Source organism: Thamnophis elegans, chromosome 9 (assembly GCF_009769535.1).
Source record: "Thamnophis elegans isolate rThaEle1 chromosome 9, rThaEle1.pri, whole genome shotgun sequence".
NCBI lineage: Eukaryota > Metazoa > Chordata > Lepidosauria > Squamata > Colubridae > Thamnophis > Thamnophis elegans.
Window position 1 is genome coordinate 21,766,899 of NC_045549.1, and position 267,773 is coordinate 22,034,671.

The following is a 267,773-nucleotide window of genomic DNA, read 5'->3' on the forward strand; positions in this document are numbered from 1 at the left end:
CAGGGTCTTATTCTCTTTAGACCCCTGAAATAAGCATTCAGCCTTATTTTTGGGGAGGTCTTATTATTTTTGAGGTGCAGGAGGCGGCGGGTGTGGTCCCCTCATGGCTGCTGTTATGTTGCAATATTTTGGGGGAGAGCTTATTTTCAGGGAAGGGCTTATTTCAGCGCATGCACTCAAAAGCCCGATTGGGTTTATTATCCAGGAAGGTCTTATTTTCAAAGAAACAGGGTATCTGTATATATACTCATTAAAACAAGCTTGCCTTACTATATGTTTTTTTTTCCTCTGGGAGTTGCAAAGTTATAATAATTTTGCTAAATTCTGAAACCTTAGGGCCCTTTCTGAAATATCCGATTTTCTTCTAATAGTTGTCCTGTTTTGAGGCTGCATTTCTATAGAATATTAATACTGTGTTTGGGAAATAACAGAAAAAAATGGTTCAGCTACCCTTTTAATCACTTTCACCAGAAAATCTTAACCAAGACCTGTGCCCAGATATCAAAATGGGGAACAGGGCAGGGGAGTGGTGGAGGGCAGGGGATAGCATTTGTGAGATGATGAAGCTATCATGACTTCAGGCAAATTCAGGAATCTATCATCATACTAGCTGGAACCTATTAGCATTTGGTCGTGAGGGTAAGAAAAATGCAGATCTTGCAGGTTGTGGGAGATCTTTGCACAACACATGAAAACGTGAATCTGTCAGCTTTGGCATTAGCAAAGAACCAGGATTATATTGGTGCTGCCCTTGATCACCCACTGTTAAGATTTTGAAACTAAATTCACATAATTCAAGCTAAATGAGACCTGACAATCATTGCTGGTGGTATCACCCATGACTGCACCACAGCGTCTGGAGCTACATTGTCTGTTAATCAGGGAAGCCCATCCTTGTGAAATTACATCTATTTCCAGATTACTGCCTTGGTTACCAACAGGTCTCAAGATGCAGTTTGATATTCTGATTGTCATTATAAAGACTTTTATGGCATAGCATCAGCATACATTCAGGAATTGCCATACAAGGTATAATTCTGCCAAACATCAAGGTAGAAGGATATACTAATGAACCCGTCTCATTAGGGAAAAGAGGAATTAATCCGTGAGGAGGTCTTTTCAATGGTCGTCCCTCTGTCAGGGCTCCAAGTAATAGTCCCAAAGAAAACAAAACTCTGAGGCTGGTAGATTCCTCAAAGAATAGTTTTATTGGATATATCATATTAGCACAGATCTGATGAAAACTGACTCTGAGGGTAACTGCAGATTTCACCAAATTAGAACTTTTTTCCCTTTGCCCAAACATTCAATCACATGGTCCAATCAGGACACAATCCAGTCACCTGGTAACCCCAGTCCTCCTCCCTCTCTGACCAGGTGTGCGAATGTCCTTGGTTCTCAAGAGAAAATATTTTGTTTTGGCCATAAATCACAGCTATCTTTATTCCTCCCTCCCTATCCCTCAGTTCTAGTGTGGCAATGTTGAAGCTCCAAAATGGCTCCAGTCAAGTCAGCTTCAGAGTTGACACCCTGTATTGTAAAACATGCTACACCCACAGAAGAATTTGATTTTGCATTTAAGAAACCCCTCCAGCTGGCCTATGGACCCAAGTTAATTATGGGATATCAACATTATCATTGTTTATGATATATGGATGTTATATGCGCATGTTATTAACGTACTATATGACTCTAAGCATTTGCCAGTTTGGGGTGATTAACAAATCACCATGAATGAATGAATGAATGAATGAATGAATGAATGAATGAATGAATGAATGAATGAATGCTTGGCCTGAAATAAAACCAAGATGACAAATATATGGTAGCAAAGAATTAGAATTTTCCATACCTATTTTCTGCCATGTAGTAATCATCCAGCTGTCTGCAGTCCAGATCTGGTACTTCTACATACATGGTAAGTGGCCATGATGTATTAGTTTTCATGGGTCTTTATTCCCTTAGTCAGGCATTAGCTGTGTTAATTCTGTTTCATGTCACAGGACACCCTGCAATTGACCTTTAGCAATAGTAATCAGAAGGGCTTCCAAAGGTGCAAAATACAGTAGTTTTTTTTAATTTCTCAAATATTTTTTATTTATTGTTTTTATTTATTTTATTTAGCCTGTCAAACATGTAAAAGATATAAGTATAAGTATAAACAAAAATATGAACGCAGTAAATGGGTACAAATAAATGGAGACAGTAGGGCAGGGACGGTAGGCAGATTGGTGCACTTATGCATGCCCCTTACAGACCTCTTAGGAATAGGGTGAGGTCAACAGTACAGTGTTTGGTTAAAATTATGGGGGTTTAGGGATGTAACAACAGAGTCAGATAGTGCATTCCAGGCACTGACCACTCTGTTGCTGAAGTCATATTTTCTGCAATCAAATTTGGAGTGGTTTACCTTGAGTTTGTATCTATTGTTTGCTCATGTATTATTTGGATGAAGCTGAAGTAGTCATTGACAGGTAGGACATTGTAGCGGATAATTTTGTGTACTACACTTAAGTCAGACTGTAGGTGGCAGAGTTCTAGGTCCTCCATAAGGTGGATTGGGTGGCTTTGATTTAGCATATGATGTGAATCCAAACTGTGATTTATGTAGCATGGCTCGTTGTGATTTATTCAATTAATTATACACAATGAATTGTGTATCCATCACGGTGCGGTAGTTAGAATACTGTATTGCAGACTTACTCTGCCTACTGCCAGGAGTTTGATTCTGACTGGCTCAAGGTTGACTCATTCTTCCATTGTTGAGGCAATATTTTTTGTTGTTGGATTTTCATATTCTAACTTCTACCAGCCCCAGTCAATGGTCTGATGGGGAGGAGTATTTTATACATTTGTATATCCATGTTAACAGCACTCTTCCCACCAAAAATGTCAGCTGATTTCCTAAAAGTTGTTGAGAAGTCATTTTATTGCTAGAATAGGAAGTTATAGATCCTTTCCATGTATGGATATTCAACAGGAACTCCAACAATGTTGAAAGAAGCTTATTGTTTAGCACAGAATTTCAGAATATAGTTTGAAAACTTTTAATTTTTTAAATGGAAGATAGTCTTAGGATTTCATCCAAATGTTAATAAATTCATCTGTACTGGAGATGATGGTTAAACATTTTCCTGAGGCTTAAAAGGGGAGGTCTCAGTTTTTGTTTTACAACAAATGTTAGTTAAAGCAAATATACAATGCATTTTTTTTTAAAAAGAGTAAATAAATTGTGTTTGTTGAACAAGGGTTAAAAATGGATAGCTTTGCAAAACACGATGAAGTTAAATTAATAGGTTTTTATTGAATCAAAACTCAAGAGAGAAGCATATCATTAACAAAAGCAAAGGAAAACATATAGGCATCATTTACTGTATAGTACTGAAGATTTAAGCTTCATTGGGCTACCAGATATGGCCGCTATACTTTGAATACCTCTAGATGGCGCCCAAGAGACATAGAAAAGGTGAATTCTTTGCTGCCCCTTCATGGCTTTCCAGCATTTTGCAGACTTAAGCTACATACAATGAGTGACAATCTAAGGTCCGTGTGCTCTATGTGCTCTGTGTGCATGCGCGGAAGTGCCGAAGAGCTCTGATACAGGTAAGGAGTTCGGGCGGGCAGGTGGGCCCTCTGGAGCACCATACCGGAATGGTATCCGGTGGTCCAGGCAGGCACCAGTACGCCCATATTGGGGCGTACCGCCTGCAACCCACCACTGTTCTGGTCAGAGTAATTTCAATGCAGAGTAATTTCAATGTTTTGTTTAAAAACTAGCATCCTATTTCACCCTTTCATTAAAACAAAAGCTAGGAAAGCTGTCCAATGGATTTGGATAACCTCCTTTTTCTTCTGTGTTCTGCTTATCTTTGTGCACTGCCACTTTTCTGCACCCCCATTCAGGGATGAGCTGCTACGGGTTCGCCCGTGTTTGGGAGAACCTGTAGCTAACATTATGGCCGGTTTGGAGAACCTCCAAATCCCATCCCTGGCTGGCCCCACCCACATCACCCCACCCCTCCCAGGAGTCTCCATGTGGCCCGTTTTGGATGAGAGGTAAGTGCAAGGCCCACATGGAGACTCAAGGGGGGGGGAACAGGCCTCCCGGACATTCCAAAAGGCCAAAAATGGGCCTGTTTCTGGCCTCCCATGGTAGGCAGTTTTCGCCCTCCTAGAGGCTTCAGGAAAGCTTCCGGAACCTGGGGAGGGAGAAAATATGCCCCCCCCGCCGTGGTGCAGGAGGCTGACTAGGCCATGACCACCATGACCACACCCACCCAGCAACTGGGCAGAGAACCTGTTGCTGAAATTTTTGACCCTGCCCCCATTCAGTATACATCAGTGTACACTACATTCAGTGTGCTACAGCTTTGGAAGATCAGTAGGAATGGAATTTTAGCAGATGGACCCAATTACAACCTGGAAGATGATGCCCCAAATTTGTAATTCTATAAAGTACTATTTATGGTAACATTCATATAGAGAAAGGCAGAAAAATATTTGATAAGGGGTTTTCCCCCCCTGACAAGATAGCTGTGATGAGATTTTGAATGCTTCAATCTATATACCGTGGAACAAATCGGAAAGTTTCCAAAATAGTATAAACTTGACATTATTAGATCAAGCTGGCATGTAGAGTTGGGTGGTGGCAGAGATACTTATCAGAGTTGCAGATGTAAATAGCATCTATGTTTCTTGTTTCATCCCTCTGCTGCTCACCACAGCTTCCGGGGTTATCCTCCTCTGCTTCTCGTTCTGTTTCAACTAGCATGGTTTGAAAACCACACGTTTCCTTTAAAACTCTCAAAACTGTCATTTCTTTGCTCATGTATGAAAACTTTCTTCCTCAGCTGGCAGGGTTCTTCCTTTGTCAGAACCAGAAACTGGACAAATCCAGAGTAAATCACCACAACTGAATTGTGTGACTCACCTGCACGGCTCAGAAAGAGTCCTTTGGACAAGGTTTCACAAGGTGGCTGTGAATAGCAATAACACTTAGATTTATACACCGCTTTACAGTGCTTTACAGCCCTCTCTAAGCAGTTTACAGAGTCACGTATTTCCCCCAACAATTCATTTTACCCACCTCGGAAAGATGGAAGTCAACCTTGAACAGGTGATGCTGCAGCAACCAGGTTTAAATCTACACTTTCCTAGTTGGAAACAGGGAAAGTTTCTGCCTGAAAATCTGGAAAGATGCTAACCAGCTGATTTGGGATGATTTAATCCAGAAATTCTGGAAGCTGATGAAGATGATATTGTACAAGGGAGATCTGAATTTCACTGAATGTAAGGCAATTTCTTACATTTTTAATATTAATAACAGATAGAGGAGGGACAAAAGATGATAGAGGAAAAGCAAAATAACCTTAAAATATAAGTTGGTTTTCAAGAATGCAGGTGGTTTTTGTCACAAATTTAGCCCTTACTAAATATTTACCTTTTGGATGTATTACTACATTTTAAAACAATAAAAAACCCACATGTAACATTTCTTAAAACTGGAAACTATTGACAAAGTAGGGGGCTTCAATCCCCTATTCCAATTTTAGTAAATGATCAGTCTTCATTTTATTAAATACTTTAAATATTGGTAGAACTGAACTGTCAGCTTACTCTTTAAAAAGTGTTTGTCTAATCTTCAAATCATAAGATTTTATAATAAACTGTATGGCTTACAATGAATATATAACAACTGGTTTGTCTGCATATATTCATTAATAGTGAGATAATTTAAGGTAGCTAAAACCATTTCATTTCTAACTCAAACTTTACAGAAAAAAATCTTGTATGTGAATCTCATCTATGCAAAAATTGAAAGGGTTATTGTATGTGTTGAATAACTGAGATTCCAAAAGCTTTTTAATCCTAAAAAATGCCTAAGTATAGATGTGACATATAGAAATTACAATTCAGAGATATGATCAGATGAATTTTTGATCTTGATTTATAGGGCAATATCTACCATACTGTACTTCCTTTCATTCAGTTGTCTACAATAATTGGTCTTGTTTATCAGTCCAGAGGAGATGGAGGATAACATCCTTTGGTTGCCTAGCAATACAAACAAGTATTCATTATTTCTCTTCTCCAAAACTACACCACAGGACTTTATAGAGATGGTTCGCAAAAGTAACTTATCTTCTCTAACTGAGAAAATAAAGTCAGCGCTGACTAATTACATTTGCAATCTACTAATTAGCACTTCTTCAATGATTTTACTATCTTAGATGGGAGATCATCAGAAAATCTCAGAATGATAGGCTAAATGGGGAGCAAAAAATTAAATCTTGGAAGAAGGCAATGGTTGACCAGGTTTGAATTGTTGCAAGAAAACTACACTAACCTTTTATGAAATTAGTGCCTGAATCCTGGAAAAACAAAAGGCAAGAAAATCTGCAAAATAATATGTATTAGGAAATATGAAGGACATGGTAAATTCTACAAAGATGAAGGGGTCAAATTATTTTCCAAAGCACCAATAAGCATGACAAGAAACAATGGTTGGAAACTAACCAAAGAGAGAATCAATCTAGAACTAAGGAGAAATTTCCTAATGGTGAGAGCAATTAACCAATAGAATAACTTGCCTTCAGAAGTTTCGGGTGTCCCATCACTGGAGGCTTTCAAAAAGAGACTGGACAACTCCGTACCATTTGTCTCAAATGGTATGGAGTCTCCTGCTTGAACAGGGGGTTGGACTCAAAGATCTCCGAGATCTTTTCCAAATCTATTATTCTATGTTCTATGAGAGATTAAGGTAAAAGGTAAAGGTTCCCCTCACACATATGTGGTAGTCGTTCCAGACTCTAGGGGGCGGTGTTTATCTCCGTTTCAAAGCTGAAGAGCCAGCGCTGTCCAAAGATGTCTCTGTGATCATGTGGCTGGCATGACTAAACGCTGAAGGCACATGGAATGCTGTCTTCTCACCAAAGTGATTCCTATTTTTCTATATGCATTTTTACATGTTTTCAAACTGCTAGGTTGGCAGAAGCTGGGACAAGTAACGGGAACTCACTCTGTTACATGATGCTAGGGATTTGAACCACCAAACTGCCAACCTTTCTGATCAACAAGGTCAGCATCTTAGCCACTGAGCTACCACATCCCATAATTATGTCCGATAATTTGAAAAAGGGGTCAAGGTAGGATTTAGAATCTGATCCGAGCTAGAAGGACTCAGGAGAATTGCCTTCTACTAAATCAGAATAAATTCTGCCCCAGAATTGCAGCTCTTTATAAGAGTTTTTCAAGTCCTACTTGGAATGCTACAAAGCCTCAATACTGTACACAAAGGATATACTTCACCTTTTTTTTTTTACTTTCATATTTTATTTCCATTTTCATTTTCATAACACATACCCACATGTATACTATACATATCCAACACCTTACAGCATTAAACAATAATTACATCAGTTCCTCTTGTCAACAATGCTCCAGAAAATAGAAACCCAATATAGCTCTTCCGCTCTCCATACACCTCTTTCTTCCACCACCCTCCAACTTTCTAACTTCCCTCCATCATCCCCCTCTACTCTACTTCCCCTCCCCCTCTACCACTCCTCTCTCCACATTCCCCTCCCCCCATCCTTCTCATCTTCCCCCCCCCCACCCTCTCTCCCATCCCTCTCTGCCCATCTTTCTTCTTTCCCACTCCTCCTCTCCTTGGTGTATTTCCGCTACATGTCAATATACTTGGCCTATCCTATTTTTAAAGAAAAAGTTAAAAAAAAACAGTATACATGTGGAGTCAAATTACATTGAAATCTAACACATCTTATCTAACCTGATATATATCCCTCCCCCCCACCCTCCCCCAACCCCCCACAACCTACACACACACCCCCGACTTCCCAGAACCTGTACACGGTATAGATTTTTAACAAACACAGTCTAAAATATATTGAGAAAAAAAGAATAAGAAATTGATAACATCTTTACATTGAACTTAGCTCCTCCTTGCTAAGCTAACTTTAAACAATTTAAATCATTCCTAAACTTAAGCATAGGCTTTCTGGAATTTCTTAGTCCCGTATTTATTTTGTATATAATCAATCCATTTTTTCCAGTCTCGTTTATATCTCTCATTTGAGTGGTCTTTAAGATATGCAGATATTTTAGCCATCTCGGCTAAATTTGTAACTTTCAATGTCCATTCTTGAATTGTAGGCAAGTCTTCCTTCTTCCAGTATTGCGCCACCAACAGTCTTGCTGCAGTTATTAAGTGCAAAATCAAATTAATCTCTACCGCTGTATAGTCAGTAATTATACCTAACAAAAATAACTGTGGAGTAAACTTTATCCTTCTTTTAAAAATATTTTGCATAATCCACCATATTTTTATCCAAAATGCCTTAACCTTTTGGCAAGTCCACCATATATGGAAATATGTAGCATTGAGAGAACCACATCTCCAACATTTGGGTTGTAAATTCGAATACATGGAAGCCAACTTTTTAGGATCTAAATGCCATCTATAGAACATCTTGTAAAAATTTTCTCTCAGGTTTGGGCTTGTGTAAATTTCACATTTCTTACCCAAATTCTTTCCCATGTATCCAACATTATTGGTTTTTCAATATTTTGAGCCCACTTTATCATACAATCTTTAACTAATTCTGCTTCCGAATCCATCTGTATTAATACATTATAAATCCTCTTTATATGCATTAAACTTTGGTCTCTTATTTGTTTAAATAGATTATCCTCAACTTGGATAAAACCAATTTTTTGATCTATACTCCACCTGGCCTGTAATTGCCCGTACTGGAACCATGTTTGAACTGCCTTCTCATCTTTTAATACCTCTAAGGATTTTAGTTGTAGTACCCCCCTTTCCAAAATGAGAAGCTGTCTATAAGTAGTTCTATCCTGTTTTTGTGCTATATTCATATTTTCAATTGCATGTCTAGGAATTGCCCACATGGGTATCTTGTCATTTAGTTTATGTTGATATTTTTTCCAGTAAAGCATTTCTTAAAATATGACTTTTAAAATTTTTGTCCAGTTTTTTGTTAAATAACAGGTAAGCATGCCAACCATATACCAAATCATATCCCTCAATATTCAGTATCCTATCATTGGTTAAATCAATCCAATCACTAATTACGGATAATACCACTGCATCATAATATAGTTTTAGTTATACTAAATAACTAAATAGATATACTTCACCTTTGAGTTACACAATCTACTCCATTTCCTCAAAGGAGGGGAAACTGGCACTAGAATCATGTTTGGGAAAGAAATATACAATTGCTTCAGATGAAACAAGAGGGAGAGATTCAGATTATTGATTTCATTCTTAAGTGCGTAGAATGGGATTCATTATCTAATTTGACTTCAGGTTTCTAATTTTTCATCCCTTATTATTACATTCCTAACAGCAGAAAATGATTAGCATTTTACAAGAAATGCTGCAGGCAATTGAAATTTAATGATAGTAATAAAAATGATCATGTCAGTGCAGAAGACTTTGCTGCCCTATTCTTAAGTTTACATTAGATATATTTCCTTTGTAAAAAAAACTGCTTTGCTTCAGGGAAAATAAGATTTGATGTTGCAAGAATACGTTGGACTTCAATTCCTATAATTCTCATTAATATGCTGACAGGAAATAATAGACTGTTTATCCTAAATATTAGGTAGGGACCTTTGTAGTTAAGATTTTGACATGGAAGAAGATTTTTAGCTGATGAAGTTGAAAGTGCCTGAGGTTGAGAGGCTTTCATTTTTTAATATGCTTTGATTTATTTTTAAAGCCATATTTTAGGTCTTATTGCAGTGTTTCTCAACCTTGGCAACTTGAAGATGTCTGGACTTCAACTTGAGAAACACTGTCTTATTGTTTAAATTTGTTTGTAGTACATTATTTATTGGTGGTATGGAAATGCTATCAATAAATTCATAAGCAATTAAGAAAGAAAAAAGTATACCCAGCATAGAAGACGACCCCTGATTTTTGAAATATTTTTTTGGGATTAAAAAGTCATCTTATACGGCGGAAAATATGGCATTTATATATTTACGATTAAAGAGTATAGTTGTGTTTCCATGACACACTCAGCAATGGCTAATGTAAACCTGGTTTATGAAACATAACTGTTTTCTGCGTTAGCACAACACATTGAACTATAAAACAACTATATGAAGTTACAATGTTGTTAGAAACACATTTGCAATTTTCTCATAAATGCCTTTCATATACAGGTGAGGACTTCAGTATAGATTTAAAGAATTCAATCTATGTTAAACATGATAACAATATTTATCCTGTTTATTTCACTTATGTGATCTATGTTACGGTGGTGGAGTGGTTAGAATGCAGTACTGCAGGCTACTTCTGCTGCCTGCTGGCTGCCTGCAATTTGACAGATCAAATCTCACCAGGCTCAAGGTTGACTCAGCCTCCCATCCTTCCAAGGTCGGTAAAATGAAGACCCAGATTCTTGGGGGCAAATTTGCTGACTCTGTAAACCACTTAGAGAGGGCTGTAAAGGGCTCTAATTAATCACCCACAGCTTTTGGAAATCACGCAGCATGATCTTTCGCTTACTTACTCAGAAGTAAATACCTCATATTTCCAAGAAAATTATGACTTCAGGTTTATTCAGCCCCCTCTCTGCTTTTACCAGCATTCATTAGTTATGTTTTTAATCATATTGAACAAGGAATTTGTCAAATTTAAAAAGGATTATAGATCTCAAAAGGTAAAGTTCTGCATACATGACCTATTCTGGATTTCCACACTAGAGGTATAATACTGAGTATAATTTAATATATTAGGTTTGGAAGGTATTTCTATAGTAAACTTGTTTTCAGAATATTATTAATGGATATAGCAATAGCAATAGCAATAGCAGTTAGACTTATATACTGCTTCATAGGGCTTTCAGCCCTCTCTAAGCGGTTTACAGAGTCAGCATATCGCCCCCATAGTCTGGGTCCTCATTTCACCCACCTCGGAAGGATGGAAGGCTGAGTCAACCTTGAGCCGGTGAGATTAGAACCTCTGAACTGCAGATAGCAGTTAACTGAAGTACTGCACCCTAACCACTGCGCCACCTCGATATGCCAGTATCCTTCATAACAGGATGCCCCCAACCTAGGCAACTTTAAGGCTTGTGGACTTCATCTCCCAGAATTGCCCAGCCAGCATGGGCATTGAAAGTCACAAGTCTTAAGAGTTGCCAAGGTTGGACACCCTGCTTTATAATATCAAGGACAATATTTGGCTAGTACAAGACATTTGCTACCCAAGGCAAAGGACATCATTATGCCCATCTCATTCCATGGTTAAAAGCCAGCTGGATAAGCAATTAAACCAGGCATCCATTTTTAAAAAATCTGGTACATGGTTCTTTCCTCCAAATCCATTTTCTATTGTTTGCCTTATTCTGCCTCTTGCTTTAGGAAGCCTTTAAAAAAAAAAGCACCATATATTGATCCTTAACCCAGTGCTAATGCTTGTTTATGTTTCTTATCTGCCCCTTCAAAACAGCAGTCGATGCTGGCAAACCTGTCCTCTTTGCTCCCTTATGGCTGGATACCCATCCCCACTCAAGAATACAGGGGCAGGTTCTTGCTTTTGCTGACTACTTGCTCATTGTTTTGCCAATCTTCCAAGGACAGGTGAGTGAAAACTTTCCACTCTCAGCAGACAGGTAATTCTCAACTTAAACCACAATTAGAACCAGCTTTTCCTTTGCTAAGCAAGGTAGTAATTAAGTGAGTTGTGCACAATTTTACAGCCTTTTTTGCCATGGTTGTTAAGTAAATCACATGGTCATTCAGTAAGTCCAGTATCCCCCCAATGAATTTGCTTGTGGGAAGCCAAGCTGGGATGATTACAAATAATAACCAGATGAGCCTGGGAAATTGAAACCATTGTAATGTATATGCCAATTACCAAGCAAGTTGCCAAAATTTGATCACATGAGCATGGGAAGGCTGCAACCACCATAAATGTGAGGACCAGTCATAAGTCACTTTTTTCAGTGGTGGTGTAACTTTGAATGGTCACTAAATGAATGGTTGTAAGTCGGTGACTACCTGTATGCTCAATTACCTGGGAGACGAGATAAATGAGTAGCAGCAGGATAGAACAACAGGCTAGCAAATGGATGGCCTAAATGACAAGACCCCACTTGGAAGCTAAGTCCAATAGACAGTACCTTGCTAAGGGTTTTGCAGGAATAGGATGTAGAATTAACATCTGCCTGGATTGTATAAATACTAGCTGGATATCCGTGCTTCGCAACAAAACTATGTGATCCCTGCAATGCAAAAGAAATCCGGTTCATTCCTATTCAATCCGTTGGCTCATTGGTGTTCGGTGATTGAAACACATAAGGGAATATCACTCCCACCACCTTGAGTCTGGAAGCAGTTCCATAGGTGGAAGGCATAGACATTTTGGTGAGGTACTGATGTTTAGTACTGTAAGGAGCCCCAGACTACTCGTGAGTGAATGAGTGGAATGTTTGCCAGTTTGACCTGAGGTAATAGAATGTGAGGCAACTGGCAGTTGGAACAGAATTATTTTCAGGTGGGGAGGGGGAGTAGAGCTCCTTAGCAACTGAGCATGTTAATTCCTGTATAAGAAACATTAATGATCTGATGGTCATTTTGAAAAATCCTTTCTTAGTGTGCACCTAGAAGCCATGAGGAACATACATGCCAAATTTCAAGTTTGTAGACCTTACAGTTCCAGAGATTTTGTGATCCAGTGTTACTAGACTTGGCTTTGTATGTATGTATGTATGTATGTATGTATGTATGTATGTAACGACAGTCATGTTATTGTCAAAGCCCTTAATACAACAATCATTATCATCATTATGTTAGCCATTGTCTATCCACTGCAGTATGAAGGCCTCTTTCACGTTTCCAACCTATATAATCCTGAGATTTCTTTTGCCAATTGAACCTACAATACTTGCCGATGTTGTTAATCCATCTTGTTTGATTGATGCTTTCATTGATGCTTTTTATCCATTTTATGACTGCCTCTGTCAGTTCTTCTGCATCAGTTCTTCTTGTAAATAGCTCCGCTTTTAAATATACTTTCCTTGCTGTCTCCATACACTTTGATTCAACTTTTTTTTCTTTTTCTTTTTTAATATTTTTTTTATTTTCAAAACAAACACAACACATCCTTCTTTACATGCTGTAGAAAGTGTATTAGTTGGTTACAAAAAGACTTTCGTGCATATCTTCCACAGTCAACAAACATAATTCATATTAACTCAAGTATTTTAGCTCAGATATTTATACATGTTGCCATCATCATATCTCCATTTTCATTTGACTATAATTGTTTAAATGTCCTTCATCATAAAATATACCAAGATTTAATACATAACCACATACTGGCCTTTCATTTACTATTTCTAAAATCCTCCATTAACACTTAATCCTTATGTCCTCTTCTAGCTAAACATCCATAATATTTAATAATAAAATTTCTAATCCTACTTTCCAAATCACTGTTTACAATTTACATCCAGTTTCCTTATGTTATACCCATATCCATATATACATTATCCTTATCCTTTCTTTATTTAACTATATCCTGTATCATAACATTTTCCCCCTAATAATCAAAACCTTTAACTGTATCTAACTTAGTTCTTTTTATTAACCTTTATGCATAGTCCAAAGGGATTTCTAATCTTTCTTTCATGGGTACCATTCAATATTCATATCCAATTATTACTCATCATGACACTACACATTATATACATTAGCAACATTATCAATTATTTAATTATATCTATTGTCATTAAATTTCACTAAGTTTAACTAGTTTTAAATTATACTCTTCCATCTATCAACCTGTATCTTTCCAGTAGCAAAACAGTCTCATATCTTCTGCCATTTGTGGTGCAAATCTGTCCTTCCAGTCTGGTAGCCTAGACAACCCTGATTTTCTTAAGAGGTGTATGGGGTGTGTATGTACCATATGTGTCTTTGATTGATCCACTTTTGTTATTTTTATAAATAACTGAATGAATATAATACCCACACTACCGTGGTTGGTGCAATGGCTACAATGCAGTACTGCAGGCCACTTCTGCTGATTTGGCAGTTCGGATCTCACCAGGCTCCAGGTTGACTCAGCCTTCCATCCTTCCGAGCTGGGTAAAATGGTGACCCAAATTGTTGGGAGGCAATACGCTGACTCTGTAAACCGCTTAGAGAGGGCTGTAAAGCACTGTGAAGTGGTATATAACTCTAAGTGCTATTGCTATTCTTCCTCCTATTTTCCTCACAACAACAATCCTATGAGGGAGTTGGGCTGAAAAAGAGTGACGGGCCCAAATTCACCCAGTTTGCTTTCATGCCCAAGGTGGAACTAGAATTCACTATCTCCTGATTTCTAGCCTGGTGCTTAACCATTAGACCATTATGAAGTACCATATTTTTCAAAGTATAAGAGGCACCGGAGTATAAGATGCAGCAATTGGTTTTACACCATTTTTTTCTGCAAACCTTCCAAAAACGGCCTGTTTTTCATGAAAATGGGCCGGTTTTTTTTTCAAAAAAAGGGGGGGGGCATGAATATCCCTAAGGAGGCTTGTAGAGTGCTCCTGTGGGATGGGGCGGGGCAAAAACGAGCAAAAGATGGCCCATTTTTTTCAAAAAAAAGAGGGCATGGATAGCCTTTAGGAAGCTTATAGAGTGCTGCTGGGGGCTGGGAGGGCAGTAAAAGAACTGTTTTTTGCTCATTTCTGCCCTCCCCAGCCCCCAGGAGCTCTCTGAAAGTCTTCTAAAAGCTATGCACACCCTTTTTGATGAAGGGGGCAGGGTTCCAAGAAGCAAAAAATGCTGTATTCAGTGTATAAGATGCACCCAGATTTTTAGCTTCTTTTTTGAGGGAAAAAGGTATGTCTTATATGCTGAAAAATACAGTATACGCTTCTCCACAGCTAGAGTACACACAGTCCCCATTTTATTTACACTTACTCCAAGACCCTCTGTTAGTTATCTCTCCATCTCCATCTATCTATCCATCCATCCATCCATCCATCCATCTATCTATATCTGTCATTACATCAACTTTGTTAACAAATAAATTTAACAAACAAATAAGTACATTTTTATCTCAGTGAATTTTTTGCTCTAGTTGATTGATTGACAGTGTCAACCAAACGGCAATAGGCGTTATTTTGTAAACAGCCCAGAATTATGCTACATAAGTAGGACTACCATCCTTCAACAAAGGATGGTAGTCAGCTCTTTGAAAAAAGCAAATTCAGGAAACAGAATTGCTAGCAGTATTGGAATGAACTTAACACAGGCAGGTATCTAATAGAATCTTAAAAGCCTATCAAAAACTTTGTTTATTTCAATGTATACTTAGCATAATGAAGTCACAATTGCTTTGAGTCTCTTTCTCACCCTTTCTACTTTCCCAGGACTTATATATTCTATATTGGGTTTATAGTCTCCTGACGCTCCATCACAGGCTGATAAAAAGCAACTGGTCTTTACGGAGCAAGCACTGAGTCACAAGAGTCCATATATGTGTGTTTGTGGGTATATCTGGCCCGTTTCTTCTATGAATTGATATTAAGCATTACAATTTTATAACAGAAAGTAATGCAATCTTATTTTCTAGCTCTGTAAACCTGAAGATTGACAGTTGATCAATTGCAGAAAGAAAGAAGACAGAAAGATCACACTTGGTCTATAAACCACTGATGATTCATGAAAAGGTCTGCAGGTCTTCTTGGGATAGTATGTAGCCAGGTTTCCTAAATATCTGTGGAGATTCTCAGTCACCCATGACATAGTTGTCCCAATGTGTTTTTTCTTCTTCAAAAGGCAAGAAAAGGTAAAGGTTCCCCTCACGCATATGTGCTAGTCGTTCCTGACTCTAGGGGGCGGTGCTCATCTCCATTTCAAAGCCGAAGAGCCAGCACTGTCCGAAGATGTCTCTATGGCCATATGGCCAGCATGACTAAATGCCAAAGGCACATAAAGTGCTATTACCTTCCCACCAAAAGTGGTTCCTATTTTTCTACTTGCATTTTTACATGCTTTCGAACTGCTAGGTTGGCAGAAGCCAACAAGGGACAAGTAATGGGAGCTCACTCCATTACACAACACTAGGGATTCAAACCGCCGACCTTTCTGATCGACAAACTCTGCACCTTAGTCACTGAACCACCATGTGCCTTCAAAAGGCAACATGACTGCTTTTTTCTTCAGAAGAAGGAAGCCACCACCATTAGAGCTGATGAAGATCTTTGGATGAGAAGTGAAATGTTTTCTTCTTCTTCCCCAAGAGGGAAAAAAAAAATAGTCCAGTGGCTTTTTGAAGAAAAAACACAAAAAACCTCTTTGAGTCAACTTTCCTAAAACATCAAACTTCATCTCTTATGACTGCACTTCTAAAACAAGTAAAGTCCAACATGTCTCAAAGGTCCCTGCTGGAGAGCCTCTGACCTCAAAAAAGATTAAAACACATTTCTTTTATTATTTTTTTAAAAACTTTTTATTTCTTTAACAAAATATAAAATTCAAAGAGAAATTTAAAAAAAGTAAAGGAGGAAAGTTATGGCAAAGTTAGACAGCATACTAAAAAGCAGAGACATCACCCTGCCAAAAAAAGTCTGTATAGTCAAGGCTACGGTTTTCCCAGTTGCAATGTATGGCTGTGAAAGTTGGACCATAAGAAAGGCTGAGCTCCAAAGAATTCAGGCCTTTGAACTCTGGTGCTGCAGAAGACTCCAGCGAGTCCCTTGGATTGCAAGGCGATCAAACCGGTCACTCCTTGAGGAGATCAACCCTGACTGCTCTCTAGAAGGCCAGATCCTGAAGCCGAAACTCAAATACTTTGGCCACCTCTTCAGAAGGAAGGACTCACTGGAGAAGAGCCTAATTCTGGGAAAGATTGAGGGCAAAAGAAGAAGGGGACGACAGAGAATGAGGTGGCTGGATGGAGTCACTGAAGCAGTAGGGGTGAGCTTAAATGGACTCCAGAGGATAATAGAGGACAGGAAGGCCTAGAGGAACGTTGTCCATGGGGTCACGCTGGGTTGGACACAACAACAACAAATGAAAAGTAGGAAGTGGGGGAGGGTGTAAGGTGGGAAAAGGAAAGAGAAAGGCACTAATTTCTGTCTTTAGCACAGAAGACGCAACTTTTTAATTTTGCACAAGCCATTTCTATAACATTAAACCTATCAAATTAGCAAAACCAAAGTTTCTTTTTTTTTTCATTGCAAATCCAGAAGCAATTTCAAAATAGAAACAAGGTGAGATATATATATATATATATTCTCTTCTTTGGATAAAAGAATCACATTTCTTTCATTATTCATTACAATTGGCAATTGGCAACAGATGCTCTGTCTTACACGTTGGCAAAAAAAATCAATACCAAATACAAACTGGGCAGATACGACCTTGTGAATGACCCTCCCTCTGTCAAGGACCCGGGAGTACTCATCTCAAATGATCTAAGTGCCAGAGCTCACTGTAACAGCATTGCAAAAAGGCATTAAGAGTTGTCAACCTAATTTTGCGAAGCTTCTCCTGTAATAATGTACTGCAAACTAGTACACTTCTCTGCTCACAATAGAATATCTTATATGACCAGGCTTGAAATTTAGGGCTTAGACAACTTAGAACTACACCGCCTTCTATCTGACCTGAGCGTAGTAAACAAAATTATCTGCTACAATGTCCTACCTGTCAGTGACCTTCAACCACAACAATACAGGAGCACACAATAGATACAAACTCAAAGGAAACCGCTCCAAACTCGATTGCAGAAAATACGACTTCAGCAACAGAGTGGTCAACGCCTGGAAATGCATTACCTGATTCTGTGGTTTCTTCCCCAAACTCCCAAAACTTTAACCTTGGACTGTCTACTGTTGACCTCACCCCATTCCTAAGAGGTCCGTAAAGGGGGTGTGAATAAGCGCACCAGCGTGCCTACCGTCCCTGTCCTTCTGTCCCCATCTATTTGTATCCATTTCTTTCATTCATGTCTACATTTATACCTGCTATCTTGTACATGTTTGACAAACTAATAAATACAAATGCAAATGATTCAAAGGTCCCTGCTGAAGAGCTTCTGATATCAAAAAAGTTTAAAACCCATTTCTTTTATTATTTTTTAAAAACTTTTTTATTGGTTTATCAAAATATAAAACGCAAAGAGAAATTCAAAAAAGTAAAGGAAAACTAGGAGGGGGGGGATGTGGCACGAGGAAGGAAAAAGAAAGAAAAAGACACCAACTTCGGATTCTTTTTAGCACAGTAAAGAAAGCAACATTACAACCGCAACTTTTTAATTTTACACAACAGCACGCACAAGCCATTTCTATAACAATAAACCTAAATAGCAAAAACAAAACAAAGTTTCTTTGTTTTTCATTGCAAGCACAAAATCCAGAAACAATTTCAAAATAGAAATAAGGTACACACACACACACACACTTTCTTCGTTGAATAAAAATAATTACATTTCTTTCATATTATTTAGCTTCACCACCGTCACTACGAAAGAGCCACCGACTTTAAACGTCCCTCGTAAGCAGGAAGACGCTTGGAAGCCCCTGCGTGACAGCTTGACTTCCGTGTAATAAACTCGCAAGCTCCCCCCCCCCCACCCGCCGTGTTGCACAGCTCTGCTGCCACCGCCCTTTCTCTGCTTCCAACCCTCCCCGGGGGGCGCCTGTGTCTCTTTCGGATCATTTTCATTTTTCCCTTCGCCGCTCATCGTTCGACGTCAGTGGGAATTTCCAGCTAGGAAGTGAGAGGGAGGCGAAAGTTGCGGCAGGGGAAGGGAGCCAGAAGTGGGCGGGCAGGGAGGGAGGGAGGGAAGGAGGTGCGAGGCTCTCGGGGTCGCGCGCCCGGGGTTGCGTGCCCGCGCCCGGCTGTCTTGTCTCTGCGTGGGCGGCTAAGGCGGGCGGCGAAGTCCTCGAGGGACCCGGACGGGCGGCGGAGCGCGGCGCTCCCTTCTTTTCCCACTGTTTGCTCGACGGAGTGCGAAGCTTTCGACAGCCGCTGCCTTCTGCCGCCACCCGCCATCCCGAGCAGCCTTGGCGCTGACATGGCGCTCTTTTGACCGGGACTTTCTCCGCCACAGTCGCCTTGCTTTCTCCTTCCTTTCTCCCCTCGCCGCGCTGGTTCTCCCATCCTTCCTTTTCTCGGACGAAAAAAGTGCACGGGAATCCCATTGCCCCGAGTGTAAGGTGAGTCCCGAGGTGCGCCCCCATCCCCACGAATCGGGTTTCTTAATGCTCGGGGCTAGCGGGAAAAACCCGCGCGGGTGCGCTTTCGGTGTCATGCGGAAATGTTGCGAAGTCGGGAAAGAAACTCTTTATTTTTTCTTTCCCCTCCGAAGGTGGAGCGCGACGGTGGCTTCGTCCCATCGGTTTATGGGTCCTCGGATTGTTGGGGGCCCAAGCTTCCCTGACAGCCGCGGTCCGGTCCTTAGGCTTGACAAACGGGCTGGGTATTGGGATGGAGAGACCTGCTGCCGCGTTAAACCTTCAGCCCAGTCTCTATAATCTATAACAGGGGTCTCCAACCCTGGCAACTTTAAAGCTGGTGGACTGGCTGGGAATTCTGGGTGTTGAAGTCCACCAAGCTTAAAGTTGCCAAGGTTGGAGACCCCAGATCCATAAAGTCAAATGCAAAGAGCTTTGCTGGCTGGGGAATTCTGGGAGTTGAAGTCCACCAGGCTTAAAGTTGCCAAGGTTGGCGACACTCCCTCTCCCCACATCCATAAGGTCAAATAAATACAAAGAGATCCAAAGCAGCTCTCTGCCTTTGTATTTGACCCTATATGGATTATATAGAAGTTGCTTTAGTAATTGATTTTGGGAGCGGAGGGATTTCAGTAGGATTGGGATTTCAGTAGGATTAAGTCTTAAAGTGGGAATGGTTTTAGATTTGGCACCACCTTTTAGTAGGTGATCTGAGCTTGACTTCTAGAGAGGCCATAACATTTGTGGTATAGAAATCTGTATTTTGTCACATTGCTCTGGGTGTGTGTATGTGTGTGCATGAGATCAACAGAACTTTCTACTTCCTCATTCCTTCGTAAAAGACAAGACACATATATTCCTTCTTCACAGAAACTTTCCTGGAGCACATGGTTCTAGGCCTTCCCTCAATGAGGCATCCAGTTCATGAAAAGTTGCAACTTTTTTCATTTGCCACAGATTCTTCCAGAGGGGTGCCAAAGACCATTATGCAGCTAGTAAATCTCTCCCCCCACCACCCCTCCATAACTTCCTCTCAATTTCAGGAACACTATCTCAATCTGCACATGGCAGCCTCAACACATTTACAACTGTTAGAGACAAAAAATGTTTTGCTGGGGAAAGATGGCAGCAGTCTTTGATAAAGAGTGCAGGATCTTGTGGGAATGTGACCCCGTCTTCCTTTCTCATTCTTGCCTTGTTCAGAAAAAGGCCTGTTGGGCAAAACCAGTGAAAGTATTTGTAGTTCAGATGGCATCTTCACTAATACTGAAAGTAGTCTCTTAGCTGCTGGAATGAATAAAGACAAGTTTCTCTTGCAATGATGTAAACATGATCTCTTCAGTGCTGAGATTTTATTGAACTGATTTATTAGACTGATGTTCTGTCTCTCCGCTAGTGACTTAATATTGTTCGTAAAAGTATTTCTTCCAAGTTTTCTCTGAGACAAACTTGAGAGTGTGACTGGATAATCATCCAATAAAGTTTCATGGCTGAGGAGCACTTGAACCTGAGTCTTCTTATTTTTAATGCTTTTAATGCATCTAATTCAACATCTAATCATGTTTTTTAACAAGTTTTATTGCAATTTTGTCTTTTTTTCTATCATACATACTTTATGGACAGAGTGTGGACCAGGTTATATCTTATACATCATGTTTATAATCATAGTTTCAATATATTCTAATCTTCCCACTTTTATCAATATTCATCTCTTTTATATAAATCCTTTATCTTTTTCCATTAATTCATTTAAGCTTACATATCATTACTAAACACCGTTTTCTTTTTGTCTTCAACTAATTACTATTAATTCATCTTTACAAATTAATCATTTTTAACCATAGCTTTGATATCCCAACTTAACAATATTATTCTCTTTACGTAGTTCTTTATCATTTCTTATTCAATTTTTGCACATAGTTAACTGTATGCCAGCATCATATTTGATGCTGATTGCCCTATATCATGCAGTCTGCAAACATGGGATTAGGATCTGAATATTCTTTTCAATGTCACTGTCATTTTTTTTCCCTCAGATGAATGTAACATTTATCATTGTTGATATGACTTTCCCTAAGTATAAGGGCTAGAACTGTTATTACATTGCTCTGCCAAAAGAGATCTAATTCTTAAAAAGGCCCTCAAATAAAAGAAAGAAAAGAAAATCAATATACGAACAGAGTGTAAAAATGACCAGAAATGGAAATAACAGAAATAGATCCAGTATGTTTTTCAGTGCTGAGTTCTGCTTTGGAAGCTTTTAATATTTTCAGCATAAGCACAATATGTCTACTTAAATGAGGGATGGGAAATCAGTCTAAAAGTCAGACATCTGAGTTTAGGTTTATATTACTCTCTAATGCTGGTAAGAAATATTTATTATCACAGCATAAATAGGAAGTTTCCTATAAAAATACATTATATAAGTAAACTATTGTTGTTTCTTGATACGCAACTTAGGTTCTTTTGGCTGTTTTGGTTGGATAATATCAGTGCAATTCCAACATCAGTTTGATGGTGATTATGTGCCAATTCTTAGTGACCACATAGATAGATTTACTCCATGATGATCTGTTCCCAACCTAATCTTCAGCTCTTCCAACTGTGTTCCCATCACCTCTGTAACTGTGTCCATTCACCTTATTGCTGGTCATCCTCTTCTTCTCTTTCTTTTCACCTTTCCCATTGTTAGAGCCTTTTCTGGAGAAAAATGCAATCTAGGCATTGTTTAAGTGAAGCACATCTAAGGAACTATGCAGATGAAGCTGAGATGGGCTAGGTGAAGCAGAGTATATGCCTTTGCATTTTGGCCATTATTGTGGGATTGTCAAATGCTTTATTGAGATTATTATGAGACGTCTCTACTGAATAGAAATGGGAGATGTATGTCAGTACAATTCAAGAAGTTATATCTGCCTTTTAAATATTAGGCAAGGGATATATTAGACGAGCATGAGGAGAAAGGATATTGTGAAGTCTGCCCTTTATTAATTTATGAGTGCTGTATATTCTGAAATAAATTGTACTTTTTTGTAATATAAGGTATTTTGGCATAAAAATATGATTTGTTCAGTCAGGAATTTATAAATGAAAAGCTGAAATCGGATTGTAAAACATTTCTTTCTTTGCAGCTGAGCTGAGCTTTGCAGAATTGACAAGATTAAGATTTCTTAATAAGTACCAATTCTAAAGATACTCAGTAGTGGTTTGATATTATTAATAAAAAACACTGACTACCTACATGTTCAGTTTTATGCAATTTTTGTATTTCCCAATTTTTGTCGCTTTTATTGTTCAGTGTATTGTTTTTAAATTAAAAATACTCTTCATCTAAAGCGTACATGAAGCGTTGTTGTTTTTTGGTAGATTCTTCACTAAGAAATAAGTTTTTTGTACGAGTCTGTTGAAAATGATGATGACACAAAATAGAGCCTGCCTTTGTATTGTATCAACCTTGAATTTTATCTATTTCAAAACTGTTGCTACATTTTGTAGTCTAATGCCACTAGAATTCTGAGGCTAACACCTCTGTATTCCAAAAATGGTACAGGTGTGTCTGCTATCCTCTGATTGGAGATATGATATATCCATAATTATCATTGGTAACCTCAATTGCTTTGCATATGTTAAAATTAGATGAATGGATGGATGGGTGGATGGATAGATGATAGATAGACAGAGAGAGAGAGAGAGAGACAATAGATAGATAGAGATGAGTGATAGAGAGACAGAGAGACAATAGAGAGATAGAGATATAAATAGATAGACAGATAGATAATAGACAGACAGATGAGACACAGAGAGAGATGATAGATAGATAGACAGACAGAGACAGAGAGACAGACAGATGATAGATGATAGATAGAAAGAAAGAAAGAAAGAAAGAAAGAAAGATAGATAGATAGATAGATAGATAGATAGATAGATAGGAGTCAGAGAGAGACGATAGACAGACAGACAGACAGACAGACAGACAGACAGAGACAGAGAGACCGAGACAGACAGATGATAGATGATAGATAGATAGATAGATAGATAGATAGATAGATAGATAGATAGATAGATAGATAGATAGATAGATAAATGATAGATGAGAGATGATACATACATTGATAGATGATAGATAGATAGATAGATAGATAGATAGATAGATAGATAGATAGATAGATAGATAGATAGATGAGAGACAGAGAGAGACGATAGACAGACAGACAGAGAGACAGAGACAGACAGATGATAGATGATAGATGATAGATGATAGAGAGACGAGTTAGACGATAGATGATAGATAGATAGATAGATAGATAGATAGATAGATAGATAGATAGATAGATAGATAGATAGAGAACTAATATATGAAAAATTCCAAGATTACTAAAGCTAAACAAACAAAACTAACCTTGCTTTTCCTTTGTTATCTTTTTAGCTGTCAATGGTTTGCATTGCATGAAAGAGATATTTCGCATAATGGTACAGTGACCTAGGTATACATTGTGTTATGTATTTTATTCCATCAGATGGACCGTCCTAATTTAGTTATATACAAACAGTAAAACACACAAAATTTACAGCATCCTCTTCTTAAAACAGCAGCCAATCAGATGCCTCCACAACATTCACATCCAAAATTTGAATTTATAGCTAGTCTGAAATGCAAAATATAATATTCAAAAGAACTCTGGGTCCATGTCAGAGTTGTCCGGCTTTCTTGTTAGCTTCTTTCAAGAGCTTCTTGCGCTAAATGGAAAATTTACCCCTGGGAATGTTCTTTTTAAACAGAAAGCCATCATAAAGATAAAATAATATTCTGAGCTACTAAAAACTTATAATGAAAATGCACGGCTTAGTAAAAATTAAATTTGATATTTATAATACCAGGTTTTTGTCAATGCCACTTTCTGGGACAATGTCATTGTACATTAAGAGAATGAAAAACAAATGTAAAGAATAATTGCTCTTTAATTCATTAAAAAAAAAAACACCATGCAGTGTCTGTATTTTTTATTGGGTTATCAGGCAATTGGTTGCATTGATAACCCAATAAATATAACATATATTATTGAATTCTCGGTAGTCTTTGATTTACAACCATAATTGAGCCTGGCAATTATGATCATAAGTCGTGATGTCAAACACATTGTCATAAAATGACTGACTCTATTTTCCAAACTTTTTTGTGTCAATCATTGAGCAAATGCAGTGATCGTTAAGCAAACATACCAGTTATTAAGCAAATGCAGCAGTTGTTAAGCAAACCCATTGTTCACTATGGATCAACTTTTGCTAGAAGTTTTCCAGAAGTAAACTCTGGGGTTTTTTCCCCCAAAACTGTTGTAAATCATAGTCACATGACTGCGAGGGGCTCAAAGGGCCACAAATGCAAGTTAGTTGCAGAACACCCAAAATGTGGTCATATATGCTATGTTCTATAGTTTTCCCCCTGGTCTGTTGACTAGGGGGTGCTGTCCTCACTCCTGATTGGTTACTTGTTTGACAGCTGGTATATATAAAGAGCTGTCAAACAGGGCTCAGCTGTTGCCAGTTAGCTGAGACGTGTGTGTTGTAAAGTGCCGCGTTTGGCAACCTGCTAGCATTAAAAACTGTTAGCATTTTGAAGACCTGGCTCGCTTCCGTTTGTCTGCCCGCGTTCTCCCTAGCTAGAACATTGGCGACGAAGGTGGGATGCTTAGGTGAAGCCCAGGGAGAGCTGATAAGAGTCACTACCACAAAGCTGAGTCACGAGAGTTAAATTCCCTCAGAGGAATCACTCGAGAGGTTGAGTGAAGTCACAAAACCTACGAGGACTGTGGTCTGATCATCAATTGAGCCAACAAGTTACCTCAGAATGGCTTCAATGAACACGTTAGCAGTTTTTAACAGGGCCACAAAGACCTGGGACTCATATATTTCCCGATTTGAATGTTTTTTTAGAAGACAACGATTACACTGGGCTATCTGAAAACCAAAAAAGGTCATGTTTTCTAAATTTGTGTGGCACGGAGATGTTTAATATTGCGGGCACGCTAGTGGCTTCCCAATCCTACACACTGTTACATGGGATGTGTTAATGGCGAAACTAAGGAATCATTATGCTCCAACACCATCCCGCAAGTGCCACCGACTCCAGTTTGTGAAGTGTTGTGAAGTGCCGCATTTGGCAACCTGTTAGCATTAAAAACTGTTAGCATTTTGAAGTCCTGGCTCACCTCCATTTGTCCGCCCACGTTCTCCCTAGCTAGAACAATATGACAATCAGGGGACATCATTGGAACTTTGAAACAAGATTGTAAGTGGCTTTGGGGGGAATCTGTTGTAATTTCAAGCAGTCACTAAGTGACTGGTTGTAAGTCAAGGACTATCTGAATAGAAGTGGCATTAAGTCAATGTTTTGTATTGACAAAGAAATAAAATAAGCAGTACGCATGACATCAGGTAATATTGGAAGGGACATTAGTCAAACTACGTTGTATTGGTAGCCAAATAATATTGTTGCCAAAGACACCATATTTTTCAGAGTATAAGACACAGCAAGGTTTTGAAGAGGTAATTTTTTTAAAAAAAAAGTTTTTTCACTCTGCAAACCTCCCAAAAAAGGCATGACTAGCCTTTAGGGGGCTTGAAGAGTGCTCCTGGGGGGATGCCCCAAAAAAACGAGGGGAAAACGGACCCCTTTTTTCTCAAAAAAATTGCATGCGTAGCCTTTAAGAGGCTTATAGAGTACTCCTGGGGGCTGGGGGGCGCAAAATTGTGCAAAAAAATGGCCCGTTCTCACTCATTTCTGCCTTCCCCAGCCTCTAGGAGCTCTCTGAAAGCCTTCTACAGGCTCTGCAAGGCCATTTTGGTGATGGAGGAGGGGTTTCAGGAGGCAAAAAATGCTGAATTCAGTGTATAAGACACACCCAGATTTTCACCCTCTTTTTTGAGGGAAAAGGATGCGTCTTATACTCCAAAAATACGGTACATTTTTGCCACTTCCAGTCTTTTAAGTCCTCAAAAGTTGCCTTTTGCATTATTACTATTTCCTTCCTCTTCCTAAGAGAAATACAGAAGTGGGAAGCAGAGAATCCATTTTGCTTTACACAATATCTTCATTTGATGCTAACCAAGATTTGTTTGTGGAATTTGGGGCGGGTTATTTTGATTTCTGCATGGATTTAAAATAGGTAACAAATTCTGCAACTACTTTTGGAAGCTTTGTAAAACAGAGGAATAGAAGGAGGATAAATATGCTTCCGAAGAATGAATAGTTGACTAAGAAATTAATATATATGTAAGCTTTTTAGATATTTGATACTATTGAATACTATCATCTTTAAAAGACTTATCTTTCTGTTAGGGTTAGATAAATGATTTATATATTTAAAAAACCAAGTTCCTGTTTGCATTCACATTCACATATCTTCATTTTTTTATGCCTGTGTATTGAAATTTCATTTCCAATTGAAGTAATTGAGTACTGACAATATTATATATAATATACTGTGTATTTTATTCTTATTTTGGTTGAAAGGCATGAAACGTTCATATGTTTCCTCCACTTTGTTTGACATTGAGCCACAAATAGTTTGCATGTACTAAAAAGCAATTTGTAATATAACTGAAATGTTTGTGTACAATTTGTTTGTGGCAAGCAGGTTTATTTGAGAGTCAAATGAATAAATAGACAGAAGTTGTGATTAGTACTCTTAGGTTTTAATCAGTAATTAGCTTTAGTTGATTATATGGTTACAAATTAAGAGAGATGAATCAAAGAATATATGTATTCATTTTTACTCTATTAATTTGAGTGGTTTGTAAGAAGGAATACAAAATAATATATTGAAATTATATATTCTTCCTTTCAAAACAATTATAATTTATAATAAATTTAGATTATTCTTCCATAGTGCTAATCTATAAAGGTATTTGTTCTGTTGCCATTATACCTATAGTTGATCAGCTGGACTGATCAACTATATTCTTCAGAAAACTATTTTTTTTTAAAAAAAGTTGTAAACTCTTACACATATTTTGAAATATTGTATTGGAATTGATGATAATTATTTCAATAGGGATGTGTAGAGAGGTCAGATGGCATTTCTTTATGCTAAATGAGTACATATGGCATATTTGTTTTTAAAATTATTTCATCCATTCTTGAACATTACGCTAACTTAATAATGTAGTACCGTAGTAGAATTTTTAGGATGTGATAATAAAACCTTTTTTTTTACCAACCAAACTAAAATTATTTATTTAAATTAGATGTTTTGGATTGTATTTGAACTATTATAACAAAAATTCTGTTATAAAAATTGCAACTGGAAAACTTAATCGTAGTATGTGTACCATAAGAATTATGAAATAAACATCGCTTCTCCAGAAAAGTAAATTCTCCCTATTTGTCAATCTTATGGTAAAAGGAACTATAAAGCTGGTTTGACTGGTTTCTTTAGAAAAGAGGTAACTAATAGAAAAGAGGAAAAATCTTTTGAATCATAAGGTTTTCTGAAGAAGTGGGACTCTTTGCGGTACATTTAAAGACCCTTACAAACCTGCACTATGATTTCTAACTAGCTGGGACTGTGCTGAAAAGAAATTCAATTAACATTTAACATCAAAAGGCTTTTACCACTAATTATGAGACCACTTCCATTCTGATTCTCTACAAATGAAAAAAAAAGGCAAGCAAAGTTTTAAAATATAATTGTAAATATCATTGTACAGTTATCAGATTTTTTTCTTACTTTGTTTTTTATTATGGAATTCTGATTTTTAATATTATGAAGGGTAGTATGAATCTTATATTTCTTCAATGATTTATTTAAAAAAATAATTGTCTTGTTATGTAGCCCCTGTAATATAATAGTTAATTTGATAGAAGATATTGGCTAGTCTTGTTTAACTTTTTTATATTTTTGGGAATTAAATGTCATGCTTATTAATTAAGTAATCTTAAATTCATTTCCTTTCCAACAGCAAATGTAATACTGCCACAACAATCACATTTTTTCATCACAATTGCTGCATTTTTTATGTGCTGAAATGATTTACTACAATCATATTTAATGTAGCTTAATAATATACTTCTTTAATTTTGCCCTTTAGAAAAATAGAAAGAGTGGGTTTTTTTTTTTTTTTAAAGGTATCAATGTGTGTTGAATACAGAATTCATCCACTTTGGTCTTAAGGAAAGCAGAAAGACATATATTATCATATTTGATATTGATATATTTAATATTTGAAATGTTAAAATGGATGATGTTTATACATTGTGTCTATATATAAAATTTAATATTTCTTAAATTGGCATCCTGTTCTAGGTTAGAAATTCCTGAACTACAAATCCCAATAGGAACTTAGGAAATATAGTCAATGATGATTGTTCAGAGTTGCAGTTGAAATGCCAAAGATTGTCAATAGTCTTTTAATTTTTAATGTTTTAACTGTTCCATAGAATTCAATATATATTCCAGTTAGATTTTAATATTAGGTCATGAATATATTTGTGTGTGTGTGTGTCAGTGGTGGGTTCCTACTACCGTTTCAGACCAGTTCGGCTGAACTGGTAGTGGTTTGGCGGCTTCCAACGTGGCAGACCCATGGCAGGCCTGGGTCGGTTCCAGCGACCCTGGCCTGCCACGCCCCCAAACCGGTTCTCTGAGTGGCGTCATAGGCACTGCCATCTTGTTTTTTGCTTCTGCGCATGCGCAGAACAATTTTTATTGCACTGGGCATGCACGCGCAGTGCGTCTCAAGCCCCGGGCGTGTGGCATGGCCATGAGCGAACCAGCAGTACGAACTGCCAGAACCCACCCCTGGCATGTTTCTGTGTCTGTGAAGAGATGTTTGTTTTATGCTTTATGGTGACTATGAGTCATTTGGGGTGCAGTGCAATTGTTTTTGGCCATTAAGTATGTCGGTGTATAGTTTCCTTCCATTGCCTATAAAGTGCCTTTTAAAGCTACTTTCTCTGATTCATTCTCTTACTGCTTCTCATTCCGAGGCAATAACAAAATTAGATAAATAGTTTTATGTAGAGAATTAGGGAACCATAAATAGGAAGAAGTTTTTTTATCCAGTAGTACATTAGAATGATGGCATTGTTCTGTGTTAGACCTGAAGTTTAAATTATGGTCTCCTTTCTTCTTTCTTCTGTTTTTAAATCAACAGCCACAGAGCTCCTAATTTTCTGACCAGGAAGTCTGCCACCTGTCCCTTGTTTATAAAATGGTAGTCTCTGGTTTTTCCGTGTTATCAGCTTCAGTCCTTATGATACAATACAGTACAGTATTATTTTCTGGATTGAGATACTTTGCCTCAACTGCTGGTCAGAAACCTAACTCTTCATATTACCTATAAAAATATTACAGTCATACCTTGTTTTATTGTGCTTCACTTTATTGTGCTTCTCAGATATTGCTGGTGTGTGTGTGTGTGTCCATATTGAAAGTTTGTGGCAAACCTTGTGGTTTGTGGCACCATTTTTTCAACAGCCTTTGCTATCTTCATGTCGTTTTGTCACATGTTGAAAATCTCACAATATTTCTTTTTTTAACTTGTATTAATTGTATTAATCAGATAATGAATAGAATTTATAGCAATAAAGTACTTTTAATTAAGATATATACATTTATTTTGACATAATACTATTTCACATTTATTAGATAACAATATAGTGCAAACATACCTAGCTTTTATAAATTCTGGGGAACTAAGAAAATCATGTGACTTTGTTTTATTGCTTTAGTCTGGAACCAAACACAAAATATTTCCAAGATATGCCTCTATGGAGACGTTTCTTTTGTTTTGGTTTTAACTTGGTCAGAAGTTACTGCATGTCAGTAATGTATTAGTTGATACAAAAGAAGGCAGAGAAATGTGAGAAATATATGAGGGCTACAGATGTAAATTATTCAATCTGAATCTCTGCAAAAATTAATTCATATAGCAAGGTGATAGTTTTATAAGGCTGCAACTCAAGATTTTACTCTACCATCATAAGAAGGTGCATTGAGCGACTATGAGGGAATAGTTAGGCCAAGTGGTGGGGTGGGTGGAAATATATTCAGAACAAGTGCGGAAAATGAGTATGTTATGATTATATCGTGTATAACAGATCTGAGCAACTGCAAAAGTTTATAGCTCTCTTTTAAATGGGGGAGAGGAATCATATCTATAGCCAACATTGGTTTAATTAACTGTAAAACTCCTCTAGAATTCTGTCTACATAATAGCAGACTTTGTAGCTTTAACGTTATGTCAGTATTTTCTTCTTCCGTTCCTTTCTTCCTGTTTAAATTTATTCCCAATCTCATGAATAGCTCTTGGATAGTTCTGCAGAATTCAAAAGCTTGTTCATGATGTTGCAAAATTATCTAAGTTGGAAGCCATCATTACATTTTGGAATTATACATTATAAAGAAGCATCTCCCAAGTTCAGCTTCATTGGATAAACCCAAATTATAATGTAGAATCCTTGTTTTCGGAGCTTGATTATTTTCTTGCAGATGTTAAATTACCAAACTAGGTAATGTTTTCTACTCTGTTTATATACATTAGTTTGCCTGACAGTGGAGACATTGCTATGCATTTCCTTGATTAGACTGTTTGTCTCGATAGTTCTTTGATTAAGGTATTATTTGCTATTTGATTGTTTGGTGTTAATTGGTATCACCCCCCTGCTTATTTGGATGTGGATTGCTGATGAAAATGTGTTCTGATTTTTCCTTCCATATTTACATGGCATTTCTAGGTAACAGTTTTCTATGAATTTGAAATTGGATAGCAATTATGGATAACACCTGGTACTCTCTTTTCTTTGATTCATTGATGATTGTGTATGATCGTCATTCTGACTCTTAGATTTTTTTTACTTCACGATTTGTCCCTATTCTGGCCTTTCAAGTTGTCCAATGGTGCACTGCTGGATGTCCTCATCTCTTTCCTTCCACCTTTCTCAACATTACAGCTTTTTCCAGAGTGATCGGTTTTTGGTCATTGTTAGTTGCAAAGTCATGTCTGATCCATTGCAACCCCATGACAACATTCTTCCAGGCCTTCCTGTCCTCTACCATCTCCCGGAGTCCATTTAAGCTCACACCGACTGCTTCAGTGACTCCAGCCAGCCACCTCATTCTCAGTTGTCCCCTTCTTCTTTTGCTCTCAATCTTTCCCAGCATTAGGCTCTTCTCCAGTGACTCCTTCCTTCTCATTAGGTGGCGACACATAATGTGTCCAAAGTAGGATAATTTGAAACTCATCATTTGTGCCCGGAGTGAGAACTGTAGATTGATTTGTTTGATGATCTATCAATTTCTGTTCTTAACTGTCAATGTTATTCTCAAGAGTATTCTCCAATACACAGATACAAAAGTGTCGATTCCCTGCTTCTTCAAAGTCTCTCCTTTAAATCTGCATTTTTTTTATTGACTGTCATAAGATAGTAATTATTGAATGTAGTCTCAAAAAAGGAAAGTTAAGATAAGGTACTGTTGGTGATTAGGAAAACCAAATAAGGAGTAGTTTAATGGTAAGTAGGACTGACCTTGGGAGACAAGGGGAAGAGATGATGTGGAAGTGTCAGATAAGAGACAGCATATCCTGTAGCTTATAGTGGGTGGGAAAAGTGCCTCAGAAGGGCTCTTCTCTAAGTTCTCGGACCGAGAAGGGAATGGTGGGAGAATTTTACTTTCAGACTTTCAAAAGTAGTTTTGCAGTAAAATAGAATTAATTTATCTGGTTGTGAGTTCTGCCTGTTCTATCTGGTCAGGCTGACATTAATCTGGGTCCCTCCTACGCCTCTTGCTATGTCCATAATGCAGCTGCAGACACCTTTTCTGAGGAACAGATTTTTTTAAAAAAATTCATAAACTTTCAACTGCAGCTCCCATAACCATATGGTTTTTCTAACCAAATGCAAACGCAAATGCAAACATCATTCCTAAAGGGTTGAGTAACAAACTTCTACAGACTACAGTTAAGATCATGCCATACAAACTCCAATAAAGTCAGCATTCTTTGAAGTAGCAAAAATCAAATCTCAGTCAGGGGTGGTACTGGTAGTGGAAATCGCAAGTGAGCTCGCCCATACACCCCGGCTCTATGCCAACATATTTAGGCATGTTTTCAAGCCACGCACATGCGTGCAAACCTCACGGGCAATGAACGCATAGATGGGGCGCGCGCTCACATTGGCAAACTGGTAGGGAAAGTAAGCGAATACCACTCCTGAGCCCAGTGCCATCTCTACTCTGGAATTTCCACCGCTTCAGGACTTCTCCAAGATGAAGACAACAAACCTTATAGAACAGAACATATCTCTTTGAAGAACAAGGCTTCTACAAACATCTACTCACCAAAATGCACGGACTATGGATTGGGTAGCATCTCCAGTTGGAATTTATGCTCATTTATGAGTCTTCCTAGACTCATAGCCCCTGCTTGAGGAACAGGTAGCAGCTTTGACTAGGAAGGCCTTACTAAAGCCCTTTATCTTGAGCACCAACTGCACCCTTTTCCTGCACCAGGAAGTTTTTCTCATAGTCATTCATGTATTACTCACCACTGATATCTCATTTGGATTGCAGCAATGTGCTCTGTAGACTCCTTGGAAACTACAGCTGACTTGAGTAGTTGTGGTGGTATGGTTGCACCTTGGTAAGCTCATATTACACAAGATATACTAGGAACCGTTTGGCTTTCAAGTACAATACAAGGTATTGCTGGTTATCTTTTAAAGCACTATACCTGAGATGGCAAACCTATGGCACAGGTGCCACAGGTGGAATGTGGAGCCATATCTGCTAGCACGTGAGCGGTCAACTCCAGCATGCATACACATGCCGACCAGCTGATTTTCGGCCTTCTGGAGGGCCAGGGGAGGCCGTTTTTGCCCTCACCACGGTTTAGGAAGCCTGGGGAGGGCGAAAAACAGGCCCAACGGCTCAATCAGAAGTTCCCCCGAAGGAAATACCAAGTTCAGCTTGGCGGCGAGCAGTGGGCCCGTCAGGGGTTGTGCATGCATGCACATGTGGGGGCACACTTTGCATTATGGGTGGTGGTGCATGCATGCGCTTTTGGCACTCAACAACAAAAAGGCATCTCTGCCCTATACATCTTAACAGCCTGTTTATTTCCAACATCTCTCCAATTGTCTCTGCCCATCCCATACAATCCATCAGGGTTGGCATGCTTCAGATTATTGCCATTCTTGCCCACAAGGTCCATGTGGGTTCAGCCCTGCTGTTCTTCCGGAAGGCTATAAAGAGCTGGCAGGTCCAGCAGGTCCTACCCATTGGGTTTTGTGAGGGCCCTGTATGTTATGATTATTTTAATTTTCTATTCCCCAAAGATTGTTTCTATTTGTTTTTCGTTTATTGCTATATTGTGCTTTGAGTTGGGTCCATCTTCAACATCAGGTTTTCTCAAGGTTACTTTAAAGACATAACAAATTAGGATTTGGGGGTCCTTTGTGCTGCCTGAATTTGGTTGCTTTTTGTAGATGCCGGATAACATCATCGGTACTAGAAAGGAATGGGATTTACTCTCTGTTTATGTACAAGTGTCTTGCCTGTCTCTGTTGATGAGAGTGTTCTTGATGGTTCTTTAATTAGGCTGTTACTTGGTGTTTGTCTGAGTTAGCAGTTCCTTGATTAGGGTATTGTTTACTGTTTGATTGTTGGTCTGCTAGTAAACCTGACCTTAATCTTTGCTTATCTGGATGTTGATTGCTGACAAGAAGGCATTGTGGTTTTCTAGCTTTTTGATTGTTTCTTTTGAATAGTATGTCGGTGTTGTTTATATTCCTGTTGACACCTGATATAATTTGAATTCTTTGGCATTTTTGGTTTTGGCTTAGTCTAGGATGCTCACAGCTTTCCAGTTGAAACTATGGTGAAGCCTATCCATGTGTTGTGCAATTAAGAAGTTTTCATCATGGGTTTGACTGCTTATTGGTTCATGGATGCGATCTGCTAGTCTTCTGCCTGTTTGTCCTACATAGTGGCTGATACAGTCCTTAATATTGTATGTTGTAGATGACTCCTGTTTTTTCTTTTGGGGTTACTGTGTCTTTTGGTTGAGTTAAGATACTTTGGAGGGCTTTAGTTGGTTTGGGTGCTACAGCGATGTCATGCGATAGTAATAATATGTTGATGGTTTCTGAGACAGTTGTTATCCTTTTCACAGCTTTTGTTGGTTGTACTGTAGTGGGTTGAGTGGTCAGGCCCTTTTTGATAAAGCTGCGTGAGTATCTGTTTTGTTGGAAAATGTATAGACGACCTGTTTCCTTTTTCGAATGTTGAGTGGTCAGGCACTTTTTCTCAGGGTTGCTGCAGTGTGCTTCTGCAGCTTCTAAATGGCATTTATATACAGCTTGTCTTATGGGAAGTTGGGTTATTACTTTGGTAATGGAAACCTTAATTAGTGTGGGTGGTTTTAACATAGACTTGTGTTTCTAATTTGCTATTGTTGCTTCCTCTGATGAGGCTATCCAGGAAGGGTAGAGAATTTTTAGGAGTGTTGGGAATTAGGATAGTTGTGAATTAGACAGCGTATACAGTTAGATGATGATGATGATGATGATGATGATGTCGTCACATCGAAAAAGGAAAGAAAAATCATTTCCATTTTTGCTATTTCCATGTTTTATGGATTGTGCCAAACATATAATCAAGTTTATTGTTAGTCTATAACAGCGAGAGCTAACCTTTTTGTCATCGCGTGCTAAAATTGAGCATGCGACAGCGCATGCACGTGTGCCACACTCATAATGCAAAGTTCCCTGCTCCCCCATGCATGCGCATGTGGCCCCCACACGTGCATGCACATTCCCGGATGTGTGTCAGAGACCCGAAAATCAGCTGGCTGGCATGAAGCGCATGCACGGTGGAGCTGAGCTGGGCGACAACTCACATGCCTGCAAAGAGGGCTCTATGTGCCACCTGTGGCACAAGTGCCATAGGTTTGCCATCACAGGCAGTGGTGAAATTCAATTTTTTTGAAATTTTTGTTCTGTGGGCTTGGTGGACGTGGCAAGTGAAGGATACTGCAAAATCTCCATTCCCTCCCCACTCTGGGGTCAGCCAGAGGTAGTATTTACTGATTCTCTGAACTACTCAGCATTTCCACTACTGGTTCTCCAGAACCTGTCAGAACCTGCTGAATTTCACCCCTGATCACGGGTCTATAACAATAAAAATAAAGTCCATGTGATAAGTATTGTTTTTTAATACTGGTAACAAAATATCATTCTCCACACTGTCTATACATAAAATAAGCCAAAGACTAAACCTTATGATGGGTTTAGTGTGATACATGAATCTAGCCACTGAAATTTACAGTGCTTTATTCTCTCATTCCATTCTGTTCCTTCTAAGACTATGGGTGGAATCTAAAATTAAATTTAGGATCAAAAGATAGAACGATCATAAAAAATACCTTATGTTTTTGTTTACTAATATTGTTTGTATTAGATATAAATATAATTTATTAATATTAGTATATTAATATTATACTCTCAATAATTCTTCTAAAAAGGCAAAATTTGTAATATACTTAATTTTTTTGTTATTCTTCAAAGAGCTGATTAGCTAAATTACACTAATTTTTACAGTATTTTTCTAATTATTAATATTACATTTAAAATTGGTCATATCTTAACCAATAAAATGCTGCTGTTTTTGTAAAGTGCATTTTAGAACTTAGAACCTTGTGCATTGCTGCTTGTAGAACATAATGTATGTTTCAGATTACTTCTGCTTTTTTGATGATCTTTTTTCTAATTGCCTTAATTTGCATTCATATAGTGCTCATCCTTGAATCATCCAAAATTACATCAGATTCATATAATCATACCTATTAGTTAGAGACTTGGGACACTTTTATATGAAAATCCCATGAGTGAAAACTTTGTTGTAATATGTTGCTATGTTCTACATCCCTGGAGCTTATGCAAAAGCATTACTCTGCTATGTCTCAACTCCTTCTAGTGAAGACTTACTCAGAAACACATTTTTAGAAATTGTGCCTTGGCATGCTGTGACTAGAACTATTTCTGATGTTGTATTGGTGAAATGTGTTTGTTCCAAACCGGAATGACTATTCCTCAACTACAGTCATCCTACAGCACTGTTTATGGACAATCTTGTGTCCATTGATTATCTTTCAAAGTCCCTTCATCTTTTTCCCCACGAAACAAATACATTCTGTAAAGAAAACTAAAAGAGAATTGTTTCAGCATAAACTTAACAGGCTTTGTGCAGATGGCATCTTCATTTCTCATTGGTTACGGAAAGCATTTCTGAAATATTTCCCCTGTGTCTTTTCTGTTGTGGAGCCTGTGGAATGATAACTTCCAGCTTCCTGTAATTTCACTGGCCCGGATCACGTTAACCTTCAAGAAGGTTTTGAAGATTCTAGATGAGCTCATCCTGGGAGATGAAATATATTGTGTGTTTTGTTGATGGTTGTTTTTGTTGTTGGGGATATACCTGTCATCTTTCAAAACAAATGAGCAAAAAAACAAGAGACTCTGATTTGCAGTTGCCATCTTTATTTCCTTAGATTTTATAGATGCTGCAGTATCTGACAAATTTATTTCTTACATAGATGTTTTTTCCTCTGAATTTTCTTCCTTCCTACTGCCAATACTTTTAGTAATAAAATTACTAAAAGCCATTTCTTAACTGTGCACTGACTTATCTATATCTGGTTAATTGTTTCAGCTCTCAGAATGGCGGATGAGAATTCTTACCTCTTGGGAATGGGTGATCATCAGGTGAGTATCTGTACCCAATAATAGTAAGATGGAAATAATAAAATGTAAAAAACATATTGTTATATTGCCCATTTAACAAACAAAGGCTGTCAGAGCATTGTACATTCTACAAAATATAAATAAAATATGTCTAATTCATGGAAAAGCATATATCATGAAATATCCCATTAATGAAGCATTAAAATATCAGAGGTACAATATACTAAGTGAATAATAACAATGTCCAGACATGTCATTCATTTAGCATCTTGTACCTCTGATATTTTAAAAGCTAAGTAAATTTCCCATTGGGATGGACACACAGGTTCTCATCACTATACTGAGCAGCAACTTTTCAAGAAGTGGGAATACCTTAAGTGAGATTTTCCTCCCTTATTCGTTATTCCTACAATCTTAAGCAATTTGAGTAAGACGCTAAGCCAACATAGGGGTTGGGTGAAGGGAAGAATTTTTCTTTATTATGATCCTGATGTTTTGAAAGCACTTTTCCTTTGATACTACTATTTGCCTTTTTCACTTGGAAAGTAAACAATGACAGAAGGTTAGGTATTTGTTTTGGATTATTATTATTATTTTTCATTTCCACCAATCTTGGGGAAGGATTGTTTTTTGTCATTTGAGTCATGGTTGACTCATGGAGTCTGCCTGGACAAGTTCCTGCAGTTTTTTTCAGCAAGAAATTTGGAAGTAGTCTGCCATTGTTTTCTACCTAGGGCTGAGAGAAAATGGTTGGCTCAAGGTCACCCAGCTGACTTCGTGCCTCAGGCAGAACTAGAACACAGGGTCAACTGATTTCTAGTCTGATGCCTTAATCCTTACACTAAACTGGAGTTAAGATGCTATTATGTGAACATTTCTGTAAATCACTTGCCTTTTAAGCTTATGATCAGCGTACCCCTTTATTTGTGAATTTATGTCAAAGAAGACCTTTTCTGAATTTATACTCTAGAGCAGGGGTGTCAAACTCAAGGCCTGGAAGTGTTTAGATGTGGCCTGCAGGGACACCCTGGAAACAGCAAAGGACCGGCCCGCGGTGCCTCCGCCCACGGCCCTCCTGAGCTCCATTTTGCTGGTACAGGGTTGCAGGAAATGGAGCTCACAGACGAAAATGGAGCTAGGGAGCTCCAAGCCCAGCTACTTCAGCTGACTGCAGTTCTGCAGTTCGGCTGTTCAAATCTCACCGGCTCAAGGTTGACTCAGCCTTCCATCCTTCCGAGGTGGGTAAAATGAGGACCCGGATTGTTGTTGGGGGCAATATGCTGACTCTGTAAACCGCTTAGAGAGGGCTGAAAGCCCTATGAAGCGGTATATAAGCCTAACTGCTATTGCTATTGCTATTGCTATTTTGCTGGCAGAGGTGCCACAGGCGCCCCTGATACAAGTGACGTTGAGCTGCTCACGCCTACCGAGGTCAAATACAACCCTGATGTGGCCCTCAATGAAATCGAGCTTGACACCCCTGCTCTACAGTTAGTTTCATAGCTAACTGATACACTGTTTAAAAAAGAGCTGAAAGTAAATAAGAGACCAGAGAGCCCCTTATTCTACTAAACAAGAGACCAGAGAATCACTTATTCTACTAAAAATGTGAAATAGGCTTTTTGAATGCAGATATAAATAGTTTATTTGGTATTGCATTTTTAGGTTTGTGTATCCTGACTGAGTCATACCTATAATTTAGATATTTCTTCATCTGTTCATTAATGAGTGGGAGTTGTAACTTTTTGACACTGATGAAACTCTTTGTAACGTATGATATTGAAAGTAGTGAAAGGCCAAATTTCCAAATAAATAGCATCCACCTACATAAACCTACTGCAGAATTGCTGGGAATTAGTTTGATCATCTGCACCAAGGGGAGGCAGTGAACATGGGTAAGGATACTAGTCACAGTGCCCACTAGGCTACCCGAATCAGGTAAGGTTAGGTTTTTATTACATTTTAAATAAAAAAAGAAGGAAAGGTAGCATATTGCAAAATGAAGTATGCAAAATGAGTCTGAGCCTTATATGAGTTATGATTTTTCAGAAACAAAATATTTGTAGAAAGCAAAAAAATACTACAGATTTCAGTCCTTTGCTTTGTTTAGACGTATGCCTACTTACCTCAAAAGAACTGCATCGTCAATTTAACTTCAATTACGTTTGACTATTGAATTATAATATATCAGTCTTCCATATTATCTGATTCACATGATATTTGGGGTACTTAGCTATACTAGATGACTAAGAGTAGACAATTCAAACCAGATACTGTAAATAGCTGGATGGTGAAATAACACAGATAGTAATTATGCAGATAAAATATAGCTACCAAAAAAGTTACAGGTAGTCCCCAACTTATAGCTATTTGTTTAATGACCATACAAAGTTAAAAAGGGCCCAGAAAAAGTGACCTATGACCAGTTCTCATCCTTTTGCAGTATTCCTACAGTCCCTTGATCAAACTTTGGGTGCTAGATTTACTATAGTTGCAGCATCCACAGTCCTGGGATTTCGAAACATTCTAGAGAGGTCCTGACAAGAAGAGTCAATGGGGAAGCCAGATTTACTTAACAACCGCATGATTCATGCGACAACTTTAGTGATTTACTTAACAACCATGGTAAAACGTCCATCTAATGGGGCACAACTCGCTTAACCCCTGCCTTGCTTAGCAATGGAAATTTTGGGCTCAATTATGGTCATAGGTCAAGGACTATCTGCATAGTATTTGATTTTTTTTTAATTAGCTTGCATAACTAGAGTTACTGAAAATGTAAACTTTCTTAACACAGGTATATGCAATGGAACATTACCCCTTGGGGATGAATCAGCTTTACAATAACACTAGCATGATTTCAACTGATCTACCACTTCGAACAAGTAAGAGCCATTATTGCTTGCTTGATAACATTGATTAATAATATATTTATATATAGAGAGAGCTATTTAGATATATTGATGATGAGGAATTTTTAACATTCTCCAAATATGGTTTTTGAAAACAAAAACACAAATTATGGGTGCCCAAGCTATGCATTTTAGCTATTCTATAGGACAGAGGATCTTAGCTAAGTTGGGAAAGGACATCTTGAAATATGTGACAATGAAAGGCATTGTCAAATAACATTCTGATCCTTTTTATATCACCACTGTACAATTTTTTCTTGTCTTTGTGTATGTGTCTGTTTGTGTGTAGGAGAAATACTTGGGAAATTTGGGGACTTCCTGAAAACAAATACCCTGTTCTTTGCAACTGTGCTAAGATGACAGGTTTTTTGTGTGTGTGGTGGTGGTAGTGGTGGTGGTTGCTATGGTCTGCTAGGCCTATTTCCCCAAATTAAAACACCACAGATGAGTTAAGAGCAAATCTGGGTGATTTTAACAACAGTGCAAGGAAGGAAGTATGAATGATTTTCATTCTTGTGTTCTTTATTGCTTGAAAAATGGGAATGGTAACTCATTGTCTCCTACAAGGAAATGTGTGAAGTACCTCTTGATTTCCTCTTTGAATGTTAATCTCTTCTATTTATTACGTATGAAGATGATTTGGAAGATAAGGCTGTTGTTGAACTTTGGCTATTTAGCTGTTTAGCTTTGTGAGCTGTGTGGTACAATGCTTAGAATGCCCAGTGCTAGGAGTCCGATTCTGACTGGCTCAAGGTTGACTCATCCTTCCAAAGTTGGTAAAATGAGGACCCAGATTGTTGGGATCAATATGCTGACTCTATAAACTGCTTAAAGAGGGCTGTAAAGCACTGCAAAGTGCTGTATATTTTGTTGTATTTTCAGAGCAAATGGTATGTTATCATGTTAAAAGGAAAGGAAAAGAAAGGAATACAAAGTTGGCTTATCTAGTTAAGGTTAAAACACACACATGTACGTATGTATGTAAGTACATACTGTATGCATTTATGTATGTATGTTATTTCTGGTAATTCTGGACTTTCGCTGAGTAAAACTGAGTGGGAGGTTTCAACATTTGTAGATAAGATATGAGATATGGGAAGAAGAGATATTTTGTTGTAAAATCAAAAAAGGTGAAAAAGTTACTGAAATTGTTTACTTGTCTTGGTAAAGAGTGAAGTCATTTCTTTATCTCTTAGCTTTTCATTACTATTTTTATTCTTTTTAAATTTTTACTTTTTATATTTGTATCATAAGTTTGTATTAGTTTTTTATCTCCATAAATTTTAATAAAGCTATTATCAAAATAATTTAAAACACCTAAAAATATTTAGCAAGAAAACAGTTTACGTAAAATCTGAGCAATTACGGAAAGTCTGCGTTTCTTTTGTCTAAAATATTTACCAAAAGAGGAAGTATTTTTAATTGCAATTCTCTTGGGCTGCGAATTGTTCTTTAGAACATCTGGCTTCTATTTGCTTTAATATCTCTTTGGGTCATCCCACTTAAAATATTTTTAAATCTTCTATTTATTATTTATTCCTTATTTGTTACTGGATATTTAATTTCTTTCACTTTCACTTATTAATTGTTGTAATTTTTTATAAACTGATTTATTGTTTTAAATTATTCTGCTTTGTGTATAGGGACCTGGACTGAAATTGCAATGTTTTTGTTTTAGTCTTGCAGCTGTCCCGAAGTACAAAGTGACTGACATCAGAAATAGTTAAATAAGTATTTGAAGCTATTATTTGCTTAGAAATAGCTTATTTGCTTAGAAATAGCTTTCTAGAATGCTACAATTTTTCAAAAAGTTTGAAAAAATTAAATGATTTTTGTTGTCAATAAATATATATAGCTAGGTTAGGTTTATATGATTGTAGCACTATTTTATTTTCTTAGGATTTTTCTTTGTTGAACATATACACCAGGAATTACAGTCATATATATGTCTTCAGTTTCTTGAGACATTGTTTGCAAAATGTCTTCAGAAATATAATATTTGTATGAATTCTTCTGTTTTCTTCATTATCTTTTTTACTAGCTGATGGGCCATATCTTCAAATAATTGAACAACCTAAACAGGTAAGAGAAGAGAATTGTTTTCTTTTTTAATATTGAAAGATTAATAAATTAGCATAGTAAAAGCCCAACTATTTAAGATAATACTATACAAAAAAGACATATTTTATACAAAATTTATAATGGTAGTATGATTATCATAATAGATGAAAGTTTGGTGGTCTCAAGTCATCTGTACCACAAATTGTATGAGAACTTCTTATCCTAACTCTATCTTCTGCTTTTAATATCTATATTTATTTCTCTTAAGAATATTAATTACAATAGTAAAAACTAATACATACTAAACTTACAGAAAGAGAAGAGAATTGAAAGAAAAAATAAAAAGGGCAAAAAAGAAAAGAAGAAAAAGAGAGAATATAATAAAGAAAAAGAAATATCAAAAGTCACTTCTAACCATCATAAATATAAACAGCTTTAATAACTCTTTGCCCTATAAGATTAAATAGATATATTTTCATCCCATAAAGTATCCCTTAACTATAAGCAATCCATAAAACATCAACTTTTCAATCATGGTATCAGCAAAAAGTCCATAAAAGATTGCCAGAACATTGCAAAAAGACATCTTATTTTAACCTTGGTCAAATAAACCAAATTTATATTTCTTCCTTTTACTTCTAATAGTCTTAATCTTTAATTCAATCAAATATTGCCATCGAATTTGATATCTCTTCAATTCATTTTACAGGAACATCCAAAAGGAAAAAATATGAAAAAATGCAGGAATTTCAGCAGATTATACAGTTACAAATCATACTGTTTTGCTTCTATTTAGAAGCAATTCTGACATAAAAGGTAGCTGTTTTGCACAAATCCCTCATGCATTGAGCATGTATAGGGAAAATAATTAAACACAGAATTGGACTCTAAAATACAGGAAAAAATCAACTCAGTCCAGTTTGTATCTAACGTTTACCTATTTCTGTAAAGAATCTAGATTTGTGACACCACTTTACACCATTTTTCCTTAACAAGTCCTTCTTACTTCCATTTCAAACTTAAACCAGAAATTGGAGGGAAATCTGAATTCTGTCCCTTGAATCCAACTTGACTTTAGCTTCTTGGTCTCTTTCTCTTAGAATTCTGATTGTAGTTTTTTGAATATAAACATTTTACCTCTGAACAGAGAAGGAGGCATTTCAGTAATTTGACTTTGGGGGTGACCCAGAACTCAAAAGAGTTGTCCTTCCTGCAGATGTAAATTTAATGTCTGAGATGAGTGAATGCATATTAGACATGCCCGGGCCTGTCAGAGAAGGCTGTAAGTTTGTAAAATTGGCGGGTTGTTTGAAACCATTGGAAGTATACCATATTTTTTGTTTTGAATGACAAGTTGAAAGGATATTGAAAAATTAAGCTGTTCTCTAGATGAAATATGTTTTTGACAAAGTATTGTAAATGATACAGAATTAAGACAACTTAGCCTTGTGTAGCTGCTGTGCATGTTTCCAAAAACTTGCTTCCACAAACAAGTGTTTCCACAAACAAAATATGTGTTTCCACAAATGACTATAGGATGAAAAATAAAGAAACTAATACAATAGCGTAAAGCTTATAAAAGTTTTGCTAAAGGAAAATCAAAACTCCCAGCTCTCCCTTTTTTGTGGCATTCTTAAGACATGGGATTTTTTATTTAAATTTCATTAGTTTATTGTCTCAGCATTATCACGAAATGTTTACCGTTCATTATTGTTGTGCAGATATCTATTTTTTACATTTAAATAACATTTTGAAATAATAGTTCTGATGTTTTAAAAAAAAGTCCAATATCCATGGGGAAGCATAGTCTTTAAGGAAATCAGCCAAAATGATACAAAACATGGAAAGCTTTAGTTGGTTTTAATATCAAAATGTCAATATTATAAAAAGCAGAAGGGTCGAGGGAGAAGAAAATTGACTTGGAATGTTGAAACATTTATGACACATTCTGAATGAAATTCTAATGTTAAAATGGGGGGAATGGATCAAAAGCTGCTATAAAGGCTTTAAAGTTAGCTCTTCTTTTTCTTTTTTATTGAACAAGTATTCGGAGATAAATGAAAAAGTATTTTCAAATAAAGATAAGCCAGTAAGGAAAAAAAAGGAAACTATCACTATTATATTTAGAAGAACATTTCTATAGATGAAAGTCATCTGCTGTGGAAGTATTGTTAATGTAGTCAATAAATAATAATCAGATTTCAATTTATCCTAAAAGAAAACACCAGAAAAGCGTAGTTTATTTGTTATATTTAATCAGCATCAGAATTTCATTCCGAATAGTTGATATTCATGGCCTTTTTTGTAGCATAAGATTTCTCTAGAGAAGTTGACATATCTACTAGAAATTGCCTTTCAATTTTAATGTATAGTTGCCATTTAAAGTACTTGATGGAAGGAAAGCATAATGCTCACTGCAGTATCACCTGGATCTGTATTTGCTAAATTATTTAATTATTTCAATATTAAAATATTTAAAATATCTACAGTAAATAGGTACAGTATTTTAATAAACAAGTATGTGAATATTTATCTGTACTCTATGGGATATTACTGATTTATCTAACTTATTGAGCAATTCATAATTAAATCAAATGTTCTTTAATTCTTCAAAACTAATCTCCTTAGAGAGGCTTTCGTTTCCGCTATGTTTGTGAAGGACCATCCCATGGTGGACTTCCTGGAGCTTCTAGTGAAAAGAACAAGAAGTCTTATCCACAAGTTAAAGTAAGTTAATAATATAATTACTATATTTAATATGGTTAATATTTATTCAACATTAATATATAACTGTATTATCTGTGTGGTACTCTACAGCAGGGGTCAGCAACCTGTGGCTCAGGAGCCGCATGTGGTTCTTTCATCCCTCTGCTGCGGCTCCCTGTTGCCGGTCAATGCCACAATTTTGTGAGGACCCTCTGGTGGTGGTGGGGCAGCACTGCGTACCAGGAGGAGACTTTATGGCAAGGGGTGGGTTTTCTGGTTGGCTCCACAATTGATAGGGCTTTCGGTTAGGACAGATAGAGGAAAAATGATGCCATGTTAGAAGGAGACTCTATCGTGGGGGAACTGGACTTCCGGTCAGCTCCAGAATTGAATGGGGGGGGGCTTCTGGTTAGGACCTTTGTGGCTCTTTGAATGTTTAAGGGTGCCAACCCCTGCTCTACAGAATAAACAAGGGCATTCTCTTCTGCTCAAAGTACAATGTATGTTTGTCAGAAGTGATTTTATTTAAAGTTCCTTCTATGGTAGTGTATAACCTTCATTGGAAATAAATGATAAATTAGGTTAAATCCCCAGTTGTACCAACATTGAGAAGTAAGAGATGAGAATTAGCCAGATAAGAATTAATTCAAAATCCACAATTACTGAGATCTTTTTGAGCTTGAATTTTTTTTCATAAAACAGTAAGCTCAGATTCAGGGGCATTTTGGTCTATTTTTATCCTACTGTGTTGTGATAATTGTTGACCGTTAACTCTTGCTTTGCTTTTCTTCACAAGCAGAGCAATAGCTTCATAAAATGGGTTATGTTGAGCAACTCCAACTCATTTTCTTAAAAATATCACAAAGGGGTTTGATCTTCATTTTCAAATCCTACCGTTTCCGAAGGTGTTGGTTACTGTAAAGAAGATGCCTGTGCTTTTATATGTTTTGGCTAAAGTGTTACATATCTTCTCTCAGCTGCAGCTGAATTATCAATATACCCAGGGGTGGGTTCCTGTACCGGTTGGTACTGGTTCGCTGCGTGCACGCTAACAGCATTCTGTGCACCCCAGCATATAATCATGCCAGCCACATGACCATGGAAGTGTCTTCGGACAACACTGGCTCCCTCAGCTATATAATAGCAATAGCACTTAGACTTATATGCCACTTCACAGTGCTTTTACAGCCCTCTCTAAGCGGTTTATAGAGTCAGCATATTGCCCCCAACAATCTGGGTCCTGATTTTACGCATCTCAGGAGAATGGAAGGCTGAGTCAACCTTGAGCCTGGTGAGATTCAAACTGCTAGAATGCAGGCAGCTGGCTGTCAGCAGAAGTAGCCTGCAGTACTGCACTCTAACCACTTGCTATCACGTTTCTTATATAGAGTCCTAAAGGTGCTTTTTCAAAAGGCCATTGGACTTTCATAGTTTGGAAAACTGGGAAAAAACTTAAAAAGTCCACTTTTTAAAAAGTCCTTTTGAAAAGCATTTTTGGGACAACCATGATCTGAATGTTTGCAAATCTTCATAGATATTTAGGCAATGGAGATGAGCATAGCCCCTTAGAGTTGGACACAACTGGGTAGGGGAAACATTTTCTGTCTCCTAATTTATCTTTATGAAGGAACTTCTGTTTCTGGCAAAAAGTGAAGCTAGAGAGAAAAATGTTTCTCATGGAGATAAATAAGGTAATGTAGGGGAGCTATTCTCAACTATAGACATCTTTTGGGGCTCAAAATTAAGATCTTACTTTGCTTCTCCCAACATCTTTAACAGGGTTTGTTTGTGAATGTGTAAATATAGCTCTTTTTAGAATATATACATTGACCTCACATGTATTTATTAGAACTCTCTGAGAACGTTAGAACAAATAAACTTTTTGTTTATTTCATTTATGCTGAGTCTTTTTGGAAATTAATGTCAGAGATTTTCTCATATCTATGGAAATGCGCAAGGCATGTGGGGTTTTTATGGGTATTTCCCCTCTTATTTCATCTTGCCTTTAATCTTTTATCATAGTTATATTACTCAGTCTTCAATTCTGTATTTTTTTTAGCTGAGAAAAATCTGATTAACAATAGCTTTTGCTTCGGAATAGACATATAAGAAGTGCACTGTCAGTCTTTTTTATTTTTATTTCCAATTATTATATCTTTTCCCCCCTATTTTCTTTCTTTTCATTTATATAAATCTTTACACAACAATACCTGCAAAGAGAGTTTGGCAAATAAATATGGGGAAGTTCCTTAAGGCTACTTTAGTAGCTTGTTAGTACCTGTTTTTTATTTCAAGTTTAGCCAGTTGGCAGCTGGAATATTTTCTGTTCTGTTTCCTTCTGTGACTGTCTGCCTTCAACCAAAGTGCTTCATTTACACAAATGGAAAGACTTCCAGTTATTATTCAGAATTATTCAGATTCAGATTATTCAGATTATTAGTTGTCATGATCTATAATTATTATACTTCACATAAATTTGTTTCTCTGGAGTTTTCTCTGTTTAACATGAGCTGTTGATTTATGCAGCACCATATTTTCAAATTAAGTGTAATGATGTCACTTCAGGTAGCAACATACATAAATCCCCCCTCTCTCCCAAATTTTAAACTTTCTGGGTTTTATTATTATCAATATCCCATCTTTGGAGAATATGGAAGTCATAACAAAGCACAATCTGTCCTTTTTAAAAGCAAGTAGAGGCTGAAATTCCAAAAGAGAGCCAGTTTGGTGTAGTACTTCTAGCCTCAGGCTAGAAGACTATGAGTTCTAATCCCACCTTAGCATGAAACTAGCTGGGTGATCTTGAGCCAGTCACTCTCTGTAATTCCTAGGAAGAAGGCAATGTTAAATCATTTGTGAAAATGCCAAGAAAACTGCAGAAACATGTCCAGGTAGTTGCCAGGAGTCAAAAAGTACTTGAAAGCAATAAATAAATAGTATGAATCGCTGAAACAAGGAACAACACTAAGATTTCATTTGAGGGGCCTTTCCCACTCCCAAGTTATAGTGCTGCCTGCCTATTGTTGAATCAGTATAAAACTATACCAATAAATATGTTTTTCCTATGGCCGGTCCCCATCCTACCTTTATTGTTTCTGTTATCACTCTGGATCAATATATAGGTCAGTGGCCCTCAACCTCCAGGGACCAGTTCAGTGGAGGGTGGTTTTACCATGAACCGTGTGTGTGTGTGTGTGTGTGTGTTGTGTGTTACTTGGATGAGCAGATGAGGATTCGTTCGCTTCCATGCCCCAGTTCCTGGTAGACCATGAACTGATACTTGTCCACAGACCCCGGTGTGTGTGTGTGTGTCGCTGATAAAGGTGACAAAAGTGTAACCGATATTATGCACTATAGGGGCTGCCTTTGTACAGTGTTGGAAAAAGAAACACAATACTATATCGAAAATACAACTAACAATAAATAATATTTGAATCATAGATGAACACAAATGGATTGGAAATCTATATCTATAAAAATAGCTGTGTGTGTTTGTGTGTGTGTGTTTTCATTCATTCGTTCGTTCCAGCATAACTGGAACACTTCAAGCAGTTTCAACCAAACTTGGTACACAGGTGACTTACTCTCTGGAGAAAAATACTGTGGTGGTAAGACACCCCTAACACCCCTGGGGGGGTGTGTTCTGTTAAGATACAGCCTGTTGTGCCATACTATCATAATGGCTTCTACTGTATAGGACAGTGGAGTTGCCATGGTAACAGCTTCACAGTACTCCATAAGGAGACTCCCTCTGGTAAGGGGAAAAATCCAACATTAGGAATTCTGTTTGGTCCAGACATTTTTCCCCTATAAATAAATACCAGGCAACGCCAGGACTCGTAAGAGTATAAAATGAGCCACAGCTGGCCCATCTGAATTCAGCATTTTTTTTCTGATAGTGGGGAACCAGTTGCCCATAGATACCTGAAATGAATTTGGATAAGCCTGTTAATAGTTTTAAAAACTTTTAAAGTTGAAATATTAAACATTTTTAAAAAGTTTAATATGTTTTAAATATTCACTAATAATATGTTTAGGTTTGTATGTTTCCATTCTGGGAAACATACATTGGAATCATAATCATTGTATTAAAAAAGTTGTTTTTGGTATCACCATGACAGAATTTGTTCACACAGAATTTATGAGTGAAAGTTTTCATAACGACTTTTGCTTTCCTTTTTATTTCCTGTTCTTGTTTAAGGAATATCATTTTGAAAATAAGCTTGCAACATATAGTAAAAACTGACCATTTCCAAGAAAGTTTTAAATTGCTTCATTAACCAAACTTTATAAAACTTCTCTGTTATGTCCACTTCATACTTCCTCTTTTTTTAATCATAAGACATACGTTAATAAAAACAGTATGCATATATTTTGATTTATAGTGCCAGGAATCAGCCTTCTGATTTTCAAATGTATGTTATATAACACACACTTGACATAAATGTTTTCAAAAATAATATACGTATTTGGCTTCTGAAAACATTCTTTTTGCGTTCCATAATTTAAATATATTGTTTTTGCAATTAATATATTTACATTTTGAATATAATAATTTGGTGTATTTTATACATCAGTGTATTTTAAATATCAATTTATTCATCAATATTCCATCTTCAACTGAGATGACATCAATCGATACTCCTAGATATATATCCTCTAATTCAAAATAAATGATCATCTTCACTTCACTGGATGTATTCATCAATAATGGTGTTTGCATTTATTTTAGAAATCTTAACTGTTTCAAGAAGGCTGGAGTCAAGGCATGAAAAGTCTCGAGCACAGTTTTATAGGGACTATAAAACTGTCTTAGTACTGTTAGCATTCAGTTTCACTTTACCTAAATAAAGAGCAGATATCACAACAAAATAAAAATGTAATGAGAAATTAGAAGTATTTTTTCAAAATTCATTTTGCCCTTCTTATTGGGAAAATAGTATTTAAACATACGCTTCTTGTATTTCCAAAGAAAAGGTATTATTTTATAAAAAACAGTCCTATCATTGTCTTATTTTATATCTAGATTAAAATTTAATCATTAAAAATAAATGTTATATTTATTTCTAATTCCTATGAAATTACTTGTAGTGTACAGTATTCATGGGAATGTCACACCAATTAATTTGCCCTTTTAGTTTGAGAATCTCGTATTTAATCTATAATACTACAGGATTTTCAACTCCTCTATGCGTTCATCCAATCTTTCCAAATGTTCTGAAACTATTTATTTGCTATTTTAGAACTTTGGGTTTATTTAATAATATTAGAATCCTTTTGTTGTTATCCTTTCAAAACTTGTTATTTGATAAAAAAGCATTTGACAAATTCTTTGCAAATTTTAAATAAAGATTTATTCCGCAATCTAAGCAGGGGTCCCCAGCCCCTGGTCCGTGGCTCACTACTGAGCCGTGGCCTATTCAGAATTGGGCTACACAAGGGGCTGGCTGGAGTGTGCACGTGTTTGCGTGTGCAGCTCAACATGTGTGAGCAGTGGACTGGTAGGCTCTTGTGCCTGTGTGCATTGGTCTGTCACTTGTGTTAGTTAAACTGCGCGCATGCATACCAGCCCACCACTCGTGAGAGTTAAGCTTCGCACGTGAGCGCTGGCCTACCACTTACATGAGTTGACCTGCACGTGCTGACCCACCACTAGCACAGCCCAGTTCCCCTCCTCCCTTCAGTCGGGCCACCAAGCCGCAAAAGTTAGGACTGCTGCTCTACAGGGTTTTTGTGCCACAAGGCTTAACTACATTCCTAACATGCAAGCACCCCACATGTAATACATTTCAAAAATCAGTGTAGAATCGGAACAGAGGAATAATTGCTCAAAAATAAAAGTGTTTATTCTGCTCCCTACAGATATGCAATTATGTTGGACCTGCAAAAGTAATAGTGCAGTTAGTCACAAATGGAAAACATGTTCACTTGCATGCTCACAGCTTGGTAGGAAAACACTGTGAGCAGGGAGTTTGCACAGTAAATGCAGGACCAAAAGACATGATAACGGGGTAAGTACCGTATTTTTCGGACTATAAGACGCACCGGTGTATAAGATGCACCAAGATTTCGAAGAGGTAAGTAATAAAAAAAAAGTTTTTGTCTTCCCTGGCTCCCAGGAGCACTCTACAGGCTTCAGCAGGGCTGGGATAAGGCAAAAACGCCTCCGTTTTTCACCCATTTTTCACCAAAACGCGGACATTTTCCCTTCCCCCAGGTCTGCTGAAGCCTGCAGAGTGTTTCTAGGGGGTGGGAGAAGGCAAAAACATCACCATTTTGGTGAAAAACAGCCCGTTTTTCACCCATTTTTTACCAAAATGCGATGCAGGGATGGGGCTTCAGGAAGCCAAAAATGGCTGTATTCGGTGTATAAGACGCACCAACATTTCCACGCTCTTTTAGGGGGGAAAGAGGTGCGTCTTATACTCCAAAATATACGGTAAGTAGTGTTCTTTTAAAGTACAATTTCTTCATAATTATGGTATGTAGATTCAGTTCTACCTAATGTTTTTATCCACTCAATGTTCCCTCTGGCATATGTGTGTGTATGTGTGTGTGTGCGCGCGCGCGTGCATGCATGCATGCAATTAGAATGTAAAGAGATGGGAAAGCGTGCAAGTGCATGGTGGATATCATAGAATAAAATCTTCTGGATGGTTTTCCTTCATTTAGAATTGATATTCATGTAATCTGTGATGAAGTACATTTCCAGGGCATAGCCATGCATGCATGAGCTCACTTTTAAGATATACTCAAATTCCGATGGGAATGTGGTGATTGTTATTGCTGTGGTTATTTCTAGTGTGCTTTGTTGAGAAGGCTTCAATTATTAGGGAATCTGCTTGCATAATGAAATGAAATTGACTATGGATGTCATGCAGTGGTGGGTTCCGGAACCCGTTGCAACCAGTATGGTGCAACAGGGCCGGGCATCCACCACATGAACGGGTGCAGCGCACACGCACGCAGTGTGCACTTGCATACTTAATGCCTGCTACGCCTCCGCGATGCTCCAGCTGCTCGGTGGAGCATCGCGCAGGTGCCGTACACTCCGTGCACATAAGCCCCAAAACCCTCAAATACTGGTAAGGAATGCGGGCTGGTGGGTGGGCCCTCCAGAGCACCGGAATGGAATGGTACCTGGTGCTCCTAGCAGGCACCGGTACGCCCGTACCAGGGCATACCAGTCATAACCCACTATTCATGTCATAGTAGAGAAACAAAATGTTATAATACTTTAGTCATATATAATAATAGTCATGTATTTGTTAGTGTTTCCTTATATATGTCTAGCATGAAAACTATGGAAGAAAACCACTCAAGTATTGAGGAAAATAAATGTTTCATTATTCTGAAATAGCTTAAGTCCAAGTGTAATTAGCAAATAATATAATAATTCCTTTTTTAAAAAATATAACACTTGCAAAAATTATTTTTAATTATTGTTAGTTTTTCAACAGTTTTCCTGTTAATTTTTTCCCTTGATTTTCAGATGAAGAACTAAAAATGATAATTAACTCCTTATTCAAAGTTGCCTGATTAATAACTGAATAGCAAAAAAAATAGAATTCATAATTTTTATGGAGATGTTTCCTTTCCCCCAAATACATTTCCTAAATTCGATTTCCATTTTTTTCTATTTTATTGGCAGCTCCTCCCCTAATTTGTATAGGTTAGCCTGTTTCTTCATTAGTAAATTAAATAAATATCTCTTTATTCAAGTTACATTAAAGTCATTATGATATTGACATAAACATTGGATTTCTTGAACTGTTGCATTCCAAGAACAAAATAGCAAAGGGAATATTAAATCCTAGTTAATCTTCTGCCTTTTTTGAAAGGGCAAATAAACTATGCATATTATTGTTTCTAGGATTGGATTAGGTTTCAGATAAGTGCTAGTTTGATGTTATATAGGAAGATTTTAGAAATACACACACATGCACACAGGTGCATAGCCAAAGAGAAGCTGCTTTTCGGACTTGAAAGACTCATTCTATTGATGTTAAGAATCACACTATCATCGAATTGAGTGCAAAATCTGTTGTTTGCAATTCTGCTTCTAATCTTAAAAGTTTTATCATATTCTTGCTAAGCGTATTTAAATTAAGAGTATTTCATTTTGAAGTAACTTATCCAAATATCATACCTTATTCGATGCTCTCCTCCTGTTGAAACACAAGCCCTCAAAACCTTTCCCACATTTCAAAAAGCTTTTAGTGAATTTATCCAGTCGGTTTTTATTGGCTATAGATTTTTCCTTCCTCTAAGTTGCTCAAAGGAATTTATTTGCTTTCCACATTTCATTGCACACTTACAATAGCCCAATTAGGGAGGTTATTGGTTCAAGATTAGGGTGTGAACTATATACAGTACTTGAGTGGCATTTAAACCTTGGTCTTCTTGGTTATGGTCTAATGCAGGGTGTCAAACTCAGTTTCATTGAGGGCTGCATCAGGGTTGTGTTTGACCTCAGGGAGGTGGGGGGCATGACTCTCTGCCAGTGAAACTGGGGTTCAGGGGGCCACAGGCACCCTGCTCCCATTTTCTGCTGTGACGGCCTGCAGTCTTCTGCCAGTGAAAATAGAGCAAGGGGAGGCTGTGCACTCCCCCCTGGGTCCCATTTTTGACCAAGATGACCTCCTACAGCCCTCTGCCAGCAAAAATGGAGCTCGAGCTGCAGGAGACAATCCCGGCCGAAAACGTAGCCTGGGTGGCCCTCCCGACCTCCATTTTTCCTGACAGAGGGACCATGGGCTGGTCCACTGTTTCCAGGGCAGCCCCGCAGGCCAGATCTAAGCTCCCCACAAGCTGGATCATATCTATATAATGATTTGTACTTCTCTACAGATTTCCAAACCTGGGAATATTACATGTTACAAAGAAAAAAGTATTAGACACACTGGAAGCTCGCATGATTGATGCATGTAAAAAAGGGTACAATCCAGGACTCCTCGTTCACCCCGATCTCAATTATATACAAGTGGAAGGCGGAGGGGAGAGGCAGCTAACAGGTAGGTAGAGAGTTATCTCTGTTGCACACGTGTAATAAATGTTATTTTTAAATTCCCCTTCATTATGTTTACAGTAAGCAAACAATTGTCTCTTTTTTATCATATTTTATTATCAACGCTCAAGAAAAAAAATTATACAGTTCTTCCTTCAAAATTGTTAATATAAGGTTCAGTGGGAAAGAAAATAATTTCTTTTAGGGTGCATATTCCTTTGATTCTTTTTCAGTTTTTGTTTCTGTTGTAGGGATCTCTCTCATCTTTGAACATTATCCACTTCTTTTCCTTTTCTTTATGTCTTGGTCAAAGTAATACTTAGCATTAAGCGTACATAATGTAATTCTTTTTTAACTCCTTTGCATGTCAAGTAGCTGGGTGGGTGATTTTGAACTGAATGGGGAATTTGTGGAATTTCCTATATCTCTTGAAGAAATAGCAGTGGTATGTGTGGGCATGCTTGAGAAGATCAGGGCATATTAAAAAATGGTTCAGAAGAATCACAACATTGAATATAATGTATCTTTACTACCTTGTTTCCCTGAAAATAAGACTTTCCCGGATAATAAGCCCAATCGGGCTTTTGAGCACATGCGCTAAAATAAACCCTCCCCAAAAATAAGCCCTCCCCAAAAATATTGCAACACAGCAGCAGCCATGAGGTGGCCACGCTCACCGCCTCCTGCACCTCAAAAATAATAAGACCTCCCTGAAAACAAGCCCAAGCATTTATTTTGGGGGTCAAAAGAAAATAAGACCTGTCTTATTTTCGGTGAAACACAGTCGTACGCTTTGGCTTTCATCTGACCTCTTGCTTTCTTCACTCAAATGGTTAGATGTCTTCCGAATTCAATTTTGTGCCTGCTTCCCCTTTCACTTACCATGACCGCCATTAAAAGACACCTTGCTACAATAATCCATCGTCTTCTCCATGGTTTTCAGAACGGGAACGGGATATCATTCGTCAGGCAGCAAATCAGCAGACTAAGGAGATGGACCTCAGTGTCGTACGGCTCATGTTCACAGCATTCCTTCCTGATAGCACTGGTAGCTTTACAAGGAGACTTCAGCCTGTCTTGTCTGACCCTATATATGACAGCAGTGAGTGCCTTTTGATTTTGCTTTCCATTCTGGAGCTAAATCCCGTTCTGTAAGCCAAGTCTAGTCTGAATAGGATTTTGTTGCAAGATTGAAAATTCAGGTATGGGCAATTTTGCCTAATTAATATTTTGAAAAAGATATGAAAGGTTTACATTGAAAAAAAAACAGAAAAGACTTATGAAGGATTTTCACACTTATGACCCTTGCAGCATCCCTGGGGTCATGTAATCAAAATTTGGGCAACTGGCATGTATTTATGCCAGTTGCAATGTTTGTTTGCCACCTTCAGAGTCACTTAACAACCGTGTTTCTATCTTAATAACTTCAGGGATTCACTTAACAATTGTGGCAAGAAAGGTTGTAAAATGGGGCAAAACTCACTTAACAACTGTCTTCCTTAGCAAAGGAAATTTTGGGCTGAGTTGGTCGTAAATCAAGGAGTATGTAATATTTTCTTATTTTACTCTATGGATTATTGTTGTATATTTTGTAATGCTAAGTTTTGGAGATGATACAGCCAAGTTGGGACAAAATTCTTGTTTTTGAACTAATTAGAAGTTGACTGAATTCTTTCATTAATTTTCTCCCCCCAGAAGCTCCAAATGCATCCAATTTAAAAATTGTTCGGATGGATCGGACTGCAGGCTGTGTAACAGGGGGAGAAGAAGTTTACCTACTTTGTGACAAGGTCCAAAAGGGTGAGAACTCAACACTGCATCTGTCATGCTTGAACATAGTTATATAATCATATTCTGAGAATCAGCAAAGGAGGCCAATAAGGAAAGAGCTGGGTGCTATTAGAACGATTAACTGTTTCTCGGTCTAATTCATTTCACAAGCTTGTTCCAAAAATAAAATGGAATTTAAAAGTAATGCAACTGAATTCGTCAAAGGAAGAATGAGATAAGAAGGCAGCTAAATATAAATTCCAATAAAGGAGAATATTTAGAGCTCGGGGTTGAAATGAGGGGTCCTTTATACTCTCTGAGTTTAGTTGTTTTCTTGCAGACGTTTCATAAACTGGTGAGATTCAAAAAATTTTACTACCGGTTCTGTGGGCGTGGCTTGTTGGGCATGCTGTGGCTTGTTGGGCGTGGCTTGGTAGGAGAAGGATACTGTAAAATCTCCATTCCCACTCCACTCCAGGGGAAGAATACTATAAAATCTCCATTCCCTCCCTACTCCAGGGGAAGGTTACTGCAAAATCCCCATTTCCTCCTGATTAGCTGGAACTCGGGAGGCAGAGAATAGATGGGGGCAGGGCTAGTCAGAAGTGTTATTTACTGGTTCTCCGAACTACTTAAAATTTCCGCTACCGGTTCTCCAGAACTGGTCAGAACCTGCTGAATACCACGTCTGAAAACTATGTAACATTATCAGTGCTAGTTAGTCCTGGCACTGATGATGTTATCTAGTTTGGGGAATAAATATAGATTACTGTCCAGTTGTTTTTTTTTGGGGGGGTGGAAAATTTGTACTATAACATTTATTAATAAAATATGTTTCTATATACTGGAAATTTGCAATAATTTTTGAAAGCCAAAAATTGATTTTAATTAGTAATAAGAGACTAGCGTAGTTATAGATTTTTGTAAATGATAAAAATAGAGATATCAAGTCTGTCAAAGTCCTTCCCAATCCAAGATAGGGAAGTGAAATAAATTTCTTAACTGATTTAAATAAGAGTCTGAGTAAATGGAAACTCCAAAGTGGGGTTTTCCCTTAGCAAGTATGTTTTTTCCTCGCAACAGCATTAATTGAAATCTCTCAACATGTACTGAGAAACATGATATACTTTTTAAAAAATCAATAAACACTTCTATATTAAAGAATTTTATATAGAATCTATTATCAAAAACTCCATAATTAGTAAGAGGAAAAAATTGGCCAACACTCAGAAAGAAAGTACAAGTTTATCAGAGTTGACAGCCTACACATTTTCTCCATTTAGACATTCCCCAAGTATATGGGGACTGTATCTCTACATCTATGTAATTTTTGACATAGGATACATGAACCTGTTTTAGTAGCCACTATAAACTGATTTATTTTAATTAATCAAGAAAAAAGGAAACATTAGGTACAATATTGTTAACAATACATTTTTGTGGTAGTATTTCTTAAGAAAATATTGTAACCTTTGTTGACTAAATGTTTGTGATTGTTGTGCACAATTTGTAATTTTCATTATATTTACTGTATATGGTTCCAAGGATGCAAGACAGGAAGAAAAAGCAACAATTTAAGAATCATTAAGGTTCTTCCTGCACAATTGAATTACATTGATACTGGAGTTGTTTTTTTAACTCCAAATTTGCACTTTTCCCCAAAAAGACAATCCATTTGGGAATACTTCATAGTATACTGGACATCCTAAACACTTTTCCCTTCCTCGAGGGTAATACTTCTGTTAATGAGTCCAATTAATTAGCTGCTTCCCCAATCCTTTTCAAAAGTTTTTCCATAGTTTTGAAGATCTTGTATTTTATTTCTATTCTTCACAGGGTTACTTCGGTATTTAGCAGTGGTGGGTTGCAGGCAGTACGCCCCAGTACAGGTGTACCGGAGCCTGCCTGGAGCACCAGATACTGTTCCGGTATGGTGCTCCGGAGGGCCCACCCTCCCACCCGAGCTCCTTACTGGACTTTTAAGTCTTTGGCGCTTATGCGCATGTGCACAGCACGTACAGCGCCAGCACAATGCTCTGCTGAGCAGTTGGAGCATCGCAGAGGCGGTAAGAGGCATGCATGTGTGCTGCACGCATCCATGTGTATGCCGCCGGGCCCGTTCCAACCGTACCGGTTGGAACAAGATCTGGAACCTACCACTGGTATTTAGCATATGATGAGAAAACGATAGAAAAGAAGTAAACATATACACACAATCCATGGAATTATGTAGAAAAACTCTACAGGGGTATGGCACAGGCCTCATAATTGGATGTCCAGTTCAGCTATCTAGGTGATCATTATTGGTGGTTGTTTCATACACATCTTCTAGAGAACCAAAGAACCCATGTTGTGGGCAATCTTGCGCAATATGTTTAATAGTTTGCATATCAGCACCACAATTGCAACAAGGGGAATATTTCCTAGGTTCAAAAGTTTTATTTTCTTTTAAAACAAACATTTCATCATTCCTCAATCAGTAAGACATCGGAGTACAATTTTTTTGTGTGTCAAAATAGTTCTAGTTTACCACCAAATTCTTGTCTAGCCTAATGTATACCCCGCCCTCCCTCCACCCTCCCCCCAGCCCCCCTCCGACTTCCCCCCCCCAACTTCCCAGAACCCGTACACGGTATGGATTTTTAACAAACACAGTCTAAAATCTATTGATAAAAAAGAAATAAAAAAATTAATGACATCTCTACATTGATCTTAGCTTCTTCTTGCTGAGCTAACTTTAAACAATTTAAATCATTTCTGATCTTAAGCATAGGCTAACTGGAATTTCTTGGTCCCGTATTTATTTTGTATATAGTCAATCCATTTTTTCCAGTCTCGTTTATATCTCTCATTTGAGTGATCTTTAAGATATGCCAATATTTTAGCCATCTCGGCTAAGTTTGTAACTTTCAATGCCCATTCTTGAATTGTAGGCAAGTCTTCCTTCTTCCAGTATTGCGCCACCAACAGTCTTGCTGCCGTTATTAGGTGCAAGGGGAATATTTCCATCGACATGAATACAGGGCAGAGGCCGTTCTTCCAGTATCACATCTAATTCTCTTCAATTTCATCCAGACAAAATGTGTGTGCGTGCGCGCATCTGTGTGGGTGGGTGTCTTTGAGTCAATGTTGACTCCTGCTGACTGAAGAAATCTCTGCAGTTTTCTTGGCAAGATTTCAGAAGTGGTTTGTCCTTACCTGCTTCTTCCTTAGCTGAGAGTGAATGACTGGCCCAAGTTACTCAGTTCACTTTGTGCCTAAGGTGGGACTAGAAATCATCGTCTCCTGATTTCTAGTCTAGTGCCTTAATCCCTAGACCAAACTGGCTCCTGTTACTTCGGTATGATGGAGAGGAATACCCTCTTCCCTTTTTGACAATTTTATTCCAACCTCCATTTCTCTACTCCTTTTAAAATTCACCTGTAAAAAACATAGAACTAGATTCCTGCAACTTAGCAGAATACTTCTTGATTACTTAGCCATGTGGCTTTGATGATTTAAAAAACTTGTATTCTTATAGCAGATGGACAGTTTATGGTAGGAAAAAGCAAAAATCATTCGCTTTTACTTTGTTTTCCCAACTTTATTTGCAAACAGCTTGCTTTCTAGCCATACGTTCTTATCTGGGACAGAAAATGGTAAGGTTTTCTTGATGGAGGGCAAGAAACTCTGGATTGACCAATGTTGGCCTAGTCAGATTCTAAAGTTTTCCAGCATTTGTTTTCTGTTTTGGACAAAAGAAATGGAGGGGTGGGTGATGGAACAAATAAATCGTTCCCAGATTTGGATGCAACTTAGAAATGTTTCTACAGAAAGACCTTTTATGTAATTGTTCTCCACACATCATTTGGTTATTAGTACACTGGGGGGGAGGGGGAGCAGAGTCTCAGGAAATGTCTGGAAGAATGCCATCACAACTTTAAAAATCAATTAGCAGTGCTTTAAATTGGATATAGACAGTGAATGCAAAATGGAAACCATATACCGTATTTTTCGGAGTATAAGATGCACCTTCCCCCCCCCCAAAAAGAGGGTGAAAATTTGGGTGCGTCTTATATACCAAATGTAGCCCCCCCCCCAATCAGAGGGGCATTGATGGTTTGTGGAAATCCCTGCAGCCTGGAACAGCTGATTGGGGATATTCCGGCAGTCTAATCCACCCACCAATCAGCTGTGCTGAGTCAGGCTGCAATAAGTGCTAAAGCTGACCTGGCTGGTCATAGTTTGCAGTAACAATCAGAAAGCACACATAAGTAACTGATTCAGTAGGATTCAAAATAATAATAATAATAATATACAATACAATATACCAAAGGCAGTAAATACAAGCAAAATACAAGCAGTTTCACTTTCAGTTCTCAGCTAAGCCAGGCTCCTTCCTGTCTCCTTATTGCTCACACAGCAAATACTGTATCAGAGTCCAAATAGCCCTCATTGGCTGACTTAGTTGCTGTGCCTCTTTGTTGGCTGGCCAAGTTATGAACTCTCACACACTGGCAGGAAGTTAGCCAGCTGAATACCGTGGATGCTGGTAGGCAGAGGCAGGATTTTTCTTCTTCTCATTTTCTTCCCCCCAAATTAAGGTGTGTCTTATACTCTGGAGCGTCTTATACTCCGAAAATTATGGTAGTCTTTGCAACCCAACCCAGGCCATTTCAAGCCATCCTGGACCTGAGATTCCCACCCCTGCATTAAACCAGAGGGTGAATATGAATCATGACCATATTATTCATGTTTTCTCACAGATGATATTCAAATCCGTTTTTATGAAGAAGATGAAAGTGGTGGTGTCTGGGAAGGTTTTGGAGACTTTTCGCCTACTGATGTGCACAGACAGGTAAGTCCTTTTGGCAAGGAATCCGACCGATAGCATATACAACAAGTTTTAATGTGAGGTCTTTAATTTCTAACAGTTCTCAGGGTTTGAAAACCTGATCAGAGTTCACTTCCTATTATTTCAATTAAGTAGTAATTAAGGTACAGAGATGTATAAACCGCAAAGATAATATAATATGCAAATATATTCAATATATAAATTATTACATTGCACCCTACTTATCTTGATCATCTGTACCATGTTGCTTACAGTTTGCAATAGTATTCAAAACACCGAAGTATCGAGATGTCAACATCACGAAAGCAGCATCTGTTTTTGTTCAATTACGGCGAAAATCAGATCTAGAGACAAGCGAACCAAAGCCTTTTCTGTATTATCCTGAAATCAAAGGTAATTATCAATGCTGTGTTATGTTGCCCATTGTAGAAGACATGCATCTTTTTTAGAAAACCATCAGTGTTGGAATTCTTCTACCTATTGTAATATGTTGCGTATTAGTTAATATTATGGATCATATTTATGATCATATATTTATTGACAGTTACCCAGGATCACGTGACCACCTTTTGCAACCTTCTGACAAGCAAAGTCAATGGGGAAGCCAGAATCATTTAATACCTCTGTTACTAATTTAACAACTGCAGTGATTCACTTAACAACTATGACAAGAAATGTCATAATTCACTTATCAAATGTTTCGCTTAGCGACAAAATTGGGGATTCAGTTGTGGTGATAAGTTGAGGACTATTTGTATGGAGATTTGTTGGACTGATTGGTGGTGATGGTGGTTATTGTAGAAGCTTCCCATATTTCTTTTCCAGTCCCTGAATAAAACGCTCCACCACTTAGTAATTTCCACAAAGGAAAAGCTATTCCATCTTAACAAGAAAAGCCATTTATTTTCAAATTTGCAACTTTCTGAACACTCTAATTACATCACTGCTGTTCTTTTGTAGCCTTGGGCTACTTTTCCATTAGTCAGAATTCTCAGTAAACTTCCCAGCTCCTGGATTTAATTTAACCCTTTAAATTCCCTGTAAACCAACGACAAACACGTAGCAGCTAAAATCAACGTCTCTTTCCTGATATTTGTGAAAACTTTCCCTCCATAACTAGTTTATTAACAGTATTTTTCTTCATTAACATTTGTAGCAGATCCTGTGCACACTAATTAGCCAATGATTTCTTAAAGTTCCAGAGTTAAAAATATAAGCAACTAGCTGATAACCTGGCATTGCCTGGGTATTTACCTATAGGGGGAAAATGCCCGGACCAAGCGTAATTTCTAATGTTGGATTTTCCCCCTTACCAGAGGGAGCCCTCTTCTGGAGTACTGTGAAGCCGTTACCATGGCAACTCAACTGCACTGTACAGTAGAAGCCATTTTAAGGCACAATAAGCTGTATCTTAATAGAGGACACACCCCGAGAGGTGTTATGGGTATCTTAGCCCCCCAGTATTTTTCTCCAGAGAGTAAGTTATCTGTGTACCAAGTTTAATTGAAATTACTCGAGGTGTTCCAGAGTTATGCTGGAGAACACACACAAACACACACACACAGAGCCATTTTTATATAGAGAGACCAAAGATTGTAGTGTTGTAAAAATTAGTCCCCATTCTAAAGAAAGCCAATAAAACTACACTGACTTAATTTTATCATGCCTTTTAAAGATGGGAAACTTAAGCTTGATGTCTATCTTAAGTTCTTAATAGATGCACCCAAGTTGGATTTCTTGAGAAAAACCCATAACTAATTCGAGTAAGCTGTATTAACGCAGGATTCCTTACAAGTGTAATAGGCTCTTTTTTGTTTGAATGAATGAATTCGCATTTATCTATTATCTAAGTTTTGGTTTTGTTGTTTTGACAAGAAATATCTTTAGCAATATTGTCATATCAGTTGTGAAATACCTATGTGTCACATTAATGGGGAGCAGGAAGAACAGAATAATGATTCTTGGATAATAGAAAGGGAGTATTATTGATTACAGTGGCTAGAAACACAAATTATTTTAATTATGTATGCCTCAATGATATATATTGATACAGCCAAGAAAGAAATAACCAAAAAAGCCAAGACTTTTTGAGGTTTTTTTCATTTATTGATTCAATATGTAAATTTCATTTATTGATTCAATATGTAAACCTATCAAACTGGTTTCTCAAAAATCCTCTGTGATTTTTAAAAAAATAACATTTAAATTATTTTTCCAAGAGCCCTATTTGGCAAATTTGCATTTTAATTGTTGAGGTGGCGCAGTGGTTAAATGCAGCACTGCAGGCTACTTCAGTGGACTGCAGTTCTGCAGTTCGGCTGTTCAAATCTCACCGGCTCACCGGCTCAGGGTTGACTCAGCCTTCCATCCTTCCGAGGTGGGTAAAATGAGGACCCGGATTGTTGTTGGGGGCAATATGCTGACTCTGTAAAAACCGCTTAGAGAGGGCTGAAAGCCCTATGAAGCGGTATATAAGTCTAACTGCTAACTGCTATTTTGATCATGATAGTTTAATAATTTCATTATTACTTTATTGTTTGATTTATATTCTTCAAATTTTTTCCTCTTAAATATAAATTGGAGGTAGAGATAGCTCGCTTATTTTCTAAAGAATTGGGATATTCTCTGAAGTATTTCTTGTCTCATCACATTCAATTCTGATTATTCTAGTTATGCTATAATCATGTTCATTTTTTAAAGGATTGAGTGATCCCTGGTTTCCAAGATAAGAGATGAAGCTTGTACATGTTTCAGTTCTTCTCAGGTGTCTTTAGTTTGATTACCCTCCCAGATTCTTTTTCCTCAATAATAATTCAGTCTCTATTTATAGTTTCAATGCTGTGGCGAATCTTTACTTTTCTGGTAAAGATATCGCATATCAAATAAGCATATATGAACTCCTTTATTTTCACCAGATGCCTCTATTCATAATCAATGTTTGAGGACACCTATGGTTATTTTACTTATATTCACTGTACTGGTTTAGAAAGGTACAGTAAACCTTGGTTAAAATAATTTAATTTATAAATAATGTACTGTATTTTTTCAGAGTATAAGACGCACTGGAGTATGAGATGCACCAAGATTTTGAAGAAGCAAATTTTTTTAAAAAGTTTTTGCACTGCAGACTTCCCAAAACCGGCCTGTTTTTCGTGAAAACAGGCTCATTTTTTTTAAAAAGGGGCATGAATAGCCTTTAGGAAGCTTGTAGAGTGCTCCGGGGGGGGGGCAAAGACGAGCAAAAAACGGAAAGTTTTTCATCAAATAAAGGGCGTGCATAGCCTTTAGGAGGTTTATAGAGTGCTCCCGGGGGGGGGGAAAATTGAGCAAAAAATGGTCCATTTTTCACTCATTTCTGCTCTCCCCAGCCCCAAGGAGCATTCTGGAAGTATCCTAAAGGCTATTCACAGCCATTTTGGTGAAGGGGGCGGGGTTTCGGGAGGAAAAAATGTTGTATTCAATGTATAAGATGCACCCAGATTTTCAGCCTCTTTTTTGAGGGAAAAAGGTGCATCTTATACTCTGAAAAATATGGTGTGTATAAACTAATTATTAAATTAATAAATAATTTAATAACTTTAATTATTCTGTAATCACATGGCACACTATACGTTATTTCAAATAGTTTATTATATGCAGGATGAAAATGAATGAACAAGCTGGAAATAAATACACAGCAGTAATGTGCAGCCGGTACACTAAATGTAGTCTAGCAAAAAAGTAGACTCATTCTTGGCATTGAACACAGATAAACAAAAACAATATTCTATTTCAAGACTATTCTTGAAATATTCTCCCACTGAATGGTCTCCCATTCTTACAAATACTCTGAGGCAAAACTGATCTCATATCAGTTTGTGAGACTGAAATCTGTCACATCTGAGGAAAGTATTTAAAGGGTGAAAGGGTTCATATATAACAAGCAAAACATGTAGATGAGATGGACAAATGAGGGAACAGTTGGTTTATTCTTCATAGGTTGTTATCATAACTGACAGGAAGTGATGTGCTTTAGGGAATTTCCAGGTTTACCACTGAATTGATGAACTCTCTACACTTCTTTTTTTAGGATTTAGAAATCTTTGCGGTATATGGTTGAACTTTGCAGAAACTTTCAAAAACTCCCTAGGCACCTACTGAATTATCCTGGGGTTGGTTGGCTATCTATCTGTATCGCTCGGGGGAATTGCCCAGATACAGTGGCCTACTTTGGATATAATGATTAACGAAGTTGCACGTATACTAGTTGAACATTGTCCAAGTCTAAGAATACCTACTTATTTTCTATTACTGTTACTCTGTAGTACTCCTAAATTGAGTACTGGATGTTAATCCGGGGGGGGGGGGGGACGGGACTTTTACTTCATTTAAGTAAGTGCAACTTTGAAGAAAAGAATGTTAATAAAATTCATGTTTACCCAGAAGTTATCTTATACCATGTCAGACTTTTTATGCAACTTGTCTGCCATGTTGTTGCTAGTTGTGAAGTTGTGTCCACCCCTTCACAACCCCATGGACAACATTCCTCCAGGTCTTCCTGTCCTCTACTATCCTCTGGAGTCCATTTAAGCTCTTGCCTACTGCTTTGGTGATTCCATCCAGTCACCTCATTCTCTGTCATCCTTTCTTCTTTTGCCCTCAGTCTTTCCCAGCATTAGGCTCTTCTCCAGTGAGTCCTTCCTTCTCATTAGGTGACCAATGTATTTGAGTTTCATCTTCAGGATCTGGCCTTCTAAAGAACAGCCGGGATTGATCTCCTCTAGGAGTGACCAATTTGATTGCCTTGCAGTCCAAGGGACTCGCAGATGTCTTCTCTAGCACCATAGTTCAAAGTCCTCAATTCTTTGACGCTCAGCCTTTCTTATGGTCCAACACTTTCACAGTCATACATTGCAACTGGAAAAACCATAGCCTTGACTATACACACTCTCTTACACACCTGTCTGTCTTTCTGTCTGTCTGTCTGTCTATTTATTTATCCATCAATCTATATCATGTGGGGTACTTTAGGTTCTGTCTTGGGCCCAGGGGTGTTTGACAACTTCATAAATGACCTAGATGAGAGGATTGAAGGGGAAATTTCCACATGACACTAAGCTGTGGTAAATTGTTAATACTTAAGCTGTGGTAAATTGTTAATACTTTGGAAGTTAGTCTCAAGATTCAGAAAGATCTTGTCAGACTTCAACGTTGAGCCCTATCTAGCAAGATGCAGTTCAGTGGTGGGAAAAATAAGATTCTGCATTTAGGCAGGAAAAACTAAATGTACAGGTACATGAGAGAGATCATTGGGTATGAGTCAGCAGTGTGCTGCAGCCGCCAAAAAAGCCAGTGGAGTCCTAGTCTGCATCAACAGAGGGATCAAGATCACGAACAGTGATAGTACTGCTCTATACCGCACAAGGGAGACCACATTTGTCATACTGTGTCCAATTCTGCCCACCATGAGAAACACACAAAAAAATATGCTGAGGCCCTAGAAAGATTGCAGAGAAGAGAAAGAAAGATGGTAAGCGGGCTGGAAGCCAAACCATACAATGAACATCTAAGGTAGGGGTGTCAAACTCAATTTCTTTGAGGACTACGTTAGGGTTGTGTTTGACCTTAGGGGGCCAGGGTGGGCATAGCCAGCTTGATGTCATTTGTGTTAGGGGCGCCTGTGGCAGAGCACTCGGGCAAAAATGGGCTCCCAAGCTCCATTATCAGCTGTGACAGCCTCCTGCAACCCTCTTCCAGCAAAAACAGAGCTCAGGAGGGCCACACAAAGCTCTCCCGAGTTCCATTTTCGCTGGTAGAGGCACTGCGCCAGTCCTCTGCTGTTTCCAGGGCAGCCCCATGGGCCAGATCTAAGCATCCCACGGGCCAGATCCAGCCCCCAGGCCTTGAGTTTGACATCCCTGGTCTAAGGGAACTCGGTATGTTTAGCCTAATGAAGAGACAAGGGAGCCCAGATAGCTGTCTTCTGACCCTTGAAAGGCTGTCAGAGGAAGCGGGGTGTCAATTTATTCTTCATAGCATTTGAGGACAGGGCAAGAAGCAGTAAGTGCAAACTCAGTTGAGATAAACCTGGAAATAAGGAGGTTTCCTGACAGTGAGAATATTAATCAATGGAACAGCTTGCCACTTGGAGTTATGGGTGCTCCCATCACTGGAGGTTTTCAAGAAAAAAAATGTTCAGCCATTTGTCTGGGATGATATAGGGACTCCTACCTTAGCCAGGAGGTTGGCCTAGATGTCCTCCAAGGTTCCTTTCAGTTATATGATTCTGTGATTCTACTAAGGAAGATAGTGGCCTTTACTAGTTATGTTATAAACTGGTCATATTTAACAAAGCTTGGGCAGCAGTCTGTTTTAAATGCTTTAATTTAAATTGGTCTCTTACCTGCAATGTTGGACTTTGGACTGACTGCTTTCAGTTCCCTGAATATGATTCAATTTATATCATTTTAGCCAAAGACAATAAAAGTTAATTAGGATCATCACAGGGGAAGTAGGATTAGTCTGTAAGTTAGTCTGAGAATTGCCTAAGATGCTAGTATATCTCTCAACCTATCTTGTGCATTGTTCATATCCTGGTGTAAATCGAAATATAATTAGGCTTCTTATTTGCCTAGAATTAATTGGAAGATCTTAAGATAAATAAAAGAGCTCTTAGGAGTGGCTTGGACGGACACCGAATGCTTATTATTAAGTACCTCTCATCCCATCTTTGTCATTTTACTATTTCCCCTAAGGGACTGATGGATAACCTTTTTCTTCTTGCATGCCGAAATCACGTGCATGCACGATAGCACATGCGTGCGTGCCCACACCCATAATGAAATGCACCCCGCCGCCCTGCACATGCGTGCACAACCCCCTGTGCTTCCCCACGCCCCCGCAAGTGTGCATGACCAATGTGCATGCACGAATGTTCCCCCCCACATGCTCACCTGCCCCCCCTCAACATGCACACGTGTCTCGCGCATGTGCAGCAAAAATCTGAAAATCAGCTGGCCAGTGGGAGGCGTACACATATGTGCAGTGGAGCTGAGCTGGCTGACAGCTCGCATGCTCGCAGAGAGGGCTCTGTGTGCCACCTGTGGCACATGTGCCATAGGTTCGCCATCATGGCCCTAGGATATGTAACTTCCATGATCTATTTTGACTGCTCTATCCTTTCATGATACAGAAGGGTTTTTTTTAATCTATAAGAAAACATAAGGTTTTAATTCCTTCTATCTAGATGGTTGTTTTCATTCACCAAGCACACAGTGTCAGGAGGAAAGCACATGGAACAATCAGGGAGGAAGGGGACACCTAGCTAGACTTCCAGATCAGCTGAACAAACAGCCAGTTCACTGCCATGGCTTTTTTAAAAAAATTAAATGTTAATAATTAAGTAACAATTAAAATTCCATGCTCTGCAAATAGTTCCTGAAATACATTTGGCAATCCATTACTAAAGGAAGGAGAAAATGGGAAGGAATGTTATCTGGAAAGGAAAAAAAAACTTTTTAAGTATAGGAGAGAAAAAAGAATTTTATTAAACTTGAATAAAACATTAGTGTGGGAAAGCAGCTGAGCCAGTGCTCAGACCTAAGGTCACCAGTGAATCCTAGATGTCTAGTAAAGCTGGTTTGGTCAGGAGGTCTGTAATTTATTGCGACATCCTGGTCACATAGCCAAACAAATATACAGTTAAATATACCCGTGCTTCATGACAAAACAATATGATTGGGCAATGCAGGAGAAATCCAGTTCAGTCCGTTGTCTCAGTGGTGGTTGGTGATTGAAACCCATAAGGGAATATCGCTCCCACCGCCTTGAGTCCGGAAGCAGTTCTATAGGTGAAAGGCATAAACATTTTGGTGAGGTACCGACGTTTAATACCATAAGGAGCCCCAGACCGCTCCTGAGTGAAGAAGTGGAACGTCTGCCAGTGTGAAATGAGGTAATGGAATGTGAGGCAACTGGCAGTTGGAACAGAGTTCTTTTCAGGTGGGGAGAGGGAGTAGAACTCATTAGCATCAGAGCGTGTTTATTATTGTATAAGAAATACTAATGATCTGATGGTCATCTTGAAAAATCCTTTCTTAGTGAGCACCTAGAAGCCAAGAGGAATATACGTGCCAAATTTCAAGTTTTTAGGCTTTACGGTTCTGGAGATTTTGTGATGAGTGAGTGGTATTTGCCTTTTATATATAGATAACAGAGTTTGCTTCCTATCAATCTACTATGCCAACTTGTATTACAGGCTGTGCCTCAGTTTTCCATATATTGCTCCAAACATCATACCCAGCAGTGAAGGAGGAAGGCCAGGTTCCTTGAAATAGGGCTTCAGAATCTCCATTATACAAGGGCTTATTAAAAAAATATAGTTACACAACTATCTTTTTTATTCAGTATTTATGCAGTCATACTCTTACAAAATTTAAGAATTCAACTCATATTTATGTAATGTACAGCAGTAAAAACACACTCCCTATTCGATAGCCTATTGCCTTCTGAAAAAAATGGATGTGTCTTCAGGTTTTGGTTCCATCTCTCTTATATTATTTTTTGTCAAAAATGTAGATAAAGAAGAAGTACTAAGGAAACGACAGAAACTCATGCCGAACTTCTCCGATAGTTTTGGTGGAAGTGGCGCAGGTTCTGCAGGAGGTGGAATGTATGGAGGAGTAGGAGGAGGTGGTGGTGGTGGCGGCAGTGCTGGATCAGGTAAATAAAAATGTTAATGGGATTATGAATGAATAATGGAAGATGCATTGGGAAGTTTTTCTTTCATTTTTGGATTGTCACTATATTAAAGTGGGTTTTGTTTGGTAGGAGATTTAGGGAACCCAAGAAGTTACGTTTTATGTCTGTGGCCCCATACAGTGCTGATTCTAAACTACTGCCATTAGTACAGTCTATATATTTAATTCTCCATGGAGTTGGATGGCTCTGTATATTACCATAAATGAATTGCAGATTATATAACATATTGCTTTCTTCAATTTAATGTTTTTATGAAGGCAAATTGACAGAATAACATTTTTCATCCCTGAAATATTTTCACAAATATTTATCTTAATACCGTACTTTTTTGGAGAAGTTGGAGAAGAGGTGTCTATTAAGACCAATTATCTTTTAATTTAAATAATGTAATATATTTCACAAAATTCACATAAATTAATTGGAGCAGAGTTTGGCAAAACAGTGCACACTTATTGTTTGTTGGTTTGTTTGTTTGTTTGTTTGTTTGTTTGTTTGTTTGTTTGTTTGTTTGTTTGTTTGAATTTAGGCAGTCCCCAACTACAAACTGACTGTAGGCACACAAAAACAATAAAAACACAATATAAAACAGGACAAGACAAACTGGTTGCTTTGTACATAAATACATGTTATGTATAAAGTAATAAATAAATAAAAATTCCCATTGTATTCACATTTTACAAAAATCATTCTCTTTTTAGTTAAAAGAATTATTTGTGAATGTCCAATATGTTATTAACTATTTTATGGCCTTGCATGCATGAGGTGTGTGTGTGTGTGTGTGTGTGTGTGTGTGTGTGTGTGTGTGTATGTATGTATGTATGTATGTGTAAACACACACACATTTTCTTTCTGTGGATATAGAAATTATTGCTTTCTTGTTGGGCATATCACATTCAATTGGATTTATTCTTAATTAAGAATAAATAAATGCACTTAATTGTTCTTGATTAACTATTTGAATTAGTATTGCTTAAGAGTAAATTAATGTACTAGCCTTAGGCTTGTATTTACAGTGATAAACACCGTACCAGGTAGTGCATTTCTGGGTAAATACTAATAGAATGTGCAACAATAGCATATATCCCTGAATAAAAGTTGGATTATTGCTAGAGTGCACCAAAAGGCCTGCAAGGGGGGAAAAACCATTTTACTGAAGTATTTGCTATAATTGCAATAAACTTACTTTACTGACCCATTCATACTTAATGCCAGAATTATTTATATATCCTAAGTTATATAGTATATAATGAAGTTTTAAAAGCATACTTTCATATGTGTTTAAATGTTTCTGTACTTATAATGAAATATCCATAGAAAGTAGCACATTAAGCATAGGTATTGCATAGTCATGTTTGTTATACTTCTGAGACCCTGGATCCTGTGAGTTATCTTTATTATTTGGATGGATCCATTTGCACTACTTAGATTTCTACTTTGTCTGCTAAAGAATCGTGAGTTAATCTAAACAATTTATGTTTCTCGTTTATGATAAAATTAGAAAGCGATAACATGACACGGACATGTTATAAGCATCTATAGATGCCACTGTTTTAACTTTAAAAGATAAGAAAATGCCTTCTTTATATTTGTTTTTATTACTTATAATCTGGATTTTTTTCACTTGGCACAAACCAAAAATGTACATACTTCCATAGAGATTCATCAGACCAAAATATCCTCCAGATAATTTTGTCACGTGGAACTATTTAATAATACACTTGAATCAGTAGTTCATATGTGAATCCTGTTCATCTGGGGGAAAAAGCTACAATTAATGAAGTGTAACCTTTTAATCTTTCTGTTTTTCTTTTAGGATATGGGTACCCATCATATGGGTTTTCCAGTTATGGCGCAATGCATTTCCATTCCAGCACAAACAAAAGTGGTGCAGGAATGAAACACGGTAAAAATCAAAGGTTTTCCCCCCTTATTTGTGCTATGCATTGGAATATTATTTTTGTTATTACTATTAGTAGTTAAGTAACCTAAACCTGGTTACACAAATTCGTTTAATTTTTATAGTATTTAATTCTGTCTATAAGTATAGTCTTTGTAAAGGAACAAGGTTGATGGCTTCCAGACCACACAATCTAAACTATCCACACAGCCAGCAACCTAGGAAGGAAATATGAAAAAGGAAAGAATGGGTTTGCCCAGATCATAGTTACTGTAGGGTTGTGATGGGGAACCTATTGCACACATGCCAGAGGTGGCATGTAAGGCCCTCTCTGTAGGCATGTGTGCTATTGCCAGCTGTTCTTTTGGTTTCAGGTGCACGCATGCATGCCGGCCAGCTGGTCTTTGCGTGTGCTGGAGCACTGGACACCCAAAGACCAGCTGGCCAGTGTGCATGTGTGTGTCAGAAACCCAAAGACCAGGTGGCTAGTGCGTGCATGCACACCAGGCACCTGGTCTTTGGGTTTCCGGTGCATGCACGCACATGCGTTTCAGTTTGGGTACTCTGTGCCAAAAAGGTTCACCATCACTGCTGTAGGGCAAGGCTTGAATTGTATTGGATTCCCTTAAATAGGATCTAGACCAGGGGTGTCAAACTCAAGGCCCTGAGGCCAAATTCGTCTCACAAGGTGCTTAGATCTGGAAAACAGCAGAGGGCTGACCCGCAGTGCCTCTGCCAGTGAGAACAGCTCAGGAGGGCCACTTCTCGAGCTCCATTTTCACTGACAGAGGATTGCAGCTGAAAACGGAGCTCAGGAGCGTATTTTCCCTGGCACAACACTCAGACCACCACAAATGCCCCTGACATGAGTGATGTCAAGCTGGTCATGCCCATCCCGGCCCCCTGAGGTCAAACACAACCCTGATGTGGCCCTTAATGAAATCGAGTTTGACACCCCTGATCTAGACTGAATGCTAGACAAAGCCAGGGTTAGAACCAGAAAAAGATAGGACGAAGTCTAGTGTTAAATGGAACATCACTTTGCTCTTTATCCATCACCTTCTCTTCAGTTTTCTTTTTCTTTTTTCTTTGGGCTTCAGTTCCTTTCTTAAAAATACAAAATACAAATCTATCTTTGATAATTATACTTTTATAAAAATCCAAAATCTAAATGTTTTTATTTGTGGTAGTAAAGAATCATAATATACCCTGCAGAGGAAAGGAAAGTTTCTTTTAAAAAATCTACACAGAAATTACACACACAAAGAGAGAGAGAGAGAGAGAGACACAAACACACACAAAATCCTTTAAAGCCAACAGAATAGTTTTTCTATTATTGCAAATATGTTACAACATATTTCAGGAAAGTCACAATCTACAGGGAACAGTGTTATCCTCACTAGACAATCACCCTCCAAATCTCAAACAAACACACCCTCACAGCATCCACTTGCAGCAGGGTCCTATTGCAATCGGTTGCAACTTGGAGGGCGGTGAGGGTTAGCGTAGCCAAGAGGACAAGCCCCGATCACTTCTACCGTAACTGTTTGGGTGTTCAGGTTATTTAATTGTGCCAAAAACCTCCGGACCAATGCCTTTGCTTAGTGAGAAATGATGCCTGCATTCACTTTCAATGTAATAAGAGAATAAGCCAAAACTTTTGCCATTTTTACTCTGATGCAATATGCCCACTGGTTTTGTTGGATTTTAATTAAAAACTTCCATGTTTCTCTTTTTAAGGAGTCTCAAATGGCATGCCCAAAAGAGAGAACCAAATGTGCTGTAACAAAAAACACAACGAGAAGTTCAAGGAAAAAGTAGAGATTGAAGATAAAAGCAAAACAAGAACTGGCTCAGTTTCTGAGATAGAAGAAGATGCTAGTGCCAACATTCATTTACAAGGTAATCAGCAAAGTTTACTTAGCATCCTTGCAGTTATTTAAGAAGGTGAACTACAGATGAAGCCATGATTCTTACATCCAATTCTTAGATGACTTCTGCAATTCCAGATGCTCAGCTTTGATCATTTTTGGAAACTGAGGAAATCAATTTTCTAATTCAGGCATCTTCTAGTTATTTATTCAAGACTACTAGAGGCATCTGTACAGGTGAAACTCAAAAAATTAGATTATCGTGCAAAAGTTCATTTATTTCAGTAATGCAACTTAAAAGGTGAAACTAATATATGAGATAGACTCATTACATGCAAAGCAAGATAGTTCAAGCTGTGATTTGTCATAATTGTGATGATTATGGGGTATAGCTCATGAAAATCCCAAATCCACAATCTCAGAAAATTAGAATATTGTGAAAAGGTGCAATATTCTAGGCTCAAAGTGTCCCACTCTAATCAGCTAATTAAGCCATAACACCTGCAAAGGGTTCCTGAGCATTTAAATGGTCTCTCAGTCTGGTTCAGTAGGAATCACAATCATGGGAAAGATTGCTGACCTGACAGTTGTGCAGAAAACCATCACTGACACCTTCCATAAGGAGGGAAAGCATCAAAAGGTAATTGCAAAAGAAGTTGGATGTTCCCAAAGTGCTGTATCAAAACACATTAATAGAAAGTTATGTGGAAGGGGAAAGTGTGGAAGAAAAAGGTGCACAAGCAGCAGGGATGACCGCAGCCTGGAGAGGATTGTCAGGAAAAGACCATTCAAAAGTGTTGGGGACTTTCACAAGGAGTGGACTGAGGCTGGAGTCGGTGCATCAAGAGCCACCACACACAGACGGATCTTGGACATCGGCTTATGGGGTATTGCCAAGAGAAAGATGAGAGACATGAGACCGAACAATGCAGAAGAGCTGAAGGCTGCTATTGAAGCATCCTGTTCTTCCATAACACCTCAGCAGTGCCACAGGCTGATAGCTTCCATGCCACGCCACATTGAGGCAGCAATTGCTGCAAAAGTGGCCCAAACCAAGTACTGAGTACATATGCATGCTTATACTTTTCAGAGGTCCGATATTGTTCTATTGATTCCTTGTTTTATTGATTGCATGTAATATTCTAATTTTCTGAGATTGTGGATTTGGGGTTTTCATGAGCTGTAAGCCATAATCATCACAATGATGACAAATCACGGCTTGAACTATCTTGCTTTGCATGTTATGAATCTATTTCATATATTACTTTTAAGTTGCATTACTGAAATAAATAAACTTTTGCACGATATTCTAATTTTTCGAGTTTCACCTATATATCTTAAAATGTGCTGTTCTATCATTGTAACCTGTCACCCAGAAATGACTGATGTGTTGTTTTAAGTTTTATAAAGCTGCTTTTAAAGTCCAGTTTTGGTTCAAGAAATAACATGCTGTTTGGTTATAAGAATCCTAATGTACACATGTGCATAAATGTATGTGTACTTATATACTGTACTTATTTGAATGCATGTGGGCATGTATGAACATGATTTAATTTATCCCTTTTATGAGCCTAAATTTAACTGACTTTATAACACTTTAAATATATAACCTGCAACATTAGCTAAATAACAAAATAAACCAACACTGCAATGATAAACAAATTCTGACTAAATAAATGTTTAAAAATGAGGATAGGAGTTTAAATCTTACAGAGCACTGGTGTCAAATTTGATTGCGTCAGGCTGGATCCTCACGTATCACGATGTTTTTTGCCTTTGCGCAGCTGGGGTGGGCGTGGCCTGGATCTGAGGTATCCGGCCTGTGGGCCGGCAGCTTGACAGGCCTGTTATAGCGTTTAAAACCCTGGAATCATGAGAGAACAAAATGGATACTCGGTATCTGAGGAGTAACAAAAGATGAATAATATTAGGGAGGAGATTCCATAATTTGAGTGCCTCAAAAAATTACATTTCTTGCTGTCCACCTAACTTCAGTGTTAGGAAGTAGAGCCTTCAAAGATTACCTCAGCTGATGCAAAGTCTACTTGGAAGAGAGGCACCTGCCAATCCTCCTTTCCATTGCAGTAAATGTATTATGTGAAACATGTCCTGGAAAACAACGATTATGCCTGAAAGAATATTTTGTGCAATTGCATACAATGCATGTCACTTCATATTAATTAACAGGCACAACAACTAATTAAATCTTAAACTTTGTGGGTATTCCTGTGACCGGGCATTGAAATAGCTTTAATGGTTTTCCAAGGTTTTCTGTATAAAAACAAAGCGGATTGCCAGTTGTTATTTGACATGAGAATCTAAAGCCCCAGTAGCTTCTTTGAGTCCGGCCAGGTAAAAGCCTTTCTATCTTCTAGCCCTTTTGATTCCAGCATCAAATAAATACACCAGAGACAAAGCTGTTATATTTCTCTGCACTGTAACTCTTCCCAATGGAATAGCAGCTCCGTTGAAGGAAGCAAAGGTGAAATTAGACAGCGGGAAAGAGCAATAGACAGCTGGAATTGTCCTACTGTACCATTGTTCATGGCTTCTGAGTTTCAAAGAGAGCAACACCTTGAAATAGAAATATCAGGGCTATACAAATAGAACTGTTGTACAATTGCATCTAGTCATGGTACTGCTTGAACCTGGAATTGTTCTGCATAGTGGGCCATCAGAAACACACTGAAAAAAGTAAGAAAATAAATATTTCTCAATGAACCTTCATCTCTTCAAGATCTACTGGAACCTTACAGTTTAGAACCAAGCCCATTTCTACTTGTCCCCAGGTTCTTCAATAATTTATTGAAATATTAGAGAATACAATAAATACATTTACAGTGCATTGATACTTACTGGATTTCTGTTTGTGATATGGAAGCTTTGTAGAATATAGAATAACAGAGTTGGAAGGGATCTTGGAGGTCTTCTTGTCCAACCCCCTGCATAGGCAGGTAACCCTATACCATTTCAGACAAATGGCTATCCAACAGCATTTTAAAAACTGCCACTGTTAGAGCATTCACAACTTCTGGAGGCAAATTGTACCACTGATCAATTGTTCTAGCTGTCAGCAAATTTCTCCTTAGTTCTAAGTTGCTTTTCTCCTTGATTAGTTTCAACCCATTACTTCTTGTCCTGACCTCAGATGCTTTGGAGAATAGCTTGACTCCCTCTTCTTTGTGGCAGTCCCTGAGATGTTGTGATTGGCTGTAGCAGTCATTTTTAAAAAAACTAGATTCCACCTTTGTAGATCCTGCATGTAATCTACAGATCCTGCATGTAATTTTGGTTTAGCTATCATGGAGTTGTCTAGTGTTCAGAAGAAATGTTTTGCTTTAGATTACAGCTTCTATCTTCTCTTATAGAATGCTTTTGAAAGTATAGAAGTTTCGTTCTCTTGCATCTGACTGGTACTCAGCAAGTTTGGGGTGTATGTTTCCATTAGAACTGAAAATGATAATTCCACTCCCTACAGATGCTTTCTTTTTGGAAAAAGCCATGGAACTTGCTAAGCGGCACGCAAACGCACTCTTTGACTACGCAGTCACAGGAGATGTAAAGATGCTTCTGGCAGTTCAGTGCCCCCTCATAGCTGTTCAGGATGAAAATGGGGATAAGTAAGTATGTAATAACATAAAAGCAAATTTGTAGAAAATGATGGCATGCCTTTTTTTTCATGATGAGAAAACCCTAATTTCCCAAATTCTGTGTTTTCCATTTTATTTATTTTTTATTAGAAAAACAGCTTTCTCAGTGATGTCTACAGCTGATATCCAAATGAAAAAAAATTTTTTTTCTAGAATCACAATGCCGATTCTGCCCTTTCATAGTTGTATTGCAGCCTATCACACAAGTCTCAATGTATTCAATGACATTTACCCTGTTTCCCCGACAATAAGACCTCCCTGGATAATAAGCCCTCCCCGAAAATATTGCAACACAGCAGCAGTCATGGCATGACCATGCTCGCGCCCTCCTGCACTTCAAAAATAATAAGACCTTCCTGAAAATTGAGATTTTGCAGTATCCTTTCCCTGCCACGCCCACCAAGCCATGCCTACAGAACTGGTAGTAAAAAAATTTGAATTTCAACACTGCTTGCTAAGTTATCCTCTGACTCTCTCCCTATTTAAGATGCGGTTCCAACTGTAATAGCCTGAAAGTAACATTCATGAAATTCACTGCTTTTTCTATTGTTTCTAGGTAAACCAGTTTAACTTTTGAAGTATCATTCTCAAGATTTTATTTTTCCCCAAGTAATAGATGTCATATTCTACTCTTGAAATGACACAGAAAGGAAAATAAGGGTTCCAAAATGAGGCTACATTCCAATGATTCATTCGTAGGTGCTTCTCATTTAGAGAAAAAGAGGCAAAATTATCTGACTCATCTCTATGTGTAACGTTTCAAAACAGGATGAGAGGGTTTTTTTCCCCCCTTCGACTTTGATCCATTTTGCTTTTAGATCAGAGATAACTCATCCCTCATTCCACTCTTTTTTCCAGAATGCCTGAAGGCTTGAGTTTTTTTGCAGTTCACATCTCTTGCAGTTGATGCAAATCAATTATTCTTCCAGAATGTACTGAAGAATTTTCATATGGGAAAAAAAGATAATAATATTTAAGGGTGGTATTCACTTTCCTTCCCTACTGGTTCACAAATGTGAGCACGCATGTGCGCCCTCACTTTGCGTGCATGTGCCACTTCCACACATGCGCTCAGCCTTCCGTGCATGCTAAAAAAAAGTGACTAAATGGGATGCCATAGAGCTGGGATGGGTGGGCGAGGCCACCTGAAATTTCCGCTACTGGTTAACTGGCAGAATAGCACCACTGAAATAATGATGGAAACACTCTATTTGGACATGACGGGAGTTGAAGTCTAACATATCTGGAAGGTTATCTGATGGGAGGAGTTTACCTTTTCTCCTATTCCAAACATCAGTCTTTGATATTTAATCTTGCCATTTCCTTCAAACAAATAATGAAGAATTGGAAGCTTCTCAATTTTGAAGCTGTAGAAATTGGCAGGTTCATATGTTACCAGCTCTTCCCCAACACTTGGACCTGGGAGGAAGCCCATGTAGGTTTAGGAATCAAAAGAAGGTTGAATTTAAATTAAAATAATGTTTTAAAAGTCGTTTAAAAGAAATAAAGCATTGAAAGAAGATCTTTGGTTGTGGCCAGTGGTAATGTCGCTGCAAAGAGTTAGCTCAAATCAATGTGATTCCTAACTGCTGTAGTACAAGAGATTTGCATACTCTATTCAATTAATTTCTTGCTTTGTGAAAATGTTGTAGTCTTGATTTATGACCTCTTTTTAAATACATGCTTCCTCTTCCTTACATGTTGTGAAATTCTATTTTGGTTACCATTCTGGAATTCTATTCATGCTATATCTTGCTACATTTTCTTAGGCAGGGTTCACAAGGCACAAATCATGCAGCCATCTTCTCCCTATTGGTTAATTGCCCATTATATGTTGGCAATACTTAATATAAAATAGCTGGAAATGTCACATGATTTTCATTTTGTAATTCTCCAAACTCCAGTATTGGAAGATTGGAGGCCGTCTCTTCCTTTTCCATTCCTTCAAAATATGTTCATGTATGAGATGCATTGCATTGCATTGCATTATTAATGACACAATTGGGGTTAATGCCACTATGTAAAAACTGGAATCCTTCAAGTTGCCTTCTGATCCTTTTTCACATACAGCCTAAGTATGGCCATAAGAAAGATGAAAGCTAGGATGGGAGTTTGTCGGAGGCTTTGTTATTATGGGGGCCTCTGGGATGTGATTTCAGGTTGAATATGTTATTTCCAGGAAGTGAAGGGAGACAATTGCCCTGGAGGAACTTAATTTAGCAATAGCACTTAAACTTATATACAGTACTTTACAGCCCTCTGTAAGCGATTTACAAAGTCAGCACAACAATCTGGGTCCTCATTTTTCCCACCTCAGAAGGATGGAAGGCTGAGTCAACCTTGAGCTAGTAAGATTTGAACTGCTGAACTGCAGCTACCTACCAGTCAGCAGAAGTAGCCTGAGGTACTGCACTCTAACCACTGCGCCACCTTGGGTCTTAGCCTCAAACAAGACTGTTTTTCCCTCTCTGAAATGACCAGAATAAAGCTGCCGTACAAACATGCTTAATTTATTCTTAAAAATCTATGGGTTGGCTCACAATGAATCTCACCACATGCAATGAGCTAAGTGAGATGTGGCAACAGTTAGATGATGTATTTTCCTCATAGGAAAATATACTCTACTAGGGAATTCCCAGCCTCGGAAAGAAGACCATCGATAGTGTTAATCCACAGGCCATTGTTTCAAGGCATATCTTGACAAATAACTATGGATCTGTACAGCAAGGTGAGCCAAATTAGCCGTAACAAGAACTACACAGTTTGCTCACAGGATTTCTTTGTTACAAGTAGATTTTATTTTGAAATTGAAGGATGGAATATAAAACAATCAACTTAAATTAAAATATTGGTTAGGGTTAGGCGTAACAGCTTTGGGGTTCTTTTTTTAACCATACCAGATTTGACTTCCATTATCATTGGAAGCTTTTATTTTTGTGGCCGTGATGTGATTGAACTCCAGCAGCCTATGATTTCCACTCAGACTACCAATTCTGTCTTTGAAACTAGACATATGTTTTAGACCTCATGAAGAAGAATGAATAAGTTCATCAACAGCACTTTCAGTTATGAGTGAAAGTAGATAGGTCTGGGGTAGGGCTTCTAAGAATTAGTTGTATGTTCCCTATAACCAACTTAGTCTGGCCAGAGACCAGTTGAAATTTTCCATTATCAATTTCTATGGAGATTCTTTTTTTTAAGAGAATTTTTTTATTTTTCTTTAAAAAAAACAAACACAAATATGTCATCATTTGTCAATCATTAAGACATTGAAATACAATTTTTTTTGTTGTGTGTACCCCTCCCTCCCTCCACCCCCCCCATCCCCCCTCCTCCTTCCCCCCCCCGACTTCCCAGAACCCGTACACGGTATGGATTTTTAACTAACACAGTCTAAAATCTATTGAGAAAAAAGAAATAAAGAAATTAATGACATTCTAGATTGAACTTAGCTTCTTCTTACTGAACTAACTTTTAACAGTTTAAATCATTTCTGATCTTAAGCATAGGCTAACTGGAATTTCTTAGTCCCGTATTTATTTTGTATATAGTCAATCCATTTTTTCCAGTCTCGTTTATATCTCTCATTTGAATGATCTTTGAGATATGCCGATATTTTAGCCATTTCAGCTAAGTTTGTTACTTTCAATGTCCATTCTTGGATTGTAGGCAAGTCTTCCTTCTTCCAATATTGCGCCACCAACAGTCTTGCTGCAGTTATCAGGTGCAGAATCAAATTGGTCTCTACCACTGTAAAATCAGTACATATACCTAGTAAAAATAACTGAGGAATAAACTTTATCCTTTTTTTAAAAACATTTTGCATGACCCACCATATTTTTATCCAAAATGCCTTAACCTTTTGGCAGGTCCACCATATATGATAATATGTAGCATCGAGAGAACCACACCTCCAACATTTAGGCTGTACATTCGGATACATAGAAGCCAACTTTTTAGGATCTAAATGCCATCTATAAAACATCTTGTAAAAATTTTCTCTCAGATTTTGAGCTTGTGTAAATTTCACATTTCTTACCCAAATTCTTTCCCATGTATCCAACATTATTGGTTCCTCAATATTTTGAGCCCATTTTATCATACAATCTTTAACTAATTCTGTTTCCGAATCCATCTGTATTAATACATTATATATCCTCTTTATATGCATTAAGCTTTGATCTCTTATTTGTTTAAACAGATTATCCTCAACTTGAATAAAGCCAATTTTTTGATCTATTTTCCACCTAGCCTGTAATTGCCCGTACTGGAACCATGTTTGAACTACCTTCTCCTCTTTTAATACCTCTAAAGATTTTAATTGTAATACCCCCCTTTCCGAGGTAAGAAGCTGTCTGTAAGTAAATCTATCCTGTTTTTGTGCTGTATTCATATTTTCAATTGCATGTCTAGGAATTGCCCACATGGGTATCTTGTCATTTAATTTATATTGGTATTTCTTCCAAACCCGCAATAAAGCATTTCTCAAAATATGACTTTTAAAGTTCTTATCCAATTTTTTGTTGAATAACAGGTAAGCATGCCAACCAAATACCAGATCGTGTCCCTCAATGTTCAATATTCTATCATTGGTTAAATGAATCCAATCACTAATTACAGATAATGCCACTGCATCATAATATAGTTTTAAATTAGGTAGTTTCAATCCTCCTCTCTCACGTACATCTTGCATTATTTTCATCTTTACCCTCGGCTTCTTTCCTGCCCACACAAATTTGTTGATACCCTTCTGCCATTCTAAAAGGTTCGCATCTTTTTTAAGTATAGGTAACATTTGGAAAAGAAATAAAAATTTTGGTAAAATGTTCATTTTCACTGCCGCTATCCTGCCCAGCAAAGATAAGTGCAATTTCTCCCATTTTTTCATCTCTGTCTGTATGCTATGCCAAAGTGGTTCATAATTATGCTTATATAATTTCCCATTTGAAGTTAAAATGTTAACTCCAAGATATTTGACTTTTTTAACTACCTCACATCCTAGCATCACTCCTAATTCTTCCTTTTGTTTAATATTCATATTTATAGCTAATATTTTGGTTTTTCCTAAGTTTATTTTAAAGCCAGACACTTGACCATATTGATTAATCGTATTCATTAAAACCATACTGGATTCCTGCGGTTGTTCCAATATTATGACCAAATCATCCGCAAAAGCGCGGACTCTATATTCTTGCTGCCTAATCTTGATCCCTTTTAAACCATCCAAGCCCCGTATTTTATTCAACAATACTTCCAAAGTTATAATAAACAATAATGGGGACAAAGGACAACCCTGTCTTGTACCTTTTCCAATTTGAAAAGAGTCTGTTAAACTTCCATTGACTATGATTTGTGCTGTTTGCTGTTGGTATATTGCTTTAATTGACTGTAAAAAATTATCTCCTATCTGCATTTTTTGCAATATCTTCAGCAGAAATTGCCAGTTAACTCGATCAAAGGCCTTCTCAGCATCCAAAAATATAAACGCAGCAGGGATCTGGTTGTTCTTTCCCAAATATTCTAATGCATTAATAATTAATCTGACATTACTTTTCATCTGTCTCCCTTGTATAAAACCTGTTTGGTCCGTATGTATCAATTGTTGAATGACCAACATTAACCTATTTGCTAATATTTTAGTAAAAATTTTATAATCTACATTCAGTAATGAAATGGGTCTATAATTTTTGGGTTGAGTAGTATCTTGATCTTCTTTGGGTATCAAAGATATAAACGCTGTCTTCCAAGATGGAGGGACTTTACCTTCCGTTTGAATCATATTAAATAATTCTCTAAGAGGTTCTACCATTTCTAACTGTAAGTTTTTGTAGTAAACCGCTGTCAAGCCATCTGTACCTGGTGCTTTCCCTGGCTTTAATTGCTTAATTACCTGCAGGATTTCCCCCGAGGTTATTGGTTGATTCAATTTTTGCCTGTGTTCTTCTCTAACTGAAGGTATTTTCTCCTTGTCTAAATATTTGTCTATGTCTAAACCATTAATTTTATCCCCTTTATACAGTTCTGTAAAAAATTCCCAGAAAGCCTTTTGAATCTCTTCCTGTTGGAACACCTCCTTCCCTCTGTAAATCAGTTTAGATATATTTCGAGTTTTCCTTTTTTTCCTAATCTGATAAGCTAACCATCTGCCAGGTTTGTTTGCATTACAAAAAGTATTGTGTTTTGCATATAATAAATTAGTAGCTACCTGGTCAGAGATCAACATGTCAAATTGAGATTTTAATATGTTAATAGCTTCCTTAACCTTTGTATCGTCTGGTTTCCTTGTTAACTCCAGCTCTTTTCTCTTAATTTCCTCTTCCAGTTCTGTTCGTTTTAGCCCTTGCTTATTTCTATGTGTTTTATTTATATTCATCAAAACTCCTCTCATATACGCTTTGCTTGCATCCCATACAAATTCCATAGATGTACCCTTATTCATATTCAAAACAAAATATTCAGATAGTAATTTTTTACAATCATTAATATAGTTTTCATATCTAAATAAATTTTCATTCAGTCTCCAAAACCTTCTTGCCTGCACTACCCTTCCCAACTCCATCCAAACTGGGTTATGGTCCGAAAGGACTCTAGCTGCAATCTTTGTTTTCTTGACCCTAGAAAGCAAATCATTAGTGGTTAGAATAAAATCGATCCTTGAAAGGGATTGATGCCTGTCCGAGAAGAAAGTGAAGTCATATTCCTCTGCATTTCTTTCTCGCCAGATATCTCTCAATTCAAAATCATCCATAATGTCAAAGAAAGATTTGGGTAACTTTGCTCGCATCTTGGTATTTAGGCGGGAAATCTTCTTATCTCTCTTAGTGTCTATCACTCCATTCCAGTCACCCAATAGTATACAGGAACTATAGTCCCACTGTACTAATTTAGCATGAAGATTTCTATAGAATCTATCTTGCTGTTGATTGGGAGCATAAATTCCCAAAAGTAATGTCTTTTTCCCTTCTAAGATTAAGTCTAAAGCAATATATCTTCCGAAGGGATCTGCTTCTATTAATTCAGCTTTCATATCTTTTCTTAAGTATACAACTATACCATTCTTCTTTTCCATAGCAGAAGCTGCAAAATGTTGACCAAGTTTTGAGTTGATCAAATATTTTTGATCAGTTGACTTGATATGAGTTTCTTGCAAACAAATTACATCGTTCTTAAACTGTTTAAGATAATGAAATATTTTCTTCCTCTTCTGTGGAGAGTTCAGTCCATTGACATTCCATGTTAAAATCTTAGTTGTCATCTTTGGTTGGTTGAAGCATTTTTAGAGCTTCCTGCACGGCCTGTTTAACCTTAGATCTAGCTCCTCCCACTGCTTCCAGATTTGTTGTTGTAGTTCCTTGATCGATGGCCGATGATTGTTGATGCTGTTGCCTCTTAGCTTGTTTCTCCATACGTCTAGTAGTCATGCGGCTAGGTCTTGGTTCCATAGCACCTTGCACTTCTAGAGAAGAGAGATGCTCCATCTTGTCTGGTGGTTGTGTAGTTTGCTGTCTATCCTGTCCTTCTTGTGGTCTTTCTCTAGGTCCAGATGGTGCAGGGTGTCCGGCCTTCAATATATTATAATAAAAATCTCGGGCTTTCCATACAGAGTTGAGGCGGTACCTTTGCTTATCAAATGTAAATATGATGCCAAATGGTGCATCCCATCTATACTGTATCTGACGATTTCTGAGTTCTTCGACCAAAAAAGCGTAGTCTCTTCTGGCTCTTAACATTTGAGGTGGTATCTCTTTCAAAACAGCCAAGTCTTGACCGCCAATTTGAAGCTTAGTGTTATAAGACGCTTGCAGTACCATATTTCTGAACTCTCTTGTAGTAAAATATATAACGATGTCTCGAGGAAGCTGCTTCTGCTTTGCCAGCCAGGAGTTAACGCGGTAAGCTTTGTCAATTTGCCAGCCTTGGTTGGTCCCTGGTCTTCCCATCAGGCGGTCAAAAGCTTCCGATAGGATCTGTTTCAGGTTCTCCTGTTTCTCCTCACGCAGCCCCCTTACTCTTAATGCGAACTCCATTTGTCGGTACTGTATCATAATAATTTCTTTTTCAGCATTTTCCACTTTTTGTTCCACCACCTCTGTTTTCAATGTCAAGTTAGCATTGGCATCATTAAGAACCTCTAGAGTATCTTCCACTCCAGAAATATGTTCTGTTAATACAGTTACAAGACTCAGCATGTCGTCTCTAATTTTATCAACCTTAGCCTCAAATTTCTCATACAACTCCTGTTTAAGTCCTTTTATTTCACTTTTAATTTCACTTTTAATTTCTTCTTTCATTTCTTTTATTTCCTCTTTTCTCTCCTCTCTATTATCTCTAAATTTATCTTCCATTTTAATTGTCTGTGCATTAAAAGCCTCGCTTAGATTACTCAGAAAAAATTCTTTCGTTAACACATCCCCAGCAGGGGGCGTAGGAAGTGGAGGCTGCAGCTTTGTACCAGGCACTGAGGTTGTGCCCCTGGAAGTAGAGGGTGACGACTTCAAGTTAATATTTGGTTTTGAGGCCATTTCAAAATTTGTCTGCCTGCAGTTAATAAAACTCTATTGCCTAAATATACAGCTTTAAGTAAAGAGGCTTTTATTTTGAAATTTAAGGCTTGGCAAAAGTTTCAGTGAGTAAACATTGTAACAAGACCGTTCAACAGATTCATCACCGTTTAACTTCCAAATAAGCAAAGTTAATGAAGGAGTAAAATTCTTCTATTGTGAAACCAAAACATGTGATAAGCTATCTCTTTTGTTTTGAATTCTTTTGAAGTCTTGTGAGAATTAGCAAAAAGTGTTCGTTATTACCGGAGAAACCAGCCTGCTCGGCGCCATTTTAAAAGCCTCTGAGTAAATAATTTTTCGGAGGAGAAAAAAAGAAGAAGCTAAAATGTTGATAAGCAATTATTGTCCTCGCAGTAAACGGATTCAGCTCGTGATAAGATTAAATCAAACAAAACTTAGAGCAGAGTGGGAGAGACCTACTTTGTCCTGCACAAGGCAGTTTGAAGTTCCCAGCACGGACAGCCGTTCTGCCTTGGGCTAGCCCCCCTTTCCTTGCAAGCACAAAAGCTGCAAAAATCGAAGAGCATTTGCCAGCAAAACAGTTTCTTCTTTCCCTCTTGCCTGAAGGATAAGAAAACCTGATAAGACGTCAGATGGAAGATCCTCTAATCAGGTACGTAGCCAGGAATTCGGAGGCAGCTGATTTTTTGCTGCTTCCACCAGTAAGCTCCTCCCAGGAACATTTCTATGGAGATTCTTGATCATCCAGGCCAGAACTGAAGAAGCTTCTTGAATGAGAAGCAAAATATTTTTAAGGAAGTTCCATTGCCTTTTGGAAAAGAACTTTTTGAGATTTCCATTATCAAGAGCTGTACTTGAATTTTCAGAGACATCTGATTGGCTGCTATTGAAAAAAGACATGCAGGAGAAAATGTTTTGATCCTCTGAGCCAACTTGCAGTCCAGCATTTCATGCTAGAAGGACAAAGAGGGGGGATTGGACACAATTGTTAACACACTCTCCAAAAATCCCCTTTGCCAAGGACAACCAAACATGATGGGAGTTTAAGGAGTGCAGATTGGATGTAGCTTTTTTTGAAAATGCTGCTCCTTGTTCTTCTTCCACCAAACCAACAACCATTTATGCTAGTGTCTTTGCCTTGCCGTCTTTCTCCCTCGAAAAGATCTTAGGTTTTTTTTTTAATTCAAAAAAATAATTTGAGTGATTTATTCATCGTCCTTGACGCATTGTTTGATTACTTGTTTAAACAAGTTAAGTTTGAAAAGTGATGAAGCAATAATGGATAAGTTGAGGAAGACGGACAGTTTTAAATACAATTTTAAAATCACTTAGAAGCACCTCAGGGGATATTTTCATAGGCAGTCGTGGGAACTTCCGGTTGTTTCTCCTACCCTTTTTCCTTTTTTGAATTATGAATGAATGGGAACCAAATGCACTTAAAGAAATAAGAAATTGTGGTCTCAATACAGTAAAACAAGGAGGTTGGATTTCCGTAATGTGTTCCATCTTACATATTAAATGTGGTTTAGAGTTATTTCCCCAGTGCATCTCTTTTTCTAGCTACGCTTCTGAATATATATTAAAGACAAGAACATTAAAGATCTGCATAATAGTACTGTCTAAAAAGGAACGTGTCATTTCCCTTTCAAGCTGATGTAGCTTTAGACCTTAAATCATACCCAATAGTTCATCAAAAAAAACACCCCTAAATCGTATCATGAGAAACAATAAAAACCTACTTTATTTCTTAAGTTTACAGGTTACATATATATTAAATATACAAATCTTTATGCTAGATTGTAAGGGTTTATCTTATGCCTACATACATACTATTTCTGTATTAACTGTGTTCCATCAAATTAAGAAGCAACGATGTAAGAATATCAGGGAGGCTTGTGGTACCTTAAATTGATAATGGATAGTCCACTTCAACAGAACTGATTTCAATTCCGTTTTACATGATGTTAGGTTTTAAAGATATTCAAGATTGCCCTTTGCTGTCTGAAGCAAAACCATGGCTATCTTTCTGGAAATTGAGGGTAACAATTTCATTCTATCACTGTATTTGTCACTAAAACTCCAGATTTAGAAAGGAATTCCAATTTTCCTACACAACTCTACTGTATAATTCTGCAAAAATGCTAAGTAAGGAAAATTATTTGCAATATATTTATCTCTTCTGGTATTATTGCTGAAAATTTTCTTTTCCTTTCTTCCTTTGATCGATACCAGTGTCCTGCACTTGGCAATTATTCACCTTCACATGGAACTAGTGAAGAACCTTTTAGAAGTAATAGCAAATATGAATGCTGCTGCTGTTCTCAATGTGAGAAATGACCTTTACCAGGTATGGAAACATTGGGAGGACGGTAATACACAAACCAGTTCATTTTGGACCAAAGTGGATCTATATTAGAGGACATAGTGAAATTGACAAGATGACATAGTGTCTGCAACTAAAACTCAAGTGACCCATTCAGGGGTAGCATCCTATAAGTTTAACAATTGGTTTGCTGAGCGCGTGCATGTGCAGTTCAGGGAATACTTACCTTCTGGATTGCTGCTTGGGAAGGAAAACAGCTGAGGCGCAGCAATCCACTCTGCTGCATGACTCAGCTGAGAAGGTAAAGGTAGGTTAAGTGCAGGATGGGCGGATGGGCCCACCTGATCGTGGGAACGAACTGGTTCGCTGCCAGCTGATGGTCGGAGCTACTGGTTCGGGAGAACTGGTCCGAACCGGTAGAATCCCACCACTGGACCCATTCAACGTTACCTTTCTACTGTTCTTAAGCTGCAGATTTTCCAGTGCATCCATCATATTAATCAGTTTCCATGCTTGTACTTTATATACCATTTGTACGGTATATTTGTGCAAAATGAACCAGTTTGGGACAGTACTTAAAAGCCCCCAGGTTTGAAACTGGGAATCTGAGTTCTACTCTGCATTAGGCACAAAGCTAGCTTGGTGAGATTACCTTAGGGAAGTGGCACATCACTTCCAAAAACGTTCCAAAGAAAACTGCAGGGACAACAATTCCAGGCAGTTGGCAGGAGTCAAAATGGAACGATCCAATGGAACGATCTCCCCGTGGAGATTCGTACCCTCACCACCCTCCAGACCTTCCGCACAGCCCTTAAAATCTGGCTATCCCGTCAGGCCTGGGGCTAAAGATTGTAACCCGCCCGAATGGTATGAATGTTGTGTTTAATCATGTATTGTCTTATATGTAAAAGTCTGTTTTCCCCCCTTCCTTTGGATTGTGAGCCGCCCTGAGTCCCCCCAGGGAAAAGGGCGGCATATAAATAAACCTTCTAATCTAATCTAATCTAAAAATGACTTCAAATGCGTACATTTAAACACATCCAAAAACAGATGTGTGGGGGGGGGGGGAATTCTGATGGCCTTTTTATTTCTCCCTTCTCCTTTTTTTAAACAGACTCCTTTACACTTGGCTGTTATAACAAGGCAGGCAGGAATTGTGAAAGCCTTGCTTGGGGCTAAGGCTGACGTGACCCTCTTGGATCGCCATGGGAATTCTGTCTTCCATTTGGCAGCTCAGCAAGGAGATGAGGTGGTTTTAAGTATGTTGCTTCATCACAAAGAGGCATCTGTGATGAGAGACCTTCCTAATGGGGACGGTAAGCACGTATCAGGAATATCTTTCTAATGGATCGATAATGCTGTCCTATCACTTTGTCAAGAGCTATTTGTTGTTTCATTAAAGTTTAGATTTCCAAGCAAGCTCTGTATTTTAATGCTTGTATTTTGAAACAAACACATTATTGTACCACCTCACAACTGTACAGTCTTCTTTAACTGTATAACCAAAGTCGCTTTAGAGTAGACTGAAAAAAACTGACCATAACCTATAAGAAGACAGGGATAAGGAGGATGTCATGTCAATGTGCCATCTCTTCCCTTGTCTGTCTCTGCTGTTATTTTTTATTTTCTTGATGCAAACCTTCCAAAAGATGTCTTTAATGTTTCCATTGTTTCTCTCCTACAGTGCTGCCTATCTGAAATTTGGTATTTTGGGGTGGTTCATTGTGACCAATTATGTCATAGAGGTTAAGGAATATGTCCTGAAATATGTCAGCCCAGTTTTTATACAGCCTCTGTTTTGTTTTTTTGTAATATTTTTTTTTAATTGAATTTTCAGGAAAAATTGTCTTGAGAAAAAGGGCAACTCTCCCTATATAGAGAGTTTTTTTCATAGTGCAAATACTCTTTGCTTGATTGCCTCTTATTATGGTTGATTGCATGGACAAGGAGATGTTTAGACAAGGTTTGGCATTTTTACCCACTAGTGAATCTTTCCCATTGACATGGGATAGAGAGATGCTGTTAAAAGTACTATCACGGAATGTGAGTTTTTCTAAGCTGTTGTTGTTGTTGCTATACAACAGTGGGAAATTACAACTGCCAGTTCTTGATACACGTTGAATTCCTCCCAAGAACCTAGGATATTGTAATATTTCAGTGTTGTATATGTGTGGATTCAAGCGCTATGGATACATGGAAATTCTGTCAATGCACAGATTTTCTAATTGCTGTCCAAGATTTTTTTGTTCAGTGTGCAAAACTATTGGAACTACTGTATTTTTCAGAGTATAAGACTCACCGGAGTATAAGACGCACCCAGGTTTTGAAAAGGCAATTTTTTAAAAAAAAGGTTTTGCACTCTGCAGACCTCCCAAAAATGGCCCATTTTTCACAAAAATGGGCCCGTTTTTTTAAAAGGGCATGGATAGCCCTTAGGATGCTTGTAGAATGCCCCTAAAACAAGCAAAAAGTGGCCTATTTTTCATGAAAATTGGCCCATTTTTGTCAAAAAAGGGCATGCATAGCCTTTAGGAGCCTTGCAGAGTGGTCCTGGGTGCTGGGCCATTTTTTGCTCATTTCTGCCCTCCCCAGCCCACAGTATCACTCTGCAAGTCTTCAAAAGGCTATGCACAACCATTTTGGTGAAGGGGCGGGGTTTCGGGAGGCAAAAAATGCTGTATTCAGTGTATAAGATGCACCCAGATTTTCAGCCTCTTTTTTGAGGGAAAAAGGTGTGTCTTATACTTCGAAAAATACGGTACAACAGTTGGTTTACACCATAATATTTCAATTTTGCTTTTAAGATCTTGGTACTTTCTGATATTCTTCAATTCTTTGCTTTCTGTTCTACTCTCCCTGGTATTGCCACATGAATTAACCATATTTTTTCTTATTATTATTATGATATAGGCCTGACAGTCCTTCACTTAGCTATTATAGCAAACAGTATGCTGTGTCTCAGACAACTCCTTGCTCATGGTGTTGATGTCAATATCCAGGAACAGAAATCTGGAAGGACAGCCTTGCACCTGGCTATTGAACAAGGAAATATTTCCATGGCAGGTTGCCTTCTACTTGAGGTGAGAGGGAGGGAGGGAGGAAGAGAGAGAGAGAGAGAGAAAGAGAGAGGTAGAGAGAGAGAGATCATGTTGAAAGATCATCACATCTCACATGTTTCAATTCCTTAGTAAAATCTAAGATGCTGTTCTTATCTGACATCTCACAAGATTTCAATCGAGAACACAAAGTCTTCTGAGATTTGTTAGCTCTGGAACATTTTGATTATTTTAATCTTATTTTAAAGTGCATTTATTCTAGGAAGACTATAATATAGTTGTGCTCTTAGGCTTTGCTTTAAAGCTGGTCACGAGCCAAAACATCTTTTTTTTTCCCTTAATAAAACCAGGGTGATGCATTTGTGGACAGCGTTACTTATGATGGAACCACTCCACTTCATATAGCAGCTGGAAGGGGATCTACAAAATTGGCAGCACTTCTCAAAGCAGCAGGTAAGGAAGTAAGTCTACAATGGCTGTGTCATGAGTCACTCCCAAAGTTCTAGCTGGGGAAAAAAAATACAATTTGAAATTATAGCCTAAAAATTGCACTGCTTTTCTAATACCCACACATGCAATCTTATGCTTTGCCTTATTGTAATGCAACAGTGGTGGAGTTTTTGTCTTGTAATATTAAACAATTCACATTTTAAAATGTTTTTCCCTTTTCCCTCTTAATCCCTTTTTCATTCTCCCCCTCTTCTTAGTCCATTATCTGCTCCACACCCTTTTCTTCAGCTGCATTATCATTTCTTCTTACTCATTTTCTTTTGTGGTTTTAGTGATTCTCTCATTGAAAATTTCAATACAGAATTAACTATGTCATTAGGCAGATTGGGCTAATTTCCCTGATCATCAGAGGCTGACAAAATATGGGATGGAAAGCCTCGCGTGATCCTGCCCAATTCCTTGTTCAGTAGCCAACACCCTCAGATAATTTAGTGCCTCAGCTGACTCAGTGTTGACCTTTTTCCAAATTTCCTTTTAAAAAAATTATATGCATTGTTGTAATATATAGTGTTAAGCCTTTGAAGGCAGAGATCTTTTCCCCACTACTGAATTAAAGCATCATCCTTAAGGGGCATAAAACAATGCCAGCATAAAATTTTCTGTGCCTGTTGCCAATATTTCATTTATTTCTACTCGCTACCAAATGGTGCTGTTCTTATTTAAGGGTATGTCATATACTCTTATAGAAAATCGTGGCTTTTCCTTTCTCTGTGCTGTTCTCCTCTTTTATACATCACAGTTCAATGAGAAAATGCTCATCAGTCAAGGCACTGCAGCATGAATCAGGTTGGGTCTCACTTTGGGAGCCTGTATATCGTTCTCCAGGATAATTACTCTGCCCCTCTTAGCACACCTTATTTAGGCATCTCCCACGTTAAAACAATGTGAAATGAATAAGAATAACTTTGACACTAGAGGAGAAATAGCCCCAAAGAGGAAGAAGGCATCCCCCTGCATTGATTGTGCAACTAAACAGATACTAAAAAGAACAGAAACTTATAGCTGCTGGGAAGTGTTTCAAACTGGAAAGTATGGTAAACTGTCATAAAACATCAATTCAATGCCCTCATATTCTGGACATGTAGGTAATTGTTCTGAAGATAAAGATACATTTCAAAATACTATTAAGGCAACATAGATCAAGAATGCCTGCCTTTCCTTCTCCAAATAAAATACTGGAGGTGATTTTATAGTACCATTAAACAGGATTAACCTTAATACAACCCCACTTCTTCCCCATATAAAATTGTGTTCTTCTCCTTTAAGTCTTCTTGTAGGTTTGAGAGAAGTGGATGAAAAATAGGAAGAGGGTGGGTATGAAAGTGCTAGTGGACCATGCACCCACTCTGAAGTGACTTAAACAAACCATGGTTAGTGATGAGAGGAGTGTATACCCTCCTCCAAACAGTCCCTCAACAGAGCTTGTTTACAATATTATAATTATACCTTGAAGCTGCAAGATAGAAAACACTTCTTTAAAACTCATACACCTCATGTGTAACATAAGGCTGTTTCATTCATGAGCTTGGGATGAGTCGAGGCAAATTTGTGCAGGGGAAACTTGGTATAGATAAGGCTTTCTATATTATGTTAAACTGCAGTTGGGAAGCAGGACCAGAGAGATTCGTAAATAAAACCTGAAGTAAAGAGGAGAAAAATAGAGAAAGTCAAACAAATGGAGACCCCTTCTTTTTTCAAAAATTCTTTTCCTTGGAGAGGTAAAGCATTCTTATCAAGATTATTTTAATGTTGTAGCCAGGGGTATCAAACTCAAGGGCCGGGGGCCGGATCCAGCGTGCGGGTACTTAGATCAGGCTTACAGGACCACCCTGGAAACAGTGAAGGACCGGCCCACGGTGCTTCTGCCAGCAAAACCAGGCTCAGGAGGGCCATATGTAGCAGAGCGCTCAGGCGCCCCCAACAGGAGTGATGTCGAGCTGGCCATGCCCACCCAGGCTCCCAAGGTCAAACGCAACCCTGATGTGACCCTCAATGAAATCGAGTTTGACACTACTGTTGTAGACCATAATGGATATTTAAATAAATTCATATTTGTTCTCCAGTAGAATTTCTCATGTCTGCAGCATGATCATTCCAAGTACTGTGTTTGGCACTATGACTAACACTTAAAGAGATAATTAACAAAGAGTTCCATTTAAAACTAATCAAATTCTGCCCCAAATTTGCTCGAGGATGTAACTAATATTATCTGTTGAGGTGTTTTTTCTTTATATGGGATCACTCCAATTATTTTTGGAAGCTTGCTAACATACACTAGATAATATATGCAAACGCTGTCAATGTTTCAAAATTGGGAAATTGGGATGAAATTAAGTAATGGCAATGATACCTAGGTGCCTTGAACTTTTAATTTCCTACATACAGTATTAAAGTATTATAATAAAAATGCTAAAGGTAGTTTATGGGGTCTCTCCCACATTGTTTAATTACTAGGTGCAGATCCGCACATTGAAAACTTTGAACCGTTGTTTGAAGAGGAAGATGCGAAAGATAATGAACGTGAAAAAATTATACCTGGGACAACACCTCTGGATATGGCAACCAGCTGGGAGGCAAGTGATCACTGACATCTTGTTTCAAAAGCCAACACTTTTTTGTTAGTTTTTTTTTTCTTCTTCGGTTCATTTTAATCAGATATTTTCTCTTTTGAAAAAAATGGCACTGTGGCTTTCTAATACATTCACTGCTCAAGGATGTGGAGAGTTATAGTTCAGCAATATCTGAAGGGCAATTCTCAATGCACAATGACACTTACAAGTGACTCTCATTCTGTTTTTACAATGATGTAGTCAGTGCTAAAACCTTAAGACAGGGGTGTCAAACTCAAGACCTCCCCGGATAATAAACCTAATCGGGATTTTGAGCGCATGCACTAAATTAAGCCCTTCCCCGAAAATAAGCCCTCCGCAAAAATATTACAACATAGCAGCAACCACACTCGCCACCTCCTGCACCTCAAAAATAATGACCTCCCAAAAAATAAGGCCAAGCGCTTATTTCGGGGGGGGGGGTGTCAAAAGAAAATAAGACAGGACTGGGCCCTGTCTTATTTTCTGGGAAACATGGTATAAATTAAAATCACTTTTGATTGGACTGGAAAACATTTCCTTGGGTTGTCTCAGCTGTTCTACGGCTGTAGTAAAGGGGAGAACCTAAGAACTTGAATGTCACTGTGACACAGCATTATTTCTAAACTTGGCAACTGACCAATACAATGCTCAGGAAAAATGTGCTTGATAAAATCAATACTTTCTCATCTCCAGCTAGTTGTTTTGTCGCCTTTCTTGACAGGTGTATGACATCTTAAGTAGAAAACTCTGTAAGTCAAAGGCAGCTTCTGAAGAGCTACCGATTCAAGGTGAGAGTGTATTTAAGCAAGAAAATTAATCCTTTGATACTTATGTGGTCTTTCTGCAGTAGGTATTATTTTGCAGGGAGCCAACTTATATAGGAAGTCAGTGGGGATTTAATGTTTTTTAATTCTAATTAAAAATACCAATGTGGCTTGTTTTGGTACATATAAGAGTATGTATGTTCAATTTCGCAATTGTAGTCATTAGTGAATTTTAATGCTACTTACAAATACTGTATGTTGTTCCTTCGAAATTTGAAGGAAGTTAACATAGTTTAATGTATGTTTATAGAATCCATAATTATGGATTTTTCTTTTCATTTCTAGGCAATATGAAAGACCTGAATGAGGATGTTAAATTACAGCTGTACAAATTACTTGAAGTTCCTGATCTTACCAAAAGCTGGTCCATGTTGGCACAGAAGCTAGGCCTAGGGATATTAAACAATGCCTTTCGGTTGAGTCCTTCTCCATCAAAAACTCTACTGGATAATTATGAGGTAATTCTCTTAACTGCCTTACTATGGTGAAAATCTTTTTTTGACAAGTTAGTATTTGAAGAATCTCATAATTTTAACTTTCATGCTGTAACATGTAGAACTTCTCACAGACTGAATACAAATTCTTTGTATTCTGGAATGTCTCATTTTTAGGGATTTCTGTCTTTCATACTACAGATCAGGGGTGTCAAACTCAAGGTCGGCGGGCTGAATTCAGCCTGCGGGGTGCTTAGATCTGGCCGGCGGGGCTGCCCTGGAACAGGAAAGGATTCGGCCACGGTGTCTCTGCCAGTGAAAAAGGAGCTCGGGAGGGCCGCACACAACCCTCCCGAGTTCCGTTTTTGCTGGCAGAGGGTTGCAGGGGGCATTGCAGTAAAAAACGGAGTATGGGAGCCTGTTTTCGTTGGCAGAACGCTTGGGCCACCACAGGTGCTCCTGACATGCATGACATTGAGCTGGCCACGCCCGTCCTGGCCCCCAAAGTCAAACACAACCCTGATGTGGCCCTCAATGAAATTGAGTCTGACATCCCTGCTGTAGATAATCTTCAGATTACAATGGTAATTGGCCCCAAAATTGTTCTTGCTAAGTGACATGATTGTAAAATGCAATGTCACATGACCATATCACTTAGGGACAGCAATTGCAGCAGTCCTGGTTGCCACTGAGTAAAGACTGTAGGTTGAAGACATGAGTCATTAAGCGAGGACTTTATGTAACCGCAACATTGCTCTTTATGATGGCTTCCACATTGATTTTGCTTGTGGGAAGCTGGCAGGAAATATCAGAAATTGTTGTCATGTGGAGGCACTGTAAATCTTTCATTCAGTGTCATTGCAGGATTGAATGAGTGGCCATAAGTTGAGGACTACCTTTATAACTTACTGCATTCACCATTGCTTACATTCTTTGTGCAACATTTTTTGAAAGGCTGAACAAATCCCCCTCTAGAGACTTGGATGAAAATTCTGCTTCCTGCATGCAGCTGGGTGTAGCTAAATCTGGCCCTAACCTTCCATTAAGATAATGCAATCATAGATTCCATATCAATTATTGAATTTTTTAAATATTTCTGTTAGTGTAATAAAATACAAAGGAAAGAAAGATCTACATTGGTAGTAATACAAAAAGAAAAACCCAGCATTAATAAAACATGAATAAAAGCATTAGGAGAAAACTTTCTAGTGAGATTCTTCCCTTCCTTTCTGTTTATTTCCCCAACTGCTGCCAAGAACTAATTACATGTGTTCTATATTAAATATTAAAGTTATGAGAATCTATTTGAATCCTTTCACCTATTATTTGTTTCATATCTTTATTGTAAAGCAATATGCCAAGTGTCTCAATTTGTCCTATTGTATAGTAAGTATACTATAGTATAGTAAGTAGTATATTCCATGCCTACTTAAATTTGATTAGATTTCTATTATGGATGTATATGGTCAATTTTGTCATCACTGTATATAGTATTCTCCTATTTTGGTGTCCCAGTCTGATATTGGCACACCTCCTCCCCCCCCCACATGTGCAAATATGTTCTTGCAGCTGTCAACATACAGTATAGCTTAGAATATTTTAATTTTTTTATTTGTTTTTTTCTGGAATTACACCTAATAACATTATTTCTGATTTCAGTTCAAGTTTTATTTTTAGAAGTTTCTGAGTATTTTGCAATATTTCTTTCTAGTGCTTTTGTTGGTTTACATAACCATCTCTTGTAACATGTTCCTTCTTTGTTATGGTACTTCCAGCATTTACTGTTATTTAATTTGTCTATCTTGGTACTTATTGAATCATATATAATATATAAACCTTTTTATAACCAATTTTCTTTTGCCGTTTGGAGTGTATTGATTGATTTTTCTATTGTTCTTCCCATTATTGTATTGTAATTACAATATTTTGCTGGAGTTGTGCACTACTATGTTAGGAGATAGTTCTTTCTATGATTGATTCTCACTATTTGGTGATTTTATCCACAGACTATAATTAAAATATAAAATGAAATGTTTTTTTTCCATTCTGAATGTAGCATTTAAAACATTTATTTTACTATGTAAATGTGTATTTGCAGTGGAGAAAACAGAAATATTATATGGCTCTCTTAAATGGTAATAAGATTGCAGGATTTTAAAAACACTGCATAGTCATTCAATTGTCTCTTAATATTGTTTTTCGGAATGGCAAAGTATAGTTCTAGTTTATCTCCCACTCAATCAGGGGTCTCCAACCTTGGCAACTTTAAGACTTGTGGACAAATCTTAAAGTTGCCAAGGTTGGAGACCCCTTCACCAGTGGTAGGATTCATTTTTTTTACTATCGGTTCTGTGGGGGTGGCTTGGTGGGCGTGGCAGGGGAAGGATACTGCAAAATCTCCATTCCCTTCCCACTCCAGGGGAAGGTTACTGCAAAAATCCCCATTTCCTCCCAATCAGCTGGGACTCAGGAGGCAGAGAATAGATGGGCGCGGGGCCAGTCAGAGGTGGTATTTACCGATTCCGAACTACTCAAAATTTCTGCTACCAGTTCTCCAGAACTGGTCAGAACCTGCTGAATACCACCTCTGCCCTTCACTAGATATTATTGTATCTATGTAGAGTTTTGAAGGGAAAAGGGAAACGTTCCAAATTATTTCACCTTTGTTCCCTTATTGGTAGGTTTCTGGTGGAACAGTAAAGGAGTTGATTGATGCTCTCAGAAAATGGATTATCCAGAGGCTGTTGAAATTATTGAGAAAAGAACTACTTTGTCAGCCAGTCTAGCCAGGAGAAAGCCAAAATGATGTTCTTCCATTATGTGATTTACCTTCTCCTAGGACAGAACAAGCAGGTAAATTGCAGGTCAATTCAACCAGTAGACCTTGGGGTCTTCATTGTCCAAAGTCCAAAGATTTGTGGACTTCAATTCCCAGAATTCCCCAGTTACCAGGATTGGGAATACCACTAAATTCATAATTTTGCAGATGAATTCGTTTCTTAGGATAAAGACAGAAATAATAACAATGAGGATATAGGATTTGAGCCGAAAAATTCTACCTTGAGCAGTTTAGAAACAGATGGATATCCATATAATTCTCACACCAAATAAATTAGGGCATTAACACCATCAGGTACTTTTAATCATGATAAGCTTCATACACCATTCAGTCTTCCATATTTAACAGTTAGATTAGAAATATTACAAACCAAGGTAGACACATACTATTTATTTGAAAGATGGATGTTTTTCTTATAATTTATGTTTTAAAAAAGGCACATGAGATTTTAAACTTTTGAATGACCTATTGCAAAGCAAGCAAAGGTTTTAAATTTAATATTTCTTTTGGGCGGATGAACAATCACTTTACAGAGTCAAATTCATTTTCAATAAATATAGTAATGCTGTCAATCTTTAGGTTTGCTAAATAACCAGCAACTGCTTATTAATATTTTCTTTAATAAATGGTTACATTCTTAATTACTGGGAAGCAAGCCCTCCTTAAACTCAGGATTGGCTTTTGAATAATCCTCATTATGGCTACCAAGTTAATGTATAGGTTAGGTGTTTGCATGTACCAGCTTTTCTGTTGCATCCATTTAGAAGCAGAAGTGGCATTAGAGATGCATTGCAAGCAATTAAAATTCCTGTAGATGGAGGTAGTGAAGTAAGAGACAGAGGGTGGTAAAATGTTTATGCAACATTGATAGCTTCAGTTCCATTGAAACTGGGGCAGTCTTCAATACTTGACACCCAGTTTGCAAAAATAGAGGACAAGTGCATGAAAGCAATTCTAGAAGAATCTTCAGAAAATGCACCACCTCTTATACCATAAAACTGGTTCAACTTGCCTAGCATTTCCTGTATTGTTTATATTATCTCTAGGGCGGGGGCGGGGGTCAAACTATTTCATTGAGGGTTGCAACAGGGTTGTGATTGACCTTGGGGGGGGGCGTGGTGAGGGTGGGCATGGCCAGCTCAACATCATTTGTGTTGGGAAGGCCTGTGATGGCCCGAGTGCTCTGCCAGTGTAAATGGCCTCCTGAGCTCGGTTTTCAGCCCCAACAGCCTCCTGCCACCCTCTGCCAGCGAAAACAGAGTTCGGGAGGTTCTTGTGAGTTCCATTTTTGGTTGCGACAGCCTTCTGTAACCTTCTGCCAGTGAAAATGGAACTCAGGAGTGCCGCCCGCAGCCTTCCCAAGCTCCATTCTCACTGGCAGAGGTACTGCAGGCCACTCCATTGCTGTTTCCAGGGTGGCCCTGCGGGCCAGATCTAAGCACCCCATAAGCCCAATCTGGCCCAAGGGCCTTGAGTTTGACACCCTTGTTCTAGAGCATTGGTTACCCAGAACATTATTTTGTATTCAATTATCATGTTTTTGAACCACCAATCTACTTTAAGAGGGATTAAACTGTTACTAAACTATGAAATTCCTACAAATAATTAGAAGGCAATATATCGAAAATTGTTGCCCAGATTGAAACTTGACCCTGGGTTAGGAAAAGTAGAGGAGGCTCTATTAACTTCTATAACAATTGGGTGTACTGTGTAATTCTGTAGAGTGTTGTGCCTCATTGCATTTTTCAAACTTTTCTTTTTGTTTCACCAGATGACATACATAATTTCAAATTCCAGGATGCTGAAAGCATTTGTGACAGTGGAGTGGAGATTTCTCTTCACAAACTTAGCTTTACATATTCTGAATCTTTACCAGCAAGACATCAATAAATCTTAAGAAAAAGGCTTCAGGCTATGGACAGGACAACTCGTTACAAGGCAAAATTGAAGTAACCTAAATATGGTATTGCTATGAAAATATTTCCAGAGAAAAGAGAGCTTTTAATGATCCAAATTTCACCAAAAGAAAAAGCTCTTTGACATGTTTACCCACTGGACCTTTCAACAAACTCAGACCAGATCCCAGTAAACTGGAAGACTCAGGAAAGGATTGAATGGCACTTATTTTTTTTTCCAGAAGGATCATTAGTAAAGAAAATTAACCATTTTCTTCATGCTCAGTGAAAGTTATGTAATAGACTGTAACTATGATCCAAAGCTGTGAAGCACAAAATCACAAACGATAATCAGGAACCTTAATTGCAAATATGATGTAAATGTATTTAAAACTTCATCTGGTGTCTATAAAATAATGCAAGCTTTCAAAGGTTTGCAATTGTTTTAACCCTTTTTATATTGTAAATATTTCAATTTAGATGAATTGCCACTAATTTTTTTTAAAAAGCTTGTTTTTTTTTATTTTACTTTTATAATAAAAAGCAAAATTGTGATGAATTGCGGCATTTTTATATACTACACATATGGCTAGAAAGGTTCTCACAATCATTTGATAATATTGAATGTGGAGCAAGTTTAAAAATGGAGATATTTATTTATTTATTTAATTTGTCAACAAGTACAAGGAAACAATATGAAACGTGAAAAAATGGCACGAATAAATTGATATAAATAAGCAAAACATAGCCATAAACATATAAAGAGAGTACATATAAATGGGACACTAGGACAGGGACGGAAGGCACGCTGGTGCGCTTATGCACGCCACATTTACGGACCTCTTAGGAAACACGTAAGGTCCACCATAGACAGCTTAAGGTAAAAGGTATGGGGGTTAGAGGAACTAACAACAGGATCAGGTAGGGTGTTCCCCACATTTACTATTCTGTTGCTGAAATCATTTTTCCTGCAATCAAGATTCAAACGGATTACATTTCATTGGTATCTATTGATAACCCTTATTGCGGTTGAAGTAAAAATAGTCATTAACGGGTAGGACATTATGGCAGATTATCTTATGCACTAAGCCCAGGTCGGAATGTAGATGGTACAGTTCAAGGTTATCCAGGCCTAAAATTTCAAGCCTGGTGGCATACGGAATTTTTATTACGAGCAGAGGAGTTGAGTACAAATATATAAATTGATTCCTGTTACTATTTCTGAGGGTAGACAAGTGCATCATTTTTGAGTGACAGAAAACCAGAGAAAGAAATTAAAACATTTTTACAAATTCAAATATCTCAAGAGGGTGGAAAAACTACAGGCAGTCCTCGACTTACAACAGTTCATTTACTGGCTATTCAAAGTTACGACGACACTGAAAAAAGTGACTTATGGCCGTATTTCATACTTACGACCATTGCAGCATCCTTATGTTCACATGATCAAATTCAGATGCTTGGCAGCTGTTTACATTTATGACGGCTGCAGTGGTCCCAAAGTCATGTGATCACTTTTTGCAACGTCCTAACAAGCAGCTTCAAATCGGGAAGCCAGATTGACGTAACAACTGTGTTACTAATTTAACAACTGCACTGATTCACTTAACAATTGTGGCAAGAAAGGTCGTAAACCAAGGCAAAATTCACTTAATTAAACATCTCACTTAGTAGCAGAAATTTTGGGCTGAATTGTGGTCGTAAGTCAAGAACTACCTGCAATTTTGAATGGGTCAGCAAGTTGCTGAACCCTCCATTTTCTATTCAATTGCTTCAAGTGCCAGAATTTAAGCCCAGCTGAAAGCTTGGTTACAAACGATAGTTGTTGGCTGCTACTTCTAACAAAAAAAATGGGCATTATTGCTACAGGTGCTCATGCTCTTATCTGCCTTATTTAATAGTAGACACAGCCCACTCTATAACCACGAGTCTGTTTCAAATGTCCTGTGTTTACCAGCAATATTATCCTTATTCACCACTGATTCAGAACTTTCTGGCTCCGTAAACTGACATGATGGAAAGGGGGGGGGGGAGAGGATGCTGAAAGGGTGAGAGCCGTGGACCAGAATAATGGGGGGGGGGGGTGAGAGCTGCGATAAGTGTGTGTGCCCACAGCTTGCACAAATGGAGCTTTGTGAGCTCATGTGCTCGTCTGCCGCTTCAGTGGCCCAGTTCCTGGAGGTTGGGGACCTGTCATCCACCATAAGATTTTTTTCTGTGACAGTATTATAATTAGGGGTGCTTGTCGCTCTCTGAGCTTGTTTTATTGCAGACATTTCATTACTCTAACTAGGTAACATCATCAGTAGTAAGTAAGGAGTGCTATTTGCTGTCAGTTTATATTCTTGTCTTGCCTGTCTGTGTGGGTGAGGGCCATCTTAGCAATTCTTTGGTTGGGCTGTTTGGCAGTTTCTTGACTGGGGTATTGCTTACTTGATTGTTGGTCTGAAGTTAACCTTGGTCTGAAGTTAACCTTGGAGTTAATCTGATCTGGTGGAGAGGTGCTGGAGTCTTCTTACCTTTTGGGCTGGTTGATTGCCTCGTTTGCATAGTCTACAGATGTTGTGTCTGTTAATGGTCAGAGTGCCAGGCTTTTAGAAATTATTTGGCATTTTTGGACTTGGTCTGGTCTAGGACAGTCACATTTTCCCAATGGAAATTGGTTATGGCCAGGGGTGGGATTCAGCTTTTTTTACCAGCAATTCTGTGGGCGTGGCATGGCTTGGTGGGCATGGCAGGGGAAGGATACTATAAAATCTCCATTCCCTTGCCACTTCAGGGAAGGTTACTGCAAAATCCCCATTCCCTCCCCATCAGCTGGGACTCGGGAATAGATGGGGGCGAGGCCAGTCAGAGGTGGTATTTACCAGTTCTCCAAACCACTCAAAATTTCCGCTACTGGTTCTCTAGAACTGGTCAGAACCTGCTGAATACCACCTCTGGTTATGGCAATAGTGTTATAATTACATGTGAAAGATGCCCATGTAGTACTTGAACCATAATAGCTAAAATGCCTCCAATACAAGAAACAGGAGGGAAGCTCCCTCTGGTCACTCCTACAATAGGAGCAGTCAGTGCCTAGAGATCCATACAGATCTCTGGTCTTCTGCAATGTATTTTTTCATTGATGCAGACTCTGGTTCTGGACTTCAGAAAAATGGCACCAGAGGGATTCAGAGCATCACATATTTTACTGTCCACAGACGTTTCTGAGGATGTGTGCTGGTCTGACTTATTTAAAGTACTCTCATTCTAAAGAGATTCAGAACAGCACTTGGCTTCCCTCCACTTAACTGAGTAATGCCACATGTGTAGGAGGTTGGCATGAGAATAATGTCCAATCGTTCCATTTTATTTTAGAGTTGCATTCCTACAAAAGCTCCCTGTTTCAAGTAGCTTTCTTCTCCATTCTTTTCCTCAGGAAATGTCTGTCAGCGATGTTAAGCTGAATGACTTCTCCAGCTCCTTGACATTAGTGGTTCCCAGGGTAAAAGAATATGAGTTTTGCTTCTCCGTGAGAAGAAATCCATTGTCACTGAATCTTCCTGGGATGTTCCCAACATCCAACCAAACAAAAGGTGCGATGGCTGTGGCTTCCAGGGCAAATTGAAATGATCTCCTTCTTGGGAAATAGAAGCCTGAAAGGAGCAGACAAATTTAGGTTACTCTATTGTTTCATTACATATTTGGAATTCTAGAAAATTGTACTACACCTGGTCTCTTTAATACTGTGCTATCTTCACAACGAATTACTGTAGTTTGCAGAAAGAATAAATGGTGCTTAAACAGTATAAAGAACATCCCAATTATTAAATCCCATTTATACCCACATAAAGGGTATAAAGATAAAGGTGCTAGTCATTCCCAACTCTAGGGGGCGGTGCTCATCTCCGTTTCAAAGCCGAAGAACCAGTGCTTTCCAAAGGCGTCTCTGTAGTCATGTGGCCAGCATGACTAAACGCCGAAGGTGCACAGAACACTGTTACCTTCCCACCAAAGGTGGCCCCTATTTTACTATTTGCATTTTTTACATGCTTTCAAACTTCTTGGTTGGCAGAAGCTGGGACAAGTAACGGGAGCTCACCCCGTTATGCGGCACTAGGGATTCGAACCACCGAACTGCTGACCTTTCAATCAACAAGCTCAGTGTCTTAGCCACTGAGCCACCACATCCCTTATCAGGTATAAAAGATATAAAGAACATTCTAATTATAAAATTACATTTACAATAAAGAGTGCTTTAGAAATTATTGATCCAAATTCCCCATCATCACCACAAACATTCCTGACATTGTAGCTCTTAATTGGTGAAAATGTACCAATTCCAAAATATATAATTCTGATATTTTAGTTTTAAAAAATGAACCCAGATGTAACCTTAATTTACCCTACTAAAGGCAATGTTGTTTAGATGCTCAAGATAAACATTTCCTGTACAACCTGTTTAAGTTGGTGAACACAGCTCTAACTTATGAAACTTATACATGCAAAGCAGTGGTCTCCCAATAAAATATGATTTAATGATCAAGTTCCAGTGCGTTTGATTTAGTTATTTCTCCCCATTGTCCATAGCATTAATTATGGGACCACAAAAACAATGTAAAAATATTAGTGACAGAAGCTCTACTGCAGAAAATATACACATGATTAATGATTGTGTTACTTCTCTTACCCAAACCCAAATAGTTTCCTAACAAGCAGTTTTGCACTTATATTTATGATTAACATGGTCATACAGATCAGAAAGTGATCATATCTTACAACTGAATTCTAAGCCATCCAGAGTCATCAACTGAGAAAGCAATTATAGGAACTGAGTAAATAAACAATATAAAATAAATAAATACCCTTTTCAAGAACATTTTGCTTGAAAAGATGTAAACTCTCTTCCAGAGAAGGGGAAAAAAATCCAAAGCTAGGTGAAATACATGGGTATGCATTCGTTTGTGTAATTCTATTTTCAGAAATAAATTCTAAACCGGCAAGAGTTTACTGAGATCTCTATAAATTATGCAAATTAGGTGACGGCATCTTGTAATTAACTCTGCTTCTCCAAAGCCGGAGAAGAAAAAGAAGCTATTCAGGTCAGTAAAGTCACACCCATTATCCCCGTCTCTGTCTTGTTAAAGCGTACTTCATAAAGGTCAGAAAGATGTCAAAAAAGGAAATAGGAACTATATGCACACCATCAAAGTACCATATTTTTCGGAGTATAAGATGCACAAAGATTTGAAGAGGCAAATTTAAAAAAAAAAGTTTTTGCACTCTGCAGACCTCCCAAAACGGCCCGTTTTTCGCAAAAATGGGCCCTGTTTGTTTGTTTGTTTTTTCAAAAAAGGGCATGAATAGCCTTTAGGAGGCTTGTAGAGTGCTCCTGGGGGCTGGCAGGGCAAATTTGAGCAAAAAATGGCCCGTTGCTCATTTCTGCCCTCCCCAGCCCCCAGGAGCACTTTGAACGCCTCCTAAAGGCTATGCACGGCCATTTTGGTGAAGAGGGCGGGGGTTCTCTGGAGGCAAAAAAACGCTGTATTCAGTGTATAAGATGCACCCAGATTTTCAAACTCTTTTTGAGGGAAAAAGTGTGTCTTATACTCCGAAAATACAGTATATTCATATTTTTCAGGAACAAGAGCAATCAAATCACTTCCTCTATCTTTTATGATTCTCAAATCACACGTACGTCTAATAAAGACTCTATTTGGTTGAGGTCAAAAGTATTGCTGGAAACGGTACTTACGTGAATGTGTGGATCTTTAATCCTTCTGCATTTTTCAGTGAGGACAGGAAGTGGAAATTAATGGAGTGGAGGGTTCACCTTCAGTCTCCAGTGAAAATGTAATGACGCAGCTTTGCCTGGTACAATTTCCACATCTTTTCAAGAGATCATTGATGGGCTCCTTATAAAGGGGAACCGCACTTCCAGCCTTAACAATCATATCATCTTTCGTCAAAGTACACACTGGATCCATTCTGCTCCAATCATATACAATTATCTATGGTGCCCATAAGACAGATCAAGAGAGAGAGAAAAAAACTGATTATGAGTGACTGTTCTCCATCAATGAATCCAGGTACTCTAACATCTCTGTAAATTTCTTCAAAAAGTAGAATCATACATTCATTATGGCTATCATGTTCTATTTCATCTTATATGAAAGTGCATAAAATGAAAAATATAGTTTGTTTCACACCTGAAACAATCTACTGGTTGTGGAAGTTGGACCACTTGTGACTTAGTAAGAAACAAAAGCCAGAATATGTTGGTACTTCCAGGGTTTGTGCCAAATTAAAATTCAGAGAGATCCCAGAGTAAATTTGGAAACAGTAGACCAAGATTAGTGTATGTTGCCTCTTCTATCCAGTTTAGCATCCTCTATGGTTATCCCAGGAGTCAGCAAACTGCGGTTCTGGAGCCACATGTGGCTCTTTGCTCCCTCTGCTGCGGCTCCATCACCAGTCAGGGCCACAATTTGAGAGGAGCTGCCGGTGGGGGGCGGGAGGGGGAGAGAAGCACAGTGTGCCAGGAAAAGACTCTATGGCAAGGGGAGGGTTTTCCTGTTGTCTCCACAATTGATAGGCCTTTCAGTTATGACAGATAGAGGAAAAAGTAACACCGCGCTAGGAGGGGACTATGGTGGGGGAACTGAACTTCCGGTCAGCTCCAGAATTGAACAGGGGGCTTCCGGTTAGGACCTTTGTGGCTCCTCCTGGTGTTTTCTTTCTGTGGGAAACGAGTCCAAATGGCTCTTTGAGTGTTTACTTTGGGTTATCCAATCTCTCCCTTTCTCTCCCTCCCTCCCATGTTCCAATCTCCACCACCACCACCCAAAATAAAATCAGACCAACTGGATTTCATATGACATCTGGACTGAAATTATGGAAGAAAATATCCAAAAATACACCTTTTTCAGTGTAGCCATGGAGTGCTGCAAAACAGCTATAACTTTTGTACAGAATGGGTTGGGCCCAGAACATTTTGGATATTCCACTTTTACACCTTCCCTTGGAATGTTCACAGCTTTAGCTTAAAATATTAAATATAATATTTAGTTAAATCTAACTTAACTAGACAGAATGCCATCTTATATCGTTTTCTGGCTTTTGAGAAAACTAAGGCAAGCTGATAGGGACGTGGTGGCTCAGTGGCTAAGACGTTGAACTTATACATCAGAAAGTTCAGCAGGTTGGCAGTTCGAATCCATAGCACCACATAACGGAGTGAGCTCCCGTTACTTGTCCCAGATTCGCCAACCTAGCAGTTCGAAAGCATGTAAAAATGCAAGTAGAAAAATAGGGACCACCTTTGGAGGGAAGGTAACAGCGTTCCATTCGCCTTCGGTGTTTAGTCATGCTGGCCACATGACCACGGAGACATTTTCGGACAGCGCTGGCTCTTTGGCTTTGAAACAGAGATGAGCACCGCCCTTTAGAGTCGGGAATGACTAGCACATATGTGCGAGGGGAATCTTTACCTTTAAGGCAAGCTGAACTACCAGCCCCCCCCAAAAAAATCTAGTCTTCAAATTTGATTCCTGGTAACTTTAAAAACATATTCCAGTTCTTTTCTTTTCCTGGCAACTATATTTTTTATTTCCCAATCTAGCCTCCAGCCTTGTTAGCCTCCCATGCACATAATTATCAGGCCCATCTCTGCATAACATTTTTCTGAGAGCAGTCAAGGTCAGCTATGACTTGCCATCCACTATGACATCAGACCAAACCACAAAAACTATCAAAATAGAAAGGATTTTCTTGTGTTTTCCCCCTTGTTTGCCTCTTTAAAAATGTTTTTTTTTCCCCTTTTTTAAGGCCGAGAATTTTGCTGGTGTTTTGCCTCAAAGCAAAATTGTGTTGCCGCCATTTTTCTTCCTCAGAGTACGAGGCGAAAGTAATGGCATCCTTGTCCCAAAGAAGAAGGGGAAGAGGAAGGGGAGAAAAAAGAAGCAAAGTCACGAAAGGTAAAGAATCTCTCTATAAAATTGCTTTGGACATATTTTTTTTTCAGGGCTCACAGTGCAAACTGTAAAATGAAGCCAAAACCACAAAAGAAAATTACCGTGTTAGATGTGTAATTCTTTCCCACTTCTCTCATGCCTCTTTTAAGATAACATAGTCATTGAAACAGAAAAGAAAACATTTCTTGCTTCAGAATTGGTTTTAGTCATATAAACAAATTGAACCAATCGGTAAAAACAATATAAACAATGAGCCATTGTCTTTTATGATCAACTGGCAGTTTTACTTTTCTCCCACTCCAGAACCTCTCCAGCCCTCATTTCAATGTGAAGCAAAAGAGGACTTACTTTGAGGGCCAGGCTGAGGTCAGAATGAAAATCCGAGACTCCATATATGTAGAAAACATTTTCCTCCTCATGCGCCACAGGTAGCAAAGGAGCAAAGAAATGCTTGGCAAAGTAATGAAGCATCTTCCATTTGCCACCGTATTCTAAGAAAAGGTTCACAATAGAGGGAAAAAATCATCACACTCTTCTCAAAAGAACCCAAATGGAACTATGAACTGTGGTGGCACAGTGGTTAGAGTGCAGTACTGCAGGCTACTTCTGCTGACTGTCGGCTGCCTGCAATTGGCAGTTCAAATCTCAAAGGTTGACTGCAGCTTTCCATTCTTCCGAGGTGGGTAAAATGAGGACCCAGATTGTTGAGGGAAATAGGCTGACTCTGTGAACCGCTTAGAGAGGGCTGTAAAGCGGTATATAAGTCTAAGTGCTATTGCTATTCAGCTTCTAAAGCCCTTCTCTTCATTCAGAAGGAACTCAAAGACTGTCCCTACATATATTGCCTTAGAAAAGGTTGCCAGAATCTGAAATCTACAGATGAGTTGCTTTCTGGGAATTTTTAGAAGTTGCCATTTCCAAAACTTCATGGGAGGGCTGGGGGATTGGAACTGGATACCTTACAAGTACAGTGGAACCTCTGGTCATGGGCGCTTCTGACCACGACCAAATTGGGTTCCAACCAAAAATGCACTTTTTTCCCCCGCGCCCAATTTCCCCTTCTGTACCATTTTTTTTTTGTAAGCGCCAAATTTCCAAAATTAGGTTCGAGTCACAAACAAATCGGGTTGTGACCAAAGTTATGGAACGAATTATGGTTGTGACCAGAGATTCTACTACACTGCTTTTGGGGGGGGCAGCAGGTTGTAGTCCTTGATGTACAACCACAATTGAGACCAAAATTTCAGTTGCTAAAGTAAGACAGCTGTGACGTGAATGTTTTGCCCCATTTTAAGACCTTTCTTGGCATAGTTTGTTGTGAATCACTGCAGTCGTTAGTTAGTAGCACGGATATTAAGTGAATCTGGCTTCCCCTTTGACTTTGTTAGAAGTTCACAAAAGGTGATCACATGACCCAGGGACACTATAACCGTAATAAGTAAGAGTTGGTTGCCAAGCACCTGAATTTTGATCACATGACCATAGGGGTACGGCCATGGTCATGTGAAAAATGGTCATTTTTCTTCACATTTTCAGTGCTGTTGTACTTTCAAATAGTCACTAAATGAACTGTTGTAAGTCAAGTACTGCCAGTAGTACATAATAGAAGTAACACCAAATATAGTGGTACCTTAAAGAATAACAAATGTATGAACACAGAAGCTTTGGGGAATCATAATTCATTTCCTAAACTGAATCTATGAAAGAGAAGCAGAGAAGTACTTACACTCTTGGATGCTGTAAACTACTAGCTTGGGACACTGTAAATATGAGACACTAAGTGGGCGATTAACCACGTTTGGGAACTCCTGGCTTATTATACTAGGTTGCCATGTCTCATGAGAACTCAAGCCTCATATGATGAGGTTTCATCTTCATCTGATTCTCACAACCACCCAGCAAGGTAGCCAGTCTTAGAAGCATGTCTAGCCCAAAGTCACCCAAAAAACCAATAGGGTCAACTGGAGATTTGAACATTCATCTTCCCACTCCCATCCCAACTAACTCTTACAGCACATTATCTATCACAGTGATGGTGAATGTTTTTCTGCTTGGGTGCCAAAAAAGCGTGCCCAAGCAAATTAGCATGCATGTGCATTCCCACACCCATAATGCAATGCCCTCCCCTCCGTGCATGCGCACAGGCCTCACTGAAGCCTCTGGATTTCCGGTAGGCCTGTTGGGGGCCGTTTTTCATCCTCCCCAGGGCTTCGAGAAAGCCTCCTGAAGCCTGGGGAGGGTGAAAAATGACCCAACAGGCTTACCAGAAGTTCATTTCCGAACTTCCAATAGGCCCGTTGGACTTATTTTTTGCCTCCACAGGCTTTGGAGACTTTCCTGAAGCCTGGGGAGGGGGAAAACAGCCTCCTCCCGCCCTCTGGAAGGCCGAAAATCAGTTGGCCAGCACACACACCGCGCACTGAAACTGACATAGCACAACGCCTCATGTGCCCTCAATATGACTTTGCATGCCACTTGTGGCACATGTGCCATAGGTTCACCATCACAGCTCTATCATGTATGTTGTGATACATGTGTTGATTCCCACTGACTTAACCATGTGACAATTCCTCTAAAACTGCAAGAGGTGAAGCAATTTAAAGAAATTACTACACTCAGATATTGGTCTGAGAGCACAAGAAATGAACAGATAGGGAATATATTCACTAATGAATATCTTGAAGCCTACCAGAATCAGAACAGTACTTTTTTCCTCTCTATGGAGCTGGCCCACATGATTTTGAAGATTAAGAGAAGGCTTTGGGACTCTGGTCTTTTCTCCACCCCACCCTATCTTCCAGAGATGTTGTAAGGTTAAAATTATAAAATTCTTTGGAGTTCCCAAAGAAAAGCTGGTCTATACATATAATAAACAAACAAACAAACATGTCATATCATGATTTATGGTATGATTTATTTCCTTCTCTCTGTAGGTGTAATAATAATGCCTCAGAAAGGTGTGATTGATTCTTAATACCTGCTGGGTTTCAGCTCAGAAGAAGAAGAAAATGCTAGAGTGTCATTTCAGTAAAAAAAAAAACTGATTCATTTCGTCAACCAAAATGTGCCATCTGAATTGATCACACTAAGGTGACCTTAAAATGTAGGATGGAAGCTGAGGAAACACAGCTTGCAATTTGCCTCAGTGGTTTATGCAAACCATACAGGTGGCTGACTCAGAAGCCTTTCATTTGAAGCTTCAGACACAGCAGTTCCTTAACAGAGCACGGAGAATCACAGGGGGAAACAGAAGATGTTCTCCTGAGGTCATCTGGGGAAATTTACCTACAGAAGCAGATGCTCACCTGGCAATGGCTGAAGGTCAAACCTTGTCTGTATTGTCTTTGGTCTCTGAACTAGAGACCAAACTGACTGACTTCTGAACTGACTTCTCTGTTGTCATTTAAAACACATCCACACAATTTTTAAAACAGGCTTTTAAGTGTTTGCCATTCTTCCCTTTTAACACGTTAGTTTAAATTTTAGTTTTAGGTTTTTATTATAAACATAAGACTTTAGGTGGAAGGGAAGATTATTTCCATTCTGTCTATCCCTGGGCTAATGATGAAAAATGGCAGAAAATGCTGGCAAGACTAGTTTGGGTTTTCTTTTCCATGTGCTTTAAAAGTTTATTTTTGAAACTTTAATGCTAATTTGCAGCTCAGACGACAATTGCTAATTTCGTCTTCCTGATAGTAATTTTTAGCAACAGTGATCAGAGGTGGCGTGAGGACACAAGCCACCTTCCTGCTGTAATCTTATGTAAGTATTAGCAGAGCAATTATCTTTGCCCCTGCTAGCTGGAGACTACAGGAACACAATCCAATTTATCTGATTATAATCAATGACCAAAAAAGGCCTCCAAAAAGCCTCTTAGCACCCGGAGAAGTATAGGTAGTCCTCAACTTACGACCCGAACTGAGTCTAAAATTTATGTTGTGAAGTTAGAAATTTGTTAATAAAGTTTTGCCCCATTTTACAACTTTCCTTGCCATGTTTGCTAAGTAAATCATTGCAATTATTGAATTAATAATACGGTTTCCCCATAGATTTTGCTTGTCAGAAGGTCTCAAAAGGGATCACATGCAACCACCATAAATGTGAGTCAGTTGTCAAGCATCTAAATGTAAATCACATGACCATGGGGATGCTATAGCAGTCCAAAGTGTGGAAAATGGTGATAAGCCATTTTTTTCAGTGCTGTTGTAACTTCAAGCCGTCACTAACAGAACTGTTGTTAAGTCGAGGACTACCTGTGACTCCTGTCCTAGATATTGTCAAACGACGCCTTCCAGTCCTCCTGCCAGTATTATGTAGCAATTCTGAAACATCTGGAAAGCTTCATGATCCCCAAATCTGTTTCAGAGAGTTATGTACTGCTTGTCCCTTTTCATTTTACAGCTTTTATTAAACATCCCCTGAGAGGAAGAATCTATCCAAACCAAATCAAGGACATCCTGTATAAACAGCAAAGGTTAACACCAAGACTTCATTAAATTCCTGTTTTCCACACCTCCTGCTTCTTCGCTCAACAAAAGGTGGGGGGAAGCTATCTCTTGCCTGGATGAGATGCAAATTTGTACTTGCTATACTGGGGACTCATGCTAAGGGGGAAACACAAGTCATTTCACAACTTTCCCACCATCAGCAGTTAGGGAGACAAAGTTTAATTTCTAGTTAAAAAGGATTTCTACTATAAATTCTTCTTAAATAAGAAATATAGCAAATCATTTAATAATTAGTATTAGACTATGACGTGAATGAAGGAATGCCAATTTGGTGCAGTGGTGAAGGCACCAGGCTAGAAATCAATTCTAGGGAGACCATCAATTCTAGTCCCACCTTCTAGGGAGACCATCAATTCTAGGGAGACCATCAATTCTAGTCCCACCTTAGTCACTCTCTCAACCCTAGTAAGCAGGCAATAGCAAACTACTCCTGAAATCTTGCCAAGAAAATTACACAGACTTGACCAGGCAGTTGTCAGGAGTCAACACTGACTCGAAGACTCGAAGGCATAGAAAAAAACAAACAAAAAAAAGTGAGAGAAAATTAGTCACGCTGTTAGTCATGAAGTTGACTAAATAATTCATATTTCATTCCATGCTAACCCATAAGGTAAGATTTGGTTAAGAATGCCATATGCTGCCTTCAGCATCTTAAGAGAAAATGGACTAAACCAGTGCTGGGATTCAAGACTTTTTACTATCGGTTTTGTGGGCATGGCTTGGTGGGCGTGGCATGGTTTGTGGGCGTGGCTTGGCTTAGTGGGTGTGGCAGGGGAAGGATACTGTAAAATCTCATTCCCATCCCACCCCAGGGGAAGGTTAGTGCAAAATCCCCATTCCCTCCCAATCAGCTGGGACCTCGGGAGGCAGAGAATAGATGGGGGTGGAGCCAAGTCAGAGGTTGTATTTCCTGGTTCTCTTATCTACTCAAAACTTCTGCTACCGGTCTCCAGAACTGGTCAGAACCTGCTGAATACCACCTCTGGACTAAACTGAAAGATGGATTATAAAGCCCGCACTTTAACTGGGCACAACCACTGTTTTTATTTTTAGTCTTACCTAGAGAAGCCCAGGAAGGGCCCTGCCAGATATCATTTAGTTGCCAAAAAAGGGCACCCATAGTCCGTCCTTCCCGTTGACTATCTCACTTTGGCTGCGACGGTAGAATTCGTTTCAGTTTTTACACACTGGGCCTGCATGATCTGATTTGGGATATATATATAAAGCACAAGTTTCAATCAACCTAGAAATATACAAGTTTTTATAATTAGAGAACATTTTTCATTCAAAGATTAGCAGATCTGGAAGATACCGACTATCTGGACCCATTTCAATTGTGCTTTGAACTGGAATATGCGAGTAAAATTAGCTAAATAGATGGCCTAGTCCTGGAACTGGGAAGAACAGTCTGGCTCAACGAGATTTCTTAGACTTCTTGGTGGGTTTTGATATAACTTGTCATGATGTCTTATGGAGGGCTAGAATGTTATAAATAAGAAACTAAGAAGGGGACTGGAGGCTAAAACATATGAAGAATGGTTGCAGGAAGTGGGTATGTTTAATGAAAAGAAGGGACTAGGGGAGACATAATAGCAGTGTCTAATATCTCAGGGGCTGCCACAAAGATGAGGGAGTCAAGCTATTCTCCAGAGCACCTGAGGGCAGGACAAGAAGCAATGGGTGGAAACTAAACAAGGAAAGAAGAAACTTAGAACTAAGGAGAAATTTCCTGACAGTTAGAACAATTAATCAGTGGAACAACTTGCCTCCAGAAGTTGTGAATGCTCCAACGCTGGAAGTTTTAAACAAGAGATTGGACAACCATTTGTCCGAAGTGGTGTAGGGTTTCCTGCCTAAGCAGGGGGTTGGACTAGAAGACCTTCAAGGTCCCTTCTAACTCTGTTATTCTGTTCTATTCTAATTTACCATGATGTCTTATGGAGGTCTAGGATGTTATAAATAAGAACCTAAGAAGGTGGACTGGAGTGTTTCATTGGCTCTATCTATTCCCCATGCTGTTTAGTATATAGATGAACAAATTTGCATGATGTCTTATAGAATTTAAGTTCTGTCAAGATGGAGAGCCTATTGATCATAGGAAATTGGATGCCAGGCTTTAGGATAATTCTGTTCTGGGTAAGGCTACTGTCAGGCCTGCAGCGGTTCCTTTAAGAATTTTGGCCTGCCACACTCTCATTGGGGGGGTGGAATAGCAAGGGGTACAATGTGTTTTCAAAATAAAAAAATCCTTTCTAGAAGCTCAAGGTCATCTTTTGTCTCCGCACCTTGCACCTGATTGGAAGCAGTTGGGTGTAGGTGCTAGCGTGGAAGAAGAAGATTGGACCATGTGATGGGATTGTGGGTGTGGGGACAAGATCGTGAACTTTTAACTGGGTGGGATTCTGATGTAATTTCCAGAATTGGGATTTCATAGCATAATGCCAAGATGTCTGATCTATTAAATTGGAACTTTAAGGATCGTTTTGCCTTGGACTCTGATTTAATTCTACATGATACTTTGAACGCTGACAGCTACAATCCCTTAGAAAGAACAGATCCATTGTCTTGGACTGATCCTTGATTTCAGAGGCCTTATGATTCTCAGGTGGGAATGAGAAGCATACTTACTATATTATGTCAGTAAGCCGTTCCTGAGATAATCAGACCTCAAAACAGATTCCCATCCCTTGGTCACCTCCACTTGATGAACTCCAATACAGGTAGTCCTCAACTTATGACCACAATTGAGCCCAAATTTACATTGCTAAGTGGGAAATTTGCTAAGTGAGCTTTGACCCATTTTACGACTTTTCCCACCACATTTACAAAAGAATAGAGCTGGAAGGGGCCTTGGAGGTCTTCTAGTCCAACCCCGTTCAAGCAGGAGAACCTATCATATCTTAGACAAGTGACTGTCCAGTCTCTTCTTAAAAACCTCCAGTGATGGAGCGCCCACGACTTCTGAAGGCTAGCTGTTCCACTGGTTAACTGTCCTCACTGTTAGGAAGTTTCTCCTTGGTTCAAGGTTGCTTCTCTCTTTGATTAGTTTCCAACCATTGTGTCTTGTCCTGCCCTCTGGTACTTTGGAGAATAATTTTACTCTCTCTTCTTTGTGGCAGCCCCTCAAATATTGGAATACTGCTATTGTGTCACTCCTAATTCCTCTTTTCTTTAAACTACCCAGATCCAAAACCTGCAGCCGTCCTTCGTATGGTTTAGTCTCCAGGCCTTTGATCACCTTAATGGCTCTTTTCTGAATTTTTTCCAAAGTCTCAACAGCTTTTTAAGATTCATTTGTTAAGTGAATCACTGCCATTCTTAAATTAGTAACATGGTTGTTAAGCGAATCCGTTTTCCTCATCGACTTTGCTTGTCAGAAGGCCTCAAAAGGTGATCGCATGACTCCCGGACACTGCCACGGTCATAAATGTGAGTCAATTGTGAAGCATCCGAATTTAAATCACGCGACCACAGGGATGCTGCAATGGTCGCAACTGTGAAATTTGTCTTAGGTTGTTTTTTTCATTGCCGTTGTAATTTTGAACGGTCACTAAATGAACTGCTATATGTCGAGGACTACCTGTATTTGATAGCTTATCCCAAACCAACAAATATTGCAAACACCAGCAACAAATCAATTGCTGTTGGAAAGTACTCCTGGCTCTGAGGCCCTCGCGCCAGACACAGGATAGACTTTAATTGATTTCAGATAGAGAGCCTATATTTTCACAAAAGAGGGGCGGGGGTTTGCAGGGGTTCGGGAGAATCTCCAGCTAAGATTCTGTGCAGTTCGGAGAACCCCCAAATCCCACTTCTGGCTGGCCCCTCCCACCCCTCCCCTCCCAGGAGTCGCTGTGTGTCCCATTTTGGATCCAGGTAAGTGCAGGCTCAGGGAGGGCAAAAAACGGGCCTACCGGAAGTTAAGGAAGAGGGCCTCCAGCGCCTGGAAGTCTGTTTCTGCCCTCCCAGAGGCTCGAGAACAGCTTCTGGAGCCCAGGGAGGGCAAAAACGCCCCCCCGCCGTGGTGCAGGAGGCTGAGTAGGCCACGCTCACCATTGTCATGCCCACCCAGCAACTGAGTAGAGAAGCAGTTTTTTTCAACCTTGCCAAATTTTAGATACATGGACTTCTACTGATCGGGGAATTATGCTGGCTGGGGAATTTTGAGAACCAATGCCTGCACATCATTCAGTTGCCAAGGTTGAAAAACACTGGATTAAAGTATAGAATTTACAAGAAGCGCGTGGTGGCTTTTGTTTCAAGAATCTGTTTATTTTTAAGGACTCTAGAAACCTCGATGTAATTAGCCAGGAAGCTGTTGCATTGGTAGTTTGATTTTTCACTTAATGCTCTTTAAGCCTTATTATATCTTATGCTTATTATTTCTGCGAAAGTAAGGAATTCAGTATAACCACAATCTCTCCATTCCTAAACTCTCACAAAATGAAACATAATTAACAGCAATTTTTTTTCATTAAGATTCTGCCTGAACTCACTAGCCAGAAAATTCAAGCCAGCCCCATCTTGTGGCTTGCCTGAAATCCTGCAGGCAAATCCTGAAATTTTAAAGTAAGATTTCATGTATTTTATCTTCTCCACTTTTTTTTTAAAAAAGCTTGGTTTTGTTTATCACATGTGAATTTATCTGTCATTCAGAAAAGGTAGATTCTAAATTATATAAATTATTGTTCTTCCTTTTTCACCTTTCAAAAAGGGACTGTAACAATGATGGGTTGCAAATATTTTACTACTGATTCAGGAGCGCTCCCGTGCGCGCTTGCAACGCTTCTGCGCATGCGCAGAAGCATCCGGGTGGGTGGGAGGGGCCTCCTGCCGCCGCTATGACCAGTTTAGCCAAACTGGGCCGAACTGGGAGCAACCCACCACTGGTGTGTAGAAGGTGAAAGTGGTATCTCTCCATATGCGCAATTGGGGAAGGACACCGGATGACTCTAACGAAGCTGGGCAAAAGCTGACTTTTGCATTGAAACTAAATCCAGTGAATTAGGTCCTTCGCTGTTTCCAGGACGGCCCCACGGGCCAGATCTAAGCACCCTGCAGACCGGATCTAGCCCGTGGGCCTTGAGTTTGACACCCCTGCTCTAAGTGATGTTGCTATTGTTTAACTGCTAACTGCATAGTTAACTACTTAGTTGCTAATATCTAAGATACTCTGCAAAACCCCAAATCCATGATGGGGGAAGACATATCTCCCAAAGAGTGGGGAGGGATTTTATATAAATACAGTTTATGTACATACGTACATACATACACAGAGGGAGAGAACTTGTTCTTAAATCCAAGAATTGGCTTCTCCAAAATGTGAACAGATTATTTGCTGCGCATTTTCCATGAAAAATCTTAACATTAACTCTTTCTTTTTTAAGGCCACTGTTAACAATCTGACAAATCCTTACCTGAGTGAGATAGATTGTCTGCTTGAAGTTCTCAACTGGATTTACTACCTGAGGCAATTTAAAATGAAGCCCTGCCTGCTGAAGCATCTCATCATTACCTCCTGCATGATGCTGTCGGTGCAGGGAGAAATTACTCATATACGACCAATCTTCCTCCACAGAAACCTGAACTTAAAAAGAGTATATTCGTATGATTATAAGGACATGAGTAGCGCTCAGAAATGCATGCAGCACTTTTAAAATTGTACTTCAAAATCAGTATCTTATTTATTCATTCAAATAATATGATATCCTCACCTAAAACAAGGACTCTAAAATTACAGTATTTTTCAGAGTATAAGATGCACCTTTTTTCTTCCAAAAAAGAGGTCGAAAATCTGGATACATCTTATACACTGAATACAGCATTTTTGGCGTCCCAAAACCCCGCCCTCTTCACAAAAATGGGCGTACATAGGCTTTGGGAGGCCTGCAAAGTGCTCCTGGGAGCTGGGAAGGGCAAAAACGAGTGAAAAACGGGCCATTTTTTGCCCGTTTTTGCCCCCCCCCCCAGCCTCCAGGGGTACTCTAAACCTCCCAAAGCCTATGCATGCCCTTTTTTTGCAAAAAACAGGCTGTTTTTTAACTTTTTTTGCTGGTTTTTGCTCCTCCCATGAGCACTTTGCAGGCCTCTCCGAGTCTCTGCTGCCCCGTTTTTCACAAAAAATGAGGCATGCAGAGTGCAAAGAATTTTTAAATTTTACCTCTTCAAAATCTTAGTGCATCTTATACTCTGGTGCAAAATACGGTAATGCAAAACTCTTAAAAATTTGGGAGCCTGGAGGCAATAGCCCCAGGGCAACTCTTTTAAAAAAATAATAATAGTAAGTTACTGTAATTGCTTTAAATTGGGATAGCTCATTTATTTTTGTAAAGGTAAAATAAACCCATTGTTCTCAATATTGTATTTAGGTCCAGAAATCATAATTTATTTCTTTTGATCCAAGTTGTTCTAACTTTTTGATTTTATGAAAGAAATTTTTCCAAAGTAGCATTACTTTCTGAATTCTCCAAGGCACCTTGTTGGTTTTCAGATGAGCTAAGAATCATGCCACAACTACAGAAATCACTTTAAAGCACCATAACGTATCCTATATTCATTTAACAGGCTATTGGTTTAAACTGGAAAAATGAAAAGCGGACTTGTCAGTCCTCCTATGTTGGATTAGAACTGCCTCCAAGCATCCAGTTAGAGAAGCTTTAGAGCAGGGGTGTCAAACTCGATTTCACTGAGGTTGTGTTTGACCTCGGGGACCGGGGTGGGTATGGCCAGGTGTGGCCAGCTTGATGTCACTTGTGTCGGGGGCGTCTGTGGTGGCCTGAGCACTCTGCCAGTGAAAACGGGCTTCGGAGCTCCGTTTTCAGCTGCATGTCAGGTCTGCAGTCATATTCCTTTTAGGAATCTTTGGTCTGCCACACTCTCTTTCTTTACTATGCTGTTTCTTTAGTGGGGTAATTGGGAGGGGGAATAGTAAAGAGTAGAATGTGTTGTTGTCAAAATAAAACATTCCTTTCTAGAAGCCCAAGGTCATCTTTTGTCTCCGCACCTCTGCACCTGACTGGAACTAGATGGGTGGAAATGCCAGCGTGGCAGTGGAAGATTGGACCATGTGATGGACTTGTGGGTGTCGGGACAAGATCATGAACTTTCAACTGGGTGGGAACCCCAGGAAGCTTTCAGATTCGGGTTTTCCACAGTTTGTACCAACATGTCTCTCTTATTAAATTGGAACTTTGATGAAAGCTATGCCTTGAACTCTGATTTAATTCTGGATGATATTTGGAACGCTGACACTGTGACGACCTCCTGCCGCCCTCTGCCATTGAAAACAGAGCTGGGGGTGCAGCTCTGTTTTACTGGCAGAGGGCAGCAGAAGACCATCACACCTGAAAACGGAGCCGGGGAGGGTCGCACATGGCAGAAACACTGCAGGCCAGTCCTTTGCTGTTTCTAGGGTGGCCCCGCAGGCCACATCTAAGTAACCCATGGGCCAGATCCGGCCCTCAGGAGGCCTTTGGTTTGATACCCTGCTTTAGAGAATTTATGTTTCTTTTTGCTTTTGAGCTTACAAATTAACATAGGCATGCCTGACAAACAAAGAAATAAATACTATTTTAAGTCAGTAGCTTTGGCTTCTATGTAAAGCCTAGCATGTGCCCACACATCCTTCTACTGGAGAAATGGAGGAAACACCAGAGGTAAGGATTTTTTTTTCTTTAAAGTGAATTTGGTCATCTAGGTGTGGTGGAGCATAACTGAACACCATTTCAATGTGTTCATCTGAGCATTTAATATGCAGATGTTTTAAATATGCAAACTGCATCAGCAGGAGAAGAAAAGTAACTAAGAAATCTCAGCAGGTACTCAACTTATCATCACTACCATCTCCATCTGAGAATCCAAGGAAAATTTTAATTCTGAGTCTATTGAATCTCTCAGGGGGAGCCTGGAAACCCCGCAGAGCACTTCCCCGGGAAGGAGATTTGGGGGGGGGGGCACCCATGATGGCTTTTGTGCTGTGATGGTGGGTTGGAGGGAATCAAATACCTCCCTTGGGCCAAGAGGCCTGGTGAGTGGCAGCTGGCTCATCAGTATCGACTGAAGGCGGAGACCACATTGGTCAGAAGGGCTTCAGAAGAACAGCATATGGTGTGGTGGTAGCCACTTGAACAGCATGTGTAGAAAGCAAAGAGAAGACTACTTACTACACTATATATTTCCCAGGAAAATCATGTTAATGACGATAAAACCTAACAATGGCCCCAAGTACAAGTGCTCCTTAAATGGGGCAGGGATGCTAATAGCAATAGCAATAGCAGACTTATATACCACTTCATAGGGCTTTCAGCCCTCTCTAAGCGGTTTACAGAGTCAGCATATTGCCCCCAACAACAATCCGGGTCCTCATTTTACCCACCTCGGAAGGATGGAAGGCTGAGTCAACCCTGAGCCGGTGAGATTTGAACAGCCGAACTGCAGAACTGCAGTCAGCTGAAGTAGCCTGCAGTGCTGCATTTAACCACTGCGCCACCTCGGCTCTTGAATAAGAATCTCCCGATCCACTAGAAGCATGATAAACCCAAAACTATGAATTGGAATGTGGAATCTAAGAAGGCAAATGAGGTCCAGGCATCATGGCTTCAAAACCTAAGGAACTAGTTTGGACAAAACTCAGCAGCACTTTTTCGTGCAGCTGTTGATAAAAATAGGCTCGCCGGCATCTTCGTCCAATGATGGATATGGCAGAAGAAGAAGGAGAAGGAGAAGAAGAAGGAGAAGGAGAAGGAGAAGAAGAAGAAGAAGAAGAAGAAGAAGAAGAAGAAGAAGAAGAAGAAGAAGTAGTAGTAGTAGTAGTAGTAGTAGTAGTAGTAGTAGTAGTCTATTGAATCTATCTATATATTATTCAATCTCTGAATCTATTAGGTTTCCGAAGATCAAAGTCAGTGTTTCTCCATTTCAGCAGCTTTCAGGTGTGTGTACTTTAACTCCCAGAATTCCCCAAACAGCCAGCCACTTTGATCTAGCAAAAGCTGTTGAGAATTCTGAGTTGAAAATGTAGCAGCCTATTTTATGTGGTTTAATTTGAAGCACGGGATAAAAAGGGTGCTTGGTTCCACAATAAAAAAAGGTAAAGGTTCCCCTCGCACATATGCGGTAGTCATTCCCAACTCTAGCGGGCGGTGCTCATCTCCGTTTCAAAGCTGAAGAGCCAACGCTGTCCGAAGATGTCTCCGTGGTCATGTGGCTGGCAGGACTAAACGCTGAAGGCGTGTGGAGCGCTGTTACCTTCCCACCAAAGGGGGTCCCTATTTTTCTACTTGCATTTGTATATGCTTTCAAACTGCTAGGTTGGCAGAAGTTGGGACACGTAACAGGAGCTCACTCCGTTACCTGGTGCTAGGGATTTGAACCGCTCAACTGCCAAGCTTTCTGATTGACAAGCTCAGCATCTTAGCCACTGAGCCACCGCATCCCTTATTATTAAAATAAAATATTGGTTCCACAACATTTAATCTTATTCTTTGGACCTAAGATTGGACCAGATGGACCCTTGAGCTGATTCTCTAAGTGTTGCGTTACATTCACAAAATGGGCTAGAGAGTGAGAAAAGACAACTGGCTTTTACTTACCTGTACCAAGGTGCTAAAGGAAGGCCATGACTGAAAGCCATATTCAGAGGCAAACCGAGCCCTGGGATACAGGGTCCAGTCCCAGCAGTCATTCAAGTAATTGTAATAATGGGTATCTCCATAATGAGTATCATAAGGGTTACGAGCCAGCCAGCCTTCCTTGATTGACTCCAATCCGTTGGTAGGGCTTGAGGCAATAAAAGGACGGCTCTGATCTTCCTATATTGAACAAGATTTGACATAACAGAATAATTAGCAGCAAGAAACAAAAGAGATGCTATAAAAACTATCTAGGCAAATTGTAATTTGGAAAGTAAAAGCCAACAGTAGATTTTCATGGTGAATCGTGTTCTCTTTTCCCCAGAATATTAATTTCTATTATTTCTGGTTAGCTGAATGTCTCAATAAATATCAGATTCCTGGTATTGAATTTTCAGGTGCAAGAAACAGTTTCATAATGCAGCAAAGGGAGGCCATAAGATTCACAGAATTGTAGAGATGGAAGGGAAGTGGGGGACTTTGGTCCTCTGGTCCAACCTCCTGCTCAGTAGAATAATATAAATCAGGGGTGTCAAACTCAAGGTCCACAGGCTGGATCCGGCCCATGGGGTCCCTATTTTTCTACTTACATTTTTTACATGCTTTCAAACTACTAGGTTGGCAGAAGCTGGGACAAATAACAGGAGCTCACTCTGTTACATGGCACTAGCCATTGTGTCCCCCATTTGCATCCTATAATGTATCATAAACAGCTTCCTGGGATTTTTTTAGTCAGAATTCAGAAAAATTCAAAACAATCCCTGCACACATGTAGAACTGGCTTGCACAGCTTGTAACCAGATCCTTGACATTCCAATATGAAATGGCCATTGGCAGGGATGATGATTTTCCAGGATTTGTTGCCTACTTCAGATTTCAGAAAAGAGGAGGAGAGGGGAAAAAGAAAATACAAGGAAGAGAGGAAGAAAAGGTGAGAGATAAGACATCTGGTAATCCAAACAACATGGCAGCTGGGCAGGAATTGAATTAGGAGGTAGCCGGGCCTGGACCAGCCTGATATAGAAGGGGGGAAAACTAACTGTGTTCAAAACTAAGGATACATGGTCATGTATTGTTGTGAGCAATGCAATAAGGTCATCAAGCTTATGCATAACAAGGGTGATAAAAACAGCCTCCTCCTTCCAAACCAGAAGCATATCATTAGGTTTATTAGAGAAGTCAGACAAGATTCCTAAAAACACAAAGTTGTTCCGACAGAATCCGGGAGGCTAAACTAGGCCAAATAATCATCACCATTTTTAAGACAGATGGTAAACTTCCTCTTTACAGAATGATTTCATCTCCTATCTGTTTTTTACAAAATGTCTGAAGAAATACTATTACTATTAATGTAGTGTCATAATTAGTAAGTTAACCGTGTTCCAATACGAACAGACCACAGTTGCAAAATGAAAAAAGGAAGTATGCATCTCTGTGACGCAGGAGTTACAGAGTCCCTGAGAAAGATGAGGTATATTAGCTAAACGCAGGGTAAAAGGTATGTGTTGTGTTTCCTAATTTTGAGAAAAAATGTATGAACCCTTTTAAAACATTTATCAAGGCAAACACCAATATTGAAATTGGGACATTGGTCTTTTTCCCCCACTGAGCAAAACTCTTCTAACCTTCTACAATAGGCAATCAACAGAAGAAATCATTTTAATACATATCTTACAAAGCCAACACAAATTGTAAGGGGAAAGCAGAACACAAAAGGTTGTCAGCGCATTTTGAGAACATCAGGACTCAAAGGAAACAGATGTTTCCAGATTTCATCTAGTGCATCTTTAATGTTTGCAAAATTATTTAAAACAATCTACTCATTTCCAAACTCTGAAGGAAAGTCACCATTTATCAGAACACAAAACCAACTAAAATGTCAGCCCTTTTTAGATCTCATAAGAGGGAAAAAAAGGTGGTACTTACAGCAAAAACAATTTCTCGGATATTTTCGACATAAAGTGTCACATAATCTTGAAATAAAGATTCATCTGTGTCTTTGGAATGGAGAACCAATTGGTGGAAAGTGCAACTTCATTTTCATTGTTCCCGCTCCATAAAATGATGGACGGGTGATATTTCAGTCGCTTTACCTGGACAGAATAGAACTTCTTTCAAGTATTTGTAGAAAATTGCAAATTATTTATATCAGAAGTATTTGTATGAAAAAGCCTAAAGTCAAACCAAACAAAAGTAATACTTTGAAGACTGGCTTCTTTCAGATGAACTAAGATTGTAACTTCCAGTTGTAGAAAGTTAGCACCTACACCTCTCCTAGAAGAATGAAATATTCTAGGAAATATTAAAAAGGCAGAATATTATATTTCCCTGGATAAGAAAAGCAGAAACATGTTTTTAAAGACAAAGCAGTTCCCTGCAGCTCCCTGCCCCCAGCAGATATTTGGTGTACATTTTATCCACAAGACAAAAGTCCTCCAACTCCAGGGTGATGGGATTAAGACATGACCTCTCAGGACATAATAGGATTAGCCATCTACCCATCTAACAGCAGGGCTCACTGCATTGTGAAAACACCTGGGGACATTACATCAGCCCAAGGTTTCACCAAACTTGACTCAGACAAACATGACTCCTCATGGGAATCTGACTACAACCAATAGAATACACTTCTTGCACAGGAACAGGAAGCTCAAGGGCAAGGCCAAAGAGAGGGTATAAATACCTCTCTCTCTCCTCCAGCTGCCCGGGACCTAAAACCTATGTGGTCCTGTCCATCAAAAAAGCCATCTTTCCAACCAGCCTCCATGTTTCCAGTATCCTTCTCCCCACTTGGAACTGAATCCAGATGGACATTTCTTTCAACACAGTAATCAAAGCAAGCATGACCAAGGCTACCTTAAAAATCAAAGGACACAAATGGGGGGGGGGGGCTGACATACAGTGTACTCAGAAAGTGTTCAGACCCCCTTCACTTTTGTCAATTTTGTTACGCTGCAGCCTGATTCTATTGAGGCTTCTTATGCCAATGTGACATTTTAGGTTTTTTTCTTTTTAATAATTTTACAGACATTTCTAAAATTCTGTTTTCACTTTGTCATTAGGGAGTACTGAATGTAGATTAATGTGGGGGGGATCAATTTCAACAACAGTAGAATCAGGCTGCAACATAACAAAATGGACAAAAGTAAAAGGAGTCCGAATACTTTCTGAATGGACTGTAATTTTATCAAGTGTCCTAATGTATCTGGAAATGTAAAGGAACCTATTCTTCATATTCTGGGAGTGACTTTTGTTCTAAAGAGTTCAAGGAACAAGAATCTAGTCCCTTTGCACCAGCTCCTGTTTAAGTTTTTTTTTTAATTAAAATAATTACTAAGAAAATAATCAGATTAGAATTGCCCAATCGTGCCGTTATTTCTATTGAATCTGCTAGCTAGGCTTATCTCTGATTCAAATAAATAAATAGGGCATTTAATGTTGTGAAACTTTTATCAACAGAATGGAAAGTTCCAAAGTCACAGCCTGTTAAAGGAATAATCGAGTCATATCTTCTTCCACCAAGGCAAATTAATTCTACAAATACAAGCAACTATTCAGTGATGGAATTGGCTATAGGCCAGAGATGGTAATGATGAAAGTACCAGTTCTACCAGCTCAAAATTATACTGGCCCACTTTCAGTTTTTATAATCAGGTTATTAAATGATCAAGCATACAGTACAAGCTAATCAATCAACACTTTTCTATATGAAAGGCAATCTACAATTACGTTAACATATAAGTGTATTTCCTCTAAGGAAAGAAAGCACCCATTTTTTCCTTCCATAATCCAATCCATTAAATCCTCCCCCTCCTGTATCTCTCTTTCTCTCTCTCTCCCGTCACATCTTTTCTCTTTTTCCTCCTCCTTGGCCAAAATCCATATAAGATAACTAAGAGGTTTCCCTTGGCATCAGCGGAAGCTGTTAGAATGCTGTGTATGTGGAGAATATTCATCATATGACTAAAAAACGGTTAACAGGCCATAACATACTTTTGCTCCATGTGGAAATTAGGTTGGGAAGGGTTCCCCATTTCCCATGGAAGTTTTACGGAGATTTTAAGAATGTGACACATAGGATGAAGAGAGAGGCTGCATCCAATCACAGAACAAGAGTTATCTATCTCTGACATAACTTTCTGTGAATGAGTTTTAAAGAATGTTACTCTACTCTTTCAGTTACTCAATTTCATTTCATAGCTTGCCATGTGGACAGTTAACCATGTTAGATAGAAAGTTTGCATGTCACCCATTAACATTTTCCACACATTGTGGGAAGGAAGGGAACAGTGGATTAACAATAGAATTGGCCTACGTGGAGCAGGATAAACCTGTTGATAAACCTTCAACTGACATTAATACTTTGTGATAGTTTATTATAACCTTCATCCCCATGTAAAGAATACCATACCTGATGAGTAATTTCGGCTCTTACTGAGTCTAAGTAGTCTTGGTTGGTTGGATAAAGGGCACACGCAAACATAAAGTCTTGCCAAATCTAGAAAATTAAGAGGGGGGGGGGAATTGATGATCAATACACAACCAGCGTCTTTTTATAAAGGCAGAACATATATTATATCATATCACTGATTCCAAAATGTTATTTACAAAAAGTATTGGAGCAATAATATATCAAGGGCATACTAACTAGAGATTATGAAGACTGATGTCATAGATCTGGAGGGCACTGCATCAAGAAAGATTGGGTCAACCTTAACCTTAAGGGTTACTTTTTTAAAATAATGTTGTTGTTGTTATTAGTTGCAAAGTTGGGTCCGACCCATCATGACCCTATGGACAACATTCCTCCAGGCCTTCCTGTCCTCTACCATCCTCTGGGGTCCATTTAAGCTCATGCCTACTGCTTCGGTTACTCCATCCAGCCCCCTCATTCTCTGTCATCCCTTTCTTCTTTTGCCCTCAATCTTTCCCAGGATTAGGCTCTTCTCCAGTGAGTCCTTCCTTTTCGTTAGGTGGCCAAAGTATTTGAGTTTCATCTTCAGGATCTGGCCTTCTAAAGAGCAGTCAGGGTAATTTTAAAAGGATACACAGTCATCAAAATATTGTCTTCCTCCAAATCGTACTTAAAGCTAGGTTCCTGTCACATTTTCTTGAAAATATGCCTCTGAATCATGGCACGACAAAACCGCGCTCGACTAAAGCGCGCCTGATTAAACCGCGTCGCTGACGTCATCAACAGGGCGACAACAGCGAGCGCGGAGAAAGAAGGGCGCTTTAAATAGCGCTTTGAAAGCAAGCCGATTCAAGTTAAGGTAAGGGTTAGGTTTAGGGTTAGGGTTAGGTTAAGGGTTAGGGTTAGGGTTAGGGTTAGGTTAAGGGTTAGGATTAGGATTAGGTTTAGGTTTAGGGTTAGGTTAAGGGTTAGGTTTGGGGTTAGGTTTAGGATTAGGGTTAGGGTTAGGGTTAGGGTTAGGTTTAGGGTTAGGTTTAGGGGGGTTAGGTTTAGGTTTAGGGGTTAATTTTAGGTTTAGCGTTTACAGAGTGCTTCTGTCTCCGCGCTGTTGTCGCGCTGTGATGACGCGGTTTCGTCGAGCGCCATTTAGTCGAACGCGGTTTTGTGGTGGAACCCCTCTGAATATAGAGCTTGCACTCCAGCTTTGCAGTATATAAGATATAATAAAAGTACAATAAAGGTTTGTTGTAGCCCAACAAAATTGGATTAATTAGGGGATTCATTAGCATTATAAAGTGGAAAAAGCTACATAGAGTAATATAAAGTAATGATGAAAAAATGATGGCTTAATTGTTGTCAAACATCCTACAACCATCATAGTCTTTAGCCTGAATACAAAAAGGAAACATGGTTTTTTCCTCAACAAGCAATTGAGTAGAATACAGACATAAAGAGCACCAAAGATTTAATAGGTTATTTGTATTCTCTTCTATTCGTCTTAATTTAATTTGGCAGTTCGAGTCACACCAGGCTCAAGGTTGACTCAGCGTTCTATCTTTCCGAGGTCGGTCAAATGGGGACCCAGACTGTTGGAGGCAATATGCTGACTTTGTAAACTGCTTAGAGAGTGCTGTAAGGCATTGTGAAGCAGTATATAAGTCTAAGGGCTATTGCTATTAATATATCTCAAAAGTCAAAAGAACCATCATAGTGAGCATTTAGTAACAATACAGGTACCAACAAGACGGAAACTAAACAGGAAACATGAACAGTTCCTCATTCTCTTACTTCTGCATTTTTTTTACTCAGTTACTTTTGGTTTTATTTCTTTTGCATTTTCCAGAGTGGAGAGACTTATGAACTGTTGAAGTGTGCAATCTTTCCCACATGAGCGTAGATTCAGTTAACTAAAAGCACCAGGGGTTCTGTTTCTTCAGCATATTCACAAACTGCTGTACAGGAGAAAAGTAGACTGTTTAATCTGGCTAAGCATTCCTACACTGGTGCATTAGACACACAGTGCTAGATTTTAAATCTGTTCCAGTAGAATTCACCTTCCATCCTCCGGTTTAAGCTGTTACCTGTGGTTTTACTACAGGAATGGACAACTATTGTGCAGCCAAAGGCTACACTTAATTTAGAGAATACAGAATACAGAATTACAGAGTTGGAAGGTCTTCTAGTCCAACCCACTGCCTAGGCAGGAAACCCTACACCTCTGGTTATCCAATCTCTTCTTAAAAACATCCAGTGTTGGAGCATTCACAACTTCTGGATGCAAGTTGTTCCACTGATTAATTGTTCTATCAGAAAATTTCTCCTTAGTTCTAGGTTGCTTCTTTCCTTGATTTCCACCCATTACTTCTTGTCCTGCCTTCAAGTACTTTGGAGAATAGCTTGACTCCCTCTTCTTTGTGGCAGCCCCTGAGATATCGAAACACTGTTATCATGTCTCCCCTGGTCCTTCTTTTCATGAAGCTGAATATACCCAATTCCAGCAACCGTTCTTTATATGTTTTAGCCTCCAGTCCCCTTTGTTGCTTTTCTCTGCACTCTTTCTAGAGTCTCCACATCTTTTTTACATCGTGGCAACCAAAACTGGATGCAGTATATTTGGGTTACTATATAATATTTGGGCTACTACATTTGAAGTCAGTTGCTGCTAACAAATTGGTGGTTTGGGGGATTTACCATGATTCCTAGTTCATCACAGATCTCATAGAATTCATCTTGCTCATACAGGCCTCCTCCCCAAACTCGAAGTATATTCATATTGGCATCAACTGTTGACTGCAATAAGAGCCGTAACCTATCAAAAAGAAGCGAGAGTTCAATCTCACTGAGCCGCAAATGCTACCCTGTAGAAAAACATAAGGAAGTAGCAAATATTTCAATTGAAAGCATGCACATAATTCAATGGTGACCTTGCTTTTTATATTTGGGCACTGAATTATTTTCCCTGAGCAGCACGGAACTGAAGGAAAGAAACTTGGCTATCATATTTTCTGGATTGTCCCAAAGATGCTACCAATCTAACATTTTCAAAAGGCAACTTGACTTTGTTTTTCTTTGAAGATGTTTTGCTTCTCATCCAAGAAGCTTCTTCAATTCTGAACTCAAAAACTGAAGAAGAACTGAAGAAGCTTCTTGAATGAGAGGCAAAACATCTTCAAAGTTGCCTTTTGAAAAAGCACTTTTGTTACAACTATGCTCTGAATGACTCAGATCTCCACAGACATATTTTCTTGCTGTTGCCATAGACTAATAATAAAATTAACCTTTGCAAGCTGCTATTTTCATTCCTCTTTCAAAGAGTAGCATTAAAATTGGGGGGGGGGGGTAACCTATTGCTTAATTCCCAGTACTTTCAAAAGATCTTTTGTTTAATGTGCTCCTTCTCCTTTAAGAACTCTGTAATATATTTTATTTCTAGAACGGCAGAATTACTTATCTTCCATTGGAAAGAAATATTAACATTTCCACACAACTGTTTCGAAACTGTTTCAAAATTCTCCAACCTTCAATCAAGTAGAAGCCTCTATAGACAAATTTCCTACAGCGAACATCTAAAAAACATTTGTTCAAACTCACATTTTCGAGTTCACTTTGTCAGGAAAAGAATCAGCCGGAATCCAGTTAGAGCCTTTCATAAAAATGGGCCGTCCATTTATTCTGAAATAAAAACTCAAACCAGGTGAATCAGGAATAGGTTCCTCTATCAGTTCTACTGTCCGAAAATAAACCTGAGGAAAATGAAAATTTGTACATATTTGAGAAAAATCTTTACATTAAAGATGTATGATTTGGATATTCTCCTCCCCAAAACCACCATGTGAAATATATTGTAACCTTATTGCAATAATTCTTAAAATAAGAAAGACACGAGGTTGGATTAAATTGGAATCCATTGGAAATGGAACCTAAAACTAGACACTGCTAGAGAATTCTAAGATTTCTGCTTGAATCCCAATTCTTTTTCAACAAAAAAATATGTTTTTGCTATGAACACCCATGCAGTTTGTTTACAGTGTAATTTGTGGTAATGTAATGTAAATTCAGGGTAATTTAATGAATCAACTAACTAAAGAAAGTATTTACTATAATCAGACTGCATACACAGAGAAACTACAGAAATCTTAGGACAGATTTAAAAGGATCACAATTTTTTTTCTCCAGACACTGTTTCTGATTCAAATTACAATTAAAGGGGGGGGGGGGAGAGAAACAGTTCAGCTATGTAAAAAAGAACCTAAAGTTTTTGTTGGCAACTTTAAAGGAGCAGCTGGGTAAATTTGATATTATCCCAATTCATTATACAGTGAGTTTCTGAATTACAGCCTTCTGCAAGAGCCTTTTCCTTCCAGGTGGGTTGATCTACCATTCCCATAATACCCAGCCGGCATAGCCATTGGCTGTATGTGATGAGAATGAATGTCCAATGTATCAGGAGGGCAATGGCTTGAAAAGGAAACTTAATTTGGGGGAGACTGTTCCCTACAGCTACGACCCATCCCCAAAGTCTAACCATTCAATAATAAAGACCCAAACACACACATAGTAACAAAAGTATTACTTCTCTATTGTAGAAATAAATCACTCCATGATGACAAGATGCTGCCAATCAGAACAGCAATAGTGAAACAATCATTTTATAATATTTTTAATCATCTGTCCTTGCTTTTCCAGTAATATTATTGCACAAACTGGCAATAAATAACACCAAAGAACATTAAATGTAAAAAATAATATCATGAGACCATTTCTAGAGATATTCCAGTAGTTGCATGCAATGTTTTCAAAGACCACATTCTTAGTGGGTAACCTGGTGTTTAGTTTAATGAAAAGAAGAACTGAGGGTGACATGATAGCAGTGTTCCAATATCTCAGGGGCTGCCACAAAGAAGAGGGAGTCAAGAAGCAACGGGTGGAAACTAATTAAGGAGAGAAGCAACCTAGAACTAAGAAGGAATTTCCTGACAGTTAGAACAATTAATAGGTAGAACAATTTGTCTCCAGAAGTTGTGAATGCTCCAACACAGGATGTTTTAAAGAAGAGATTGGACAACCATTTTCCTGAAGTGGTAATAGGGTTTCCTGCCTGAGCAGGGGGTTGGACTAGAAGACCTCCAAGGTTCCTTCCGACTCTGTTATTCTGTTATAAGCAGCCTTCCACCATTTCTTTATGCCCCACAGAGGCATTCAAGAGACCTGCATGATTTTTTCACTGACCAAGTTATTAGCCTCATCAAATGTTCTGCAAGAAGCAAAGTGATGAATTTCCAGAACCCCCCAAAATGTCAGATCTTGCACCAGGAAGAAGAAATCCATTTGCTTTCTCCTTCCTTTCAAGGACTCTGCTGATATTGATAGACAGATGGGGAATCTAAGATCAAATGTAGCCATCAATTCACAACCTTATCCTTAACACAGGTAGGCTGCAAAATGAAAATATTAAAATAGACACAAATATTTAAGCAACACCGGACAATATGTTAATGTGTGTATCATTGAGAAAGGGTGGGGTCGGGGGTACAGTTCAGACTCTACTCATCCACTTCAACATTATACGTGCCAAAATCTTGCAAGATGTAGTAATTCTTTGATTATTAATATAGTGCAATCTATGAGTCAAGTCACAAAGGCTATGAAAGAAACAATTGTATGTCATATGTATTGCTAAGAAGAAGATCTCACATACCTTCCAATGTTTTATGATCTTGTATTCTTCCTGCATTACGAACATTGCTGTCATGTTGTATCCAGGCTGATTTCCATGTCCAGATGGCCACCAAAGTTCCACTGGCACACTCTTTATAAACCCACCCCAGGCAAAGAAAGAAATATGTTATGATGAAAACCTGAACAGAACTTCATTTAACGCATAGAGCAGTGTTTTTCAACCTTGGCAACTTGAAGATGTCTGGACTTCAACTCCCAGAATTCCCCAGCCAGCGAATGCTGGCTGGGGAATTCTGGGAGTTGAAGTCCGGACATCTTCAAGTTGCCAAGGTTGAGAAACACTGGCATAAAGGACTGCTCCTTGAACAAACAGCACCCTTAAATATTCCTTGAATCATAGACTAAGAGCTAACAATATGACAAAGCAACTCTTCCAGACAACCCAATTATCTGTGCTAGAGATTAGTGATATAAGAATTCCATTTTAGTCAGATTTCATATACTAAAAAACTATTGCTTTACATCCATTTAAATATCTATCTATGGCTGCGTGTGGGTATGTTCCAGAATAACTCTGGAACACCTCAAGCAATTCCAACCAACTTGGTACACAGATGACTTACTCTCTGGAAACAAATACTGTGGGGGTAAGACACTCTTAACACCCCTTGGGGGGGTGTTATATTAAGATACAGCCTGTTGTGCCTTAAAATGGCTTCTACTATACTGCTTTAAAATGGCTTCTACTGTACAGCACAATGGAATTGCCATGGTAACAGCTCAGGGGTGGGTTTCTCGCCCCGTTCCAACCGGATCGGTTGGAACGAGGCCGGCGGCGTCCTCACGCACGCACGCGGCGCGCGCATGCGTATTAGCGTCTGCGCGATGCTCCAGCTGCTCCTGGAGGATCGCGCAGGTGTTCTGCGCATGCGTGGAAAGCGCGAAATTCAAAAAAAACGGGTAAGGAGCGGGCGCGGGTGTGCGGGCGCGCGCGGGCGCGGGGGGGGGGCTTCGCCGTTCCCGGAAGTTACTTACTTCCGGGTTCGGCGACCAACCGGATCGCAGGGACCGGTGCGAACCGGTTGAAACCCAGCCCTGTAACAGCTTCACAGTACTCCACAAGGGGGCTCCCTCTGGTAAGGGGGGAAATCCAACATTAGAAATTACACTTGGTCCGGACATTTGTGAATATCTAATACAGGATTGGGGTAACAGATACCCAGGCAACACAGGGTTAACAGCTAGTTACATATAAAAAAAGGTACAAGACCATAATCTAAAACACATGCTCATGATCAGTTCAAAATTTCCTCCATCAAAATCTTACATGATCAGTGACCATTATTTACTTCCATTTTAGAAAATGAAATCCAAGTCAACATACAGAGCAGATATTATCTTTACAAGGCATAGAATGTTCATTGTAGCATTCAGAACCTATTTCAAATATTCTAAGAGTTACAAAGTGATTAGCCTCATTAAACCAATCCAAAAAATGATTTGTGAGGCAAAGGAAGAAACTCAGTGTCAGTGTATATGCCCAGTACAAGTCAACCTGACACCACTTAATAACTGTTTCCTGCATTCCTTAAAATAAATAATCAGATGTGGGTATAGTTGGCACCTCTAACAGTATGCTTTCTCGGTATAAAGCAGAGTGAAAAAATCCCTATTCTACAGCAACAAAAACATTGCCCAAAAATGCTTGCCTTAAACTAGGTCAGGGGTGTCAAACAAGATTTCATTGAGGGCCGCATCAGGGTTGTGTTTGACCTTGAGAGGGGTGAGGGGGGCGTGGTCAGTTTGATGTCACTCATGTGATCAAATGCCACTTCAGCTGACGGCTAGATCAGCAGTTCAGCGGTTCAAATCTCACCGGCTCAGGGCTGACTCAGCCTTCCATCCTTCCGAGGTGGGTGAAATGAGGACCCGGATTATTGGGGGCGATATGCTGACTCTGTAAACTGCTTAGAGAGGGCTGAAAGCCCTATGAAGCGGTATATAAGTCTAACTGCTATTGCTATTGCTATTTGCTAGTAGTTTGTTTTGCTAGAACTCTACGAAAACAGAGCCCGGGAGGATAGTGTGCAGCCCTCACGAGCTCCATTTTCACTGGCAGAGGGCTGCAGGAGGCTGTCGCAGTCGAAAACGGAGTTCGGGAGGGCCACATATGGCCTTCATGAGTTCCATTTTTGCTGGCAGACTCACCGCAGGCTGGTCCTTCGCTGTTTCCAGGGGCCAGATCTAACCACCCCTTGGGCTGCATCTGGGCCGCGGGCCTTGAATTTGATACCTGTGAACTAGGTGATCAGTGCAGCCAGCTGACCTGTGATAAAAAATCTCTGAAGGTGGCATTAGGACCAGTCATAAACTATTGTCTGCTAGCAAATGATTCACTGAGTACCAATTGTTGACTACCTGCTGCTAAAGGCAACAGAAACAAATAAACTGATATAGGGTCCACTGGGAGATGAGGGAAAAAAGCTTATTGCTTTCATGTTTCTTCCAGCAACTCTTAAACCTGAGCTAGTCTCAGGGAGTAAGTTCCTTTTCAAGTACTGTAATAGCATTTAAGCCCAGTTTAATTGTCTCTTTTTTGATCACCTGGCACTATGAATAATACGCTCCATGCTGAGGATCTGGAAATGTATATTAGTATCAAAGAAGAATGCACCCAAACATCATACATGTTTTTCTTCCTCCGCTGCTCCATCCTGCCTCAACAGTTGCCATCTGGAATAATTTTAGAATGGTGACGTAGGGTTCAGAGAATTTGAAGGAGGAATATGATAGGGATAGGTTGGTATTCGTTAAGGTGCCAGCCTAGGTAGCAGGAGACTGCGAATTCTAGGCCTCCCTTAGGTATGAAAGCCAGCCAGGTGACTTTGGACCAGTTATTCTCTCTCAGCCCAACCCATATTTGCTATAATAATAGTGGAAAAAGGAAATTGTGTGTTGTCCCGATTGTAATTGGAGCCTTTGGAGCAATACCCAAAGGGCTACCTCGCTATTTGGAAATTTTAAATTTATCAGACTTGAACATTCTGATTCTACAAAAAAACCACTGTACTTGGAACAGCTTATATCCTTCGACGTTACCTTAACAGTTCCTAGGTCCTTGGTTAGGACTTGAACTGTTGAGCTACCAACCAGCCCCAAAGGCTGTGAATCTCACCAAAGATTAACCAAATAATAATAATAATAATAATAACAACATCAACAACCTTGACATCACTCGTGTCCGGGGTACCTGTGGTGGCCTTAGCGCTCTGCTGGTGAAAACAAGCTCCTGAGCTCTGTTTTCACTGGCAGAGGCATTGCGGACTGGTCCTTTGCTGTTTCTAGGGTGGCTCCACAGACCAGATCAAAGTAGCCCATGGGTCAGATCCGGCCCCCAGGCCTTGAGTTTGATACCCCTGATCTAGATTTTTGGTCAAACTATATTATACCAGGCAACGTCTAAAGCGTTTCCATGACTACTATCAACTTGAAGAGCGGGGAAAAATGTCATGCATACTTTGGCAAGAGTAAAAGTCTCATATTTCTGTACTGGGATGTGAATGCGCATGTCCTGAACCCTGCCATAACATCCTGTTGGAGAATGTGATTAATGACCTCAACCAGAGGGGAGGGGACACAGGGGTAAAGTTCAGATGCCATTAAGTGGATTCAGTTTTGGCTCCACAGAGGTCCGTGCCAAGATGTTAGTCCTAATAAATGAATGGGGGTTTTTTGAACCTTGTCTCGAGGCTCGTAAATTAATTAGGCCAATTCTTACTACAACTATGTTGCTTATATCTTTCAATTTATAGTTTTTATTAGTTTCCTAATACGATTTGATAGCTTATTAGTAACCCTGACTCTCTTTTTATTCTTTTTATTCTTGATTGATGTATCTTTTTATTCTTGATGAATGTATTTTTTTCTCGTGTACACTGAGAGCATATACACCAAAGACAAATTCTTTGTGTGTCCAATCAAACTTGGCCAATAAAGAATTCTATTTTATTCTATTCTATTCTATTTAATACAATTGTTTGTTTTATGCAGAAGTGTTTGCCTCTTTTATGTAAAGTAAATCCTGATGCAAAATTTTAACCCTGAAAAAGTTAAGAGATGTGCCTGAACATTTTAAATGAACAGATGTTGAACAAGTGAATGATCAATAGTCTGGATATTTCACATACAACAACTAGAGAAGAAACGTTTAAACCATCCAGTTTGTTTTGCCTATTACCAAGGCATTACATCGTAAAGCCACTAATGCTTTACCTTCATTATCTGGGATTACCTCAAGCAGGAAGCATCCAAGGGTAACATGAATTATTAGCAGAGAGCACAAAGCATTACTAATGTGCCTCTTTCATTCTGCAGCATAAAATAGAGAATGGCATAGAAGCACAGCCATTGGCTGTTAGTGATGTCACATCCTCATTCATCTATTTGCTATTCCTTTGCTGGAAAACACCAAATGCACTCAACTTGGGTAAGAAGTGAGGGGGGCGGAAGAGAAATTTATATCATTTTGGAGGTCCTCAAACGGTTTCAGCAACCTTGTCATTAGCACCCTTCCCAGGAATAAATTGTAGTTGCTTTTTTTAAAAAAATGTGTCCTGTGGTTTAATACTGTATATACTCGAGTATAAGCCTAGTTTTTCAGCCCACTTTTTGGGCTGAAAAAAGCCGCCTCGGCTTATACTCGAGTCAGTGAAAAATTTGCCCAAAATGGAGGAGAAAAAGGGGCGGGGCCATGCCGCTGGGTGACACTCGTGAATGGCCCAGTGCCCCTGTGAGTTTCCCCTCCCTCTGTGTCAGTTTGCCGCGCAGCGCGCACCGCACCATCCCCCCTCCTCACGTTCTAATGTAATGCAGGGCTGTCTTACGATTCCCCTTCCTCCCCCTCCTGCCGCTCTGCAACGATGTCCCACCTCCTCCTTGTTATGGCAAGCAGCCACATAGCGATGTCCCACCTCCTCTGGTACAGTGATCCAATGATAGGAATCACTGTGCCGTGTGTCATAGGAGGCGGGACATCGCTCCCGCGGCTGCACGGGACATCATCATCACAGCGGGACATCAGCATCATGAGGTGAGTGAAGTATTTCATTGAATACACCGCTAGTTTACTGTTTTTCTTTGAAATAAATATTCAAAAACATTATTGGTATCTATTTTTACTTTTGAAATTTACCGGTAGCTGCTGCATTTCCCACCCTAGGCTTATACTCGAGTCAATAACTTTTCCAGTTTTTTGTGGTAAAATTAGGTGCCTCGGCTTATATTCGGGTCGGCCTATACTCGAGTATATACGGTATGTCAAATCCACAGAGCAACATCAACTGCAGGTACAGATTTTATACGCTATATACATTTCATTTCTGAGTGCTTCATCACAGCAAGGGATGCAAACAAGGTATCAGGGAAGATGGGGCTGATGAGCAACAAATGTGTTATTATAATGGAACAACAAATGTGTTATTATAATCATAGGGCTAATCTGCTAATGCTGCTGAATGGTTTAAAATCTGTTCTCTCAAATGGAACTTCCGAAGCAAATTGGTTTGTCCTATTCTGCAAGCCTTCATGAAGGCTCATCTGACAGTCAACGTGTAGATTAAATTGTGACTAAAGAAATCATATTAAGTAATACAAAGCCATGTAGGATTCAAGCGGAGGGGGTTTTATGTGGTTTATTTTCCTGGTTGGCCTGTGGGCGTAAGAGGAGAGTGGAAGAACTACAAAGTAGGTCCATTCCAGCTGCAGTATATTCTGTTGCTTCATCTTTTTTTTCATGCCCTCCTCTTGGGAGAGTAGAAAGCTAAAATCAGGATACAAGGTGGAGAAAGAGAGAGGCTATCTTGGCCCAGTAATAGCAATAGCAATAGCACTTAGATTTGCATGCCACTTCACAGTGCTTTACAGCCCTCTTTTAAGGGGTTAATATTGCTCCCAAGTATTTGGGTCCTCATTTTACCCACCTCGGGAGGATGGAAGGCTGAGTCAACCCTGAGCCTGGCGAGATTTGATCTGTCAAATTGCAAGCAGTCAGCAGAAGGATCTTGCAGTACTGCATTTTAACCACTGCGCCACCGTGACTCAGTAATGATCAGAATGCTGTAGTGTCAAGGTTTGCTTCTATTATGTCAATACATCGAAAAGGAGCAAGCTACTACAAAGGTGGCTGGGATACAAACTAAGTCAGGAGAATCAATACACTGAACCCAACCATAGTTTACCGTGCCTCCTAGTATCTGGCTATCGTGTGAAATGTAAGCAGGGATTTTTGCATCAAGCACAGAAAAGAATGCAATGTCCTAGGTACAAAATGAGGTACTGTATTAGAACAATAAACACCAATTATAACTACTTGGCAATAGCCATTCTTTGATCACCTAGACCAAAGGTAACTCAATTTCATTGAGGGATGCATCAGGGTTGTGTTTGACTTGGGGAGGGAGCAGGGGGGGCTGGCTAGCTTGACATCACTTGTGTCCGGGGCACCTGTGGTGGCCTTAGCGCTCTGCTGGTGAAAACAAACTCCCGAGCTCTGTTTTCACTGGCAGAGGCACTGGTCCTTTGCTGTTTCTAGGGTGGCCCCATGGGCCATATCAAAGTACCCCGTGGGCCAAATCCGGCCCCCGGACCTTGAGTTTAATACCCCTGATCTAGATTCTTGGTCAAACTATATTTTCCCAGGCAAACACAGAAGCAAGAATTTCAAAATGGAAAAGTCCTACTTCGTTCTCAACTAACGCTTTAAAATCAACGGAAGGATTAAAATCACGCTGAAAATTCGGTATAAAATCAGTTAACATTTGTCTAGATTGTGCTTGCTGACATGGTTTTCCAATATGCACCAAATGGTGCACTGATTTTCACGCAGAAGAAAACTCTCCACATGCAACAGATGTGGTCCTCACCTTGCTGACATTTACGAGCAACACAATAGTGCCTTCTCCAGGAAGAAGTTTCCCAGTGAACATCTGCTGGATCCTCAGCTCAGGAATGTCCACAGCCACAAATCCAGCAATTGGCTTTTTGCTGACAACATCAAACTTTGACTCTATCTGAAGGTGCCACTGATGAATATTTTGCTCTGGACAAAAATAAAAACAAGAAGGTTGGTTGCTGGCAGACATGAAATACGATGCTTCTTTTACGTACTCTATTACATCAAAATGGTCTTCCTGATCTGGTATTCTCTAGGAGTGATGGACCATCATGCCCAATTGGGGATGGGGACTGCAGGTGAGGTGCACATCTTTTTCTTAGTTAAGATACACTTTGCCTTTCAATACCTGGCAATGGCCACACTCCAATAATAAACAGGTAAAGTCAGAACAAAATGATCAGCCACTGCCACTGACTTCCCTCTTCGAGTATTAGAAAATTAGATCCATGCACCCAAGATGCTCATCCATTGACCAGGAATAATAGATTGAGACATAGAAGATAAATGCTGCATCAAGACTATTATAGTTATAGCAGCACAGAAGCAGCCTTTTAAAATTCTATACCTAATTTGCAACTGAAGCAGTGGTGGGTTGTTGCGGGTACAGCCTGGTACGGCTGTTACAGTAGTGGCCGGGAGCAGCTGAGAGCATACTGGTACAGTGGCTCGTTTGGCCCACCTGCCCACCCGCACTCTATAGGTTGTTTTTATGCCAAAATGCACACTGCGCATATGCACAGCGTGAGGTGCCTGTGCATGTCCCAACAAGCAGCTGTGTGTCGCAGAGGCAGTGGATTGCGCATGCATGCACAGCGCACATCACGAGCATGCACAGCATACGTCAGGCTCATGCACGGACAGACCCCGATCAGCGTACCGGTAGCGATGGTAAGAATAGCCCACCACTGAACTGAAAGATGCAGTGGCCATCAGTGACAGGAAGCAACTTGGTGGCTCTGAAGAAGAACAGAGTAGGAAGCCTGATCCTATTAAAGATAAACTATCCTCACACCTTTGCTTATGCTATAAACTATTGGAAATCAAATCTGGGGGGAAACTCAGATATTCAGAATGATGGTCTACATCAGGGTGTCAAACTTGATTTCAGTGAGGGCCACATCAGGGTTGTGTTTGACCTTGAGGGACTGGGGTAGGCATGCCAACTTGACGTCACTCGTGTCAGGAGTGCCTGTGGCGGACTGAGTGCTCTGCCAGTAGAGCGCACCCCCAATCTCCTGCTCTGCCAGCAAAAATGGAGCTTTTGCTGGCAGAGAGTTGCAGGAGGCCGTCGCAGCCGAAAATGGAGATTGGGAACCCGCTTTCTCTGACAAGAGGCACCGTGGGTCGGTCCTTTGCTGTTTCCAGGGTAGCCCCGGGGGCCAGATGTAAGCACCCCAGGGGCCGGTTCCCGCCTGCAGGCCTTGAGTTTGACACCCCTGGTCTACATTAATCTCAGCAGCTTCTGTTTGAGAAAGGCACAGATTGAACATCAATAGAAAAAGTAATGCAAGATAAACAAGTTATGCTATAATTTGTCCTCTCTTCTCCCAAAAGCCTAGGACACAGCTAAATTATGAATGCTCTACCATCTCAAGAAGGGATGATCTAAGAGGTCACCATATCAAATAGAGGGCAGCACCAAGGGATGGACTCCCCACAGTTAGTAAAACTGTTAAAAAGACACTTAAGACTTTTTCTACATGCTTGAAAAGTAACAATTTTCCTTTCAAAACCCAGTCAGTTTTAATTTGTTTTTATTTCTAACCTGGTGCTTCTTATGCTACAAAAAACTTCAATGGAATACCTTTTTTCAGAAAAAAAATATATTCAAAGTATTTTTAAGTAAAATATTTATGAACCTTCTCTCTGACCCTCCCATATCATATTTTGTAGTTCTACTTTAAGACAATATTACCCACTAGTATAATTAACTAAAATGTATCCCCCCCTCCACAAACACGGTGGCTCAGTGGATAAGACACTGAGCTTGTCGATCAGAAAGTTCGGCAGCTTGGTGGTTCGAATCCCTAGTGCCGTGTAATGGAGTGAGCTCCCATTACTTGTCCCAGCTTCTGCCAACCTAAAAATTCAAAAGCATGTAAAAATGCAAGTAGAAAAATAGGAACCTTCATGGGTTGGAAGGTAACAGCGTTCCATGCGCCTTCGGCATTAAGTCATGCCAGCCACATGATCATGGAGACGTCTTTGGACAGCGCTGGCTCTTCGGCTTTGAAACAGATATGGGCACCGCCCCCTAGAGTCGGGAACGACTAGCATATATGTGCGAGGGGAACCTTTACCTTGACCTTATCCCCTCAAAATAATAAAACATATAAACTTGTAGGAAGATGGAGCCTTGAATTCTTCCCCAGAGATATTATTCTACAACCAGCTCTAATTTTGCTTTAATAAACTGCTTTAAACTGAGTTTGTCTATCGGTCACCAACCTCAGTTACATTCAATAGCATCTGCCCAGAATTTCAAAGACAAATCTTTGACAACACTACTTAACAGCAGTGTGACCAGAAACATTTTAGGATTTTGAGAGCAGCTTGCAGATGCTGCCACAAAAAACCGCCACCATAGAGAAAAGGGAAGTTGCCTGCTCACAAAATGGTTTCTTTTGTAAGCGAAGCCAGAAGGCCAACTGGTGAGATTGTTCCCTGCTGTTTCTCTCCTGATCAACTAACCACCTTATCTTGGTCTTCTAAGCACATTAAGACCAACTTTCAGCAAAGGATGTACCACCACTTCCTGTATTTTCAGAGAAGGCCCCCAAGAGCCTTGGAACCAGCACTCTGCTTTGCAACATGATAATCTCTGATTTATGTATTTTAAAATAATAGCAATAGCATTTAGACTTATATGCCGCTTCATAGTGCTTCACAGCCCTCTCTAAGCGGCTTACAGTCAGCATATTGCTTCCCGCAATGGTGGGCCTTCCTTTTACCTACCTCGGAAGTATGGAAGAGTGTGTCAACCTTGAGCTGACCAGGATCAAACTCCTAGCAGTGAGCTGAATTAGCCTGCAATACTGCATTCTAACCACTGCACCACCACAGCTCAGTAATAATAAGAATCACTTTTAAAAGTCAAATGGAAGAGTAGTAGGCAGTCTATCAGAAATACAAACTCTTTCCATGCTTAATGCAGGAAACCTATCTTCACCCCTAAAACAGCATTTAGATATGGAGAGCACCTATAAAAAAATATTTTTTGTTTTCATTTCAATATTCTGGATTCTAAGAGTACTCCTCCCTGATTACATGTAGTAATATCTCATTTTTACAGCCGATTCTAGATACATTAAATACTGATTCATGTGCTGGTCTTGCACTTTGGATAACCTTTGTATCCAGCTTAACACACTTTCATCATAAGCCTTTATTCAGGAAAGCCTTCATAGAACATGCACAGCCAAGAAAAGGAACTTTCAGGAAATTGGGCAATGAGCTGACAAGCAAAGAAAGAAAGAAAGAAAGACAACATCTGTTCAAAGCACAGGAAGTAATTTGATAGAAGGTCCATAATAGACAAGCTAGAAATGAAGGATAGCAATAGCAGTTAATATAGGGAGAGCAAGAAGGCTGTTAAGTGAAAACAAGGAGAACAGGCAATGTTCAAAGTTTGTGATACAATACAATTTATGAATCTAAGAAGAATTATCCAAAAATAATTACTGGAAACCCTTCATAAAATCAATTTTATATTCTGGAAAAAGAGGTAAGCACACAACTGAAGACAGATCACTAAAACATTGGCTTTTTTTATAGAAACACAAAAAGATTCTAGGCCCGTGAGGGTGAATCTATGGCACGCCTGCCACAGGTGGCACGCAGAGCCATATCTGAGGTCACACGAGGCAATGCCCTATGTCAGCTCCAGCACACATGCGTGTGCTGGCCAGGTGATTTTCAGCCTTCCAGAGGGTGCGGAAGGCTGTTTTCGTCCTCTGGAAGTTCAAGAATGAACTTCCAGTTTGCTTTTTGGGCCGTTTTTTGCCTCCCCAGGCTCCAGAGGCTCTCCTGAAGCCTGGGGAGGGTGAAAAATGGATCCAACGGGCCAATGAGAAGTTCAGAAATGATCCATTTCCAGCTTCCGGATGGAGGGCCTCTGGGGAGCCGGGGAAGGCCTTTTCGTCCTCCCCAGGCTTCAGAAAGCCTCCAGAGTCTGGGGAGGACAAAAACTCCCCCACTGTGGGGCAGGGGCCACGCATGAATGCACAGGTAGATGGGGCGCATAGAATTGTGGTGTGGGCATGCATGCGTGTACGCAATAGCTCATGTGCACACAATTTTGGCACGCCTTTACAAAAAGGTTCGCCAACACTGTTCTAGGCTAGCTAAAAATTCAATGTTCATTTGACATTCATGACTATGACTACAGAGGCCTATTTTCAGTCAAAGTTTCATGAACAAGAAAGGCCATTACAGGTAGTCCTCGACTTACAACCACAATTGAGCCCCAAATTTATGTTGCTAAGCAAGAGTTTTACGACCTTTTCTGCTATATTTGTTAAGTGACTGCAGTTGTTGAATTAGTCAGACAGGGGGAAAGTGAATCTGGCTTCCCCTTTGACTTTGCTAGTCAGAAGGTCCCAGAAGGGGATCATGTGACCCTGGGGCACTGCAATGGTCATAAATATGAGTCAGTTGCCAACCTTCTGAATTTGATCGTGTGACCACAGGGATGCTGCAATGGTCGTAAATGTGGAAAATAGTCATAAGTCATTTTTTTTCCAGAACCGTTTTAATTTCAAACGGTCACTAAACAAATTGTTGTAAGTCGAGGACCACCTATAGTTTTCTTAGGTTTTAAAGTATCAAAAAAAACCACTGTTTCCCATGCTCAGTCAAGAGTTAGGAAGGCAAGACTTACCATAGAAAGGAGTCACAGAGAAGTAGTCAAGGTGATAAAGATTATAGGCTTCAATTCTGACATCCTTCCAAATACCCTGAGTGGGGAAAGAGGGACCCCAGTCCCAGCTGAATGAGCACTGCTCCTGAAATAAATGACACAAAACACAACGTGAACTGCACAATGAGCGCCTGTAATCGGAAAACACCAGATTCTGCAACATTCAGGGGAATCTGCCTTTTATTTTATTTTTTATTTTTTTGAAAGACATTTCAGGGTTGGTTGCTGGACTGAGATACGGTACAACAACACCGTATGCAGCAAAATTGAATGTGGAGGCACTTTCTGGGGTTTTGTGGGCTTCGTGGAATTGTGGCAAAGGGTTTTATTTACAAAGAAAAGATTTAATTTGCTGCCAGATTTGAGTAAGCGGGGATCACAAAACATGACTGAAGGTTGAAAGTGACTTGTGGATTGCTCATACTTGTACAAAGAAATGAACAAGTGTTGACATACATTGTAAACAAACTGCATTTCTAGCCCATTCTATCTCTAAAGGGAATTATTTATTATTACTGTTGTTGTTATTACTAAAAACCTCAGTGAACAGAAAGAAATATAAATAAGAAGCCATTTGTCAGTATGGCTGGAGGGTGACTCTAACACAGCTTCCTTTTTATATGCTTCCTAGGCTAAAGAAATCCATTGTGAAAGGCTGAATTTTTGAATTTCTGGATTTTTCATAGAATCTGTGAAAATTTATTATACAAAGTAAAATAAATAAAAATAGTAAAATTTTCTCTTTAATTACATTTTTTTCAGGCATTTATTTCAGATGGTATTTCCAATCTTAGAACTGAAAATAAGTGGTCTCTTGCTCCGTGGGCCAAGAGAAAGTTCAATGACATAAAATCTCAATAGAGTGTTCCATTTCAGTTATGGTCTCTGCAATACAGAATGCCCGCCAATTATATAATTGCTTCTTATTATATAATGTCGAATTTCTGAAAGCTGCATTCCCGGTCATTCTGTAGAAATCAGGTGACGGAGCATCTGGGAGGTATATACCAGAGGTGGTATTCAGCCGGCTCTCTCCAGTTTGGGCGAACTAGTAGTGGCGGCTGCGGGAGGCTCCGCTCACCCACCCTGTCGTAATGCGCGAGCACTGCGCATATGCAGAAAGCGATGTGCATGTGCAGACGTGGCACATGTACTCACATTTGCAAACCAGTAGGGAAGGGAAATGAATTCCACCGCTCTACAATATGTAGAGCTATAAATATCTCTATATATTGTCTACCAATATTTGTAGCATGCCTTGGTCATATGTATTTGGCTACAACTACTATCCCAGTTCAAAAATATACTAAATATCAATTATGCTTAAAAAATAGTTAAGTACAATTCACATGCTTCAAAATAATTTGTTTTCTGAGATTTAGAAATTCCAAAGGGCCACTTGACACATTAACTTTTATCCCATAGAGTGGCACTTCCATGCGAAAAACTCTATCAAATGAAATGGGTTCCACCACAAAACCGCGCTCGACTAAACCGCATCCGACTAAACCGCGTAGCTAACGTCATCAACAGGGCGACAACAGCGCGGAGACAAAAGCATGCTGTAAACCCTAAACCTAAAATTAACCCCTAAACCTAAACCTAACCCCCCTAAACCTAATCCTAAACCTAACCCTAAACCTAACCCTTAACCTAACCCTTAACCTAACCCTAAACCTAATCCTAACCCTTAACCTAACCCTAAACCTAACCCTAACCCTTAACCTAACCCTAACCTAACCCTAAAGCTAACCCTAAACCTAACCCTTACCTTAAGTTGAATCGGCTTGCTTTCAAAGCGCTATTTAAAGCACCCTTCTTTCTCCGCGCTGGCTGTTGTCGCCCTGTTGATGACGTCAGCGACGCGGTTTAATCGGGCGCGACTTAGTCGAGCGCTGTTTTGACGGGTCACGAATGAAATGATAGAACCTTGCATGTGGGCAGCATCCACAGAGACATTTCATCACATGCTAGCTATGATGTTACACAAAGCTATGTCACGCTACACAAAGATGCTATGTCATGCTACACAAAGCCGTCATATGACTTGGAGCGTGAGGCTGCTTTGAAAGCATGTTAAGCGCTACATTCCATTTCTGGATGATGGCAAATTTATATGTTACCATGCAAAAGAAAAAAGAATAGCTAGAATAGCAATATCAAAGACTTTTATTCCTGGATCCAAGGTTCCTTAATTTCAGCTCCCACAGAGAAAAGCACTGTACTAAAAGATTGGCAGCGTAGCTTATGACAGGCCCCTTGCAGCGTTTTCTTTTATGACTGTCAAAATTTCACTAAATTTCTATTAATTTGGGGATGAGATCATGCTGTATGGCCTGAGTTTTAAGAAGTTTGCAGGTTTCTACTTGAGAAAACAGCTTTTAAAATTGTTTTTTTTTTCCTGCAACTTCACAATGCTTCTGAAATAATATTTGGAGGCTCCTATTGCCAGTCCCCATACGAACAAGCAAATAAACAAAAATGTTGGGCAGACAAAACAAACAGAAAAGACTTAGTTCCACTTAGTTCCTATTTTTGAAGAAAAACACCCTCAGGAGTTTAGCTTCTAAAATTAAGGTTTTAGAAAAACGTAAGTTTAACATAATTCAGTAATCCAAGAATGAGACATCCAGAATCAGATTATCCATGCGGCACCAAACTTTAACCGCCGCGCTGCTTTCCATTAACTTTACATGAGTCCATTGAACTGATCCGTAAACTAATGCAAAGAATACATTTCACTCGGATGTGAGGTTCTGATCACACAAAAACATTAGGGCAAAAAAGTTATCGACCACTCTCTGGACAGATACTGTTAAGTCCTTGGACTTCCAACCTGGGCTGAGTCGAGTTTCGCTGATTGTTTCCAGCGCGCCGGGGGACAGGCGCGCTAAACGTAGCCGCGGATTGGCTGGCCGCCGATAGCGGTCTTACAAATAGCCGTCAGATGGTCTCTCTTGTTCGTCTGTCGTAGTTCTATGTTAGTTTACTAATAAACGGTTCAACTGCAACTTGGCATCTGGTGTCACCTCGGTTTGTGAACAAAGCAGATACCCAAAACATGGCCTCATAATTCCCCCCTCTGGGCATACAAGCGACCTTGCTAAAGTTTAACACTGTGACCTACCATCTAAATTTATAACCCTAGCTGAACTATACTAATTTTGGCAACACACACTGCCCTTGCCTCATTTGTTCCCTACATCCCAGGAACTGGCTTGCCTGCAAATAGATCAAATTACAAGTAATGTGAAGCAGGCATTGTGCCTATTTCTAGTTTAGAGCCCTGGGAATAACCATTTCTTAGAACAGAAGTTCTCCATTCCCTATACCAACCACCTTTCAGCTTGACTGCGGTCATGATGCAAATGATGAGTTTCAAATCTATACAAGCAGCTGGTAAGAATATAGCAAGGGAAATAGTTTCAGACTAGAGTCACACGCTTCTAAATCCTAAATCTGCATGTGGCAACTACTCTAAAGGTTCTCCGTGAAAAACGTAGGTGACAGAATTGCCATAGGCAGATATCAAAAATAAAGTCATGAATCCAGCCTTCATGTGCTATAAAATCATTTTAAAATTCTACATTATATATATATAATTTGATCACCAGAGGAATGATGTAGACATTTAGTGTAAACTCACTTTTATTATTCATTTATTAATACAATAATAGAATAATAAAAGAATACAATAAAAGAATAATAGTAATAGTCTTAGTAGGTAACACAACACTGTCATATTACCTACTAAGAATGTATTACTATTATTCTTCTCTTCCTTCCTAGTGCCTATCGCTTCCTACTTATGACTATAACCACATTGCTTGTATCGTTAAATTTTATATTGTTTTATTTGTTTCATAGTATAATTTGATTGCTTATTAGTAACTTATGACTATTACTAAGGGCTGTATCTTATGATTCTTGATGAATGTATTTATTTTATTTTTCTTTATGTACACTGAGAGCATATGCACCAAAGACAAATCCCGTGTGTGTCCAATCACACTTGGCCAATAAAGAATTCTATTCTATTCTATTCTATTCTATTCTATTTTGTACTTCTTTACTGTCCATCTCTCTCATTTTCCTAGAACTTTTACTTCCATATCCCTGCTCTATCAACTTAAAGGTTAAGTTTATTTATTTTTAATAAAGGATTGATATCCTCACTTTCTTATATACACTACTACAAAATGTATAATAGTAGGTCAGAGAAGACAAACGATCCACAGGGCAGGTCTGGCTTGCAGAGTTCCTGCACATAGGTAGTTAACAACTACCTCCATGTAATGAAAACATTGTCATTCTAGCTACTGATACTTATCACTGAACTGGCCTGCCAAGTGTAGAATGCAACCATGCCATTTTTATTCACTGTTACCAGTATACCATGAGCTACTTCAAAAAAGATTTTTTCCCCAGCCTCTTTGAACTCAGTTCGCCCTTCTGGACCATGCCATTCTGAGTAACCAAGTACTAATCCATACACGAAAGAGGCTGTAGCATAATTTATATACTCCAGGGTGATCAATCTTTTCAACTGGCAAAAGCCCAGTTTTGTGCAACAGCAAGGGTGTCCAAATATAAACATTAGAGACATGTGTACTTAAAAGTATTTGCCGCTTTTATTCAATTAAAATGGCTAAAATTTCAGGAGAGAGACAAATATTGAAAGATCTGGGTTCTCAGATAGGATCACATACTTGTAAAGTTAAAGATTCCCTTTGCACATATGTGCTAGTCATTCCTGACTCCACGGGGTGGTGCTAATCTTTGTTTCAAAGCCAAAGAGCCAGCACTGCCCGAAGATGTCTCCATAGTCATATGGCCGGCATGACTAAACGCTGAAGGTGCATGGAGCACTGCTACCTTCCCACCAAGGTGGTCCCTATTTTTCTACTTGTATTTTTACATGCTTTCGAACTGCTAGGTTGGCAGAAGCTGGGACAAGTAACGGAAGCTCACTCCGTTACACGGTGCTAGGGATTCGGACCGCCGAACTGCCAACCTTTCTGATTCACAAGCTCAGCGTCTTAGTCACTGAGCCACTAAGCCACCTTGTCTCACATATTTGAGTCACTTCTAATTCATTCTGTCGCTCTCTCTCGATAGGCAGACAGACACCCATACATTTATACAGTATGTCTGGGGATTATTAATTGCTTTTTTAAAAAAAGAAAAAGAAAATGAGGTTGGTGTCCATCATGCACTGGTATGCCTTAGTATTTAGAAGAACCATGCTCCGGTCCAAGATGAATTGAAGCTTGTGGTTCTAAAAGTCACAAACATCAACCATGGGCACTGCACATTGGCACAAAGGCCTGTTCCTAGTTAAATGCAAAGAGCAGGGAGGTTTTAAAGATTCACACAACTGGCCCATGCACATTCACCCATAGCAGGTGTTTGAAAACACCTGACTAGCTCCTAAAATCAGACAGATGAGGCCTTCAGGGGAAAAAAAGCAGCAGCTGTTTTCAAGTATCTTTCTTTACAAAATGTGTTGGGATGATGAGAGAGTCAAAAGAAGCAGTCGTATTTCAAAATCACGTTAATCAGTAAATACATTTTACCCACAGACAAAAAGTTTCACACACATATTTGCCTGTTCCATGCTCTGGGGCAGTGGGGGTTCCAGATCCTGTTCCAACAGGTATGGTTGGAATGGGCCCAGCAGCATCCACATTGATGGGCGCACACATACACAGCGCGCGCATGTGTCTTACTGCCTCCATGAGCCTCCACGACGCTCCAGCTGCTCAGTGCAGCATCGCACAGGCACTGTACGCGCCATGTGCATGCACGAAACGTGGAAGCCTTAAAAGACAGGTAAGGAGGTCGGGCGGGTGGGTGGGTCCTCTGAAGCACCGTACCGGAACAGCATCCAGTGCTCCGGGCAGGGTCCAGTACGCCCTTACCGGAGCGTACTGCCTGCAACTCACCACTGCTCTTGGGCCATGCCAGAGGTGGGTTCCTATCAGTTTGGACCGGTTTGGCCGAGTAGGTAGTACGCCCACATCCCTGAACTGGTTCCATAAGCGTTGCCAACTTGTTTTTTGTTTCTGCACATGTGCAGAAGCAATTTTTTCACTACGGACCTTATGGGGCTAGGAGAGAGGGAGCTAGATAATCCCTGGATCCCCTATCTGAAGGATCGCCATCCCCATTCCTAAATGATCTAGGGGAAATAGGGGGAGAAGGGGAGGTCACCTGCCTGCCACGTCTGGCTAGGGAGACAGAAGGGGATGAAGGACTGAAACCCCTAGGAAGAGAGGAAGAGGGGGGAGGAATGGGCCTCACCGGAGACCTGGATCTGTCTGGAGAAGTGGGTCGAACATGGTGAGATAGTTTCTCAGCTCTGGCCACTCTCTTCTCCAAAGCCTTCTGTCTGCGGAGCTCATCTCTTACTGTGGCTCTAGAAGGACATTGATCCGCAGATGGCTTAGAAGTCATCACCCTAGGCCTCAACCTGGCCTGACCTTCCTCTCTCTCCTCCCCATTGCTCCCTTCAGGGCCCTGCGTCGCCCCGGTGCTTGTAGAGGCCATGCCTCACTCACGTGGCTGGATCTGCTTGGAAGTCGAACCAGAGCCCTTTTGGCCTCGATATGCGGTTGCGTTGCCGGTCAGAAGGGCTCTTGCCGCTTCAGAGCCCGCTTGCAATGTAGGCCTTGCCCGTGCTGAGGTTGGTGCCATGAGGTTGCTCCAAAATGGCCACCGCGCCTCATGGCGAAAATAGAGGCCGCCCAGTAAGTTGACTCTGAGGTGGAAGCCTTCCAGCAAGTCAATTATTAGCGCTGCTCCAACTTGCTTTGGCCGTGTGGCCGCGCTGCTGCACAGGCTTGCGAAGCGCTCTTAGGAGTCGCGTTTGGCGAGGCTAGAATGACACGCCCAATTTCCTCCGCCGTGGCAAGCTGTTAAGATGCAGCGGCTTTAAGGCGCACCTAGAATAATCCCGGCGATGCAGCTCGCGTTCCGTCCTCTTGCCTACCTCGTTGCCTTAAAGCCTCTTGGAGTCTCGGCTGCGAATAGGAGCTCATCACCCCTGCATGCCCAGGAGTCGGACAAGCTCCTTCGGCCCAGAGGCAAGGACTGGGAGCCCTGCCTCCTTATGAGATTGACTAGCAGATTCAATGGCCGTCGGTCCAATAATATAGAAATTTGGAGTATCCAATTAATCGAATTAAAACAGCAATTATTAATATCTCAAGGAGCCAAAAACCAGTGTTTGAACCAGGAGATTGAGAGGAAACTGGGAGCCAATAGGGAAGGATGGTGACTTTAAAAAATTCCCTCAGTCTCTGGATCAATCAGGCTGTGACTTAACCCTGTTGTAGCCACTCCCGCCGAGCTGCAGGAAAACATCACATTCACAATGGTGGATATGCCTCTCTAGCAATTCTAAACACTGTATGCATATTAGGGACAATGGTGGGTTCCTCTCCCTGTTGCTACTGGTACGCTGCTCACGGGGCTGGGTGTCCTGTTCGTTCATGCACGCTGCACACACATGCGCATTCTATCGCCCCTGCGACACCCAGCTGTTTGTCAGACGTCACACATGCGCCGCACGCTGTGCGCATGTGCACAATTGACCGGTTGCTTTAAAAACAGGCATAGAACGCGGGCGGGTGGACCAAACTGGCCACCATACCAGTACGCTGTCAACTGCTCCCGCCTACTAGCAGTATGGCTGTACTGGGCCATACCAGCTGGAACCCACCACTGATTAGGGAGTAGGCCATCTTGAACACAGATGGACTTGTATTCAGATAAACTTGCAGAGGATTGTTCTGTCTGATATTTACAGAAACAAGATTGGCTGGTCTTTTGAATACATTTCTAGGCGTTATGACTGAACTGAATAATAGCTGTTGGGAATTATCTTCTAATAATCCTCAAATAGATCCCACCACCCTTTTAAAATAGCTTAATAAGATCTGATGTCTTATTAGGTGACACTTCCCAGAAAGTGTCAGGACAGACTGCATAATATAAGTAGTTTGGTACATGGGGAACAGAAAATGAAAACAAAGCTGATTGGCCAAGATTTTTACAAGTCTGCCAGTGTCTTTTGGAACTTCACAGAGTCAGTTTGCATCTTTTCTCATTGTTGAAATTTCTCTGGTGGGATTCGGTCATGAAGCACCATTCATGAAAGGAATAGGAGTTGGCTATTTTTAAAAAACCCATTCTATTTCAATTACCCCAACTAGGAACAGTTTACAACTGGCTTTTTCTGGCATGGATTATATGAACTCTCTTGTTCTCTATTATTACTTTGTTATCATTGGTGCTAAATAAACTTTTCATTGTACTGAAAAGTCTCCATTTCTGTTTCTAAATGCTTTATGTCTCAATAAAGTGTGTTATATACTGTGTTAAATGAGCTTTAAATAAAAGGGAAAAACATTTCAATATTAACTATATAGAGCAGGGGTCTCAAACTCAAGGCCTGGGGGCCAGATCCAGCCTGCAGATTGTTTGGATCTGGCCCACAGAGCCACCCTGCAAACAGGGAAGAATAGGCCTGCAGCACCTCTGCCAGAGAAAACGGAGCTCGGGAGGGCAACATGCGGCTCTCCCGAGGTCCATTTTCCCTGGCAGAGGGTTATAGGAGGCCATCGCAGCTGAAAACTGAGCTCGGAAGTCCGTTTTTGCTGGCAGAAGGTGCAGGCCCCCACAGGCGCCAACAGGCCTGACAACGAGCTGGCCATGCCCACCATCCCCTCCCGCTCCCTCGAGGTCAAACACAACCCTTATGTGGCTCTCAATGAAATCAAGTTTAGAGTATTACATGAGGAAAATAAAAATCTAAGTCTATCAGCTATGTCATGAATTCTGCAAATATATTTCCTGTCATAATCCAATGTATGCAATTTTCTCTTTTACTTTCACATAGCAGACTGTAAAATATGACTTTTATGACTTACTTCTAAAAAGCAATCACAGCATATTTAAAGTTCATAGTTGGGCACACCATAAGTATGAACAAGTAAAATACAGGTAGTCCTTGTTTAACAGCAACAATTGGGACAGGTCACTCTAGGCTATTATTAAACAAATAATTAAGCAAATGATTATGATGATTATTAAGTGAATCATCCACAGTTATTATGCAAGACATCTGTGGCTGCAACTTGCAATTTCACTGCTGGTTTCTCTATTGACTCTGTTGGTTGGAAGCTGGTTGTAAAGCACTCAGATGCTGATTATGTGACCACTGGCACACTGGGGCAATCATTAGCCCAAGGACTAGTCATAAAGCTACATTTTTCAGTAGCTATTCATTAAACAGAGCAGTCATTAAGCAAGAGCTACCTATAACAAAGAAGTCAAAGGACATCCCATTGCTTAACTATGGGTTGACCTATAAAAGTATCCTTTGATTATGGATTATTAATTTAAGTGATAGAGTTCAATCACCAAACAAGGACAATTGTAGGATTCATTTCCTCTGATCATCATTCTCATAACCTACAGGCACACAACAGCATTACCTTTCTGATGAAGTTCACGTGACATTCTCCTTTTTGCACAGGTGGGGGACATTCTGGAGGCACTTTATATGATTGGTGAATTTTACTTTGTTGTGCAGCATATAAAATAGCAGACAAAAAATGAACTTGGATTGTGTTGCTCTCCTTGATCACATCAGTAACATCAAATTTCTATTTCAGAGATAGACCAACAAAAGAGAGAGAGAGAGAGAGAGGGAGGGAGGGAGGGAGGGAGAGGGAGGGGGAGAGAGAGAGAGAGAGATTGTAGACAAAATGAATGAGTTATTCTGGTGCACAAAGTCATTTGCATGTTGGTTCAGTTATGTGTACTTGGATTCTTCTGTTTGCAGGGGTGGGCCGTCGGAGGCTTGGAGGGGTTCAGGAGAACCTCTAGCTAAGATTCTGTGCAGTTCGGAGAACCCCCAAATCCCACTCCTGGCTGGCCCCACCCACACCTCCCAGGAGTCCCCACACGGCCCATTTTGAATGCAGGTAAGCGGAGGACATGCACAGAGGTTCGGGAAGGGTGAAAACAGGCCTACCAGAAGTTCAGCACTCTGGAGCCTAGGGAGGCCGTTTTCACCATCCCGGAGGTTCAAGGAAAGGCTCTGGCGCCCGGGAAGAGCAAAAAAAACCCTCCTGCCATGGTGCAGGAGGCCGACTAGACCATGTCAGGCATGGCCACACCCACCCAGCAACCAGGAAGAGAACCCCTTGCTAAAATTTTTGAAGCCTACCCCTGGTTTATAGATGTATACCACATATGTAGGCACTGTTAAGAAATAAGGATGATTTGCTGGTTTGCTGTATGATTATCTTCACATTTCTCCAAAGGAAAGGAACTCCAAGGAAAGATTTTTCTGCTCCGAGCACAGCAAACCTTCTGGATAATAGCAACAACAGCGTCATTAGCTGTTGATTGGCCCTGTATTTTACAATAATGTTACCAGAAGAGGTGCTTTTCAAGCAATGCTAAGCTTTCTGCAGAAGTGGCTTCAGGAAAGTATTGGGAGGGATTTTTTTTGCCTCACAGATGCCTCGTGTTCCCATCTCTACCCTCTTATTATACTCTTCATGCACAAGAGATACAGCATCTAAAAGCTGTTCCTAGCACTAGGTTACCTCATCTTATTGATGACCCAGATAGTCATTGATTGGCTAACTCATTTCATGATGTTGCTGTTGAACATCAAATTAATCTGCAAGAAAACATTCTGGGCAGTCATCAATCTGGAGGGGGAGGTGCTTGCAGTGAATCCTACATTGTGGACAGGGTTGGACGTGATTACCTCTTAGGTACTTTCCAATCTATGATTTATGATCCATTATGTCAGTTTCGTTAAGCAAGCTAACCTAATTTGTATCATAGAGACTTGGATGAACAATCTAAGTGTTCCAGATTTAATCAATTAAATCTGTCCAAATACAGGTTGGCTGTGTTTGTGGAGTTACATTCATACACAGAAATTCCATTCCCATCACCAGGAAACTACTCATTCTGCAATTTGAGTCCCCAAAATGCAATCTGTATATAAGGGCTTTTATTTCATTTTGGGTTGAAGGGATAGAATAGAGTGTTACTGGCATATCATCCACTCTGTTTTCCATGAGCCTTTGTGTTTGAACTGGTAGAGATGATCTCTAGTGTCATCATCCCTCTTCAATGTGCATTCTGGGGACTCAAATTGACCAGTCAAAAATTATAGGGTTTTCTCAGTAGATCAGATACTTTGCAGGTGAAATAGTCATGTTAATTTTTGCTTCTAAGCAGTTAAGACAGAAAACCAATGGCTGGAGGTGTGCATGTTTTTCATTATCCATAGCCATATCCAGGGGTGAAATCTACTTACTTTCACTACCGGTTCGCAAATGTGAGTGCGCGCATGCACAGAGCATTAAAAACAGACATGATGATGTCTAGGCGGGTGGGTGGAGCCTGCTACCGAGCACGCCTGCAAAGGTAAGTAGAACAGCAAGGGAGGGGGGGGGGATCCGCTGTGCCATGCGATTCAGATTAGCTAGAAAGCAGGAAATCCTGCTTTCTAGCTAATATAAATCGCGTGTCACAGCTGATCATCGGAAATACCGGTTCACCTGAACCAGTAGCATTTTTTTTACTACTGGTTCAGGCGAACCGGTCCGAACCGGTAGCATTTCACCCCTGGACATATCTATTCTAAATACTATTTGTGTTGACTATCGCTCAAGGAGCAGGGAACAAATTGCAATGGTCCATCTCCAAAGATTTATGAGATTAAAGCAGCGGCCTCCAAACTTTTGGGCACCAGGGATTGGTTCTGTGCACGAAAGTATTTGTGCGGACTGGAGGGGGTGTGGTTTTTTGTGCTCCCTGCATCCTGTGAATGGAGCTTAGCTTGTTTGTGCGGCCTGGTTGCTGGCATGCTGCAGATCAGTGCCGGCCCATGGACCGGAGGATGGGGACCTCTGGATTAAAGCACTTCCGACTTCTTTGAGGGATATTTCAATGCATAAAATAATACACGGGATTGTGGAAATCTTCTGGCCCAATACCTTGGCCAGGCAGGAATCCTCAGACTATGCGAGACAAATGGTTGGACAACCATTTGTTTAATAACCTTCAGAGATGGACCACCTACAGTTCCAGGAGGCAGGCTGTTCTTTGACTTAATAGCTGTCAGGGTCATGAAAGTCTTCCATATTTCAACTTTTAATCTTCCTCTGAAAGCTTCAAGCTCCTGGGCTTTGGCATCCCCTCAGAAGTTATGGGGAATAAATTCACACTCTCTTTCTTAGGACAGCCCTTCAGATATGAGAAGACTGATATTGTATCTCTCTTTAGCACTGTCATCTTTAGCAATAGCAATAGCAGTTAGACTTATATACCGCTTCATATACCACTTTCAGCCCTCTCTAAGCGGTTTACAGAGTCAGCATATCTCCCCCACAGTCTGGGTCCTCATTTCACCCACCTCGGAAGGATGGAAGGCTGAGTCAACCTTGAGCCGGTGAGATTAGAACCGCTGAACTGCAGATAACAGTCAGCTGAAGTGGCCTGCAGTACTGCACCCTAACCACTGCGCCACCTCAGCTCTTTGGGTTAAACTTACACAGTTCCTTTAATTCAAGGGCTTTTAATCTTCACGGACTTCATGAATACCTCAGGGTCTGTGGCTGAATTTCAGGAGCTGACATAGTTGGTTGGGGGAAAATTGTATTTTCACTTTTTTATTTTAATACATTAACCAAACATTAAGAGGGTCATCACATGACCAAATCAATTTTACCACCTTTTTTGAAGTGTTTATTAAGCAAACACAATGGTCAGAATGTGAACGATGCCGTTGTTAAGTAAACCCAGTGTCTGCAATGTGTATTTTTTGCCCAAAACTGGAAGTAAATGCCAGTTTCTAGCAAAAAAAAGAGTCATAAATCACTGTCCCGTGACTGAGAGTTGCTACAAACATCCATAAATGCAGGTCAAAAATGCAGGGCCTGCTTCTGCCAGCCGTCCTGGGAAACCCAGAGCAGGATGGAGCCCATTAAATGGCTTGTGTGATGTGCTGTCGCCGAGGCAGGGGTGGTGGTGATTTTATTATATTAATTCATTTGATTCTTTTTTATCAGCTTTATTGTTTTAAATGAGGTTTTATATTCTGTAGAGTCGCCATGTGTGAATAGGCAGCAATATAAAATTCAGTGAATGAATGAATAAATAAATAAAATGTGAACACAACTTTGAATCTGGGTTGTAAAGTACATAAGATTTTTTTTTTACTCCATAACTTCGAATGGTTGCTAAGTGACCGTTTGAAGGTTAAGAACTTCCTGTATACATCAAAGTACAGGATCTCGCACTGCAAAGCACCAGCAAGATTTCAAATTGAGATCGGAAGAGGCAAAACACATCAAATGCATATATTCTTTCCTGTCACAGAAACCTTTTTTGGGCAACTATAATATATTACACACTGCATTGGGAGTTACTATCTTATTTGAGTTAAACTATATAGCTCAATAAGTTGGTAACATTTGAAATGTCCTGAATTTGAGATGTGTCTATTTTTGTTCTCTTCTGTGACTTTAACGAAGCACTATCCCGCCCCCCCTCCAAAAAAAAGGATACTCACATATGTCTGGAACATGTTATCCGTCTTTCCAACAGTTATGTTATTTATCACAATCTGTGCTACTGTATCTACCCCCTCAAAAACCAATATCACTTTTTGCCATGTGCTGCAGAAAAGATAACAAAAAACAGAATTTTGAATCATTTTATTTGTTATATTCCTTCGTTACAATTCTAATCCCACTACCAAATTCTATCATTATAACGAATCTGTGAAATAAGTTACCGTATTTTTCGGACTATAGGACACACCAAGATTTCAAACAGGTAAATACGAAAAAACAGTTTTTGTCCTCCCCAGCCCTCAGGAGCACTCTGCAGGCTTCAGCACGGTTGGGAGAAGGCAAAAACGCCCCCGTTTTTGCCTTCCCCCAGCCCTGCTGAAGCCTGCAGAGGGCTGCTGGGGGCTAGGAGAAGGCAAAAATGCCTCTGTTTTTGTGAAAAATGCTCCATTTTTCGCATAAATGTGATGCATGGGCGGGGCTTTGGGAGGCCAAAAATGGCTGTATTCGGTGTATAAGGCGCACCAACACTTCCAGGCACTTTTAAGGGAGAAAAAGGTGTGCCTTATACTCCGAAAAATATGGTAGGTGATTCATAATCCAGTACCTTGATCAGTAATTCTCTTGTTCAAAGATGTATGCTGCTATATTCCGTGTGTGTGTGTGTGTGTGTCTGTGTCTGTGTCTGTGTGTGTGTGTGTGTGTGTGTGTGTTATTCCTGGATTAATACATGCAAATGTGCAGTCCAAACCTTAGTAATCTTAAATTCAGTTTTATCACATACCTGATATTCAAAGGAGCTTTGAATGTTCTGCTATATGTCCAGTTATCCAAAGAGATCCATCTGTAGGCCAGATCATTAAATCTATAGTAAGGATCCTATAAACCACATGAAACAAACAAACAAAAACTTAAAATTGAGTGATTAAATAAATTATATAGACATTCTAAAGGATATATCACATATGTGCTACTCGTTCCTGACTCTAGGGAGCGGTACTCTTCTCCATTTCCAAGCTGAAGAGCCAGCGCTATCCGAAGATGTCTCCATGGTTATGTGGCTGGCATGACTAAATGCCGAAGGCGCAGAGAACACTGTTACCTTCCCACCAAAGTGGTCCCTATTTTTCTACTTGCATTTTTACATGCTTTCAAACTGCTAGGTTGGCAGGAGCTGGGATAAGTAACAGGAGCTTACTTTGTTATACGGCGCTAGGGATTTGAACCGCCGAACTGCCAATCTTTCTGATCGACAAGCTCAGCATCTTAGCCACTGAGCCACCACATCCCTCTCAGCACAGGAAATTGCAAACAGCTATTAACTAAGGTAAATGCATTAATGCCTGATTTGCTTTCGCTCATCCCTGCTACATGCCCCTCAATAAAAGAGAGGATTCTACATCATATCCAGTTGATTCATTAGATTAGGGCATTTCACAAAATTATAATTTATTTACTACTCCCAAAAGTCATGAACAATACTATAAAAAGAAGTAAAAATAAAAGGCTAATGCTAAATAAGGAGGCAAAATAAACAGTATGTAAACCAGTAAAATCACACAATCAGAGAACAGACATAGTGAAACAGAATGAAAATGCAGACAGGAAAGGCAGAATAGAAATGAACATTGTTTTTAATTTGACAACACCTAAAAGAAGAACATTTCTCATATACAGTAATCCCTTCAATGAAATCACCTGAATTGCACAGGATAAAGGCAAGAATTGAAATGAGGCTTCCTTCCACCAACCTCTTTAATTCATCTCAACTTAATATGCAAGCCCAATCCTGAACCTCCTTGTACATTTATAGCAGTGGTGGGATTCAAAATATTTTACTACCAGTTCTGTGGGTGTGGCTTGGTGGGTGTGGCAGGGGAAGGATACTGCAAAATCTCCATTATTCCCCCCATCAGCTGGGACTCAGGAGGCAGAGAAGAGATGTGGGTGGGTCCAGTCAGAGGTGGTATTTACCTGTTCTCCGAACTACTCAAAATTTCCGCTACTGGTTCTCCAGAACTGGTCAGAACCTGCTGAATATCACCTCTGATTTATAGGTTGCAGGAGTTTTACATAAAAAGCTGCAGTTACTCCAGCTTTAACTCAGAAAAGCAACATGCTGTTGTTATCAGATGTGGTCAGTGTTGTTTTGAATCACTGAACCAAGCAATTTTCAAGGCCAAATACAAGAGAGAAACTTTCCATATACCCAAACCATTCAGCAAAATATTGACAAATGTGATGAAAACAGAAATCAAGCAGACTGCATCCAACTCCGTAACAATATAACAAATAAGTCTCCAAGCATGTGTTCTAATTGAGGCATAACAACTTATGCAATCAAGCTGTAAATATTAGCATCAGGGAGTTGGTGGTAGTAGAGATATGACACATGCTTAATAGATATAGTATATTAATCGACAAATGTGGAGAAAAATTGGGGAGAAGGGACAATTCTGTGTCCTACCTACAAAGATAGAAGATTTGGAATGCCAATGATTTAGGTCTCACTTATTAAATTTGTGTAATGATCCACATCTGAAGTGGAAACTGATTTAAAGCACGCATGGGAGCTCATGTAACCCTCATCAGCAACTCCTTAAAAATCCTGTGACTTTTACACATGCTGTGTGATCCCTCAAATCACATTTGATTTAAGAGGAGACAACACTTGATACTGTACAGTGCATGAATGACTTTCTCTCCTTCAAACTTTGAAAGCTGCCCAACGTTACTGCTTTCAAAGAATGTTCATATGACTTCTTGGTACTATACATCTCAGATACTATACATTCACAGGGGGTGTCAATATGTGTAACATCATGAGGAAGGAAGCAGCTGTAACTTGTACTAGCAGGTTTAGCACAACCAGAAGAGTCAACAACCTAACATTAGTTGAGTAATCAGAAAGAGAAACCACCTACTGTGGAGAAATGGGTAATTTATAGAAGTAATTTCCATTTTTTTTACAAGCAGATAATTTGCCTTGCTAATGCACTACAATGTCAACTCAGACAACAAACAGAAATGAGGGTATCTATGCTGTGTAGTTTGTAGCCACAGGCATAGATCATTAAATGTAGACCACCTACTATGTAGGGAAACTATCTGTTCTATTTAATATTCAGCTTTGGTAAAGTCTCAAAAATGCAGAATTGCTCGTGATGGCAACAAAACAAGGCCAATAAAAATGATCAATTGCCTACAGTAGAAATGGGAATGATATTTGAGCCCTACGGTATTTTGCTGAGAAAAAAAAAGTTGCAAGCAGGAAAGAACATGGTTGAGGTGCATAAAACTGACACTATGTGGGGGAAAGTGAATAGGGAAGGGTTTAAATATCTAGTTTTCCCTTAACTTTAGAGCACAGGGATATTCAGCAAAGTTGAACAGTAGGAGATTCTGTACAGACAAAACCAATCCCTTATATGGCATATGGAATTTGCTGCTGTAAGATGCAACAATGGATATCAAATGATTTTAAATCAGGATCAGATAAATTCACAGATGAAAAGCAACCCCCAGGACTTTTGATATTTCCAATATCAAAGGCAAAATGTGTACTGTTACTAGTTTCTATGAAATAATAGAAATCCATTGTTCCTTGTCCACATCATAGTTGGATAGACAATTTCACGGTCACCATGGAAACAGGGTAGCAGACTAGATAGTTCTAATTAAGGTCTGTTCTTGTGGGATAAGACTGATCAATTGCTTATCCCACAATAATTCTGCCCCCATGTATGAGGTCATCAAGCAACATTGTGTGCATGACACTGCGCTGATGTTATCCATTTAGTGAAGTCTGGCTGACAATTCTATGGGCCAAGGCTTTCCATGTCTTCTCACCTTGCAGTATTTCTTTGAATTTTTCTATGCTCTAGCTCAGGGGTCTCCAACCTTGCCAAATTTAAGCCTGGCGGACTTCAACTCCCAGAATTCTGGGAGTTGAAGTCCGCCAGGCTTAAAGTTGACAAGGTTGGAGACCCATGCTCTAGCTGATGTCAGCTTTGATGGTGTCCAACCAACATGTTCTTTGACAGCCTGGTTTCTTTTTATAACTAAATCTTCCAAACATTGCTTTCTGCAGTGAATTTCCCCACATGACATGGCCAAAGTGAGTGAGACGCAGTTTCGTGATTTTGCCTTCTAGTGACACGTCTGGTGTTACGAACTCCAGGACTAGCTTGTTAGTCACCATTGCTATCCAAGGAATATACAGGAGCCTTCTCCAGCATCACAGCGCAAATGAGTCATTTTCTTCCTGTCTTGCTTTGTTACTGTCCAAATTTCACAACCATAGGTAACTATGAGGATCATAACAGAGCAAACTAATGTACATCTGGTTGAAAATCCAATGTATGAAAATATAAAATGGAAATTGTTAAGACTTTCTAGGCCTAGGAAGTAAATATGTCAGTCCTCCAATATCGCACAGCTTAACTTGATTGAAGTTTCTCATACAACATGAAATAGAATATAATAGAATAACAGAGTTGCAAGGAATCTTGGAGGTCTTCTAGTCCAACCCCCTGCTTAGGCAGGAAACCCTACATCACTTCAGACAAATGGTTATCCAACATCTTCTTAAAGACTTCCAGTGTTGGAGCATTCACAGCTTCTGGAGGCAAGTTGTTCCACTGATTAATTGTTCTAACTGTCAGGAAATTTCTCCTCAGTTGCTTCTCTCCTTGATTAGTTTCCACACATTGCTTCTTGTCCTGCCTTCGGGTGCTTTGGAGAATAGCTTGACTCCATCTTCTTTGTGGCAACCCCTGAGATATTGGAACACTGCTATCATGTCTCCCCTAGTCCTTCTTTTCATTAAACTAGACATACCCAGTTCCTGCAACCGTTTTTCATATGTTTTAGCCTCCAGTCCCCTAGTGGCTACGTAAAAATGGTTATTGAAAACTAGAATGAAGCCACTCTGAACTGAATGACTGTGCAGTTCCTTGGTTAAACCTGTTATGTTTTCTTCCTGACTTTTTGTGCGTTGGTTTGGCCTTCATGGCTTTCAAGCCAAGGACTTGCTGAAAATAACAGATCTCCTTACCTTCTAAACCACTACTTATGGCTTATCTTGTATAAAGTAATTTCCAAGATAGAAACATTGTGTGTGTGTGTGTGTGTGTAGTGTGTATGTATGTGTGTGTATACATATACACACACACTACATACATACATACATACATACATACATACATACGTGTGTGTGTGTGTTTTTGGAGATTTTCACGGGTGTAGGTAGGCTAGTCTTGTTGTATTCGGGTCTTTTCCCGTGTAAGATTGAGATTGTCTTGGCAACGTTTCGGCGAGGTCTCACTCGCCATCCTCAGGCTGGTGTTAAGAAAGAAGGCTTCTGAAATAATGTGTATTGGTTTTCTTTTTTAAGAACTTGTATAGAAAAAGAGTTTAAAAGTAAAAATTCATTATTGGATAAGCAGAAAAACACACTTTTTAAATCTAGTTATTTAATTATTCTTTACTATAATTACATTACATCCAAGCTGCAGTTTTACATGAGATGGATTTGCAACTGATTATAATTTTCTCCCTTCTCACTTGCTCAAGGTAGAAGGGGAGTCTCTCTAAAGCTTGCCCAATTTACTAAGCCCTTACAAACAATATTGGTCCCTGTAGCCCAGAACTATTAGAACATATAATACAGATGGCTTTTAAGCAATTGCTTTTCTTGATGGACAAATTCATGGAAATCTAGGAAATTATGTAAATTTAATACAGGTAGTCCTCAATTTACAACAATTCATTCAGTGACCGTTCAAAGTTACAACGGCACTGAAAAAAGTAACTTATGACCATTTTTCACAGTTACAACCTTTGTAGTGTCCCTATGATCATGTGATCAAAATCCAGTAAGCTTGGCAACTGGTTCATACTTATGATGGTTGCTGTGTCCCGGGGTTATGTGATCCTCTTTTGAGATCTTCTGACAAGGAAAGTCAATGAGGAAGCCAGATTCACTTAACAACAGTTACTACTCTGTTTCCCTGAAAATAAGACCTCCCCGGATAATAAGCCCAATTGGACTTTTGAGCGCATGTGTTAAAATAAGCCCTCCCCTGAAAATAAGCCCTCCCTGAAGATATTGCAATGCAGCAGCAGCCATGAGATGACCATGTTCACCACCTTCTGCACCTCAAAAATAATAAGACCTCCCCGAAAATAAGGCCAAGTGCTTATTTTGGGGGTCAAAAGAAAATAAGACCTTGTCTTATTTTCAGAGAAACAGGGTAACTTATCTACTGCAGCGATTCACGTAACAACTGTGGCAAGAAAGGTCATAAAATGGGGCAAAGCTTAATTAACAAATGTCTCACTTAACAACAGAACCTTTGGGCTTAATTGTGGTCATAAGTCGAGGACTACCTGTACTTCTGCATTAGTTCCTGTTTTACCTTTATCTTTTTTTCTTTGCTAGATATAGGAAGAAAGAAGTCACTTAAAGCTCAACTACCTATTTTAGACCAACAAATGAAATTTGAGTGGTAAAACAATTTCTATGATCTGAATAATTGAGTCACATGCAGACAGTGGTAGAATTAATTACCCTATTTTTCGGAGTATAAGACTCACCAGAGTATAAGACGCACCAAGGTTTTGAAGAGGCAAATTTTTTAAAAGGTAGGTAGGTAGATAGAGGAATAGAGAGAAAAATAGAGGGAGAGAAATACAGTAGATAGGTAGGGAGAGAGTAGATAGGTAGATAGAGGGGGGGGAGAGAAAGAAATACAGTAAATAGGGAGGGAGGGAGAGAGAGATAGTAGGTAGGTAAGTAGGAAGTAGGTAGATAGAGGGATAGAGGGGGGGAGAAATACAGTAGATAGGTAGGGGGAGAGAGAGAGAGAAAGAGAGAGAGAGAGAGAGAGAGAGAGAGAGAGAGAGAGTAGGTAGGTAGGTAGATGTTTCCAGGTGTATTTATCCCTGTGCTGGAGAAGGAAATCGCTGACAATCTGCAGCACCTAAGACTTTGTTTCTGCTATAATTCTCATCAATCAGTTAAAGAGCTTTCCAAAAGGAAAAAATGGAAAAGGAAAAAAAGGGAAAAAAAGTTTTTGCACTTTGCAAGCCTCCCAAAAACAGCCTGTTTTTCGTGAAAACGCCCCCCCCCCTTTTTTTTAAAGGCATGAATAGCCTTGGGGGGCTTATAGAGTGCTGCTGGGGGGGCAAAAAACAGCCTGTTTTTTGCTCATTTCTGCCCTCCCCAGCCCCCAGGAGCTCTCTGAGGGTACCCTCCATAAGGGTATGCAAGGCCATTTTGATGAAGGGGGCGGGGCTTCTGGAGGCAAAAAATGCTGTATTCCGTGTATAAGACGCACCCAGATTTTCAGCCTCTTTTTTTATTTTTACCTCTTTTTTGAGGTAAAAAGGTGCGTCTTATACTCCAAAAAATACAGTAGGTATCACAGGGGTGTGATCCTACCAGTTTAACTATTGATTCGCTGAGCATGTGCTTTGCTTGCACACGAGCCAGGATGCACACAGTGTGCACGTGCACAATTTAGAGAATATTTACCTTTTGGATTGCTGCTTGGGAAGGAAAACAGCTGTGGCGCAACTCAACTGCAAAGATAAAGGTAGGTAAAGCGCAGGGATGAGCGGTTCACTCCCATCTGATCTTCAGAGCCACAGGTTCGTCCGAACCGATCCAAACTGGTAGAATCCAACCCCTGGATATGCACATGCATGAATTTATACACACTCATGCACATACTTCACATACTTAAGACAGTCACTGTGAAGTCTTTCTTGGCAAAAACAAAAGCTGGTTTAGAACATGGTTTCAAATAAAGAGAATTCATCCCTCACAGTTTGGTTTTGGGAATCAAAAGAAAATGCAGAAATGCTCCCTGCAGTATATTCACATGGAAACTGCTGAGAGCACTTAATAGAAGTGTCCAGCTCTCAATGAAATTGCTGCCTGACCCTTTCTCAGAAATAGACTTCAGATCCCGAACTATTCTATTACGAGGTAAGCCTTGAAATGTGAGTCATTCATTCCACTGTCCTTGAACAGCTTCATAGCCTTCATGAAATGCTTAGCAGCGCCTAATAAAGTACCCTAGCAAACTTTTAATAATTTGAACAATAGGATACCAACTGTCACAATGCATCAAGCAGAAATCATCAGATGAATTTGTGGGAAAGCATTACTTTTAAAAGATGTTTACTTCCTATTCACATCCAGGGCTCGTGTTTGGTATCCTAATCCTTACTGTTATGCTCAAATGAAGCAATACCGTATTTAGAATGCGATTCTATGCCTGTCTCCTCTGAAGTAAATTCGAAATCAGAATTGCAGGCTTCACAACAAAAGTAGACAATGAATGATTGATGGGCTTGATGATTAGGAGCCTTTCAGATTTCTGGTGAGAGGTAAAGTGTTACAGGTATTTGGTCATTAAAACAAATAAAAACCATGCCCCAAGGAAAAGATTGGTTATCGTTGACTTTGTGCAGTGTTGGCAAACCTATGGCGCATGTGACAGAGGTGGCACACAGAGTCCTCGCTGTGGGCATGTATGCTGTCATCAGCTGCTCTCCTGGTTCCTGGCACACACATGCACGCCGGCCCGCTGGTCTTCGCGGGCAGCGGAGCACCAGAAAATGCCCCCCAAAACAGCCTGAAAATTTCCAAAAAACAGGCCATTTTCTGGTGTGTTTTCCAGGACTTTTGGCCTGAAAAACAGCCTGAAAATGGCCCAAAAAACTGCATGGGGCGGCCAGCTGATCTTCGGGTTTCCAGCGCTCTGGCACTCACATGTGCGCACATGCACAAGTATGCACACACGTTCCAGTTAGGGCACTTGGCGCCAAAACGGTTCGCCATCAGTGACTTAATATTATGTGTGAATATGTCCCTTTCTTAAAGTGATTTTAAAAGCTCAATATTAACTTGTGGAAAGATACAGCCCCATTTAGGCCCAAGATAGATATCATGACAGCCAGAAGTAATGCACCTACCAACGAAAACCAATTAATCCTGCACAGGAAGAAATTAATGTAGTGGCTGGTGATGGAAAGCCACAACCATAGCTTCCTGCAAATCCCATCAAACCTAAAACACCCAATGCCGGCAGAGATAAGCTCATACGTGGAGCCACTTAGTCACCAGTGAAACAAGCAAACACAAAGCTCCAGAATACTTTCAGTACATGTTCTTTATCCATCTAAGCTCCAGAACATTGCATGGGGCTCACAGAAGCCTCGCTCAGCACTGAGAAAGACGTCCATCCTTGTTGTTGTTTTTTTGCACTGAAGTTGAAATCGTTTTGATTTGTCAACTTCTGAATCACATGGTTGGGAGGAAGGATCTAGTCCAGGGGAGGTCTCCAACCTTGGCAACTTTAAGCCTGGCGGACTTCAACTCCCAGAAATCCTCCAGGCTTAAAGTTGTCAAGATTGGAGACTCCTGATCTAGTCTAGACCCCTGATCGAGTTGAAGTCCCTGATGTTAAAGTTGTTAAGATTTGAGATCCCTGATCTTAGAGTTTTCAAGATTGGAGACCCCTGATCTAGTCCCCCTGCCTTATACCATCCCTGTCAAATCCAAGAGCACTTCCTCAGGGACAATTCAGCCCGAATTTGCCACTCTAAATAGTAGACTCAACTGTCGCAGGATATAGTGAGGCACAATTCACACTCACACACACACGCGTCCTGCCAACCACCTGCTTTCCAAAGCGCGCAAAGCCGGCCCGCCGTCACAATACCTGGATGAGCCCCTCTCGGAACAAGGCGGTGTGCACGCAGCCCGGGACCTCGCCTTTCAGAGCCAGCGAGCCGTTCGCGTTGCTCACCCGCCAGCTGCCCCGCAGGCTGTGCACAGCCGACCCCGCGGGGCTCGGCGAACTGGAGCCGAGCGGGAAGCCGCTCCCGCACACGGCGATCAGAACCGCCAACTCAAGCAGGCGGTGGCCGCTCTCCATGCTCAGCAGACGCTGCTAGCAGAAGAGGCGGGCGGGAACGTGGGGGGAGAAGGCCAATGGGGGTGCAGCGCCGAGCATGAGAATCTCCCAGTCCCGGGAGCAGCGTCAGTCGAGTTTCCCCGGAAAAGGGAAAACTCCCGTGCGCCTTTGGCCTCAGCGCAGAGGAAGAAATACGCCTGCGCGCATCTTCCACGCCTCCGGGCGCTGCAAAAGAAGGCAGGGGCGCTTTTCGCTTCGGAAGTTGGGGAGAGAAGCTGAACTAGCACGGCTAGTCTAGTGAAGAGAAGGACCAGGGGTGACAATGAGAGCAGTGACCCAATATTTGAGGGGCTGTCACAGAGAGGAGGGGGTCAAGCTGTTTCTCCAAAGCACCTGAAGGCCAGAGAAGGAATAATGGATGGAAACTGAACAAGGAGAATCCTTCCATTTCCCCACCATCTAGTCAGAGCTGAAGAAGCTTCTTCGTCTTCAAAAGGGGGGAAAAAAACAAAGTTCAGTTGCCTCTTGAAAAAGCACCTTTGATCAAGGAGAGATTCAACCTAGAAATAAGGAGAATTTTTCTGACAGTGAGAACAATCAATGGAACAGAAGTTGCCTTCGGAAGTTGTGGGAGATTCATCACTGGAAGCTTTCAAGAAGAGACTGGACTGCCATCTGTCAAAAATGGTGTAGGGTCTCCTGCTTGGGTGGGGGTTGGACTAGATGACCTACAAGATCCCTTCCATCTCTGTTATTCTGTTATTCAAGTGGGTGGCCGCGTGATCTCCTTTAGATGTGGGTGATGGTTCAAGACGATGGCACCGCCTCTTCTAAGAATGGCAAAAGGCGACAGCGGTGCTGTTCCTTTCTCATGGCTCCCCACTTTGGAAATTTCTTTTCTGGACATGCCCCTTCCAAGTTTCAGCTTCAACCTTAAACTGTCTACCATGGACCTCACCCCATTCCTAAGAGGTCGTAAGGGGGGGCATGCATAAGCACATCAGCGTGCCTACCGTCCTTGTCCTACTGTCCCCATTTATCTATATTCATTCCCTTTGTTCATGTCCATGTTCATACTTATACCTGCTATCTTGTATCTGTTTGACAAACTAATAAATAAAATAAATAAGTTCCCTCTTGCAGTTCGGCAAAGTGACTCGGTTTTTAAAATCGCCTTCTCTTCCCCCACCCTCCCTTTTCGGGTCAAGCTTGCATTGGTAAGGTCAGGAAATTGCCTCATGAGGTTACATTCTTACGTCGCTTATTCTTGGGAAACAAAAATTCGATTTGTTACACCCAGGATACTGGCCGATATACTCTTTAAGACAGTGTTTCTCAACCTTGGCAACTTGAAGACGTCTGGACTTCAACTCCCAGAATTCCCCAGCCAGCATTTGCTGGCTGGGGAATTCTGGGAGTTGAAGTCCAGACGTCTTCAAGTTGCCAAGGTTGAGAAACACTGCTTTAAGAAGACCTGGATCAAGGCATTTCTGGTTCAGAGGGAACTGTGCATGTCTTGGAGCCGTGCTCGGGGAAGGGAAAAGAGGAAGATTTGGGGAAAATTCCAGGTTGTTTTTTAAAAATCCTTAAACAGTGGTCACACCAGATCTGGGAGGAAATAGATCACCTGAACTCATTCAAGTTGCATTTCAGGCCAGGGAGAGGATTGAGACAGCTTTGATTTGCTTATCAATTATCTTTATTTGCCATGAAAGCAAGTTTAGAGAGATTTTAGAGATTTTATTAATATTTATAGGCCGCCCTTTTCCCTGAGGGGGACTCAGGGCGGCTTACATAAAATAGGGAAGGAAGGGTACAAGACAATAAACGCAAAACAATACATAAAAGTAAAATAGTACACAACATTCATTCATCATTCGGGTGAGGACAGATTATCTTTATCCCCAGGCCTGACGGGCTAGCCAGGTCTTAAGGGCTGTGCGGAAGGTCTGGACGGTGGTGAGGGTACGAATCTCCACGGGGAGATCGTTCCAAAGGGTTGGAGCTACTACTGAAAAGGCTCTCCTCCGTGTGGTTGCCAGTCGACACTGACTGGCAGATGGAACTCGGAGGAGGCCTAATCTATGCGATCTAATTGGTCGCAAGGAGGTAATTGGCAGGAGGCGGTCTGACTGGTGACTTTAGGACAGTTATTCTCTCTCAATCCAATTCACCTCACAATATTGCTATTGCAGGGGAAATGGGAGGAGGAAGGTGTGTTGGACATGTTTACTGCCTTGAGTTATTTGTATAAATAAGAAAGGCAGGGACAGAAATAATCAAATAAACTTCCTAAATTCCTGTTTCGAGAGTATAATATTTCATTGAATATTTTATTTTAGTGTGGTTCATTCCTAGAGGCATGTTACATATTTTTGCCAGACCTTCTATTATGTATTTATACATTATTGGATAACTTCCACCTGGAGCTGGACATGTGTCTGTTTTCCAGCTAGAAATGCATAGAACAAACAGAAAAAAAAAACATAGTTCTTCAAATATTACTAAACTATAACTCTCAGCAGCGCCAGCTAACATGGCCATGGGCGAAGATGCAATCAGTTGTATAAGCAACTGGTGGAGTGTAGTTACCTCCTTTTCTATTTCACGTTTGCTATAATTTCTCTGATACCAGAATCTGAATAGATATTGTTAGCAAGAGAATCTTTTATGTCAAAGGCAGATCCATCTAATGCATTTAATTGGCTTTACAAGCTCCATTCTTTTACCATGCCTCTATCTATAGAATTATGAAGTTGGAAGATACCATTTGGGCCACTGGGTCCAGCCCAAATGATTCAAAGTCAAGGATTCCCAAAGAGATGATTATCTAGCCTTTGTCTGATAATACACTCTGAAAAAAGAGCCTTTTTCCAGCTGACTCATCTGCAACTGACTTTACTGTTAAGCTTTGTTTTAATAACATTCAATCAAACTCTACATTCCTGAAACTCTGATTCATTATTACATGTCCTGCATGGAATACTTCAAGTCTCTAACTTTTTCAGTTAGATAATATCTTTTCAGATATTTTAAGACTGCTATCTTTTAAACAAGACAAAACCATTGGGTTAAGGATTCAGCCTGGTCCTTAGTTGCTTTTCCTGATTCTGATTAAGATTAACCTAGTTGTTCTTTGTGATTAAAAAATACTTTCCAATGTATTTTTTTTGTAACCTCACATGTACTTACTTCCATGTTTACAACTTTGAGAGGGTTGAAAATATGATTGCACAGCCCATGCCTTCTGGTTTTCCGCATATATTAGATAAAACAGATTAAAATCTGAACATCTAAAATGTTTATTTAGTTAAACGGAGAACATAAGCAATCCCACAATTGTAACTTAATTATTTCCAGAAGGCTAATAGTGATATGACACTCAGTTCCAAGAAAAAAACAGAAATTCTTACAGTATGTTAAATATTCAGATTTTTTAGGATAGTGATGGTGTCACATTTTAGGGGACATGCTAGTGTTCCCAAAACCCAACAACTATTTTCAGAACTATGGAAATTACACAAAAGAGTTGTGCATTTACATGGCCTCCAGAGTCTCTGAAAACCACCCAAGAATGGGAAGGGCTTTATACAATTTTTGGAAGTTGCAGAGGCTGCAAAAGAGTATCCTCCAAAGCTACTTCAAGAATGAAGGCCTTGTGTGACCTGAAGCAGCCTCAAGTAGACCCGAGGCCTGTCAATCGAAAGAAAACAAGCAGTGTGTGGCAAATTTGGAGAGCGGCTAGGCCTTGGGGGCAATCACACTTAGGGAATGACGTGAGGCAACCTTTTGGAGTGGCAGTAGTGACACTAGGACTGAAGGCAATGACTAGACCTTTAATTCAGGCCCAAGCTCGGTGCTGCTGAGTGCAGATATTTAGGGTAGCCTAGAGCAGTGGTTCCCAAACTTGGCAACTTTAAGACTTGTGGACTTCAGAGCTGGCTGGAGAATTCTGGGAGTTGAAGTCCACAAGTCTTAAAGTTGCCAAGTTTGGGAACCACTGGCCTAGAGGGTCATGGGCCAGCAGAGCAGAGGTGGGTTCCTACTGGTTCGGACCGGTTCGGCTGAACCAGTAGTGGTTTGGCGGCTTGGATTGCTGGAACCGGCAGTGACCCAGGCCTGCCACGCCTCTGAACCGGTTCTCCTACGGGGCTGCAATCTTGATTTTCGGTTCTGCGCATGCGCAGAACAAATGCAATTGCAGAAATTTAATTTTTCCCCTTAATGTTTTGTGCATGCGCATACCTATTTTTGTGCAAATGTGCACACGTGCAGAACAAAATTTTTGCGCTCACCAAACCGGCAATAATGCCAGGAGCAACCCACCCCTGCAGCAGAGGCATGAATTTTTGACATGACAAGCCCAAAAGGTTCACCATCAGTGATGTAGGGCATAAGGTTTCGGGCATCATCGGGGGGAGAGGGAGAGGTGGGGACATAGAAACTTAGAGCAGTCAGGCATACTTTAAAAAATAATTATTATGGTAGCATATTGCCATGTTGAACAGCGTAGTTACATCAAGGAGGGCGTAACTGGAGTTTTTTTAAAAAATGCCAATCACAGGATATCAAAACAACAAATGTAAAACAAAACATCCCATTGTTTTCATATACTAGGATTGTATAAAACAGGGACCAATCAGGGCTGAATGAGAAGTATTGTTTTTTTATCTTCCACCTAAATAAAGAATGCTGCCTACTCTGTTTATATAAGACCATCTCCTGATATCATGGGAATCTGCCCAGGTAGATAGAAAGACCAGATACAATTCATAAACTAGATCCAGTTCTGTCTCCTGCACAGAAGAGAAATGGCAAATTAAGATGACCAAATTTTATAATCCAGTACAGGAAAGAATAACATTTATCACTTATACATTTTAGCTCAGGGTGTTAAACTCAAGGCCTGGGGGCCGGATCTGGCCCACGGGGTGCTTAGATCTGGCCTGCTGGCCCACCCTGGAAATAGCAAAGGACCAGCCTGCAGTGCCGCTGCCAGTGAAAACAGAGCTCCTTTTTCACTGGCAGAGGGTTGCAGGAGGCTGTCACAGCTGAAAACGAAGCTTGGGGGCCCATTTTCACTGGCAGAGTGCTCGGGCCACCACAGGCGCCGCCAATATGAGTAATGTCAAGCTGGTCATGCCCACTCTTACCCCCTTATCCCCCCCCCAAAGGTCAAACACAACCCTGATGTGGCCTTCAATAAGTTTGGCATCCCTATCTTAGCTAATGCATAATAACCTAAAGGTCATAAGTGAGTTATTTTTAAAAAAAAACATCACTGACTTCTTTCTGCCCCTTAATATCTAATGATGTTGATTTAAGAGAGTACCATCCATCTGATTTCATAATAGATCGATTAGCTTTTAAAATACATTTGAAATAATTTAAATACTCTTTCAGCAAGAAGATGAAATTTAATTTTATAGTTAACCTGTTTCACTGCAAAAGCACAAAATAACTTCTTAAGATATCTAGTTCACTGAACTTCCAAAATACATAGACCATATATTTGTTATCCAAATCCCATAATTAGGCATACTGGAACTGCAACTTACTGAATTCTTTTAAATAGTAATTTTATTTAAAAAAAACTAATACAAAGAACAATAAGAACAATATAAATAAAGCTACAGAAAAGAACACCTTCAACAATCCTGATCGTCAGCCTCTTCAAATAATGTCCTAAAACTTGAGTTTTTCTTTGTCCTTCACATAAAATTCTTCAAAGCTTTAACAAGCTATTTTGTATATCCAATTAAGGAAAGTTTTTCAGGTCACTTTCTTGGTTTGTTATTTATACATTCCTTTTAATTATTAAGACATCTGTTGTCTTGCTTTGTTTTTGTATGTTCAGTGTAGTGTCTTGTTCCATATGATTCTTTTGGCTTGTCCTTTTAAAATCCTCTTTCAGTCATCTGGCAAAACTTGTTTTTCTTCAATAAATAGTTTATTTATAGAGGCAAAGTTATTCTTTAACTTCTGCTTAATTGTTCAAAAATATCCTTCAATATGTCAAATGTTGAAATATTTTGCTCCATTCTCCAGTATGTCCTTCTCCATTAATTGTAATCTTCAGTACCTTCTGGTTCCCACTAGAATCCAAGCTTCAAAGAACCATTCCATCATGTTGTTTAAAAAAAAATCAAAATTAAAGTATTATTGTAATTAATTCCAGAATCTTATTTCAAATTTATCTGGACCCCTGGTACAATTTGTAGTTTTTTCTAATCAGTTTTAATCGGGTTTCTGCTTCTAATTCTAGTTTTTTTTTAACCTTTAAATTTGTATTTAAATCTTTTTTGGCTAAGGATTGAAAGAAAATTATCTGGAGCTGTCAAACTTGTCAATCCATAGTTCTCCAATAACTGAAAAGCAGTTAACAAGCAATTTCTGAATGTGATTAGAAAAAGAAGTTGCGAACTCAATGTCTTTAAAGGTGCTAATTGTGAGTACATCAAGATATCTATTCCTTTGTCTCCCAAAGGAACAACTGTAAGGAGCACTTGTGGGCGATCTCAGATACTCTCTTTGTCCAGAGAATTATTATAGCTTGTCAACTCACCAACTGTTCATTGTGCTACTGTCAGCGGCTCTGCTTTTAGTGGAACCATCTTCAATTCACCATTTCTTCCCCCAAAGTCTCCCAACTTACAGAATTCACATTATGACTTTTTATGCTACCGAGAATTCTGGTAGCTGTAATTGAACCAATGAGTGTCGGTGAAGGTTGTACCCTAAGATTCTAGTAGGAGGTCCTCGGGAAAAAATGGATATCTGGTTCAGGAAAATACTTCCCAAAAGACAAGATGTTGTTAATTAACAACAAAAGGGCTTGATGATGGGTAGACAATTTGGGATTCAACAAATATATAGGACATAGGAATTCAATGGTTAGATTACTATACATGAAAGCTCAGTGTTTAGAGATGAAGTATCACCAAATATTAGTTCTGAAAACATTAGTACTGTTACTATCCCAGGAAGCACATGGCTGTTTAGGGGCAAACAGCATGGACTACATGGTAGTTTGAGCTGTTCATTCTTTATTTCTAACAATTACTCATTTTTAACTGGAAGCATTAAATAGGCTTTATATCATACTCTATTACATTTATTTATTATTTTGCCTGCCAGTCAAAAGACTGTCCTAGTAGCTTTTGTTTCTGTTCTGTTTGTTTTGCTATTGTATTTTACATTTTTGTTGCATTAATCTATAGGGAAAAACAAACATTGAAGTCATTTGCTATTATTTATATTTATGTAGATAAATCAGAGGCCATAAAAACATGCAACAGGTTTTTCTAATATCTAGGTAGCTTGTGCTCAAAAGGTTCCAATCTAAATCATGTCCGTTGGACATTAGAATACACAATTTTTGCAAATACTACCCCCCTCCCCAAAACTAGATGCAAAGCAGCAAAGTCTGCCTTTTCCTTTAAGGCACTTAAAGCTTCTGCTTACTTCTTGTCTTTTATCAGTAAATATATAAAGTGAAAATATTAAGGTAACCTTTTTATGTAGATTTACTTATCCATGTATGGCTGTGAAAGTTGGACCATAAGAAAAGCTGAGCGCCAAAGAATTGAGGCCTTTGAACTATGGTGCTGGAGAAGACTCCTGCAAGTCCCTTGGACTGCAAGGCGATCAAACCAGTCAGACCTAGAGGAGATCAACCCTGACTGCTCTTTAGAAGGCCAGATCCTGAAGATGAAACTCCAATACTTTGGCCACCTAATGAGAAGGAAGGACTCACTGGAGAAGAGCCTAATGCTGGGAACGATTGAGGGCAAAAGAAGAAGGGGACGACAGAGAGAATGAGGTGGCTGGATGGAGTCACTGAAGCAGTAGGCGTGAGCTTAAATGGACTCCACAGGATAGTAGAGGATAGGAAGGCCTGGAGGAATGTTGTCCATTGGGTCGCAGTGGGTCGGACACGACTTCGCAACTAAACAGCAACTTATCCATGTTAAGGGTACAACTCCCTTCACCATTTGCAATAGATGAACAGAACCAAACTTGTTCAGTTCAAAATATGTGATAAAGCTGCTGACGACATACCATTCAACACAGTAACAATTCAAAGGTTGAGTTTAAGTGAAATCATAGCAGAACCATGGATATGAGTTTTAACAATATGCTTCACCCAACCTGTCTTTGTATATCAGTAGTTTCTTATGACAAGGACTCCAGGGAAATGCAACTCCAAATAATCTGGCTTTGGCTAAATTGGTAGCACAATACAGTAGCTTGTTCAAAGTCTAGTATCCCCATAGTCAGTTATCCCTTCATAAATGTTGGAGGATAACAGTTCACTAAGCATAGACATCTTAAATTGCATATGGACATTATATTAATACACCATTATGCATGGTATCCTAATCCAATCACTATATCTGTAGCTTAGTGATTGTTGGTTCAGCCACTGTAGCTGTAGCCACTGTAAAGTCATGTGCAGTGTGGGAAGCACTTTATTCTCTTAAGCATATCTACTGAAATGATATTTTTTTTGCAAGAAATTAACTAAAATACAGAAAAACCCACAACTCTCAACTCTTCTTGCTGGGCACTATGAAGACAAAGAAACTTTAACAACTCATTCCTTAAACACTCTGACCAGACAGCAAACTTACCAAGGGTGGGACATGACCACAAACACAGCCTATTTTTTCTGTCTAATTTATATGATCAAACTTTCAAGATCTTCAGAAGACTTATTTTTGGGTGCTCCTGGCCAATTGATTGGAAGTAGCTATCAAAGAGGCTTTTGGGTAATGGTGCTTGTTATGCAGCTCTGGAGACATTACTTGCACACACCCTATGATGAGCCTCGACGGTACAGTGGTTTAGAGTGCAGTACTGCAGGCTACTTCTGCTGACTGCCGGTCGCCTGCAATTTCCCAGTTCAAAGCTTACCAGTCTCAAGGTTGACTCAGCCTTCCATCCTTCCAAGGGGGGTAAAATGTGGACACAGATTGTTGGGGGGCAATAAGCTGACTCTGTAAACCACTTAAAGAGGGCTGTAAAGCACTGTAAAGCGGTATATAAGTCTAAGTGCTATTGCTATCTGTTTGGTGCTCAGTGCATTTATATTTATAGAGGTCTTTCAAATGACTTATAGCCCAGGACTGTGTTTTACAAACTTTAATTTTTATAACAATATGATTGGGCTTTATTTAATATTGTTTTATAGATTTTTAAAGAGTTTCTCTCGTTTATATTTATATTGTAAAATGATCTGAAATACCATTAAGGAATGTCATATTTAGTAAACTAATACTGTTTTATCTGTCAGCCTTCGTACATGTATGAAATTAGTCTGAAATTTATTCCTGCAACTGTAGCATTCCTGAAATTTTAAGAAGCTGCTTTGATGGGCTGTTCGTGTGCAAGTCAAAAGGTTTTCCTTTTTGTATAAAATCAGAATTGTGTTTTCATGCTTCAGAGTTCCCATGAAAATCTGTATGATTCTTCCATAATCTTTAAAGCCAAAAATTATCAAGGTTTTATTTTCCATTTAATTCCAATGGCAATAATCTAGCAAAAAGCCCCAAAAGAGCACATACCAACACTTTGTAGTGCTTTTAATGGAAAAACAAAGCTAACACAACTAGTTATGGAGTTTGTGTCTATTAAAACAGAAAGTGACTTGGGCTGTTCCTTAAAAAAGGATTTTTTTTTTTAAATGAAGAAGTGAAAGATTAAAATCTGCAGGACAAAAAAGTCTCTAGATTTATAGCATGCTTGTCCTGGTAGTTTTTCATATTTTTCTCACACAAAATTCATTTCTTTTTTTTGTTGCAATCCTAATTATTAGTGTACCAATTATCTAATACTTTTTTGTTACATTTGTGAAGTATTCAGGATAGAAATTTTCAACATGTCCTAAATACAGATGTAGTTGGATGTAACTGCCCTGCCAGGCTACACCCATTACTTACTGCTGTCAGAGAACTTTTATAAACACACAGGCCAGCTAATATTGTCCTTGATTAGAATGGGCCAAACCAAAACTAACAAAGAAGCCATTAAGAACATGTCTTTTAGAGTATTATAAATTGATTTCATATGCCACATGTAGAGTGTACCAAAACTCACCCCCCCAGGGCAACAATAGTTCCCCCCTCCCCATATTGAATGTATTTACTGGTAGGAATATTCAAAGGACCTGTGCCAAGAAAATAAGTGTTGAGATGAAAATTGCCAATTGGAACATTTAATGCATTGGGGGGCTGTCTTTTGATACACTCTATATAATTGGGAAAAGCAATCCATCATGATTCCAATTGACCACATGTATGTATCTTCTCATGTCACAACTTGATTGAAAAGTATATGCCCAAATGCTTCTTTCCAGAAATTTGAAGAGCCCTGGGTGGAAATGTTGTTCACAGTACAGCTTTTTAATTTACTGAGCAAATCTCCTAAAGCCGTTTCAGTCAACCAGAAATGGTTCTAGCAGATGCTTAAGTCAAAACATGCATCTTTTTTTGAACCATTTGTGTTAATTTCCACAGCTAGCAAAAAATAATAGCCACACATTAAAATATTGTTTTCTCTTTGGGCTTCATATTTAGAAAGAGAGGGGGAAGGAAGAAGAGAGAATAATAGGCAAACTAGGTTATATTCACACATTCTTCCTGTGGGGACATTGATCACTCCAAATATCAAGGGAGGGTGGGGACTGCAATTTTTTTCTAAAGACTGGCAGGTTCATGACCAATGAAGCATTGGACATGTGGAATTATTCCAAAAGTCAGGCACTGTTATCTAAATGGCACCCCTTCTGGTTCCCACCTGGTGGGACTTCAAGGGAGGAATCCTATGCCTGCCCACCCTACTAGAATGAATGGGATGGCTATTCTTGGGAAAAGAGATCTATCAAGCCATCCTGACTGGTGCCATGTTGGGTTTTAGAGAGAACTTTAACCACATCATTTTGTAGTATTATAGAGTGATTTAAAAAAAAACTGTTGGAAGCAGAATTAATGGTTCCACCACAAATCCGCAGTAGACTAAAGCGCGCTCGACGAAAGCGCGTACATGACGTCATCACAGCGCGACGAAAACGGCACGCTGTGAGCGGTAAATTTAAAATTAACGCAAAAACCTTACCCTAACCCTCCCAAACCTAACCCTAAACCTAACCCTTAACCTAACCCTAAACCTAACACTAACCCTAAACCTAACCCTAACGCTTAACCTAACCCTAACCCTAACCCTTACCTTTATGTGAATTGGCTTGCTTTAATTTTATTTTATTTTAATTTAATTTATTTTTAATTTTATTTGTCGCGCTGCTGATGATGTCACGTACGCGCTTTGATCGGGCGCGCTTTAGTGGACCGCGGTTTTGACGGGTCACGGAATTAATTTGAAAAAAAAAGTTTAATTTTATACTTCAAAGAAATATTTTTCTAATCCTAAATTAGGCTAAAATACTGTTGTCCTTTCCACTTGAGGCTATAAAACAAGCCTAAAGTTTAATTCCTTGGATGAAATGACTGATCTAAGTATTCTTAAATTGGGTTCTATCTTGATTACATTTAGCAACTTCCTTGCCTGGTGCAGTTACACAGAAGAGCAGTAGGATACTTGAAGTCAGCTGTACAAATGCCAACAACTCTTCCTATAGACCACAGTAGCAAAGCTGCTGGAAGCTCTGATTTAGCAACACCCAATTTGGAGTATTTTTCAGTTTCTCAGATGTAGTTATCCAGATTTAACAGGTCTGATTATTCCAAAAAAGCAACATGGACATTTAATGAAAGGCAAATCACGTATGGAAGTTGCTTTCAGTACATCCCACATTATGTTAATATTCTAACAGTCATGCTTCAACTTAGGAAAAATCAAGGACAACTTCAAGATGTATTTTGTATGCAGTCTACTCTCAAAAGTTCAGACTTGCCCTAATGTATAGATGGTTTATATGCCTAATGGCATGGTCAGTAGTCACTTTTATCATAAACCTGCAATTTTCAATATTCCAGGATTAACTGAATAGCATAGGGATGTAACAAAAACTCGGCACCAGTTTCTTCACAGCAAGGCAATTTCTCTGCTCAGTAGAAAAACCTGAACAATTGCAGGAGTGCTACATACGTACAGCTCATATCTAATGCCAAAAATAAAGAGTGATCAACCCACTATGAAACGCTCTGGAGCCACTTAACAGGTTAGTCAATAAAATCACAATACTAGAGTTAAATTTAAAGCTAGTCAAACCAGTACTATATTATATTGTAAACAGAAAGCCTGTTCTCTTTTAGTTACTGAAAACTACTCAAGCATGTAACATGGCCCTGAAGATAATTTAGTCTCATCTATAAAAAGAAAGTTGACTCTGCCAAATTATTTCTAGGAAATAGGAGAGCAAGGAATGCATGAGTTGAATTAAGACCTATACTAATATCTTAAATGAGAGGATAGTTAGTTAAAAATCCAATGTAGTATTACTGCTAATAACAATGCCTGGTGTGCGTGAATATGTGTATGAGTGTTAAGATCACACGAACTAAATCCCAACACCAGGTTGTGAGAAAAAATTAAAATATCAGTAGTTCTTGTTTAGTAACTGCCTTGTTTTGTTATGACTGCAAGCAACTTTATGACCAATCCCTGTGACAACCTGTGTAAAGCAAAGAACATTTTGGTATTCAGGGATCCTGAAAATAAGCACACTGTATTCATTTGATGACTTGTTTGCCAATTGTGGTTGCTAAATGAGGCTTATCTATTTGCACTGCAAAATGGAATTCTATTTTGCTTGCCTGGTTGACATGTACACTAGGACTATAACATGATTCCAAGACCAATTAGGGCCATGCCAAAAAGCCAGATGCCTCATTTGATGTATTGCAGAACGAACTGCATCTACATGACCTCCACATCACTACTGCACTGGTAGACAAAATGATCTGAGGATAGCAGTCTTATTTTGCCATCCTCCAAGCATTGGTCAATGATGAAAAGTAGATGTCGTGACACTCTTTTTGTATTTATTAAACACTCCGATAGGAAAGAATCAAATAGAACCAAATCAATTCTTTTCCAAGACTAGGTAAGTTATTGAAACTTTTCCAAACATAAATGTTAAGCAGTACAAAGGTCTTGGAATTATAAACCGAGTGTAGGAAAGCAGTGAATTCTGAAATAGGCATTTATACAGAAAATCTAATCCACGCACGTTCCTGGCCTTTACGAGTAAGACTATACAGCAGAATAACCAACTGTGACCTATAATTATTAAATAATAATGATTATTGTTTATTCAACCTATGAGTTTTGTTATTTTGTCAAGCATGTGAGGAAGGGAAAAGAGGCTTATATAGCATGCCATAGAATTTAAAATGCTTCAGGAAAGGCAAGGATTCTTCTGTAATTACAACTACATGACAATCAAGTCTTATATGTTTAAACTAGCAAGCAATCAGTGTTGAACTGTGAAATGTTTTTCTATCAGTTATGCAGAGATTATATAATAAGCAATCAGTGTTACATTAGAAGTCAGCTTGTATGAGATTAAAATGTAAATTACATCATCTGAAGGCAATAGAAATAGACTTTCCAGATATGTTGGAAGCTATAATCTCAACATATCTAAAGGGCACCAAGTTGAAGAAGGCTACCTTAGCAACATTTTAGTAAAAATGCCATGTTTCCTATAATTAAGGATTTTATTGCAAACTTAACAAAGGAGCCTTATTTTAATTGTTGGCCCTGATTCTTCAAGTAATCTTTCCTCACTCTGTAAAATTGTTTTTACTTACATCGTAATATATCCAAAAGCACTTGGGTGGAACACTGACAAAACTGAATTCACCAAAATGTGATTTTAAAAAAAGGTTGAAACAAATCATGGCCAAACCTGTTCCCCTTTCATAAAATGTATAGTCTACATTTATTTTTACAATGATATTTTCAAAATTATGTTGAGGAAAAAACATAGGATGCACACAGTAGTGCTAGAGATAGAAGTAGAAGTGGCAGAAGCACACACTCATAGCACAGGACTAGCAAATACTGAAGTGTAGACCTGGATGGAGATAAAATTAGGATGCAGAAAGGATAAAATCCATAATTATCAAACAAGGATTAGTGGCACAAGTCAGTGCTTCTTAAAACAGAAAACACTGTAGCAATGATTTTATTAATTTGTAGTCACCCTGAAATAGTGACCCTTGCAGCAAAAATGTTTGTTAATATTGGTGGTAGCATGATAATCCTTTGGACAGCAAACATCCCAAATTGAAAAGTCACTTCAACACAACCTCATGACAATTCCCACATCAAAACAGTACTTTATTTTGCAATTTTGCCTCTTTACTCCCACAAAAAGATCTTTCAGCTGTCAAGTATACAAGGCGAAGAAATGCTTCTCAGTTAGCAAGCTAGGTGCATATGGTGAAGTCTCCACAATACACCTGTACATATAATCAGCTGGATTCCAAGTCTGTAATTGGAAACTTGGTTCCCAGGACCTTGTGTAGCTCACTAAAGTCTACACTACTAGGTTAGCTTATTAATTCTGCATATTCCAGGGCTGATCAATGTGTCAACCTGAAGACAGACCAAGTATTATAACTGAACATGGCAAAAGGTTCACTCTACTAACTTCACATCATTATTTGATGTCAAACAATGAGGCAAATCCCAACAAGTATATACAAAAACCACCTTTGCTTTTACAAAAGACTTTGTTTCCCATACTGATTAATTCAGGCAGCTAACTCATTGGTTTATGTAACTTTATTGAAGAAAATAAAATCAATTACTAGGAGAGCTATTAGTTGATCATTCATCCATTGACAACTTGCATCATTTATTCAGTGCTATATTAAACTGCTGTGGAAGATAGATTAACTAATAGCTCCAAGCATCCTAACAAAATTTAAATGAGAATTACAAAAATGTTCCGAGACCCTATTTTGGAATACAAGGGATGTTGGACTTCCAATCTCCATTCTCTGTAGAACAAGAACTGGTCATTCCTTTATTGACATGCATAAGATACATCACGTGTTCTGTTCTGATGATGCTACAAGTTCTGTACCAATTCTCCAGCCATACCAGTTATGAGCACAAGTATGTCATGAAACCTCAGTCTCTAACACTGGAAGGTTTTAAAACAAGATGGATGAAGCTACAGCAATGCTATTTCCTGTGATGTGAGCAAACTGAACATCCATCTCCCCTCCCTTTGGGTGATATCTTCAGAAGAACTGTTAGAGCAGTGAGGAATGATTTCAATCTCATAACCAGGTTAGAGTGAAGACATTGGCCACAACACACATGCTCCATTTAAAGAATTCTGAATCTTGGGCAATTGTTCTTGTATAACTACTTTACAAATTCTAAAAAGCAGTTATTGTCCAAAGCTGGAAGAGCTAAAGTCTTCTCAGATGAGCATGTGCATGAATGGATAGAGGTAAATTAAAAAAAAAAAAAGATGAGGTCTGATAGGGGAGCAGCCGGATAAGAAAATCAAAAAAGAACAGTAATTTAAAGTTTATTCCAGCTATAATGCAGGTTATTCTGACTTAAGGTAGCATCACATGGCATACTTCTGAGTCCATTCCCGAGATATTCTGTTGTACCTTGAAAAGGAAAAAAATGCTTGTTAAAAAGGTTGAATTTTTAAAAAATATTATCTATATGTTACATATAGATATACATACATATCAGAAAAACCTGAGCCAGCAATAAAAATGTAACATATTATGAGGCTCTGTGCTAACCTTTGACTATAATAAAGTTTTGATCTGACATTACATAGTTCTTTGCAGTAACTCCTGAACATAATCACTTATACTAACTTTACAAAATATTTAATGTATTCCAATGAAATCTGAAAAAAATTTTTTTTTTCTAAAACAGAAACAATATATAAGTCAATAACAGGAATACCCCACATCATTTTGAAAATGGTTACCAATGAAGAAAATCTACTTGGCTTTCTGAAAATGTGAAGGGAGGTTTTACCAAGTGGTCATGTAAAAAAGCCATATTCTCTTTAAAAGTCTAGCTTTTTTCTTAGTACATAATATTCTTATTCAAAATTTTAGGATAAATTGAGTAATTCATTTCAAAAAGCAAGACAATTTTTATATCTTGTTTTTTGAATGAGATTACTTAATTTATTTGATTAAAAGTGTTAAAGAGAATATAAAAACCAGGAAATCAGAATTCTTGATGTGTATTATCCCTATAATTTCCTATGATTCAAAACAATTCTACTAGCTGGTATCAACTCCAGTATTCACTTGGTCATTTGGATAGCATTAATAAGAGTGCGAACCATCAACATAATATTTTTGCCACTTTTTAAAGTTTTGCAGTAGATTCTGGACAAAGCACACTTGCCAATTTTGATCTAGTATATAAAAGTACACAGTATTGCATATTAGAAATCACGTAATATGCAAGTATAAGTGGATTTTTTTTTCTAGCAAAACTTCACACAAACATCACAAAACCAACCCTTAGATACTAAATATAATCAGCCTCTCACATAAGCACGGAGTGTGAGAGAACTGTGCAGAACTCCACTGAAATCAAGTCAGTGCTAATTTACATGCTCCGTTATTATGTTAGTGTCTACCTATACATGCCTATAGGCTTTTTTACTTCTGAATTTAATCTGCCAAATAGTTTAAATTATAAGTAGCGTCACATTTGTGCTGAATAGGATCCAAAACACTTACCACCTAAGTGCATTTCTCCAGAACCAAGAAATATCTACAAAACCTTTAAATATTTGACTATACTCATCTAATCATGCAGATAGGCTTCCCACACTGAATACAAATCAAGCAGTTAAAACTTTGTATTTTCAGTAATTTGAACAATCTTTTGTTAGTTAATCCAGTGCCTTAAGCATGCTGCACTCAAGTGCTGAAGTACCCACATCATTAATGCACTATGAAGTGCAGTCTTACCCTACAGCATAGCGTATTTCTCTGTCCACTCTCTTGCTAACCTATTGTACCTAATTAGATAAGTATATTTAGTAACAAAGACAAGCCAATACAGCCCTATTAAATTTATCTGGCAGATTTAATTGCAAACACAAAGCAAAATTACTAATAGATAATTTTGATGTAACTAATTTAGTTTGAAAGAGAAATATCAAAGTAGCGCGCAACTTTTGTTCCACCCAACTCAAAACTATTACCAGCGTTCTCATTTATAAATTGTCCATAGCAATTTTAAACTTGAAAGTAATTTTGTATAGTGTAAAATTCTATTCTAGCATGCTACTAAAGCTTTCTAGATTAAAAAACACACAAATATTTTACTCAATTCTGTTTTAAACAGCAGCCATTACTCAACTGTTCTCTAATCACATTTCACCACTATATCATTCCCCCCCCCCCCAATAAAACCCCAAAGTTATATTTACTTGTCTCTGTCTGTTTTATAGATGCGCGCAATCTCTGGCACTAGGGGATCATCTGGATTTGGATCACATAACAGTGAACAAATGGATAAGAGAACTGAAACAAATAGAAAAGAGCATATAGAAAATTGTAAATAGTTCAAAGAACAAGTTATTTACTTCTGCATGTGCAAGTAGAACAAACAGTCCAATTTATTTTACTTCAAAAAGATTGCCTCTAGTTTAAAAAACAAAACAGCCTAACTTGATGACCAGAAACGTTATACTTAGTTTGTTCAGCCCCCATGTAACCCTGCACCATACTATTCTGAATATTTTGATAAACCAAATTGTTTGAGTTTGAATTCATAGGGCTTGCTGATCTGCATGCCAAATCAAGATTTTTTGGCTTCTTGGTAATGTTAAAGCCGTGTAGGTCTAAAAAATAAAATTAATTGCTTTGCCTAGCAAAAAGCCACTCAGCTTCTCTTTTAATGACTGAGCCTTATGCCTTAGAGATATCTGTTCTGTTTCAACAGGGACTGGCAGCTTTTAACATCAGTGAGAACATGGAACAATTGTATAAAATTAATAACAACAATAATGATGTGATAGGGAAGTAAAACTACAAAAAGCACAACAGCCTCACCATGTGACTGCACAGTTCAAGCATCAACTGAAGCTAAACACCTTGAATTGAATTCCACTTTGTTCATATAACTCTCTTCCTATTAATATTTTTGGGATCTTTTTCTGAAAAAATGGAGAGAAATCTGTGGGACAACTGCATGGCTAGGAAAAGTACTGGTGGATAGTTGCCTCAAACTAACAGTCAAATATCATGCTAAAATAGAAAGGAAAGTAAGACAAATTCTAGTACATACAGTACTAAAAGTAAAAATTCCCCTGCACCTGCGTGATAGTCATTTCTGGCTCTAGGGGCAGTGCTCATCACTATTCGAAGATGTCTCCATGGTCTTGTGGCCGGCATGACTAAACTCTGAAGGTGCATGGAGCGCTGTTACCTTCCAACCAATTTCTCTACTTGCATTTTTTATGTGCTTTTGAACTGCTAGGTTGGCAGAAGCTGGGACAAGTAACGGGAACTCACTTCGTTACGCAGTGCTAGTGATTTGAACCGCTGAACTGCTGACCTTCTGATCGACAAGCTCAGTGTCTCAGCCACTGAGTCACTCCATCTCACATACAGTACTAAGAATGTGCAAAATTTGTCAATGTAGGAAAAAAATATTCTGTAAAATTAAAAAACAAATCCTTTCAAACCATATTCCATGGGCAATTCAGAATTATCAAAATAAATTCTTCAATCTAGAAGCAAGGTAATTCTCTGGGTGGTTCGAACCCAAACCATAGCTTTTTCAACCAGAATACTTTGAATCATTTCAATTTGCTAACCTGCCCTTGGAATGACATGATCTGGGAGGAAACAAAAGATTCAGGAGTTCTCTAGAATATTATGTTCCTGGAATGACAAATTTTGTATAATCTACATATAAAGCACACACATTCAAGCTGCTTGTCAATAAAATACAAAGAAATCAATAACATAAACTTTCATCCAAATGCACTTACCTTTAGAAATAGTTAAAGCAGGAGACCACTGTGACCTTAGAATGTCAAGACAAATGCTGCCATTACTGTTAATATTTGGATGATAAATTCGTGTTGTAAATGCAACCTAAAAAATTGAGATCAATCTGCAATCAATATACAGATCCTTTTCAGATTAAAAATGCTAGTTCTCAATATTTAGAATATACATAATTCTGCTTAATAATTTCAAAGAGAAAAATGCTTGCTTGTTAAACTGCATATAAACTTATTTTTTTAAATATGCATAGCTTGCAATGTAATTCTACAAGTGGAATCATTACAAGGTATGTAAATTCAATTCCATACAACCCCTATTTTTCTAATTAAGAAAAACCACTCTTGTCAGTTTCTTCAGAAATATACTCAAGGTTGGTGCAAAATCTAATGGATGCTATATCACCTTTCTGTAGGTTTGGTACTTGAAACTACATGGGCAGGGCTGTGAGCTCTTTTGTACTGGGGAAAGTATCAACATAAAAATATTATATTTTTATCATTTGGAAATATGTATCTTTTCAATAAACTCCCAGAACTATTTTTACAATGTTTCTCAGGCCGGTAAGAAAAATTCACAATGATGTTACACATGAGACTCAAAGTATATAGAAGGGTCAGTAGTCTAAACAGTGAAAAATGGCCATTATGTTTTTTAAAAGCCCACAGTACATTGTATATGACAGTCCAAATCTCCGTATTTAGCTTTATAAAGTTTGTCATTAATCTATAAAGGCCTGAAAGCATGTTCTAAAAACAGCAACTGCAGCTACAATCATAAAGCAAATAAGGAATTCTGTAATTATATGAATGTAGCTGAAGGGTAAACCAGTGTAGAGATCTGAAGAAGCTATTTCTTTTGTTATGCCTCTTTGGCAAGCCAAAATGCTTTAGCAATGGTCAGAGTTGCCTATCTATCAGTGGTGGGATTCAATTTTTTTTTTTACTACAGGTTCTGTGGGTGTGGCTTAGTGGGCGTGACTAGGCTTGGTGGGAGTGGCAGGGGAATGATACTGTAAAATCTCCATTCCCTCCCCACTCCAGGGGAAGGTTACTGCAAAATCCCAATTTCCTCCTGATTAGCTGAGACTCAGGAGGCAGAGAATAGATGGGGGGGGGGGGCAGTAGGAGGTGGTATTTACCGGTTCTCCAAACTACTCAAAATTTCCGCTACCAGTTCTTCAGAACTGGTCAGAATCTGCTGAATACCACCTCTGCTACCTGTGCAGAGATTCAATGTTTTAAATTAAGTTTCCATTTTTACTTACCTTAGGTGGCTTGAAAGGGTAGTCTGTAGGGAAATGAATTGTCAGAAAGAAAACACCGCCTTGATATGGACTGTCATTCTGACAAAGAAGAAAATTCAGAAGTTAAAAATTTCTGTAGGAACTACAGTTTAGGAGACACTGAAAAACTATAGTAACTAACTAAAAGTAAAAGTACCTGCAGCAAAATGACTCATATACTAACATTTAAAAAGCACACTTTGACTACATTAACAATGGGATGCACATGATGATAAGCTGACATCAACATTTCCTTCTGCATAGATAGTCCTGGAAATTTTCAAGAATATAGCTACATGTTTCGACATAGTAGAAAAGACAACAATGACATTTATGGACGGCTTTTGCTGGTATCAATATTGTTTCATGAATATTAAATCTAACCATGAGATCAGTTTCATCTGTAACATTACACTGATTTATAGGCTACAATACAGTTTATTTTATCATGATGTACAAAATTGCTGTAAGGAATAAACTCTGACTTAAATAAAAAGTATGATGTGCCGTATTTTTCAGAGTATAATACGTACCTTTTTCCCTCATAAAAGAGGCTGAAAATCTGGATACGTCTTATACACTGAAAACAGCATTTTTTGTCTCCCGGAACTCCGCCCTCTTCACCAAAATGACCATGCACAGCTTTTAGAAAGCTTTCAGAGATCTGCTAGGGGCTGGGGAGGGCAGAAATGAGTGAAAACTGGCCCATTTTCCCCCGCCCCCAGCAGCACTCTAGAAGCTTCTTAAAGACTATCCATGCCTCTTTTTTTTGGTGAAAAATGGGCCATTTTTTGCTTGTTCCCCTCCCCCAACCTCCCAGGAACACTCTACAAGCCTCCTAGGGGCTATTCATGCCCCTTTTTTGGAAAAAAATGGGACCATTTTCATGAAAAATGGGCCATTTTTGGGACGTTTGCAGAGTGCAAAAACTTTTTTAAAAAAATTTCCTCTTCAAAACCTTGCTGCATCTCCGAAAAATACGGTAAAGAAGTCATTATAGTTTTTCACAGATACAGTGTTACACAAAGAAACTATCTTACTGAAAGTGTTTTTAAGAAGCTGTAAATTTTATATCACATATAACATAATAATGTGTTTCTGGAATAACTTTTGAACAACTGACTTTAGAATGAATGTTAATAAAATTGCAGTACTTACAGGACCCATAATTGTAGCTTGCCAATGAAACACTGAATAACAGAGTGAAAAGGGAAGAGAAAAAAGGGGGGAAATGTTATTTAAATGTTCATGAAATCCCCCCCCCCCAAAAAAACCCACCAAACCATATTGGTTTACAAGAACCTGTTTAAAAGAATCAGTATTTATTATTAACAACTTACTGTCATCTCCAACAGGGCCTGCAGAACACTGAGCTGGTGGGTCACGAGCCAAGTCACTAAGTTCCTGAAATAAAAACAATACTGTCAGAGAATTACATATTTCTGCCCCTTGCCCCTCCAAAGCATCAAGTCAGACAAATGCTTTTGTGCACCAGTTATCAAAAGAAATCAAACTTGATCTCACATCAATAAACTAATCATATGTATAACAATGCAATTATAAATATTAAAAGCACTGTGGAATTGTTCAAACACTGCAAATATTTTACACCCATCAATAAAGGGAAGTCTGAAACACTTTTGCACACCCAGGCCATGGCATTTTAGATACAGTGCAAAGAGAAACAGAAGCTCTGTTTGCCACCTAACTTTACCTTAGGCACTTATTGGTGAACTAGGCTCTATACTACAAATAAAAAGAAGCTACATTTTAATTTAGTTTTCAAGCAATCTCAATGAAACCTAGGAAAATTCATATTTTCTCACAGAAAAGCTTTCCTTCTTTTTCAAGAATGTCAACCTTGACCTGAAATATATTTTAAATTCTGTGGCCCTATCGTAGAATTCTTGAACGAATTAGAATTTTTCATAATAGCCGGGGCAGTGTACGGTTGAATATTAAAATTGTATTACAACTTATGATGGTTGATGAAAGGAATTTTTTTGACATTAAGAAGTGGGGACACAAGTAAAAGCAGTCCAAAACTGGAAGGCTATACCCTTAATTACTAATTATCTGAATTCTTAAGACAGAAATAATTTTAAAAAGAAACAATGTTTAGTAGTTTCTCTGCAACGGCAAATAGAAAGAATAAATAGCATCTAAAAGCTGCAAGTCATATACAGGGAGCCCTCAACTTACAATGGCAATTGGAACCAGAATTTCTGCTCCTAAGCAATATGGTCATTAAGCATGAATCCCAGAGTTATTAGGTGAGGCGACTTCTCACCAGCTTCCCGTAACCAAAGTCAGTGGACAAGCTGACAGGGAAGACTGTAAATGATGATCATGTGATGTTGTAAATGATTGTAAGTACAAACCAATTGCCAAGCGCCCAGACTGTGATCACATGACCACATGGGTGTGTATGACAGCAAGAACTCTGAAGACCATTGTAACCATTTGTTTAGCACCATCATATTTCCAATGGTTGTAAGTCTAAGTCTACTTGTGAAACTTTTAAAAAGGAAAGTAAAAGGCAACTATGGATGGTGTCTACACACAGGGGTGAGAAGTAAATATAGTACACTGTTGTGACTCAGCAGAAGTCTCCTGTGAGTCTTTTCGGGATGCAAGATTAACAATGCAGCTGGGGCTCGTTAGTGGCGTCTTTTGGTAATAAAAGGACATATGGTGCCACGCCCTGGTTGCAGGAGTCAACGTTCATTCATTCGTTCATCATGCATCGGTCATGGTTTGTTTGTGAGAGACACTTGGAGAAGTGATTTGCTTTCTGTAACCCTGATTCAAGGAGACACTTGGAGAAGTGAATTGTTTTGTAAGAGTTTTGTTTTGTTTTGTATTCTGTTATCTTCTGGTCAGAGACTTGATTTATGTTTATTTTTGGGCTCGCAGCCAGTCTGAGTCGAGAACTGATAAAGTTCTTCCCTTTTACGTTTCTCTGCCTGTCGTCTGTGAACGAGCGAAGAAGGGGGGACAGAACAGTAGACAAATCAAAACAACATTCCTAAAGCTACTTAGTACATAGAATGCTCAAAAGTCAGGCTTCATTGAAAACTATATAAATGATATTAAATGTTCAACTGGCTGCAATTTTCTTCTAAACACTTATATATTTGACACATGCTCTGAACATGTCTAAACACAATATTTTCCCTAAAATATTAATAAGCATTTTGTAATTGGCCTATAAAATTTGATCTTTATACAACCTGTATATAACTATAAATACAGCCTATGTGGATTTGTACAACATACAACCTAATCTCAAATCCTTTAGCGGTAGTCATGGTTTGTATATAACATCAACTATAAGAAAAACTGAAGGAAGCAGGGCCTCAGGAAGTTAAATTATTCATCTAACTTCTTCCATATGGATTTAAAAAGACATACTGTAAAACAAAGTATCAGCCTCCAGATTTAATTTTGTTTCAAATAATGCTTTGGGTTCCATGCGGACTTATAGACTTTTAAGAGCAACTATTAACCAGAGGCTTTTTTGGTCTGCAAGTTATCTACCTGTCTAAAAAAATGTAGTTTATCTGGGAAGCCCTATTAGAGTGATAATGCACAGAAACTATTTTGCAAAATAGACTGACTATACAGCATTTTAAAATGTTGCTTTGCTTTAAACAGACTAACCCAGTCAGGCCGACCATCAGTACCTCCATGAACCAACTGATCAAGTTCAAATCAGCACTTGGTCATAATAACCAAAAATAGACACACAGCTGTCAGCATATTCCATATCTCCCTCCATGTTATATTATAATAATTTTAATAAAATTTAAAAAATACATTTCCTTTTGCAGATGTTTATCTACTATATAACTCAAAATTCAACAATCACTTTGTTGGTTTTAAAATTTGCCTAAAAAATCTGTACAAAAATGGTTTTCAATTCTTTTAAGAATTCAAGACACATTTCATAGCCCAAAGCTTCGTAGATTATCTGAACTTTATACCTATCAGAAAGCAGAGATATGCAGTATTCCTTTCACTGAATCTTAAGCCTCTAATTAAGCAGATTTAACATCTTCAGCCTAAAGTCAGATAATCCCCACTCCCATCACTTGCTTTTTAGTAACATCTTGATTAAAAGGTTTTAAAAATCTACCTCTAAATACTGTTCATTTCTAGTAATCTTAATCTCTGTCTGTGAAGTTCAGAATTTATATTGATCATATGATTTTATGAGGAAATTAAATATCTGAACAAGACAGATATTTTTTTACTTTACATGTCTCTACCAAACTAAGATATAGGCTGAATTCCCAATGTGGGATTTATCAACATGTTTTTTGACACATGCCATGCTTTGACCCACTCATTTAAAATTAAAGGAATTTGTATGAAGTAGAAAGCTGGTATATTGCAAAGCTTCATCATCATTCTTATTTAAAAGGAGGTTCTTGTGTCCAACCAGCATTCCTAAAAAATACTCTAGAAGCAATCTCATCAGCTAAATAAAAGATGGGGAGGCACAAAAACTATACAGGTGCATATATTAACTTAAAGTCTGGTTTGAGTAATTGAAGAAAAAAGGTTGCTAGGATTACAATTTATTCTCTATTGAAAAATACAGGGAATAATAATTGCTAACAAGATGGTTCCCTGATTTCTCACAGTAGTTACATAAACTTGTTAGCTTTGGAAAAACATGTTTGTTTACTAAAAGTCTACATACATACTTTCCATAGTTGCAGGCTATATCACTTCATTCTAGAAAATACACATTTTTTAAGGTAACACTTGGTCTCCATTTATTAATACAACTCAAAAGGCACCCTCAGGCAATTTGCTATAAAGTGAAAAAGAAAGGGGAATCAGTATCACATTACAGTAGGTTGCTACTAGTTACTGCATGAGTTTCCAAAACTGCCATTATCTTAGAAATAAGCAGTTATGCTTAAATATATGTTTACCCTCTACCCATTTTTCTTAGAGTAGCATTCCCAAATCTTTCCAGCCAGAGCTCCCAGAGGGGGAGGCTGTTTTTGTGTGAGGGACAGTCGCATGCACACTCAGTTTCATTTATGTAAATGGAGCTGTGCCAGCACCCACCGTCTGTGCAAGTGGAGCTGTACGTACCGGCACTCACTGCTTGCATGAGTAGGGCTGCGTGCGCATCAGCCTGCCATCATATGGCCTGGTTGCAAACAGGCCACGGCCCGATAGTCCTAAATGCTGTAAGCATTTACTCATCAGCGCTGCTTATCAATGACAAATAAAGTGACAATTTCTCCCCGGTGTATAAAATAGACAGGATTTATAATCTTGGAAATATGCAGCATAACATTAAATATGTTCTGAGGAAATCTCAATACCTAACCTTGCTATCATCATTCCCTACTTAATACTGAAAATTAGGTATATGCAAATATGTAACAGCCCATCTTAATTCAATACTGAGTCTCTTAATTATCAGTTACACGTAGTCATTGACTTATGACTGGTTGCTTAGTGATTGTTGCAAGCAATAACCAACCTGAAAAAGGGGATTTCCACAAAGAAAAGTGAGTCAGCCTATTTTCAAACCACCAGAAGGCAAGGCAAGAAACAATGGATGGCAACTAAGTGACAATCTAGAACTAAGAAGAAATTTCCTAACAGTGAGAACAGTTAATCAGTGGAACCACTTGCCTCCAAAAGTTGTGGGTGCTCCATTCATTGGAAGCTTTTAAGAATAGACTGGATGGTCACTTGTTTGGAATGGTATAAGGCAGTGATGGTGAACCTTTTCAGTACCAAGTGCCCGAAGCGATGGTGCGCATGCCCACAGAGAGGGCTCTGCGTGCCACCTCTGGCATGCTGTCATAGGTTCGCCATCAGGGGTATAAGGTCTCCTGCTTAAAGTAGAAGACCTCCAAGGTCCTCTCCAACTGTTATTCTGTAACTCTGACTTAGTTTAGAAGTTCTGATGGTCAGACCCTCACCAGTCATATGATCAAGTTTTAGATGCTTGATAACAGATGCATTTATGCCTATTTGCAGCATTCCATAGTTATATGACATTTTACATTACTTTTGCAGAAATCAATTCTTACTTCCAGTTTTTGACAAAATTGTGCCCATAAATGAACCATTGATTCACTTAGTGGCAGTGGTATTTGCTTTATCACCGCAGTAAATTTGGGTTGGCCACACAACTGACCCGTATTACAACCATCACTTATAGGATTGTAATGGACAGGCTCCATTACAGTAGTATGTCAAAAACTACATATATCTTCAATGCCTTCAAGTAGAATACGGGATACAACACATAAGGTTATCTTATCAGCTTTTTTTAGGCAAATGGTAGAAATGCTAGTAAAACAAATACGCTGACAGGTCTTTAATTCTTAGAAATTTTCAAGGGCTCCTTTTTAAATAAGTAATAAATCATCTTATGTCAATTCAATCAGAAACGAAAATCTTGATGACCCTAATTTGATTTACCATATTTTTCAGAGTATAAGACGTACCTTTTTCCCTCAAAAAAGAAGGTGAAAATCTGGGGGTGTCTTATACACTGAATATAGCATTTTTGGCCTCCTGAAACCCTGCCCCCTTTTCAAAAATGGTCGTGCATAGCCTTTAGGAGGCTTTCAGGGTGCTCCTGGGGCTGGGGAGGGCTAAAATGAGCAAAAAATGGGCCGTTTTGTTCGTTTGTGCCCCCCCCAGCCCTCAGGAGCATTCTATAAGCCTCCTAAAGATTATGCATGCCCTTTTTTGACAAAAAATGGGCCCATTTTTGTGAAAAATAGGCCATTTTTGGGAGGTCTGTAGAGTGCAAAAACTGTTTTTTAATTTGCCTCTTCAAATCTTAGTGTGTTTTATATTCTGAAAAATACGGTAGTATGTCAACACTGATTGCAATGCAAAAGATCTCCCCCTCCACAAAAAAAAGTTAACTCAGCCTTTAAGTTAGCACTTATTAATTTGTCATTAGTCATAAAACAGCTTTCAAACCTGCACTCTTACAAGCATTATGCACTTAAAGTTACTTCTACTTTCAATCACCTAAAAATATCTAGAGTAGTCAATTTCTCCAATAAATAGTGTGGAGGCTCACATTTAACTAGATGTCGCATGGGGTAAAGATAATGGAATTACACAAGACTAGGCAACATCATCAGTGCACTGACAGGTGTCAAGCTCCAATTTATAATATGAATTTTCAAAATCATGCAACGTTATTCTTCTTACAGAGGCTTATATTATTGACAGTTACTGTTTGTAATCACTATGTAAGCAGAGGTGTCAGGAGTGAAAAAATTATAAAAGTTTAGGAAACTGTGGACAATACTGACTGCGGGATAGGAAACTGTGGAATTCAACTCCCACAATGTTTTTCTTATACTATGTATATGTTATTTCTTGTAAACTACCATATTTTTCGGACTATGAGTCACACTTCTCCCCCCAAAAAAGTGGGGGGAAATGTCTGTGTGACATAGACCTTAAAAAGGCCTGTTTTTGGCCTCCTAAAACACGCACACACCCCATGCTTCCCATTTTTGCCAAAAATGGGCTTTTTTTCACAAAAATGGGATGCACAGAGGGTTTGGGAGGTCTGCAGAGTGCTCCTGGGTGCTGGAGAGGGCAAAAACGTGATGTGGGGGGGGGGGGTTCGGGAGGCCTGTAGAGTGCTCTTGGGGGCTGGGGAGAGCAAAAATGGGATGGGGGGGGAGAAAAAGGAGGAAAAAGGAAAACACTCCCTTTATACTTATGGCAACCAATCCTAGCATAGATTATCTCGTGCATGAGCCAGCACTCTCTTACTAATCAACTACAACTGTGTGTTCTGGCCTATTGTATACTTTACTGTTCCAGCTACTAAATTCGATCTTTATCTATTATTGCCTCAATTTATTTCGGACATATTTGCAACAAACAGTTCTTGAATCATAAAAACTAGCTAGCATGGTCAAAGACAGACTAATGCTTCATACACATATATTTAAAATATGTTAATTCTGAAAGGCAAGAAAAAGAAATATAAACACTGTTCACTAGTGGAGTTTGAAGAACTGTGTCACAGATACGAGGATTCAGATACATTTTCAAAATGCTTTGGATCTCATGCAAGCACATCATCTTCTATTATTCATTAAAAGAGGCGAAGTATTTCAGAGTCCCTTACAAGCCTGTAAAAAATTACTTTAAAAGTCACCTTAGCTTTAATGGGAAAAAGTGAGATTGCTTTAATGAGTAGCAAAATGTGCTGCACTTACAGTCATACAACATCCAAAGCATATTTCAACACTTACATAGATCTATCAAAAAGTCTGTCCAAGGTATATGTTTGCAGAAAATTGAGACTATAGCATTATCATAAAGATTAATGTTTGAGAACAAAAGTACCAGTTAGCCAACATTGGCATTGCTTAACAAACATGAGCCATGTTACCTAATTCTCGCCCTAACCTTTAAGTGTACATTTTTGGAATAAATGATACCACCATTTCTAGGATATCTGGGTATTCTTAAAGACTGTTAGGTTTTCTGTCATTTTTTTAGTAATGATAAAATTAAATAGACTGGGTAAAGCAATAAAATTAAATAGAGTGGATTAAATAGACTGGAAAACTCTGCCATTCTGAATATTATGAACAGCAAAACAAAACTAGACCATAGTTACTCTTAGCAGAAGGCTAGGGTAATGAAAAGTCATTTCACATAATTAAATGAAGATTGTGAAAATGTTCTGCTGAGGAACTCACTTTACTCACTCCAGGTTTTAACTCTCAGGGAATAATATTTGACAATTGCTTCCAGATCCTGCATCTTGATGGAATGACAGTTGGTCTTATCTGATCTGTTGTTTAGAGAGGTTTGCAGGATTAGCCAGGATTGGGATTGGGTATTGTGATGTCCAATTGGCCTCAAGACAGAGTTAAAACTGAAGACCTCTGTGCTCCTGGTTCCCAGTTTCAATGAGTCAGGTCCACTGCAAAACACCTGAAAACAAGTCATATGGGGACACATCCTATCCCCCCCAACTCCCCAACCTCAGGAACCAGTGCTAGGGCGGGAACCTGCAAATCCTGCAAACCTCCCAAAACAACAGTTCAGGTAAAATCAACTGTCATTTTCTGAAGGAATTTTCAGGATTAGCCAGGATTGGGACATACCCAAGTTAACGTCCCTCAGGGGGAGTACTATTGGTCCTGGGCTCTTCATGCGCCACCACCTGTTGTAACATCCTACGACCAAACGCCTCATCAGCCGATGCAAAAGCATCTAACCTGCAGTGCCTGATAAAGGGAGACGGGGACGCCCACGTGGCAGCCCTGCAAATCTCTGCAATAGGTGCCTATGTGGGTACATAGGCCGCTGAGGTAGCCGCGCTCCTGGTGGAGTGTGCTGTAATGCCCTGGGGCACCAGGAGGTGCTGAACCTCATAAGCCAATGCAATGGCCAATTTGATCCACCTCCCTATAGCAAAGACACCCTCTTCCCCAAGGAAGACGGATAAAAGGAAACGAAGAATGCCTCAGATTTCCTAAAGCTCTCCGTGCGCCTCAGGTAAATGTGCAAGGCACGCCTGACATCCAGCCTGTGCCAAAGGCGTTCCCCATATGAGACGGTTCCGGACAAAAATCCAGTAATACCACTTCCTGTGATCTGTGAAAAAAGGAGTTAACCTTGGGAATAAAAGCCGGATCCAGTCACAGGACGACCCGATTATTGTGGAATGTGCAAAGGTCCGACCTGGAGGAAAACGCCTCCAGTTCGGAGATGTGGCGGGCCGAGGTGACCGCCACAAGGAACACTATGTTAAGGGTCACGAACTTCAGATCAACCGTCCTCAGAGGTTCGAACGGTGCTCCTGTCATTGATTGGAGAACCGTAGTGAGGCTCCATGTTGGAAACCTCTGGACTACTGGGGGGCAGAGATTACCCGCACCCTTCAGGAATCTCTTAACCAACGGAACCTGGGAGCCCTTTTCCCTGAATAATCGTGGATAGGGCCACTACTTGCCTCCTAAGGGTGCCATGTGAGAGCCCCTTATCCAACCCATCTTGGAGTAAATCCAAGACGTGCGGTACTGAAGCCTCGCAGGGATTCGTTCCTGAGACCTGGCATCACTCTACAAAGACCCGCCAGGTGGAATAATAAATCCTGGTAGTGAAACCCTTGCGTGAAGCCTCAATGGTGGAGATTATCCTCTGTGAAAACTGGGTGGCCCTCAGGCGCTCCCACTCAATCTCCACATGGCTAGCTGCAGCCACTGTGGCTTGAGATGCACCAGGTTCCCCTGCCTGAGGTCCACATCCCTCCCCAGAATCCTCCCCAGGTGTGACACCAACAGATACATTAGATCCACAAACCACACCCGGCACGGCCAATAAGGCACCATTAAGATGAGCTCCGCCATTTCTGAGATCATCTTCCGAACTACCCCAGGGAGAAGGGGAGGGAAGGCCACAGAATCCGAAGCGCATTGACACCCTGCATCCCTCGAGTCAGGAACTGAGAGAAGAAGCGATCCACCTGAGCATTCTGCGGTGTGACTAACAGATCCACCTCTGGATGGCTGAACCTGGAGCAGATGGTCTGGAACAGTTCCGGAGGAAGGCTCCACTCTCTGTGGTCGACCATGGCACGCTGAGCCAGTCAGCTTGATGGTTGTTCACTCCCGTGATGTGCTCTGCCCTGAGCGATTGAAGATGCCTTTCTGCCCAGGCGCCGAGTGCCATCGCCTCGGTTCGAAGAGCCCTAAAGTATGTGCCACCCTGTCAGTTGATGTGGACCTTCGCCGCCATGTTGTCGGTTAGCACCAAGACGTTCCGATCTCGAACATAGTCCTTGAAGTGCCACAGTGCCAAGTGAATTGCCCACAGCTCCAGCCAATTTATATTGTGCTGGAGGTCCAACCAGGTCTAATGGCCCTGTGCCATCCGGGACTCCAAGAGAGCTCCCCCCCGTACAAGCTGGCGTCCGTGGTCAGGATGAGGCACTCCGGCTCCCTGAACTCGCAGCTCTTGTGCAGCGCCGGGGAGAGCCACCACCTCAACGACAGCTGTACCTGCGGCATCACCGGAACCTTTTCCTCGGAATTGCTGGAGTTGGACCTCAGATGCAGGAGACGCCACTGGAGCAGCCTCGCGTGCAGACAAGTCCAAGGCACCATGTCTATGCAAGAAATGAATTTCCCCAGCAAGCTGGAGAGCACCACCACAGGAACAAAACGCTGACTTCTAACTTGTCTAACTAAGGCTACCAAACTAACCTTACAGTCGTGGGAGAGGAACACCTTCCCCAACCTGGAATCTATGATGGTCCCCAGGTGAAGAATCCTGGTGGTGGGGACCAGGGAACTCTTATCTAGGTTAACTGAAAAACCTAACTGTTGGAGCATAGACACCACTAACAAAATGTTCTCCCTCACACACTCAAACGCTGCCTCCTGAACCAAGATGTCATCGAGATAACATTGGATCCCGACGGAGCGCTCTCGGAGGGAAGCCACCACCACACCTAGGACCTTAGTGAAGGTCCGAGGCGCAAATGCCAGGCCAAACAGTAGGGCCCTATACTGATAATGCCTAAGTAAATAAGAGAACCTGAGGTATTTACGATGACCAGGGAAGATGGGGAAATGGAGGTAAGCCTCTGTCAGGTCGATGGAGGCCATGAAGTCATTGCGCCTGATCCCCGCCAAGATGGATTTAAGGGGTGCCATTTTGAATCTCCTATAGACCAAGTGAAAATTTAGAAGTTTTAGATACAGTATCGCCCTCCATCCTGCCGAACTTTTCGGAACGACAAAGAGGTTAGAATAAAATCCTGACACTACTTGGTCCAGTGGAACCGATTCCACCACCCTAATATCTAAGAGGTGTCGGATCGCCTGCCTCATGAGAGAACGTTTATCCTTACTCTTGGCGACCCAAAACGTCCGAAAGTGGTTCGAGGGAATGAAGAGGAACTCCAGGTGCAGGCCAAATCTGATGGTGTTCAGAACCCAGGCATCAGTGGTAAGCTCAGCCCAGGTGTTGGCAAACAGGATCAGTCTGCCGCCTATGGGTGGGGTCGCTATTGACCTATCTGCCCCGGCGGTACGGACTGCCACCTCCCCCCCCCGAAAGGGCCTCTTCCCCTGGGGTTCGAACCTAGGCCTATCCCTAGTGTAGGGCCTATCCGACTGACTATCTGATCTCAAAAAATATCTGCTGCTTTGTTGAGCTTCCTGATCTGACTGACAATAGGAATGCTTCCGAAAGTAAGGTGCAGACTTTTGCTCCAACTTCTTAGCAGGCATGGGCATGACCTTCTTCTTACTTTTGTCCTCAACGAGGATTGGGTCCAATGGGGCACCATAAAGGGAATCCCTGGAATAAGGTGATGAGGCCAGATGCTATTTTGCCTTGTTCTCAGCCTGCCACCCTCACAGCCACAAGAGACGCCAGGTCACCAAGGATGCCATCTCCTGGGAGGCATACTTCATGGCATGCAGAGTGGCGTCAGCAGAGAATTGTGCAACAGCAAACAGCTTGTTGAGATCCTGATGTGTACGCACCTCCTCTGGCGGAATCTGCTCCTGCATCTTCTGGAGCCAAAGGATAGCCGTGCGGCTGAAGAACGACACTGAGGCGGCTGCCTTGATTGCCCACACAGAAGACTGGAATGTTTTGCGAAGAGTCAGCTCCGCCTTCTTGTCATCGGTCTTCAGGTAATCAGCCACATCGTCGGACACCACCGTAGACGTGGAAGCCAATGCCACCTCTGGAGGGTCAACTGTGGGCACCTGCAAAGCCTCAGAAAAACTAGGCTCCATGTTAAAGAATCTCCTATCACTGCTATTAGAGTTAGGAAATGTCCCTGGCTTTTCTCACTGCTTCTTAACTACTTCTAAGAACAGCTTAGGGGCAAGGGATATCTTCCTTCGCTGGAGGAGGCTCTGAGTAAACTCGATCCTCCAGCTACTTTTCTGGGCCACCTTCCTTGGCACCTGACTTGACGCTCTCCGTCTCACCCAATTGCACTGTGGCTCTGGCCTTGCATAACAGTGATTTGAACAAATCCAGGGGAAACAAGCCTGAGAATGCTGGTGCTTGAGGCTTTGAGGGATCCTCATCATTGGACATATCTACTTCTCTCTGAACCTAACCCCCAGCCATGCAATCTTCACTACCCAGAGAAGGAGAAATTGGCCGGCGCACACCTGAGGGGGAGGGTCTTGGCCTGGCCTGCGCTGCCCCCCCCCCCCAGTGGCTTTTGCCACAGTTGCCGGGCTCGCAGTCCCCTTCTGTAACCCAGTAGAAATTCCACGTGAAATTGCAGAGGAAATAAACCTCTTAATGCTTGCAGGAAGCTGCTCCATGTCTCTAATGAAGGAATCCTCCTCTCCCACTTGTGCAGTCATCAGGCTGTGGAGCCAAGGATGGCCTAGTGGGATTATCCCCCCTGCCCCCCCTGCATTGAAAGGGATCTCTTAGATAGGGGCCCTGTTCTACCATGGAGGGGGGAGGGGAAATGTCCCCTGCATATTCCGATATATACTGGGGAATCCCCCCCTTGGAGGAGACCTAGACCTAGATCTAATGGGCGATCTGGACCTCAGGGAGAACTAGGCCTACCCCTCTGTTCAGCCCTGGACACCAGCTTTTCCAGGGTCCTGTGCCTCCTTTCTTCATCTCTTTGTAAAGCCTTGGAAGGCTTCCCAGCAGCCATGGTCTTTCACAGCCTTGCAGAGGCTGTGGGCCTTTCCCGGATCCGACTGGAAGTTCCCTCCCCAGGAGACAATGCGGGGGAATCAGGCCTCTCCACACCATGTGCCATGACACAGTGTCGGGGGCTTCTTCAGGCTCAGCCCACCCGACCAGCAGCACAAACCAGCTTCACTCAGTCACTCACGGTCTCCACGCGACGATTGCAGCCGCCGATAGACCTTTCCAGACCCTTTTCAAACCATGCGGCTGCTGGCAGCACCATGAGGCGCGTAATAATATCCAGCCTCTAAAAGCCCCAACAAGAAGTTTAAAACCCTTACCGGCGGCCAGGAGCAAGCCACACCAAGGGGAGGCTTCCAGGAAGCAGATGGAGGCAATAGGGGGAAGGCAGGGAGGAGGAAAATGTAGGATGGCACTGGATTGCTTTTTGGAGTAGCACAGAGGCGTGGCTTCAGTTTTAACTCTGTCTCGAAGCCATTGGACATCACAATACCCAATCCCAATCCTGGCTCATCCTGCAAATTCCTCCAGAAAACTACATGATGTGAATGTTTTCTTTATGGCAATTACAAATGGTTATAAACTATTTCAGGAATAGAGTCAACAAATCTCAAGCTATTTTGGCAGTTCTTTCTCAATAGTCATTACAGGGAACACACCAAGAATGACTACTTTTACTAGTACAATATTGAGAAAAACGAGTGGTATAATACATCACAACACACTTCGGCACTTGTTCTATGAATCTGAGTTTTCAGCAACACAAAATCTTGAATTAGGTAATAGGCAGTGGAAAGGGATATGTGTTATGGCTAGACAGAAAAAAAACCTAAGATAGTACTGACTGTCCTGCAAGACAAATCAGGAATAACTAGATTTGGATGAATCAGCCTTACCTAAGACTGAAGTAGCAATTAAAATTGAGAAGTGTGGAGCGTATATGTATATGCATGTAATGTATTCTAATATTAATGGCCTTGCTCTTGAAGAACCTCTTAACCAAACATTCTGGAATACTAAGTCTGACATTTTTATAAAATGAATCAACTACAATTGAACTATGATCTCTCCTCCTTAGTGCCATAAAATACAAAGCTACTCATTAAAGATAGGTGATAGCAAAATGGAGGCAATGCACTGAATTACTAAATTGATTAATAAACACAATGCTCTTTTATAGATTGGTTTGTTATCACTATTGTCATGAGTTATTTGTTACAATTATATATATAGAAATATATTTGTATAAATGTGATTTTAAACTTCACCAGTGGTTTTGTTTGAAAATCTTACTTTTAAAATGCCAATAATATTCTTATAGCAGGGTACTTTAAAATATAGTAATATGTTGTTTAAGAATAATAAGCTACTTATTATTAAAATCAAGTCCTCAGCTAATTTAAGGAGTGACAACTATAGGAATAACACCATTAAAAAAAATTCATTGTAAGGCTGTAGGATTGCTGTGTCAAAAGATTTACTTATTCCATTATTATTAATAGCCTCAAAGACTACTTGATTCAAAATTATACTTTGAAACAAAATGGTTCACAAATTACAGGGCAAACTCCCTATGGACTGAGGTGGAGCAAAAATCACAGAACATAAACCAGTAGGTTTCAGCATGAGGCATTTCTATCACAACTAAGATTTACAAGTCTTGAATACTTCATAGATATGTATTAATCCACATTGGATTATGTAAATGACTACTACAGAATTTAAAATGTAGTTCTGGAATTGTAAGGATGTAACACAAAAAAGACTATTGGAAATCAAATTAAGAGTTTAGGAAATTCTGCTCTGCCCCTTACCCTTTCTTATGTAATGAAGACTCACTGTGGAAGTTTTATCAAAATAAATGCAAAAGTCAGATATTTTAGCTAAAAGGAATTTGCAAGAGTGTTGTTTCTTTTTTCAAAGAACCTCAGCATGTCCATATACTGATTAAAACCGTTCAGCAGTCAGTATTTGAAGACAGAAAAGTTCCTTGGATAATGCAACCTAGCATCTCTCACCTGAAGTGGTTTCAGGTGCCAACACACCTTTTCCTAGAATTGCACAGGCTGTTTTAAGTACTTGCAGAAAGAAGTTATAATTACATAATCCAAAGTGCCTTTTTACCTTCAAATCCAAAGTACTTTGGTGGTCTTACAAATTTAAGCAAAGCAAAACATGGAAACCTATGCAAGTCAATTATTTAAAATAGTGCCACTACAAAATAATCTGAAACATTCCAGATATGTAATTCAGTAATGAAAATGAGGAATAAAATATTTTATTTTACAAATGTCTCTTTCCCAATCGATTATTTTGACTTCTGAAGGAAACATCATCATCCAATCAGTGTATCATTATTGCAATAGCCCTTAGACTTATATACCGCTTCACAGTGTTTTACAGCCCCGGAACAACCTGGGTCCTCATTTTACCCACCTCAGAAGAAAGGAAGGCTGAGTCAACCTTGAGCCTGGTGAGATTCGATCTGCCAAATTGCAGGCAGTCAGCAGAAGTAGCCTGCAGTACAGTACTCTAACCACTGCACCACCACAGCTCTTACTTATGCGTAACCAATGTAAAAATATATTGTACTATAAGCAACTATCATAATTGAGGCTACTCCAGTCAGTCGCTAAATTGGAAATCACTGTGCTTTCTGCAGAGATAAGATCACAGATAAGTCCTCGGATTAGGACCACAACTGAGGCAGAATTGTGGTTTTAATTTATTACTATTATATGTCAGGTCACCACACAGCCAGGCTCAGTTTTATGACTGTTTTTATAACAATCATTGAGTTATCACAATTGTTAAGCAAATGACAAGGTTTTAAGTCTAAATCCAGCTTATCCAATGGATGTTTACCAGAAAATGGCAAAAAATGTTGCAAAGCACTATCATGTGATCGTGGGATTCTGCAATGTCATAAATGCAAGCCAGATGTCAAATGCCTGAAATGCAATCATGTGATCATGGAAGGGGTACAGCAGTCATAATTTTGAGGACAGGTCATAAGTAACATTTGAGTCTGTTTAACTTTGAATCGTCAATGAGCATTCAGTTGTATGTTCAGGACTACCTGCACTGTTTCACTTCTTTGGTTTGTGTTTGCCTGCTAACCACTCCCCTGCCCTTCAGAATGCTGGGTACCTGCTTATTATCTTGTACATATCAAAAACAATGTGATTGCACCAATTGCCTGGAGCTTCCTCTGCAGTGTGTGTGTCAGAAAATTACCTACAAAAATGGTTTGCTTCCTCCATTCCCCTGCAAAGAGATCAGAGAGGAAACAATTTCAAGAGAGTAATCTACGTAGTTCCCATAGTGTGTTCACAGCCCTGGTCACAATGCTTTTGATATGTAGAAGAGCAAACATCTTATTCTCTTGCAAACTCTTTTGTGACATTTTGACAAGCACAGTCAACTGGAAAGATAGATTCACTTGACCAGTGGGTTCTCACTTATCAACTGCAATGATTCACTTAACAACTGTGGCAAAACAGGTGGTAAAATGGGGCAAAATTACTTAAAGTGTCACTTAACAATAAATTTTGTGCTCAATTGTGGTTCTTAATCGAGGACTACCTATTCTACATGACATTTAAATACTAATTTAAGGAAACATATAATGCTCCTACATTCATTAAGGATATTTTAATAATGATCATGTCCCATGATTTTTAACCCAAGGTCCACAAATATAGCTAACTCCACAATTCTTTTAACAAACCAAAAGCATCACTGCAGCTAGTTTTAGGATATAATTAATCCCTGTCATATTGTACTCCAAGAATATTCAAAATTCCTCCAGTACTGCAGGATGACAAAGTCAAAAACATGAGGGCATATAAAAGACCCCCTTTTGAAAGCCGAGTAAAATGTCTTGCTAGTAAAGATAATTGAAACATATATTGTACTCCACTCTTTCCAGAGAATTGGTTAGTGATATAATCTTAGCGATAAATTATTTTGGATTACAGATCTTCTCCAACATAATTGTGAGCAAGTAGGGACCAAACATTCATGGCTAATAACCTCAAGATAAAGATAAAATATAATTTTGTTAAGATGTGAACAATTTATCATTACCAGCACTATCATTGTTTTTAAAGCATCTTTGGGATTTCTTTCAACTCTTAACAGTTAAACCAAAATGTAAACAAATTGTAAACATTTGGTCTACAAGAGTCATAAATCAATATAAAATAAGATAGCTTCAATTTCCAAGGAAAAAAATTACAATTCTCTTTTTACTTTAAAAAACTATGCCATACTATCATGTAGAGAAGGAGTGCTATTTCATTTGTTAACTTGTCTTGTCCAAAGAGGTTTCTGAACATTAAAAATTATTTGGAAAGAAATGCAGGCTAGAATTTTGGTGTGATAAGTATCTCTGTGCTAATGGAAAACTAAGTATTCCAAATGTAAAGAACAATTCAAACTGATTTGATTTGCTGGTATGTGTAAAGATGAATTCTTAAGATAACACTAATTATTAACATGTGTTACCAAGAAAGTTTCGAAGACATCCTGAACTAGAATTGCAAACAAAGATGTCTTTGACAGATTTACCTAGATATTATAAACAAAGATTGTGAAAGTAAATCTAGAACAGAAAACAAAACTGACAGGAAAACATGCAGTAGAATGGCTTGTAGAGCAGCCCAAAGTAATGAAATGTGTAAAGGCAAGATTACTGGTGATATTTTACATATTTCTATGGTATTGCAATCAAAAGAAATTTACAGCAGCTTATTTAGAACAAGTACAGATTGAAATATCCATGGGAGGAATAAAAAGAAGTACAAAAACATTACAGAATACATGAATTACAGATAAATAAATAAAAAATAAAGATAGCAACATTTACACAGCAGGGGAAAACTCTATTAAAAAATCTGGTCTTCAAGAGCTTCTGTAATAGCAACAAAAAGGGAATCAGGCTGGTCTCTACATGGGGCTGTTCCACAATGCAAGTTACAGTAACAATTGTAATAGCATTTAAGAAACTTAAAACATTTCAATTTTCCTCCACCATCAAATCAATATAGTGAATAATATAAACACAATAGACCTACTGATGAAATTGCTGTGTTTCCTATCAATATGATTAAGAATAGGGCTGGGGAGGTGGAGTCAAAGCATCCTATTGGGATAAAAAATATTTTTCTTTCTGATATAATCAATATGAGAAGAAAATTAGTTAACCCAGTATCCTAATTTTGTCCGCAAGGGTTTTTGCACCAGATTAAGTAACTGCTATCAAAACAATTAAATCTGTTTATTACCTAATTTTATAAAATCACATTGGGTGCATCAACAAAAACAGATTTTTATCCAATAAAAATACAGTCTTCATTCTCTTAACGAACAAGTAAACGTGGTCAAACCCATCTTACTGTAAGTAGTCTTAGAACATTTACAATACAAGAGAAATTTAACATCTAAGATGAATTATTGAAGGGGAACCATGTGGCACTATGTTCTGTACAACATACCAAATTTAGTATTATCAAATCAGATTCATAATTATTTTAAAGCCTTATCTTTAAAAAAAATTAATATCTTTTTTAGGAGATAATAGATTTACTAACACTACATCATAGTCACAATCCTGTAGGTTGGATAGTAACTGACTCAAAAATATCTAGTAAAATATACAGCTGAATGGAAGCTACCTCAATAGTTCTCCTGACTTTTTGTAATTTTTATTTCCTCCAAACAAATATTAATTGAAACTAGAGGCTTCAAATGACAAACATTTTAAATATCTTGGAATACAAAACCACTACAATTATTAGAAGGTAGTTCAGTATAGGATCATTCAATAAATAAAGAAATCTTTAAACATTTAAAGACTACAGTGAAAAAGATGAGGCTCTGTAAAAACAAACAGAATTTTAGCATAAATGCAAAAATAAAATATACAAAGTGACATTTTACCAAGTATGAACAGCTAGATATAAGTATCATGCATATCAAGTAACAGTGATCTATTGCACTAGAAAGCTACAGATGCAACTTATCCAAATCTTTATGAGACAAGTGTAAGCTGTTCTCTTATACAGACTGCACACTAATAAAATAGGAGACAGAATCATGTTGCCATAAGTTCTTGAACCAAGAAAAACAAAATGAACTATGAAAAAATTAGTAATGCAATGGACTAAAATTGTTTTAAGTTATCAATTTACTATGTAGTCTTTTACATCATGGCTACACCAGATTCAATTCTAATTTCACCTATCTCATCAGTAATATTTTATGACAATATTATACTTCAGGAGACACACTCACAATCTGTCTGTCTATCTTCTAGTTTGTCATAAATAAAATATACAGCACAATGCTGTATAATGTCTTTGTATTGCTGTTTGTTATACTGACTTGTCATTATCTACATAAACATTATTTCACTAAACATTCCTGAATATATTGATTTATTGTACGATATAACTAATAAATTTAATTTTCTTTATAAACTTTGGTTGGCTAACTTGCCCAATGTGAAATGTTAGCATCTGTCAGCTAACTATTTAAAACTGAGTTCAATAAACTAAGCAAACCACTATGATCAATTAGCAGGTAACTGAATTTTCTGTCACATTCATAAACAAGACAGGTGGCAGGAACTACTATTGCCATTCCATTGATGCTGCCTTAACTAAAAACTATTCATTTTATAATAAATCAGTATGGTTAAATATCTATTTTTTGTTTTAAAGAATTCTTTGTGTATTAAATATGTATATTAATGTAATTTTCTCAATCCTATTTGGATACTTTTGTTGAGAAAATAGCTACACAGACAGCAGCTTCCATTATATTTATTTGACATTTTATAAATTCCAAACAACCAGTACTCAGAAGTAATAGAAAAACTAATTATAGTTTGCTTGGTTTAACCACACCCACTGGGATGAAGGAACAAACAAAAGTAATCAAGTAGGATATACTACACACTTTACAAAAAAGTATTCCTTGAATCAAACATACCAAGACAATTAGTAAATAATTCTCATTTTTATAGCTGAAGATCAATACATATTTATATACTATAAAGTAATTTTACAAATGTTCATTTTGTAAATGGTATACAATCACTAAAATTTGGTCAATATATTGAAACAAAATTGAGAATTATTTCTTCAGTAACCATGGTCAATCTGAGGCCTGAAAGTATTTTGAATTATTGCCTCTCGACTATTGAATAAGTCAGGGAGTAAGAAATCTTGAGTGTACCTGGTTATCTACTTAAAGCAAGAACTCCTATCCATAATTACTTGTTTACTAGATAAATAATATAGTTCTTTCATATACATGTGAGCCAGTTGTTTCTATTTACTTTTAACTAAGCATGCAAGGGTTACTTTTAAGATTTTCATGAAGAGGTATTTGTAGTTGTTTCAAAGTTTATGGAGAAAAAAACTGCAAAAGTATACAGAGAAAAGTAGCAAACAGGAATATCAGAGAACCTTAGATAATATTTAAATAATGGTTATGTGGTAGGCAAACATTATTTCAACTGATTCACATTTTGATAATTTGTATGGGTATATAAAATGTTTTCTAATTCAAAATGTTTCAAAATTGAGAGAGTTGTTTCAAGTTTGGAATAGTTTGTTCTGATCATTCCAGAACTGTTCCAAGCTTAGAATACTTATAGAATGGTTGAGGATAGTTTGGAACATTTCCAGGATGTCTGGAATAACTATTTTAAATTGAAAATATTTTGCACACTACTAGTTTCTTGTTCTGGCCATAAGATTAACCTTCAGCTATTTGAAAAAAACAAACAAACCAGGAAGCATTTTTCAGACAATCTATATATTACATTATAAGGGTGTTACTGATAAAAATGTATTCATTATAATTAACCTAGGTAAACCAGATAGAAGTTGAGACATCAGCTCTGAGAGTTCTAGAACATTTCAGATGTATTGATTTCAGTTAACACCAGTTAGTTACATTGCCAAAGATAATGCTATTACAGGCATAAACTCTAAATTCTAGAACTTGGTTATTACAACTATATTCTTATTTATAGAATCCCAGCTTCAATAAATTAAGCTACTATCTACAAGTATACTTTAAATCAAATCTGACTTTCTGAACAAGATGAAATGCAATGCAAATAATAGGAGAGCACCTTTTGTCAAGGGCTCTGATTATCTTTCAATTCTTTAGCATTTACATACACCAGGAAGAAATAACAAACGTTCAAGACTCAAACTGCTAAATATTCTGCCTATGTTGTTGTGAAAACTAATTAATGCTGGGTGACTCCCTTGAGTTGTTATTCTCTCTACTGCAGGGGAACTAGTTTTAGACGAAAGCTTACATCTATTCGGGTTTTAATATTGAACACAAACTTTAGAAAAAGTGACAACTCAAGGATAATAGTTCTATCTAAAATATAATCTAAAAGGTGGTGCCACTATTACAACTGATCTAATGCTTCACATGCACTAACTATAAAGAGCTTTTATTGGGGCAGAATACCTCCAAGCCAACCCTGAACTTGTCAGAAAAACGCTAGGAAGGAAGGGGGGGGGGGAGAAGCCTCCAAACGTGGAGACAGCTAAAAGTTTTAAGCAGGTCACTAGCACTTCCAAGACCTGAGCCATTTGTAAAAACACGCTGACCCTTAGTTTACAGGAACTGTCACCAGTGAAACTGGGTGACAAAGTTACCCAAACCGCACCCTCTGCCAGGACAAGTGAGCCTCTAACTCAAAATAGGAACCAACTTCCTCACAACGACACTCAGTTCACATTAAGCTCCTTACTCCACCCTCCTTCTAGATTGTGCAAGAACCGACATTCTCGATGCATCACAGAGCCGCCACCACATACTTCCGCTCCTTCTCAGAAGCGGAGGCAAAATGCAAGGATTCCGCATTTCACAAAAAAAGGGGGGGGGGAGGCTTCGGGGCCGAGATCGCGGCCAGGCCGGTCGGCAGCTGCCGTGGAGGCGGCCGAGGACGGAGAGGAGCGTGCGGGTGTCAGTCATGTTATGGCTGAAAGCTAGCGAGGAAAAAGGCAGAGAGAGGGAGAGATCCCGGAGAGCGCCTGAACTGGCAAGCCCGCCGCCATCTTACAATGCGGGAAAGAAGTTCCCGGCCAGAGCAGAGACACCGACGGAGGAGGGGAGGCAGCAGACGCCACACAGAGATACATACACAACACACATATACACACACACACAGGGTGGTACGGGTTACTTTCCAGTGGCTCCCTCAGTCAAAAGGAGCGGGGCCCGGGAGGGGATCTCCGGCTTTGTCATTTCAACCAAGGCTCCGGGCAGCCCGATGGCCCCGGTGGAGAACGAATCGGCTCCGGACACTCCACGATTGAGCCCCAACGGTCCCAAAGCCCCCCCCCCCGAAAGCTTCCACCCCTTCCGCCGGGCCCGACTGCGAGCAGCCGCCAAGCCAACCTCCCGTAACGCTCCTACCGGGCCCGGCTGAGCCGCCGCTGCCAAACGCCCTGCTGAAAGGCAGGCAGGCAGGCCGGGCAGCCTTCCCTCCCGGCTTCTTCCTCCGCCTGGTGGTTTAGTTCGGCCGGCCGGCCAAGGCCGCGTCGGGGACCCCGCTCACCTTGTTGATGCGTTTCAGCGCCATCCTGCCTTCTGCGCGGGGGGAGCGTGGCGGTGCGGGTGGTGGTGGTGGTGGGTGGCCGCCGCGGCCGGGGGTCACTCGAACTGCGCCTCCTTCGCCTCCGCCTCGTCGGGCCTGTCTGCGCCGCCGCTGCCGCACTCCCTCCCTGCGGGTGGGGGATGGAGCCGCTCGCTCGCTCGCCTTTTCCTCCTTCCTCCGGAAACAGCCGGGGGCGCCCGCCCGCACCGAACACCAGCCGCGACGTCAACGGTGCCGCCTCTTTCGATCGGCGGAGGTCTCCCGACCGGCCTCTCCGGCGAAAAGGCGACGAGGGGCCCGCGACTACCTCCTTCGGAGAGGAACGGGAGGGGGGGAGATCGCGGTTAAACTCAGGCGCAGCAGCCGCGCCGCCGGCGAGGCCAAGAAAAGGGTGGAGCTAGATATAGGTCCCGCCTCCTCCGCCACCACCCTCCCCCCTGGGGCGGAGGCGGGCCTAGAACGCGCGGCCGCGTGAGGTCCCGCCCCCCGAGGGCCTTCCGATTGGGGGACTCCAGCAACGCTCAACTGCCTCTATAGGAAGGAAAATCGCGCGTTCATTCGGTGGAGCAAAAGGAAGAGATAAAAAGGGGCTAGATTGTATTCGCGCACGCGCCCTTGGTCAGATTTACTTTTTTTTTCCCCTTCGCATTAAGCGGAAAAAAAGGAAGGCACACAAACGTCTTCGCTAAACCTCTCGCGAGATGAACGTATGTTCTCGGGGGGGGGGGAATGCCCGGCTTCGGTCATCACCAGGGAACGCGGAATGCGCGCGTCGAACCGTGAGCACATGGACGCGCACAGCCCTCCCGCCCCACCCCCAGCTTCTTCCCTCTTTTGGAGCGCCTCCGCTTTCCCCCCCAACTCCTCCCTGCGCGACAGTAGCAACGGCCTCCTCCAACACTTACGATCCTGCTGCCGTTACAATCGGGAAGAAGCGCTTGCGCGCCTTCGACCGCCTCCCGCAAATAACGCCGCTCGGCCCCTCTTCTCTTTTTCGGGATTGCGCACTCGCTGAATGGCCGTCACAGCCGGATCTATTTAGCGAGGAAGGTCTGGCCTTGTATCCCTCCGCACAGCTGGGCTGGGGCTCGGGGGGCGTCCGTCGCTTCCTTGGATCAGCCTCCTCCCCCCGCCCTCCCTACCCCAAATGGGATGCTACCTGCTGACGGTTACGCTTCTCGGTCTGCCCAGAGTATCCACGAGCTGCTTGACTTGACTAAATCTTAACGTTAAAGTCAAGAGTCTGGAAGTGACCAAGAGTAAGGTTGCCCCCTTTTTAAGAGCCGGGGATTCTTTTTCTCAATCCCGATTGGAACATACTTTTATTGTTCTTCATTTAGTTTGTCACTCAAACTATTCCTGTTACAAGATAACAGGAATAAGAATAAACATGAATAACCCAGGGAATGGATACAAATAAATGGGGGCAGTAGGACAGGGGCGTTAGGCTCTGGTGCGTTTATGTACGCCCCTACTGAACTTCTGAAAAATTATATACAAGATTGGGGCCGTGTTTGAGGCCCACGATAGATTATACTCTGAAAGAATTAGGTGCTGGCCTAGAAAGGGGGAGACTTGAATTCTACTCCCGCCTTAGCCATGAAAAACCGGCTGAGCGACTTTGGGCAGCCACTCAATCTCAATCCAACTCTCCTCAAAGGGTGGTGGTTGTGAGGAAAATAGGAGGAGGAAGGAACATTGATAGATTCCCCACCATGAGTTGTATATAAAAAGGCGAGATAAAAATCTTAAAAAACACACTTGGGTTCCTCCATGTTAAAAATCATTAACTTTGATTTAGACATCATGTTGACTGGCCTCACAAAACATGCTAAGCTACCAAGAAACAAACAAGAGAGATAACCCATGTTCTCCCCCCCCCCAAAAAAACCGTCAGTCTTTAGTATCCACATATGTTGTATTCATCCACTAACCATGGTTTTCTTAGCCTGGGTACTCAATAAGATTTTATTGGATTGTATAGCACCTTGAAATTTAAAGCACTAGCCCAAGCTATTTGGAAATTTATTTCCATTTTCAATATATCCCACTTCTTTCTGGCCCAAAATCACCCAGCTGACTTCTGTGCTCAAAGCAGGACTAGAAGGTGGATCTCTCCACCCCTTAAATCACTTTACCAAAATTGCTCTCAATTTTTTATTGCAATTTTATACTGTCCAGATCAACATCCCTGAAAATTTACAATGCAAAAATTATATTTAAATCAATATATGTAGAATACAGATGGTTGCTCAATCAGCCAAATGATACCAGTACAATGCCAACTTACCTGTTCAAATAATAAAATTCTGCCCTACGGAGAACTGCGGAAAAAATTGCCATCAGAGCTTCTGTGAACATATCCCAAAGAATGGGCACAAAACGGAAAGAGTGTCTTTAGGCCCATGCCTCTGGGATTCTCAACATCCCTTCATGAACACACAGGCTAGAAAGATGCTGGACAAGGTATCCTAGGCCAAGGCATTTAATGGTCTATATTATAAGTCAAAACCAGCAGTTAGAAATGGACTTAGAAGCCAATTGGCAACTAATGCATCAACCAAAGAATAGGCTCCATGTTTGAGGATCAGCTCTTACTTGCTGTAATCTTAGTTACTACATTCTGTAGCAACTGTAGTTTTTGAATCATTTCCAAGGCTGCCCCCAGAGACTGTTACAATAATCTAATCATATAGTAATATGGTAATGAGTTACTGTTGCCTGGGTATCCTGGTCTAGGTAGGACTGAAAGTGGTATATTAGCCTCAGCTGGATGAAAGCCCTTCTTGCTTCAGTTTTCATCTGCAGAAGGAAGACTCTCAAACTGCATGTTTGCTCCTTCAGTAGGAGAACAACCTCATCTACAATCCATACCAGGAACAAGTTATTTCTAGTAAAATATATTTCCTGGACTTTAGTTTGCACTTGTTTCTACCAATCATGATACAGCCTCCAAGATCAGTGGTGGGTTCCTACCGGTGTTCCTACTGATTTGCTGAGTGCACGCTTTGCGCCAGACGCATGCATAGCATGCGTGCACATGTGAAAGAAACTTGCTCGAATGTGTGCGCATTTGAAAGAAACTTGCTTGGAAAGTAAGGAAAACAGCTGAGAAGTGGCAATTAAATCTGCTGCCTCTGATCAGCTGGGCTTCAGAAGCTGAAATAAAGGTAGGTATAAGGGGTGTGTGGGCAGGCCCACTTTCAAAGCAACAGAGAACCAGTTTGCTCTCTGTTTGATGGGAGATCTGGTTCGGGAGAACCGGTGCAAACCGGTAGAAACTCACCACTGCTTCAGATACTAGATGGTGCCACCAGCACTTCTGATTTGGCCTGATATCAGCAAAGTGATGATAGCTCACCTCAGACTGAGGGGTGACCTCTCGCAAGTGGATTTACACAAATTTAAATAGGAAGATTGATGAGCTGTAGTGTGTCTAGTAGTCTCATCATTAAATCCACAAAATATATACACATAAGCACTCTGAAACCAGGGCCACTACCAAATGGTGCCTCCAACTCCCAAACATGTAGGCAGTTCAGGAAGATCCATGATCAACAATATAAAAAGCTACTTTAACTTATCATGGAGAAAGTTTCCTTATTACAACACTAGCTAGCTGTTATTAGAATCCTTACCATCTTTCTCTTGGATCAAATAAATTTTCTGTAGGATGTTATCTTGCTTTTATTTTGATCTAGTAAATTAGGTTATTTGGTCAGATTACACAGTTATAGACTTTCTAAAAACAAAATAGTAAAATAAGTTTCAAATAAAACTTTAAAAAACCTATTTTAACAATATAGTGGTTTGATAACTGATGAAAATAAATCGGGTTTAGGCCCTTTCTGGAAATTTTAACAAACTAGATATTGATTTATCTTAAATGCTATTGTGGATTTCTTGACTACAGTGGCAGATTACATTGCGTGGCCTAAAACCTTTCCAGGTTTTTTTTTAAATTGGCAACCCTAAATTTTACTTTCTGTTTCATATATATATTTATTGTGACATTTTAAGTAATTTTTGTTATGATTATATATGTGAGTTACAAATATGGAGGCAGATCCATATTTTGCTTGGTTGTTGTCTAAAATAGATAGGCAAAAATGAAGCCTTAGTTTAAATGTAGATTTCTAACAACAGCACTCTCCTTGCCATGGCGCCTTGTGGATAAATAGGCAGATGAAAGTAGGCATGCTCCATTCATTCTAGGACCTAGAATGGGGTGAAATTCAGCAGGTTCTGACAGGTTCTGGAGAACCAGTAGCAGAAATTTTGAATAGTTTGGAAAACCGGCAAATGCCACCTCTGGCTGGCCCCAGAGTAGGGTAGGAATGGAGATTTTGCAATATCTGCCCCCCAGGAGTGGGGAGGGAATGGAAGTTTTGCAGTATCTTTCTCTTGCCACGCCTACCAAGCCACACCCACAGAACTGGTAGTAAAAAAAATGAATTGCACCACTGGACATAGGTTATAGTTCTGTCTTCTGCCCTTTAAATACAATACTCAGTATGCAATACCCAATAGCCCATCACTACAGATGAGGAAATTTGGCCATCCCTATATATCGATTTTTCATTCTTGGGATTGAACCCGTGGAAGCAGAATATACAGTACTACCTCATCACTCCATAACAGTCACGATGCCTATATTTTGGGGATCCAAGGATAGATCAGATTAAATTATATTCAAAATACTTTTATACCAATTCTAATGATTTTAAAATCTGATTTTATGATTTTAGCCATTTTTTTTTCTGTAAGTGCTATAAAGAACAGGTTAACTCTGGAAATAAATAAAACATTTACATCTAAGTTTTTCTACAGTGAAATCAAGGGTACATTATTCAATTGTGAAGATTCAAGATTCAAGTTATGCATGATTTGCAATAAATGTCTTCTGAAAAAAAGTTTATCATGAGGCAGGCAAGGTGAATACCACTAATTCTTGAAATACATATAGATGTAGAAGTTAGGCAGCTATTACTCATCTCTCAGCTGACCTCACCCATCCTCTTCAAGGTGATACATCCTACAGAGGTATAGTTTAGTTTCTTGAGTTTCCACCTAATTAGCTGTGTCACCTGGCTTGAATAATTTTGAAATTATTTTAATTTTTTAAAAAATCTATTTCATCCTTATTTAGAAGATTGCCTCTAGGTTCTTCATGGGTCACCTAGCATTCTTAGAAGTTAAAATCATTGGATGGCAGCAGTTCATTGTGTTTGAAATTATATTTATACTTGTGAAAATAAAGGTAAACCTGGGGGATAAGAGAACATTACGTGGATGGGAGAAACGAACCTCACCGCTTTGCTTCCTCACAAATATACTCTTGACTGGTCGTGTAACCTATGGCAACTAGTTTATCAGAGTGCTCCTACGATGTTCCCCAACTCCAATATAGAATGGATTCCTGCCTCAGAGGTTTCATGCAAATCTCAGACCTGCATAATTGTTTAAGCTAATGAAAAGATTGGCATGTAAATTAGTCTAGCACTCATTTTGCAGGCCCAGTGCATTTGATAACAAAACCATACATTTTCATAAATAGAGTCACATTTTATGAGATGGGCAGCTGAATGAATGAATGAACAGGATTTTCCTGTTTTCTTTAAAAGGTTAGGGGCACAATATATATCTAATATATAAAATTAAAGCATACAATTTGCTATTTTAAATCCCATTCAAAGCCCAATCTCCTTCCCACAAAACACCAGCAATTTTACCTTATGGATTCAGTCTAATACTATTATCCATCTCTTGGTCATATGTTTTTTATTTGTGCTGATAAATAAATAAAGGGAGACTAGTATAGATCTCCCTTTATAGATAATATTGGGTGTCTGTCGTGATGGACTCTTGTGACGAGCCGATTGACAGATGATGGAAGCAGTTAGCTTCCTCCCATAATTGGGGCTTACCAGGGGTTGTAAAAATCTAATAGATACCTTTCACCCTGGCTTCGCTGATAAACGGATAAGAGCCTGTGGCCTAATGGCTAAGATCTCTGCCTAGTATGTAATATAGCCCAGGTTCAAATCCCAGTAAGGATATGGCTAGCTGATGAGAGCTAAATAGCTTGAAATAGATCTATACTAGTCTCCCTTTATTTATTTATCAGCACAAATAAAAAACACAAATATAACAAAGGCAACAGTAAAAATATTGGGTGTCTGTCGTGATGGACTCTTGTGACGAGCTGATTGACAGATGATGGAAACAGTTAGCTTCCTCCCATAATTGGGGCTTACCAGGGGTTGTAAAAATCTAATATATATATACATACATACATACATACATACATACATACACATACATATACATACACACACATGCACACACATACACAGATAGATAGATAGATAGATAGATAGATAGACAGATCTAGATCATCTATCTCTCTATCTCTCTCTCTCTCTCTCTCTCTCTCTCTCTCTCTCTCTCTATGTATCTATCTATCTATCTATCTATCTATCTATCTATCTATCTATCTATCTATCTATCTATGTTTTTATATGAACTTTTTGGTGTGTACAATGAACAGTGTGTAGCACATCCTCCAGTCCTGCATCAACCTTTCCCTACAAATGATGTCATGTTCCTTGTTTGTTTAATTCTACATTATAACAGAATTGTGGAAGAGTAATATTCAAAAGAATAATTATTATCATAATTATTTAGCAGTATAGCAGGTATACACATGTCAAGAATGGCAATTCTAATGGCCAAGAACATGCCTCCCATTATATTTGGCCTGACTAATACACATCAGCAATCACTGCCTGATACTCAAGGGAATGATGTGGTTAGTAACTCATCCTCCAAACCTGGACAATGCCACCACTGAATCATTTACATGAGGGACAGAGAGACTCTGAAGCAGCTACTTCTTTTCCTGTGACTGAAATGACTGAGATGTCATTTTGCAGGAATGTGGTCCTTGGGCATAGCTACTTGACTATGACATACCTAAAATAAGAAGGATTTATGTAACAAAATACATCTGCAAGGCAATGCTCCAAGAGACATCCTGGAAAAGGAATAAAATATTTAGTAGAGAAAAAGAACAAATTATGGCTTGGAAACAAATTTTTAAACATATTCTTGATTTATTTTTTCTTAGTAGAATAACCTTTATTTTAATTCAAAGCTGTTGTAGTATGATTTTAAAAAATCATAATTTTTGAACAATTAATATTTTCAGCACTTCTGTTTTCTAAACTGTTGGTTTAGCAGACCAGGAAAGCCTGCTTTGGCAGAGAGATCTGTTTTTGGCTTTTTTGACTACCCCTCTTGCTATTTTTTTTAATAAATGAAAGGTCTCTCTGACTTTGGATGGGTTTTATGGATAAAATGCTGTTCTTTATCACCATTATCTGACTCATCCACTGTGTGTGTTTAGCCTCATGTTCCACAAATAAAGAATAGAGTACATAAAATAAAATGCATAAAGAATAGAATACACTTGCTACCTAAGAACGCTGTAGTTGGTACAGAAGATGATAATATTAAGACAGAATTCCAAAATGAACAAAAGCTGATAGCTTGCCAAAATAAAATATTGTTTTTTAATCTATGGTTTGAAATGTTTCACATTTAATTAGAATTATTTTCTTTTCTACAGTGCAGTTAAAAATAATAATCTTAGAATATCTTTGGATATAACAAATATGTGTCACGTAGTTAAAATAAGGCCAACATTCAATTAGCATTAAAATATTTTACATGACAGTGGGTCTACTGGGAGAGTTGTGTGTAGTTTCTCTCAGCTGTAATGATGAGGCTCAAAAAATCTTAATATTGCGTCTCAGATAAGTAATTATCTTAGATCTAAATACAAAAAATAGGATGCTTGCAAAATGGTTTGTAAACCATTATGATTTATGACTCAGCATGAACATCAAGCTAATTACAGTGCACTGTGTATCAGGCCATTACTTCTATTTTATTTAATCTGGTAGGTGGTGTTTCCCTTTTATAATTAAACTCTGAGAAAAAGTGGCAATATAATTGGTGGCCAAAAATGGAGGTTTTCAGTGGACTCTATATTAGCTAACATTTGTTAAACTTTCACCCTATCTTTTTTCCAAGATCTCACAGTGGGATGCAAAAATTCTTTCTCACTCATTTCCAAGGAACGGTCATCCTGTGAGGTTGATCAGGTTGTGGATTGAAATGCCTATTGCGAGTTTCCTGTGAACCTGGGTAGTTCTAGCCTAACTCATTAGATTACCACACTAAAGCAAATAAATGTTGATGTGTCTCTGTCATTGTATATATCTATCATTTATCTATCTAATCTATCCTTATCTATATCATTCCTACATATTTCTATTTAATTTTATTTCACCTGACAGAACAGCAGTTGTCATATGGTATTTGGACCAGAGAAGTGGTCTGCAATTATGGGGTCTCCTCATATATCACTAAAAGGAAAAAAGTCCCCTTGCTAATTCTCCCCCAATATTGCCTAAAATCATAAAAGGCTACAGCCCTTTAAAAGGTTTTCACCAATAGATTTAAGCATCAGAGGGACAACTTCATAAATGCTATCACTTCAAGAATACAGTTTAAAACATTTTTTGTCAAATTGTATCACTGAAATTCAGTATTCAGTATGACCTGTATTTCTACTAATATATTTAATTGATAAATTACACTTTTTTGTGATTTAAATAACTGGAATTCGATTTCTGAAACCGTACAGGAAAATATTGCAATTGACTAAGATATTCATATGCCAGGTAGCAATATTATGGCCATATAAGTGAAATAAAATCAGATAAATAAGTTCAGGGCACAGGTGCAAAACGTATAAATTGAATGCAGATGTTAGGGAAAATAATAATTTCGATTTCTGAAACCGTACGGGAAAATATTGCAATTGACTAAGATATTCATATGCCAGGTAGCAATATTATGGCCATATAAGTGAAATAAAATCAGATAAATAAGTTCAGGGCACAGGTGCAAAACGTATAAATTGAATGCAGATGTTAGGGAAAATAATGGAGATACCAACTTTATGCATTCATTTTCTCCACTTATTTTCAAAATACATTCCTACTAATTCAATGGGCTATATTGTTGCAGTACATAATTAAATTTAAAAACACACTTGAAATATTATATAACTATAATTTTACACACACATAGACAGACATATTACATATTATTTCACTGCATATGAGAGTTACTAAGATATTTATAATCACACCACCTGCTGGTAGTAATACAATACTGTATTTACTTTACTATAGAAACAAATGGACACTTGCTTGCCTGGCTTTTTTTGTACATTTAGCTTTCAAATCTGGTGTAAACCATCAATGGCAACTGGTTCAAGTCCACATGATACACATGACCTCACATAACCTTTGATTACAGAGTTGCATGAATAAGATGGTACATTCTGTGGCCATATTGAATAGAACAGGAGTTTTGAATGTTGCACAGGCTACACTACATTCTACAATATAATGGGGGGGGGGGTTGCATTGATTTTGGATGCTTTGAAAACCTAACCTTTCTAAGAAAATTAATTAGTGATGTAATAATGCTCCTTAGCTAAGTCTTAACCTATTTCCTGATTTTAGAACTTCTGTCTCTTCAACAAATCCTTTCTTTTTATATAAGCCCAAACTTAGTGAACAGAAAAGTGGTGTGGTAGGGAAAACTTTCTGCTCAGGATGTTCAGTGTGTCCCTGTGTTGAGAGAGAAGCTGAGAGCAAGGGGAACTTGCCAAAATTGGGTAGCTCCAGGAATTTATTTCAAGCATTTTCATTGTGGTGTAGAATCAAGAAGGGAGGAGGAGTAAGAGAAAGAAAAAATAAAAATATGGAGGACCATTTACTGGGATGAAGACTTTGCTAGGTTCTAAAGTACAATGTCCAGACTGTTAACCTTTTACCGCAAACTCTAGAACAAGCCATGGGCTGAAATAAGATACACACAGCTGTTTTTAACAATTCTCCCTCAAAGTGTTTTAATTTAATGGCAAGATTTTTTCTTTTGAGGAAAAGCAAACACTATTTCAGAATTCAAAGACATCTATCAGAATTATTAATAAAACAGGACTGCATAGGTGGGTATTATGCATAATACATCATAATGTAATTGTTTCATTGTAGCTTACTGAGGTCTAAGGTTTAAAAAAAATGTGTGAATTCAGCCCAATACTTTATTAAGGAGGAATTTCCTACTAGGTGCAATTTGATTTGCCTCATCCTTTACTTACGGTAAGTCGAATAAATCAGAGTTTGCTGAGTTTGTGCAACATACTAAACCATAAACCTTATTTATTACAACCAACCAACCAACCAACCAACCAACCAGAATAGAGCTGGAAGAGACCTTGGCGGTCTTGTAGTCCATCTTCCTGCACAACCCAAGACTCTATACTATTTCAGACAAGTGACTGTCCAGTCTCTTCTTAAAAATCTCCAGTGGGGAAGTGCCCATGATTTCTGAAGGCAAGGCAATTCCACTGGTTAATTGTCCTCACCATTAGGAAATTTGCCCTTAATTCCAGGTTGCTTCTCTCCTTGATTAGTTTCCATTCATTGTTTCTTGTCTTACCCTCTGGTGCTTTGGAAAATAAATTGCCCACCTTCCTCTGAAATGCTGGAATACTGCTATCATGTCACTCCTTTCCTTTAGACTAGCCAAATCCAAATCCAAATCCTGCAACTGTTCTTCATATGTTTTTTTAGTCTCAAGGCCTTTGCACTTTTTCCTGAAGTCTCAACATCGTTTTTTGTAGTGACCAAAACTGGATGCAATATTGCAGGCATAATCTTACTAAGGCTTTATAAAGTGGTACTAATACTTCATGTGATTAATACTTCATGTTATAGAAAAGCAATAAGGTTCATATAGCATTTTATGTAAAAACATAATCCATTTTTCTTCCCAAATTTTGTGAATCTATAAAATTATACACAAAGTTCATTTTGCGATACTGAGTGATTAAACATTATCATGGATGTTCGTAGAAGACTAAGGAAGAAAATGACAGGATTGCAATTGCAATTAGTGTTTGTAATTACACTACAGTGTCATTTGGTTGATGTCACAAAGTGCATGTCCTTGTTTTGAGAACAGTATGGCTTGTAATGGATGTTTATGCATATGTGTATCCATTAATAATATTTTACACTTAGAATTCTTAGAATTAGTATCACTTTTGAGAATTCAGATTTGAGTTAAATTCCTTATTAGCCAAAATAGTTAAAGAGTCCTCTTTCCAAAGGGGAAGAGGCTGATCTTTAACCCCAAGTTAGCACTAGCCCCTTAGCTGGGGTGAGGAAGGGCCTCTAAGCATGTGTATTAAGTCTTCTCAGATAGAGACTGTACTTATGTTAGGGACTCTCCAGAAAGAACAAGCGAACCGATCTTGAATGCTCCTCTCCTCCCACTTTTTTGGTTGAAAACAGAACATTAAAAAACTGAACAGCTGCCATATATAAGCACCCAAATCTTAAGTATAAGTATAATCTTTATTGTCATTGTACTTAAATAAAACGAAATTAGTCTGTGCATTACATACATACACAAATTAGAAGAAACAAGTGTACTCCAAGGTCAACCTCGACTGCCACATTTTATCAACGGGACTGGCGTGGAGGGCAGGGAAAGCCCTACTAACTAGATGAAAAGTGCTCCTCCTCCACAATTACAGTTCCGAGATTCCAACCTAGATATTCTTGTAAGAAATTGTTTTTGCCGTTGTGATGAAGATTAGGGGAAGCAGTTTAAGGCTTCAGCCTGACTCGGTTATAATTTTTGATAGTAAAACTCCTTCTATAATATAAACAAAAATGTGCCGGAGTCTTGCTCAGCTTCTCGGGTCATCCATTATATGATACCCACATAAAATAAAACTATGGACAACCGCCAGATGGGAAAATTTAGCTATACGGAATTGTAACCTTCCTACTTCCAGCGGTCCCCGCATAACAGCAGCCTAGATTAGCGTCTCTGTATTTGCAAAGTGTTTATTCCAATCAAACGGCAACAGCTTCTCTCTCTCAATCCAGCAACGCATCAGAACCCCCCCCCCCGGGAGATCTTTCCGCTTCCTAGTCTGTCCTACACGCCAGACCTAAGTCCTCACGCCTTCCGAGGCAGCTCCCGGGTTTCCTATCACACCTCTGGCTACCGGCTCGTCAAAAGTCTCAAAACTCTCTGGGAAAAACCGCAGCGCTCTCCTCCCTTGGAAGGCCCCTCCCGCCCCCTCGGTGGCGCGCATGCTCCGTGGCCGGGGGAGTCACTGCTTCTGTGCGGAAAAAGAAGGGCAAAGTCCGGGGCTGGCATGAAAGTCCGCCGCGCGAACCGGAGGTAGCAGCACAGTAGCCGCCAGCCCCGCCCCGCTCCGCGGAACCCTCGCCCGGCGCCATGGTGCTGGATAGCTTGGCCCGCATCGTCAAAGTGCAGCTGCCTGCTTATCTCAAGCGCCTGCCGCTGCCGGAGAGCGTCGGCGGCTTCCTGAGGCTCACAGGTTAGTTGGCGGGAGGGGGGGGGGCAGCGCAGGGCTGGTTGGGAAAGGGGGGGCACTGTGTGTCTGTGTGCCTGTGTGTGTGACAGACGAGACCCCTCCTTGGGACAAGCCTGACGTATAAGCCTTATACTATAAGGAAGGTCGCCGTTTCTCGCCCACCCCGCCGCCTTCGCTCTCCGCTTGCCTTAAGAGGTGGACGCTTGCAGAAAGTCAGTTCGAAAATCCATTCCGTCGGATTCAATGGGGACCGAGTCGGGCAGCCCCCTCCGCCTGCGCGCTGCAACTGCCCTGGACTACAGTTCCCAGTGAGGCTCCCTCCGAGACGGGCGCGCAGCGTCTGGATTCCCCCTTTTCTGCAGCTGCTCACTTTGCTGGCCTGGGAAAAATGCAAAACTCATTGGGATTGCAGGAGAGAAGAAGGTCACTTGGGTTCGCACGTGGTTCGTTGGTGGCTGGTTCCTTTTTGTTAAAAAACAAAACAAAACCTATGACTGGCTTGAAACAATCCATGAAACCATAGTTTAACATGGTTTAACATGGTTTAACAGAGTGATGCCAGATGGGTTTTTAGTCTTTTATGGTTGGGGTGGGGATTCAAAAAGGAGCTTTGTTTTGATAGAAACACATAACTTAAATGTACTTGCATCCACTATCTCAATGCAGACAAAAAATATTGTTTGAATGATAATGATGTGGTGCTTGTTTCATATTGTATCAATAGCTTGCAAAAGTCACAACCTAAAACAGTTTTGTTTCTAAAGTTATTTTCTTTAGTTTCGCACTCCAAAGCATCTGTTTTACAGTGGAATTTTATGCATATTTAAATGCTGCTGTAGATAATTTAGTTTCCCAGAAGATGGGATAATTTAGTTTCCCAGCATCTGGATCAATTTTGTTTTTAGTTATTGATGCAGTTTGATCTAGGCAGTATGTATCCTGAGCCAAGAGCCAAGGTGGCGCAGTGGTTAAATGCAGCACTGCAGGCTACTGCTAGATCAGCAGGTCAGCGGTTCAAATCTCACCGGCTCAGGGTTGACTCAGCCTTCCATCCTTCCGAGGTGGGTAAAATGAGGACCCGGATTGTTGGGGGCAATATGCTGACTCTCTGTAAACCGCTTAGAGAGGCCTGAAAGGCCTATGAAGCGGTATATAAGTCTACTGCTATTGCTATATCCTAATTGATATCTTTTAAATATTGTAAGCACTTGGTGTCTTTTGGGAGCCGCGTGACTTCAAAACCCAATAAATTATTGATTTAAATGTAAGCTAATTAAAATGCTAGGTTATTCTATGGCTGTAGAAAATGGAAAAGTATCCTGAAAGGCAAATGCGAGCCAGTTCCATACTGTTACCAAAACCCTCTGTGAAATCACCAGGAGTTTCTGCTTTAGAAAACTTTATATAATATGTAAAAGAAACATTGCACAGAAATTTTACCCATTCATGTTTTTCTTCAATGGCAATAGGATTTTAAAATAAATTTCTTTCGATGTTGTCCTCTATCATTTCAGTGTGTATTTCTAAACAGTATAAGGTAAATAGTGAAATCGTATTTGTAGAAACCAAGATTATTGAAACATGTATCTTATGTCTATATTTATTTTGATTTTACAGTTTTATGTGTGTATCTAAATTGTTTTGATGATTCATTCAAGCCACTCAGGGGACGCTATATGCAGTGCAGTAAAAAAAGGCACATAAGCAATGATGATTGATAACAAAAGCTTTTGCAAGGAAGTGTTTATTTAGATGATTTATATGGCCACCCATCTTCTATGAAGTGACTTTGGATGGCATACAGTATAATCATTAAATAAAAATAAATGTGTAAAAATTAGGACAAACATACAGTAGAGAAGAGAGTAGATTGAACACAATGCCAGAAACATCTTAAGAGAGCTCCAATTCAGGTCTTGACAGACTAATGAAACCTTAGCAGTGAGAACTAATCTCACTTTGGAAGGAGAAGAATGTTCCACAAGCAGGGCATCGGGGCAGAGAAGGCCCACCTCCTTTTACCAGCCAAGTCAAGCAGACAATGCCTGCCCTTTCTGCCATCTCGAATGGGGGCAGGCAGATGCAATTGCGGATGGGCGATCCTTCAGGCAACCCAGTCCCATGCCATGAAGTATAAGCAACATTCTTCAGTGGGTATAAGTTACTTTTTCTATATTAACTCCTCTTTTATTCCTACAATGGTGGGTTATATGAATGGCTAATTATGCCCTGACCCTCTTGTTTCTGTGAATATGTTTCTGCCCTGAGTGATATTTTCATTTCTCATATTTCTAACTCATTCCTTACTGAAAAGAGTGGATATGACACCGATAAAAGAATATTTGTAGCTCAGGATTGAAGTGTGGAGTCCTTGGTGCTCTCTGAGCTTGGTGGCTTTTTTGCAGACTTTTCACTACCAAACTAGGTAACATCATCAGTGCACTGTAACCTCCTCAATCATAGCATGTAATGGAATATGCATGTTGGAGACAAGAGATCAATATAAGCCTTGTGACAGTAACAGGAGAGGAAAGGTATGTGAACTTATTTTTGGGAAAGTAAGACAAACTCTTGTTCTCTTTCTTGTGTTAATAGAGGATCACTTCTCTTTCATCCCTGAGCATCTCTCAGCATGATTAATTTTCCTGATTCTGCATGAGACACAGATACTTCTGTGTAAATATGTCTACCAAATAGCATGTTAATCTTGTTTTCCTCTCTCTCAAAACTATTGGTTAGATGTACACAATGTGCCAAAGTAGGTCCATCAAAGATCTAACAGCTGTATATACAAAGCATAATAAAGTTGGTTATTTTTAACCTTGGTTAATTTGTGAGATCATTTTGTTTATTGTGTGAATTCAGTTGACTTGATTGTGCAAACTCAAAAATGAGTTAATTCTGTCAGCAGATAACGTTTATTTCAAAAGTTTACCCAGAGCTTGTTTTCTCAATAAACACGGCATATTTAGCAACTGGTTTTATTTCATTTTTAAAAAGTCTTGCTTCCAGCTATGAACTGTTCCTAGGCTGAGCTGTGTAATAAAATTCAGAGGTTTGGAGAGGGAAGTAAACTTCAGCTCAAATGAGGATAAAATGCTTTGAGAGAAAAGGAATCTTGTTCAGCCTGCCTTTCTCGACTGAATGCAGAGCAGCTTTGGAAATTTTATCTATGAATTTGCAGAGATGATTTTTCTGTACAATTTCACACGGAAGGTCACCTTCAGGTCCACAATTTTATTGCCTTATTTGCCTCTTCCTCTTCCATTTATGTGTGTTCTTGCATCGGGCTAGATATCTGTTATATCTATCCCTAGCTGATATGCTGTGTCCAGCATATGGTGTTTTCTTAGGTTAACCTGGTCATGAGGTAAAATGATGTTTCCATGAAAGCATCTCAAAAAGCATTGTGCAGTTATTTTGTGTAACAAATTTTGGATAACAATGTAAGTTTCAAGACACAGGAAAAGGGGTACCAGATGTAATAGATTTTTCCTGTAAAACTCTAATATACTCAGCTCCAGCAGTGCTGGAAGAAGACCTATGCAATCTAGAAGCATATGGATCTCAGTCCATTTTGTACATATTAGATGTGGTTTCATAAAATTGTCTTCTGCTTCTGCTTTCAAGGACATTCATCCACATTTTCCTTCAAGCTTTGTATTTTAACCCTGAGTTGGTTTTATTGTTCTGATGAAGACATAATAATTATAAATAAAATAAATAAACATACAGTAAATAAACATTCGGAATCAAAAATCGTGTGTGAACTCAGTTATTTTTAAGTATGCTTAAGATCATGAAAATTGGATTCATGCAACATGCTATATAAAACCAAGGAACAATTTTCTGAATTAACACAATGGCCTAGCTAACACAATATGCTCACTGTAAGACAGTGATTGACTTCCCACAATTTTCTGTACCTGCAACTAGTCAAAAACCTAATCTGAGGTGTTGTGGGAAGTAAAAAAACAGCACAAGGGATTTCATATTCTTGTTGAACATTTACAAAAAACTATTTAGTGACCCCGGCACATATATTGCAGGTATAATTAGTAATCTGTCCTACCCAATCTGTTTTTTTATGAAAGTTCACCAAGTACTTGATAATACTGATTGATCTCAGTTGAAAGCCAATTTAGTTTATTGAGTTACTAGGCTAGAAACCAGGAGACTGTGAGTTGTAACCCACTTTAGGCATGAAAACTGACTGGGCGACTTTGAACCTGTCACTGTCAATCAGCCCAAATCACCTAACAAGGTGGTGGTTGTGGAAAAAGCAGGATGAGGAAGAGGAGTTAGATATTACTACAACCTTGAGTTGTTTATAAAAATAAAAGTGGGATTAATTTTTTAAATAAAAATATTCTGATTATTCATTTGGAAAAAATCTAAACCAGACTATTACAATGAGTACATTTAGAAAGTTATTATTGGACTTTCTCACACTATCTCAATACGTTGGTTCCCTGTTTACCTATATTTCTATTGAATTTTCTATAGTAAAGGTGGCAGTTAAGTTGTGTTTTAGAAAATGTTAGGACAAAAGTATAATTTCAGCCTTTACTCACATGATCCATGTACAATATGTGATAAAAACCAATCTAAAAATTGCATGCAAATCACTTTGGGAAGGCAGGGAAGAGTTATGAGAAAGGGTATTAATATTTCAGATGATTTTATTGATAATCAGGTCAACTATTTCAATTACTGCAAGATGGATTTGGATTATCTTACTTTAAAAAGAGGCAGAATGTTTTATTAAAACATTTTAGAATTCCGCATTAGCAGCATCTACATTTAAATCATACCAAATACTTGGAATATATTTTTATATAAAGAATTAAATTTATTAAACATGGAGAAAGAATGAGAAAGATACTGCAATCCAAAATTTATAATTGTGGATCTCTGTGACCCATTTTATTTATAAACTCGCTTTGTATAGATGCATTGGAAAAACTTACCTCTATTCTGTGAAATTGACTATGATACGTTTAAAATTCTGTGAAATTGACTGATATGTTTAAAATTTAAGTGGAATGATTCATGTGAAATGTGATGTGCCTCTCCCCCCCTGTTCTTTGTGAGTCCCTTTGCTTTCTTTCCAGTTTGTTTACATATTAATGTATGAAACAAAAAGTATGCTGACTCACAAACTACTTGGTCCCTTTTTAGCCCAATCCAATGTGTTCTGAGAACCAAAGAAAAGCAGCAGTAAAATACAACTTTAAAGAATATGCTGTATCTTCTTTCGGCATGTAGAGTGTCTTTGTATGACAAACCAACTTGGGTTATCTGTTTTTATATTTTCCTTTTCTACTTCTTAGTTAATTAATGTTGGGCTTCAGCAGAAAGTGCAAAAATTTATTTCCACTTCATTTGGATGCAAGATGAAACAAGAAAGACTTCTTTGGCATTGCATTGTGCTCTTCGTTATACCTTCCTGCTCTCGTTTCCTATTTCTTTTCCTAATAATTCTACTGAAATATATAATATCATCTCAAAATGATCCTGCTTTTTATATTTGGTGGCATCATTCTGCAATTTGTACCTGTTCTCTGCAAAGGATATGTGACTGCCTGGCAGAGGGGAATATCTGTCCCCATTCAAGACGCTGTATTAGATGTACAGGTAGTCCTTGTTTAGTGACCACAATTGAGACCAGCACCTTTGTCATTAAATGAATCAGTTTGCACAGTACAAAATTAAGGGACAGAAAGTGTGCTTTCTGGCTCAAAACTGACAAGATTAATGTGTTTCTTCTTCTCCTAACCATTCCCAATTCTTTGGAATGCTAGTCCTGGCACTGGGATGAGTAGCAAGAAGGGAACAAATGCTTCTGTATGCTTGTATAAGATTTGCTGCAGAATATTGCTCTATAATGTGGTTGTGGCATGTGCTCAGTTTCAGAATGGCTGCGGTTATTGCCTTTCCTGGGCGTCCTTGCTCTGCTGGGATATCTTGCTATTCGCCCATTCCTTCCCAAGAAGAAACAGCAGAAGGACAGCTTGATTAATCTCAAGATCCAGAAGGAGAATCCCAAAGTAGTAAACGAAATCAACATTGAGGACCTCTGTCACACTAAGGCAGTGTACTGCAGATGCTGGCGCTCTAAAACAGTGAGTTTATTGAAGTTATTTTATTTGTGGAATTCTTTTTACTTACAGTCATTCTTGTCTCTTATGATATAGAGTGCTTCGCTTCTTTTAAAAGTCATGATTGTGCACTTCAGGGTAGAATGCTCTTGCATACTGTTTATCACTAGTGAAGAACACTTTTTTTTTACTTTTTTCAAACTAGTGTTGATAGTATATTCCTAAATATCTGCATTTTAAAATCTATTCTGTAGCTAGAAAAACATTTTTGTCCATAGTCCTCCAGGATCATTGGTAAACTGATGTCTGAGAGCTTTATATGTACTTATGTGAACCAGCATGGTCCTGGTAACTTGGCAAACCCATATATGGGTTTGCCAAGCTACCAGGCCATATATATTCACCATGATTTATAATACAAATGATTTAAACTCTTTTGCTTTCATTTAGCTTGTGACATGTTGTTGAACTGCAAGGGTGAATTTGCTGGAGAAGAACAACACATATGATATAGGTGTGATTTGTCCATTTTATTTAACTAGCTGAGAATAGCACACAATTATATGCTTAGGACAAGTGTTATAAAACATATTATGCCATCTGATCATAAATCATAGTTGATTTTGGATAAAAAGCCAAATAATATTGTGCTCTTGCTATTTATGATTTGATGTGTCCAAACTGGCAACTATAACTCAATTCTTTTAACACGGATTACACTAAGCAGAATTCTCTACATATTGTATATAACATTTAATATAATTTTATTGCCACCAGACAGTTGTAATTAAGAGGAAAGTGAAGATATAAGCAAAGTACAGCCAGTACCAATTGAATTTTCAAAGTAAAGTAATGGGGGTTATTAATGTAGATATTTTAAACCAAGCCTATTATGATTTCTAAACCACACTTTATACCTTAACATATGCCAAGCCAGCCAATTGTCGAGGTTAAACTAAATGGGAATAGATTTTGGACAGACAATTTTTGTAGCTGTTTATTTCTGATCACTTCTCATTCCTGTTTAAGCCATTATTTTAAAGCATATCAGATGCTAAACTTGTTCAATAGCTCTTAGTATTGATGATGAATAAACATAGTACATAATTTAAAGCACCAAGAGTGTTATTTAGATTTCAGTTTACATTTTGGATACTTCTCATCCTTGGTGATTTACCCACACTAGCCTACCAACCTCATCTGAGTATGTATTGTGTTTATTAATGTATTTGAGGGTAATCTATCCCTATAATCTCAATTATAGTTGTAAAATCATTAACATTCCAGGTCACCTACTTTTGCTGTTTGTTTTTGTTTCAGTTCCCTGTCTGTGATGGCTCTCACAACAAACACAACGAGTCAACGGGAGATAATGTGGGCCCTTTAATACTCAGGAAAAAAGAAGTCTAGTAAATTCCTAAATATGCTGTGACTGAAGGGAAGTCCACTTGTATATGTATATGTCAGACTTTCAATCTTGTAATAATCACAGAAATAAATTTTGGTATATTTTTAGATTATGTTAAATTTATACTTTGTGCTAGATGTTAGGTAATGTGTTGTATGTTTTACATAACAAAAATATACTACAGGTATGCTTTGTAATCATAGCAGAATTATTTTTCCCAGAACTGCAGTGTTTGTAACAAAAATTAGAGATACTGCTATTCTAACTACAAGTGTATCTAAACTGCAGATATAAAGCTAGCGGTACTGCCAGATTGCCACAAAATTGGGAACTGATTTTTGAAGGTTGCCAAAGATAATCATGGTTTTGGTCTTAAATGAATTTAGGAATTTGCATACAAGCCAGTTTGAAAATTGAGTGTGAATAAGAATCACTTTTATACAGAACTTCAGACAGCCTTCCTTGATAATGATTAAAGAGTTCCACAAAACAGAAGCGGAGTGTTTTCTGCTTTACAGAAGTGATACAGATTGTATTTCAGATAACTTTTATTATCACTTTTTCTATGTACATACTGGCACACATTAAAAATGAAAATGATGCCTGCTCTCAAAAGAAAATGTGTGTGTTTGTGTATCCACACATACATACAGAACCATACACTCACAGAAAATTTTTACAGAATCTAGTTGTTCTGCTTCGGATACCATAAGGTTTTTTCCCAGAAGATAACAAAGAAAACTGGAGAGGATATGTAGCATCCCTGAAAATACTGTGGACCCTGGTCAAGCAACGCTTGTATGCCATATCGCTGCTAGAAGGAAATGAACTTCCAATAATCTTTTCTACTGTCTTCACTATGCTCTGCATAGCCTTCCTATCAAAACAGTAATACAGATAGTCTTTGACCACAATTGAGCCCAACATTTCTGTTGCTAAGTAAGACTTTATTAAGAGAGTTTTGCCCCATTTTATGACTTTTTCTTGCTACAATTAAATGAATCATTGTCGTTAAATTAGCAACCAGGTTGTTAAGGGAATTTGGCTTCCCCATTGACTTTTCTTGTCACAAAAGTCAATCATGTGACCCTGGGATGCCACAACCATTATAAATATGAACCAGTTGCCAAGTGTCTGAATTTTGATCACATGAACATGGGGATCATAAGTCACCTTTCAGTGCTGTTGTAACTTTGAACAGTCACTAAATGAACTGTTATTAAGTCGAGGACTACCTGCACTTCCAAACCAAACAGTAATACAATATGACAGGATGCTTTCACTCATCCCTTTACAGAAAATAGTTAAGGATAGAGGAAGGAAGATGTGCTCTTCTCATACGCCAAAAATGCAGGCCCTGCTGTGCCCACTTCTTCACCTTCTCACTGTTGAGTGACCAAGCTAACCTACTTGTTAGCTGCACACCCAGAAACTTACTAACCAGCTGAATCATAAATATGTCTTACCTTTTCTGAAATTGATGATGGATCTCTTTTGTTTTTCCTACATTTAGAACCAGTCTGTTCTTATTATACTAGTCCACTAGACCCCTCTGCCTCCTCTCTGTAAGCAGCCTTATTATCATCCTGAATAAGGCCCGCTATTGTTGTATTATCTGCATACTTGCAATGACAATCTTCATCGATAAAACACAGCTAAATAAAACATAACATTTTTAAGGTGGAGGCAGTGCATTTTCTGAAGCCAATTAGCCATGCTAAGAATACAACTTGTGTATTAATTAACTCATTATCAACAATTCTTGTTTTTTAAAATAAGATACTTCCTTTGTAGCCATGATCTCCAATCAAACAGAGCAAATGTATGGATCGCCCCCAAAGGCAATGATTACTAAACATTATCCTTATAGGGGAATGGGAGAAGAATCTTGTTGAGATGTAAAGATCTCTTCTGCAAACAGGCTCTCTTGCTTTCACAGAACTGCAAAAATAAGACTGGCATAATAATACTAATGTGTGCTTTCCAGGCATTTTGTCATATCTGTTTTGGAAAAACTACCGTATTTCATATACTGAAAACAACTACTTGAACAATAATATTTATATATTTATACATCTTGGGTTCCTTATGTCTTAGTTAAAATATTTATAATGATTACTTATAATAAAACTGGTTATAAATCAATGCAAGAGTGTGCATAAACAGAGGTTTTAGTTATATGACTCTCAAACTTTTGTGTGTTGCATGGAGAAATATAAGAATATTCCAATTTGAAAAAGGCACTCAACTTCCAATTTATATATAGCTATAAATCATAATGTGATTTTATATCTTGGTTCATGGCCCACTGTGTTCTATAAATGCCACCAATTCTGGCTAAGATTCTGGTTCTCCTAAGGAAGCCAAGCAGTATATTCAGAATGAAAGAGCTATGACTCTTTTATGCACTTACCAACAGTTTCAAATCCAAGAGAAGTAATGGAGATTTCAGCTCCAGTTAAAACAAATACTAGAAATTGATGGAGCTGCCATGGAAGAAGCCCTTTTTTAATCAAACGTTATAAAAGATGGGAAAATCTTAACCTCTCTAGCTATACATTAAGCTGATCAAAATTTCCAAAAAATCCCTCCATCAAGTCTTAATGTACCTCAATATACTTTGACTTTCATAAGAGATAAATGGTTCTGGGAGGTATCTATACATGGTTCTATTAGGACTTAACAATAATAATGATGCCATTATTTCATTTATGATATATGGTGTTATGTACATGCATGTATAATGATGTCAATGCATACATGTATTTGGTCAATGAGTAAAATACAATGACTGAATCCGACATCTACACTCACAAATGTGTGTGTGTGAACAGCATAATGTATGTGTGAATATGTGCATGTGTGAATGAAAAACATCAGGTTAGGAGATAAAAGGGATTGAATAAAAATGTGAAACAGTTGTGTGATAGGACTATGTAAATTTATTTATTTGGGATATGAATACAGGAACACAGTATGGACAGATGTGACTAGGTGACATAAAATCAAGAAAGAAATAATAATAAACCTGTACAGGTAAAAACAGCATATGAAACTAACAAACTATCAGGCATGCAAATTTTTCTTATAACTTTCCAGGTGAAATTCTAAATTTATTTGACCCCAATGATCGAAAAAGGACCTGGGTTTTTAGTGCCTTTTCGAAGGCAACTTGATAGAACCAAGGCCCCCCAACAGCTTGTGGAGGAGTGGGCATTACATGGTGATTTTTTGATTTCTAGATGTCTTTGAGGGATTTGGTGGTAATAATAAATCTGGAATATGAATAAACTATGAGCCTCCCAATTCAGGAATTGGTACAATCAGTACACAAGACAAATTTGTTTGAAGGCCAACCTGCATATAGAGTATATCACAGGAGTACACCCACTCACATTTTATAAATATTTAAGTATATCTTTTCATGTGACAACACTGAAGAAATGACACAAATACAATGTAATGTTGTGATTATACTGCTTGTACAACTAAATGTGCTGTCCCATCAAAATAACACAACAGACAGCCTTCAATGTCTCAACTACTGGCAACAAAAGTGAGTACACCCCTATGTGATAATGTCCAAATGGGGCCCAAAGTGTCAATATTTTGTGTGGCTACCATTATTTTCCAGCGCTGCCTTAACCCTCTTGGGCATAGAGTTCACCAGAGTTTCACAGGTTGCCACCGGAGTCCTCTTCCACTTCTCCATGATGATGTCTCGGAGCTGGTGAATGTTAGAAACCTTGCGCACCTCCACTTTCTGTTTCAGGATGCCCTGCAAATGCTCAATAGGGTTTAGGTCTGTAGATATGCTTGGCCAGTCCATCACCTTTACCCTCAGCTTCTTTAGCAAGGCAGTGGTCGTTTTAGAGATGTGTTTGGGATTGTTACCATGTTGGAATACTGCCCTATGGCCCAGTCTCCAAAGGGAGGGGATCATGCTCTGCTTCAGTATGTCACAGTACATGTTGGCATTCATGGTTTCTTCAATGAACTGTAACTTCCCAGTGCCGGCAGCACTCATACAGCCCCAGACCATGGCATTCCCACCACCATGCTTGACTATAGGCAAGACACACTCGTCTTTGTACTCCTCACCTGGTTGCCACCACACATGCTTGATTCCATCTGAACCAAATAAGTTTACCTTGTTCTCATCGGACCTCAGGACATGAAATACATTGTGTGCAGCAAATCGTTTGCGGACTTTCTTGTGCATCATCTTTAGAAGAGGCTTCCTTCTGGGACGACTGCCTTTGTTTTCTTGTTCATATAATTGGTTGTCAGAGATTTCCACAAGATAACCAAACTTTATGAAACGCTACTTAGAACATCTGGAAATAACAAATTTATTTTTTAATATCAAACAATTCTTAATATAATTTCATTTCCATTATTTCATTCTCTTTTATAAACTAATAATAAAGGAACAGCCTTTAAATGTATCCATTAATACTTGGAAGCTAAATCCCATAATCAACATTAAGATTTCACGATATCTCAATATAGTTTCTACAACTGTTTGAGATATTTGAACAACTTTCCAAAGGGTTTCATTTTTCCACAATATAATGGAGAATAAAAGATAATAAAAATGCTTGTCTTATTTCACAGTGAGTAAATATGTTCCATATTTAACATCTACCAAATCATATTTGACCTGTAAAACATTAGGCAGATTATTTTCCTCTACTTACATCATAGATAGTTTGAGATGGTGTGACAGAATGCCTTCATTAACCTGTCTCGTACATCTCAAAAGGAATTACACTTTTGACACAGATTTCTGAACTGAAATAGTTCAGTCAAATTAACACCCACAGTGAATAATTGGAATTCTTACTCCATTTAATAATGTAATCTTGTAAAACCTCAGGAATATAATAAGCCTAACTATAGTAAAGCATTAACTCTAAATTCTATATAAGAATCAACAATAAAAGACATGGTTCAGGGTACTTTCTCATTCCCTCATTGTAACCAAACTTTATGCTGATATTGTTGATACTGCTGCAATCCTAGATTTCATTAATATTAGTTAATATGGGAAACATGAACTAAGTTTTGCTATTAGTCTTGACAGCAGCATTGGTCACCTAATAATTGTGGTCACCTACATAGTTTATCAATGAAGAGAAGAGCAGTGGTATGATCCAGGCTGGATTTGATTGAAATAAACTTTATTTAAATCATAATTTTTAAAGAGCAGCTGTCATCTGTTCCGCAGTGGCTCCTCCTCTGACTCACTGTTGACTCACTGACAGTCCCAATGTTGCAGAACATACAGCCTCATGCTACATAACTAAGCTCCAATTCATACTGAATAAACTAAATTATTAAGTATCTTAAATAGAAAAAAATCTTTAGATAGATTTTTACTCCAAAAGCATTTTATTAAAATAAATTTGATAGCAATAATTTAAAAGTCCAATTTAATTTTTTTTAAATCCCATTTTTTATTTTATTTTATTTTTTAAATGATAGATTTTTTATCCACCCTAGTATGATCTATTTCATGTCAAGGTAAGCATAAAAACCAGGCACTCCTGGGATTTGATCCTGGGGTTCTGCATAAGAGGAAGTGGCTGGTTTTTTCATTCTAATAATATTTGAAACAGAACATATACCCATGAGATAGCATGACTATTACAACTATAATTAATTCAATGGTAGTCGTTCCTTTGTCTCTCTCTCTCTCTCTTCCTGTAAGAGAGGAATCTTAGAAGAAGCAACATTCGAAAACAGTTTGAATCTTTGTGGGCAAGTAATATTTGTTTGCTTATTATAATTTAATCCATCCTCTTGGCAGACTCCAGATGATTTAAACATAATTGTAACATATTCTATATGTATTAACGGTGTAAAATAAATTGATCAACATATTGATAAATGATTCCTATATAAGGTGAGCATTTGAAATAAACCTAAACCTGTAAGATGTAAACTTGGAAGATGGGAAAATTTAGAAAAGAATACTCTGAAATTTGAGGGAGGATTCCAAGATGGCAACATAATTACAATCCTCATAATGAGCCCCACCTAAAAAACCTTTTCATCCAACTTGCATTTTCATTCAAAGTCTATTTTTAGACGGACTTCTTTCAACAATCACTTGTTACAATTTTATCATTTTTTACAAATACTTTTTTAACTTTGTTTTTATTGCTATTATCTGACTAGTCCTTTTTTTTTAATCAAAAGTGTTTTTGAACTTCAGTCATGGGGAAAAGGAAGAAGCAAGAGAAAACACCTTCTGAAACGCAGCGCTTTGCTAAGCCTCTAAAACAGCAGAAAGTGGATGGATTTATCAGAAGCCAGCAAGCCTCCACAGTGAGTAACATCATCTTGTTTCATCTTTTTCACAGATTTGACCCCTTAGAGCAGTGGTCTCCAACTTGGCAACTTTAAGACTTGTGGACTTCAACTCCCAGAGCTTTGCTGGCTGAGGAACTCTGGGAGTTGAAGTCCACAGGTCTTAAAGTTGCCAAGGTTGGAGACCACTGCCTTAGAGTGGAACCTACAAAGCCGAGAGTGAGAGTCAGCAACATCAAGAACTTTCTGTCTCTTTGATAGAAAATGCTCTCTCTCACAAACGGTTCCTGCTTCTTCAGTCATCAAAGGGCTCATAACAAGAAGTAGAGGAGGGCCCTACTTTCAAATTCTTGAAAAAATAATAAAATATACTTGACCTTATACAGTCTCTTAACAGCATACATTCTTCTATCAATTTTTGAACTGCTGGCCAAAGTAAAAAACCAAGTTGATTCTCTTAGAGACTCCTTCGAAAAGTTATTGAAATTTAATTAATTAAATTGCTCGCTTTGCCAGGGCAAATGGTCTCTGTTCAAATTGCAAACAGCCAGCAAAGGAAAATAAAATCTGATCCCACCCACCCCCCTACCCCCGGGCAGAAGTGATGGATGAAAAAAGAAAAATATCAATAACTAAGAAAAACATGAAAAGCTTTCAAAAAGCAACGTCCCCTATAAGCTAGTTTCGATAACTTTGCAAACAACAGAGTAAATAGAAGTAGATGAGGGTCTAAAAAAGCCATCCCCCAGTCCTTACACCAGCTTCTACACTGTGAAAGACAACTGATAGACTTTACAAAGGGTAGAATGTCTTCCACCTACAGACATTCTAGTCCTCTTGACATTTAGACAGACTGTAAATCCCCAGCGTGCTCTTCAAAATGAGAACTTTTTGAGCATTTTCTATCTTCCAAAGCTTTTTTTTTTTTTTTACTCTGAGGAATTTAGTCCACTTCTAACTCAGTGCAGCTATGAGGGTACTGGAATATAACTAAAAATAAAATTCCTCACTCAGATTTCAAATTTACTTTTCCAACTCTGCGAGAGAATTCTAATGAAACTTTTTCAACTTACAGCCAAAGAGCTGTTAAATTAACAACTAGGAGAAAGTTTACCTAACTACTTCAGTGCTCTGTCACATCAGACTGACATCATAAAGTGGCTGGGTGACATCACAGAATCCCTGTAATGCAGCCAAGTCACTACTGGTCTGAAAGTAAGTCCCTGATCAACCAACTCAGGAGGAGGAAGGTTCCTGGAGCTACTTCACTACCCCAAAACTACTGAAGAACATAGAATGGTGAGCTCTAACCTTGGTATCATTGTTCACTTATATTGACACCCCTGGATGCATCCCTGAGGATTGGGGCCTGGCAATTATAGTCCCAAACTTTAAGAAGGGAAAGAGATGGCTGCAAACCGCAATAAGCTTAAGAACTGGCTGCAAAGCTTCCTCTCAAAGCAAGTTATAATTCAAATGGGGTAAAACAGGGTTGTATTTCGCCCCCTCCTGCTTTCCAACTTCTACATCAGTGGCATAGTGAGATGTCTAAATGAACCCAATTCCCATCCCCTTAAACTGCCCTGCTGCTTTATGAATATGCTATTGTACTTCTCCACAGAATACCAATAGCCTTAAAAGAGCTCCAAAATCTTTGATCCAATATTGCAGTAATGACAATCTGGAAATAAATTATCAGAAAAATAAGGCAAATACTCCATTTATGGAGCATTAATGGTCATAAAATAGGACAAGTGACTAGCTTGAAGTATTTAGGAGTAGTCATGAATGCATGCCACAGGCTCAGGGAAAGCCAACTGGGAATATGCTGCTGTTGCTGCTGCCTGACAAAGATTTGCTAATGACATCCGCAAATTCTTCTGATCCAAGGGAGGATATTACGGTATTTTTCGGATTATAAGACACACTTTTTTGCCTCCCAAAATGGGGTGAAAATGTATGTGCATTTTATAGACTGAATATTGCCGAAGCCCTGCCCAACAGCCAGCCATTTTTTGGTCTCTGCACGCCCTGTTTTCAGGCCTATTTTTGGCTTTTTCAGTCTGTTTTCGGGGCTTTTTTCCAGTCCCTTTTCAAGGCTTTTTTTGGCCTGTTTTTGAGGCTTTTTTCCAGCACATTTTTGAGACTTTTTTTGGCTCATTTTTGAGGGCAAACGGGCTAAAGAAAGCCTTGAAAATGGGCTGAAAAAAGCCTTAAAAATGGGCCAAGAAAAGCTTTGAAAACAGGTGGGAAAAAGCCTCAAAAATGGGCCAAAAAACGCCTCAAAAATGGGCCACAAAAGCCCCCAAAATGGGCCAAAAAAGCCTTGCAAAAGGGCTGAAAAAAGACTCAAAAATTGGTAGGAAAATGGCTGGAAAAGGGCAGGAAAAAGGCCCCCAAAAGGGCTGAAAATGGGGTGCCCCGAGGCAAAAAAAACCCCTCTCTTTTTTGTTATTTTCCTCTTCTAAATTTAGGTGCATCTTATAATCCGAAAAATACGGTATGTTCTAATCAAACTCTTTCTGGCTAAGCCTCTAGCCCAGCTCCTCAATAGGACTTGGGTTGTGTCTCTAAGCCTCATTTTTTACTTTTGCGCAAAGGGTGCAATCTAAATTCACCAGGGCCGCTCTCCAGATACCCTGCTATGTCTCAAACACACATCTGCGACTGGAAACCAGGCGTGATAAAAACAGAATCCAGAGAGCGTCTAGCTTCCATAAACTTTGGACTAAAGCTCAACTTTTTCCCTCAACGCTTCCATTGATCCTTCATGGATTAAACCTGTGGAACTTAGTTTCTCAAGTCAAGTTCTCCCTCCAGAGTTATTAAGATGGGATATGATAAGGCAAAACAATCCCTAAAGGTTAAAGAATGCAGAGGGGCAAGCAGTTCGAGGGAAAGCTCCAATCTTCCTGAGACCAGTACACAACCAATACATTGATACTGTTGCCAGCTACTTTGCCCAACTGGAAACACCTAGCCATGAGAAAGCTTTCTCCCCTGACCAATGCCATGATCTCCCCCCACCCCACTTCAGTATCGGACTGTAAATATAAGTTCCATTCACTGAAAGGCCTTGCTCTTTTGATTTTGGGGAAGCAGGAACAATTCCTCTACAATCTCCTTCTACACTGCTCCCATTAGGGAAACATCTGAAGTAGATTCATACTGTTTCTGAACAGAAGATACACTAGTGGTACAGATTCAGCCTATGCACAGATGGTGCTCATAGAAGTTCCCATAGCGTATGTAACTAGGTTTTGCACAGCAGCACAGGTCTGTTGAATTTTGATGGGCCATTATTGTGCAATGCATGCCCACAACTATAATCCATTGAATTTTTAAATAACGCTACCTAGCTGCCACCACTTATCAGTCTTCTGGCAAGGTGAGAATTGCAGCACCTCCAGGCAGGTTCCTGGACTTACATTGGGGTAGGGAGTTAATTTGCAGGGATCAGCTACTCTAAAAGCAATCTACAATAGTGCACACTAATCCTCAAAGCAAAAAGTGAACAAACACAGTACAAAAAGGATCTTTCTGCAAGCAATACATGCAAACAAACAACAGTGCAGTAGAATGCAAAGGAACTTTACAAGTCCTAAAACTTCTTTCTATAGATGCTGGATACTATTTCTGCAAGCAATTGCAAGGGAAACACAAACAAAAACCGTAATAAACATTATAGTACTTACTTAGTAGGTTGCAAAGTAATTACAAATAAGCACAGCAGTTTATTAAGTACTTATAAACAAGCATAGTGCTACAATGAAAAGGAAAAAGTTAAAATACTTACAAAGAAAACCATAGTGCTCCATTCTAAAGACCACAGCTACGAGAGACTCACTCCTTTAGTTTTCTATCCAGCAGCAAGGAGGGGAAAAAAAACCATGTGCAGGCGGTAAAATCCATGGTCTTGATTGATCATGTGACCAGGGGGGGAAACAACTTGCTGATCATACAGGCCTCAGAAATTGTCTGACGAAACTGTTGGCAAAAAAGATCAGTTGCAAGAGATCTGATTGCCTTGGTTATAAAATCAAGAGCTATAACGAACGTCTTTACTTTAAAAAAAGAGTGATCATTTAGTTACACTCTGGACATAATTATATATTCTTAAACTGTACTGTTTTTTGGCAAAAAGAACCCTATTCACCAAAGTTCAGAACGACTATATAGAACTTGGAAAGGGTCTTATCTGAATACTTTTTGAGGCTGTTTAAATCTACTTGGGGATCTCCAAAAATTTGATTGGCTACAGGAGCTTTGGGACGTCTTTGGTTTTTAGGTTTACTCAGAAATCTTAAACTACTGAAATCAGTGGCACTTATTCCAACTAAATGTGAATACAACCTCAGTTTTTACTAGTGTCATAATACTGTTTATCAATAATATTAAAAAGAATGTAACCATTTATCTCATAACCACAAGTATTTATATTTGTTCTTATTTATGCCTACGACTAAGTGCAGTTTTCTTTCTTATTGCTTTCCATTTCAAAGGCTATATCACTTTCATCCCATCAGTTCCGCATGATAAATTAATTTCCATGAAATTTAATTTTTAAATATTGTGAAATTTACAGTTCTAAGCAGTACTGTGGATGAAATGTATTGATGCATTTGTATTTAAATATATTTTCTTAATTGCATCAATAGTTACATAAAAAAGATAATGTGACTATAACTATATTTATAATATTTGCATGAAAAAAAAAACCCTGTAAAATGCTATGAAACACCCCAAAACAGTAAAGGATTAACTCTTGCGAATGGTAAGCACTGATACATTGGAAGAAATAACTGTTGTCACAGGTGGTATATAAAACAGGTAGGGAACAGTCTGTTTGAAGTTTCCCAATAATGTCCTTGCCATAATCCAAAGGGCCTCCTCGATACCAGTCAGCCTTACCTGATTCAAGCACAAGAATTCAAAAGGAAGACCACTACACTGGAACAGGTGCAAAGAAACATTTGCATCCCAAAGCAGGGCTGGGGAGGGGATATATTGTGAATATATTGTAGCAAAAAAGGTATGTCTGAAGACAGCAGGTTGACACATACCAATGAGTTATCTGTGGACCATTTTCTTTGCAAACACCCAGCATTCACAACATATACACCTCAGTGCTGTCAGAGAATACCAGGCAGGGAAGAGCTGTTATTTTTCAATACAAAATAAGAACTTTTCACCACTTTGCTCTGAATATCAGAGGGTGGGCAGCAGGTGGCTTTTCAGATCTTACTGAACTATAAACCGTCCAATAGATTTGTAGGCAGCATAGCCAGAGGTATAAGATAGTACTCTACCTGGACAGTTGCTTTGGAGATCCATACCAGCGGAATAAATAATGTTTCTTTCCCACAAAAGCCAGAGCCAATCACCAAGGTAGCCACAATTCCAACTGCTACAGCCAAAATCATAGTGGCCAAACAAAGCCCTGTAGAGAGAGATATTTAATAGTTCCACTTGACTGGGAGAATATTTGTAAGAGCAAAGGGCGCACAATGACAATCTTGATTGATAAAATATAGCTAAGTATTTCTCAGATGGAGCCAGTTCATTTTCTGAAGCCAATTAGCCGTGGCTGCATTTGCTTATTAATTGACTCATTATCAAATATTTGTGTGTTTTTTTAAAATTAAGATAAGTTATTTGTAGCCATGGCCACTAATTGTCCAGGACCAAATGTATAGCTCTCCCCCAAAGACAATCATTACTGAACATCATCTTTATAGGGGAAGAGAAGAGTCTTATTGAGATGTACAGATTTCTTCTGCAAACAGGGTCTCTTGTTTTCACAGTACTGCAAAATTAAGACTCTGGCATAATAATACTAATTTGTGGCTTTCCAGGAATTTTGCCGTACCTGTCTTGGAAAACCATTTCATATACTGAAAACTACTTGAATAATATCTATACAAACATTTATCTTGGAATCCTTAGTTGTCTCAGTTAAAATATTTATAGTATAATATATATGATTACATTATATAAAATCTTAACGGTTATTCCTCTGCGTGAAGAGTGTGTATAAACAGAGTTTTTAGTTGCATGACTGACGTTTTGTTAAAAATTCTACGTTTGCTGCATGGAAATATATAGGCATGCTCTGATTTGGAAGACCACCCAACTGCCAGTTTATATTATATATATTGCTATAAACTATCATGTGATTTTAAAATCAGAGTTATGGCCCACTGTGTTGCGTAAATGCAATCAATTCTGGCTAAGCTTCTGGTTTTTCTCTTAAGGAAGCCAGGCAGTATATTTCAGAATGCTATATGCAAACTTACCAACAGTTTCAAATCCAAGAGAAGTAATGAAGATTTCAGCTCCAGTTAAATCAAACACAAATGACTGAGATACTTGCCATGCAAAAGTAACAATATATCCCACTGCTTTCTGCAAGACAAAACACCAAAACAGTTTTACATCAATAAGTGTTGATAGTACCTGTGCAGAAGAGTGACATATCTTAAAATTAATTTGTCCAGGCAGAACATCACTTTCCTTTTTTCTAACGTTAGAAATTGGATTCTGCCATTAATTATGAAAAAGTACCGTCATCTTTCAAGGTCTTAAAAAAAACCATTATAGTAATTAACAATGTAAAAAACACATCACTGTCCAATATCCTTCAAGTGTTAATATCTATGTATTCTTTGCATACATGTATGTGTGTATACACCCACACACACAAATATACCTACCATATTTTCTTTGCCTATACACAGATACACATACATCACAAATATGCCATGTTTGCATGGGGCCTGATCACCAATAATAAAAATATCTAAAATTATCATTTTGATTGATTGTGTGACAATGCTGTGACGACATCCCTTTCTTACAAAGTTACCCGAACCACATCCCTAACACTATAAGTGCCCCTTTAGTTCAAAATAGGAAACAACTTCCTTACCACAGACACTCAGTTCATGTTAAGCTCCTTACTCCACCCTCCTTCTAGATAGGTGGTTCCTAACGTGAGGCCCATGTCCCACAGAGGGATAATTTGATTTTTAATGGAGGCAATTTGAACCTTGTTTAAACTAAGTTAATGGCCTTTTAGGCTTCCTCCACGTGAATAGACTTCACTTTTTGAGTAAAGTAAGAATTATATGTTGGGGGGGGGGCGCGATCAGGATTTTAGAAATGCTTAGGTGGGGCATGGCCAAAAAAAGGTTGGGAACCACTGTTCTAGATTGTGCAAGGACCAACATTCTGGATGCTATTTCTGATGTTTGTCAGGAGTGGAGGCAAAAGGCAAGTATTCCACATTTTGAATTGAATACTTTATTTGACCAAATGTGGTAAGAGGAAAAAGGAATTTGTATCTGGTGCAGAAGTCCTGGAAAGCAACAGAATATAATGGTCATAATACCAATAAGAGGGGGCAGAAGAAGATAAAGATAAATATTGCACTCATATTACATGAGTAAATATATGTACAGTACAGTGGTGGGTTCCGGATCCCTTTGTAACTGGTACAGTGGAATGGGGCCCGGCATCTCCCACATGCACGCACGCAGCACGTGCGCATGTGTCCTTATCTCTGTGACGTTCCAGTTGCTTGGCGGACCATTGCGCAGGTAAGCGCCAAAGAGCTCAAATACAGGTATGGAGCTTGGGCGGGCTGGCCCTCCGGAGCACAGTACTGGAATGGTACCGGGTGCTCCCGGCAGGCACCGGTACGTCCGTACAGGGGCATACCTCCTACAACCCACCACTGGTACAGTAGACAGTAGTATAAGAATTAAGTGTGCAGCAGAGAAAGGGGGGGGGGGATGAACAGATGTCTGTCTAGTTGTTTGTCCTATAGCGCCACCTATAGGGAAGCAGTTGAAAGAGTTTGTGTCCCTGATGTCAGGGCTCTGTAGTTAACTTCTCAGCCCTTCTTCTGATCCCCTCAATATACAGGTCCAGTATATTGGAATGAGTGTAATATATAAACATTATATCTAATATAATAATATAATAGAAGGCAGGCTAGTTGCAGTTCTTCTTTCTGCAGCTTTAACCACCCGTTGAGTCTGTATCTGTCCTATTTGGCTGCTGTATCTATTTAACAAAAAAAAGGGGGGGGGATCCAGGGTCGAGATCGCGGATAAGGCGGTGCGGTTACTTTCCAGTGGCTCCCTCAGTGAAAAGGAGCGGGGCCCGGGAGGGGAGCTCCGGCTTTGTCATTTCAACCAAGGCAGATACAGAGGCTCCAGGCAGCCCGATGGCCCCGGTGGAGGACGAATCGGCTCCGGACACTCCGCGACTGAGCCCCAACGGTCCCAAAGCCCCCCCCCAAAGCTTCCACCCCTTCCGCCGGGCCCGACTGCGGGCAGCGGCCAAGCCAACCTCCCGTAACGCTCCTACCGGGCCCGGCTGAGCCGCCGCTGCCAAACGCCCTGCTGAAAGGCAGGCAGGGCGGGCAGCCTTCCCTCCCGGCTCCTTCCTCCGCCTGGTGGTTCAGCTCAGCCGGCTGGCCGAGGCCGCGTCGGGGACCCCACTCACCTTGTTGATGCGTTTCAGCGCCATCCTGCCTTCTGCGCGGGGGGAGCGTGGCGGTGCGGGTGGTGGTGGGTGGCCGCCGCGGCCGGGGGTCACTCGAACTGCGCCTCCTTCGCCTCCGCCTCGTCGGGCCTGTCTGCGCCGCCGCCGCCGAACTCCCTCCCTGTGGGTGGGGGATGGAGTCGCTCGCTCGCTCGCCGCCTGCCTTTTTCTCCTTCCTCCGGAAACAGCCGGGGGCGCCCGCCCGCCCCGAACACCAGCCGCGACGTCAACGGCGCCGCCTCTTTCGATCGGCGGCGATCTACCGACCGGCCTCCCCGGCGAAAAGAGGCCACCGCGCGCTCATTCGATGGAGCGAAAGAGGCTGGGAGATTTGCGCACGCGCGACTCGTCCGCTTTACCTTTTTTCCTTCGCCATGAAGCGAAATCAGATTGACAGAGTTGGAAGGGACCTTGTAGGTCATCTAGTCCAACCCCCTGCCCATGCAAGAGACCCTATACCATTTTTGACAGATGGCAGTCCAGTCTCTTCTTGAAAGCTTCCAGTGATGAATCTCCTACAACTTCTGAAGACAAACTGTTCCATGGGTTAATTACTCTCGCTGTCAGAAAATTCCTCCTCATTTCCAGGTTGAATCCTTAGTCAGTTCCCATCCATTATTCCTTGTCTGGCCTTCAGGAGCTTTGGAGAATAGCTTGACCCCCTCCTCTCTATGGCAGCCCCTCAAACATTGGGACACTGCTCTCGTGTCTTCCCTGGTCCTTCAATAGGCCAGTTTGGTCTATTAAGGTAGAAAACAGGATGGGGGGGGGGAGATGCACTAAGGCAGAGGTCTTCTATCTTGGCAACTTTTAAGACTTGTGGACTTCAACTTCCAGAATTCTCCAGCCATTCATCTATAAGTCTTAAAGTTGCAACTTTGGGGACGCCTGCACTAAAGTCTTCGCTAAACTTGGTCTTTTGCTTGATGATGTCACCCTGAGCATGCCATTGTTTGTATGCCTTGTTATGGATCTTCATGCATATGTGTATCCACTAATAATATTTTATAGTAGAATTATCCCCTATGAGAATTCAGATTTGAGTTAAACTCCTTATTAGACAAAATAGTTAAAGCGTCCTCCTTCCTTTTAAAAAAACTTTTTATTTTGTTTATGCAAACTTCACATCCTTGCAACACATTACACTTCCTTTACATATCTGTTGTGATTCTTTTATCTATACATATAAGTCTTGTATAGCTATAACTTATATGTGTGTGTGTGTGCGTGCGCGCATTTATATTATTTCATACTTTTTTCTTCATTCTATATATAACATTCTATATATTCTATGTGCAACAACCTTTATTACATTTGAATCGTTTTGCATTGATTTCCTATTATTTATTTGCTACAGTCTATTTTGTATTTCTATCTTTTAATCATATTCCGGTTTTGTAGTTTTTTAAAATTTGTTGATCTTCCTTTCTTTTTTGCTTTCCTGCTTCCCCCCCCCCCTCCTTTCCTCTAGCCAATTTTACCATAAATCCCATACGGAGTAATATTCAGATTCTTCTTTCTCTTTTAATTCTTTCGTGAGCCTATCCTTCTCTGCACCTTCCAATTTTTTTAAATTACATTTTCTAAGAAGCGTCCTCTTTCCAAAGGGGAAGAGGCTGATCTTCACCTCCAAGTTAGCACTAGCTCCTTAGCTGGGCTGAGGAAGGGAACTAAGTCTTGTCAGGTAGAGACGGTACTTATATTAAGGACTCTCCAGAAAGAACAAGCGGGAGGGAAAAAAGGCGGCGGCCGACCGACCCAACCTCAGCTTTCGTTTTCGGCTCCGCCTTCCTCCCTTGAAAGGCCCCTTCTGCCCCCTCGGTGGCGCGCATGCTCCGAGGCCGGGGGAGCCACTGCTTCTGTGCGGAAAAAGAAGGGCAAAGTCCGGGGCTGGCATGAAAGTCCCCCGCGCGAGCCGGAGGTAGCAGCCCAGCAGCCTCCAGCCCCGCCCCGCGGAACCCTCGCCCGGCGCCATGGTGCTAGATAGCTTGGCCCGCATCGTCAAAGTGCAGCTGCCTGCTTATCTCAAGCGCCTGCCGCTGCCGGAGAGCGTCGGCGGCTTCCTGAGGCTCACAGGTTAGTTGGGGGGGGGGGCAGCGCAGGGCTGGTTGGGAAGCGGGGGGCACTGTGTGTCTGTGTCCCTATGTGTGTGACAGACGAGACCCCTCCTTGGGACAAGCCTGATGTATAAGAAAGGTCGCCGTTTCTCGCCCACCCTGCCGCCTTCGCTTTCCCTTGCCTTAAGAGAATGGACGCTTGCAGAAAGTCAGTTCGAAAATCCATTCCGTCGGATTCAATGAGGACCGAGTCGGGCAGCCTCCTCCGCCTGCGCCCTGCAGCTGCCCTGGACTAGAGTTCCCAGTTTCCCCCACACACGTGAGGCTCCCTCCGAGACGGGCGCGCAGCGTCTGGATTCCCGCTTTTCTGCAGCTACTAATTGGGATTGCAGCAGAGAAGAAGGTCACTTGGGTTCGCATGTGATTCGTTGATGGCTGGTTTCTTTTTGTAAAAAAAAAACAAAAACCCAAAACCTCATGACTGGCTTGGAACAATCCATGAAACCAATGGAATCACCGAGTTAGAAGGGACCTTAGAAAGGTCCTGCTCTAGTCCTGCTCAGGCAGGAAACCCCATATACCATTTCAGATAAATGGTTCTCCAATCTCTTCTTTAAAACCTCGTGAGTACCCACAACTTCTGGAGGCCAGTCCTTCATTGATCTGATTGTCTCCTTAGTTGTAGATTGCTTCTCTCCTTGATTAGTTTCCATCCAATGCTTTTTGTCCTGCCTTGAAGAACAGGTTGAGCCCTCTTTTTTGTGGCAGCCCCTTAGGCTTTGGAACACTCCTATCATGTAACCCTGCCTGGTCCTTCTTTTCATTAAAGTAGAATTCCTGCAACTATTCTTCATATGTTTTAGCCTCTAATCATCTTTTTGCTCTTCTCTGCATTCTTTCTAGAGTTTCAACATCTTTTTTATATTGTAGCGACCAAACCTGGATGCAATATTCCAAGTCTTGTCTTTATGTTGCCATGTTTGTTTCATCATTGTGTTTGCAACTACGTATAGTAAAACTCACATCTTAAAATAGCTTTATTTCTAGAGTTATTTTCTTCTTTAATTACACATTCCAAAGCATCTGTTTTACAGTGCAATTTTAGGCACATTTAAAATGCTTCTGTAGATAACACAGTTTCCCAGAAGGTGACAACATCTTGATCTTTTTTTAAAGTTGTTAATGCAGTTTGATCTAGCTGTATATCCTAAATAAAGCATTTTAAAAATTGTAGGCCACTCACTCAGGAGTTGGGTGGTTCCATAACGCATTAGATTAATTTAATTTAAAAATAAGCTAATTAAGGAGGTAGTAGATAATTCTAGGGCTGTAGGTAGAATAGAAAATATCCTGGAAGAAGACAAATGCAAATCATTTCCATTCTGTTCCTAAAACCTCTACAATCACCAAGAGTTTCCACTTGAGAAACATCTATATAATATATAAAAGAAAAATTGTGTAGGAATTATACTGATTCATGTTTTCCCAATGCTAATAGGTAGGATTTTAAAATAGATTTATTTAGATTTTGTCCTCTTATCATTGGGTTGTGTATTTATAAACAACAAAAGGTAAACAGAGAAATCATATTTGTAGAAACCAAGATTGAATCATGTATCTTGTCTCTATATTGATTTTACACGTTTATGTTTGTATCTAAATTGTTCCCACTCAGGGAACTATATGTAGTGCAGTAAAAACATAAGCAATGATGATTGATAAAATTATACAAAAGACTTTGCAAGAAAGTGTTTATTTAGTAGATTTATATTGTCACCCATCTTCCATGAAGTGACTTGGGTGGCATAAAGTACAACCATTAAATAAAAATAAATGTATAAAAATTAGGACAAACATACAGTAGAGAAGAGAGTAGATTGAACACAATGCCAGAACCATCTTAAGAGAGCTCCAATTCAGGTCTTGACAGACTAATGAAACCTTAGCAGTGAGAACTAATCTCACTTTGGAAGGAGAAGAATGTTCCACAAGCAGGGCATCGGGGCAGAGAAGGCCCACCTCCTTGGACCAGCCAAGTCAAGCAGACAATGCCTGTCCTTTCTGCCATCTCGAATGGGGGCAGGCAGATGCAATTGCGGATGGGCGATTCTTCAGGCAACCCAGTCCCATGCCATGAAGTATAGGCAACATTCTTCAGTGGGGATAAGTTACTTTTTCTATATTAACTCCTCTTTTATTCCTACAACGGTGGGTTATATGAATGGCTCTCTGATGCTCTTTCTGTGCATGTTTCTGTCCTGAGTGATATTTTCATTTCTCATATTTTTAAATCATTCATCACTGAAGAGAGAGGATATGATACCAATAAAAGAATATTTGTAGCTCAGGATTGAACTGTGGAGTCCTTGGTGCTCTCTCTTGGTGGTTCTCTTGCAAACGTTTCACTACCAAACTAGGTAACATCATCAGTGCACTGCAACCTCCTCAATCATAGCATGTAATGGAATATGCATGTTGGAGACAAGAGATCAATATAAGCCTTGTGACAGTAACAGGAGAGGAAAGGTATGTGAACTTATTCTTAAGCCAAATACTTGTTCTCTTTCTTGTGTTAATAGAAGGAGGATCATTTCTCTTTCATGCCTGAGCATGATCAATTTTCTTGATACCGCATGAGATAAGGATATCTCTGTGTAAATGTGTCTACCAAATGGCATATTAATCTTGTTTTCCCTCTCTTAAAACTATTGGTTAAGATGTACAGAACATGCCAAAGTAGGTCTCCCAAAATCTAGAAGCTGTATATACACAACATAATAGCTTTGGCTAGCTTAACCTTGGTAATTTTGGTTGTTGTGTGAAATAAATTGACTTGATTGTGCAAACTCAGAAAATTAGTTAATTCAGTCAGAAGATTAAGCTTATTTTGAAAGTCTACCCAGAGCTTGTTTTCTTAAACTAACGTATCTCTTATATCTGTTTTTATTTCATTTTTAAAAATCTTGCTTCCAGCTATGAACTGTTCCTAGGCTGAGATGTCTAATAAATTCAGAGGCTTGGAGAGATAAGTAAGCATCACTCAAATGAGGGTATTGACTCTGTAGGTTCTACATAACTACACAGTTACAAATTAGTTAGAAGTGATAAACACAGTTGAAAAGCCAGTATTGGGTAGAGGATAAAATGCTTTGAGAGAAAAGGAATCTTGTTCAACCTGCCTTTCTTGATGAATGCAGAGCAACTTTGGAAATTCTACCTATCAATTTGTAAAGAACAGAAGACTCTCTTGTCCCAATTTCACAGGGAAGGTCACCTTCAGGCCCATAATTTTATTGGCTTATTTGCCTCTTCCTGTTCCATTCTTGTGTGCTCTTGCGTTAGGCTAGATATCTCTTGTTGATACAATTATAGTAGACAGAGAAGCCTATCGCTGCTTCTCTATATGAATATGGTGTTTTCTGATATTAGCCTAGCAAATTGGTCATGAGATAAGATTATGCTTCCATGGAAGGATGTTTCTTTAAAAAGCATTGTGCTGTTACTTTGCATAACAGATTTTTGGCTAATAATGGAAACGTTTCAGGACACAGTAATTGTGTCTTGGACTATATGGCATGCTGTATAAAACTAATGAACAATTTGAAGAATTAACACAATGGCCTGGCTAACAACATGCTGACTTGTAAGACAGTGATTGACTTCACATAATATTCTCTACCTGCAACTTGTCAAAAACTCAATCTGTGGTGTTGTATGAAGTAATTGAATAAAATACAACATAAATGATTCTTATTGATATTTAATGGTCCTGGCACATATATTAAAAACATATTAATAATCTGTCCGACTCAATCTGATTTTATAAATGTTTGCCAAATTCTTGATAATATTGATTGATCTCTGTTGAGAGCCAGTTTGGTCTATTGGTTAAGTTAGTAGGCTAGAAACCAGGAGACTTCGTTCTAATTCCATTTTAAGCAAGAAAACTAACTGGGTAACTTTGAGCTGATCACTTTTTCTCAGCCCAAACTACTTAATAGGGTTGTTGTGGAAAAAACAAGATGAGGAAGGAGAATTAGATGTTTGCCACTGTGAGTTATTTATAAAAAGTATAAAATTGGGATTAAAACTTTTTATAAAAATATTTTATTCATTTGGAAAAAGTCAAAATCAGAATTTATGGCTTTGTTGGAAGTGGACAAGAGCTTTGAATTGTAACTGAAATGGGGTTTTCATTCCTTTATTTTAATTGGATCAATAGGTGGTGTTCAATATGTCCTTTTTTTCCTTTAATTTTTAATGTAATAATGAAACCATTACAACTGTTATTATGCAAATAGAGGTTTCAAGTAAAACAGTGGTAAGAGATGAACACAAGTTATTATATGCAGATTATAATTATTTTCTATACCAATATTAATTGATATTTTGTAGAAATTTTGTAATTTATCAAAACTTTTAATGTGCTCTAATGTTTCTGTGCAAATGATAATAACCAGGATTTTAGTTTTTGTGTGTATTTTTATCTCAACAAACAAATGATTAAAATGCTACTTAAGATGATTATGTAAAAATTAGTATCACTTGAAAGCTGTTGTTCTTACATAGAAGCATTCCTGTAGTATCTTACGAGCTGCAGTGGCGCAATGGTTAGAATTCAGTACAGCAGGCTATGTCTGCTGATCACTGGCTGCCAGCTGTTTGGCAGTTTGGTTCTCACTGACTCAAGATTGATTCAGCGTTCCATCCTTCTGAGGTTGGTAAAATGAGGATCTAGATTGTTGGAGGAATATGCTGACTCTAAACCGCTTAGAGGAGGTCGTAAAGCACTGTGAAGCAGTATATAAGTCTAAGTGCTATTGCTATCTTGTTATTGTAGGAAGATTTTATATCTCTATCTCCCTCCATATTTATATCTGTATATGATTAATCCCTTTGTTTAAATTTCTTTGTTTAAATTTGCCTATCGTATCAGGAATTTCAGTTTTCTTGACTTCAGCTTTCTCTTTGAGCTTGTAGTTTTACATTAATTTCTCCACAGAATGAAAATCATAAAGTCAAACAACAACATTGAACTCATTTAGAAAGCAGTTATTGGACTTTCTGATAGCATGGCAGTACCTTGGCTCTCCTTTTAGCTATAATTCTATTGTATTTTCTGTAGTAAAGACTGCCATTAAGATACATTTTGGAAAACATTAGGACAGTGATGGACAGTAACCTTTTCCAGAGCGAGTGCCCAAAGTGTGTGCGTGCATGCCCAAATGTGTGTGTGTGTGTGTGCGTGTGCACCCAAATCCCCGAAATGCAATGCGCATGTGTCCCCTGTGCATGCGCCCTGCCTCACACGCATGTGTTCCCTGCATGCCCCCCCTTCCCACACATGTGCACACCCCCACAGGCCTCCACTCCCTGCACATTCACACACACTCCCACTTGTCCCGCCCCACACACATGCATGGCCGAGACCAGCTGGCCGGTGGGAGAGCTGAACTGAGGCAACAGCTCACATGCCATCACAGAGGGCGCTGCATGCCACCTCTGGCACATGTGCCGTAGGTTTGCCATCACAGCATTAGGACATAAATGGAAAGGTGTTATAGTTTAAAATACTAAGCCTACATTTTAAATATAAAAACATTTTCTTCTTTCTGATCTGTCTTTGTGATTACCCCCACTTAGCTTTTTTCCCCATTTATTTAAATATTAAAGTAATGAAACAAAAAATATGCTGGCCCATGAACTATATGGTCCTTGTTTACCTAATCCAATGTATTATGGGGAACCAAAAGGAAAGCAGCACAAAATATAACTTGAAGGGATATGCTATATCTTCTTTTGGCCTACTATAGAGTGTCTTTGTATGACAAACCAACTTGGATTATCTGTTTTTATATTTTCCTTTTCTACTTCTTACTTATTAATGTTTGACTTCAGCAGAAAGCGCAAAAAATGATTTCCACCTGATTTGGATGCAAGATGAAGAAAGAATAACTCGTTACATTTGGCATTGCATTGTGCTCTTCATTATACCTTCCTGCTCTCGTTTCCTGTTTCTGTTCCAAAGAATTCCACTGAAATGTATCATGTCATCCCAAAATGACCCTACTTTTTATACTTAAATTGGTGGCAACATTCTGCAATTTGTATCTGTTCTCTTCAGAGGATATGTGACTGCCTGACAGAGGGAAATATCTGTCCCCATTCAAGACGCTGTATTAGATGTACAGATAGTCCTTGTTTAGTGACCACAATTGAGACCAGCACCTTTGTCATTAAATGAATCAGTTTGCACAGTACAAAATTATGGGACTGAAAGTGTGTTTTCTGGCTCAAAACTGGCAAGGTTAATGTGTTCCACACATTTTTTTCTTCTTCTCCTAACCATTCCCAATCCTTTGGAATGCTAGTCCTGGCACTGGTATAATTATCAAGAAGGGAACAAATGTTTGTGTATGTTTGTATAAGGTTTGCTGCAGAATATTGCTTTATAATGTGGTTGTGGCATGTGCTCAGTTTCAGAATGGCTGCGGTTATTGCCTTTCCTGGGGGTCCTTGCTCTGCTGGGATATCTTGCTATTCGTCCATTCCTTCCCAAGAAGAAACAGCAGAAGGACAGCTTGATTAATCTCAAGATCCAGAAGGAGAATCCCAAAGTAGTAAACGAAATCAACATTGAGGACCTCTGTCACACTAAGGCAGTGTACTGCAGATGTTGGCGCTCTAAAACAGTGAGTAGTTTTATTGAATTTGCTATATCCTTTTTACTTACGGCCATTCTTGTCTCTTATGATGTAGAGAACTTCGCTTTTATAGGTCACAATTGTGCACTTCAGGGTAAAATGATCTTGCAAACTATTTATCATTAGTGAAGAATTAATACTAGTACTACTGTGTTTCTCCGAAATAAGACAGGGTCTTATTGCCTTTTCATCCCCAAAATAAGCACTTGGCCTTATTTTCATGGAGGTCATATTATTTTTGAGGTGCAGGAGGCGGCGAGCATGGTCACCTCATGGCTGCTGCTGCATTGCAATATTTTCGGGGAGGGCTTATTTTCAGGAGAGGGCTTATTTTAGCGCATGTGCTCAAAAGCCCAATTGGGCTTACTATCCGGGGAGGTCTTATTTTCAGGGAAACAAGTAAATACCTGCATTTTAAAATCTATTCTGTAGCTGAAAAAACATTTTTGTCCATAGTCCTCCAGGATCATTGCGAAAGTGATGCCTGAGAGCTTTATATATGCTTTTGTGAACACGTAAATTGCATGGACATCTAGCTTGGCCCTGGTAGCTTGGCAAATTCATGTGTTTACCATGATTTTAAAGCTCTTTGCTTTCCTTTAGTTTCTGACATGTTGCTGAACTGCGAGGGTGAATTTACTGGAGAAGAACAGCTATGATTTGTCCATTTTATTTAATTAGCATGCCATTCCATGGTTAGGACAACTGTTATAAATCATGTCTTGTTATGCCATCTGATAATAAACCATAACTGAATTTGGATATAGAGCCAAATAATATTATGATCTTGTTATTTATAATTTGACGTGTTCAAATTGGCAACTATGACTCAATTCTTTTAATATGGATTACACTAAGCAGAATCCACCAATTGAAATCTCAAAGTAATGTGGTTTAGTAATGTAGATATTTTGAACCAAGCCTATTGTGATCTTTAAACCATACTTTATACCTTAACATATGCCAAGCCAAGCCAAGCCAATTGTTGAGGTTAAACTAAATAGGAATAGATTTTGGACAGAATATATTTGTAGCTGTTCATTTCTGACCACTTCTCATTCCTGTTTAAGCCATTGTTTTAAAGCATATACATTAGATGCCGAATTTGTTCAATGTCTCTTAGTATTTGTGATGTATAAAGACCACTTAGTCATTTAGATTTCAATTTACATTTTGGATACTTCTTATCCTTGGTGACTTATTACCCACACTAGCCTACCAACCTCATTTGAGTATGTATTGTGTTTATTAATGTATTTAAGGGTAACCTGTCTCTTAATCTCAGTTATAATCCCAAAACCGTTAACATTCCAGGTCACCTACTTATGGTCTGTTCATTTTTGTTTCAGTTCCCTGTCTGTGATGGCTCTCACAACAAACACAACGAGTCAACGGGAGATAATGTGGGCCCTTTAATACTCAGGAAAAAAGAAGTCTAGCAAATTCCTAAATATGCTGTGACTGAAGGGAAGTCCACTTGTATATGTATATGTCAGAGTTTCAATCTTGTAATAATCATAGGGTTATATATAATCTATATTTTTAGTCTTTTATATTTTAATCTATATTTTTAGATTATATTAAATTTATACTTTGTGCTAGATGTTTGGTGATGTGTTTTATATGACAAAAATGTACTATATCTATGCTCTGTGATCATAGCAGAATTATTTTTCCCAGAAGTGCAGAAATTCTAAAATGACAGACAGACAGACAGACACACACACACACAGACAGACAGACCTTTATTCTAACTACAGGGTATCAACACTACAGATTTAACAGATTTTAAACCAGTTGTACTCCCAGATTGCCACAAAACTGGGAATTTTTGGAGGTTGTCAAAGATAGTAATGATTTTGGTCTTATGTGGGTTTAGGAATTTGCATGCAAGCCAGTAGTTCAGTTTGAATATTGAGTGTGTACAGGAATCACTTTTATACAGAACTCCAGATAGATAGCCTTTGAAATATAGAACAATTCAATCTGAGAACTGCCTATTTTAATTGCAAAATTCATGATGTTGAGTAATAACTGGCTGCATTAAATGAACTATAGTAATTAACCTATTTGCTACTTAACTAGCTCTTCTCTTAACAAATTAGTTCATGCTACATGAACAGTATAGCACTCTGAATTTCAAATAATCTAATGCTTTCCCCCATAGTTTCCCATTCTTCTTGGTCTATATATCCAATCTACCTGTACGTCTTGTACATAGTTAAGATCAGATTCCCATGTGCAAGAGTAACATTAGGTGATCATGGTCCACATTTTACATAGTATTAAGCTGTATGTTCTGGAAAATACGAATTGCTTCAAAGGACCCAGGCAAACAAATAAGGGAACAGCAAATGATGCTAGATTGAGGTGCATACCAACTATTTGTTCTGTTGAAGAAATAGGCTGAAATCAAAACATTCTTTGACATTGTATAGTCACATAAAAAGTAAATTTCTTTTCTCCATCTTTCTGAATATCAAGGATTCCTCCATGAACAGAGCCCAGTTTTCTAACAAAGCAGTTTACATTGTTAGTTTCCTATCTGTTGAAGGGGTTGTTTATAAAACTTAAATGTCACATCTGGTGTCCCAAATAATTCCATTAATTCTGTAAGTCCCTTGTCTGCATACTTAACCATATGCTAGAAATATACAAATGCTTACTATCAGTTTCTTTCTAGAGAAAAATATTGCATTTCCGCTTAAAGAAAAACACGCAACTGAGTATTATTTTCTATGATCGCTTTGTTTTTTAAAAATCAGTGTTTGCATTTTTTATATTTCTGATCATGGGAAACAAGGATCTTTCTTGAAATGTATGATACTGGACAACTATATGAACTATTAACTGAAAGAAATTCCAGCAGGTTACAAAATGACAAAGTAAAGAAATATGTACCAACTCCCAAAATTTCTCAGCCAGTCCACACATTTTAAATTGCCAAGGTTAAAAAACACTGATATATCTACGTAAGGAAAAAAATGTGGGTAGTTAAGCCAATGAGCCAGTTACCTACTATGATTTTTACTATTACTGAAAATGTTCTCTTCCAACATAACAGGAAATTAGGTATGTTAAATAATGACGAAGAACTGAGTTGTGAGATGTCTCATAAAAAAGATCCCAATGTAGTTTTCCTTTGAAGGAGAGAATAATTTCAAGAAATGCCACCTTCAGTGCTATTTTCAAACCATTCTCAAATGACCAGAACAAACTTCAAGAGTTCTGGGAGATTGATAAATGAAATACACAAGGTAAAATCCAGTGCCAAGTATATTACTTATTTTTAGTGACTACCTCTACATCTAGCATCCAGCCAGCCAGTGAGTTACATGCAAAAGACCAAGTTACCATCTTTTTTCTAGGTTTTCCATCCATCCAATCCGGTCCAACAGATTGGACATGCTGCAGATAGTTTTTTCTGCTGTAGCCCCTGCCTTATGGGATATTCTGTTCTTGGAGATAAGAACAGTTCCCAAGCCTATTGACTTTTTTGCAAAGCTTTAAAAATTTGGCTATGTACTTGCATCTGGGGCTCAGAATGTATTAAGGGCCCTGATACTTGGCTTTATGATTAGTTTATTGATAATCTGATATTTGAACTTATTTATTTTGTGGGTATTTTTTATTATTTTAATGTTTTTTAATTGTTTTGTTTAATAACTTTTGAATTGTAAGCCACCCAGAGTCACTTAATTGAGTTGGGCAGCTGCAGAAATTGAATAAATAAATAAAACATCACTTCTACGTTAAAAAAAAAATCCTTGCCTTATAGCAAACATTTTGAACTGAGAGACTCTAAATCCTATTGTGTAAGAAATCTTGAACCTCTTGATTTCTGCCTGACATCCCTGACCTGGATTTGGGTTATTCTTTTAAGTTCTCCTGTTAAAAGCAAATACTTCAGGCAAGTTTCTGTTTTGTTACATTTTTGGTCAATGTTTTATCTTTTCAGCCTGGAAGTAAAACTGCTAAACTCCACAGCAATTGTTTACATGTAACTGAAATCATAAGGACACAATATGTAATTGGGGGGGGGGGGGAGGGGGGATGACGACTGTATGTTACCTGATCTGCCATTCATTATCAATGCAAATAAAAATGCTGAAATTGTGTGAAGATTAAATAAGATAGTAAATAAAATGTCTGTATACATGAAATAAACAATACATATTTCGTCTCAATCAATAAAATAGAAATTGTTTAGTTGCTATCAAAACATGTGTCACTTTCTAGTAACTATATGGGTAGATCTTCTCAAAATGATTTCCTCTTCAACTTGGCTTTTAGGTCTTTCACTGTTGTTATTAAATCTACCTATCTTCTATTTAGCCTTGTCTTCAACTCATATTTTCCAGTCCCTTTATTGAGCAGCTACTCTGGTAAGGTTTGGAGGGTAGGTGGGAACAGTGTATGTGTTATCAAAATCTTGCTATAGTGTAACCAATAAAGTTGGCTTAACAAAATTATTTGTGTGCTGTAGTCATTTAGTGTGAGACCTCTTTCCAAGGTCATACAAGAGTTAATATCAAAATAAGGCGGCAACTTTCTTTAATCCCAACTTTTGGAGTATACACACATTTGGAAGTCTTGCTTACACAAAACGGTTTCCACAGAAGGCATGATCAATCACGAGCACTTATTTACTATAAGAAAGAATATAAATTTGATCTCTACTATCCATTATAACCTCTAGCATGTAATGCATACCAGAATATTTATATATTTTTTCTGGACGCATCATCACATGTCGAAACAAGATGCCCCATGCTGTTTCCTGCCCCTTGAGCCCCATTGGCTTTTTCCCACTAATACTGGATCCCTCCAGGCCTTAGGCATGGTTTCTGTAATATGGCCAAAAGCCCATTGTGTTTATGGAAGTAAAACCAAAGTTGGGCTTAACTCCGCTTTCGGCTTTGTCTTGAACGTTTATTGGTAACAAAAATCTTTCCGCATAATGGGAATAATTTCAGAGTTATTTCAACAGGGAAGCATTCTGTCCTCATGCTCCACATTTTTCAAGGCTCCTTCAAAGGCTTCCAGGCAAGCCAATTAAAAGTAGGAAAATGGCATGCCTATTAGTGAAAGCACTTTTTCTTTTTTCTTTTTTTTTAAAAAAAATGGAGGTGTTTGGGATTGAAAATTAATCAGTTAATAGTAATACTTAAATAAGTCCTGATGACTTTCTAAATGCATGTATTTAAGTATGAAAATAATAAGACACACATACTCTACACACATCCCTGGTCTAGCTATGTTTGAATTTTTAAAGTTTATAAACACGATGGGAACTTATTTTTCTGCCAGCACAGTATGATCTCTTTCACAGGCATAACAGGAAGGACAAAAAGGAGTTACATAACTACGCGTTACAGGTTGTCATGGTATCTTGCAATTTGTATTTTGAATTTTTTAAGAAGCCTTTGATACTCCACCTTTTGTGTCAAGGCCAGCAAGAGTTTAAGAGAGAGAAAAAAAGAAAGAGAAAGAGAGATGAAGAATTAATGAATAAAGCATGACACTGCAGGAAAAACAAATGCAACAAACCAATAAAAAGAATTACTGTTCAGATTCATAGATTCAAGGATAAAACCACAGACTTGTTTCTTGCATTTCCAGGCAAGCCAATTAAAAGTATTATTTATTATTAATCCATCTTTAAAAAAATTCCTAGAATATCCATAGATTGGGGACTCCCATCTAAATCAGAGATTGAGGCAGAGATAAATCTTATAATTAAAGAAAAATTAAAGTACTTGGTTGTTTGTTGAAACTTTTAAACTCTTATTCATTTCAATGTTTTTTTTACTAAATAAATAAAAGTCATAAGCCTTTTTGTCCAAACAAAAATTAACATTGAGCTCTTTAAATGTTGAGACAAACACTATTATTGACATTAAAAAATAAGCAATGTGTTGTCCTTAAAACAACAGGTGCTCTTTAAGCAATAAAGCTGCATGGGAATTGTCTTCTATTTTAATCCCACAGATTTCCAAAGATAACATTTTGTCCCCTTTACTATAAGTTTTGATTTTGGCTTAACAGAAATCATACACCTAGATGCAAGATCATTTCATGTCTCTAACTTTGTTTTTCATAACTATTTCATGAAGAAAGGAAACATGATAACACAATTTTTTTTAAAAAAATATCACCATTAATGATATCCTCTAAATCATTAGTCCAGAGAGTATGTGCCAGAGTTCATGAAGTGCTATGAAGTTGTACAATACTTCAAAAGAAAAATAGAAAACTAACTTTCCTAAATATATTTTCTTGAGAAATCAAGAAACCGAGGGCAAGTTTCTTCTGAATGATGGAATTGTAGAACTCTAGCTGAACCCCTATGCTCATTACCTATCACAAATCTCAATGAAATCATACTTATACAAATTGGAATTAACTCCTCCTGACTTCACCCTCAGTTTGATATTCATGTTTTGGGATAGACAAACTTCCACTCCTAAAATGACATCTGCTCTTAAATTTGTTCCTGGTTTAAGACAGGCTCCTATAATTTAGAGCTCTGGCTGGGGATTATGGTGAAATCAAGCCTAGATCTGTGGGTGCAAAGATGCTTTTCCAAAAGGCAACTGGGATTCCTTTGTTGTTGTTTTTTGCTTTGAAAATGGTTTGTTTTTCCATCCAAGAAGCTTCTTCAGTTCTTGGATGAGAAGTTAAAAGTTTTCAAGAAAACAACCAAGAAAGTTCAGTGGCCTTTTGGAAAAGCGCTTTTGGGACACCCATGTCCTTGATGGCTAAGAATCTCCATAGCAACATAGATCTGTGGATTTGGGGGAAGGAAATCTGGGGTGTGGGAGGATTTATACTTCACAGAAAAACAAGCTGGCTGTATTCTCGTCAGGCGTTCACAAGACTATAGGCTCCTCTTCAGAAATAGCCTGTGGTGGACTGGATTTGGACTCATCTCGCTAAACAGCCTCGGGGCTCGTTTGGCCTGGGTTTCGCACGTTATTCGAAATTAGCCTTTATAGTATCCTGAACCCATGGCACACGATTTTTGAACCTTTGAACCTGGCTTCTAAATCCCTCTCCAGGGCTCTGCCTCTCGGAGTGTCGGTTACAAAAGGCAAGGGTAACGCCTCTTAAACGTCCCCGAGCCTCTCTGACAGAAAATAACGGTCCTGCAATAACGGTCGTGCCTGCCTGCCGCCGAAGGGCATCTGGTTCAACGGCGGCGCTCAGCGGGGGTGGGTTGGGGTTTGGGTATCTGTAATTGCCCTGCAGGAAGAATTGCCCCGCTTTGCTTTCCTCTGTATTTCCGCGCAAGGAAATCCTTGGAGGAGATCCTGAGCTCAGCCCCGCACCCCACCCTCCGGGGACCCCGAGGGCTGGAATAATTGCAGAGATTGCCTTCTTTCGCTTTTTCCTAGCTTTGCAACCGGATAGCAAAGAATAAAAGGAGCGGGGGGGGGGGAGAGACAGAGTGGATGTAGCAGTCAGTTCAAACGTTGTAGTCCGAGGGAATCATCAGTGATTCGCCGATACGACTGAAGAAAAGTATTAAATGGGCGCGGTGAGGATCAGAGGCAAAACGGTTTGATAAAATGAATATGGAGGTGAAATGTATACAACAGGCCAAGCATGGATATCTGCAGCAAACAGGTTTTTCCTAATACAAGTTCAAGTATGTTCCAAAAGTGTCCCCCCCCCCCCCCCCCCCCAGGCAACTGGACTCTGGTTTTTCTTTGAAGACCTTTCGCTTCTCAGCCAAGAGCTCTTCAGAGCTGGAGAAGCTTCTTGGATGAGAAACGAAATGTCTTCAAAGAAAAACCAGAAAGTCCAGTTGCCTCTTGAAAAAAAACCAAAACACCTTTGGGACAACCATGACCTGGATGGCTGAGAATCTCCATAGACAAGTCGAAGTATGCATTTCTGAATTGTGATGCAAGTACAAAAGAGTTTGCATTAGGATATTGTGACCAATTCAGTCATTTGCTTCTCTAGCTATGGAAATGCATGGTGCCAAGCTAAAATGAAATTGTGGGGTTTTCTTGCAAACTTTTCATTACTCAACTAGATATCACCAGAAATCATCAAGGACCTCACAGATCAGCCCTGAATTACAACTATTATTTTCTATTGATAAAATGAAGTAATGGCTTGTGGTTTAGCATGTTGTGTCAATATAATTTGTGGGTGGTTTATAACTTGTGGTCATTAAATAAACCACATATTATTATTTAAACAAACTATAGCTCTGTGGATTTTTTTCAGGATCAGCAATGCATGATCTGGAAAATACAATTGTTTGCTAAGAATAGAAATAATATAAATAGTATTTAGAATCTGATTATAAGACGCATTAGTAATTATTAATTATAATCAATTACCGACTAATGTTTGTCTAATATCTCTTTTGAGATATTTTAATAATTTTATTTAAAAGTAGGTCATCTCATTCAGGTAATTTTTTAATAGTTGGAACAGTTGGTCCACACAGTTTCTTAATGCCTAATTTTTATTTATTTAAACCTTATGGCTGGCTTGAAACAAGACATGAAGTCACAAATTGAAATACAGTGATTTACCATAGTGGTTCTCAATCTGTGGTCCATGGATCTCTGGAGGCCACAATATCATCACAGGCTTGAGGAAATGTTATGATTTAAATCTTAAATCTGCGGGGGATGTGTGTGTCTGTGGCCATGGTATTTAAAGGGGGTCCATGGTGAACCACTGATTTACTTATGGTGAAGAAATCCACACCTGAGTGATGGCAGGTTGTCTTTTAGGCTTCCATGCTGAAGGGAGAATGTCAAAATGTGCTTTGTTTTGATAGAAACACATGACTTAATCTACCTGCATCCAACATGCAAATACAAAAGGTTAGGATTTGAATCATAGTGTTGTGGTGTCATCATTGTGGTTTGTTTGTGGCTTTCATGATCCAAAGCTTCTATTTTACAGTATAATTACAACACATTTAAATGCTGCTGCATCCCAGAAGGGGTCAGCATCTTGGTCAAATGCAGTTTGAACTGGACAGTATGTATCCTAAATGATGCATTTTAAATATTGTAATCTACTCGGGTTTGGGGGGGAATTGGGTGACCTCAAAAACCCATTTAATTAATTGATTTAAAATTAAGCTAATTAAGGAGAGAGTAGCTAATTCTAGGCCGGTAGGTAGAATGTATTTCTAATTCATCTATCACTGTGAAGATATGTGTGATTTCTCTCTTGGACGACTCCTCAGATTCTTCCTCGGAGGTCAGCTCAAGGGAGTATGAGCCCATTCCTGGAACTTCAGGGACTGGGTTAATTAATTACTCTGAATGACCGGCCAATAGGAGGCTTCAGTTGGAACAGCTTGCAGGGGCAATTGGTCAGCAAAGAGAAGGAGGAGGATCTGTCCTCTGTGGTGGATCCAAGAGCATGCAGGGCAGAGAAAAGACAAGAGCAATGGAGATCTACCAGATTACTTGGGAAGAGGCCCTGTCGATCTTCATGGACTGTGCCGGAAAGCTATTGATCACAGCAGGCAGAGGGAGGCATTGCTGGGAACAACATGTTTGATTTCTGGCTGTGTGTGTTTCTTCCTCCTTCTTCCTGCTTGGCTTTGTGCCTTGGAGACTCTGAACTTCTCTTGCCAAGTGAGCTCTGGTGGGTGTTTTTCAATTTGGCCTGGGGGATTTAAGTTTGTTTGGTGGACTAATTTGCTGGAGTGACTTTCCATTGTTTATGGACTATTGGCCATTGCCTTGTGGACTAACCTTGGCCTGCTTGGGCTGGGTTTATTTGGGAAAGTTCTGAGGGTGGGTGAAGGGAATTGCTGAGGAGCATTAATAAATTCACTAAATGACACTGGCATCTGTGAGTGAGTGGGGCAGCACAATATGGTATCAATAGAAGAGAATATTTGTTGCTCAGGGTTAAACTGTAGGGTCTTTGTGGCTCTCTGAGCTTGGTGTTTTTCTTGGAGAAATTTCCAACATCAAACTAGGTAATATCATCAGTGCACTTCAACCTACCTCAGTTATAGCATGTGACAGAATATTCATGTCGGAGGCCAAAGATCAGTATAAATCTATGTGACAGTAAGTGGGAGGAAAAGGTATGTTAACTTATGCTTGAGAAAGTAAATCAAATCGTTTCTCTTTCATCCCGGAGCATGATAAATCTTTGCATGAGACTGGATACGTTTGTGTAAATGCGTCTACCAAATGGCAAATTAATCTTGTTTTCCCTCCCTCTTAAAGCTACTGGTTAGATGTACACAACATGCCAAAGTAGGTCTACCAAAATCTAGTAGCTCTCTATACGCAGCATAAGACAGTTGGTTAGTTTTAACCTTAGTTAATTTGGGAGATGGTCATTCTGCTTATTGTGTGAATTCAGTTGATTCAATTCTGCAAACTCAGAAAATTAGTTAATTCAGTCAGCAGATTAAACTTATTTTGAAAGTCTGCCCTGAGCTAGTTTTCTAAATGAACATGAAGTGTCTCTTATCTCTGTTTTTATTTCATTTTTCTAAACAAATTTTGATTCCAGCTATGAACTGTTCCTAGGCTGAGATGCCTAATAATTCAGAGGTTTGGAGAGATAAGCAAGCATCACTCAAATGAGGGTATTGACTCTGTAGAGTCTACATAACTACACAGTTAAAAATTAGAAGTGATAAACACAGTTGAAAAGCCAGTATTGGGTAGAGGATAAAATGCTTTGAGAGAAAAGGAATCTTGTTCAACCTGCCTTTCTTGACTGAATGTGGAACAACTTGGAAATTCTATCTATCAGTTTGTGAAGAACAGAAGACTCTCCTGTAGCAATTTCATATGGAAATTTTACCTTCAGGTCCATAAGTTTATTGTCTTATTTGCCTCTTCCTGTTCCATTCATATGTGCTCTTGCATCAGGCTAGATATTTGTTGCTGGCACAGTTACAGTAGATAGAGAAGGCCCATCCCTGCCTGAGGTGCTGCTCCCAGAAGATGATGTTTTCTTACATTAGTCTAGCAAATTGGCCATGAGGTAAAATGATACTTCCATGAAAGGCTATTACTCAAAAAACATTGTGCAGTTACTTTGCAATAACAGATTTTTGGGTAACAGTAGAAAATTTCAAGGTACAGTAAGAAGGGGTATCACATATAAAATATTTTCCTGTAAAACTCTAATATAATCAGCTCTGGCAATGCCAGAGGACGATCTGCCGCATTCTAGAAGCAGGTGGAGCAATCCTTTGCTCTCACTCTAGAGTGACCCTTTGTGTATTCATGTTAGATGTGGTTTCATAAAATTGCTTCTGGTTCTTCAGTAAGTATAAAATCAGTAGCGTATCAATACTAGTAGAACGGTACAAAAGGTTTGATTAAATTATGGTTTTTATTTATGATACTTTGCCCATGATATGACATATAATCATCAAAGGAGAATATTTCTGATCAACTTCAGCAGAAACTATTTTGGGGTGATGATTATGTATTCAATAGAAATGTGGTATGCAACCTGGCTCCAGATGATTTTCCATTCTACTTTCCTTTCCTAAAATAGTCCCTGCATTATCTCACAATTCTGTACCTCAAATAAAAGAAACAAAAATCTAGCTTTCTTCTGTGTCTAGCTGCCATCTTATTGGCTTGACTCACTTTAAGCCCAGTTATGGTTTTATTATCAGTAGTGAGTTTTTGGGAAATTGTTATGGTTTAAAAGGAGTAAACCTACTTTTAAATCATGCCAAAAACTTGGAATGTATTTTTATAAAAAGAATTACAGATTAATGAACAAGGGTGAAGAAGACATTATTGGAAAGATGCTATGTTCCCTTTCTATTTATAAACTTGATTTTTATTCAATTTATTGGAAAATCTTAATATTTATTCTGTGAGGTTAGGGTGTAATATGTTTCAAATCTAAGTGGAATGATTTATTATGTAAATGTAACATGCTTTTGTTTCTTTCTTGTTTCTGATCTGTTTTTGAGTTTTCATTTGGCTTTTTCCCCATTTTGTTTACACATTAAAGTAATGAAACAAAAATATGCTAAATTACAAATTATTTGGCCCCTTTTAGCTTAATCCAATGTGTTATGTGGACCAAAGAAAACAGCAGCAAAATACAACTTGGAAGAATATACTGCATCTTTTTTTGACATATTATATAGAGTGTCTTTGTACAACAAACAACTTTGATTATCTGTTTTTATATTTTCCTTTCTTATTCTTCCTTGTTAATTAATGTTGGGCTTCAGCAGAAAATGGAAACATTGATTTCCACTTCATTTGATGCAAGATGAAGAAGCAGGAAACACTTGCTAGTTTTGGCATTGCATTGTGTTATAGTTATATTTTCCTGCTCTCATTTCCTGTTTCTATTCCAAAGAATCTACTACAATTTACCATATCATCCCCAAATGACTCTGCTTTTCATACTTAAATTGAGCTATCATTTTGCAATTTGTATCTGTTCTCTGCAGAGGATATGTTGACTGTCTGACAGAGGGAAATATCTGTCTCAATTCAAAATGCTGTACATGAAGTCCTGTTTTCGTGACCACAATTGGGACCAGCACCTTTGTTATTAAGCAAAGCAGTTGTATAATAGATGCATATAGTTATGTGACCAAAATTGTGCTTTCTGGCTCAAAACTGACAAGATTAATCTGTTTCACACATTCAGTTTTGTTTCCTCCTAGCCCACTCCCCATATCCTTTGGAATGCTAATTCTGGTACTGGGAGAATCAAGAATGGAATTAATGTTTGTATATACCTTAATTGGAAAGGAAGAGATCACAAGGGAATAAACATGGAACACAATGGAGAATATACATCGAAAGCAATGCACCGGTTCCACCAGCCACAAGCATGCTATAAAACATCCCAATGTATTTCCCACCTTGTAGTTTACTCTCTTGAATCCTTTCCCCTCCAATCTTTCATTCTGTAAATTGGTGGGAGGGAAGAAAAAAAAGCCGATCAAGCATGACAACATGTACTGGCGGTAATCGTGATTAAAATTGATTAAGGTTACATCAGAATAGAAGGTCTGGTATGGTTTATACTAAATAACACTTGGTAGATAGTCTGGTTAACACAACATGTTAGGTGTATTTTCCTTAACATGTTGCAACCCCGAATTCCCAATACATTTTAGTCTTTTATGTTCCTTTATTATGTAACCCATCTAGGAAGGAAACACTAATAAGTGGATGACTTAACAAAATAATAAATCCCCATTACACATTCAAATAATCCATGGAGTGACCGTAAACAGCAAGGCTTCCTGTCATCATAGTCTTCTTGCTTTCTATTGGGTGTCACTGTTTTGCATTTAGTACTGCCAATTACTACATATTATCAGAATAGTGTGAGACTGCTGCATGAGTTTGTAATCTGTTCTTAGAACAAGGATGAGGTTGAAATGTGGTTCCTGCAGAATATTGCTCTATAATATGGTTGTGGCATGTGCTCGGTTCAGAATGGCTGCAGTTATTGCCTTTCCTGGGTGTCCTTGCTATGCTGGTATATCTTGCTATTTGCTCATTCCTTCCCAAGAAGAAATAGCA

General features: G+C 39.1%; 5 protein-coding genes and 1 long non-coding RNA gene across 8 annotated transcripts; 3 read left to right on the forward strand and 3 right to left on the reverse strand.

The window, feature by feature from the left end:
- Positions 1–18,880: 18,880 nt before the first annotated feature.
- Positions 18,881–99,975, forward strand: NFKB1 (nuclear factor kappa B subunit 1). Its single transcript, XM_032224487.1, is given in 27 exon segments — positions 18,881–19,217; positions 36,941–36,993; positions 39,770–39,857; positions 41,926–41,966; positions 44,574–44,672; positions 50,514–50,662; positions 53,502–53,665; positions 54,602–54,760; positions 55,354–55,458; positions 60,174–60,265; positions 60,517–60,655; positions 68,819–68,962; positions 70,815–70,904; positions 72,639–72,800; positions 76,248–76,389; positions 87,177–87,291; positions 88,382–88,583; positions 90,178–90,347; positions 90,674–90,776; positions 93,288–93,406; positions 94,146–94,212; positions 94,534–94,706; positions 97,364–97,400; positions 97,403–97,472; positions 97,474–97,535; positions 99,293–99,385; positions 99,388–99,975. Coding segments are annotated over 26 exon segments (2,922 nt in total). The 5' UTR covers positions 18,881–19,217; positions 36,941–36,948; the 3' UTR covers positions 99,480–99,975.
- A 2,804-nt stretch (positions 99,976–102,779) lies between these two features.
- On the reverse strand, positions 102,780–167,179 carry MANBA (mannosidase beta). Its single transcript, XM_032224213.1, is given in 23 exon segments — positions 102,780–103,024; positions 103,027–103,054; positions 105,154–105,167; positions 105,170–105,214; positions 105,217–105,409; positions 107,720–107,862; positions 112,939–113,010; positions 113,013–113,051; positions 113,054–113,081; positions 117,297–117,461; positions 121,467–121,685; positions 123,432–123,481; positions 123,484–123,598; positions 125,917–126,003; positions 128,611–128,728; positions 129,511–129,662; positions 131,618–131,728; positions 138,519–138,694; positions 143,430–143,553; positions 152,969–153,139; positions 157,078–157,183; positions 157,863–157,957; positions 166,813–167,179. Coding segments are annotated over 23 exon segments (2,658 nt in total). The 5' UTR covers positions 167,029–167,179; the 3' UTR covers positions 102,780–102,833.
- A 14,561-nt stretch (positions 167,180–181,740) lies between these two features.
- Positions 181,741–211,613, reverse strand: UBE2D3 (ubiquitin conjugating enzyme E2 D3). 2 transcript variants are annotated; one of them, XM_032223846.1, is made up of 8 exons: positions 211,510–211,613; positions 210,566–210,914; positions 188,622–188,685; positions 188,440–188,471; positions 187,264–187,341; positions 185,981–186,086; positions 184,412–184,505; positions 181,741–182,606 (listed from the first exon to the last, which is right to left on the reverse strand). In XM_032223846.1, the coding sequence occupies exons 2-8, from the start codon at positions 210,587–210,589 to the stop codon at positions 182,561–182,563; spliced, it is 444 nt and encodes a 147-aa protein (XP_032079737.1). In that variant the 5' UTR covers positions 210,590–210,914; positions 211,510–211,613; the 3' UTR covers positions 181,741–182,560. The 2 variants fall into 2 exon arrangements, with proteins under 2 accessions (XP_032079737.1, XP_032079736.1); XM_032223845.1 differs by lacking the exon at positions 211,510–211,613 and having other exon boundaries at positions 210,566–211,004.
- Positions 211,614–222,872: 11,259 nt separating this feature from the next.
- CISD2 (CDGSH iron sulfur domain 2) lies at positions 222,873–231,493 on the forward strand. Its single transcript, XM_032224430.1, has 3 exons — positions 222,873–223,109; positions 229,017–229,231; positions 230,528–231,493. Exons 1-3 carry the CDS (start codon positions 223,007–223,009, stop codon positions 230,615–230,617), a joined length of 408 nt encoding a protein of 135 aa, XP_032080321.1. The 5' UTR covers positions 222,873–223,006; the 3' UTR covers positions 230,618–231,493.
- Positions 231,494–232,230: 737 nt separating this feature from the next.
- Positions 232,231–245,922, reverse strand: LOC116513396. 2 transcript variants are annotated; one of them, XR_004255978.1, is made up of 5 exons: positions 245,442–245,922; positions 243,227–243,386; positions 242,240–242,370; positions 240,727–240,917; positions 232,231–234,952 (listed from the first exon to the last, which is right to left on the reverse strand). It is a non-coding gene; the product is annotated as an uncharacterized LOC116513396 (long non-coding RNA). The 2 variants fall into 2 exon arrangements; XR_004255977.1 differs by having other exon boundaries at positions 243,227–243,335; positions 245,442–245,917.
- A 1,406-nt stretch (positions 245,923–247,328) lies between these two features.
- On the forward strand, positions 247,329–257,705 carry LOC116513206 (CDGSH iron-sulfur domain-containing protein 2). The gene is made up of 3 exons (XM_032224162.1): positions 247,329–247,556; positions 254,015–254,229; positions 255,591–257,705. Exons 1-3 carry the CDS (start codon positions 247,454–247,456, stop codon positions 255,678–255,680), a joined length of 408 nt encoding a protein of 135 aa, XP_032080053.1. The 5' UTR covers positions 247,329–247,453; the 3' UTR covers positions 255,681–257,705.
- The last annotated feature ends 10,068 nt before the right edge of the window (positions 257,706–267,773 follow it).

Excerpts from the sequence above, each read along its gene's own strand:
- LOC116513206 (XM_032224162.1), top strand. The coding sequence starts at position 247,454 with ATGGTGCTAGATAGCTTGGCCCGCATCGTCAAAGTGCAGCTGCCTGCT. Across the intron at positions 247,557-254,014 it reads CGGCTTCCTGAGGCTCACAG|TTTCAGAATGGCTGCGGTTA; the intron begins GTTAGTTGGGGG and ends GCATGTGCTCAG. Across the intron at positions 254,230-255,590 it reads GATGTTGGCGCTCTAAAACA|TTCCCTGTCTGTGATGGCTC; the intron begins GTGAGTAGTTTT and ends TTTTTGTTTCAG.
- CISD2 (XM_032224430.1), top strand. The coding sequence starts at position 223,007 with ATGGTGCTGGATAGCTTGGCCCGCATCGTCAAAGTGCAGCTGCCTGCT. Across the intron at positions 223,110-229,016 it reads CGGCTTCCTGAGGCTCACAG|TTTCAGAATGGCTGCGGTTA; the intron begins GTTAGTTGGCGG and ends GCATGTGCTCAG. Across the intron at positions 229,232-230,527 it reads GATGCTGGCGCTCTAAAACA|TTCCCTGTCTGTGATGGCTC; the intron begins GTGAGTTTATTG and ends TTTTTGTTTCAG.
- UBE2D3 (XM_032223846.1), bottom strand. The coding sequence starts at position 210,589 with ATGGCGCTGAAACGCATCAACAAG. Across the intron at positions 188,472-188,621 it reads AGGCCCTGTTGGAGATGACA|TGTTTCATTGGCAAGCTACA; the intron begins GTAAGTTGTTAA and ends TCTGTTATTCAG. Across the intron at positions 186,087-187,263 it reads ACCCTTTCAAGCCACCTAAG|GTTGCATTTACAACACGAAT; the intron begins GTAAGTAAAAAT and ends TCAATTTTTTAG.